The following is a 288358-nucleotide window of genomic DNA, read 5'->3' on the forward strand; positions in this document are numbered from 1 at the left end:
AAGCTCAAAGAGCCAAATTTTGGGATTGCATAATCATGAGCAGGAAGAAGGCTCCTTTTCCAAGGAAATGAAGGCTCTCTTCTGCCTCCACAGAGAACAAAAGGGAATGGAAGTTGGATTAGATGGTACAGCCAACTCAGAATATAATGATGTGGTGCAAATCCTACAGCAGAATCAGAGAGTCAAAATACTGAGAGCCTGCAGAAAAATGTTTTTTCTGCACTCTCTTCACTTCCCATTGAGATGACAGATGCATTAGTCTCTAGACTAGGCTCTGGCCTAATTTTTGATTCACAAATGTGATACAGATTGTTCATGTGTTATTTGTTGTGATTGGGGGAATGTAATTGTCCCTATGTACCACAAATAAGAAAAGGAGCCTTTCAACCACAATCCCAAATACTGTTTTACCAGCTAATGAAACTAAACTTGGTAAAACATTCTGATTTACCAGTAACTGACTTACTGGGACTTACTGGGCTGCCTTGGTTCTAATCATACATGATTAGTTGTTCTCCCGTAGTACTTGCAAGGCAAGACACACCCCGCCCTCTTAAGTCTATATGTAATCTCCACACAGACACGGACTTCTCTCCAAGAGCAGGTGAGGGAGCACCGAAGATTCAGTGAACCTCACCAATATCATTCAGACAGTTGCACAGGGAAAGGGTTTGGGGAGGGAGCTAGAAGAAGGGTAAAATGGTCTAGAGCAGGGCAGAAATCCATTCACAGATGGGACTTTCTCTCTTTCTGTCTTCCAAATTCAGATGGTGCAAGATACGGCCAGCCAGACCCAATGGGTGTTAAGTCTGTTTCGGAAGGCAAAGCAGAGATACGGCCCTGGACTGATGACTGGTTTTACACAGAAACACTCAGTGGCACATCTGGTATTCGTAACAGGAACCACCTGAACCACCTTCTTTCAAGCCTGCTGAAGAATTATTGCTTCGCTCTGTATTAGCTGTTTCCATATATACAAATATTCAAGTGGTTTCCTAGAAGATGAACAAGCCTTCCTCCCTTCCATGTAGCTTTAGGACTATTTTTGTGTCAAAGGAGCCTGATAGAATGTACTAAAACCAAAGAGCATGAATACATTTGGAACACAAACATCTTTTGTCATGCCTTCAGTGACTTATTTGTGTACTGACGTATACGGCCCCCAGCCCCTTGGGTTGTCATTTCCACACCAGTTGCAGACTGATGGGCAGACCCTGGAGAGCTGTGGAGTGCTTCTCTTCCCAGAGTCGTTAAGTTGAACAACCTTGAACGTCTAGTGTGGCAGGCACAAGTCATTCAAAGCAACAGCTTAAACACTTCAGTCCCACTGGTGAAAAGCCAAATGCTGTCTATTCCCACAAAAGCTCCTCAGAAAAGTGGAGTAGCATATGATCCAACATAATTAACCCAGCAAGCAGAAATTCTTAAACCTCCCCTCAAAACCTGAGTTGCAAGAATTATCCTTCAAAACCAGAGAAACTGCAGTGTGTTTTCCTAGCTGCTCCCTGTCATCCTGATATATTACAACTTTTATTTACTGTGAGGTTTGCATGATTGTTCCAGAAAAATATCAATTTATAGCACAACATGAAAGGAATGATTAAAAAAAATTCATTACAAAGGGTCATTCAGCAGAGCTCAAACTGATAGGAATTTGGCTGATGCATTTCAGCTGAGAATATTTTAGTACACTTGACCTTCCCATAGCATTGTTCATTTTTATCTATTCATCCCTCACTTCTGCATTTTGGTAACTTAACAGGATACTCAAAAAGGTCTTTAAGACATATATTAATAACAAATAGTGACAAATGTCTTCAGAAGAATTAAGTACTGCAGGACTGTTGCAACATATCTTTGGAGCGGTGCTGACTGTTGCTGCTTCCTGAATACATACTACATTTCACAAGAGTTCTGCATTTCCAGAACTGGAACAAGCAGACCTGGCCCCAGCTAGGAGTGGTGCAGTGATAAGGGGTTCTCCTCTGTCCTGCACAGGAGGCACATACAGGTTGCAGAACTGCAACTGATATTTAATTGCATCTTTTTCAACTGTCTTTGTAACCATTCCAGTTCCCTCAGTCACATATATTTCCCCTGCCACACCCATATGCATGCTTTGCCAGCTACCACCATCCTATTCAATGATAAATGGTAAAGAAAACACTTTTCTTTACTGAAGTATTTTGTTTCTGGTCTTACACAGATATTTTTAAAGTGCTCCCACACACAGTCCGATATTTTATCATGAATGTTTTATCTGGCACAGGAAATTCAGAGAAATGTCTTGAAGGCATCATGGAGCCACCGTAACTGAAGTTGGAAGAAGAATGTTATTATTGAGTAAAAAATGCTCTCATATAAATTCCCATGCCTAACTCAGCTTGAACATTCACAAGTGACTTCCCTTTTCCAAGTAATCATACATTTTAGCAGTCTTCACCATGACTATACAGTTATCTAAATTTTGAAGAATTAGCTGGGTGTCACAGAATATTTTGAACTATTTATACTTATTCATGAGTCTCCTGCTGAAGGCCTACAATTAGGCTGGAGTTGTATTTTGATCTACAGCTGATATCCAATCTCTCTGACAGGTTGCCCAAGTACATCTGATATTGTCAACACTGCCCAAAATTCTCATTATGAGATGCCACAGTGAGATGTTCAGAAGAATGGCAGCTCTTGTCCGTTCAGGCTGCAGATTCCCGTTCCAGCTGTTACAGGCTAAATATTTCTTTTTTCTGGAGGGAAAATAAACCCAAGCTGCTCTTGCTGTTTTGACAAACACAAGGCTATGAAAAAACTGTTTTCCAGCATTAAAATCTCTAGTATTTTTTTCTACAAGGCTCTTGCTCCTCCTGCCCTTCTGGCTGCATGTATGACCCATCTGGAGATGTCAACACCAACCGCATCAGCTCTGGGCTGCCTCCCACTGATGCAGAGCTGCAAATCCAGGTTGCCTGAAAAACCACACTCGCATGTCTTGAGCTAAAACTCACAAATGTTGGTGACCTCTCTGGGAGCACTTCCATCTGCCCTGAGAAAACCAGGCACTCCAGGAAAAGACAAGCCCCCTTGGGCTGGAGTCAAGCCCTGAAAATGGGAACAGGGAGTCTCTTTGCCATGTCTTTTCAATGACCCCAGAGTTCATGAAGGAGGGACCTGTCTGGCTGCAGCTGAGGAAGAGCAAGTGCCAGGGCTGCTGGGCGAGGGCCAAATGGAGTGGGTGTCAGGGGTGGCAGAAGAGGGGAGTGACCCATTTGCAGCAGGGGATGAAAGGAGATCATGCACCACCTGGGTAGAGGGATGCAAGAAAGTGACTGGAGGTGGAGACAGCAAAGGAGCTGAGCAGGCTGATGAGGAAGGCTGGGAGTCAGAGAGTTGTGGGAGGACAGGCAAATTGAGGATGAAGGACCACCATGGGGAAAGCAGGCTTGGATGCAAGAGCAGGGTGCAGTGCGTAGGAAAGGGTGGACATCGTCTGAGATCTCACTGAAGCTGGTGGACAGATTACCGTTGTCTTCCTCAGGCTTTGGACAGCATTCAGAGAGCAAAGGAACAAATGGTGTGAGCGGAGAAATGCAGAATCCCCAAAATAACAAAGAATCCTATCAAAAGCCATCTCTGCTGACAAAGAATCATCCGAATATATAGTGCAAGAGAAAGAGATACAGGAATAAAAGCTCCTGAAATACAACTCCTTCTTTGCACCCAGGTGAGACATTTTGCATTTTGCAGTTCATGTTGACCATAAAGATGACTCCAGCAGCTTCTGTCAGTTGCTGCTTCAATAAGGAGAGATTGGGAAGCAGAAGGAGGAGGCAAAAAATTTGAGAATTTCTTCTGAAAATTATGGACTAAAAAAAGTCTGATTGAGAGTAAGCAGAGCAACTCCAAAAGCATTCTTTAATTTGATACCACAAAAGGTGAGAAACGAAAATCAGTATTGCCTTTGGTCAGGAAGCAGGTGGAAGGTAAAGCAAGAGCTCCCAGTCTGAAGTTCTGGGATCTGCAGGCAGGACTGAGGAACTGACCATGACCATGGATGGTTTCTCTCCTGCTCTGTCATGATGGAGGGTCAAAACATGTCCCAGCCTAATGGTAGAGGTAATCCTTCCTGCTAGCACCCAGAAGAGGTCTACAGAAGAGGTCAAAAGTATCAAGAAATTCAACCCTCAAAGTCCACCAGTGCTTTGGAGAAGCAGTTTTTAACTCTGTGCCCTTGAGAATCGCCTTGGATGGCAATAATTGTGACAGTCTTTCTGCTCAAGACCGCAGCAAAGGCACATATGCCAGAATATATTCTGGGCTGTAGGACTGACAGGACTATACCCTTTACGTGCAGACTTCCATCATCTACCAGAAGGACCTGTTTCTGAGGAGACTCATGCTAGAGAGAAAACAAACTGCTGGCTTTTCGTTGTGTTGGTAAAGAGAAATTTCCCTTGCCAGGCACAAGTGAGGAGGGCACTGATTACGCTGACTCTCAACTCCTCATCTGCCTTGCCAAGAGATAAGGGGAAGATACTGTTTGAGATAAGAAAAGGAGTATTGTAAGCATAACTGCAGATGTACTGAGGCAAACTTAATGGAGGGAGAGTGATGGGAGAGTGGCAAATACCCTGATGCAGGCAGGAGGTCTGAGCTAGCAGCCATCCAGGCAGAACTCCTCCCCAGGCCTGATGCTGTCTGCTCCCCACAGGAGATCTCCCTGTGATTCAGGGCTTCAGCTGGAGGCAGAATTCAAACCCTGGACCGACACAGCACACCCACAAGTGTCCCCAGTGCAGGAGTAGCTCTTGCCAAATCCAGCCCTTTCCTGGTCACCGAAGTCAAGGAGTCACAAAGCCCAAGTCCCCCATAACTCAGGCTTGAATAGCTCAGGTGCCAGTGGAGGTGTCTGGGTTATCACAGACTTCACCACATACAGCATGTTGTGCATGGGAAAGCTGCACAACTGTACACATTGATGGAACTCATGTTCCCCATCATTTTTACCCTTGAGTCCTGCTTCCTTCCATAATACCAGTTCAAAACTGAGCATTAGAAGTTTTAAACATGAAGAAGTCAAAATGCTTATTTTTTTAAAAGTGCTTTCTGAGAACCTGATGCAATGCCTTCATGCTTGGCATATCATGACTCAGCTACAGTTTGTTCAACTGTATTTTATTGTTGAAATAGAATTTTTTTATAAAGTAATACAAACATCTGGCTCAAGTCAACTCTTCCCCAAGCTTTTGCTTTCTGCTGATGAGACGAGGGGTGGTGTTACTTCCTCTGAGATATCTCAGGTCTGATTTTATTTCCCAGTCCCTCCACATTCCTCTGGATGATCTCCATGCCTTGCAGCTCCACCTGATGCAGTGTTGTGTGTCCAGTTTGTCACTGGTCTGTTTGCTTCCTTTCCCACCAGCTTATTCACCAATACATTTATAAAATGTCAGACCTCCTTTCATGATGCTGATCCCTCAATAACTCGCTATCCCTCATCTTTGATGACAGTCTAAAGCCTGTTTACATTTCCCGTATACTAAATAATTTCCTAGGGGTTACAGTTTTTTTTAAGTAATGGTAAGAAAAATCTTATTAATCATGTCGGTGGCAATCAAAATTCCGGTCAGGGAAAGTGAAATGTAATTACTCATTTTCATCAAGCGAGCTGCTACCCTGCACCTGAGTTTATTAACCCGCCAGCATATCTGATCTGGGGATGGAAACAAAACGCTACCAGATGTCAAAGGGGAAAAAGAGAAAATGTGCCCAGCTGCCCACAACTTTCTAAAACCCTTCCTTGTCTCTGCTCCACCTTTCACAACTAATTTAACACATGTTGTCCCGAAGGGCAGTGTGAGATGCAGGCTGCTTTGCAGCAGGACAAATATTTTTAACAATTAAACAACTCTTTTCTGGCCTCAGAATTGGCTGGCAGTGTCATGCTGTTTGTCAGGGTACCCTTGGCAAGGTTGAGCCCCCAGTGCAGGCTGAGCAGAGGGGCGGCAGGAGCCTGACCTGTGGTACCACAGGACACTTTGAAAACCATGTGTGCATCCCCGCATTTAGCATCCTCCTTATCCATTGTGGTTTGGGAATTGAAAAGAAACACGAGACAAAAAAGTCAGGGTGAAAAATTGGCCATTTAGGTCAGTATTTTACCTCAGGTACAGGGTTAGCCCTTTTTTTTTTTTTTTTTTCCCCTTTTTAGAAGAGCTATATCTGGCCTCTGATAAATATTCATATTTTCTTCACTACTAGAAATGTTCCTGAGGCTCAAACTGTGCATTTTATTAGCCAAGGCTGTTAGCCTTAGTGTGGTTCATAACCATAACTAGGCTAATGGAGCATGTAGCTAAAATAGTTATTGCTCTCTCTTGGAACTGTAAAGGCCATTTAGGAAGTGTAAATGGCTTTGGACTTATCAGGAAAGCCTTCTCGGAGATTTTTCCCTTATCAGGCTAATGGCAGGAACTGGCTGCAGAAGGAGGCCCTAGACCACTCATGCAAAGGTATCTTGAAGTCAGAGTCCGGACCAGTGAAAGAAAACAAACACAAAAATTGATTGCTAAATATATTTAAGATCACCGGCATACTTTTATGAACTTAAGGGGAAAAAAACCAGAATATTTAAAATAGTCAGAACTCAACGACTCCTCAGCAAAACAGAGGCCCTCTTGGAGGCTCAGATATTCGGCCACCCAGCTGCTACCTAATCTGAATGACAGCGAGGATATTTGGATTTCTTTATTTTATTTTGTTAGTGCTATTATGATTTCATGACCCAGTGAAATTCACTTATCTGAGGCCTCTGGTTATCACAGATTCACAAAGTGATTTTCTTCATTAGAAATGAAAGCTGTTGACTAGTCAAACAACACTGGAGATAAAGAACATATATGATCAAAAAATGAAGTACAGAAAAAAATCAGTAGCAAAAGCCTTCCTACATAACATTATCAAAACCCTGGGTGCTTGGATTTTGTTAGTAGCACAATGGAGTAATTACGTATGGCTTTGGTAACGTATAAGTTATTCACATTATCAGACACAGAAAGAGAATTTAAAAAACAGGGCTAAATGAATTTCCTTCCCAAGATGAAATGAGCAGTTGCTCAGGGGGCCAGATGCTACAGAGAATTACCAGAGCTTTGAAAAAAGGAGAAAACAGTGCTGTAGCAAGGAAGCAGAAAAATCAAACAGGTGAAAGTATTCATCAGCTACCTTAATTTAAGTATGAAACCAAAGAGCCACAACAGTAGACACACAAAGTATTGCACAGGCCTCACCAATGTCTATTTAACACTGGGAAAGCAGTCCCTGGTAGGGAAAGGTTCTTCTGGGCAGAACCTGTTTCAGCCCATCAGCATACATCTCACCAGAATACTGGTGGTTTAAGAGAGGGGACGGGGAGACAAGCTGGCAGTAGCTGGGTGAACTTGTTTGTTTTAAGCTTCACCCTTCCCTATATGCCCTAGTGCTATAGCCCATGGCAAGCCAAGAAGAGGGGATGGCCTCTGTCTCCCAGGATGTGTCCCATCCCAGGGTGATGTCTGCCCTGCAGTGTGTTCCTGGGGTGGATGAACCTCACTGCTGGGAGACTGTCTCTTACCAGACCCGTAAGAGTCCAATGTGTTAGTTTTCAAGCCCATGGTGGCAAGGCAAGAAAAGTCCTCATTCTTTCCCACTTTGTATCCAGCCGCAGGGTTTGTACCAGGAAAAAGTAAAAGTTTCCTCGTGCTTATGGGATCTCTCAAGGGAGTTGGCTTTTCTTTGGATGGGGGAAGCCATTCACATCAGATTCAAAATGAGAAGCACACTTCAGCCTTGACCATGCAGAGCGGCCCTTTACTAACACACCTCCTTGACGTGAGAATACACCTGAGAACAAAGCTGTGGTGCCTTGCAAGCACAGCTATGTCCTTACTCTGTGTGCTCCTCCAGGAGTCTTTGTGTCACCTCTTGCCCTCTTTTTTGACCACAGTTTGGAGACAAGAGGCATCGTTTAATCTTATGCCCAGGCGGTTCCTGGTGGTATCAAACACAACCACAGAGAGGTTAGCGAACTCCCACTCCCAAGCCAGGGAGGCCATGATTTCCTTTCACACACTCTGTGGCTATATTATTTATATTCCGTATTTTGCATTATCTTATGCCCAGGTGGTTCCCGGCGGTATCAAACACAACCACAGAGAGGTTGGGGAACCTCCACTCCCAAGTCAGGGAGGCCACGATTTCCTTTCACACACACCGTGGCTATGTTATTTATATTCTGTATTTTGCATTATTCCTGGATGTTGCTGAGTAGGTAATGCTCAAGGAATTTGAAATCCTGTTTGACCCTTAGTGCAGGACAGGTTCCCAGCCACTGCGGGTTCTCTCTTGGGTACCCCAGATGGGAAGCCCATTTCCAGACCACTCCTGCTCAGTGCCCGCCCAGAGGCAAAGCCCCCGAGAAGCTGGCTTGGTGGGAGCTCCAGAGCCTTCTGGGGGAGCAAGACCTGCTCTTTTGTCTGTCAGGCAAACTGAGAACAAAGGAGGTGAAGATTGAGGCCAACGTTTGCAATTAGAAAATGGGAGGAAGGAAAGGATCAGAATTACCATCGTATTATTTCCCAAGGGCATCGCAAGCTGGACTAACTTTCTCCTAGATTTTTGGCTTCTCTGTCCCACTCTGCTGCTTTCAGTCTGCAGCTTAACCTCTCTGCTTCATGTAAATAGAAGGAAACAAGCCACAAGCAAGAGAGCAGAGGGAATGGTATTAAAAAATTTCCCTGCCTCAAAGTCACTTCTAAACATTTCTACATGTGTACCCACACCTAAACATTTTTCTGTCCCCTGCCTCCCTCCTCCTCTCTTGGGCATTTATTTCTGTAGAGAAGGCTGACAGCTTTTAAAGGAAGAGCTAATTGGCTCAGACACAAGTGGATGCTGCATGAGGAAGGGCACTCATCTCTGCTGTATCAGATCAAAACATTTCTATCTGTTGTGTAATGCACAAAATTGTTCATAAAAGAAACACAAGATCATGAACAACTCAAGAGTTTGCTATAGTCACAAAGACTAAATATTTAATTGATTTGCTACTTATGCAAGAGGTGAGAAAAAACTCCAGCCCCACTCAACTGAGAAGCAATGCACTGAGCTCTGCTGCTGGCACCAGATGACAAGTAGCACTGAGACCTGCCCAACTGCCACCCATGGCTGGGGGTAACCCAGCTTCCACCCCAGCCCGGAAGGAAATGATGGGTCTACTTTTACAAGGAAAAAAGCCTTTAAATGTTACTGAAATACATTTTTTGAACAACACCCACATAGCCTTGATATCTTTGTAATTCTTAAAGTAAAAGCCACACCAAACAAAAGTTTAACAAACCAAGTTTCAATTTTCCGAAGCCTCTTCCCTCATGTTCTGCAGTATTGCGGGCACTTTACTGAGGTGTATTTGCTTCAAAATGTGCTTCAGTTGCTCCTTAAGGGAGTAAGAGCTATCCCCAAATGTAACTCTGAACTCCACAAAAACCTGCAGTATTCCATTAAAAAACATCCTCAGCTGTTGTAGCTGGAGAGTTTGGGTGAGAAAAACAAGGACTGGCCACAGCTGGCCTTTGGCTTAACCCCGCAGCCCTGCACCTAACCCTCTGCTGCACTGAAAACACAAGGGGCTTCATTCATTGCCTGTGTAACGCCACTGAAGTCAGATAAATCAGCTCAGCTTCTTCTAAAAAGAGCATAACACAATTTTTCAAGTTTGTAATTCAAAGAGAAAGAAAAGAAAAAGTGTATCGGGCTCCAGACACCACACACAACTGAGTTTCACTTTGTCTGGCAACAATATAAAATTCACATGCAAAGCATAAGGAGGACACAAAGGACCCTGTCAACTCCTATGCACTTGCAACAGAGTTTCCCTCCAAGCCTATATAAACACATAGGCACTGCTGGGTTTAAGAAAACCTGGGACAACTACATCTGAATAAGAACTGCCAGGCCAGAAGATAATCCAAGAGAGAGCGAGACAAGCCAGTGTGTTAGACAAAGGCCAACACAGTCCTTGCAACAATCCACCACACGGCACAGCGCACGCTGCAAGGACCTTTGTTCAGCCGCTGAAGGCAAAACGTGGACAAAAGATTAATTGAGCCCTAAATAATAGCTCTTGGTGGAGAGCCGAATCTCTGTGTCTTGAAGAGCAACACACTTGAGTCTGTCAGATCCCCTGACAAATGCCAGTGACACCAAAAGACACAGGAGGCAAGCAGGATTTGCTAACCTTTTGGAGAAAAAATAGGTATTTAAACAGCGCAGTTTAAAAGGTAAATACTCAAAAAAGAGAGGATATCTGAGAAGTGCACGGAGTACCTGAGTATGCGTTGTATTCACCTGACAACAGCAGAGCCGAAAACCAGAGAAAGCTACCCCAAGCCTCTGAAGGTCCCCGTCAGGTTTAGATTTGACGAGACACTGTGAGAGATCTGGAGAAGGCTGCGTAACAGCCTCTCCCTGCCAAAAGCATGCCCTGTGCTTAACATTCCATAACTCACAGACGGCAAGGTTAGAAGGAATAGTTTTTTACTACTGCAGAGACATTATTTCAGATCTCTCCATGGGTCTGGCACTGTCTTGAAGAACTACACAACACAGATTCCAAGACTGTGATTTAATTTCTGAATTTATTAAGAGCAGGATTTCACTGTGGCATAGGCAAACAGGAGGGAAACCTCTGAGAAAGGCTGGATTAAGACCCTGCTGCCATTGAGAAGTAAACAATTTCTTGTACTCCATGAGTTCAGGGCTGCTTGGGGGCCTGTAGTCCACAGGGCAGGGTGGTCATGCTCCAGTTTTGTTGCTGACTGCTCTTTGTCATCCCAAGTCACTGACATGTTCAAACTGGAGACCAGCACAGATATTTCTCAAGTGCCTCAACTTAGCAGATGAGATACATATATATTGTCTCTTACCTTGTCTCTACATGGCTTCTCACCTTTTCTGCTCCACACACCTTAGTTTTCATGGACAAGAAGTTGGAAGCATGATACACAGGGACCAAGGGCTGCACTGCCTCCCACAACTTGGACTGCACCTAAGTGGTACAGCCATCCCATAACTCTCCAGGCTAGTAGGTGGAAATCCCAGTGATGGTGGGGACTACTGCTCAGAGACTAGCTGTGGGCTGACTAGCTGTAACTAGTGCCCAGCTGTGCAGGGCGGTGGTGCTGAGAGACTAGAGGTGGACGACTGGAAGAGATCAGTTCTGTAAATGAGACACCACTATAGGGAGTAGAAAACCATTTGTATTAAAAACTGCTCTCATTCAGACCTACAGCAAACCAAACCCAGAGCTTTAGAGACCAGCACGTAGGTCTGGAATGGACAGCTGCAACAGTTTGGGAGCTTTGCAGGTTATGGAGGCCAGCAGTCCACAAGTTGGAGACAGGCTCAGATGCTGCTGCTTCCCAAGAGCTATGTTTGTTGTTACAGAAAAGGCTCTAAATCCCTGGGACTCTTGAGGGTAGTGATGGCTTCATATGAATGGGATTTCCCCAGCCACATGAAGATGGTGCACATTGTCCCTTCTTGTCTTCCACAGGGTTACCTAATTTTCCGAGGAGGACAGAGGTCAACCAGAGGATTTCAGAGATCACAGGATCACAAGAAATTCGTACAAATCAATGCAGACTCATCTAGGAAGTTACAAGAGCCTTGAGAACTATTCCTACCTTCACTTATAGCTTATCAAGGTCTGAATAAGATTTTCTTGCTGCAAGAAGATTCCCAAATGATCTTCTGAACCAGCTGAAGGATCACAGCTAAAAGTATCTTTGGACAAATGAAGGCCAAATTGTTTAATAGTTCTGGACTTCAGAACTAGATGGCAGTTTTAAAATGGTAAAAGACATGGAAAATATGGAAAAGGGGTGGAGACAAGGTCTCTAAGTTAAAAACTACTTGTAATTCTTGCCCTGCTGACAGGGCACTGGTCCTTCAGTCCTTCCAAGATGAGCCATGCTCAAAGTTGCAGAAAGGAGAAGCACACACTGAGTTTTTGCCACTGAGGGCCTGGAGGATGGAGTGTCCAGTCATGGTGAATCAGAAGGCATTAAAACTGCTGGATCCATCTATGGTGTTTGCCTGCCATAGGACAAAAACAAGGTTAAGCTCTGAGGTCCTCGATGATGTGGCTCCTGTCCCCCACAAGCCAGTAACATGACAAGTTACTGTCCTATTACTGGTTGCAGCATTAAAGATTTAACCTCCTTTAAACTCATCTCAGTCCTGGGATCCTCTGGACACATAAACCTTCACCAACTCCACGTGAGACATTGCTCTCTATGCTACACAAGGAATAATTTTCTGTACCATCTCCTACCCAAATCCTACATCCATGTTGTGGGACTCAGAGCGCAAGCATGGGGGTACTCTGTGAGCCTGACTCATGCTTATCCTGCCTTTCTGGACACATTTGCCATTTACTTCACCTGAATTTTCAAGCTTTTCCAACAGGATTCCCCAGCCTGTGTGGAGCTGCAGTGTTATATCTGCGGGTCACAGCCCCTCACTTCTCCAGACCCTTTCACTCCAGCTAGTGCTGGCAGAAGCACAAGATTCACATTTTGCTAGGGACCTCCTGTGTTTACACCTTCCAAGTGGCTTATGGGTTTATGGCAGGTTACCAGGAACCTCAAGTGTAGGACAGATTTAAGAGCCTAAGGTCACTGGCAGTGGAGAACACTTCAAAGTCAATCCATGCTGACCAACACCTTCACTCTGAAGGTGATACAATTGCTTTTGGTGTGGGTCTAATGTGAAGTACTGGACTGCCAACCTTATAAACTCGGAATTTTGAAAATCCTAAACTTCTACAAACATAGTTTGCTTTTTAACCCAGAATGAGATCAACAAGGCAAAGATTTTGAATCTTGCATCAACAGTTTTATTGCTAAAAAAATCTCAAAAAAATGTATAGTTTTCTCAGCTGTAGAGTTCTCAGATGATTGTGATGAAACTTACTGTTATCCAGCATGAGCTTAACACACACAAAAAAATCCAAGCACATAGCCTTGTTCTTTTTAAAGATTTCTGCTGTGACCAGAGAATGAAAATCCATAATCTTAAGATGTTTTTCAGTCAAACTATCCAGAGGTTGTAGTGGCAGAATTACCTGAATTTGAGGATAATTTTTCTGAGATTATACTGCAAAAACACAAGGCTGTGAATAGACCTATAAATGAGGAGGATATGGCCATGCTAAAATGAGAGCCCAGAGACTCTGCAGTGCCTTTTCCATAAATCTGAGTCACAATGAGCAAACATCTGACAGTGCTTGCTTTGAAGTACTGTTTTACTAAAACAAAAAATGAAAATCTATGTGCCTCTTTCTATGATGAATTATTCAGCTCCTCCAGAAAAAGGGGGAAAAATAGAAAAGAAGAAAAAAGCCAGGAAGCACATAGATGCTGCTCTCAAAATACAAAAATAAATCTAATAACTTTTGGAATTTCTATGGAAATAAATTCTAAAGTAGTTTTCAACACAGGAAGTGTGGCCTCGGTTCACATGAAATGAATGTGCACAAGAAGGATACCAAAGGTGCCTGTGCAGCTGCAGTGCAGTGAGCTGCAGCCATCCATCATACAGTTACTGATCAGGGGGAACTGCTCATTTATCTAATTGTATGCAGAGTTGTTCAGTTGTCACATCCAACTCTAACAGTCGTTTCTGCAGTTATGTCCACATTTTGTATACCTACTTCTGTAAGTGGACCTAGGGTCTTCATTTCTCTAATCTGCTCTCTCTGAACAAAGTACAATGTATCTGCAAGAGGGGAACTGTGATCTCAAAATTCAAACAGGCATGGTTCATTTTGTGTACTATCAGAGGGAAAAAAAAATCGAAAGTGATATTATATCCCCTGAAGTTAAACACCTTTCATTTTCAGCAGTTTATAAACAAGACTGAGACATTAATATTTTACTGTGCTAATACAGATGGCTTGGATGCTTTTCTCCTCAACTAGAATGTCCCAAAGAATTATTTCTAATGATCATCATTTTAAAGTACAGTATTATACAAGTCTCTTGTTACAAATGGATTTTATATAGAGGTTGATGCTTTATCCACTATTATGACCATGTTTAATTCAAATGTATTTGGAACACAGCAGGAAAATGTACTACTTCAAAATTCAACTCCTGCTGCAGAAGAACAAGGTAAGAAATTCAGCTTATCTTTCGATTAAAGCAGATCAGAAAGAGCAGTCAGTATATGAACGTTAATATGCATGAACCTCAATAGCATTTTTTTAGATGAAAGCTGTATTCTGTTCACAGAGCGCTGCTGGATAGGAGTGTTTTTGAAGTGTAAGCAAACACCTTGCGGCTGGGTGGTGGTGGGGACACACTTAGTCCTGCTTCTTCCACCGGTGCTGCTCTGGACCAGACACCCTGACAAGAGGAATAGGTTTGGTGGTGGGCTAAGATCATGCCTACCCCAGTTACTGCCCTGCCCCTTCCTCTTGCATACCCTGCACAGGCAGTGTCCTTCTGCTCACATCTATCATGCTGTGAGCTCCCAAGGGCAGAAGGCTTCTGCCCTTCTGGGCTGTACAGTGCTAATCACCATCATGTGCCTGCCACCTTCAACCTGTCCTTTAATTTCCAGCTTAAAAAAAGTAAAATTGCTCAGACCTGAAAATCATCTTTTAGAGGCTTCAGAAACAATATTTTTTACAGTTTGTCAGAATTGCTTGGCCCTGAGTAAAATCCACAAAAAACCCCACACTGAGTCTTGGGGTGATGCAGCAGGAGTTAAGACAGAGAGGAGTCTCCGAGATCTTGCCAAAAGCTGGTGTGATCTCTGAAATTCTGGACTGAAAACATGGAAAGAGGTCAAATGATATTTTGTGAAAATATGCAAATCCTCAGGAGATGAGACGAACAACCTTTTTATAATAGATTCAGAAACACAGCTTCCCTGATGAAATGATGAAGAGGGTCTCATTTTGAAGACTGGGGTATAAAAGTTAACATCTTGGAGCTCCATTTCAGTCACATCTATGAGAACAAGATAAATATAGTTGCAGAGATGGCTGCTGTACTTCAGCCGATCAGATTGGCTGTGGAAACCCTGCGCGGCCTCCCTTCCATCCTCTCAGAGCTGATGTTTACAATGAATAAAATACATAATTAGGCAAGCAGTTGGCAAAAGCCATGATTTATCATATTAGGCAATTAAGCAGCACTGGACTGATTTGGCTGCAGCTCTGAAACATCTGCATAATGAAACAGTGCCACTTGACATTAAAGATGAACTTTCATCAGATCTAATTTCAGCTGCCATTCATGGAGAGAAAAAATTTCTTGGACTGATCAAGCCAGGAACCTGGGTGGTGCGGAGGCAGACCACTGCTGTCCATCTCTGCAAGCTGCCATGGCTGCAGCAGGGCTGTACCAGCCCAGAGCGAGTTCCTTGGCGCTGGCAAGTGTTGTGCACAGGGGCAAAGCAGCTCATTCCTGTGCCGTCTTTGGAGATCTGTGCCACCAGTGCAGCTTGATGATTTTCAGGTACCTGGGAGGTCTCTGTGCACTCACGGTTTCCCTGCTATGGGGGATGTCCCTTACCATCACTGCCTGCAGTTGTGCCTCCTCACCATGCTCCTCAGCACACACAGTGCCGGGGCGGGTACTCACATGGGTTTGGGGCAGTGCAGGGGAGAGGGATGGGTAGACCCATGGGCTCTGCTGTCCCAGAGGATCTGGCATGGTGAATTAGCTCTGGCTCAGCCACAGCCATCCCAAACCTGCACAGCTGCTCTCTATCTCTGCATCCCAGTACACAGCTATCATGTTTTTAACTACAGAGGCAAGACTGATCCCACCTTAAACTGGGCCTGAAACCATCTTCTAGTTTAGGGAAAAAGAAGGGCACTAGCTAAGATGATGAAGCAGCCAAGCCATCATAGTAATGCTTTGGTTGTTTGCTTTTTATCTTTGTTCCATTAGTGAACACCAGCATTTAACTCTAATGGAGTCATTTTACCTCTCTACGTGACCCTTTATGATTTCAGAGTAGAGAAAGAAATCAAAGCAAAACCACAAAGTTGCATGCCCATCATGCACACACTTATGAGTGCTGCCAACAATTTCTCTTTTGAAAGATCCCAGCTTTGATGTCTAACATCCTCTAGTTAAAAAACGATACATTAAATGTAACTTTCTTCTCATTTACGCTGTTTAATTCCAGCCAGTTTAGATAACTGAAGTATTTTGTTAGTTTTGCTTTCTGCCTCCCCACACTAACACAACAGTGCTTTGTTTGTAGTCCCCAGTGTTGCAAGCAAAATGTTCAGATAAACTGTTCATGCCTGGAACTGTTAAATGTTTGAGAAGTCTTCTGTACACAAGAGAGCCTGAAAACCTTTATAAAAACCAAAGGTATAATTATTTTAATCAATAACTAGCTGGTAATGGCAGGGATTTTTTAAAAGTTAGTGCTTATTTCAAGGGTCTGACTTGAGATGCTGTAATGGGCATTGAATTACAGGAACTGTATCATCATTTTAGCAAGGGGGTTTCAGGGGAGCTCTTTGTATTAGGTTCAACTCCACAATCACTCTTCACGTTCCCTGGTCATTACTCCTCAGATGAAACGCTGAGGAGATGGAGGATCCCCTGTGTTTTGCCTGCAGCAGGTACACCCTGTCAATACTGCTATTATCCCTACCTACACAGGCAGAAAAGATTTTTTGTGCTGTCAGCGATCTGCACATCAAAACATGTTCAGTGCAGAATGAGAGTTAATGAGCTGCCTTCTTTGTGCAAATTTATCAGAGATCAAGCAACCTGGGTGTATGAAAGACCTCTATGTAACTAAAGGCAGCAATGGAAAACTTCAGATTATGTGAAATATCATGAAAGGATTTGTTTTTTTAAGCACACTTTTGCTGTACGGGTTTTTCTCTTCCAGCTCTTTCAGAGTTCTGAGACAACACATCAAGCATCTTGCTGCTTAGCCAGCATAAAATCTCTATTTTTATCTCCATTTTTACCTTTTTTCCCCTTAAAAAAAGAATAAGATGAAGGCCACTCCAGAATAACACATCCAGAAGCTATCATACTTCCCTTCAAACTCCTTCTCAAAGCTCACCTTGCTGCAATGCTTCCAAAACATGCCATGCACTGACATACCCAAAGTAAACTTGCTATTTGTCCTTCCTACTCTTTCTTCCTGGTTATCACCACCATTTCCAGGTTAGATATGGCTCTGCTGTCCAACATGCCAGATGTCTGATCAACAGGCTGGTCTTAGGGCAGGAGTGCCATTGGATATGGAAATGCAGAGTGGGTCGATCACCCTGGGACTGCCTAACCCATGTCTTAAAATTACATCTTGCACTATTTTGCTTTTCTATTCACCCAGGTATGCTGCCCACATGTCCCTTTCTTTGGGTCTCAAGGACAAGGAGAGGAGGGATGGATGGTGGGGGGATGCCCTGGGGGTTCTTGTTCACTCAAAGATGCTGGGTGCTTGGCTGTGTTCATGGGAGCAAGCAGACCCCAAGACTGGGTTCATACTCCCCCTACACCTACCAAACTATGAGGGGAAGGTGGAGAAAGCCATGAAATGAAGAATCATGTCCCAGTGGAGTCTCAAACTTTGAACTGATTTTGATGCAGCAAATGTTAAAAAGTGCCATTTTAAAATAAGAAAAACAAAATAATGATTCTGCAATATTTGTATAGCTCTGATCAGCTCAAAGGCTTTTCTCAAAACAAATCAAACACTGTGCTGATGAAAATGTTGATTTATAGCCTAAAAGGTGACGTCATCAAGTTCAGAGCACTCAGACCTCCATACATGTACTTATTACAGGAAATAGGAGCCAAGGCTTCACCTGAGAAGAAACAGTCACATCTCAGTGATCATACCAGACTCAAAAATCATCTCTTCTTTGTAAGGTTGTGACCTAATTTTATTCCTTCTGCCTTACAGATCAACTCCTTCTTAGACCAGGTCTGGAAGCTGTTTGACGAAAACCATTTTCTCGTAACTATGAGAAACCCTTTCCTCCACATGTCTCATTGCAGTAGGCAAATCTGCTGCCTGAGATGTGAGACTAAATAAAAGCTCCAGGCTGGTGCCACTGGAAGGATGTGCACTTTAGAGCACGGATGTTTTGCTGTCACGGCTTTCCGAGCCAGCTTCTGGGGTGTAAGATTCACCAACAGGAGGAAATTTTCACCTGGCAGAGTTGCCCAAAGGGCAGGCACAAAGCCTTCAGACACCCTGACACCTTGTCTGCATCTAGTCTGTATGGAGAGATGCATATATATATATGTGTGTGTGTGTCATCCCCTGAGCAGATGTAACTCTACAGGCAAAACTACAGCATGCATCTGGTCAAAGGATGAGGTTATCATCTGCAGGCCTGTGTTCAAGAACACGCTGTGAGAGCTCTTGTCTCTGAGACACCCAGGCAAACGCCTACTGCTTGCAAGTTAAAGTTATTTTCCTTGTGACCATCCCTGCAAACTCAAGCCTGAAATAAAAAACAACTTCTGCTCCTACAACAAATGCCTCTAAGGCCCAAACAGATCCTTCACACACACCAGTGCAACTCCACAGATTTATGTAGGGTAAACCACAGATCTGAATCAACTCTCCTCTCTCTCAACATGCTCTCACTCCTATTAGGACTAAACTACCTTTCATTGAACACACAGCTGATGTTTCTACTCCTTTACGCCGCTAAATCCACACTTATTGGAATTTATCACGGCCCTGAGATTACAAAATCCTGCAGCTCCATGGTACTGTACCAGGATCCCCTCTGGCCTGGTCTCCTCGATCTTCCCCTCTGCACACCGATTCCATCCCCTTTTTTTGTCTCAGAATAACCCTTGCTCCTAGATAGCTCCCTAAGGGATCACGATCCTTTCCATTGAAGCCAAACAGGTTTTCTGTCCTAACCAACCTGAATGTCACTGCTTCCTTCCCTCCCATGCTAGGGATGTATTTTAGGGAACTTCTTTGGGAAAATACTCACCTGAATCTGTACATTAATCCCACACTCATGGGAGACCCCTTTCACCCTAATGCATCACCATCATGAAGAGTTAATCATGATCACTGTGTATCTAAAATCAGATCTTTTCTTGCAGAATAATGGTGTGTGTCCCTTATTTCACTTCCCTGCCATGCTCCTTGTCTGTTTGCAATTTTTTGTCTCTGTGTTTCCCATATGTTAGTGATTAGCTCTGCTGTTACACCCAAGCTAACAATTTTGCTGTTAAGACTGAGATCTTGTGGGTTCAAGTGGTGAACCAGTATGCACTAGTAAATGTATCTGTTAAACAAGACTTCTTAGCAATTTGTTAAAAACAGAAAATCAGATATGTAATGAAGTAGTTAATTAACATTTTAAACATATTGTTACCTCCATCTGGCCTGAGGATTAGCCAATACGTGGGGTCTTGCCAGGTTGTTTCCACTACAATGCAACGGATGATAAGAGTCAAGAATTTTCTTGGTTCAATGATGTTTATTTATCATACAAAATGTACACAGAGTCTTGTTTCCCTGAACACAGAGAGCAAACAAACAGGAGCAGGTTCCTTGCCCAGCAGCCCAAGTCTGCCTTTCCAGGGAGCACCGTGCCCAGAAGAAGCTCTGTCTCTTGGCTTGCTCCCAGTGACTGCTTGCTCCTGGATCTCTTACTACAGCCTTTCAGTCACTCCGTAACAAATACATTCCTCTGGAAAGTTGGAGAGTTATTTTTAAACTCCCTCACACACAGCTGTAATCAATTCATCGCCCAACCCCGTGTTCGCCAGGGCCTCTGGGGAAACACTCCACGGTTTGGCTTCTGCTCAAGCCTCATAGGCATGGCCAGGTGTTGCACTGTAATTACACAGAGGTACGTTAATTGCAGCTGCCACTTAACCAACAAGAATGAGCTACTATTTGCCTAGCCTTCAAGCAGAGCAAGAGATGGAGCATCATGGTGATGATGAACACCTTGCAGTATGAGGTGCAGACTGGACACCAACCATGGCTTCTTCAAGTGGACCTGTCCTTCCGCAAGGAGCGTATAAGGACAGCTCAGGCTTTCTCAGCTCATCTCCCAAAGTATATATCCATATTCAGCTCTATTGCACCTGGGACATCCTGCTGGTGGCCCAGCAGCCACAGCCAGCCAGGCTGGGGTTTCTCTCTGTCCCCTCCTGTCGTACTTACACCCGCCTCAGTCCTTAGCCCTACATTTGCTCACTTGTGTCGCTCTGCAGACCCGTTGCATCAACTTCCAGGGCTGTGAAAGCTGGTCAGCCTGGGTCACAGCTCAATAGATCCAGATGAGCCCTTAGTGGTTTTATTCCTGCAAGTCCCTTAGGAAATGCAGCAAGAAGAGCCTTTTTAATTTTAATCATTGATTTATCAATGCTATTTATTTATGCTATTTTCACTGTTTAACAGTCAGAGCAAATTAATTTTAAACAACATAATGATCAAGAGTCCTGAAGGTCCCCAAGAAGACAGAGCATTCAGGAATATAAGGAAGACTTTGGTGCCAGGACAAATCAGTGAGGAAACACCAAGAGACTGCTGTAGCCCTGCCTGGGAAAACCGTGGGTCTCTCTCGCAGTGGGAAGAGAAGGTGTGCAGAGGCTGAAGCACTTCTTCAGCAGCATCCCAGAGGAAAGCATTAAAGACACTGACCTCTCACTTACTATGACTTTAATATCTGAATGTAAACGTTTAAGGAAAGAAATCAGTTGGTGGGAAAGGAGGAGCTGTGGTCATCTGGGGCCAGGCTGGGACTACAAAAGAGAATTCAGCACAGAACAGGCAACACCATAGCTGCTGAAAGTGCTTGTCCATAGTCCATTAAACCAGTAGTCCAAAACTCTTATTTTAAGCTCTCCTTCAGAAAGAAATCCTTGTGTCTTCAGCAGAGAGTCTTAAAAAATGGACACCAACCCTGGTACAAGGCAGATACTAGCTCCTTACCCAGCAGATATTTTCCCCCCTCCTGCCCCACCGCCCCCAATTTCTTCCCCACTGTGGCAGCAGGCATCAGGCAGCTTGCCCATGCAGGTCTGGCCCTGTGCACAACCCAGTCCAGAGCCAACCTGAGCACACTTGTGGGGGCTCATGGAGCTGCAGCAGTGTGTTTCCAGTGAGGAAACATAGCTGGGACAAGAAGGGAAGCCACCATCACCTGGCTGTGCAGGTTTAATAAGCAATTGGTGGCTGTCCAGGTGCAGCACCAGCAGCACCGGAGGCTCAGCTACAACCAAATGAAAAAAAAGGCAAATTCTGTTCCTTTAAACCCCAGGAAGACTGAAATCATACTGTGTCTCTGCTAGCCTCCCCAGGGGAGCTCCTGCTCCCCTCCAGGCAGCCCTGGTGGTCCCACATCCCTGTGGTGGGAGCTGTGGAGGGGTTGCCAGAGGAAAGCCAGCTTGTGGCCACTCCTGGAGATACTTCACCTCCCTTTCCAAGCAGAAATCCCACTGATAGGCAGAGGATCTGCTGCTCATTGGGTTACTCATTGAGTGAGTGTTTCCACCCTCAAAACAAACACTGTATATTCAGAGAATGGGAGGAGGGCAGTGGGGTCCCCTCGCCCAGCGATGGGGCAGGCTGCACTTTCCCCCGCTCTCCTTAGCACCAGCTGCATTTGAGCAGGCTATTAATGCATTTTATAGGCCTTTAAAATTTGCTATGGAGCAGAAAATGGTTTTCAGGGAAAAGCAAACACACCCTGTGCTTTCTCACCAATTAAAGCTGATGAGCCACAACAGTTCAGCCAAGATATAACAATACAATTAAAACAAGGCAAAACATTTCAAAGTGCAAGTGGTCAGAACAACAAAAAAGTGTTTTCCCACATAACGTAAGAAAAATAATTAAATAAAATGCTACTCTTCAGAGCTATAGAAAGAAATTAATGTCTAAAGTTGGAGGGGAAGTGACAATGTTAAAATACAAATCCACAAGCAACTGCTTTATAGCACAACATCCAGGTCTAGGAGAGGGACACATTGCCTACACGGTCAGCAGTCAGACAACTGATCCCTTCTCTGCAGCAAAGGCAATTGCCAAAAATAGCCAAACTCCATATTTTAATACTGAACAGGTACGCCTAGAGTCAATGCGGATTTCTCTAGTGTGGCAAGCAGCGTGCATACACACATGAGCAATTATTGCTCTGCAAAACTAAAGACAGAGGAAAACATCAGTGAAAAGGATAGGACAAGGGATAATGGCTTTAAACTGAAAGAAGGTAGATTTAGATTAGATATAAGGAAGAATTTCTTTCCTGTGAGGGTGGTGAGACACTGGAACAGGTTGCCCAGGGAAGTTGTGGCTGCCCCCTCCCTGGCAGCGTTCAAGGCCAGGTTGGACGGGGCTTTGAGTGGAAGGTGTCCCTGCCCATGGCAGGGGCGGTGGAACTAGATGATCTTTAAGGCCGCTTTCAACCCAAACCGTTCTATAATTCTATAATAAAGATCCCAGTGCAAGAGACCCTGGACTACACATCTTCATGACAAGTGCAGGAGAAGAGTCGAATTATATGGTGTAGGGGAGAACTTTGTAGAGTAGGGCTGATGGTTGGACTTGATGATCCCAAGGGTCTTTTCCAACTTGAATGATTCTGTGATTCTGTGGTATAACTAAGTGATTCAAAGTCAAAAATACCGCTAAAGACAGGTCCCAGGAGCAACGTGATGTGTGACGATCTTACTGGGTCTCAGACAGGAACTGAAATATCAGCAGAGATAAAGCTGGGATGTGCAATGTCCAGTACTGGAATAATCCGAGATTTCCATCCAAAGTCCCTGAAGCCCCAGAGAGGATGACATTTCCACCACTGCGTGCTGGAGTGTTTCACAGTCCTCTCTCTGATTTTGCACAGATGGAAACTGGAGTGAAGCCAGGAGAGATGCAGTAGTGGGAGAAGAGCACCTCCCCCATCTCCACTGACCAGAATAGCTGCTCTTACCAATGTTCATTTTCTTCCAATGAAAAATGAAAAGGAAATAATTTCTAATTCAGCATCCATCAAGGAGTAAAGAGTATAGGCAGTCAGAGCCGAGGATTGAAATCAGCCCCTAAAAATGCAGCCATTCAAACGATCCTGTTTTGGGTAGCCACCTGGGAAACATCAATAAGAGTCTGCTACAGAGCAACCTCGTACACTTTTAGAACTAAATGCCCCAAAGGCGCAGGAGGGAAGGGAGCGATGCCACCAAGACAGTCACGGCTCTTGAGCACTGCGAGCTGGCATCAGCACTGCCACCTCCAGCTGCTCACAGTGAGGAGCACCAGGCTCAGCACAGCAGCTCACATCCAGCATAGTGTCTTCTACAGCCACAGAGAGAAAGCAATGGCAAGGTTGTTTTTGGAAAGAAGGAATCAGTGCTTTATAAATACAGGGTTTTGCAGCAGCACGAGATTCCTTAGTGCTGGTGCCTCACTTCACCAATTTTGGGCTGGTGCTTTGGAAATGCAGAGTGAGCAGGAGCTGCAGGTCTCTGTGAGGAACATGTGGGATTAAAGGCCGGCCATGGGGAAATGTAATTCTAGACAGACTCTCTGCAGGGAAAACTTAAGAATATTAACTTTAATACTGATTTTTTTATTAAGAAGTGCTCCTAGAGGTGTGGCTCTCATCCTGGCCTAGCAATTCAAAGTGATTATTGTTGGATGATTCAGCCACCAAACCCATTTAGACTGTAATGCCTCCCATGCAGAGTTTCTCACCAACATTTACACCAGTAATAGAATAAGGAAAACACAAATTGTTTTTTCTCCATAGCTCCTGTGTCTTCGTCTGCTGGAGCAGACAAATAAGCCCTGTTCTTCCAGCCACTCAGGTGATGAGAGGAAGACAGGTGAGGATGAGGACTGATTGGATGCCAGGCTGAATGTCAGCATTGCAAGTCCCAGAAGAGTGGCATGGGGTGGGAAGTGGCTGATTCAGCCTCGCTGCCTCCAGCACTGACTTCAGACACTGCTTCAGGTGCAGGCAGGGTGGCAGCACCGAGCTCTTTACCCATCGCTTCAGTGCCTGCAAGGATGCTGTTGGGGTGGGTCACAAGTACCTGCTAGGCAAAGCCATAAGAGACTGATTTGCAAGTGACTGTGTGTGAATAGTCTTGGTGAGCCAACAGGTCATCCCTAAAGCTCCAGCACATAACAGTGCCAAAAAGAAAATCAATTTTTTTGTTTACACCCCTCCTAGAATATTGATCACTGCACAGATACCCCTAGTCCTTCATTACTCACTGCTAACGCTTAGAAAATAATGAGTAAAACCCAAGAGGTTGTTTATCATCTTCCTTTTCCATTTTAGGGGTTGTTCCTCCTTTCTATTCTCCACCAGATTTTTTTTTTATGTGTATTGAATCATTTTACAGTTCTGAAGTCATTTCAGTACAGATGCTCTGCCTCCTACCACCATGAGCCCATCACACCACTCTGTGACCACAGCCACCACAAGGAAATAAACCTCAACAACATTTTAGCGGAGGAGCATTTGGAAGCTTTTAAGGAGCAGCAATGCCTGCGGCAGAGCAGCCTTTCCCACTGCCACTGACAGATGGAGGTGGAATAGGCTTTCTTAGTCTCTTTTTACAGAACAGATGCGATGGCAGCAACAATCCATAGACCAAATCCCAAGTGTCTTGCCCAGTTTCTGCCCCAGCTCCCATCAGGCAAACTCCTTATGAAGGAAGATCTCAGTCCAGCCCCAGCCACCCTTGGGCCAGTGCTCTACCGAGACTCATTTGCTGCCCTCCTTAACGTTTGGCTCATTTCCCATACTGGTCCAGTCACTCCCTCACCATCTTACCCCGGCAATGGCCCTGCACAGACCATTTCCCAAAGCAGCTTTATGGCAGTTGTGGGGATGGCACTTCATCCCTGCCAACATCGTCCCCCTGGGATATCAGCTCTTACCCCATCTGAAAGGCTTCTCAGTCTTCTGTTGTGTGGAAGCCTTGAAAACAAAGACCAAAGAAGGAACTGTGCTAATGTGGCACAGGCAAGGCATCATATAAAGAAAAGTGAATTTTTTCTTCTCTTTTTCAATCAGTTGGAGTTACTGATGACAGTAACAGAAGATATTTCAGACAGAAATGGGATTTGTTAAAATTTACTCCGTGTGTGTCCTTTCATACACATTAATGCCTTATCCTTCTTGCAACCTTACTACACTTGATGTTTGCTGTATCTGCAGGCTAATTCTTTGCTGGATGAGTAAAATGTCTTTGTCGGCTGCAGATCTACAAACTTTTAGTCTCTTGGAATATCTTCTCGTATTCTGATAAAAGACAAACAGAAGCTTTCTTACATATATACAGTATAATTATTTTATATATGTTTATTATATTTTATTTGATATATATGTAAACATATAAAATTTGTTTTATAATTTTCTTTCTTACTTCTCCCCTTTGTAAAACAAAAGCATAACTGTCCCCTTGGGCTCATTGCTACCCATCACTTATCAAGAAGGGCTGAACAGACTTGAGCACTGCTAGGTAGCTGCAGCACACTTCCAGGTGAGTGCCCACATTCTTCCTCTGCTTTTCTTTCTGCAAACATGCCGGTTGGCTTTTGGATTGTTGCTGCAGCAACAAAGCAAAGCCTGTCCTGAGCCGTGCAGCGGGATGGCCAGAGATTTCTCCTTCCCAGCATCCACCTCCATCAGCTCCCCAGCAGCACCTATAATTCAGACTCTAGAAATGGATGCAAGTATTTCACATTTATTCCCTAAATAGGGCAAGCAGGGATTGTCCGTCCTTTCTTCAACTCAGCAGTAAGCCACTTTAGTACATTTACTGATAGCTAAAAATAGACCGCCCATGCCTTGGCTTCCTCTACTGAGTCACCAACAGTTTTCTGACCAATCCACAGTTATACAGCAGATGGTTGGGCTCCAGTTCAGAAGATGCGGGGAGTTTACCTCCAAGCATTGGCATCCTTGCAGACCTTGTCCGTCACTTTACAAGGGTGTGCTCCTGGGAAAAGAATGCGCAATAGTTTTATTAACAGGGACGCTGGACATCAAGGGGGCACCAACATGGGCTTTTCATTACCTGCAGGGCAGGTAAAAGCCACTCTTCTGGCCCTTGGGGTCTCTTCACTGAATCAGAGCCTAAAGTAGAATAAAGCCTGCCCAGTCCTGAGGAAGGGGGGGGGATTTCCTGGGCAACAGAGAGGGCTCATCCTGGGCTCAACATGGGGACTCCCGCTGGAGTGCAGCCAACTTTTGCACGGGGTATCTATAAGCAAACACAGCCAGTGTCCTCTAAAGAGCTAAGCAAATAGAAAAACCTCCAGCACTGCACAGGACTTTGTCCCGGTGTTGCCGAGAAGACAAGACGAGCCAGAAATGTGGCTATAACCCCCAACCCACATGGCTGGCTCTCCCACAGCCAGCAGCCCTACTGATGGGAAAGGTGACTCTGGGGATGGGTGCTGCAGAAATAATGCGATGCCTGGGCCAAATCTCTAACCCGGCACCACTCAGCTGCCCTTAGCCATGATGACTTGGTGACGTGGCTGGATTTGGCAAAACGAGGTGCTGGTGCGGCTCAGCGACCTGGTGGCAGCTCCTGCTGCGTTGCACAGCCCTGCACCAGCACCAGGATTTTCCACAGCACGTGTCAAGCCCAGGGGAGGCCCAAAGCTGCTTTCTTTCAGACAGCTGACAAACCAAAACAATGTCCCCTCCCTGTCGAGCGCTGCCCCATGGGCTGCCTTCTTGGCACCTCCTCTAGGAAGCAGAGGCTGGGACCTGTCCCAGGGGGCCAGGGAGGGCCTGGACCAGCAGCAGGCTGCCCTGGTGCCATGATCACATAATGTGTCTAGCCTTTCAAACAAAAAGCTAAATAACTTTCTCTGATGAGACAGCATGTTTTACTGGCTGGAACAGGAGACAAAATTTCTAGCTTCCTTTTTAGGATCACTCAAAATGAGTCATTTTCCCAGCTTTCTCTCATCTTGAGAATGATTATTTATGTATTTGTTTATTTAAAGTCTGTTCAGATTTTTTTTTAAAATAAAGGAGAATAACTATAATTTCACTGAAAAAAATCCAATTTTAAATATTCGAGGCTGATCTCAGCTTGACAGCAAGAAGGTGGGTGTGGGGATGTCATAAAAATTATTTATATTGGGTAACTTTGTTGCTAGCTGTTTCTGTTATGCAGTTCAATAAATCAGTTAGCCATAGGCTGCTATTTTTGGATGGTGTTACCCTATTTAAGAAAGGTCTGAGTTCAGAAAATTGAAACCTGGACTGGCATACGCTGCTGCTTTGCTGGGTTTGAAGCTGGTCTCTTTGGACCCAGCACTTGCAGACCAACATCTCTGTGCATAGGCAGGTGTTACAGGAGAGAGACACCCAGAGTGGGGATGCTTTTCATGGCAGACATGGGGATAGCAGTCAGGATAAGTGGACAGGATTAAAAGCCATCTAGGACTTTTTCTCTCATGGCAGGGTGTTTAGGCAACTAACACCCTATTGAAATCCCAACCAAGTGACCCAGAAGACTGGCACCCCAACAGACAACCCATGCTTGGTTTTCAGCCAGGACCACCACAAGCACAGGGAGAGGATATGAACCTACCTGGAGCTTCATCCTGGGTCTGTAGCTCTGATGGAGCAATGCTTCATGGCCAGGGTTCCAAAAGCAGAGCCCTCATGGCAGGCAGCTATAGGAAAGCAGTTGCATAGCAATTGTCTTTCGAGGCAAAGGTTTCAATGCTGCACCAAAGTGCAGGGAAGTAATGTTGTGATACGGAAACCAATGGTTGACCTATTCAAGCTGTGGTGATGGCCCTACTGGCCCCGCATTGGGAGGGCACAGTGGTAGGAAGAGGCCTACTACACACTGCATTTGAGGGCTGGAGCAGCGCAGCCCGTGCCCTGCACACCAGCCACCCGCAGGGGTGGCAGGAGGCTCCTGCGTTGCACGGTGAGGCTGAAGGGGACCTTCAGGAGTTCTCTATCCACCCCAACCCCTCCACCTGCTGGAAACCTCAGCTGCCCCATGTGACCCAGGGAGTAAAACACCCCTCAGGGTCACTGGTGTGGAAGAAGGGAGAAAACCCACAGTGGGTCCAACAAGTTACTGCAGGCTGGAGTGGGGATGCTGCACGCAAGTGACCAGGCTGTGTCCCATGTAACATGATGGGAGATGCTGGCCCCACACTAATCGCCCACACCAAGCTCCCCAGAAATCTCCCCAGTTTTACAGTGGTGCAAGCGAGTTGTTTGTCAGGGCCACAACATGAGGGGAGCATTGGGAAAGTCCAGTCCTCGGGGCAGAAAATGTATGAGGTCTCACATGATGCTGTAAAATCCAGCATAAGGTGGCATGCAGAAGACTTTTCCAGAGGCTGGAGCAGGGTGGGTCAGACCCACAGCCTTGCTCCAGCTTGTGCAGTAGATCTGATCCCCCAGCCACTTGTTTTGATTTTTCCACCACCTGCAACTTGGCAGAGAGAAGCAGATGTTGAGAATATGCAGGATTTCAGAAGGAAATCTGATTTCCCTTGAGTTTACCACTTCTCCCACCTGGCTCTGCTTGTCTCTTCAGCAGCCAGCAGCAGTTACCGTACGCACAGTACACTCCCCTCATTTCCTAGCTGTACTGGGAGCAGTCGTAGTAGGAGGTTCAAATAATTGTTTTTACAAGAGACGCTTTCCGCAGAGCCTTTTGAAGGTCGTGCTGATTATTTCCTCCCGAGCAAGCAAAGCACTATGTAATTATTGCAAATGTTACCTGGTGAAAAATCACTTCTAGTCAATCATCTCAGCCTGAAGATAACTGCTGCAGCTCTTTGCTACTGCAACAAGTCACACAGAAGTGATGAGGGGTCTCACATCTCTCCTGTCAAGACTCTTATATCCCTCTGAATGCAATAAACTGGTTAAATAACATTCACAAGAGGCCAGTCCTTAGGCACCCTGCTCAGTGGGATCTGCACGCTGGTGGATCATGCAGGAGCCTGCTCCCGCTATGGGTGTTCACATGGGGCAGAGCAGGTTGCGGCTTTTTAATTCAAAGTGCAAATGGGTCCTGTAGGCCTACTGCCTCCCAGATGCTGCAGAGCAGGCGACTTACTGACGCGACACAGATTCAGCTCTGCCAGGAGGGTTGGGCACAGGAACATGGCTGGCCCTGGCCAGGCAGCCCCAGCAGCACAAAACTTCTCTGCGTTATTAGAGACCTGAGACAAAAGCAGGTAGTATATGGCATTAACGATATTTATGTCGCTTAACAGTTTTTGTTGTAGAACTCTGGTTCTATTTAATCCTAATTTGTGATGCTCACTCTTTAGGGCAAAAGGTTTCACGTTTAGCTAATGCTTGAAGATGTGTTTGTTCGTTTTAAAAGACAAACAAAGCTTAAGAGCAAGGATGATTCAATGACATCAACTGCAATTAATGTATTTAATAAACTGGGGAAACCTAAACATATCACAAAAAAAAAAAAATTGAAAAAATCTGGTTATCTGTTCCAAGCATTGTATCATAAACAAAGTTGTGATATTGAAATAAATTTTATTGAAAATGAGCACTTAGCATACCATAATGATGAGCACCAGTATAAACATCTCAACAGGAAAGCATCCTGGTTCCAAGATCGACTGTTTGGATGTGACTGAGACATGGTGTCAGCCTCATATTTAGCACGGGGACCAGGAGATCGTACTCCCACACATACGCAACTGTCAAGCATCTATCAGGGCTGAAATGCATAGCAGAAATACATGAAGCAAATTTACCTGCTTACGTATGTGTCTTGTCAGAAATATTGACAGAAGTAAAAAGGACACACTTGACTAGAGGAAAAAATATTAGTGGCATTTTAAGTTACCAAAAGGTTGAAGAAAATACCCTCGAGGGCTTCACGGGGATGAAATAGAGGAAAGAGCACTGGTGCTGTACTATGCCATTCAACTAAGGTCACGCATACCAAAATGGGTTGCTGCCTTAACTTTTATGCATCGTTAGCAAATATAACAGTTATTTATCCTTTTTTTTTTTTAATTTCAGCATTAACAGCTGCCATCTAAGGAACAATAATTAAGTTCTCTCTTGTCAGTGCTTTCAGTGAAGCTGACAAAAGGTGGAAGGATCCTTCTGCAGCAGTGCTGGAGGAAAATTACTTCGTACAGATTTCTTCTCCCTAAGTCTATGCAATGTTCTGGTCCACTTACTGAAGATGTCAAGGAAAACAACATTCACAGATGCTGGAAAATACAGTCACAAGCACCAGTCTCACACGACACGATAGTATCAGAAATAAATGTCCTGGCACCCACATGCCGACTCATAGCCAGGCTGGTGTTCTTTGCAAATTGCTTTAATGCAAACATCCATCATCATCTACAATTTTAACAGTGATCTGAGAACAAAATCAGATGTGTTAAAAAAAAGCCATCCACAGGATGGCCATGGAAATCTCCTTGTTAGAGCATAACATATAGGGGAAAACAATTCAGGTATTTCACTTACAGGAAAAAAATGCAGGGCTTGAAGACCAGCTGCTGTGAAGTTACAGGATCTGTGACCTGGTTTGTTACTGGGACCAATGGATCTGTCACAAAACATGTAATAACCAAAAAAATAATTGAGGAAGTTCTTTGATATTTTTTTAGCTTGCAAAAATAAATCAATGGAGCAAGGTTTCAGCACAAAGTTAAATCCAGCCTAGCCCAGAATCTGTCTTTCTCATAAATCAATATCTACATTACTTGGCAAATGCTGCAGGTTCCACATGCTGGGTTCCTAATGGCATGGAGCTGAAATACAGTGGGAGACCTTCCTCTGACTCCAGGCATTCATGAAAAGTATTTCTCATATCCTGTGTTACCTTCTGCTTGTTCTTATTCCCCATGTCCCAGAAGAGGACAGAGCGATGTCTAGGGGACCTGCTGCCAGTGGTTGCACTGCCTGGCTGCAACTTGGGGACTCCCATAGGGGATGCTCAGGGACCCTCCTGGTGAGAAGGATTGTCCTCAGCCCTATCTATTCATATCAGAAAATAATTTCAGAAGACTTTCTATGTTTCTGTTCCAACCCTAGGCCTCTTTTAGGAAGTGACCGTTCACGATGCACAGCTGGGATCTTGCAATACCAGAAAAAGTACCTTCTGACATGAAGTACTGATGTGACCTAAACCCAGTGCTGGGTTTCCCCATGGAGGGGAGAAGAGCTGAACTGCAAGTTGGTGTTGTCTGCTTGCTAGACGGGAAGAGGGGTGCCTTCTCCCCCAGCACTGCTGTGTATCTTCCTCCTCCCAGAAAGAGCTGCTGAAGGGACGTGCAGCAGCACTGTGATGGGTGCTGGGGACCCCAGCCAGGCTATTTTTAGATCAAAGGAAGCCAGAGAGCTGATGCCCATCAGATTGAAGGCACCTTCAACTCTGTAATATGCAGTTTCAGTGTTTGAAGTTATGAGAGTTTAACAGGGCCCTTGAGGATTTGAACATTTGTCTGAGAAGTATTTGGCAAGTCTTGAACCAACAACATAATTCTCTTGATGTATACCAAAGCTCTGAAGAGATAGATCTTTAGCCCAAATTCTTTAATTTTAGAGCAGCATCCAGTACTTGGTCACATTAACCTCTACTACATTTGCAATTTCTGCTTAAAAATGAAGACTACTGCTTCACCCGATCTGTTTTCCAAAATGAGATCCTGATACTGATCTTCCTGCTGAATCAGGAACCATATTGTACATGCTAAATCGCCCAAAACAAAATATACCCTAACTGATAAATTACATGTTTTCAGATAAATGTCTCAACAATAGCTAAGCTAGTTTAGAGTGTTTGCTTTTGACTGGGTAACAATTTGATGACCATATAACTAAAGAAATATTCCACTGAAGGGCACAGACATGTAAAGCTTCAGCAGAGGATCCACTGTATGTTACTCTGGCAGATGTAATAAATCTCATTTAAGAGCTTCAGAGCTTGACAATATTTTAAAATGACCAGGAGACAGCTACCGGTTACTATTGCACTCATTAGTCTCTTCTCTCCTGAAAAAGATAGAAGCCTCAAGATGTCATCAAACATGAAATCTGATTTTCATCCAGCCTTTATTTGGCCTCCTTATATACATCCTTGCTCCAGATTAGGTTTTTTGCAAGTGTCATTTTTGGTCTGCGGGATTTAATTCCTACAGCTGCAAATTCTCACTGTCACCCACAAATCAGACCATCATCTAAATTATTTTCAACTCCGTGTTATAAAAAAATGGTTTCTAAAAGAATATATGTTTTTTGAGAATATATTTTGTCCCAGAGCATTTCAGATTTAGTTTTTAAACCTGAGTTATTTCTTCTGAGATGACAAGCATAAAGACTTCACCTAGCTAGCAAACAGCTCTTCAATTACATGCTTTCAATTTCTTTTCAGATAGAAGTGAGCAGTCCATAAGATGGAAATGAAAGGTACTCACTGCAGGCAGCTGGAAGAACAAAACCAAAAGGTCATCTTCCCCTTTGTCTGCTCATTTACATTTGTCTGCTCGTTTACATCACACCACAGGTTACCCTTCCTCTATACTTTGTCCCTTGGTCACCCCAAGGGTGTTGCCTCTGCCAACACGAGCGCTGGGGTGCACTGAGTAAGACTTCTTACAAAGGATCACTGGAAAATCCCACCAGGACTTGTCTCTTACACCTTTTTAAGACCTGGAGATTTCACCTAGCCAACCCTTGTCTTTAATGTGCTTCCAGAAAGACTTACAATCCTACTGGTGGCAGAAGTACCTATTCCAGCTCCCTGACCATAAAACTTTGACCAGCGCAGTGTCAAACTTCCCAAGCTATGAGACTTGTAAAATGTCTCTGGGGTAAAAAGAGAGCAGTGTAAAAAGCCTGTGACCTGAGTTGGGAAGGCAGCAGAGCTCCAGATGTGTTAGTTAGCTCTTCCAGTCATCGGCTACTAACAGAAAAGGCCCCATCCGCAAGGAAAGCTCACTAGAGGAGCTGGATTTTGTCAATCCCAATAAGGCAGTGCTGAGATGGGCACAGAGGGAGCAGGTCTCTGTGGGCAGTTTCAAAGGAGCTTCAGTCACACCTTGACCCTGAGCTGCAACTTCTGCGGTGACCCAGCAGCGTGTCGAGCACACTGGGGATGTGAGGTTACCTCTAAGAAGGCACTGGGGGAAGAGCAGGGACACCTTGGCTGCAGGGTTTGGCCACCACAGGAGCAATGGTGGAGAAGAGCAGGGCAGAGGCGGAAGGAGAGGAGAAAGTCCCAGGGAAGGAGCTGCACTGGCTGGGTTTATTACTTTGCATGTCCTCAGCATTTTTGTCGTTATGCTAACATGGTGGTGATTGAAACCTCCTCCAGCTCTGGGCAGGCACTGTTAATAGCACAGCCAGGCTGAGAACAGGGCCCTGAGACCCAAAAGTGAAACAATTTAGAAACTGATTAAAAGCAAAAGTTGCTATGATCACTTCAGTTCCAGGGTTGGCTTGACACTCCACTGGTCCACCAACAGCATGGTCAATACACAGCAGCTAAATTGTGTTTGGAAAGTGATTTCAGTTCTAGTGATCGGCACTGCTATTAAAGCATAATCAAGGAATTGATGAGTTTCTTTTTTACCATCCCCTAACAGCTTTTGTACCCAAAGCTGAGGATCACGATGGTGCAAGGAGCAAGTGAGGGGGAGCCCTGAGGCAGGTGGGTGTTACAGTGGGATGTGGGGGGGCGATGCCTCAGCTCTAAAGTGTGGTCAGCACTAGAATAAATGTCAGGATTGTACCAGGAAACCTCCAGGATCTCTCTGAAAAGAATGAATTGATCAGGAAAGTCATCTATGTCAGAGAGGCACTCTGCAGGAGTAGAAAAAGTTAGAAAGTATAAGCAACAAAATAAAAAAAAAAAAGAAAAAAAAGAGTGTTTTAATTAATATAACTTATTTCACCTAAATATAGTCTTTCCAGCAGGAATCCCTTCCTACCTGCTCTTACCTACACAGTGTAATCTGTAATTTACCATACAGCTTTAGAGAATGTTGCGAGCAATCTACATTCTCCATGCAACAGCACTTGTTACCTTCTTCTTCCCTTTTGCTGGCTGCAGATACACACAATCTGTTCTCTGGTATTCACTATTAGCAGCAGGTAGAAAAGAGGCTATTGCACTTCCTCACTGCTGGTAATAAAGTAATTTGATAAAATAGGAACACGTGAATGAGCAAGGCTGGACTGAGGGCACAGCCTAAGAAGCTGACAAGCGATCAAAAAGAAACAGAGAGGAAGGCAAGAACATACACTGCCTTGAGAACAAGCCCTCGGGCACTTTATTGATCCCTTCTGGGGAAAAAAGGCCTGTTTTTTCCCCAGCCAGGTTTAATGCAATATTCAGCGCCCTTATGTACAGTAGGAGAAATCAGTAGCACATTCAGGGCTGCGTGTGTCTATGCAGAGAAAGAAGACATTGGTTTTCAGTGCTACATCTTCTCAGTAGCCTCTGACACAATCTGCATCTTTGCCATTTTCTGGTAGTGGGCATTTGGGTTGGCCCCCGGCCCCTTGATGACAGCCCGTAACTGCCATAGCCATATCTGCATTTGTTTCTGGCTGGACGAAGTACCGAAGTTTTCCAAAATCGACCACACAGGATTGCACAGGATAGTCACAGGGAAACGGGAAAGAAAAAAAGAAACAACAAAAAAAAAGCTTGTTGCTAAACTACTGTCCATGCTGGCAGACTTTCTGGTCTGTTTTCATAATGGTATTTTTAATCTGTATTAGGAAATACATCTCTCCTACTCTCCTCCACCCCCCTGGCACTGCTCTGACTAATCGCTCATGTCAAGCAGAGTTACCGCAGACCGGGTGCAGGGACAAGGGGCAGCCTGTTCACAACATGGGTGCACAGAAGGAGGCATGAAGGTGGTTGGGTGCTACCTGTATTGCTCTCTGGCCACCTTTCTGTCATGTCAATGCAGTTATCTACCTCCCCCAGCATACAGGGAAGTGGGAAGGCAGGCACAGGAGTGAAGATTAAGTAGGACATGAGCTTGATGCGTAGCTCCTCGGGTCAGTGTCTGCATCTTCTGTTTTCTCCTTTGAAGGGCAGAGCACATGCTGCCCTGGGTTGGAAGGACACAACGAGGAGCAGTAGTTTTTCTGGCAGTCCTGGAAGCAAAATCAGTGCACTGGTCTGACCCCCGGCTTGCCATCTCCTGCACATCCTCCAGGATTGGTGCCTTCCTTCCCGCGCTACATCATGGCTGTGAAGGGAAGGGAAAAGCAGCTTCTCCTCCTTCATTTCAGGGCACTGGGGACGCCCAGAGCAGCACATACTCGATCACTGTCCAGCCTCAGTTAGGCATGTGTCCACCACACTTGGGAAATCTCAGTTGCTTCAGCTGCTGGAATGGGAGTGTGTGCATGGACTTGCCTTCATCTGAGTCCTTGTCCTGGGGCAGGCAGAAAGCTGCTCCCTGACACATAGTGGAATGGCAGAGTTGAAGCCCCTGCTCTCAGACCCAGGACCTGAGAACACTCAGCGAAAACTCTTCCAGGGTTTCTCAGATGGGCAGTTCACCTGAATGCTCCTGTTACTTCATCCCTGCAAATGAACACATCCTTTTGGCTGAAATTTTCCAGATTTTCTCAGCCGGAGCCAGACAACTGGTATGCAAAATTTTGGCCCCAACAGTTGAAAATCGGCAAAGTCAAAAGAAAGAGAAACTGTGATGCTTTAATGGAAAGTATTAGGCAATTTTAACACCACAAAATAGTCCCAGCTATGCTGCTCTCTGGTTTGGGTTGTGAACCCACAGGTCAAGTCAGCATTTAGGTGTGTTTCTAAACAGCCGCAGAGATTACTGATATGAAGTTGTCAGTTTTGCCCTAGGACTGGGGTAGGTTACTCTTGTTTTGAGGTATATGTGTGGCTGGATCTACAAGGAGGAATGCAATTACAGAGATCTTATCCTGCTTACCTACTGGCAAGGCTTTTTGTCTTATTAAGACTTCTGAACACAAAACCCAGGCTTGCTGTTCCCTGGGTCATTGCTCTACCCATCGAACCCATTGGCAAAAGACAGATGTGTTTAACTTCATCTGATTTTCCCCACTGGGCTTAACCAGCAAGCAGCTGCCACCCACCCAAAGAACAGCAACAAAACCTCAGGTGGGAGAGATGCCCATCTACCCAGCGTGGGCACTCCTGGGTCAGTGTGGACATGTTCAGGTGCACACCCCAGGGACCCAAGGACTCCGGGGGGAATGGTTTACAGAGGGACACAGACTGGGAGAGCAGGAGGTCAGGTATGCTCTGCAGCCAAGGTGCCAAGTCTCAGTCATGCCAGGATTTAAGCCATCTGTATCCTATTCACAAACATCCAAAGTGCCAAGTGCTTGGGCTTCTCAGCTGATCTGGGACCTTTCTGGTGGATGCAGCAGTGCAAGCCCTCATTTGATGCAAGCAGGTACCAGTTCTGCTGCAGTCATACAGATTTAGGTCAGATATAAGGCCTGACTGATTTTATTGACACGCTCTGGAGACTGAAGCGAATGCTGCTAAGTCAGCTTAAAAAATCAGACCTAAGCTTCTGTCAGTCAGGGTGCCAGCAGCACCACTGCACAGCAGGCAGGGGCAGGCTGCAGCCCCCAACGCCTGGCATGGACATCAGGTTTTAACATGCACTTTATAACACCTATCCACCATGGAACCGTCCAGTGAAGAAACCTGCTCTGGGCATTCAGAGCCCACTGCAGGGTACTGAGGTCTTCCCTAAGCCCACAGAGACAGTAAGAAGTAAGGGCACTCAGTACAGTGAAAGAAGAGTCCCAAAGCAGGGGTCATTTGAAAAATAAAATCAAATTGGTCAGTGGGGATGATGCACCCAAGAATGAACACTCCTACCCATGGGGTGTCCTTCATCGGGTACCTCTTTCCATAGTAAAGCTCCTGAGAAACAGCACGCCTTGTGCTCAGTCATGTGCTGCTGGATGTTTCACAGGCTCCAGGGGGGAAAAGTACAGCTCTGACTTCTGCAAACGTGCATTGCAAAGAGGAAAAATATATTGCTAGATCACGTGGGGCTTGTAAGCCTGAGTTTGCATTCCTAAAATACTTCAGTTTTAATAACCCTTTTAATAACCCTTGGAGTACAATTGAATTTAACTCCCTGTAGCAAAGACATGCCAACTGTCACCTTGGGGTTTCATACTTGTGAAGCTCCATCCTTCTGAATTAGATTACTATCAAAAAAAGGTCAAGAATCCTCTTAGCAGATGGTTTCACAAGAGAAAATGTAAACAAATTCTGCAATCCAATATGAAGTAATACTAGTGTCCAGGCACTGCCAATATTTCACTCCCTATGTAAAAAAAGTAGTGGGCTGATATTATCTGTAAAGGAAGTCAAATGAGCTGATACTAATTAAGGCTTTTTAAAGAAACAGGAAGCCTACTATCATATCTACACTTACAGTCTAGACTAAGCCCTATCTTTTAACCATTTAGGATCCTGGCAGTAAATACCAGGAGAATTGTAAGCTGGTATATAAATACTTAAACAAATTACAGCATTTTTAATGCAGTAAAATAATGCTCTCATGACCAAGAACACCCAGATATTAAAAACAAACCCAACTTCCCCACTGACTTTTCATTGCAGATCGGGCTAGAGGTTTTCTTTACATCATATGTTTATTCTGGACCTCAGATAAGGGCATGGACTGTGTCTGTTCAACCGTTAGAAAGTAAGTTTGACTCGGGGAAGAAAGCACTAGGTTTGGACGCAGGAGAGGGAGGTATAATTCTCAAAACGTTTTTGTGACATTGAATCAAATACACTTATTTTCTCCTCTTTTTGGCCAGGCTATCTTCAGCCCGCAGGGAATGGCCTGGCTCTTACCAGGGCAGTTGTACAGCAGCCAGCATTGTCCAGTTCTGATAAGATCAGTCATTCAAAATTAAATCAAAAACTACCAAATATTTATTAAATCAATTATTCAGATCAGAAAACTATTCTGCAATATTCTGAGCATTTTAAGCTCAGTTTCAGAGGAATTGAGAGCTCAGCACCCTGCACTGTCTCACACAAATGCCTCCAAACACTGTCATTGTCACCTTCACTTGACATCCAGCACATATGGCAGCTGTGACTTTGCAGAGATACATAAGAGCAGGGCAGAGCACTTAAAGCCCATGTCCAGGCTGCAGCAATAGCTGGTTGTGGCACAGTGTGATGTGGGACACTCCCAGTCTTCACAAATCATGCAGAGAACCAAGCTCCATGGCAGAGGCATTAATTAGCCATATATAGGAAATCCCGAATCTGCTGCTCTGGGTTGTATCTAACTTTACTATCTTACTCTAATTAAACACAATAAAAACTGCACAGAGCATGAGTTTAAGAGTGCATTCAAAGAATGGGCCCTGGACTCCAGATCTGACACCTGCCCAGATGTTACTGGCATGTGGAGGTACTGCTTTACTGCGGGGCTGAAAGGACTGAGGGCTCTTTGCAAGCTTGGCTCAGGGCAGTACATACCTCAGCCTGCTCGCTATCATGCAATATGGCAACATACCCATCAGCAGGGTGCTTTGCCTTCATATTCTGGCTGTGTTTAGCTCTCACATGTTAAGGGTCCTAATACACCTGCTGCTAATGAAAGAGGCAGCACTCTGCTGAAGTAATAGCTGTCTGTGAATTGCTCTGAAAATGGTCAGAAGGGGAGCACATGCTTTACTAACTTGGGGTAAATCTTTATCTGCAATGCAGAGACTCCATCCAAAATGTAATCCCCAGCTGAACCTTCTGTAGTTCTCCCAACTAGCCCCAGCACCCAGAGCCCAGGGCACCATCAGCCTGGCCACGTGGCAGGGAAGGGAAGATCAGGCACACTGGTATGGCACATTGAACACTCACATGAACAGGAGCACAGAGCAAAACTCCCTGAAACACCAGAACACTGATGATAAGGGACCCTGGGACTCCCAGAAGTGCCCAGGGGATGCCCCCACCATGAGGGAGTGCCGAGCGCAGAATCCTTTGAGGAGCACCGCACAGCACCACGGCTCTTCCTGCTGCAGCATCCCCCATCCCCGGCAGCTCAGAGCCAGTGGGAGACCATGGGGCGAGAGGCTGAGCCGGTGACCACGTAGGGGGTGAGGGCACTCATGTGGGGTTCCCAGAGGAATCTCAGGGGTAGATTGTGCAAGTCCCAGAGGAGGGAGCAGTGGAAGATGTCATGTCCTTTGAGCTACCTACGTTGGATCAAGAACAAGTTGTTCCTGAGCCAGCTCAGAGCCACAGAGAAGGCAGCACTGGCAGTGAGGGCTGGCAGATCCCCTGGCACCTGGAAACAGCCACGAGCAGGTCTTCCTCAAGGAAATGTGGCAACTGGAGGGAAAAGTTACAGGCTAGCCTTGAAAAACTGAAAAACATTTCTCTTGTGAACACCTTCTGGAAAGTTAACAGCTGGATTTTAGATGGTGGCTAGTGCTTCGCCAGGGCATGTCATTTTAAAATGATAAACCTGGAGTTCACCAAAGCATCTCCCTCTGCAATGTCATTCCTTAACATTGCCCTTAAGCGAGTCAGCCATCGCAGGCTTTCAAGGAAGGCTAAGGTTGTTTAGTTGCCTTATAAACATCAGCATGCACCAGCCTTCCCCTGGCTCATTAGTCATTCGGCGACACCAGCAGCTGACCACCTCACAGGTTCCAAGGGGAGAATTTGTCTTACTACTGTGCTGGCACAGCCCCCTCTGGAAACTGCCTTCTCCACCAGCAGCACATCATCCCTCACAGAGGTGATGCCCTTGCCCCGGCAGACAGGGCTGCCCCTAAGCAAGGGGCAGGAGCAGGTTTTGTGTGTGGTTGTGAGCTGCATGGGGCGGGTGGGCTTGGGCTCCTCACCTTAATCAACTGTCCCTCAAGTCCCTGGGACGCGCAGGAGGGAGCGAGCATGCTGGTAGGGTGAATGGGTATCAGGGTTCCCTACCCTGCAGCAGTCCTGGCGCTGTGGTGTGGCACTGCCCGGGCAGCAGGCACAGCCTCCGCACAGCAAGTTGACCTCTGGATGGACACGTGAGTGCTTGAATGCCAACGTGACAGGCTGCCGGGAGGGGAGTCCCACCAGCCATTCGCCCAGAGGGAAGGCCCAGCACGCCCTTCCCTGCAACATCCTCCACCCTGGAAAACATAAGAAATGGGCCAACAACCTCAAACTGATGGTTTTCCGGGCAGAGTTGCTCAGTGATGTGCAGATTTTTCTTGCCAAGAAACGTTTCAGCATTTCAGGCTCTGACAGTGACTTCAATGTTATTTAAAAATTCATTTTGTACCTTTTCTAATCACTCTTGACAAGTTAAATATCAATATTTAATAATGCTTAGCTCAAGGTCTGCTGCCCCAAGCAGCTACAGACATAGGTAACCATTGTAACAGTGGTGCAAAACAATCTGGAGAACTTCTGTGAGCAACATTTCCACAAGGGACAAGAGGATGGGTAAGTCATAATTCCAGCAACAGATATATATAGTCTCTTAATGTTTAGCCACTGTGCTTTATTTCAGTAAACAAAACATATCTTCCCCACCAAACAAACAAAACCAGACTGCAGAGATGCTCCTCCAGCAGTCTGAGCTTTTTGCGCATTCCTCATGTTCAGATTTGTCACCAGAAGTACATCTAACCCACAACAAGCCATGAACATTTCCTTCCTTCCTTATTTATTGAGGTGGTAGTAGAGGGCTTGACATTTGCAGTCATGCTGGAGTTTTGCATCTTAGCCTCGTCCCGTGTCTGCCATGTCGTACGTGCCACCACAGGGCCCCAGCCAGACCACTGTAGCTGCTTCTGGACCCTCCGCTCCAGCAGCAGAAGGTTTTATTTCCACTAACTCACAATTTCAGGGAGCAGTTTCAAAGATGGCACCCAAGACAACTGATAAGGAGTGCTGAGACTCATATCGATAACTGAATATTGTCTGCGGGCTTTGGGAAAGTGGTTGGCCATATGTAGTCTCAGTCCATGCGGAATGAACCGCAAACACCTTTGGTCTGGGAAGCTACATGTTTGTTTTCTCCATAGCTCTCATCCCTCCTTGAATTGAATTCCTCCTTGAATTCCTCCTTCACTAAAATTCCCCATTTTAGTGAAGCCAGTGCACCTTTGTGCAACAGCACCCTTCATAAATGAAGTCAAAACGTGTGTGAGAACATTTAAACACAGTTGCACAGATGTAATAATGTTATTCTGTCACCACATTTTAGTCAAATTGAAAGACTCTGTGCATTAGACAAACACTTGATTTCAATTTTTCTTTGAAGGATGAGCAAGAAAAGCTTTGTTTGAACTTATGCCACTCCTATAAAAGTATTAGAATTCAGTGCACATCACTGAGCTAAGAAAATAATATTGCATCTCTATGGCAACCTACAATGAACAGCATATTGACCATCTCTGAAGGCACAGGGAATTGCATTATTCTTGCATTATGACAGTTTCTACTTAGAGCATGCCTTGTGCTTACTTTTCTTTAGGATTAAAAAAAATATGTAAGAATTGTGAATCACCAACCTTCCAGCCAAATGTTTCATGCAGGAAGCATTAATGTGGCTCCTGCTTTGCACAGAACAACTGTAACTTCATTCATGCTGTCAACATTTCTCTACACAATTCCCAAGGAAAATACAAAGTCAAAGATGCTATATACATTCTTGACGAAAGCATGAAAATAAGGCCAACTGCTTCTCTTCCCCTTTCATCTTTGATCATTTACACTGTTCACGTCTCCTCAGCTGTTACAACACTGCACCATCACATCAGATATTCCTTTATTCCTCAGGGTTTAGCTCAATGAAAGGGAGAAAGTGTGCATTTCAAAAAGGAGATGGGTCTGGCATAAACTAGAAAAACACAGAGGGAACTGTAAAGAAAAAAAGTTGTGGAGTATGAGTGGGACACAAAGATGAGGTTAGAAATGTGCCTGCTCTGCCTAGAGAAGGGCAGAAAGCAGAAAAGAGCAGGCAGGGAGCAACATGCTGGGAAAGGCAGACACCAATCACCCAGCACTGGAAATCCATCTCCAAAGCCCATTTAATGCTTTTCAGAAGCTTTGCAGTAGTCTAACAGCAACGAAGTGCTCACTGATTCGCTAATAATAACATCTTTCAATATTATTGGGACTCTTTGGCCAGACACAATGACATGGTACTCGCTCTGCCTGGTTGTAAAATTGAAGTCCTGTCAAAGGCAGCACATTTTTCGCCAGCTCTTTGCACATGCACCTCAATAAAGCTTCAAGCTTTAGGGCATAAGCCACACCAAGCAATGGCAACTAGAAAGACTCAATCTGTGTGAACAGATTATTCCATTTCTGACTATTTCATGGTTTCTCTCCATTTCTCAGAGGTGTATCAACACAGGAGAGATGGTGCTGGAATAAAAGGACTGTAATTTCTGTGTATGGCATATCCCCTCCCCTTTCCTGTCCCTGTTTCTGCATAGGAAAATTCAGTGGCTTCTGGCCACATTTAAAATAAGTTGTACTACAGAATGCTTCCCGGCAAAATTAAGAGGCAAAGAGCAGCAAATGGTATTTTTAAAAAAACATTTGACAGTGCCGAAAAATGGCAACATGCAGTATCATTATGTGCCTTCAACTCTGGATCAGCAATATAGTCCTTGCTGCTGCGTCCAGTCAGCAGATTACAGAAGCCGCTGGAGCTGCCCGCAGCAGGCAGACCCGTGGGCAGCTCAGGCCTGCCAGCACTCCCAGCAGCACTGTGAGACAAGTGGAGAGAAAAGTGTTTTGTATTAAAATTCAGGGAAACTTCTTTATCAGTTTGATTTGATAGTTGATTTAACTCTCTTATTTTTCCTCATCCAGCACTTGGTGGCTGAATTTTGTATCTCATGTTCTCAGACAGCAGATGACCTACTTTTCTTGCATTATTATTCCTGGTTTAGGCAGCCTGTCTCCCTGGGGGCGGAGGAGGAGTGCTGATGGTATGTTTGTGGAGGATATACAGCTGGGACTTGGTGACTGATTCGGAGAGGAAAGGGGTAGAGCTTTCAGTATGGTTTCATGGGAGGTGAAAATGTATTCAGCCTGCGATGCTGTGCCCTGCAATGGGAAGTCTGTTTACAGAGGGGTTTAAAACAAAATGAGTGATTACTAAACAGAAGAAGAGTAAGTAAACTGCCCAGCAGAGATGAGGTGGAGGAGAACATGTGAAGGGTGGGAGGACTGGGGCAATGGGTGATGGGTGGGGAGGGTGGTTTGAGAGTGGGTGGCCAAGAGGACAGTGTGCAAGCTGAGCGAGTACTTCAAGAGCCCCTAGATGCTTGCGAGGAGCAGCTGTGCGGTGAGATGCTGTCTTTGGAGAAAGGATGCAGGGAAGGATGTCAGGAAACTTGTGAAGTGCATGGGGGAGAGGAGGGAATAAGAAACAAAAGGACAATAGGCCTAAAAAACTCTATTTTTGCCAGCATAGGCAGGTGGGTAGCTCAAACTCACCTCCTACACAAATGAGCAATCCCTGCTGCTTTCAGGTAAACATGACTCTAAACAAGACCTGTGCTTGCAGGCCTGTTGGCTGAGAACTTGTTGCATGAGAGCAAGCCTTTGTCCTGGCTGAATGCAAGACACAGTCAAAATCATCTTGTGGGGTCCAATAACCAAAACAAGGAACCTCCATGAAAACACAGGTCACACACAGGCAGGTGAGAAATGCTTTAAGTAAAGGGAGGATTTCTGCAGCCAGAGAGTGGTATCAGGAGGTCAGGCAGAAGAAGGAAAAGACCTGGGAACATACTGTAGAGAGAAAACAAATAAGTTTTTGAGATGAATAGCTGTCTGGGGCAGGAGTGAGACCTGTGAGTGGGAGCAGTAAACCCAGCCTCTCTTTCAGCCTCTATTCCTACTCCATTTGGAAAAAAAACCAGCCCATGTGTATGTTCTTTGTAAGTAACAAAGTTTACAAGAAACACTTAAATCCATCATTTTAATTGCCTGACAGAGAAGAGTCCAAATAACTGCTAACTTCACTGACCAAAGTGAACAATAAGTTATTCTTCTCTTTCTTAATGCATCTGCACAACCTTCCTCCACAGCCCTTCGGGCAGTCTAGGGTAAGGCTTTTACTGCTGCTGCAACTGAAGCAAGATGCATGCAACCAACTCCAGAGTTAGGCAGTTATAAAATTGAAGGAAGACAGGGATGGTCTTGCCTTGCAGCTAGAGAAGTCCCTGACCTGCAGGGAGAATTACATGTCCCCTGACGGCCACTGGCTCCTTTCATGTATTTTGCGTATTTTCACATTGAAATGAATCAGCATTACTGAAATTTGATGAAAATGGGTACATTTAATACAATACCTGAAAGTAGTAAAACGCCTCCCTGTAAGGGTCTGGTTTGAAACTCCAGCTTTACCTTTTCCAATACAGCTAGAGAAAGGGACTGAAAAATTATATGAGCAATAGTAATTGAAAGCTCCTTAGTCTAATCCTTTCATCCAATGTCAGTCTCTCAGCTGCAGGCAGGTCGGTAGGCCCTGACACAAGGCAGTACTTAAATATATCATGTATTATCTCACATATTTTGTGTACAACTTCTTGAGCAGCATGAGAGCTGATTACTGCGATTAGAAAAATACACAATAATGATGCACCTAGTAATGGCAAAACCACATTTGAACATTTTCCCTTCACTTGGAAATGGCTTTTCTAGTTCTCAATGCAAGAAATCAAATTATGTTATTGTTAGAGAGTGGGGAGAGAGAGAATGCCTATAGCAAGAAAAAGGGTAAATGGCCATTTGTTTCCATGTTGTCCACTGAGCAGGTGGAAACGCAAATTATCCTACCACTGAAGTGGAAAGGCAAAAGGTGTGGTGTGTCTCTACTTTATAACTTAAACGATTTCACACTAATCAGCCCCAGATGACCAACAGTGAAGATATTTCATGAGCAAATTGATCATTTATGACCCTTCAACACCAGGGAGACATAGGCACTGCCTGCTGGAAAGCTCACCACAAGCTGCAGTTCCCAGAGACCAATAAACACTTTGGCAAAATTTAAGATAAGAAGACATTTCACATCATTAACAGGCAGAGAAAATGTCACCAGCTTCTCACCTACCCAGAAACTTGTCATGAACAGTCAGTTTCATGTCTTGATTTACTGAAGAAGGGTCCAAACTGTATTAAGGGATTCTGTATTTCTACTCACTACAGGAAAACTACCCTGTAAGAAACCAAAGGATGGCATCTTTAGGCTACCCACAATTACAAAGAAGTTGTTTGACTTGGGTTTTGCACAGGAGTGAGCATGGCTGCTTGCTATTTATCATCCTGCAAGGAACTGATGTCTGTTGCCCTGAGCTACAATAAAAGGCCAATGAGAATTAAATCAACATCAAAAGAAGCAAAGCCAAGCCATATCATCAAAAGAGTAAAGCAGACGTGTAATTGTGTGCTCAAAATAAGTTATGTTTCTGCTCACTCACCGCAACCCTGCAGTGGCTGGATCAGGCGCTCTCTGCTCATGTGTGCAGCCCAGAAGTGGCCAGCACAGGGGCTTTCCTACCTAGACCCATTCTCATTTCCATATTTCCAAAAAAAAAAAAAAAGCAATACAATGCTTGTGGCATCTGCACTGTCATTTGCCACTTGCCTTCCTCGTGGTTCCTTATCAGTGGGAATAATTATCTTGAACACTGAAAACCCCTCTGTGGGAATAAAGGGATAACCCCATGTCTCCTAGCACAGAACAGAAGCTCATTAGCTTGCATGAATTCCCCATAAATTGTGGACGCATATACAGCATATGGCCTTGTTATGTTTTTCTCCCCAAACAGATAGCAAAAAAAGGGTATATTTTTGTTGATCATTTTCTAGTATAAATTTGATTGGGAGTAGGAACATTTTTTTAATGAACTGTGTATTCTGCATCTGTGCTTCGTGCGTTAAAGAGAAAATTCAATCATTTCAGTGTAATTGTTTTATTTACACCAGTTTAACCAGAAAATAAATGGCTACAGTAATCTTCTTCTGAATAAGAAATTATGCAGTTCACACCAGGAGGGTAATCAGCAGTGAAAAAAGTAATATTTTCCTGACAAAGTTAGAAATTCATGAATGCTTCTGTGATGGGTAAGAAACCAAATGTTAAAATTACCTCAAGCCACTTCACATGACAAAATAACAATGTTTTATTCATCCTCCCCCTTGTCTTTTCTCTTCAAACAAGTGCAGGCCAGGTGATTAACTTGCACTCAAAAGCCTGGCCCCAGAAACAAAAAGGTTCTTCCCTCCGACTCAGCCCACCACTTAAAGATCTCAGGGATGCACGTCCATTATCTCATAGGGTTTGAAGTAGCAAAATCACTGAAATGAGCTTGGTGAGAGGGAACCTGAATATCAGTTGCATCTCCTATAAATGGAATTTGATAAGGGAAGGGTGATTGGACACCTCATAATGACATTTCATTTAATTAACATGCTCTGGAGGAAGCAAGCATGGCCAGAACAGCACTGTCAGACGCCCATAACGGTGGTGCCTAGCTGTCAGCCTGACCCTTCATTTTTGCACTGCCCATGGAGCGAATAGAGAGGACAACTAGCCCGCTTTTCAAATTACTTTTCAAAACAGCTGCTAAGTAGGTGCTGACATGTAAGGGCAATGATATAAACCCTTCTCATGACTTCAGAACCACACCTGAGCACTTTCTGGGATGTGCCAAAGGTACTCCAGGCTGGGCAAGAGGGTGAATCCCAGGAACTGGGCTGCCCATGTGCCCAAGGCTCTGGGGATAACACCATGACTGTGTCACCCCCCAAACCAGCCACTAACTGGGATGGGCCAAAGCCCTAGCAGGGAGGATGCTTGCAGTTAAGTAGCATGGATGATTGCATCTCAGTGCAACCGGAGGAGCCTCCTGCTACCAAAACAGTTGTCAGCACTGAGGAAACAGGAGGCTTCACATGCTGGATCCAGCCTCAGGGAACACCACTGAGCCCCCAGAAGGTACCAAGCACAGTATCAGCTCAGAGACAGCAGATCCAGGCTCACAAGGCTGGTGCAGCCTTTGAAACACACACAATGTTTGCACAAGGTAAGTGAGCTGGTGCTGCTCCCACTTGTTGGGGGGGCTCCAAACATATGCAGATGCTGCACAAAGCTAAAGCTTCTCTTCGTGGATCTGACAGAATCCAGGGCAGCACTTATCCAGCCAAGCTGAAGCTGAGTGTCTCTCCAAAAGCCCAGGCCACACCACATGTCTGGAGCCAGCCTTTCATGAGCACATCTGCTGCATAAACAAATGTTTGACTTAATGTAGAGGAATGAGGAATTTTCTTTTCTGGGTCTTTTTTGCTAGAAATAATGTTAGCTACCTAGGAAGGGCCTGTGCAATGAGACAGAAATTAACTAAAATAACCCACCCAGACATGTTTGGTAATGCATTCACCTAGCAAGAGTCTCCTTTTGTTGAAGGCCAGGATATGGTTCTGCAGGAATGGACGAGAAGGTCAGAAACCTACAACTGCCCATGGGGATGGAGCAAATGGCAAAAAAGAGACATTGTGTCCTCCTGTGGCATCTGTGTTGAATGTCCTGCACTGCAAGAGGACACTTCTTGAAAAGCAGCAACTGTCCAAGTGCTGCTGCTGAGGCTCCAGCACAAGGCAAGCACTATCCCACTGATGGGAAGGTGCAATGTCCAGGTCAGCAGAGTCACCAACACAAGGTAGACACATACATGATTCCTGAGCACTGGTGTTTTTCAGTGCCTTTTTTAAGGAAGTCTGATGGTTTTGCTTTCTTTCAGCTTTCAGATAACAGCTCCTAACAAGAACTAAGAGAAATCAATACAAGTTGCTCAATGGTACCTCTGGAGTGCTGTAAAACTAATTCAGCAATATTATGACCTTGATAAGCCACCTTCTCTGAAGTGGGATGGGTTATATCCAACACTGCAGTGACTTCGGACATTTCCTTAGTACAGAAAAGAGCCATACTGCAGAACAGAGCTAGCTGAGGGGTGTATATACTGCCAGTGCCTTGACAGCTATAAAAAGGTTTCCATCTGCTTTGTTAAAATAAGGTTGTTTACTCAAAATGCCTTTGAAGCAGAGACAAGGAGTAGTACAAATTGCACTAGAAAAGGAGCACCACTATTTATAATAAATCTGGGTGGAAATAGAGGTGATGATAAATGCTGGTGATTACACTGGAACCACGCAGACAGGTGGGACTGTGATGGTTTTGATGTCCCTGCAAAGAGCAGCTTTCAGCCAGAATTTGCTTTTGCCACAGAGGCACCACAGACTTCAGCATCCACCCCACCCAGCAGGGCCTTGCTTATTTGAAGATATATTTCACATCTTCTGGAGAGTGAAGATACTTACCATAAGTAAAAATAACAAACTAGACAGCTGCCAAAGGTCACAGCTGGAGGAGCTCTCCCATAAAAACTTCTGCTTTCAGCACCGAGGATCCTGGACCCATGGCTGTGATGCAGCTCGAGTGCTTTCAAAATCCCACCCCCAGCAGAGAGCCTGCTCCTAAGGGTGTGGCAGATCAGACAGAGAATGCACTGGCCTACCACATAGGTTTGTTATTCTTGTCGCTGTGGAAGAGCGGTAAGTTTTGCCTTTGCAGGGACCTGCATTTGAAAGATAAGATGCTGTGTTCGAATGTATCACAGGCAAAGCATGCAACTTCAGTTTCACAAAGACTTCCCACAGGACTCTTTCCTGAGACCTTCACTCCTCCAGCAGTATCTGCATCATCATCATCAAACCTGGCCTCAGGGTGTGCCCAGTAGAGTGCTGCAGCCCCAGCACACACCCAGCACAGCCCCAGCACACCCCCCACACAGCCCCAGGACACTGCCACTCTGTACCAGCTGCACAACTTCTGAATGAGAGTCAGAAATGTTGTGGCTGCCCAGAGCAGTTCAAAGAAGAGATGTGTAAGAGAGGCCCATCAAGGTAACCACAGACCCTGGAATAACTGAAATACATTTTAAATTTTTATTATTCAATGATAGGATATTGAAATGATGCCCTAGACAAGACCTGGAAGGAGGGCAGAGAGTGGCTGTGGGACTAAGGCTGCACATGGACTCTTTATCTATAGGGGCAGCCTAAGGAAAAATGAAGTGTCGAGAGGTCCCAAAGATGCAGATTGCCGTCCCTGATCAACCAGTCTGCATTTTCAAGGCTACCTTTGCACTGAAAGTGGGTAAACATTGGTTTTTTTAAAATGAAAGATCTTCCCAAATCAGAGAAGCTCTGCAAGGCTTGAAGCCTGTCCCCTGCAGAAGACCTGTCTGAAGGACTAGGTTGGGTCAACAAGTGAAGGGTCACTTAGATGGCCCAAGCAGTCAAAATGCACAGTATCAAAGAGAATGAGCTCCTGTGTGCAGCTGTGCAGCAGCCCTGTTCCCCACCGCCTGGGGCTGAGCGTGGAAAACAAAGTGCTAACAGCTAAAGATTCAGGTACGCGCTTGGTGTGCCTCTCAAAAGCACCTTCGCACCCTGGTCCCCACCTGCATAAGATGTGTAGGAACTTAAGATGTGTAGGCACTTACTTTTCATATCCATACATCTAGACACCAAAATATGTTTTTAAAACTGGCCCATGGCCATGCTGCAATCAATATCCCTATTAGTGAGATGGCAAAGCAATGCATACAGACAGTCACAACGGCTCTGCACAGCTCTCAGACAGAATGTAGCGCTGCAGCACGTATTACAAGGTGCAAGATCACCGAATTTGAAAAGCCAGCATCCTGCCCTTGGGAATGCTTGACAAAAGGCTTTTAGGCAGAATCCAGGAAAGTGTCTGGGATGAAAAAGCTCGAAAAATGTTCTGAAGTGCCTTTGCTTCTTCACTCCTACATTTGCCATGCTGCATATTCAACTTATTTTATGCTTAGGCAAAATAAATTAATCAGTAGGGCTGCAAAGAAAACATTGCTAATTGAAAGATAAATACACTCCAGAGAAACCTCCTCCAGGAAAGAGCTGACAAAGTAGGAAATAGCAAGATAGGAGTAACACATCACTCGAAGAATAAAAATAACAGAAACATCAACAGTGTTGTAATAAAAACAAATATATCCAAACATTAAGTGAAGCACACAACAATTCAGAAGTCATAATCTTTTCATATATTTAGAGAAAAAAAGGTGTAAGTACTCAATACCTACCTGCAGGGAAATAAACTCAATTCTAACCTAATTTTAGCAGATGAGCATGATACGTATCACATTTCAGATCTGCAACAGTTAAATCAATGAAAAACTGAATTAGTGGCAATTACAGAAAGTGAGGGACTCACTGCAAGGTTAGTTCTTTCACCTCCTCTCTCCCCTGTTCTCCTCCAAACAGGAACATACCAGCTTAGCTTTGTTTTTTTCAAGACACTGATACTTTCATTTTTAAGTTTTAAATCCTGTCAGTGGGTTTTTGCACACAGCTCATTCGTTAACAGACCTATTCACACAGATGAAAGATATTAAATATTTTGCTGACTTAGGATTATTATCTAGGGTCAATGGGGTAAAGCAACCGGCTTCACCTCCCTCCATGCTTTCCATGGCAGGAGACCGGAACATAATGTTTTTTGTAGGACAGTAATTGCTCAGAAACAGCCGAGACACCTTTAGACCTGTGGTGCTTTCTTTGCACAGTGCTGATGCTGTACAAGAGGAGTTGTGATTCCCCACAAGGCTCTCACCAGCACACCCATGGACAAGAATCCTTGAGAACACAGTAATTGGAGAGGGGGGTTCAGCACCTATTGAAGAAGTATCATTTTAAACCATATCTTAAATAACATGTGACAAACACCCAACACACTGCATTTTTCCCTAGTCAGCTAAAAAGGAGATGAGCTAGAATAGGGTTCTCTGACAATTTTTGGTTTCCAGCACCTGCTACAGAAACAGAAGGATTGTTCATAAAACACCTGTGAGAGAAAACTCAACTTGGAGTCAGAGGAGTCTTCTTTCCTCACCAGTACTTCTGTAACTATGGCTGTGGGATGCACTCACACTTCAGAAAGAGCATCCACACCTGTGATAGGAGTAAATGTGCAAATAAAATTAAAATTAATTAAAGAAAAAAATTGGATGAGGAAATGAGAGTGACCCATTAGGCTAATGACTGATTACAGCATCTAAAGCTCACAGAGCCTGACAGACGTAAAACCACAGTACTCGGCAGTGCTTGCCAGTGTGCACTATTTAAAAGTCATGCAGGATGTGGTCACCTTTCCTTGTACAGAGCATTAAAAAAAAAAAAAAAGCATTTATTACTGTTAAAAGAAAGACACTCAACGAAGCAGATGCAGAATTAAAATTGTGTGATGTTAAGAATAAACATGTAAACATTTTCAGTTGTAATATCCTTCATTTCTCCTCCTCTTTTCACAGACAGATGCATATATTCATACTCACATTTCCATATAGGGGGAGGAGAACTGATGCAATCACATACTGTATGGTAGTACATGCAAATATATACACATAATTAGTGTGTAACTATATGAATTACTTGGAATTTAAAAACATAAACTGTATGACTGAAAGGGAGCAAGTCAGCAAGTCTACTTGCTTGCACTGCAGCTAAGATCATTATGGGATCCTTGCAAAAATCCTTGTTGCATCTTAGAACAGTTTAGGCTCTCGCTCTGACACTTACCAATTTCCCTCTAAACTGTAGTCTACTTTACAGCAGCTCATACACAGATGCTCTTGGGCCAGCCTTGTCCTTTCCCAAGGAACTGTTGTTCCCTGTCGTCCCTGACTTATGGACAGTGTCAGCATCAACATCCCCGTCACCTCCTGTCCTAGGTGTGGTTGAGCATACAACCTGGTCGCCTCCACCCTCACTCCTCTTTCAGTTCTTGCATGAGTTACAGGATCGAAACAACCCCTGGTATATTTCAGACCAGCTTTCAAAGGGCTCAACACACCGGCATTAATATGTCCCTATTTCTACTGAAGATATCAGAGAGGCTCAATTTTGTTATCTAGTGGTTATTTCACCTTGTTGCTCATCTCACTCTGGGGCCAGCCAGAACATCCAAGTCTTCATGACCTGGATGCTCATCCATCTGCTCTGGATGTGCACACAGGATGTGCACATATCTCACACACAGTACAGAAGCACCTTTGCCTTGGGTTTTGTGCAAGATCACTGCATATCTGAGCCAACTTTAACCTTTCATACATCAGTTTAAGAGCAAGGGGCACATGGACTCTGCCCAGCTCCATCACATCCCACATGTGGGTTTCCTCTGGCTGCATGCAGTTAGTGAAAAAGGCATCCCCACACCCTTGCTTTCGTTGAGCACCTCCATAGTGAGTTGGCAGCAGCTCGTCTCCCACTTCACTGATTTGAGACAGGAATCCAATACTTCTGGCAGGACAAAGCTCCCAGCAAGGAGTGGGTAGGTTATATCCCCAAACCAAAGCACTCAACCTCATTTTAAATTAAATTTTAAATTAACAAGGTGGGCGAGGTATTGCAGTATTGAGTGCGACAAATTTAACATGGAGGTCAGTAACCAAAATGGGATCTTTCCCTCTGCATTCTTCACACAAATCAGTGCCCAGGAACAAGGATCCCTCCCGTATCAGGTACACCACCACCTGATTTTTCTACCACAAGAGAAATTTCAGCATTTGTTTGTGTGTTTTCTCCCTCTCCCAACTTTAGAAAAGCAGCTGGAAGTTTTAAACTTCTCACAGAGGATATGAATCCAAAATGATTATTTAGTTGCTTGGTTTTCTTGCTCCTGAGATGGAAAAACATTTCCTCTGCACACAATTCATGATTAAGGGTGAGCTTTTTCCCTGTCACCAAGCAGTGCCCATGGCCTCGTACCCTCACGCCATCCTGCAGACTGGGATCTCTGGCCAGATTGCATCTCCCACCCACCTGAGCAGGACCATGCAGATGTCAAAGGATATCCCCCTCCAGACTGAGAACAGAAATAACATTTATTTTTCATAATTGTAATAAAGAAGGTCCTAACTAGAGAGATCTTCCATCTAAATTCACAAATAAAAATATTGTTTTAAATACTGTTAACAGCATCACCTAGTAGCCATACTGCAGAGCATTGTACATTGGGGATGCAGACAGCGAAGAGTTTTGGCTAAAATTTATGCTGAAACATTCACTTCTTATAATAAAATTATTTTCTTTCTGCCTGTTTGTATATTGGTTAACTAATAAATACCCTCTTTGTTTCCTTCTGTCTGTTACATTCTGTTATATGCTGATAGTTTTGTTAGCTTCCTTCATCTCTTTGTTTATAAAATGAATAAAAAGAGATTAACCAATTTAGGAGTGAAAGAAAGTCCTGCTTTGAGAAAATAATTACTTGAACTTGACTTTGTGGAAAATGACTTAGTTAAAGAGGAGATGTTGTGAGGAAGCTGGATGGGGTTCTACCAAAGGCTACTTTGATGTTTCTGAGAATTACTGCAAAGAAAAATTAGATTCTTGGGTTTTATAAGTGCTTTCTGACTTCTTCAGCTTTTGCTATCAAGAATACTTCTGAAAACTAAAGCAGATGATATGCACCAGGATTTCCACCCGCTGCAGCCACCTACAGCACTGACGTCTGCTGCTGGGCTGTGACCCACCCTCCCTCGACCCCCCCAGCTCCTCGAAGCCAGCTGCTGTGGGAGGGTAGGCTGATGGATCGGGAAGCATGTGTTTCTCTGTCATCATCATCTGAGGTAGACACCCAGCCTGCAGGGACCTGAGGTGGGGTGAGAGCGAACCTACCCTGGACCCTGCATCACTCTCAAACACACACCGCCAATCTCACTGCCAGCCAGGTAAGAAGGAGCTCCATAACCCAACAGAAGATGCACTTAATGCGGTCAATTAAATCCTTCTGAGACTTTGTTCCCATGCTGAGAAGAAACACCATTTTTGTCTAATAGATCTACTTTATCCTGCTGTTTTCTCTCTGGGTTCAGCCTGGTTTCCAGTGAACTCCGCAGTAAGATGTGCTCTTATCCCTAGGAGCGGGATGCTCTGCAGCGTTGCACAAACCATTTGGCTACACTGGTACTGTGCTGCTCGGAAGCTATTTGCAGAGGCAGAAAAGGTAAGACAAATGTACAGAGGGCTACAAACATAGGTCTCGTTTAAAAACCTAGAAACCCCAAACTACTGTTCTTTTCTGCTAGATGCTGCTCACTATAAAAAAATAGATGCCAGTTCTTCCAGCATGAGTAAGAAAAGGTGAAAATTAGGGCTTGAAGTTCTTTTCATGAGCAGGTCTCTAGCACACCCTTAGGGGTGACTACACACTGTCACTTGCTTTTAAAACACTACATGCAAGAGATTCTCTTTTCCCCATCATTAACTCCTGGCAAGAGATTTCCCTCTGCTTTCTATCTTCTGATTTACAATACGGTCTCAGAGAAATATGCTTTTACTGGCCTATTTTGACAAGACAAATTAGTCATTCCTGCAGTCATTCTGCATTTCTGCAAATCAGTTGGCAAATCTTTGGATAGATAGCACCCAAGGTAAGCACCTGTGCAGTGAATTCTAGGGCCATGGGCATTTGTGTCTTCATAATCCTCTCGCAGCTGGAATAACTGAACTGCAAACACCAGAGCCAGAGCGCAGCCTCGCGCTTTGTGTTCTGTCCCTTTCTCTGCTTTGTGTGCATTCAGCTCCAGTTGTCCTCCTCTTCAGAAACAAGGTCAAAATCAATGCAACAACTCGAGAGCTACCAGCAGAACTGAGTGCAGCTTTTTTCCCCTACCCTCACCCATTATGCACTTTATGCCCCTTCTCAAATGGCACTTGTTGCTTTTATTTCATTAATTATCAGGCTGTTTTCTTTACAAAAGATTCTCTATAAATAAAAATTCAAGATAGGAAAAAAGGATTATATCTTTGTGTTGTTAAAGCAAATTTCATGTTCTCAGCTTTAAATTTTTCAGGTGTCCTCTTTCTGGTTTTGCTCGGTCAATAGGTACAAGATAAGTTTCTGTTTGACTTAGGAACTTATTTCTACTTGTAGAAGAGAAGCCCAGTTCTAAACTGGCAATGGCACTGAGGCAGTCTTAAAAAAAAAAAAAAGTGACAAAAATTATTAAATTCTACAAATCCTAAAAATCTTGCCCAGTTTTATATAACACATGATAGTAGTGGTTTAAAGCCTGCCTGAACTGATCAATTGGTCCACTTCATTAATTTATGGAAAGTTAAGTAATGATGTAAAAAAGGACATTATAGAATTTTACCAGTCACAGGGACTGGTAAAAATGATATTCCACTAAAGCCATTATTAATTGCTCTTTCTACTATTACATTTCATTCTTTGTGTGTAAAATGTGTTGTAAAATGCAGAAGAGGAAAGAGGATACATTTCTGACATAGACATATATATATGTAGCATTTTGTGTACAAGCAGGGAAATCTTTGCCTAGCAGAATAAATTACAGTATTGTTTGATTGCTATAAGAATCAAGTAGTATATAGTAACAATTGTATACGGCCACCCAGGAAGCACAGACACAGAACAAAGTAAAATTACCTGAAAACATTAAGGAGCTGTTGGTATCACAGCATACAAAATGCCGTTTCAGTTAGTGCACTACAGTCTACAGCATTAATTACTGAGCTCTTCTTGGGAAAAGTCTTGCAAGAATATAAATTGCATCTTTTTTTTGCCTACCACAAGAAACAAATAACTCTTATCAAAGATCATTCATTCCCTGTCACATAGCTACAGTGACTGTGAATAAAAAATAGCAACCAAAATCAAACAATGGAAACCAAGAAAGAATAAATTAGAAGATGTCATGAGCCTTTCCAAAGGAGCTTTTAGCCAAGTCTGGGATCACTCCTATTATGTGTGCTAGGTCAAGAGCATCTAAGCTTGACGATATTTCAGCCAAGGCATCTGCAGAGGTTGTTATTGTGGGCACGCCGGTGTCCCTGGTCAGTCGCCATCCCACGGTGAAGCTACAGCCGGGACGGGCAGGCAGCGTGCGGGCAGCAGGGAGCCAGCACTGGGGCTGCCCACACGGGCAGGGGGTCAGCCGAAGGGATGAGAAAAGCCCTTTCTGGGGACCTGAAGCACCGCAACTGCATTTCTGAAATACTCCAAGCCACACAACTGCATTTTAGTAAAAATCACTTGTATCCTTACACAAAAGCAAGCACAGCAATCTGCTACACCATTAAGACTAACACTTTCCTCCTAACTTCAGGAGATACATGCTGACCTAAACTAGACTTTTTTCTATTAAACTGCAGATATTTAATCTCAAAAGAAAAGAGTTACGCAACCTCATTTTGTACCCCTGTTCAGGACCAACTGCTAGACTGACTCCTATATTACACAGGAACAAGATGTTCTGTCAGAACTATTAATACCAAATCTTTCAGGAAAAGGTGGACTATTTTGGCAGCAAATACTCATTTCCAGGGGAGAATAGTCCAAAAGGAAGTCAAAGATCCGGACTTTGAACGCAAAACAAGGAGCACTTGTAAACAGTCGAGCCGTATTTCCATACTAGTGAGGGTGAACCTGGGTCATTTTTTAAGCTTTTTCTTCATTCATGTATAATGTTATAAACGGCAGTCAGTTAAAAGCTTAAACCAAACAACCTAAGTCTTTTTTGAAAAATGTTCCTTCCTTAACAATAGCCAAAAGGAGGTGTTTTATAAGCAAAGCGAGCTGTGTTACAGCAATCCGCAGGCACCGAGACTGCTCCTGCTTCTCCCAGGGAGCCAGGACCGTCCTGCCAACCCATGGCTGGGGACCGGGCACCTGGGTCTGCTGCTCCAGCAAACCCATGCTCACAGGACATCTTCACCAGTTACTGACCTCCAAATCAGCAATTTCCCAAGAGCTGAGATGGAGCTGGGATAAGGTGGTATATTGGAAAAAGAGACACTGGCTGAGGCAACATCACTGCAAAGATTTTTCTGAGCATTTCAAGGCTCCACCATGTTTTGGCCATCTCAGCTGTGGGGTCAATCAAATGGGCTCTTTCAGCTCTGGCACCAGCATCCACCTCAGCTATGCCAAGTCATTTCTCCTGGGCTGGGTGAAGTGTGGTGCCCCTCTTGACTGAAGGAAGTTCAAACTGATGAAGTCTCCACATCCAACACCTAGACTGATTTCTACTTTTTCAAGGGGAGAAGGCAGTAGGGTGTCATATTTGAACACAACAGCAGACTCAACCAGAGCTTGGTTTGGGACATGAGCTGTGAAAGAGCTCAGCCAGGCCCCCATTCAACCAGCCCCTGGCTGTGTCCCTGGTCCCCAGCAGGTGCTCATCTCTCCATGGGGTCTCTCAGCCTGTAAGCACATCACAGCTGGCACAGGGGTTGCAAAATGGTGAGGTATTCTAAACACAAAGAAAGGAAGATAATTTCTGTTGATTTTCTTGTTCTTCAGCATCACTAAAGGAAGTATGTCCACCCACTTGAAGAAGCCAGCAAGTCCATGTTGCAGGTAACCATTGCTCATGCAGACACAGCTGGTTGCTGGCTTGGACAAGTTCTCAAAGACAAAATAAACACAAGGATTCTTGATTTTGCATATTGCATCATCAAGTCCCCATCCAAGAAAACCCACGTGAGTTAGTTCTGGGGATTTTTCAATGAACAGAGGTTTTTACAAACTAAACTGAGCAGGATTCACATAAAGCAACCAGAAGCACTCAGCAGAGGACATATATGGGTGACTGTGCCCATATCCTACCATTGGATTTGCAGCTCAGCATATTCTATCCCAGCAGCCCCATGTGAAGTCCCAGTCCAAATTCTTGTGAATGCCACCAAAAAAATCCAAGGAAGCCATCACTAAGGCAACATGAACATCCTCACTAACCCCAAATCATCACTTACATATCACAACAGTCAAGTACCCTCACCCCCACAACATATTTTCCTTCATTTCCACTGTACAGCCACCCACCAGAAATACAGTTAACTCAATAGCTCTGAAGACACAAGGTCACAAAACAGTGAAGTCATTCTATAGTTTATATTGTCTTACTTTAAATTTGCACTACTGCCTTTAAAACCAGGAAATTTTCTACTGATTAAAAATATCTCTATCTCGTGTAATTTCAGTGAGGACTTGACCTTCCTTGAAGAGAAACTGAAAGAGGTTTTTTGCTTTTTCTTTTAATTTAATAAAAAACGTCCAGCTGGAACAAATGCTTTTCATTTTAACAAGGTAAGACACTGGAAATGTAGCATGATCTCATGTTGCCCCTGTTACACATTTTGATTTCCTCATCAAATTATTGATGTAATTTGATCATCTGGAGTCTATGAAACATATAGATGTTTGAATTCCCATGGATGTTTGAATTGCCCATGCTGCAGCCCTGAGAGGCAGTACAGGCATGCCTGCTGCCCCACGGTCCTGCCGGAAGTCCTGCTGTAAGTAATGTACCAGTGGCCAATGGTACCACTCTGGTTTCACTTTACTTCTGGACAGTACAACGGAGCTGTGTTTCTATCAGGTCCTGGATGCTTTGGTAATGTCAGCAATATTAATATATCATAAGCCGCAGCGATAGGAAAGGGAAAAGGGGAAAGAAGGAATGCAAGAAGGCAACTTATGAAACTTAGGGAACTTCATCCCTGGAAGCATAACATCACATGGAAATGCAGTCACAAATCCCCTGCTTCTACTATGTCCTATGCAGCCCATTCCATGGAGTAGAATGTTCTTACAGAGAAACATACATCTTAATAACAAAAAACCTTAAAAGGTTATGAAAGATATCTGATACAGTAAAAAAACAGTCTTTCACATCACTTCCTTCCTTACTTATGGGGCAGCCCACAGCCTCCACCTGTATCTCTGAGGCTTCACCATCTTCCACAAGCCTCCCGTAAGAGGTAGGCACAGCACAGCCCTCTCCTGCCCCTCTCCAGTGCATGTTATGGAGTCCAGCTGGGGAAAGAGAGTCAGCAGAAGAGAAATCCAGAGAGAAGAAAGTTGGTACTTCTCCTTTCCCAGGAAGAAAGTCACAATCCAGACCCACAGATTGCCAGGTCTGCTGGATTTGTTATGCAGATCAGGGACAGTTTGGCTTTCTTCTTGACAAAGCAAGTCCCATTAGCCAACTTTTCAGCGGAACAGGCAAATTTGAAATGTGTGCCAAGGAGGCCTGCATGGGGAAACAGAAGTTGGGACTGCATATGGTTATTTTCTACCTGATGATATTTTCATATCATCCAGTGCATACTACAGGTATAAATTGAATTATGGCTTTACAAACAATGAAGAGACCCTGCTTGCTAGAGCTGATTTGAGTACAGCACATTTTTAGTGCTCCCATTTCCAGCTGATACCCTGCACAGTGTTGTGCCTAGCGCATTTCCAGGACACCGCAGGGAGATTGGGCACAAACATACATGCTCCTCCAGCAGCACATCTCAGCATCCTTCCACTGGTGGGAAACTTTACGTATTTATTAGACCTGAAAAGCATTAATTCCAGTGCATGAACACTACCGGCTTTGAAAAAATGAATCTTCTCAAGTCTCACTATTTAGCAAACGCTTCTCACTAGTTGGCTATCTCTTCACCAAACAAAAGCTCTCTTCATGCTGTTGACAATCACAATATTTAGAAGAAAGAGAGTTGTAACTAATCAAACCTCATTCCATAGGTGGGTGTAAAAGCTATTTGTTTAATTCATTTTGGAGGTCACAGAACCACAGCATTAAAGCTTATTTTGCAATGTTTATATAACTGTGTTGTTTGAAAACCCTTTCTCCTTTTAATTTATCAAGATTTGGTTTCGCTGTTTACACTCCTGACTGGCATACTGCTGTGGGAGTCTGGCAGCAGTGCCGGCGTGTCAGCAGCATGCGGGGGCCAGGCAGGGCAGCGCATTGCCAAGCACTTTCCAGCGCCCCTGCCGGGGGCTGCCCAGGGGTGCACAACAAGGACCTGCTCCCTGAACCCCTCCAGGGCTACTGAGGAGGGTGTCTCAGTACAGGAAAAGGGAAAACACATGCCAAGGAACTTGCAGGGACAGTGTCCATCTCCATCTGCTGTTTTTTCCCAGCAGTGGCCAAGGTGGGACCTCCCCAGACTCGGGACATGCCCAACAAACGTTGCTTTGGTACTTGGGAAGCTCTTCCATTTCTGTCTCCTTAGCATTAAGGTGTCTGTCCCATCCCCCAGCCTTGCCTCCCAGCAGTCAAAGTCCACACCAGCTCTCCTCTCCTACCCTCACTAGCTCTCTGACTTAGCAGCACCCATCCATTGCTTCATCTCCCTGTCCCACTCTCCCTCCTGCTCCTCATCCTCTTCTTTGCCTCTCCCAGTTCATCATCTCCTTTGCCAGTTTTCTGTAGCCAGTGTCATTCTCTAGCCCCCTGAATATCCCTGCAACGTCTGTCTTCTCAACATTTTCATGGTCTGGTCTCTCCACTCTGCAGCCGCAAGAGAGAAATCAGGGGCACCAAGGGTGACAGTCATGGCTGGGGACAGATTCAGCAACTGAAAGCAGGTGAGTGGGAGAGGAGACGGCAGGGATGAGGTTTGGGAATAAAATATCTGGAATCAGCAGCAGCCACAGAAGTTGCTGTTGAGGAGGAGACAGCCAACCTCCCACACCTACACCTTGTGCTGCTATGTTGAAGCAAACCCTAAGGGACCATGGCCAAATCCTGGACTCACCAATGAAACCTCCCTGCAAGGCAGGTGAAAGGCATGCAGATGGTGACGTTGATGTGCCTTGTACATGTTCTGAATCAGGAAATGTCTTCTCTTGCTTCGCCTGTTTTGTCTCTCTCCCCTGCCAACAGCAGTCAGCACCTAAAACCTCCTCACAGGGGCTGGATAAGTGCCGACACCACATCATGCCTCACGCTGCTGCGTGGATGGCGTTCACATATGGCTGTGGATTTCCGTTCATTACAACGACAAGGAAAGCTAGAGATGGATTTCACACTGGGGAGGGGGTAGAAAAAGGCAAATAATAGGTACATGAAGCATGTGCTGCAGTGCCACATGAAGTCACAAGCCTGGTACCAGATGTCTAGAGAAAATGCAGGCACTAAAATCACGAAGCAGTGTGGCTTGGAGGACAAGCTTCCACCCACTCACAGCAGCCAGTGTTAGGAATGAGCACTTGGATTTCTGCCACCTTTACCCTTTACTTTTTGTTTTAATTTTGACCTTTCACAATTCATTCTTCAAATAAATTCATTGGGGATTGTGCAATGGGATGTCACGGTTTACCTGTGGCTAGGGACACACAGCCTGGATGGCAGAAGACATGCCAGAACACACTGGCTCACCCACTGAGCAGTCCTCATTCATGTAACACACAAGGTTTTCCTGCTCCAGGGCAAGCTGTTTTCCCCTTGTCTGGGAAAAGCCAGCCAGCCAAAGGACATTGGTACTGCAGCCTTCAGCTTTCATGCAACACACCCACTAAATATGAAGCAGCACTGCATTATCGCTTATTACACCTTTTCACTGTGCTTTGGACATATCACAACAGAAAATCAGGAAAAGCAGTGGTGCACTGGAATGGAACCTGTGACCACACAGGGCTTTAAAACCAAAAGTACCTGGGCTTATACACACACAGTTTCTCATCAACACCCAGACTTCTACAGTTGTGCCTTTGTGCCTCCTATGTTGTGCCTTTGGCACAATGAGTTTGTGCAGAGCCCACACTGAAGCCTGGCCCATCTTCACCATCTATGCTCTGGGATGGGAATTACAGCCCAGCACATCAAGTGACATGTTGCAGTTTGTTTCTCTGTCTGCTGACAGGAGAGGAAACATGCACTAAGCACCCTCTCCCTTCCACTCTAGCCAGGGATCTGGGACTAACGCCTGCCCTTAAGCATGAGGATAAAGCCAATGGTCAAAGGGAAGCTTTTAGTCTTTCTACAGAAACCAGCCCTTTTGGGGCCACTCCTGACTCACAGAATCACTGATGCTGCCAGGCACCTCTGGAGGTCTCAACTCCATCCCCCTGCTCAAGCAAAGTCAACGGGAGCATGTTGCCCAGGACCATGTCACCCAGGACCATGTCCAGCTGGGTTTTGTTTTTTCCAAGGATGAAGACTCCACAATCTCCCTGGGAAGCTTGTGTCAGTGCTTAATCACCCTCACAGCCAAAATCCCCACTAGCTTGTCTGTACCTTCCAAGTGTGAGGTGTAGGAACAAATGGTTCCTCTAGAAGCCCACTGACGTGGTGGTTTATCGAATTCATAAAATGTCAATTCTTTAATCAATCTGAGATAAAAATTTCCACATTTCCTTCAAATCAGGAATTCTGAGAAAACCCTCACAAGCTATCTGGGAGCCAGCCTGTGCAGCAAGCAGCTGTGGTGTGACAGCCTGAGCAGAGGAGCTGCCTGAGACATGCAGGTGTTGGAAGCACACCCTAGTATGTTCAGTCTCAAAGAAAATCCAGGTCAGGAAGCCTGGAAGTCCTGCAAGAGAGGCTCAGCAGCTCTGAAGTGTTTAGGAGACCATCCAAAGAGGCAGAGGCCATGCCTAGCTAGAGACAGGACTCCAGGTTTCCTCTCCCACAGCTGCAGACCACAGGAGCAATGATGTTTATCACCTTGGGGCAGGCTATATATCCCCTAGTGCCTCAGGAACCTGCCTGAGGGCTGCCAGACCTCATTGCAAGGAATCTGGAAGCCCTGGGAGGGACATGTAGGGGTGAGTGCATGGTGAGTGCATTGCCCATCGTTCTCGTCCCTAGGCATGGGGACTGGAAACATGGCTGACTGCCAGGGGAGGCAGACCAGGAAGAATGCACTGGCTTCCCAAGCTGCTTATGCTGATTTAGGTGAGGGTCTCTCAGACCTTGTCTGAGTTTTATCTGATGTTTATCAAACCAAAGGTGTTGTGAGTGAAATAATTCACATTCAGATAGCCAGCAGTTTCCAAAGAAGATCTGATACCTGATGTAGGGTCCATTCACCTGAGCTTGCACAAAAGGCCTGTCACAGCTCTGCAGAGAAAGTGCACTTGTTTCCATATGTGATATGTATATATATATATATTAGTCCAAAATCACATTGGATTTTTGTCAGCATTGGTTTGCAGACTCTTGTTGCCCCTGTAAGGAGGTGTTTGGTAGATGACTCATTTCTAAGTTTCCTCCCTCTCCCAGAATAAGCATTTCAAACTGCTTTCCCCAGGTGTCAGTTTACTGTTTTCAGACGTGAATCCTATTTAATTTTTGGCCCACCTTTTCATCTTTTTATTATTCCATCAGTAGGGGAATGTAATACCTACTGATTATCATGTGGAAATTTGACTTTATAATCCTTTAAATGTTTGGTTTTAATTATGATTAAAGATGCAGAGGAAGATGAAACTCCAGTCCCTTTGGCCATTGCTTGTGGCTTGATTTATTGCTGTTAATCACTACACATTGTTTACAATTTCTCAGCCAATTTTCAATCAACAAGAAGCTGAAAATTGCTCATATAAAAGTCAGTCTTAAATACTTCTGCAAGTAGTAATTCAGAGATTTCCTTGGATGCCCAGCCGAGCTCAGCTCTTACATAACCCAGCTGAAGCTGGTGGATTTGTCCTAAGGATGAATTTGAACAAGTGAGTCAAATTCCAGAGACTCTGACAAATCCCCACAATCTGGCATTGCTGGGCACAGGATGGGCTGCCGAGCCTTGGCAGCACGCACACATGTGCGGGCAGCTGCCTGTGCTGCCTGTGGCTAGTTAGAGAGGCTTCTGCCACTGCTTGCTGCACCAGACTCAACACTCTTCTTTTGGTCACTCTCTATCCATTTGTGATGCTGCAGGTGCTGCTGCCCTGTGACCTTGCAGAGCACATGAATGGTTGTGCTGCTGACAGCACAGGAGAGGAGGGCAACACATGCTTCCCTGCGTGCCCAGAGTACTGGCTGTCTTCGCTACTCTGTCAAAAAAAAACCCCAAACCAGATATTTGTCTCTGGTAGAATCTGCTCTGATAAAACTAGTCTGGACTTTGCTGCTCCTCACAATGTTTCTCCCTGCTCTCCCTGTTGCCTATCCCAATGTTTGACTTGCAATGGAGGATAGAGCTACCATATCAACAAGACTTTTCAAGATCATTCTTAAAATGAACTTTGCTTAAAAGACCAATGTATTACAGACTAGTTAGAGCATGCAGAAATATTTCAACTGTAAATAGAGTTAAGGGTAGGAGAGAAAAAAATAAAGAATCAGTCACCCCAAAAGATTGAGTGTCAGAATATTTCATTTCTAGGATGTAATGTCTCATTTTATTGATTACAAATCCAACTTGACTTAGTTCAAAAGGGCAATTTCCACTTAAAAATTTACTTCTAAATTATTGCAAGGGAGTAAGATATTTGAAGTGGAAACACTTTAATTTTGGATTGAGCGCTGTAGTTCATATCAGCCCAAAGCTTTCTCTTTCATCTGCTGTAAAATAGGGAGAGGAAAAAAAGATCTCTTTAAATTGGAAAGGAACTACATTTTCCAGGTTGCGTTTTTTGGGTTTTGTTGAGGGGGGGGAATGGGAGGCAGCAGCTCCAAAACAATAAATCCGTTATTCACCAAAATGCTCCAGTCCTGAAACACCTTGTGCTTCTTTTGTTTCAGGGAGGGCCTTCATGCTGCCTGAAGATAGACTGTTTATTTCTCTCTTACCCTTTTGCAAAGAATGATCCTCTCGGCCCAGCTGCAGCAACAACTCCAGGTGCAGCAGCTATACCTCCGGACAGCACAACCACTGAACAGGCAGCCCAGCATGCCAACCAGACTTGTGGTTCATCTCCTCCAGAATCATGTCCGTGGGGTCAGACTGTCACACGGGTCTTGGATCCAACCACAAATTACTCACTGCTTCTGCTTGAGGAGTACATAGGTGGGGACAGATCAGACCCACCTGGACACGCCCTCCCAGCACAGTCCCTCATCACCTCAGTGGTCTGGGGGCTTTCAGGCAAATCCTCCAAGAAGTCAGTGCCTTCTTCCTTGAGGGTTTATTTCCACTTTCCTGCCCATGGTTTTCCCTCCTTTCCTTCTCCCTCTCAATCCAGATCTTTCCCTCCTACAAAATCCAGCCACCTCCAGACCCATCCCTGATCTCTTCCTTCCAACAGGGCACCCACCAGCTGACTCTCCCTAAAGCTCAGATTTTATTTTAGTTTCGGGTTTTTTTAATTTGCCCATGGTAATAGACAACTGTTCTCCCAGAGGGGAGAGGGGGGAGGGAAGGATGGCCAGCTTTCACCTGAGCAGAGCGTGAGAGTTTTTTTTAATGGGTGCAAGAGTGTCTGCTGACACCACGTGCAGGTTTCAGCTTTTGCATAAGCAAAACCAGCAACATGTCAGGGCTCTGTGGCCATGTCCACACCCCAGATGGGGTTTGGCTGCCTGTGCTCAGGGGCAGCTCTGATGTGGTGAAGCTGTGACCTGGGATCGGCCTTGGGGAAAGAGCTGCATGAGAAGGGGCTGTGATGAGCCCTCTGGGGGCCTCCACCCAGTCACCTGGGAGCTGCTTTTCAGCTCATGCACTCAGCCTTGGTCCCTGCCTTTCTGTCCAGGTCCCTTGCTGACCAAGGTCTGTAGGCTCAGCATATCATCTGCTTTAGCCCCAGCCAAGCCCTCAGCCCTGTCTGTGCCCAGGCAAGCCTCTACAAAATCCTAGAATTCCTACACCAATCAAACCAAATTAAGACTCATATACAAGTCTCCATGGTAACTATATATAAAACAATTAGAATCATAAAATCATTTAGGTTGGAAAAGGCCTGTGAGATCACCAGTTGCAACATGGCCAAATCCACCACCACATCATGTCCCTAAGTACCACATCTACATGTTTTTTAAATACCTCCAGGGATGGTGACTCAGTCACTTCCCTGGGCAGCCTGTTCCAGTGATTGATAGCCCCTTAGGAAATTTCTCCTAATAGCCGGTCTAAACCTCCCCTGGTACAACTTGAGGACATTTCCTCTTGTCCTATCACTTGTTACTTGGGAGAAGAGGCCCAGACCCACCTCACTACATCCTCCTTTCACATAGTGGTAGAGAGCGATAAGGTCTCCCCTCAGTCTCCTTTTCTCCAGACTAAACAACTCCAGTTGCCTCAGCCACTCCTCATAAGACTTATTCTCTAGACCCTTCATCAGCTTCATTGCCCTCTTTGGACACACTCCAGCACCTCAATGTCTTTCCTGTAGTGACGGGCCCAAAACTGAACATATTTGAGGTGTGGCCTCACCAGTGCCAAGTACAGGGGGACGATCACTTCCCTAGTCTTCCTGGCCACACTATTTCTGATACAAGCCAGGATGCTATTGACCTTCTTGGCCACCTGGGCACACTGCTGGCTCATATTCATCTGGCTGTCAACCAACACCCCCAGGTCCTTTTCTGCCAGGCAGCTTTCCAGCCACTCCTCCCCAAGCCTGTAGCATTGCATGGGGTAATTATTAGAGATACCTCTAGCTATGCTTCTATATCTAGAAGCAGCAGCTTGCTTCACTCAGGTTTGTTTAATCCAATCACTAGCATATTAATAATAAATGAAAGAAAAAATTCACTGGAAAGGTGGTAGATGCAAACATCCTTCAGGAAAAAATAGCATGTGGGGAAAAATCACAGCACTGGCATGTGTTCTTTTATAAAAATATACAAGCTTAGAGCAAGCCTTAGCCCTATGTATTTTCTGAAAAAGATGGACTCATTACATATCATTACACAACTCACAATTAGAAGAAAAGTACTTCCAAAGTCTAATTCCTTCCTTGCATAAGTGACCCATTTCAATCAGTTTATTTACTTGTTGAAAAAGTACCTGTCATCTTAGCACATTTCCTATTGCCCTTTTCTTAGAGGAAGCTAAGGATCATGCATGTTTTTCTAAATTAACATGCCGTAATCTGCTAGGTTTTTAAAAATGCATATACTACATTAGGCCTTATTAGATAAGAAATCTGTCTTCCTCCCACCATGTTCATCCTGCCAATGAACATCAAGGGACTGCAGCATCCCTGACACTCCGTGATAAATCAGGGTTAGACATAAGGAATGCGGTATTCCACTGAAACTGCGCTGGGAAGTTTACTCCAGGAGCATCACATCGCTTAGACCAGACACAGCCTAGGATAACAGGATATAATGTCCTGGTTAAAGACAATATGGGACGTCAGTATTGATTTCCATCCAATAACAAGGCTCATGAGAGAGAAACTATATGTAACAAGAGATAAATAACCTTTCTGTAGACCACAGCAATTGGTTTCACTAGACAATGAAATGACTTCCTATGTTTTGTTTGGCAGAATATTTTACAGTACTTGCAATGAACAGCAAATAACTCCATTGTTACCACTCTCATTGTTTACAAGGCACTTTCTCTCCTAACTATTTGGAGACAGAGAACAAACTTTAATGATTAAAACTCCATTAGAAACCTGAAGCAGATTGTGGTACTGGGGAGGCAGCTGAAGTGTGAAGAAGTTAAGATTATTTCTGGTGAGTTTGGTGTTTTGGTGGAGTTTTTTTAATTAACTGGTTGCAATTCTGGGAATCAATCTTAAAAGATTGATATTAACCTCCAGGGCTGTGAAACCCATCCACAGTCACTGACTTCAGCTGGATTTCAGCTCAACATTCGCTCCAGATTTCATGGCTATTCTTGACACTACAAATCACAGGCATGGAGGATCAGCATTTCTGAAAAGTTAGATCATGTCATCTGACATCTAGCAGCTGGAATTCGGGGATAATTTTGAAAAGCCAACCCTAGTCAACCTGCAAAAGGTTTTGCAGAAATGCAGCAGGAGAAGCTGGGGGCCTGGTTGGCAGCCAATGCTCACAGGCCATTCTCCATGGCCCAGAGTATGAAAATACACAAGTACATGATGGGAATGTGACTACATGGGTTCTCCCACACAAACGTGTGCTTCCACTTACCCACAAATGCCTTTTTAAAATCTTAAATTCTTCTGACCAAAGTAAAGAAATGGGAACATGCACTAAAGTTGTTACTAACGCCTATTGGCACATTTGTACTTGAAAAATACCTTGTTTACATTATAGAGACCACTCCCTTAATGAAGTACTTTCTTAATATATCTCCTTGTACTGACATGTTACTTTAAGCTCCCTCATGTCCTTACTTTAATTACTTTCTCTTAAGGAGCTTTGCTTGCACGAATTGTATTGGAGCCCTTGACTACAATATTAGTGAACTCAAAGTCTGTGGTTCATACCTACACTTTCTTTGGGTATTGAAGCAGCATGTTAACATCACTGCAGTTTGCAGCAACAGACACATGCCATCACCTCTACAGTGTTAGAACCATTTTTCTATCCCTTCTTATCTCAGTGTCTCTGTTCCATTCCATTCACCCCTGCCCTCCCCTATGCCCAACTGCTCAGCTGCTCTTCTGCTAAAGCACCTCTTTACAGATCTCTTTTCATGAAAGTAATTATTCCTGGCAGCATCTTAAAGGTCTGTTTCTAAGTCAGGCACCTCCATGGGGTATGGTGTAAGATGTAGGGAGAAAAAGCTGGACAGAAAACAGCAAGATAAATAATCTTTAATTACTTCACTGCTATCATAACTATGAGCTGTCTGCTGCAGTGGTATGCACTCGCATTTCTGAAAACTCAGGTAAGTGTGTGCCTGTGGAACCTAACCTGTGTCTGTTCTCTATCACATCCCTCAGTGTGGGAATTAATGACAGATCATGTGAGAGGAACCACACAAAACTGAGACTCTGTGGGGACATGATACCAAACTGTATCAAAACTGTGAGGCACTGCTAGTCCTGCAGTATCAGTGCCTTCAGCCCAATGCCTGCTAGTCTGCAGCACCATCTCCCTTCCTGCATTTTTTTATTCTGCCCCAGTGAGCAGTCTCATTTGGGGGAGCACTGGGGAAGGAGAACACCTGGAGAGGACCTCTTGCTCTCCTGGCTCTGTAGTAGCAAGTCATGTGCCCCCAGCAGTGTGCTGGGGCAAAGCAAAACTGCTTGGCAGGAAGGACCAGTGGGTTGAAAGGTCCTGAGAGGACAGTGGATGAGGTATGCTGCAGCTGGTGGTCCTGCAGCCTTTGAGTAAGGGTTGATAGAGAGAGTCAGTCCCAGCATCTCCAAAACCATCCTGTCATTGCATCTTCCATCAGAGGTAGGCAGAAGCACATAACAGCAAGAAACAGACTGACAGGGTGGAGAGAGGGGAGAACAGAAAAGATCTCTGACACTTTTCCACACACACCTACCACCCTATTAAACCTCTCTATCTAAAAGCTTTCATCTAATTGAGGAACTTGCTGGCATAAGAGTACCTTTCTCTTTCTCTCCCGTTCCTTTTTTCTCTTTCTCCTCACATCACTATCAGTAAGGGCCTGAAGCTTTCTAACTCTTGTGGGTACAAATCCCACAACTCAGCACAACCAGCAGACTCCCCACAGCTGAGGAACTGCATCTTTTCACAAAGGTGTCCTTCCTGGGATGCATTTCACGTACATGACATCTCACTGTTGTGTAACTACCACTTCAATAGCCATTTGAAAAGAAAAAGAAGAGGGAAAAGGCTGCAATATAATTACCAAGGGATGTACCATCAACAAAGGATCATTGATAACAGGGAAGAGTGGGTGTATCAGACTCAAATTATGACCTCCACTACACTGGAGAGATTATTTTTTTTTTCTGTTCGATCTAGTTCAACAAGTTAAATTGTTTCAATGCAGAACAAACTATTCTTCTGAATTATATGATCCTCTCTGCAAAAAAAGATCCTATCAAAGTGTTCACTGATCTGGCAAAAGCATTTTTTAAAAATAAGTAAAACTAGCAGTTCAGCAGAGAATTATTTATTATCACTAACATTCACCCTTCTAGTGGTGTTATCACCAAATGCAAATACAAGTAGGTATATAAGATGAAACGCTCTCATTTTATGATGGTGAAGTTTTTTGGTGATACACAAAATGCTCAGGCTTCTGTTTCATCAGTTATAATGCCACAAAGCTGTAATTAATATATTCCAACTGTATATCTCTAAAGGTAAAACTAAGGTAGAGAAATGTATTTAACACACAGAATCTGGACAGAGCACTTTCCTTCTTATCAGTAGTTAACCAAATATAAATTAAACCCTTAAAAGAACTGCCAGTCCATTCTACAATGTCCATGTTCTGTTTCTTTTTAAATAATTGAAAGGCAACATTCTCCTTAAAAGACTTTTTTTTTTAGAATTAAAAAGCCAAAATCTAATTTCTTAGCTGTCTTGACATGGTGATGACAGCTCCATAAACCTGTGTAATTATAGAAAATTGAGTTCTGGTGTTTGATCCTGAACATACCATTGCAAAGAAATGCTAGTGAACCATTTTTAAAAGCTTACTTGCATCTACCACATATGAATGGCTGGTGGACATATATTTATCATGCTGTTACTTCACAAGCCACCAAAGATCAAATCCAAGGATATTCCCTGGGGCTGTCGTTCAGACGGGTAGTCCAGACCACCCCCTTGTTGAACGAGCATTCGGACTGCACACGCACGCATATGCCATTGCACGTGAAAACCCTCCCTGGCAAATCTGTGTTTATAGTCCATGTTCTTCCATGGCCACCAGCAAACAGGTCTGTGCTGCAGTACCTAGTAATGGCTGGAGAAGTACCGATCTGTTTGGGTATATAATGCAATCTGATGCATCCCAGTAAATACTGTGAGTTGATCTCCAATCTGGGCAAACCTCTGTTTTGATCAAAATGAAATTCATATGAATAATTTACTGCTTTAGAGATGTATAAAATGATAGTCTTTTTTTCCCCATTGTGTTAAGAAAATCTAATTTCTTCTTACACAAGAAATCAGGGAGTTAATTGAACCCATTCTTCACTCTACAGTGAAAGTTATAACAGACTTTAATGTTAAATAAATGTACTGAGAATTGCCAATCTTTGATTTTGGACAGCTTTCCTCTTGTAATTGAATTGTACCCTAACGTAATCAGGTTACTTTTTGCCTCTTACTGAGATTTTAAGGACAACACCCTACAGTAGCAGGGTTGCAGTGCTGGATCCATTTCACTCATGAAATTAGACAAAATCCTGTTTTGGCTGACAGTGATGGGGTGCCTAACTTTCCTCCTCCTTCTCCACATTACGAGAGCAGTGCCAGGGCCATGCCAGCACTGCCTGCAGCTGCCTGATGCCAGCAGGCAGCACTGCTGATGTCAGTGTTATTTCTGGGGTCCATCCTCAGAGGCTGGAGAAAGTCAGTTCCACCCACTTCCCCTTCAGAAGTGTCTTCTGAAGAGTAAGTGCACAGCCTGCAGAGTTGAGGAGATGGAATAAAGGAGAGCCACTGCAGTACCAAAGTATTACAGACTGACCTGCTAAGTGGATGTGAAAGATCCCTGCCAGGACATTTAGATCTTCAGAGACTGCCCTAAAATGAACTTGAGAGCACTTTCTGCAGTACTTTAGTACTAAAAGGATTTATACATTTATTTTAAAAAATCCTTCCACATGAAAAATCCCCAGTGCTCTAGTGATTGCATGTCAAGGAACCATCCTCCAGCTCCTAGGTCTTAGCCTAATCGCTGGGAAAGGAGTTTTGCAATAATCCAGAGTCAATAATCCCAGCACAAAATGGGATTGTTTTGCTTTTTTCCATAGGAACAAGGGGAGAAAGAAGAAGTATTTGAGGAGTAGAGGAGGAGTACTAGAAAGCAACAATAGATGCCATTTTAAGCAGAATTCAAAGGAATGAACAACAATAAACACGAAGTAGTAACCTGAGTTGGTGGAGGTAGATGAGGTATATTCTTTGGAATACAGAAAGTGGAATATGCCATCGTATGAACGCTTTTTCCTCAGATGCTAAAAATAGTGAATATAAATACAGTCTCTTCATGGCAACAGAAACTGTATATGCTCAGCGTTTCTGACAATTCAACAGACATACGGAATCCTGAACCAGCACAGATCTTTTCCATTATACTTTTTCACTCCATCTGCCCTTCCTTCCCCCACCTCAGATATTTGGTGAGGTATTGTAGCACAGAAAATAGCCCAAACTTTCCCCTAACAGAGACCAGGCTTTCTGAATGAACCGCTCCTTTGGCCCCATCTCATGGTCCCCATCCCTGGTGCTGCCAGTTCCTGCATTGCTACCACAGTTTGCAATGGAGGCGGGGGCTCACGGGGGGCTATAGCCACTACAGCCATTTCATATGAAATCCTGAAGGTGCCTACAGAACATCCCTCAAGCCCTACAAATATAATCACACTTCTACAGAATGCAATGGCTTCTAAATTACTCAGTGGGCTCCCAGAGTAAATGCCTCCACCCTGGGTTGTGAACACGGCCACACACCATGCTGTGTTTATAGCAGTGCTGGGGTGAGAGAGGAGGCTCCTCATCAACAGCACCCTGACACACACCGTTTCTCCAAAACACCGCTGATCAAGCAAGGATATACTCATATTTTAGCTAAAAGATATATGAATCCTTTGCTCCACTGGTTATGGTTATTCCTATTTCTCAGTGTTCTGGTTCTGGCTGGGATAGAGCTAATTTTTCTTCTTAGTAGCTAGAATAGTGCCATGTTTTGGCTTCACCATGAGTTTCACCACATTCAGCTTCCTTGTGTCGGCCACTGCCTACTACTGCAAACTACTGCCTACTACTGCAAACACTGTCCTCGTGTTTGTCACGGCCAGTCCAGGCTTGGGACTGAATGTACCACTTATCTACAGAGGCAGTTCACATGAATCCTATTTTTAAAAGGCATCGGGGATTCCAGAGAAACCAACAAGATCTCTGCTTCAACACAGAATTCCTGTTTTAATAGAGATTGAACAAAACTTTCTTCTCTCAGAGGCCAGTAGCAGATGCAACAGTAAAAAAATCTAGCTTTGTCAAGAAAGAAAAGGTCACCATCCCAGACCTGCACCCCTGGAAGAAGTGCCAGACACAGACACCGACTGCCATACCATTGCGATAAGCCCCAGTGTCTCCTTCAACACTGCGTTTTACATGAACAGGTAAAAGAAATACAGTATACTTAAGCCGGAAGGGATAGGGCAAAGAAAAGCAAACTGCTAAAATAAGATTTTAAAGAAGGTGGCAGCTTCTGCTGTCAGTTCAAAGCTTCCCTGTAAGACTATTCACCCACCTTATGTAAAAGACATCTGTAAAGAGTTCAAAAGTTTCCACAAAGATCCCTACAAATCTAATTCTTGCCTAGCTGCAGAAGCAGTTTAAAGCTTCTTTCAGTCTGTTCATTTCCCTGAACTAGATCCAGATTAAAAGCAATCCCTCCAAAGAAAAAGAAAACCCAAGCACCTCTTAAATCTATTCCCCCTGATAAATCTCCATATCTGTACCAGGTGTCCTCAGTTTCTATAATCCCTGTACTTCAGCCTGCCATTCAGTAATTTTTTCAATGGTAACTTCCTAAGAGATTAAATAAAAATTTATCCTTTGGCCTGTATTCCTCTGCAGAAATTATAAATTTCTGATGCTCTCTTGAGGGTGAACAGAGGTCAAAGCAATCGTAACTGATCCGGTGCACATTTAATTCATACAAAGACTCTTCTCTAATATTTGCTAACTGTACACACTGATACCCTGTGTAAGTCACCAGAAGAAAAGCTACCTAATACTTTAAATCTGTTGAACCAGGCAGGCTTGTCTCCCTGCACAAGATGGTTTCCAGTGCTGTGTAGTGCAGCAGTTGCCAGTGACCAGCAGCACACCGCACCTCACCTGCCCAGGGACCGTCCAGGCAGAGCTGCTGCCTTTGCTCTTGCTTAGCACCTGGAAGTAATCTATCTTGCTATAAAAGCTCCTCAGCTCATTCTACAGAGCCATTGTTACCTAGTCTGTTGTCTAATCTTCTAAAAAAATGGCCTTTGTGGTAATAACTTGGAACAGATTTTTAACTGCAAACAACATTGTAGAAATTAAACAATTTACACCCCTTTAAAAACTCCTGATTCTTCCATAGTAAATATTCTTATATTTATTATTCTTATATTTGAATGTGATACTTGATTCTTCGAAATTGCCTGGACAAAACTGGTGTCAAAACAATTCAGCTCAATGCTCTTTTCTCACAAATAAATAATATTTAGATATTTGCCACTCCATTTACCCAGTGGATCCAGGGGACTGTAAACAATAAATTTTTTAGAACACTGCACAATTGCAATTATTTTGTCTCATCAGTCCTCATACCAATTAAATTGTCCTTATCCCAAGCAGCAAGCTTTAAAAACTCGGGCTGCTGTATACTCAAAAATATAGAGATTTTTTTAATTAGCCATGACATACCCAGCGGTGTCTGTCTGCTGGCATGGAGGAAGCTGCCTAGCAACAATGCAAAAAAATCCTCCAATAACCCCCAGTGGATCACAAAGTCTGTTAAGAATGTTAATCTCTCTCATAGAAAAGTGGAGATGGTTTCAATTAAGGACAGCAATTCTCAACTTGTTATTTATACACAGTGAACTAAAATAACATTCATAAAGTATAAATACAGTGTGAAAAGGCCATGAATAATTACTTAAAGGTTTAATTTGCACTACACAATTTGCCATTCACATCCGTAAGCCTTTTGTTTTGCTTAATGGCAAAAAACATTCCAGATAGGTCAGACCTACACTGGAGTTTATACAAGGTGGAAATCTCAGCAAATAGGGCTGTAACAGGCTCACAGAGTCATTTAGTCCATCCCTAAGCACAAGTCAGGATAAATTATATATAAACCATTCCTGTTCAATAACACTTTATCTGTTTCCCAAAACCTCCAAACCCAAACAGTAGACAACCTCCCTTGGCACTCTGCTCTGTTGCCCAGCTCTCCCAACCATTAGAAAATGTTGGGGAATCTCTAACCTAAATCTGCCTTGCTCCAACCCTGCTTGCTGGAGCAGACATAAAGAACAATACACATTTTTTTAGCAATTTCTGACATACTTGAAAATGGCTATCATGTGTCAGCCTTCTGTTGAGTAAATAACTCCAACTTTTCTCAGTCTTTCCTTATATAGCTCATACTTCTTTACTGAATTGCTTCCTATTTCTTTCAGATTATTTCTCCAACTCCTTACACTCCCTCTTGCCTTGCACCCTCCCAATCCAAGTCAGCAGTGATAGCTCTAGGTCTGTGGCAGTCACTTCTCCAGGCATTGCATGACCCAGATGACCTTTCCCTTTCCTTTCCCTTTCCTTTCCCTTTCCTTTCCCTTTCCCTTTCCCTTTCCCTTTCCCTTTCCCTTTCCTTTCCTTTCCTTTCCTTTCCTTTCCTTTCCTTTCCTTTCCTTTCCTTTCCTTTCCTTTCCTTTCCTTTCCTTTCCTTTCCTTTCCTTTCCTTTCCTTTCCTTTCCTTTCCTTTCCTTTCCTTTCCTTTCCTTTCCTTTCCTTTCCTTTCCTTTCCTTTCCTTTCCTTTCCTTTCCTTTCCTTTCCTTTCCTTTCCTTTCCTTTCCTTTCCTTTCCTTTCCTTTCCTCCTCTGGGTTTACCTCCCTTTTGTTGCTGATGCTGTTCATGTCACTGATGAATCACGACCTCTGGCCTTTCTACAGAAAACTTCATCAGAAGAAAACCAGGAGCTAGCAAAGGCCAGAGGTGCCCATGTGGAGTTGACCCTCCCCTTGTGCCAAGACCCCATTTCACCCCAGAAAAGGGCAAATGTGGTGCTGGACACAACAAGCCCCTGGGAGGGCTCTCGCCTCCAGCCCTGAAGGCAACATGGTCAGGCAATGAAATGCGCCAAAAGCAAGAGCATTATAGCTGGCTTTACATCCGCTCCGGCCAGTTTATCCTCCAGATAACAGGCACCACTTCTTTGCAGTTGGACCCCTGGGGTCCAGATGGGACACGTCCCTCCCACCTCAGCCCAACTCAAAGCACCAGGAGACCACGATGGCTCTCAGCTGCCTGTGGCAGTGATGGCTGCAGGACAGAGCACCCAAAAGCCCTACAACTTGGCCAATGTTGATCATAAGGCAAAATGCACCATCTCTCAAATTACTTTTGTTTTCCCCAAAGCACTAACTCATTAAAGAATCAGAATTGAATGCCTTTAGAGATTGCATCCTGACAAAACAAAGTCCCTAGTCCCTTCTCAGGAACAATGAATGACCTTTTTTTGATGAAACAATAAAAGGACTCAAAGTCAACCAGTGGATTAGCATAAATGTTTATCCTAACTTGGCAGAGCTGCAAACAATGAGAAAAAGAGTCCAAGAAAGGAATAAATAATAGAGAATCTCAGTACCTGGGGTCAAAACACTGGGAAAATATTCCCTGCACTACACAAACTGTGAAACCCAGTCTTTTGAAATACACACTTCCAAATTCAGAATGAAATGCCAAAGGAGCAATTTTAATGCTGTTGACCAGATGTTGGCATTTTGTTAATATTTTTAATAATTACCTGACAACAGTTAATTCAGTGCTTTGAAGAGGGGTATCACTATGTAAAGTCTTGCTATTGGTATAATTATGAATGGACTTCACTTTAGGTTTGGTAAATTAGGGTCCTTCTAGCTCCTACACAGCATGTGCATAGCTACTCTGCAGCTGCAGAATTTACATTATCACATGAGAAATTAACTTTCTTATGTATATCCTAATTTATTAGGGGTTCTTCCAAAACATGCAGAATACATGAATACACATATTTTTGGTCACATTAGGTAGTCAGTTTTCACCAAAAAAATCCACTAGAATTTTTATTTTTCATCAGTTCTCCTTTTGATCATTAATGTGACTGATTTCTTACCTTATTAGTTTTTATTCTTCTGTTCTTCTTGCTGGGAGTGGAGTTTTGACTGTGGCACACTCTAGAAGCAATGAGAAAATGCTCTTCAACTCATACTAATCAAGTCCGAACCTTTAAATTTTACTATGAAAGGCAAAACTTTCCTACCTGTCCCTCTCATTTGTGCTCTTCATGTGACTATGTCTTGGTGTGTTAACTTTCAGCCTGCTCCTGCTGGCTTCTTTGTATTAACAAAAGTTAAAGTGGGTATTTTGGTTTTTTAAGACATCTTAAGCAATGGGTTGCAGACACAGTTCTTGTGTCTGCATATTTATTAGAGCAAGGGGAAGCTGTATACTCAGGGGCATTCCTTTTGTTGCTGGCAACATAATAACATTTGCTTAATTGTGTTTTATTAATGTTAATATACCCAGAGGCTCAGACTCTGCCTGCACATTTTTGTAAATTGAATTAAAGGAAAGATGAATCAGAGTTAAAAGACAGCTGATTAATTTTATTCACTTGCTTAAGGGGGTTTAAGCCAAATGGTCTCCACATCTATTTTTCTTCAGAGAACAGACTTTATAGCCACAGGGCTAAGAGAAACTTGTCAGTAAGCCATTTTCATTGCCATGTGTCAAGGAGAGCTATTTAAAGCATTAAAAGGACTGGACATTAGGGAGAGGTGCTCACCTTCCGCTCTGTACAAATGGCAAGGTTATACAGACACGGTCTCTCCTGCCTGCTGCTGAGATCAGAGGGTTTTCATAAAGCATTTTTAATGAAGCTTTCAGAACACCCCCCAGAGCCTGCTGCTTGAGACACGCAAGGAACAAACCCACTAAAAAGGGACATTTCAATCCACAGAAAATCCACCTTATTAGCAGGTATGCCTCAACACATACTGTAATTTAAAGGTCATTATTGTACTATTTAATAGGCTTTCAGCTAGTCACAGTAGAAATCAGTTCTTGAGACAGGTTTCTCATTTGGAAATAAACATAATTTGTTAGAAAAGCCTCTGCTGGATGTATATTTATACAAAGTCTGGGCTGAAATATCAGTGTGAATGCAGGGCTGTTCAGTAGGAAACCCACTCTATTTACCAGCTATTCAGAAGATTCTGGTCTGAAGGTATTCTGCATACAAATGTGTTGGGCATTTCTGGCAATGCTCCTTTGAATGATTTCTTCACCACTTCTTGTCCAAAACTGGAAAGACAGAAAAGATAGCAAGGCAAAAATCTCAAAGAAAAAAAGATGTTTAAAACATGTGCGAAAGTAGATGGCTCGAGCCCCTCCATGTAAGCAGAAGGCACAGCAGAAGTCACTCATCATTTTAGGATTAGGATCTGAACATTTTTCCATCTGTTTTGTAAGTGAGGGAATTGGTAAGCAAAAAGTCTAATCCATAAGGGAAGGATTTCCACTCTGTCAGGTCCCCTCACTGTGGGATGGGCTGGAGAAGCCTCCCAGTCAGCATAGACCATCTCCACCCACATGGCCATGGCCAACACTCTCTGTAAGTACCACTCAGGTCACCTTGCACTTCCCCTCCTGGTTAATCCTGGCACCTCAAATGGCTCCCCTCCCCTTCCTACAGCTAATGACGTATGGATAATGAAAATGACCCAGGAGGAGGAAATGTAGAATTTCTGAGAGTAAAAGAAATTATTAGGTTTCTAAAAAACCTGTGAGCCTTTTTGCAGGCTTTTTCATGTCGTGTGTTCCAGACAAACAAGATATATCTATCACCAGCTCTTGCATGTTGCATGCACTTGGCAAATACTCTGTTGCATCCCAACCTGCAAAATACTTTCATGTGCCACAGGCATAATGAGCAAAGCTGTCCACCAAGCCAACAGCCACATCTAAATGTGGGAAATTTGTGGCACTGCTCTACAGCTAAGGGTGGCAAAATCCTCCCTTTTGGTCTCCTTTGTGCATGTGTCACCAACACAACATCCTGAGGTTTTTCACACAGCTTGGAGATTCATGGTGTCTACCAAGCCTCCAAACACGGTTTCTGAACACTAGTAGGACATGGCATCTCACACCATTCTGGGCATCTCACACATCCAGAAACATATGATGTTAGCCCAGGGCACTTCATTTTGCTCCCCCCAACCCCCCCACCCCCGCCCCAAAGCTTTGCCTCCTATCTTTCACTGTTCTATCTCTATTGCAAAGACAATGTTCAACTTTATGTTGCTAAATGAGAGTGACCTCCACCAGCACAAGCAGGATTGGTGTTATTTGACAAAACTGTTTTGTTTGCAGGGGTACTCTGACATTTCATCAGAGCTTTGTTTTCCCTTTGCTGTGAAGAAAACAAATTAAAATGTGAGAATGACAGGCTCTGAACAAAAGAAAAATGCAGCCGTCACCCATGTTCCTCTCCTTGCTCCTCAGAGCCCTTTGCTGCCGGACAGGGAGCAGGGCTTCTCCTACCTGCCTCTCAGCCTGCTGCACGCAGCAGTGTGGAGACCTCTCAGTGGCCAGCCTGTATTTACAGGACGTGCAGGGCTCTGAACACCCACAGAAATGTGTGGGATTTTGGGGTGGCTGGTGCATCCATGTGCTTCTCCCATGAGGCACAATCACTTTTCAATATTCTTCCATGCTCCGGGCTGGGGGAGGCAGGGATAGAAGGGGAGAAGGAGCACTCTGCAGAGGTGTCCTCCTTTTAGCAATTTACTTTATGCTCACTTATGTCACTAATGCAGTTGTTTTCCTCCATAATACACAATGCAGAATAAAGAGTTATGAGGATAAAAATCCCATTTTCAAAACTACATCAGAGGCAGTCACTTTTCAGAGAGCTCTCTGCACTGTAAATGAGACAGCTCTGGGCAAGCCAGGCTACCCTCCAGGGCTCTTAGCTGGTGGGCCACGTTGAGCCAGGCTGTAAGTAGACACTGCTCCTTTGATCTCAGTGAGGGATGCTCTTCCTTTCACTCCAGCTGAGCTTGGCTCACAGTGCCCGAAGCCCCACAGGAGCCCACCAGCGGCCTAAGAGAACTTCCCAGGCCCTGCTGGAGACCCCTGAGGATGCGTTCACGGAGGGGGCCTCACTTCTGAACTTGCCCTCAGAAAGAGAGAAATAGCTGTCATTTAAAAATAGAAATAAAGTTTCTATGAGGCCCGGGCACACATCTCCTGTTTGCTTGTTTAAATGACTTCCAGCTGAAGAGGCAGTCCCCCCGACAGTTCTTGAGTGATAGGAACTTCGTGCAGAGAAGGCCATGTGAGCTTTGGCAGTGTTCAAAAAGATGTTTTAAAACTAACACAGATTTGCTGTCTCGTAGGAATAGCCTGAGGTGCTCCCTTTGCAAAGGGAAAAATGTGTCATGACAGGGCTACTGTGCACACTTACAATACTAATACTGCTCAAAGAAAGCACAAAGCATATGCACGCGTACAAGGAATCCAACTTGTTCGCCAAGCACTGTCGTAGTCTTCATCAGATCACACCAGAACAGCCAGTCACAATCTTCAGAAGGGGCTATCCCATACATTAGAGACATTGCTTACAGCAAAGGCTGACAAAATCAGAATAATCAACAAAACGACTGCCTCCCTGAATTTACATTAACCAAAATGCAATCTTGACAGTGAGTTTTCCAGTCTCACAAGACTGCACTGTTTGCAGTTGAGTGCTGTGGAGCTCTGATCCAGAGATAACTTACTCGTCCAGTACCTTCAGTCCAACTCATTGTTGCACCATTAAAAGAACATGAGAAATAGTGCAGGATCCAGCTTCAGCTGTGAATGTCTGTGTAACATACTAACAGTGTCTTTATGTTTAATAAAACTTCAAGAATGGGTCGTCAAGGCCCGGAAGAACTACCAAAGGAGTACAAGTTTCCTTCAGCTAATGTACCAAGGTGTACATGTGATCTGGGAGATTATCTATACTGTAACCTTCTTCTGCACATGACATTAATAATCCACTGTGACATGTGATCTCATAAATTTCCTGGGAAAAACATGCAGTCTGCTCTGGAAAGCACCTCATCTTTTGATAGTGTAAGACAATAACATTCTGAAAATATATCTTACACAGTTAATTTTAAGACTAAGTATCAAAAATTAGATTTTACTTGTATCAACAAACCTAGGCTCTAGTAAAATATTATCACTCTTACTAAGTGACTGTGTACGTACATATTTTAACAGGTCAGTTATGCCAGATACTAAAATGAAATATGACTATAATTACTGACAAAACATATTTAGATTTTCAACATTTTGCAGGCTCAAGAGAACTACTTAATGTTGCTATGAATAAGCCATTGAGTTTATTGACTACAACATGTTTTGATGGCTTTCATCCACAAACTGGTAAGAAGGAATTTCAGAGGTGAGGAACAGTTCTCACTGTTTTGCTAAATGTCAGAGAGAGTCTAGTTCATGTTTGTCATTGGAAAACATCTCTTCAGAAGAGACGCTACACATTATTAGCTTCCACACTGACCTGTGCTGGTTGTTAGAGGAAAACTCTTCTCACTCTGAAATACCCTTGGTCTTGTACAAGAGTGGTGGGCAACATGAAACTAGACTAGTTCTATCTATGCTTCACCACTCTCTTGGATACAAAATCCTATGTTGTCACCTTCCCTGAAAATCACTCTTAGTAATAGATTAATGTTATGGGAAAGTAAAGAATTTACCTTCTTCAGTCTGAAGACTGAAAAGGTATTTTCTAGTGTTAGAGACACATGTATTCAGCTCCAGGATTTCCTCCCTGTTTTCCCCAAAACCTCCACAGCTTTCAGTATTTAGGCAAGACCCTCATTTTAGAGTAATCATGGCTTCAGGACACATCCTGACACACCAGTTTTCTCCCTAGGTTTCTGGCCAGGTTCAAGCCTTTCCCACTCCCCTGAGAATTTCTTGTGATGTAACAACAACTCAACACACCATCAAAATTACCTAGTTTAAATTCTTCTTTCCAGTGATACTGGCAACCTCCATCTGTCTTTAAATATTACTCTCTTGGGCATGCCAAGATGAAGCCACTCCCTGGCCAGAAAATAAAAATTCCTAATAACTGTTCCAGTACTTCACTTTACACAAGTTGTCCATCTCTTGTGAAGAAATACTCTCTGCTCTCTGTCACAGTTGGGTTCAAAATTGTGTGTGTGCTGTTTTGGTCCCGTTACATTTCATCCAGCCATAAGCATTGGCAACACACAAAAACATACAGCAGAATGATGCAAATCGTTCATTACCAGTAAGAGAAAGAGCCCAAGCAGGCTGCTGGCCAAAGAGCATGGAGCAGGGAGCACAGACTGGAGAGGCAGCCCCTACTCCTGCTGCTGGGGGCTGTACAAGTGAACTTCATCATCTGCCTCATGTCAGCAGACACAAAGAAAGACTGCTATTCAAAATGACACAGCGAAGGTAGGGTACGGTTGGAAACAGAGACTAGACCTCTCAGCAATGCCTTATCTATGCTACCAACCTGTTTCACATCGCAGACTGGCCAAATGCTTACTGCTCTCTGCCCTCACTGGCCAGCCATATGCTTTGGCACTCAAAAAGAGAACAGCATATCAACCATGTGAAGACAAAACTGCATTATATACCTGTCAGTCATAAAGATCAATCTTGTGAAATGTTGAGTATCTGTAATTTGCACTGGATTCATGGAAGTTCAACGTCTCCCTTTAAGGATGTAATAAACCATGAAATAAATACTTAAATAGACAAACCTGATGTGTTAGATGTAACCTGCTGCAGAATACTCCATGGGAAAGTGGGAATTTGGGCCTTTAATCAAATCAGAGTGATTTTTCCAAACATTGTCTGAAAAAATCTGATTCTATTGTAAGGACAGGAACCACAGGAAGAAAGCATTTTTATTAACAGTTTGTTTACAAATAGGATTTTCTCCACTAGCTGTGTTCAGTTAAAAAAATTCTGTGCTCCATGTAGTAACTATTGTGTAAAAAATAGGGTTTCTTGAATGGATTCTTAAAGATAGGTATAAAAGTACAGATGGAGATAACTAACACCACAACTCTGTGACATGAAGCCATTCACCGCAGCACGGCACTGAATACTGCCGAGAGTAATCACCGTTAACTATTTCATTAACTGTCACCAGATGAAACACAAAGGGAGTGAGGTATCATTTTGATGTCAAAAATAGGTGAGCTTTGAGAGACAGAACACAGTGTGTTATCAGATGCTTGGAACTGAAAATCCAGAAAGAAGACACAGATGTGGGGAGCATCTGAGTCAGAGGAAGGGTAATGTTTTCCACCACATCTCCATCTCTGTCCCACAGTAGTTGTCAGTAGAGGCTTGCCCTGTCCCACTAGCAGAGAGCTACCCAAGATGGGGTTCTCAAACTTATTATAACAGAGAAAATCAAAACCCCAGCCTGTGAAGAGGTTTGAGGCCCATAAGAACAAACAACTGCTGCTACACACATGCACACCAACATGAAATTGTAGATGTTATGGCATATCATCATTTACATAGACAAGGCCATAGACAGGCAGCCTGTCACACCAAGGGTTTAATCTAGCCCGGTTGGTGAAAGGGGAACACACAGGGGACAGACCCTGAGAAGTCCAGCAGTATTCATGTTCTGATGTCTTGACCTGTAAGCAGGGTCCTGAGTGTGGGGAATTTGAGAAGGTGCTTATGCTCCTTTTCACAGCTTAAATCACCTCTGTATATACCACTGCACAGTACAGGTTTGTCACCAAGTGCCACTTCAGCCAGGGTTAAAACCTGGACCATGAAAGAGAGTTTATTTCTCATACACACTAAATTTCTGCAGTGAAAAGCTTATGAGACAATTTATAGGTCTTTGGCTCCAAGAACAGCTGCAGATCTGATATATACAAACACTTCCTGTTTGCAGCACTTTGATTTCTATGAACTCCTGTCATCAAGGAACAAAAAGCCCCCAGACTACAGTTTTCACAAGTCTTTATTGATTTAATAGGAGAAATAAATGGTTTCAGTAGGTGCCTTAGGAGGCAGAGCTGAATGATGGAGTGACACTTATGTGGGTTAACAAGAAAGTACCCCAAAGAAGTGCAATAAGCTATTGAATGCATTGCCATTCACTCCTTCCCATCACGTTTGTTCTAATCCAGTGTCGCACAGAAGACAGCATCCCTGACGTTCATAATCTAAATCAGATTGTTCAACCCATGCATTACATTGATTCCGTTGTACAGAAGAGAAAGGGTTGGCTGCTGGGTAGGCTTCCCACTGGGGTATAAATGGAGCTCAGCTCCAGCCTGGTTTGTGTTGGTGTCACAAAGTAAGCAGAGAGGCAACACATTGCTTCTCCATGCAGAGACTTCTCCCATCCCTGCTCTGAGGGAGTGACCCTGAGAGTCAGGCAAGATGCTCTGCTCTTCCCAAAAACACTTTTCACATTTCCTCCCAGCTGAACAACACGCCATATGAAGTCGCTGTAGAAAGTGAACTAGTTAGTACCTGTAGAGTCTTCTGCTGCTTAAAAATAACACTACCCAGGCAGATGTACTCTGCTGTTTAGCTTCCTGGGATGTAATTTTCTTCTGCTTGAACTGTATATTCAGACAGGTGTAATTCTGATCAGATTCTCAATTTTAAGTAAGATATTCATCAGGCTCCTTCTCTAATTTCTTTTCTTATGCTTAAATGAGAAACTATGATTCGAGTTTTTTCCCCATGTTATGTCTATTATTAATATTTTCCTCTCAACCTCTCTACCCCCTGATCACATACATAAGCTTTGCAAAAGCCTGGTAACAGGGCGTCTTTATCCTTTGCCATGGGGGCACACTACCAAACAGCAAAAGGAAGCTTTCTCTTGTATTTCCTCTTTTGCACTAAAATCCTTCAAAAAGCATGCAGAAAAAATAATTTTCCTTTTTCCCTTTGTGTTCAGCAGTGTCAAAACAATGACTATATGTGTGGGGCAGTGGAGCTCTGTGACAGGAAATAAGCAGAAAATAGTATTTTGGGCCCTTTAAACGGAAAGCCCCAATCCCCATCAGTACTGAAGCTTAAACTGTTTTGAGAGTCACTTGGCAGCTACTGTAGCTTAAAATACTCCATATAGGAAGATGTTAATTAACTGTTCAAAAAAGATACTACCTTGCAGGCACTGCTCTGTCATTGTCAGCCAAGGACGGCTCCCTACCTGGCCCTGGGGACTGCAGGCAAGGAAGCAAGCTGCCTGCAAGTGCACAGGAGTGGTGGAGCAAGGGTGAGGAGCCAGGTGCTGCAGTCTCCTGCAGCCAGAGCACATCTCACCCCACTGCTCCATCCCACCGTGTGACACTGGGAGGCACCAAAGGCAGAGATCAAGCCAGTGGATGCTTCTCAATCCACTGGTCTTGTAATGGGGGAAAAGCAGGAGGGAGTGGGAGGTAGGAGAAAGATAGGAAGGAGGAGAGAGGCATGATGACTTAATTTCTCCAAATGTGTTCTTTACGAAGAGGAGTGGGGAAGCAGAAGTGTAATGGGAGGAAACACCTTGGAGACCTCAGTGCTGGGTGAAGTTAAATTGTCAAGGAAAACAGAAATGAGGAAAACTAGATGAGTGGGAAGGTGTAGCTGGGGAGCAGAAGAAGAGGGAGATCTTTGGTGTGAAGACAGAGGGGTTTGTGACGCTGAGCACTGCCTGTCCCACAGCTGCCTGGACTCTGGCTTCTGTTACACCCAGGGATATACATGTGCATGCTGCCAGACTGGAGGCTGCAAGAGACAGATTTTGTTAATTTAGCATTTAGCAGGGGGGACCTGGTCCTTTTTTTTTTCTTTAGAAATATATTCCTCCAACACAGAAAACTAAAGAATTTGTCAGAGCTCTGGGTCAGCAAGTAAGTAGTTACACTTTGCTGTTAGCTCTGCTTTTTGCATTCCTGCCTACCACTGTTAATACTACTCTGCTTTTGCATTATTCATACATTGGCAGGTGCAGAGGCTGAACATGGAAACATATAAGCTAGGAAAGAAAAATTATTTTTCAAAGTGGCTTCAAAAAGATTTTTATTTATAATTTTTGTACAGAAGGTTTCTCAAAGGAAAGAAAGAATTAAACTTTAGAAAACAGTAGGTTACAGTTCAGAGACCCATATACACAGACTTAGATAATATGCAACATAACTTATTTTAGAATCCAGCCAGTATCCACTCCAGGAAAAAACAGATGAATACAAGAGTCATGTGTGACTGGATACAATCACTACCTATAGGCAGCCATTGATATTTTTAGTAGTAACTAATGAAAGTCTACCCTTGATGCTATCACACAGAACAGTCTTCTTACCTAGCCTCAGAGGCACGAGGACCGCAGCTGCCAGGATGCTGCCAAGGCAATTTGCTTGATGCAGAGTGAATGTTACACCCTGCATGCACCAGCACACATGCACCCAGAAGAGCTCATTGGGAACCCAGGCTTAGCTGCAATTAGGAACAGGAGTGAGTTTGCTTGAAATGTATTTATTTTGATTAAAGGCTTTCAGTTTTAACATATCTCCACTTCTTTTTTTATCATATCATCACACAGATCCTGCTACTGGCCCATCTAGTCCACTAGCCTTTCTCTAGCAAGAGGTCGACATCAGATACAATCTCTCAGACAGGTGGTTAGGGATACCCTGCTGAAAGGAGCACTTCCAGTGCTGCAGCAGCCGATACAAGGACAAGACATGCAAGAGCTTAAAGTGAATTACATACAGGTACATTCATGCACAAGTGTCAAAACAGGCAGCATTTGCATATATTTCATAACAGCTATTCAAGAAAATAATCCAGGCTTCATTTAAGAAGAAAACAAGAGAGCAAAAGGATACACTGGGACTTTGCTCCTCCCTCTGTTACAGAGGGTCTCAAATAAACAATCAACCACCAAAAATTAAAAATTTATTATTAACACAATTAACTAGCTCTCCATAAATTACAGGTTCAAATGTCTGTGAGAGAAGAACAGAACAACTGCCTAGGGCTTAAGGTCAACCCAAAACACAGAACAAAACCCCACTCCCTAGGGTTTAAGGGCAACCCAAAACGCTCTATCACTCACCTGACAAGTGAGGGCTCTCAAACTCGAGGACCTGCTCAGGGCAGCGTCCCGACCCAAGGCACCTCGAGGAGTTTCCTTGGGCGGCATCCCGACCCAAGGGGAGAGTCCTCACCCACAGCGTGCTGCTCCAGGGGACAAGCTCCAAATGGCTCCCCCAGGGGACTCCATTTATACCCAGGCCGAATCTGACCTGTAGTCAATAGCGGCTCCCATTGGCCAAAGGCCCCAACTACCGCGAAACCCTGAGAACAAAGGCAGCCAGGAGCTGCCACACCTCAGCAGCCAAGAAGCTCTGTTTTCATTGGGTGGGTGAAACTGCCACACCTTCTTACTTCCCTCCTGCTCTATTGTCCATACATTGTGAACACTGTATATAAACCTATATAAATCAACCACAGACACTTTTCATCAGCAATGCAATGCTACAAATACACAGCCAGATTGGGGCCTGTATTTCTCATCATTTTTTTGATATATGATGATTATCACTTTCTTTTCAGGAAGGTTGGATGCAATTTGCCTCTCTTTGTGACCTGTACTTCCATGGACCCTTATTGCGTCCTTCGTGTGCAACTCACATTTGAAAAGTCCCATTTGTTTCCACAGAAGTTTTTCCAGCCTTTTAAATAATTTTCACCATCTCCGTTGCAAACACCTGAAAGTTTTTGGTATGGTTTTAGGACTACCAGAACTGAAAGAAGTATGAAGGTCTCCCATGAATTTATGGGTTGGTATAATGATCTGGAGATTTTTTTCACTCTTTAGCACTGATTTTTGCTTACTTTTTTAATCTCTATTTTTTTTTTTTCTCATTAAGAGCTAGATCAGGTCCAGTCCTATTAGTGGAAGCATTTATAAACTAAACTACAGAAGTGACTTGATAATTTTTACTGCTGTCCAGTCCTACATATACGCATGCCTACCTCATGGTTGGTAATTCCTGGGACAGCCGTATTTCACCTATCCAAAGCCTAAGCTGGTGCACTGTTGCCTACCACTTCATGATTATTATTGTTGAGATGGAGTGGAGATAAGAAGCCACAATAATCCTTTTGGGACAGTCAGACTGTCAGATCATCCTTCCTCCCAGGAGAATTCATATATGCCTACATGTATTGGCCCTACCTTTTCCTTTTAGCAGAACACCATGATCAGCCATGGCCACCCAAAATCTGAATACAGAAATTGTAAACTCAGCAGCACAAATGATTGATTGATTGATAGCCAGTTTCTGCTACCTTCAAAATACAAGACAAGTCACATTTGGAGTGCAGCCTTTTTCGTTGCCTCCTGCAGCTGCTTCTGCTTAAGAAATGATGTGAGGAAACACATGCCTTGTATGGACTTTATCATCCCATGCTCTTTCTTTATGGTGTTTGATGGGGACCTCAGACATAAAACCAAAATTATTATTATTTCAGAATAAAAACTTATAGAAAGACCCTTAAACCAACTGCTGAACGTACAGCATGACAAAAACACTTCTACTAAGACTAACTGTTTTTTTCTGCACTGCCGTTCATGTGCATGCTGGAGAGAGAAGTTTCATGTTGAAAGACATGGCAAATTCATCAAGTTAAGAGCACTGAAATGAAATTGCTTTCAAAGTTACATTTTTTTTTAAAACCTACCTATACTAACAAAGGCTTTTGAGCAATAGGGAAGATACATACAAAGTGCATTATAACCGTGCTTTATAACCATTCAGGAAGTATATTTTTTTCCTTTCTTCTGTTAAAATATTGCTAGAAACTGAAAATAAAAATAACCTTCAAATAATTTATTTTTCAATTTGCCAGATTTTAGAATACAAGATATCACCATCACATTACGATCTTTGCAGATATGGGCAAATTTACACTAAACCGTCAATTTTAATAGATATTTCTCTTTAATAACTTTTTTGCTTAACTGATGTTTTGATGGGACTTGCAGATAATTTTTGGTGCTATAAAATGGCCAGCAATTACCAAGGGCCTAAGCATGCTCCACAGTAATCAGTGAGATTCAGAGATCAGCAAAAGGAAGATTTGGTGTTCCATTTGCGTACGTCAGAAACTAATTCCATGTGTCTGGGAGTGTAGTAATCTGTGCAACTGGCTCTCTGCAACTACTTCTGGGAGGTGGGGGTTGACAGAGATATAAGCTTTGTAGAAACCCTAAAGTATTTCACCTTTCTTGAGAGACACTACTTGGAAGATCCAAACTGTCAAGGTAAAATTTGAAAATTTTCCTACATTTAAATTGGAGCAGACAGGACTTACAGCATCAGGAATATTGAAATCTCAGGATTCGAGCACAAATGAATGAGTTCCAGGGTATTTTTGTTAGGAAATCACCCAGAAAGAATTATTGCAGTTTTATGAAATTTTGGAGTAAAACTGTAAAAATTTCTTACGGTATTGAGTAATCTTGGTAAAGTGATGAATGCCTTGAAATCTTATTAAAATTATGGCAGTTTAGACTTCTTAACATGACTCAGGATCATTTCATACTTTAGACTGGAAAGACAAAGCAGTTTTCATAAAAAACAGCTGGAGCAATACTGAAAATGATTCCTATATTGACTATAACAAGAGTTCAATCAAAGATTTAATGAAAACCAATGGGAACAGGTAAAATCTCATATTCAAATCTACCATTATTTTTTTCAGAACAAACAGACCTAAAAACTCTATATCAAGTAGCAGATAGTTATAATCAGTAAAAAAAAAAATAAAAATCTATAAACCACCTGCTTCTCTAAAATGTTAAAAATCAGATGAATACATCAGTCTGGATTAGCCTCATGCTACTAGGGACTGGGTTGAAATACTAATGAAAACAACATCTCCTGGTTTTGATTTAGGTGACAATTTCAAGTTTAACCCCAGTCTATCCACAGTTTTTAATAAGACCTGCTACTACATGCCAAAAATACTGGTTTCCCTGTCTTCACCATTACTACCGTGGTGCAGAAACAAGAATGCCCATTTCAGTGGCAGGCCAGATCCATGAGCAGATTGAAATCTTCCAGTAGATCCTGCTTCTAGATTTTCCCAGAAGCCAATGAGCATTTTCTGGTGAGCTCTGCAGTTTTCTATCAGCACCTCAATTCTACTGAAATTCTCACCAAGGCTTCATGTCTACTCCATCTTAAACAACCACCAGAAGGGAAAAGACCACAAGGCACATGCATGAGATTATAGGAAACAGCATTTCATCTTTAACAATCAGACTAAGGTATAAGGAAGAGCTACAAAGGGTAGAGGTCAAGACAGATAGGGAAAAAGTCAAGAAAACCAGGAACAGGAGGATGAAGTTACCCTGCAGAGCAGGCAGGCCAGTTTGCAGGTGTCTTCCTCAGGGGAACACATATCTCCAAGGCAAACTTCATGAGCCCCTAACTATGCTGCACATGTCCAGTAGAAATATCTTACAGTTTGACTCCCCACTTCAAATGTATCCAACAGGTTGTCCAGTAAAACTGCACCTTACTGTTTTTTTATATAAACATCAGAGTTACACTTTTATTTTTCTGTTTGTCTGAAGTAAGAGTCCAGAGCAGTGTATTCTTTCCTGCAGGCAGAACCCCCTGGAGCTGTCCTCCACCATCCTTCCCTCCTGCATCCTCTGTTCACCTCCCACAGCCTCTTCTCTCCCCTCAGTCTGTCTCTTGGCAATAAATCATTCACCGTGTCAACCTGTGAAACCGCCTTGGAAAGGGTGAGCAGAGCTGGGCAATACCATCATATTGGAAAGTGCTAATTACTGCCATCACCTCCTGCAGACAGCAGCAGAGATTCTGGAAGAAGTGGTGTTGCCATACACTGGTGGGGGACATGGGACACTTCGCTCCCCCCATTTCTGCCTTTCTGATGTGGTGCCCTGAGCAGCCCCTGCAGTGGGGGAAATGACTGACCATCCACAAGCTACCATGCTGCATAAAGACAACCAGAGCTTTCATTATGTCGGAGTAGAAGGTTTCCATAAAACCAGTGCTCAATGGCCAGTTCTGTAAAAAGCACCAGAGGAGGTGCACATGGGAACTGACTCCATTCTGAGGGGTGTCGAAGGCCCAATATGCAGACCCGACCCACTTCACAGGGAAGTCTGCTGCTTCCCTGGGGCCCAGGTCAGGGACCTCACGGCAGAACTCCCCACTCTAGTGACACCCAAGGACTACTACCCTCTCTTAGTTTTTCAGGTAGGTAGTGACGACATTACCAGGAGAAGTCCTAAAGCAATGAAGAGAGATTTCAGGTCCTTGGGGAAACTGGTTAAGGGCTCAGGGGCACAAATTGTGTTCTCCTCCATCCCTTCTGTTGTGGGGGTGGATGAAGAAGAATACAGGAGAACTCAACAGATGAACTTGTGGCTCCAAGACTGGTGTTACCGTCAGGGCTTCGGATTTTTCAATCATGGGTTGGTATACAGGACGTCAGACATTTTGGCATTAGATGGGTTGCACCTGTCCCAGAGGGGGAAGAGGATCTTGGGGCAGGAGTTAGCTGTGCTCACTGACAGAGCTTTAAACTAGATTTGAAGGGGGAAGGGGGCAAAACACCAGCCCATCTGAAGTGCATGTATACCAATGCACACAGCATGGGTAACAAAAGGAGGAGCTTGAAGCCATGATGAAACGGGAAAATTATGATGTAGTGGGTATAATAGAAACATGGTGGGATGCCTCCCATGACTGGAGTGTGCCAGCTGATGACTACAAGCTCTTTAGGAGGGATAGACAAGGAAGGAGCGGTGGTGGGGTGGTGCTGTATGTTAGGGACTGTTATGATTGCTTTGAGTACAAGTGTAGTGAAGACAGGGTAGAGTGTCTTTGCATTAGAATCAGGGGGAAGGCGATCAGGGCAGATGTTGTAGTAGGAGTCTACTATAGGCCACCCACCCAGAACAGAGAGGTGGATGAAATATTCTATAGGCATTTAGGAGAAATCTCACGATCGCTTGCCCTTGTTCTTGTGGGAGATTTTAACTTCCCAGACATCTGCTGGAAATACAACACAGCAGAGCAGGACCAGTCCCGGAGATTCCTGGAATGTGTGGCAGATAACTTCCTGACACAGCTGGTGAGTGAACTGACCAGAGAAGGTGCCCTGCTGGATCTCCTCTTTGTGAACAGAGAAGGACTGGTGGATGATGTGGCGGTCGGAGGACGACTAGGGCACAGCGATCATGAAATAATAGAGTTCTCTATTCTTAGAGAGGCCAGGAGAGGGGGCAACAGAACTGACATCCTGGACTTCCAAAGGGCTGACTTTGTCTTGTTTGGACACCTGCTTGACAGGATCCCTTGGGAGATGATCCTGAAGGGTATAGGGGTCCAGGAAGGCTGGGCACTCTTTAAGAAGGAAGTGTTAATGGCTCAGGAACAGGCAGTCCCCAGGTGCTGTAAGAGGAGCCGGTGACAGAGAAGACCACCCTGGCTGAACAGGGAGCTTTGGCTGCAACTCAGGGAGAAAAGGAAACTTTACCACTTTCGGAAGAAGGCCTAGCCACTCACAGTGATTACAAAGATGCTGTGAGGCTATGCAGGGTGGAAATCAGGAGGTCTAAAGCCCAGCTGGAAATTAATCTGGCTTCAGCAATCAAGGACAACAAGAAATGTTTCTATAAGTATGTCAGTAGAAAAAGAAAGACCAGAGAGAGCCTCCATCCCCTGCTAGATGCAGGAGGAAACATGGTAACAAGTGATGAGGAAAAGGCTGAGGTCCTTAATGCCTTCTTTGCCTCAGTCTTTAATAACAAGACTAGTTGTACTGAGGGAATCCAGCCTCCTCAGCCAGAAGACAGAGACTGGGAGAACGACCCCCCTGCAATCCAGGAGGAGACAGTCAGTGAAGTACTGCATCACATAGACACACACAAGTCTATGGGACCAGATGGGATACACCCGAGGGTGCTGAAGGAGCTGCCTGGGGTGCTCGCCAAGCCGCTTTCCATCATTTACCAGCAGTCCTGGCTGACCGGGGAGGTCCCGACAGATTGGAAACTGGCCAATGTGACGCCCATATATAAGAAGGGTCGGGAGGATGATGCAGGAAATTACAGGCCTGTCAGCTTGACGTCGGTGCCTGGGAAGCTGATGGAGCAGCTCATCCTGAGTACCATCACACAACACATGTGGGACAACCAGATGATCAGGCCTAGACAGCATGGGTTTATGAAAGGCAGGTCCTGCTTGACAAACCTGATCTCCTTCTACGACAGGGTGACCTGCTTATTGGATGAGGAAAAGGCTGTGGATGTAGTTTACCTCGACTTCAGTAAGGCCTTTGACACCATTTCCCACAGCATTCTCCTGGCAAAACTGGCTGCTCGAGGCTTAGATGATCGCACGCTTTGCTGCGTAAAAAACTGGCTGGATGGCCGGGCCCAAAGAGTGGTGGTGAATGGAGTTAAATCCAGTTGGCGGCCGGTCACGAGTGGTGTCCCCCAGGGCTCGGTTTTGGGGCCACTCCTGTTTAACATCTTTATTGATGATCTAGACGAGGGGATTGAGTGCACCCTCAGTAAGTTTGCAGATGACCCCAAGTTGGGTGGGAGTGTTGATCTGCTCGAGGGTAGGGAGGCTCTGCAGAGAGATCTGGACAGGCTGGAGCGATGGGCTCAGGCCAACTGTAGGAGTTTCAATAAGGCCAAATGCCAGGTGCTGCACTTGGGCCACAACAACCCCCAGCAGCGCTACAGGCTTGGGGAGGAGTGGCTGGAGAGCTGCCAGTCAGAGAGGGACCTGAGGGTGTTGATTGACAGCGGGATGAACATGAGCCAGCAGTGTGCCCAGGTGGCCAAGAAGGCCAATGGCATCCTGGCTTGTATCAGAAATAAAGTGGCCAGCAGGGACAGGGAAGTGATGTTGCCCCTGTACTTGGCACTGGTAAGGCCGCACCTCGATTCCTGTGTTCAGTTTTGGGCCCCTCACTAAAAAAGGACATTGAATTACTCGAGCGTGTCCAGAGAAGGGCAATGAAGGTGGTGAAGGGTCTGGAGCACATGTCGTACAAGGAGCGGCTGAGGGAACTGGGGGTGTTTAGTCTGGAGAAGAGGAGGCTGAGGGGAGACCTCATCGCCCTCTACAACTACCTGAAAGGAGGTTGCAGAGAGCTGGGGATGAGTCTCTTTAACCAAGTAATAAGTGATAGGACAAGAGGGAATGGCCTCAAGTTGCGCCAGGGAAGGTTTAGACTGGATATTAGGAAGCATTTCTTTACAGAACAGGTTGTTAGGCGTTGGAATGGGCTGCCCACGACAGTGGTGGAGTCCCCATCCCTGGAGGTGTTTAAGAGTCAGGTTGACATAGCGCTGAGGGATATGGTGTAGTTGGGAACGGTCAGTGTTAGGTTAACGGTTGGACTAGATAATCTTCAAGGTCTTTTCCAACCTAAACGATTCTGTGATTCTGTGGTAAGCAAGCATGGCAGGGGCAGCCAGCAACAGATCACTCAATGTGTGAAGAACAGGACAACAACAACCAAGAAAAAAAGAACAAGCAGATGAAGGGAAGAGCAGAACACCGAGAAATTGTGTGAAATGAAAGACATAAAGGCAAACAAAACTAATGTTAATTTGCTAGAGGAAGGTAAGGAGAAAAAGAGGACAGAATACACAACTGGAAAAGGATGTTGACAGCACAAATTGTCAGGGACAAACAAAAAAGAGTGGAAAGACATAAAGTTAGGGGGCAAGGAAGAATGGAGGAGAAAGTAATGAGTGGGCAAGTGTGTGGTACAAAGAGAAAACAGCCTGAATACAGTAACCAAGGACCAGAACAATGTGAGAACTGGTGCTCCAGCTGAGCTAATCTCAGCTCAGAGTCCAGATAAGATGCCGGGGGGGGGGGGGGGGGGGGCACGTGGTGCAGAAATGTGTAATAGAGACAAGTCAGTCTTACTCTATCTCATGGCACTGCAGCCTTGAGAAGCATTTCCAAGCAAAAATCATGTGGAGTGTAGGAGAGGAATAACTAACATTTACAAAATCATGACACATGCTGTGAGCCAGACAGTACAATAAACAGCTTATCTGAGTAGACATCAGTCTGTTTAACATCTGCACTGTTCTGGTAAATGAAAATGGGGACTGAGCCCTACTGGCCAGTGTAGTGGAAAACACTCTGACTTCATTAACTGTTGTTTTTTCAGTTACCCAGCAGCACTGAGCCTCCAGCAAGCATAATCTTTTCCATAGATACCCATATAGGTATCTATAGATTTCCATAGAGGAAATGCACCAACTGAACAGAAATTACAGCCCAGGTCCTCCAAATCTGGGGACTGATACAGAAGTTAAGTTGCAGTGTTTGGCAGCTCCTCAAAACAGCTGGAGTTTAGTATCTCTTCCATGGCATGAAAATCTCTTACAGTAGAATGGTTTTGTGGGCACAATTGGGACACAGGCTGGGAGGCCATGGTGAGCATGTGGCCATGGCACTGCACCTTCAGAGCCCAGTATGTCATATGCTAATAGGGCTTTCCAAAAACATGTGTCTATGGCAGATGTTTTGGTCTCACTTGAGCTTTGCAGCTCTCCCTTTGGATCAGGGCACAGTGGGCCACTGTACAAGAGCAGATTCCAATAATGCTGACAGGAGTTTTGGCATTTGCAGTGGTGTCACTGTGGGACATGAGTCTGCGTATTGCTCTGTGACAGATGACAGATCTCTGCTACACCAGTTATTGGCCTAGGAAGGCTACCTCTCACTGCTGACCCCCACAGAGGAAGATAGGCTGGAGTCGCCTGTGTTAGGAGCTATATTTTCAGAGCTCTGGGTCTTCCAGACAGATGAGACAGGCCTGCACATTTTGTTTGCTTATCAACTGCATTACCCAAGGGTTGTTCATCAGGGTGTGGATTTCAGATAATTTCTTTGCAAGATCAAGATATTTATGTGAAGTTCTGCTTGTGTCAGCTGTACTATGGTTTTTTTTTCTTCTTTTCCCTATTCAATCCCCAAGATGGATGTATCTGCCTCAGAGCAGTGAGTAGGGCTGGTTTTTCCCACAGCATTCTTGTTGTTACATGCACAACAGAGTCCAAAGTGAATAGACAGCTCCAGCAGGCATATCTTAAATCAAGCTCTCCTCAATCTACAGCAGCTCAGCTAGTAAGCTGCTGCTGATCAGTCCAATCAGCCATATCCAAGAAGAAGAGTTCAGATGGGAAGAGGTGCAAGAAAAGGGCTACCAGAATTGTTGGGGGAGATTAAGACAGATGTCCTTGCTCAGCCTAACTGAGCAAAAGCTGAGAGGTGTTAGGATAGCTTTTTATAAATATCCCTGGAGGAAGGGGAATACCAGGGAGTGAAAAGAGCTATTCAAACCGGAAGAGAGCTTTGGCAGAAGAACAAATGGTTATAAATTGGCCACAAATAGATCTAGGATGGAAATTGGGATTTTAACCACTGGAGCAATTAGGATCTGGGACCAGCAAGACAGTGAGCTGTGGACTGAGGCAAAGCACCTAATCTCACAGCCTGCATGGTTAGGAATATCCCTTCTGTCTTTAATTCATCCCAACAATTTAAATTCAAGGAAATCGGGAGGGGCAAGATGAAGCTCTCCCTCTAAGTCAGTTGGGGCAAAAAACCAACAATCCTCAAAAAATATAAATGAAACTAATCTCTGACAAATGGCATGCACTGACATCTCCTCTGTCACAAGGCAGAACCGAAGGAGGACATGACCATCTGCTCTTCATGTCCATGGGAGCATAAAGAGGCATGAGATACAGACGTTTCCCCAGTGGGTACTGCTGTACAAAAAAACCCAGCCTGAGACATGTCAGATGGTCAGGCACCTTCCACTCACATTCAAAGCAAAACAGAAACAGCTCTGAAAAATCTACACGTGAAGTGAAAGGCAGGTAACTCTCACTCTCCTTAGTCATGGTGCAAAATCTCTGAAAAAGAAAACAGCTGTGAGACACCCACAATAAGACTGGCGGACACAGCCATGGTTTGCCAAGTTGTGCACAGGTTAGAAGATCACAGCCACATCACTGAGAAGAGCCCTTGAGTCGGCCAGAGCCTCAGGACAGACCTGCCTCACATGTGCTTTAAAACAGGCACACCAAAATGCCTCTGACATCTGGGAGGATGACTCACCACAAGGCAAAATAATAAACTAGAACCAGGCAAACAGTTGCTGTCTGTAAATAAAAAACAACAACAAACAAAAAACAGAATTACTGGAAGCAAAATCTTGAATACGACCAGAAAACAAATCTCCTCCAGCCCATTCTGGCCTTGTGGAGAAAGGATCCTGTTTTCTGCCCATCAAGCTTTTTCATCCGCATGGTCCCCTAAGAAGGTTCCCTCCTTTCCATCATCTCAGAGGTCGAACTGTGGGTCTGCTCTTGCCCAAAGTCCGCTGGTCCATCCACACGCTGCAGGTTCCCTGTTTACTGGCTTTCTGCCCTATCCTAAACTCCCCATGCCTCTCCTAGCTCAGCCACCTCTTCCCATCCCCAGGCATGGAAACTTGACCTGTTCAGCCAGGCTGAAGCAAATAGACACTCCTCTCTGCTGCCCTGCCAGGCTTTTTGTAATAAAATGTGTAGTAGATGGTGTCCACAGATAGATGTGAACATTCCTAACCTGTTCGTCACTCAGTTACTAACACAAGGACTTCTCCCTCAGGCACATACTCTTCCTAAATCAAAGGAACTGAAAGGGTAATGTCGAATAATATGACTGCAGATCCAGAACTTGTTTGGCATCTGTTGTGTTTAAATATTTTTTTTCTTCATAGTTACATTCATAATTTCAGAATCAACTATTCTTGCAAAGTCTTTTTCACCTCAAGAATAATAAGCTTACATGAAGATACTCATTACTACTTCCAATCCTTCTGCCAACTGCTCTTGAATTTGCCTTCATTCTTTGTAAATATTTGAAGGGCAGCTATCTCTTTGCAAGCAAAACACTAGGTTTTCCCTGTTTGCCTTGGCTAGGATAACTGTGTTTATGAATGTAGCTAAACTTCTGGTTTATGACTGTAAAATACCCTCAATATTCATCTTTCTGCTGATAAACATCTTTTTTTTGTACTGGGAAGGACAACAGAAAGACGCCAAAAAAACACCCACCCACCCCCCCAAGTAATAACTTTTGCAATATCCCTCAAGTTTCTTATCACTTTTACATTATTTCCATCCAATCCTGTGCCAAAAAGCAACTCCATATAGTTCTGACGTTTGCAGGGATTGTGCTTGAAAAGCCACAATATGCCTTACCAAACTGAGATTATGACCCTTGATTTATAACCCCCATCCACATTCCAGAGAGACTTGCACAACAGGGAGTCTGTCTTAAAAGCAGAGTTTGAAAGCTTACGTGTGTTCTTCCTTCATTCCCCAGACCCTGACAATACCCTGGATGTTCCAACAGTTATTGTGGTCAATCAGAAATTTTAATGTTACTTGCAACATTGCTATGCAGTGACCACTGCCTGCAGACAACTAACAAAATCAAGAAACCTACATCAGGCTTGATCTGCTTCAACAAACCACCCTAAATCCAACCACAAGTGGAAACCATAGCTTTGCCCTAGCTACCCTGTCGCATGACACGAAGGGCTGAGTTTCACAGACTGTATGAGAGCAAAGTCCCCATGTGGACCAGGCTGTTGGTTTTGCTCTGCTCTCTGGGAGAAGCACAGCCTCTGCCTGTGATGGGGAGGAACATGAGGGACCCAAATGGTGTGCACATGTTTGGGTTTTCAAGAGAGGAATGTTCCTGGTTTCAGGCTGGTGCATCCCAAACCATGGAGCCCCACAGCTCCCTGCCCATGCAGCCATCCTGTGCTCCTCCAGCTGTGGTCACTCCGGCTGTGTAGACAAGCTGGTGTCTGAAAAGGATCAGAAGTTGTCCTTGAATACTGTAGGATGTCTGCTGTGAGCTACAAAATGTAGTTGTTCCAACTGCTCAGTCTCCACATCTAGCACATTGCAGAGTCCTTCAGAAAAACATCCCACGTTGGCATATCTCTTCTCTTTAGGGAACCCGTGGGACATGTCTCTACTGCTCTTTTTAGTAAAGATACTAAAAGTTAAAAGCTTGATAGTATTAATCCTGGATGTTTGTATGATCTTGGAAAACAAAATTCAGTGCCCATTAGTTGTAAAAAATAACATTAAAAGACATGAAATTACAACAGTTCAATATTATCAGAATGACAGAGACAGGCACATCACATTTTTTAAAGATGCCTCCCTGTGCGTTTCCCTATGTATCCATGGACAAGACCATAACAAGAGCATCAGTGACAGATCCATGTTTGTTCATGTGAGCTCCTGCCAGTCTCCAAAGTATAACTACTGCAGCTACATACAGGGTCCTCCTAAAATATCATCAAAACCTGGCTGACTGTTATGATGAACAGTGTACCTACAGAGGGGGGAACCCAGTTTATCTCCAGATGTTTACTCAGTAAGATGTAGTGCATCTGTATCTTATTTGCATCTTCAACACCTGAATATTCCAGGGCTGTTGTGTGGATATGTGATAACCTTAAGAAGACCCTCAAGCTGACTAACCAAAGCATGAAGAGGAGTCATTCAAATGTGCAATTTGGTATCTGTGCTTTTCTTGGTAGGAGCTCAGTTTCCACACACCTCTGAGAGCAATCTTTTCCCTGCAGAGTCCCTGGACTGGGGACATCACCAGGGCAGAACACCTCTGTTTCATTCCTGAATGGAGCTGTGGTTTTATGATGCTCTTTCTGATAGTGTATTTTACTGAGTGAGACAAAATAGGCTTCCTTGGAAACCAACATCAGATTATTAACACAGTCAGCTGAGTAATTTGTTAAGGGCATTTCTGTCACCTTTACTGGTGTTCTGCTGCTCCAGACTTGGATTGTCTGATCAGAGGCTACAAAATATTGGTATTTCAAATGGACCTGCTATTTTCAGCCTGTAATGCACCTATCGGTCTTCTTTGCAGTTACCCTGTCTTCCACCTTCATCAAGTTCAGTAGCACCTGCAGTCAACACCCACTGGGTTCTGCAACCACTTCTTGGGCAGCACTCCACTGAAAATGTTGAACAGAAAATGTCCTTGTAAATATTTTAAAAGGGAAAATATAGAGTCTGTACAAACAGAGATGTGAAGTGATAAAGTCTTTCTTTTTTCTTAAACACTACAATTATAATTAATTTGTAAGTGCACAGAATGGTCAACATTAGGAGCTAGCTTTGTATGGAGCTAGTTTCATCAACAGTTCTGTTTTTTCAAGTTCCACTCCATCTTTTCTAGCAACCAAATGCATATGAGCTAAAGAAAAAAACCTCACAAACAGTACAGCTGTCATTAAATTTTATTATAGTAGCTTTGAGTCGTTACCATCTAGGGAAGGGGAGATGCTTAATCTAAGAACTGAAATTAATTTGTTTTATATTATCCTTCAAACTGTAAAACTACTTTGGAGTACCAAGATTATTATCGTATTCCCAGAGTGCATATAAATGTCACTTTCTGAAAGTCAAAGTTGGAACTGTAAACCACAAGAATCTAATATTGCTACCACAATTTTTATTACAGCCACATATCTTTATATTCTAGCTATTAGTGTTACACTATTAGTTTGTTACTTCCTAAACATGTGCTCTGTGTTCAAGATACAAAAGAGGATGAGGTGTCTGCCTTGGGGGGGGGGCTGTATGTTTAGACAGATAATAAATCACACTGGGAATAGAAAGGAAGGAAGTTTAAGTCTTGCGATGAGGGGAAAGACTGCCCTGATGTATTTTTGCTGCTCTGTTATAACCCACTGGTATAAACACTATTTTGGAATAAAAGTTAACAGGAGGAGTTATTCCAGAATGCCCTTGAGAAATGGTTATTCATAAATAGGCAGCATGTCTGTTCAATCCTGCAAGGTACCTCTCAGTGTCTGTGTATATCTATGTATGCATGAAAGGCGAACGAGACTTCTTCATTGACCCAAGACATCCAGAGAGAATAGGAACTGAGACTGAGAGTCAAAACCTGAACTTGAAAGGCCATTAATGCTCTGCGTGTTCTTTAGCTGAAAGCTGATATATAAATATTTTTAATTCCTGTACCGAATATCAAGGCTCATGTGTGATGACAGGAGATTTAAAATAAGATTTTGAGCTTAAAGTGTGGAAATGTCACAAGGGCTTTAAAAGCACTGCTCCTTGTTGCAAGACAGGTAACAGTTAAATGTTTTTTTCGCGTAGTGATTAAGACTTCCCTCTGTCACCTGTCTTTATGTAATCCTACCACTACGCAGTGGTGGGCTGCTAGCACAGAAGCACGTATAATCATTGCTACAATGCTGGAAGAGTGAAGCTAAAGTGTGTGGGAAGAAGTGCTATGGAAAGCATATCACACAGACAAACCAAAGAAGGCAGCGCAGGGAGGTAGAGACGGGCTAACGCCGTCGGTGCCCCAGAATCCCAAAATGTGCTGGTGAAACCCCATCTCGGCTTCTGCAGCGCGGGAAGGAGGAGACAATGTTGCAAAGGGCACTTCTTTGTGATTAAGGTCTGCTTTTAATAACAACTACTTTGTCAAGCTGAAAGAAAAGTAAATCACAAATCATTTGCATTAGGCTGGAGTTTGGAGAAAACTTTCACCTACCCTGAAGGAGTTATATAAGGCTTGGGGTTTTTTCAATCATTTGCCAGCTCCAGAAAACAAATATTATTTAGAAAGCCCTCACTATTAAGTTGAGGGCTTCAGGTCCCAGGACCACAGTGCCACACAGCCCATGAATCTCCTCAGAGTGATGCCTGAGCCCTAATCCCCCAGATTAGCAGAAAAGAGTGGGAATGGATGAATGTTCAACTCATTTCAGGTGCCACATGTTTCAGTTGTGCAACAGCCCCTGCACAGGTCCCGTAGCAGTTTCATTGCTCTCGCTTAGCAGGGAGTTTGATCTGCCTTTGCAGCAAAGGTCTCCTGTGTGTCACCTGCTATTTGCATCCCCTGGGAGCACACCAAGGTGCATCCTCATAAAGCTTTGACACATCCGTCAGGGAGGTTTGCAGTACCACATTTGCTGTGAGAAGGAAGGAGGTCCTCTGCCCATGCCCATGTCTCCCTCCATTCGCTCAGCCCTGATGCACAGTTGTTTCAGGCTCCAGCAGGGAAAGGCTTCACCTGTAAGGATGTTCTTTTCAGAGCACTGAAACATTTTTGAGCTGCAGAGCAGCTGTGTGCTAGTCCTCACTTCCCACCTTCCCAAATGTTCTCCCTCACTTTTTCTCTACCTTAGAGTCAGAGTGTGGCTGGTTTCTCAATGAGACCCTGTGAGGAGAGAAGCCACAGCCAAGGCAAGCAGGTCTGCACCATTTGCGACATGAGCTCTGGTGAGGTGGGCGTGCTCCACAGCCCATGTGTCCATCCCAACACCCCATGCACAGAGACCCTCCCTCCCCTCTGTGTTCTGCCACAGGAAGAGCTACCGCTCGGCTCCTGCTCCTGTGTGTCACCCGTATGAGGCAGCTTTCCAGTGGGGCTGGGGGGACCTGCCAGCAGCTCTGCAGAGAGCGATGTGACCAAGGAACACTTTAAATCTGGAGCCAAAGCTGACTTCTAAAGGCTTTTGTTGCTGTGTATGGTGTATTCAGCAGACTTCAAACCACCACGGGAACTTCTGTGGCTGTTCATTCACGCCTGCTTCTCATGTCAGCTGGTTGGAGGCCAGATAATATAAATTCCAGGAAGGCAATTTGCATTTCTTAAAATGCTATGGCATAAAAAGCAAATACTATTAACATTTCCCCTATTGAACTATAGTTTTTGCTGTGCATGTCTAAGCATTTGGAGTTCTGGTTCTGACCAATGTCATGAAGTTCTAACTACAGAAATTGCTGGGCTGGGGAATGCCTGTCTGTAGTTATATGGGATGGCTCTGCCTGGAACAACAGCAGGTCCTTGAGCTCAGCAGCTGCTTACTGAATGTAGATCACTTTGTGAAAATCAAGCTGGAAGAAGGGAAGGGACAGAAGGAAAGCAGAAAAACTCCCAAAAGCAAAACAAAGAGATTCAAGATCAGGATGAGTAGGAGAGGAAAGTAGAGAGGCTGGGGGAGAGGCTTATAGCACAGAAAAGAGAGAGCAGAGAAGGCATATCATGATCTGCTTGTGTATCTACCCAGAGAGAGAAGGACTTCCAAGGGAGGGCAAGCTGTGCCTACAGGACACTGCACTGGGGAGGGTGTCCTGTTCTGGGTGCTCAAAGTGCTTTGTCTCCCCAGGAAAGCAAATCCAGAGGTTCAGAAGCTCTGCATGAAGTTGCTTCATCTGCTTACAATTGGTCTGACTGCAAAATCTGTTTGACTGGGGATTTGTCTTTCTTCATTATCCTTTTACTCCTTTTAGGACTGAACTTCCTGGAGGGTAGGACACCAGGCTAACAATAAAGGGTCATTAATCTTGATGATACCCTATTCAAGGAAAAGAGAGGATGTAGTCATGGAGTGGCCCGGGCCATGGGCCCTACAGAGGTAGAAATTGCACGTATCTCCATCAGTCTAGAGCTGATTTATGTTCCTGGATCTGAGGCTTGCAATTTTTTTCTCTGTTCATTGCAACACCCTCCAAAAAAAAAAAGAGAAAATTAGTATGTATGCTCTTTGATGTGAAAAATTCTCTCTGGCTAAAGGTCAGTGCTGCAAGCAATGGTGACTCCAGTGAGGTGCTGAGCACAGCGCATGCAGGACCGGTCTGTGAGCAAGCATGTTGTGTTAGCTGTCAGGCTCCAACAACAGCACCCTGGCCCTCCAGGTCAAGCCTATGCCTTCTTCATCAGCCTTAGTTTTGGCTTGTTTTGAAAATATAAAAATCTGTCTTGACCCAGAGGCTTGGGATGTTTCTGAGGGTGCTTTCATCTGTAGACCCTGTAGCAATAGTTCATGCGTTAGTATGACTTTATGGGAAAACTCTTGCTTAGGTTTGTTCCCTATGCATTAATTATAACTGGAACTCATTTCTCCGCTAAGCTTGAAGTTACACTTCAAGCAGCAAAGGTTTGTAGATAAGTAGAGAAAACCATTAACAGAGCCAGGAGCTAGAGAATAGGCAGCTTTTTTGTATATATGTAGTGGGCCATGTGCGGGCAAGTCACATAGTTGCAGCATAAGCACCCAAACTGTGCATGAAAAGGAAAATGAAAAATTGCAGGTTTACTGGGAAAAAGAGAGAGAAGAGGCCTACAGTTTTTGCGTGGAGCCCTATTGCCTCCACACTCCTCCCATGCCAGGTGTGCTGAGGATACAGAGAACTAATAGTGCAGGAAAATCTTGGAAAGCATGATGTAAATACTTAATGCAAAGCACAGAGTTGCCTCCCACTCTCAGCGACTGTATCTCACATTGTATTTCCTTTAATCAGTACTCCAGGAGCTATGACATGCAGTAATCTACTTCTTCAGCTTCATTTAGGATTTACATGACAGAGTCTTACCAAAATAGATCTACCAAGACTGCAAAACAAACAATTAAAGCTGCATGTTCCTAATTAAATCCAGTAGGGTGAACACATTACAATGAATGACATTTCCAATAGTGTCCCTAGAAATGACAAAAGAAAGAGGCTGTGAGGGACATACCCCACTGAACACCACCACTCACGTCTGTGAAGGGCACAGCCTACAGAGCACCACCACGCATGTTCACATGGTGGTTTCCCTGAGAGACATCTCCAGAAGCTGATGGAAAACCACATACAGCGTGGCATCCTGAAGCAGCATCCCTGAGCTGCCACCACAGCGCAGTGGCAATTGTCACAGCTGGCACGGTTTTGTAAGAGAAACTGGGTGAAGCAAAAGAAGAAGAAAGGGGAAGTAATCTGGGGATGTCTTGCAGCTCCAGCTGAATTCAGCGAGGATATCTGCATGTCAGTAGGAATTTGGTCTGACTTTTGTAATCAGAGGCGTTTCGGTAAAAGTGGCAGGGAACAGCAGTTAAGGTTGCCTGAGTGTCCTTGTGTGAGAGCTTGTTGACCAGTCACGCTTTGCTTTCTGAAAAGTTGACCTTCCAGACTGTACTTTATGGCCACACCAGGCACAGAAGTTTATCTTGCATGAAAACGTAGGTCAAGGACAAGGAAATTATTTGGCCTTACAGAAATTACATAAACTTTTCTGACCTGTTTCATGACTCATTTGAATATCTCTAACACTCTGATTTCCTTAGGATCTAAGAGTCAGTGAGGTTTTAAAAATGAAGGAACAAGGTACCATGAATGCTATTAAAAATCTAGGTGCCTGAAAATAAAAGTATGGCCCCATATGGCAGGTTTGGGATGGCCCCCAAACCTGCTTTCAAGTGGTGATTCTTGCTGCCAAACCTGACCAGAGGCTGGTCCCTGACAGCTCATACCTGGCTGTGACAGCCCCACACACGGTGAGTGCATTGCACTGTCCACAACCACTTACCAGGTTTAGTAAATTAAATGTCTGCAGCCTGCACTAAGGAAGAATGCAAAAACATGAGTTAAACAAGTCTATTTTAGCACACTGAGCTGGAACCATATATACCTTTTTCTCAGAAAATAAGAGTCTGTTCATAGGCTAAAAGAGGTGATCAGCGGCAGAGATGGGAACGAAGGAAGGCCTTTGCATGGATTCCTTCAGAAATCCTTCAGAAAAATACCTGAAATCATGTTTTTCAAAAAAAACCCCCTAGTTCTCTTTGTGAGGAACTGATGGCTCAGCCAGCTTTAGGAGGAATGAGCTAGTGGTGAGTAGCTGATAGCAGTGTGGTAATTTCTGTCTGAAACAGCCTAAATGCCCTCAACCCCCAGAAGGATCTCAACAGAGGGCACTGGAAGCTGCCTCCCCTCCCCAGCAAATCACAGATTTTTGAGAAAACCAGCCCAAGGTGCCGGGAGTTCCCCTAGGACTAGCCCTTGTGTTAGGACACTTGTAATTATAGAGAAACTCATTGTGGGTAGTTTGAATTTCAGATGCTTTTTATCCTCTCTCCCTGTTGAATTTTTGTCTTTTCATTGTTTTGGGGGGAAATCCCCCATCTTTTTCTCCTGTGCCAAAGCTTCTCCTGGTAGTGGCCAACAGAACTTAGGTCTCAACTGCCGTGGCCAGCGCGTGTGGTGCAGAGCACTGCCAGTGCTGATGGGAGGAGCCAGCTATCTTGAGAAATGTCATCTTCACATTTATCACTAACACTTGTGGCTTGTGATGTATCAAATACTGACAGGCATGGCCGGAGGGCTGTAAAGGACTGCTGAGACAGCAGGGTTTTCCACCACAGCTCATGGGGAAAGGCAAGAGCGTCAAGGCTCGTCAGTTTATTCAGAATATTTTTCAAACATAAAAAACACAGTGACGATGAGTTAACTTCTTAACTTGTTTTTTGCATTCCTTGTGAGGAGAAAGTAAAGGAATTTTAAAATGATATGAAGCAAGGCTTGCACTAGACCGGCTAACAGTGAGGCACTGGACTTCATTGCCTGAGGTGACAGTGGGATCCAGCACTGCAGGCTGGATTATCCTGCCGGGAACAGGCTTGACTATTGTGTCAGAATCAACAGAAGTATGATTCATCCTGCCTTGGCCAACAGGAACGACTGGGTTGATCTCCTGAGGAACCTAGCAGTCCTGTTCTTCCATGCCTCCAATTGTTATTTCATTCTGTCCCTTTTGCCCAATTAAAATAATGACAATCCTACTCATCAGTGTTCACCTTAGGCTGCTATATTTCTCCACGCTATATCTGAACTGCACTAAAACCAAGCTTCTGCTGATCACAAATTTGCCAGCATACCAGTGGGACTTGATGACTCTGTACTGATTTATGCTGTATTTGTACTGCAGAAAAGACTTGCAGCAAGATATTTATAGGAAGTCCATATGTAGAAGAATATTGTTACGCACTGGAAACAGATTGCAGTCCAGAGTAAAAGAAAACATGGAGAAATAGTCACATATCCTATAGCATAATCACCCACAAGGCTGTCAAATGGGGCTGAACCCTTTTTTGGTTTTGACGATCAGTAGGCAGCAACACCATGCATTCCTACCAGGAAGACCAGGATTTGACCCACAGCTGAGCCTGGGGTCAGCATAGGATGAGCCTGGGGGGAGCAGGGCTACTTTCAACAGTCCCCATCAGGGTTTCTCTAAAACGTGTTCATCCATGGCCTTTATCAGTCACGGCAAATCTGGGGGAGTGGTAATACATTTTGGCATTCCTCCTGCATGCCCTCACAGACTCACAGAATGGTTGATGTTGGAAGGGACCTCTGGAGGTCATCTGGTCCAAGGCCCCTGCTCAACCAGGGCCACCCAGAGCTGGCTGCCCTGCACCATGTCCAACTGAGTTCTTGTTTCTCATGTCTTTATTAATAAAACATAATTTTTTGTTAAGTCTGAGTAAGGTGCTAAACCAATCAAAATGTCTGGGGAAGTTGTGTGGTGATGAAGATCTAACAAGATTAAAGAGAAAATGCCATAAATACTTTTTCTTATCCCAGTCATATGGAAGACACCAGAAAACATCTGATAGGCTGCAAATTAAACAAAAAAAGCACAAACACATATGAAAATACATAAAATATAGGGGAGGGGGGTGGAGGAATGCCTTAAATAACATTCAAAACTGACTTTCATTAAGCAGCAACTGAAAAGATTGTTGAAGCAATGCTGCAAGAGTTGGGCCCCGGTTTTCCTCAAATGAGTTTGACCATTCTTTGACCTTTACCTTGCTCCACACTGCTCTCTTTCAGACCGACAGGCTCTAGCTTTATTTGGAAATCAAAAGAGCATCAAGGCACTTTCCTGAGGGATGGTTCGTGCTCATTGTATGGGATGTTAAATTATTTTAAGAGTCCCTGACAGGGTCTTGGCCCAAACCAAGCGATGGTCTCCCAAACAAGCTCCACAACTTGTTAGCGCTGTTCCAGCAGGCGCTGTGGATGCAGCCCTGCACTGGGGGTGAGATGCTAACAGTGCAGGTCTGTGCTGCTCCATGCCACTTAATCTCAGAGCAGACAACAACCATGGGCACATTAAATGTATTAGTGTAGATGTGACCTGAAAGTCTAAGCTGGAGTGGGTGAGCTTCACAAAGACAACACGACTTACACAGCAACACAGTGAAAAATGTTAATCATCAGAGGGGCAAGAAAGGTGGGAATTTCTGTGTTTATTTATCCTGAGCAGTTAACCACAGCATGTTTCTAGAAAATCAAATATGGCTTTCCAGAGAAAAGAGTTCATGCAATAAGCAGGTTTTGTGGAACATCATGCAAAGCAAACCTTAAAGGCTTCAAAAAACATGTTCTTTATGCCACAAAGACCTGGTGTGCAAATCATTTACTTTGTGCTGATGCATTTGCAGAGCTTCCCAATGGCCACTGGAAAGGGCTGTTACCAGACTCCATGTGGCAGCAGTGGACCTTGGCTAAACAGCTCCAGCTTCGCACTGCCCTCCTGCAGCACCAGTGACTGGCCCATGCTGTATGTGCACAGGCTGGCAATGTAGCCAAAACCAAAATCTGACTCACTGTATAATTTCTTTTAGGAGGTACAAACCTGCTCTTAATGAAAATTTAATGTTCTGTGACTCACAACTCCATTGAATTTTATAGAAACCTTTATGGTGGTGACATTTATTAGCAAAGTAACAGGTACAACCTTGGTTATTTAGAGCCAGCTAGAATTATCTTAATGAGTCCTCTTGGTTATTTAGAGCCAGTTAGAATTATCTTAATGAGTCCTCTTGTTAGGAGTTCTTGAATAATCTTATCTTCTCTATACAACAAGAGCAGTTCACACTTACAGACCAAAATAGGTCTCAATCAACCCACAAATTCCAATTATAGACTTTATGGGTTTGGACATTGCCTTGAGACTAAGCTATTGAATATTTTATTAGCAAATTGCAGTGATAACCCTACAACTGTGTTCAAAATTATTTCCTTTTATGTATTTCTTTCCCATCATGTTATTTCCTACAAAATACAAGGTGTAATTTGTTCTCCTCTTTCAAAGTATATTATTCTAATCCAAGACTGTTTATCTTTCCTTTTGTCTATTTGCACCTCAGAAGATTGCTGAAAACAAAACCCTTCTTTTTTTAATTTTTTGTAATTGACAGAGAACAGATTTAATTTAATACAGCCACAGAATTATTAGTTTTGGGCAAGTCAGCATTAGCAATGATGTGTTCTTAACCAGTAGGGTTGTTATAGACCCAGTGGAAACTTGACAAAACCAGGGAAGCTCAGATTTGATCCTATGAAATTGGGTCTAAGACCCTGCTTACTGAACCTGTCTAAATTTCCTGTAGGGAACTCACATTCAGAGCAACCCTAAACTGTTGAATTGTGTTTCTGGACACTTCTAAAGAACCTGGATATCTTTGCCATATTTTACCCAAGAAGAAGTTACATTTCAACTAACACAGTTTTACTTAAAAATACTTTTTTTTAGTCTGTAAGTCTGTAAGACATGGCTGAAATGTCTGTAAGACATTTCAGAAACAACTTAGATGAAAGGAATAATATAAATAAACATTTTTTCTCAGGTTAACTAAAAGATTTTCCTTTTGACATATGTTCTTTTACAAATAAGTAAAAATTCTGTGGCGTTTCAAGAAAGAAGCTGAAGGGAATTACTTCATACTTTGCTTGTCCTATGGTTTGTGCAATATGTTTTTACACTAACCTTAAAAAGAAGGACCTCTTGGAAGATGAACCATAACAGCTTTGAAATTTGTTTCACATGAGTAGAAAACTTATTTGAAGTCTGATGAGAAATTAAATTACGGACGTTAATGCAATTCCATCTTGTTATCCAGTACACACAGTTTTTCAAAACTTAATCAAATACAAGTATTGAATTTTGAAAAATGGATGTTATTTATTAACAACTAAATTGAGATTTTGCTTTAAGTTACAGCGGTTTTGCTACCTTAAAACATACCATGAAAAGAACTACAGCGCTTTGAAGCACTTTATTTTTTTTACTATAATGTATTTTCACATCACTTCATCTATGTAAATGGTAATGAGGATGAGCCTAAAAGCAGAACTAAACTGTCTTGTCCCCAGCTGAAAGGCAGTGAGGAAACGACCAGCTGAGGCAGCCAATTCCTCACTGTTAGAGACTTATGTGTTGGTCAACAACCTGAGACCCTTTTCAATTTACCAAAGTAAATGCATTCCTGCAAACATCCCAACATTGTCAGAACCTCTGTGCGTGCCCATGGTGTCCTCCTAATGCTTCCTTTACCAGGTAACAGTATTAGGAGGAGGGAGTGCGACTGGGAAGGAAAAGGGACATGCAGCAATAGGAAAGACATTGTTTGGAAAAAGGGTATTTTTGAGGAAAAGAAGGCATGCCAAGACTGTAATAGAATTCAAGTACATAACTTCAACATTATAGTTTTGTAAAATGACCCTGTAGTAATGCATGTGATCTTTTAAAAAAGCCTTGGACTGAATTTTGATAACTGAATGGAAGCTTTGCATGGAAGAAATAAAATCCTTCCAGTAACATGCCCAGCATCCATGGCCTTCTCCCCCAGCTTACACTGGTGTAACGAGAGGTGGTCAGATCCTAGCTGATGTCACTTAGATGCATTTTTTTCTCATTCTATAGCATACTAACAGCTCCACTTTCCAAGGGGATGGGAGGACTTGAAGCTTTTTTCCTTAGATGAACATGACTGTTTGAAATAGGGATAGCTAACCCACTGCATGCAAAGGATGTGCCAGCTTCCTTCCTAGCCCCAAAGGAGCAAACCAGAACACAGGAGCCACTGAAGCCACTCTGCTAAAATGTAGGGAAGAAGAGAAGAAGATCAAGAAGAGCCATTCCTAACACCACAGTGTGATACACACTCGGCACGTGAGAAGATCAGATACATCATGGGATTCCTGGTGCTGAAGTGTATCCAACCTAAAAATAAGTTCCCTGAGCACTTTTCACCATGCAGAGGCAAATCTTTCCCAAGCATTTAGTCTAACAGACCAGATAAGGCAGATATGATAGAGCTAATGAACCGAGATGTGCATCAGGTAACTGGAGAGAGAGGCATAGCCTTGAATGACCCAGGTTAGGGTTGTACTGCAAAGAGAGATTTCATGCTGCTTTTTTTTTTTCTTCCTTCTTTCTTGAAAAGCATCCTTTGCTTTGCATGGCAGAGAGGACAAACCCATCTCCTGAACAGTTATCTACCTCCCAAGCAAAGCCATGAGCTACATATAGTAGAAAAAGTCTTCCTCCAGGTACAAGTCACCAAGGCTGCATTCAAGATCTGGTGCTCCTTAGAAGTGACCTGCAGCTGGGGACCTATCAAGTGGTGGCTGAAAGCTCAACTGTGACAGCCTTGGAATCATCATCATGTACCACCTCTGTTTCTGGAGGTTCTTCATCATGAACTGATACATATTAATGCCAGATGTTCATCATCTACTCTGATTTCTAGTATGACCAAAATGAGAACCAAAACTGCACCCAGAACATCTCAAGTCAATTCCCATATCTTGTGGTTAAACCCGAGTCATTCCTCAGGAAGCCACCCTCACAGGTTTAAAGACAAGATTTGGTGCCAGGCCAGTGCCAGACATATGTGATGTATATCTCTATGTATATAGGGGATGAAACAACTTCAAGCACTGTCCTGCAGCCATCAGCGTGCTTCCTGGCATGGATATGTCCTCTGCTAGCCACACCAGCCCCTTCCCAGCTGGTGCTCTAGTACAGCCCAGGGACCAGCATGCACCAGAGACTGCTCCTGGTAGAGACAGACAAATCTTATCACCACAGTTTGTGGGGGGGTGGAGAAGACTGTAGCCATATGGGCACAGGCCACATTGTCTCATGCCCACAGAAGAATAGAAAGAGAATGAACATGCTAAACAAATGGTGGTAATGCAGTGGCTACAGAGCAACCCCAACTGTAGTTACCTCTTATACCTACTTGATATCTACAGCTCCTACTCAACTGTGCTTGGGAAACCTTTCATGGATTCACTTCTGGAGCTTTTAACACAAAAAGTGAATGACTGAACTGCTCCCTCGTGCCGCTTTCAGGAATGGCAAAAGTTCACCCAGGGAACCCAAAGGACTCTGAAAGACCCAAAAATGCAACAGCTTCTTCTTTCTTCTGGCTTCAGGGTTGAACAACACAGGTCTTTCAGCAAACCCAGATTTATAGGGTCAAACTTGTTGTGTGTCCACCGGTGTCCCAGTATCCATCATGTTTTTGGAGGACTCCCTAGCCTGGGACTAGAGTCCTGTACACTGCACATCATCTGGGGCTGCAGTCTGGATGTTACCCAGAAGTCCAGGAGAAGGATATTGTGTATCCCAAGGGAATGTAAGTTAATGAAGTGCAACCTTCCCTGATTTCTTCACATTACAAGTTCCATGATTTTTATTCATCAACGGATGTAATTTACAACAAGAGCCTAAACTCATGTGGCTGACACTCTGTGGGTTTGGAAGAGAGCTGTACAGATGTGAGGAAGGTGTAAATTAAAGTAGGTCACATCAAGATTATTCTAATTTACCTCTTCCAGTGCTTGCAGAGTTGGCTTCCACTGCAGCTTCTGCCTCAAGCACCCCAGCCCATAACTTACACTAATTAGGCTCCTAATGCAAGATTCATGTTAATAAGAAGGTAGAAATACAAATGCAGTTTGAGTGCATTACTGTCCAACTCTGCCCATCAGAGATGTTCCATACTACCTTATAGCCCAGCACCCCTGCAAAGTGAAAAACAGTGTGTAAAATGCTCCAGTGCAATGGCACCGGCACCCATCTGCTCCCTCAGAGGGTTGTCTCTGGGCAGAAAGCGAGCACTTTTCTTCAGGGGAATAATTCAATGGCCCTGAAGCAAGAAGGGGATGGACAACATCTGCCCCAGGGGATGAGGGGCTGGTTTCCATCCCGAGCAGGAGCAGGGAGCCCTGCTCAAGATGGTAAAGGGAGGGAAGGAGACACCCTGTTTCTTGGTGGCATTTCTCTCCCATGGGCACAACTCATGGCTAGCTGTGCCAGCCCCTGAGCAGGAGGATCTGCCAGCATCCCTGAACAGCTGGTGGCCACATCCACGTGGGAGGGTGCCGCATCATGCAGGCCAGCGTCCCTGGGAAAAATAACCCATCAATCACTGACGGAGTCACAGGAGATGCTCCTACTACGTAGGAGTAGATGCCGGAGAACAGCTGAGCAGGGGGCTGGGGTTTATTTTTAATTTTGTAAAGTAAATTTGCCTTCTGCATGATCCTCTCATTCTTCCTCTCACAGCACATGTAAATAGAAAGTAAATGGCACACACAGGTCCCAGCAGACTAAGCCACAGTACAGAGCTGCTGCAAATCTCAGTGCTTGCTGTAGCTGTCTCACAGATGCGCCTGAGCTTCCCAGAGACATCTTCCTTTTCCTTACACCCCTCTAGAAACACATCAGTGTAAGTGCAAGTAACAGAGCCCACTGGGTAACCCCGCAGGCACTTTCCAGCCAGCACTGCTTGCCTCTATTTACAGGTCCGTGCAGGCAACCACGTTCACTTAGCAGTGCCCCGTTAATTGAACACACAGCCCCAGACTTCCATGCATTTGGCCGTGGAGGAAAACCTCTGGATGCAAAAACCCATCTCAGGTGGAATCACATTTCACTCCTGGAAAGTTTATTGGCTGATCTGCAAGAACTCTCAAATACTGTTTATGAGTCTGTAAATGCTCCCTGACTGAAATGGCCCCAGGAGCCGAGGATAATGTGCATGAGATTTTCCATAAGCCTTTTAACTGAAGGAGCACGGGGCTGTGGTGCAGGCTCCTCCAAGGAGGGCTGTAGGGAAGGGTAGTTGCAAGCGCAGGGAGGCTGAGCTCCTTCCTACAAACATCACCAGTTGCCTCTAGTCCAAGCCTGCTGGGGTTGCACTTGGGCCAGAGGAGCTGGCAGCTGGCCTGCCCCACAGAGATGGACATGTCCCTGGGGGGCATTTGCTGCCCCTGACCCAAAATCTCTCACTCTCTCATGGTCTTGTGTTGTTGCCTTTCATTTCAAGAACCAGGCAGCTGTGATAAAATTAGGACAGCTGCTGCTGACAACTAATTAGCTTCAGATAAGGTCTTCAGGGTGGCCACTGGGAAGTAAATTAATGCTGTTTAAGCCAGCACTGTAAAGCCCCCTGGCAATCTCTGCCAGCAGGCACCGGGCTGTCGAGGAAGGGGTGTGTCCTGGTTTAACCAGGATAGGGTTAAGTTTCCCCAGCAGTGGGGGGGGGGAGCTCTAGCCGGTTATTCAGATACCATGCGGACGTCACATCCAGGCAGGTCACATTTTCCTGGCGGGAGCGCGGTGCACTCGTGGTTTTGTACATCGTGCTTCAAACTGCTGTATTTGGTAGCTATTTTGCTCTGTTCATTGCTATCACTATTACTGTTATTGTTATTGTTGTTGTTTGTTGTGTTGCTATTGCACTGTTGTATTAAACCTTTCCTTATTTCAGTCTTGGGGCTTTGTATTTCACTCCCTTTGTGGGGGAGGGACAGCGGCCGCGTGGTCTCAGACCCCGGCAGGGGCTAAACCACCACAGGGTGCCACGGGGCTCTGCTTGCAGGGCTGGTTTCCCCACAGCATGGCACAGCACTGCCCACCGGCCAGCATGCTGTGCTGATGGCCGGCAACTTCATGGGTTTTGCTGGGTTTTTTTAAACGGGTGTTTGTTCTGGTGTAGTCTGAAACACTGCTGGCCCTCAGGAAAGGTAAATACCTGCCCAGCATGGTAGAAACTACACCTTCCTCCTAACTTATTCTCCACCTCACCTGTACATGGGTATTACTTTATGCAGAAAGAGCAAAGAATGGGACTTCACAGCTGCTTATCACACCCAAGCCACATTTCCAGCCTCACATCCATCAGGCAATGACTGGGTCAAATACTTCCAGTGACTCTGCACAATACTCACCAGTATCCTGGGGGAGGATCTGCTTTCCCATCTTTGAGGTCTATGGAAAGTGCTTTTCACCCCAGCCACAGCCAAACTTCCGCACAAGCAGCATTCGTGTTGAACATCACTGATGCACGTGCGATTGTGGCAAACTTCATTTTTTCAGCCCCACAAGCTAAAGTAAATGTCCAGAAGAAAATTTCCTCTCCTACTTCTGGGCAAAAATTGGCCTTTTTGTGTAGCTGATATAAGAATAACCAGAGTGTGTTAATTCGGACCTACACTCATCAGTAACTGGGAAATAAATTAGCAGCCATGACACAAAGGAAACAGAAGTGGCAGCAATTGTTCTCTGTTTTAGAGGCTTTGGGTAAAACCATTTGAGCTTAAAATACAATCAGCATGTGCTAATGCTGCCACTTACATCTAATGGATGTGTGAGAGAAACAGATTTGCTTATGCAGGAATCATACCACAAGGTAGGCAGCACCAAGAGTACATGTAGATTAATATTATAAGTGGCAGAAGAGCTTTAACACACCTGTCAAGAACCTCATCTTTTTAAAGCATGTAAACCTAATGGGCCCAAGGTGAATAAAACTAGACAGTGTAAAAAAATGGAGAAATCAAGACAGAGTTAAAATACAATTATTTTTTAATTATACAGAGGAATTCCTATCCAGTGATTTTCTGTTGCAAACAGACATTGCAATAGGCCATGTCCTTGCATGAAAACGTCTGTGTTTATCTCAGCAGCTGCACATAGTGTTTCCTCATGAGATTTGTCTGGCCTCAGCAGCCTACCGGGAGCCATAAAACATCCCTCCTGTGCTGGATGCAGGATGGGCATCCCATGGATGTGACCACTCCCTTACAGCTCAGGAGGACCAGGGGGACAGGGAGGAAGGCTCAGCAGCTCACACCTCTGCCCGCCTGCAGAGGTTGTGGCATCAGCCAGCTGCCATCCTTTTGAAGGGGGCTCCAAAGGCAGGAGACATCCTTGCTTTGCCGTCAAACCCTGTTCAGCATGGGAGAAGCTGGGAAAACATTTTTGGGCCCTATGCCCTATTCAACTAACCAGAGGAGTTAAGCAGACTGGTCCAGCTGCATGGAAGGAGATTTTAACAATGGGAACCTTGGAGAAATGATCCAAGAAACGCTTTTTCCAAAGTATTCATCCAAAACCACAGCACATACATACAGCAGTGGCTGTGGAATGGACTAGCTGCAGCTCCCCTCCACACATGGTCCTATCAGGTCATGGAGGGATGAGTAAACAGATGGAAGGTACTGCAAGGAGCAAGGCAGCTCTGCCAGGGCTTATCATAACACCCATCTCTGAAGCAGGTAATTACACACACTGAAGTCATTCAATAAACACATTCAGTTCTCCAGTCAGCCTAATAGGCTGTAATTTCACTCTATTTCCCTTCAAATTGAAAGAAAAAGGAAATCAATAACTGATAGGCAAGCCTCTTCTCATGTGGCAGAAATGCTTGCTATTATAGCTCTAAACCAGTACTCCCTTGCACCATGGGTTTTGTCATGCCATGCTGACCTGGGACCCTGCAGCCAAGATCTGAACAGCATTTACTCACTAACCTGGCTTAAATTCATTAACAGAAACTCTTCTCCATATCTAGCTAGACAGAAGGAACTCACCAGCTGAGATATATTTCAAAGAAACCCCCCTGCTTTCCTGGAGCCTCATTTAAAGCCCACTGTCCCCCACAGCCCCAGCAACCCATATTTCCTCCTACCTGCAGAGCTGAGATATCCAAGAGGGATGCAGGGTTTGGGGGAGTTTCCATGCATTGAAAGGTGGCTGAGATGTTGCTGGGCCCAGCACTGGTCTGGAGAATCTGCCCCGCAGCAGCCACTCTCCCAGGGGAGACCCCACGTCCTGCTCCATGCCATGAGGAACAGGACACTTCAAAGCAACTCTATGCTCACATAAAGTTAGCCCAGTAGCAAATAAAGTAGTAAAGTCTCACAGAAATGCTTTTAAATGCTAGAGACCTAGTAATGAAACACTCAGTTCGGTAGAGAATTGTATTTTTTCCAAAGCTGTAAATGATCTTAGCAATAGGATCTAAGAGACTTCTGCATCCTCCTGGGCTTGCCCACATGCACTGGCCCTGCTTTGGGGAATGAGGGTCTCTCACCAAGGGGGTCTGTGGCTCAGAGCAGAGGGATCTCAGTCTTTCACTACTGACACTGCCAAGTTCAGAGTGGCAACAGCCATGGTAGAGCTGAAACTCTCAGGGCTCAGGCCTCCTCCAGGTCTGCTCCGGGCTCCTCGTGTTTAACACTGGCAGGAAATTTTCCCAGCACTAGTAATTTTCCAGGGCCCCAAAGCTGCTTCTGCCATGACTTCCAATTGAGCAGATGGTAGCACTAGTATTATTATTCAGGACTATTATTGAATATTTATTAGTCAGTATTTGTACTGTTCACCATCAGGTTCAGTTCCCCAGTGTCAGGGTGATGGACCCACCAGGAAAGAGAGTGCAGGACACGAGTGACAAGAGTCTCTGTATGATGCTCATTTTTGTCACACAACTGCTGTCATCTAAGCAATGAGGAGTGAACCAGCTGTCACTCCCACTGTCACCAGTACATCTTTTGCCTGTCATACTTTTCCTACCCAAAGCATGTCACAGCCTTCAGGAGCCCCCAGCCCTTCCCTGGGTGGTCCTAATCTCCTAGGAGGTGGCAGACGTGTCAACTCACTCTGCCTTCAGTTAATCATTCAAAACTGCCTGAGTAAGCAGAAAAACAGCCCATCCCACTCTGAAGATTCCTCACGGCAGAGGCCAGCAAAGGTGACCATCATCAGCACACAATGGGCCCTGGACAGGTCGTTTGGTAGCAGACCTGCAGATGTGGCACAGATGAAAAGCCTGAACAACCTCCTGCATTGTAAGGTTACTGGCTGTGGAAAGGATTCTTGGCATTTCCTCATAAAACAACCTGAGTATAATCTCTACTGAACAACGTCCGTAGGCTAAGAAACAGCGATGGGCAGCCAAACTTTTCCTGCAGCTCTCAAGTTCAAGTTAGCTTGCGGTGCCAGAGGCTTGCATCACATGAGTAAAAACTATTTGCATGTTGAGACTTGTTCTTAACACTGCTCCTGGACCTGCCAACTGACAAGAAAAAAAATCCCACCAACTACCCTGATGTTCACCCAGAGCCTGCAGTGAGATTTTGTGTTTCCTCACTAAAGGAACAACTTATGGATGACCTGAAACGGGACCTTGTTTGGTAGGCTTGGAAAAAGCCCCCCAGAACCACATCAGCCACATGAGCACACAGCCTGCTCCGAGCAAAGGCTGGTGTGAGCAAATATGGTTCTTGTCAGTATCTGCCACTGTTTGTCAGCCCCATGCATCACTGCAGACCTTTCATCTGGCGCTGGCTCTGTGCACAGGGCTCCCTGCAGGGCTTAGCGAGAGCCAAGTCCAATCGAGGCAGGACTGCAGCCTGAGACCAGCTGAATGGTCACGGCATCCCCACACCAGCCATCACACAGAGAGGGCAGAGAAGTAACTGCAGAGCTGCTCAAGGCATCCCAGCAGCTTCATTTCTCTGTAGCCACTGAGTGTGAGTTGTGGCATGACGTTTAGGAGGGGCTTGCAGGGACAGGCTTTGAGCAGATCACATAGCAAGCCATCCAGCAGTCACTGTGCCTGGCACAGGTTTTTTCTGACATTCACTGGGCACCAGAAGGACAGAAGCCAAAGGCAGTCCATGCTGGTGAAGTCATGGAAGCATCCAGAATACCTTCTTTTCACCAGTCCATTGATTCCTTTTCATCATTGGCTGGTGATGACCTCCTCCTGCCTCTGCAGTGAGAGACACTCACTAAAGGAACAGGCAGCACCAAGGCCCAAAGGTGGCCTGTCCCCATGGCAGGAGTCAACACCTCACCCTTGATGCCAGGCTGGTCCACGCAGCTCGCTGTGGCAGCTCTCCTCCTCGTATTACGAGCTTATTAGAGGTGCTGCAGCAGTTACCCAGGGCCATTCCCAGAGTAACATTAACCGAACTGTGTACTACAGCAAAAAAAAAGGATTGATGATACAGATTTGTCCCCACAAACCTGCCAGCAGCCACGCTAGAGCCAACACAGTAATGAATGGTGCAGGCAAAGCAACAGCAGTCCTGGGGGAAGGACCTTTCTCAGGTAAGCTCTTCAAGCAGATTTGGGAAGAAGGATCTGCAGTGCAGGAGCCCCCAATCAGCAGAACTCCACAAGAAGCTGCGATATCTGTTGCCTGTCATAGAAATCTCATGTTTGTCACTCACAGATCCTCTTGTATTTCATTAGAAGGGTCAAAATGCAACAGGGAATTCCCGAGCCTGTCCACGCAGCTACACTCAACCAGCCAAAGACCAAAGTTACTGTTCTTCAAAGCAAACACATGTGCTTCACACTGGTCAAACACAGCCATTCATGAGATTTACCTTAGCTTAAGATTTTGGTTAGCAGAACACAGCTCTAGCCTTGTGTCTTGGGCAGCCTTGGTTCCTAGAGCCAGATTATGTACGATGGGATGGGAGAAGTCTCTGGCTGTGCCACTGCCATCATCTATGCCCAGGCGGTGAGGAGCAGAGCAGGCAGCAGGCAGCTGCCAGCAAACCAGGAATAGCATCTCTTAATTGCAATATTATAATGTCCATATTACCCTTCTGCTCCAGGGAGAGGGATACGGAAATCAAACGTTCAAAGGCTTCTCCTCTCAATTCTGCTTTTGCATATGTGTAGTGTGTATGTCTGTGTACCAGATATGTACATCCAGTATCCACATATATAAAGGTTATGCATGCACGTGTATATTTCTGCAGAGCACAGTGCAGAGAGCGGTCCCCAGTCACACAAGCATCCTCCTGGCAAACACATACTCGGCTACATGTAATATTAACACATCAGCATCTCCGGTGACAGTTTCTCTCCCAGAAGTAGCTCTAGAGAATATAGTGACAGAAACATTATTTGCCAACTCAAGGGCTCCACCAGGAGGAAAACCAGCCTTAATCATCCCCTCGGAAGGGCTAGAAGGAAGGTGCTCCTCTGGCAGGCTGGGTCACTACTGGCAGGGAGGCCAGAGTTGCTGTTAACAACGTTCAAAGCCAAGGACAAGAAATGTGGCAGGATTGGATTAGCGCAGTGTCAGCCGGGCAGGGGCTGGCCGCAGCTCCTGGTGTGCTGCCACGAACGCAGCATCCTCACCTTCTGCAAAAATCTTACCAGTCCAGCAACATTGCCTCCAGGCTGTCAAGAGACACTAAGAAAGAGCTTGCTAATTGACCTGTCTTCACCTCACTCTTTTCTTTCCCAGCAAGGGCTGGGAATAGTCACTGACCTACTGCGCTCCACAGCGGTTTCATGACCAGAGAGCAGGGCTCAGAGCACACTGTTCACTTGTGGCTATTGCTGATCATATCATGGGTTTTTCTAGGACCCACGTCTGCTTGAATGAGAAGAACAGCAGGAGCTAGAGGCCGTTTTGGATGTTAAAAGGCGAGACTCTACCTATGAGCCTCAACGCCTCTTGCAGCCACCAGCCAGGTTTCTGCTCACCTGACCATTGCAGACACGCCCTTCACCATGATACGAACCCCTCCAGAGGCACCTTCTCTGACCCACTGGCTATAATGGGAGTCATGCACCAGCCTGGGACTCCAGCCCAGAGCACACAGATGATCTATTGAAGGGATGCATCACAGCTTCTCTCCCGCACACACCCCCACCAAGCTTTTTTAGGCGTAATGGCCACAGTGTGAGACGCACAGAGCCAAACCCAACTCGTCCACCAGAGCCTCAGAGGCACGTGGTTTCTACCCAAGACCCAGCACTGGTGGGGGAGGAAGGGGCCTTGTGCCCTTCATGCCTGTCTCAAGGAGGCACAAAGGGGCAGCAGGGACAAGACTTCTGACTTGACACCCCTAAGGGCACAGATGCCATCACGTGTGAACCTCTGCCAGCTCAGACCCAGCTGCCGGTGCTCGGCTGCAGGCAGGCCTGGCTGGCCCCAGCTCAGGGGCCTGAACGCCACGCTCCTGTGCCCACGCAGTCAGGGCACCCGACCCGAGGGCGCAGTGCCCTTGATGTATCAGATACCACACACCAAAATCACGTTTCTGGAGTGTTTCATCTTTGAATCTAAGGGACTCCCAAAAGATTTCTCCTTGAGCCAGAAAATTCCAGAAAAAAAAATATTGTTTGCTCCCTAGACTGCAAACCCCATTCCCAAGAACAAGAAACAGCAAGTAAAGAACTCACAAAGCACAAGACAGTGTCTGGAGCACTTGTAACTTTCTCCCACAACCCAAAAGCTCTGAACACCAACTTACTTTGGCACAGCCCAATTTTATCATTTTGGATTTCACAAGAAAGCATGTAACCAGCAAACAAAGTCATGCTCCTCTCCACGTTCAAGTTTTATTGAAACTACACATGTATTTTACACACAAATGGTGTGGGAGCTGTTGTACCAGACTTTGGTATCTCATATACTTTTACAGAACCTGAGCACACAGCAGTTTCATATTTGAATATTCTGTATACTCTCATCTTAATTCACAACACTCAAAACAAATGCTTTATAGTACTTTTAGCGATGTAAAAATAGGTTCCATTCCTCCAACAACAGACCCATTTACAACATTTTCTCTTTCTTCCCCATCAACACAGTATTTCCAAAAGGCACTGGATCTTCTCTACCAGTCCATACTTCTCTTGCAGTTGCAGAACATTAGTGAGGGACATCAGTTCCAGCTTTTCTCTGTATTCTCCAGGTCCCCCTCTGCCTTCCGCAAGTGCCTTATGTCAAATGATGCAGACCCTTCTCTAGGGAAAAAAAATTCATCCCATTTCTATGCTCATTACATACTCACGATCTTTTACTGAGACCAAACAAAGAGAGTCAGTTTTGCTGCTTATTTTTACACCAGGACAATTGTTCACTAGGAACTACACTAAGGCAGCCGACCTAATTCACAGAACTCAGGCACCCAGGGTTAAGGCTGATCTGGGCTAGCCAGGAAATAACACTTATACCACCCCATCACCAATAACCCCAGGGCTGTCAGTTCATCTCATGCCAGGCATATCAAAAGCAGCACAAGATGTTTGCAACAATAAGAAAGACTTATATAAGCTCTTAAACAACTCTCTGAACATTACAAAAAACGCTTGCATTTAGTAAAGCAGAACTCTTTGCCTAGCTCATGTACATTCACTTCACCTTTGAAAAAAATGAGCGCATCTATTTGCAAATAATCCACCTACGACCGAAGAGTATCCTTTCCATTCCAAGTACCACTGCAGTACGTTAGACATTCTTCAATCGCTCCATTCTCTGCATGTGACATCAAGAAATTAAAAAAAGTTTTCATGTACACACTGGAACAGACCAAAAAACAAACAGCAGTCCTTTGTAAGATGCTGCTAATCCATACTACTTCAAGATTTGGTTTTGAAAGGTTTAATACCTTCCTCCAGCAGCTCTTCTGTGACAACGGTTTCAATGCTTCACATTAAACACACAACTTGAAGTACCTTCATACATTACTGGTGCTTCCTTACAGCCCAAGTAGTATGTTTGTAGCACCTCAAGGGATAATACCTTGGAATGATATGCCTTCTCACTCCACTAATGCAAAAGTGAAACTGAGAAGGGGAGAATATCAAACCACCCAGCATTACAGAAGGAAGACAGACAACTCCCAGAGCTGGCTGTTCCAGTGTCAGATGCCGATTACAACTCAGTGCAACTACAGGCTGCTTAATAAGGCACTTGTTCAGAGAAGCAGGGAAAAAGAGGCAGCACAAGCCAAAGAACTACAAGATGTGGTTTTTCTCCACTATTAACAGGTTTGCCTTTCCAAGGACCATTCAGTCGATTGACCTGTTCAATAACAGCTGTAAGACAAAAATCATATGTATTTGATTTAAACTCCTACCAACAGCCATCAGGTTCACAAATAGAGTAAAAACGTTTTAAGATAGAACCCAGGTTAATGGGGAGATCAAACTGTATCCCTGGGTTTAATAAGATTTTATAGTTCATACCTTATTAATGTCCTCCCACATTCACTTATTACTCTATCTGCAGCAGGACAAAAGGGAAGAGCTTTTACTCTAGACAAGTCTATATACATGAAAACAGAAACCATGAAAATAATTTATAGCAACATATATACACAGAGTGATACCTCATCTGGTTTTCAGATTAAAATACTGTAACATGAGGTAAAGGCGCAGTTTGCTTTCTTAAAACACTACCAAAATCTTAAAAAAGTAGTAGTACCCAGGTAATTTTTAAAGACAGCAATCACAGCAGACGAGTCAAGGGAATCTTAAAAAGGTTATCCTTTTAAAAAGCTGTATAAATTTTTTAAAAAGGATCCCTTTTTTTTTTTTTTTTTTAAATGACAGAGAAATATATTTACTCCTCAGACAAGCAACATGAAAACCCAGGAAAAAAATCCCAGTAGACTCCAATTCCAGGAGAGGAAGTGAAGACAACTTCACAGCAGAAAGTGAGATGGGGAGAGGGAGACAGTCACCATTCATTTGCCAAGTTATCAAAAATCTGCATCCAAAGTAAAGACGTTGTCCATGGTTTCTGCCATAACAGCAAAACGTTGATATTCTGAAACCCGCTTCTCAAAGAAATTTGTTTTTCCTTCCAGAGAAATATTCTCCATGAAATCAAAAGGATTTTCTGCATGAAAGACCTGAGGAAGAGAAACACTATTACACTGGTGATTCTGATAGGGCAACAATGCTTTAAAAAACCCAACAAACAAATCAGTCAAACCCCTTTCAAACTAGATCATCCCTTACTGTAACATGCTGTAGAATCTATGGACACCTATATAAGCAAATTTAGTGCTGTGACTCGCCAGGAGTTTGGTCCATTGTGAAGTTCACCCACGCAAGGTGCTTATTATCCTTCGAGGACTGCAGCACTTCAGCACAGCATAAATTTCCCATTACAAACCTGCAGAGCAGCTGAAAGGAAACAATGGCCCGAATTGTTCTCGCTCTTTTAAACAGTGAGGCATATATATTAATGCTGTGGTTTCGGCTGTCACTCACAGAAAGTGCAAGTGCTAAATATGACCTGCTCCCCAGGCACATTGAGAGAGCGCTTTGTGCTGACAGCTTTCCTGGGCTGTCCTGGCAGGCCAGCATTTCAGGCAATTGCATCTCTTACCTTTGAGAACCCGAGCTCCATTAGTAACCGGTCTGCGACAAATTCGATATATTGTTTCATCAAAGTGCAATTCATTCCAATCAGACCTACAGGTAACGCCTCTGTTAGAAACTCCTAGAAGTTAAAATACAGAAAACATTTAGGGAAATGAAATTTAAGAACAGAAGAGGAGAGAAGACATCTGTGTTTCATAGTGACACAATTTCTGATATTCCAGGCTCCCCAGCCAGTTGTCTGAATAACTAACTTGCATCACTAAACTCAACAAGTGTCTTCTGTTTTTAGTAGTTGTTTGTATCTTCCTTTATTTTTAGCGTATTTTTCTGGAAAAGGCACAAAATTTTTTATTACTGCCCCTCTCACCTGCCTTCCCCCTTCCCGACCCCATAAGATTGCAAGCTTCATTGTAAGCTTGAGTTCCAAGTTCAATAAAACCTACAGACCATACTAGTGGGAGCAGGAATACATCCAGAAATCTTCAGTTTTCCTTGGCTTCCAGACATTACAGAACGACAGATCAGAGAGGATAGTGATATATGTGAGTGCTGAACCCAGCCAAGTACATGTTTAGGCACCAATGCAATACCTGTCAGTGTTGTGAGGCAAAGCTGGGGCATTTGTCATCATCACGGTAGTTAGATGACAACAGAAAAGAGAGTAAACTACAATTCTGCCAAACACTCAGCAGTGCAGAAACTTGTAGTTGCAGATGGGTAGCACTTCTTGTGAAAGAACCTGACAGCAACCTCAGAAAAAGTCAGAACCCAGCACAGTACACATGGCCAGAACAGACACTGTCTTCTCCTGAGGACAAGCAGGGATACAGTAGGGAGAGACAAAGATCCTGGAAGGACAGAGGTAAACAAACTCTTCTCTAAGAGACAGTTGCAGTTGGACTAGATGATTGTTGTAGGTCCTTTCCAACTGGAACTGTGCTATTCTACACCAAATAAGACAGCCTTTCTTTCTTTCTGCCATTAAGGAAGAAACAAGCTGCCAGCTTCAGCTTCTCCCAGTTGCTCGACAACTGAATCAGAAAGCCTCTGACTTATCGTCACCATTAAGAAAGAGGGAAAAGATGGTATAGCGCATCAGGGATCCAGGCTTGAGCCAAATATCAAACATAAAATCCCCAAATTTAGAAGTTAATTTGTTTATTTTTGCACATAAGACTGGTCCTGCACTGCCCACGATGCTGTCACGGCCAGGCTTACCTGCTCAATTTCAACAGCATTAACGATGATCTCACAGACCCGCTCTTCTGACGGTCTGTTCACTAAATAATGGAACATTAGACAAGCAAAATCACAGTGTAGACCCTGAAATAACAGAGAACAATAAAAAAAAAAAAAAAGACAGTTTTTCCCTCCTCCACATAGTTTGCTCTTACATTGAGGCAGCCTCATTCAGGTTGAAGCTTCCTAGCCTCCTGCTTCTTTGACAGTCTTAATGTTACCATCTGTAGTTTACAAGCCAGTTAGTAACATCTGAAATCCAACACATGCCACCTATGCCCAAATAATGCTCAGCACACATATTTCTCAGATAAATATTTTTGAGAGCTGCTCTACTGTGAGGGATTCTACACAGAGCCCTACTGGGTCCCTGCCTCCCATCAGGGATGCTTCTGCAGAAAGAGTCCTACATCAAGTCCTGCAAAACTACCTGCCAGTTAACATAGACTGTTTACCTGCTCTCCACTTCGAGATACCTGTACAGGGATACTTGTTTTAAGTTCTTTTAGTAGCATTTCTTCCCTTGCTTCTCCTCACAGCATTTTCAGAAAGGTCGATTCAGAGTCACCAAATTCAAGATTAACAAGTCATCTCTCCACACAACATGCAGTTACTGTGAGGAATTTGCTACCACAACATTCATAGGTCTGTAATACTTAAGGCTACTGTGTCCCCTCTCAACCCAGCTTCACATTTCACCCAGCCATCTTGCACAGAGCCCAGTAAGTTGTGTTCATTCCCAAGATTTCCAGAAAAGCCTTCAGCCAGGATAAGACAACATCAGGAGACAAGCAATCCCTCACAGTCTGAGGGGGTAACAGACAGCTGCTCCAAGAGGTGCCTCAGTTTCTATGTGAGCTTGCCTGGCTACAGCGTGAGCCTCTGGCTTCAGCCATACCCACCACTGATAGAGTACAGCAGCACTGTGCTACCGTCTCTCCTCTCAACAGCAAGGTGGTGAGTAAAGACTATAAGCACCGTGAGGGCACATGCATAATGAAAACCAGTCAGAAGGATTTGGCAGACTATGGGCTATGAGACGATTCAGTGCTATTGTTAGCAAGGGTCAAAACAAAACCAAGAAGCGAAAACATTTTTGGAAAGGCTACAAAATCCTTGTGCTTCAGGTCATGAAATAGCCCTGAAACAACATCATTTGGAAAATACTCCTCAACTAGGGAGAGCATTAGCTGCTTGCTGCTGGGCTTCCCGTGGTCTTGTCCAAGGCAACATCACCAGCAGGATGCAGGACGTGCCTGGCTTCTCACCTGAACCGGTGTGCTCCACTGACTGGTGCTCCCAGCAGCTTTGCACCTTTAAGAACCAGAGATGCACCAGCTCAAAGAACAGCCTGGAAACAGAGCCTGCAGCTCAAAAAACATACTGAGCATTAACCATTTATCTGTTCAGGTGCATCAGAAAACAGTTTGTGTAGTTTTCCGTTGTGGATTCTTTTTACTGCCACTGCTTTTGTAACAGCATTTCCTGGTTTTCGATGCAGGTGCTGTATGCACCAAGCCTTACTCTTCATAACAACTCTGCAGTTGGAATTATGCCAGTGGAGCTCAAGAAAAATTCAGTCTTTTTGATGCTTCACTGCAGAGAAGTATGGTTACACTGCTGTAGAGGAACTTACATCTCATTCACCTGCAAAAGAAGTGATCCTTCTAACAAACAAATACTTCCTCACTCAAACAGATCAGTTCATGATGACTCACAGAAACAGACGACACCAGGAAGGTGAAGGCTGAAGAACTGTTTGGTTTTGCTTACTGATCATATCACTTTCTTCAAAAGTGGCTTTTAAATTAAAGGCATCTAGTAAGATGCCTCCTTTCAAATCAGTTTATCTAATCCATGGAAATTACTTCCATTATGATAAAGCTCTTTGTTGTTTTAGACCAACTCTGGTAAGTTCCAACCACTAGCATGTTCATACTGCATACAAAACCGGTCTTTCCACTTTTTCAGTGCTGGCAGCACTGTAAGTTGTGCCATGCCTTAAAGACAGGCCCCAACCGTAAGTAAGCAAGTGCTGCCAACTGGCAGGCAGTGGTGCAGGAAGCAGTGAAAACAAAGGGCACTTGTCAGCACGTGGCCTGCCACGCTCGGTGTGCTGACATGCAGCCCCTCAGACACATCACATCTTAGGCTAAGCAGCACTCCCCTCTAATGCAGACCCGTAGCTGCCCCCTCCCTGGAGATCCTACCACTGCGCAGTAACGCGAGAACATGGAGAGGAATAGTAACTGCTGCCTCTGCAGCAACCCACCACAGCTGGCCAGGTGACACATGCAGAAGGCCATCTGCAAGCTCTGGGACCCCCAACTGGGGGCAGATGGGGAGTGGTACAAGGAGGCCACTTGAATCTGACTGAAGCAGTTAAGGCAGAGCAAGGCTCAGAGTCACATCCTAGCTAGGTCCTTGCCCAAGCCAGCCTCCATTGCAGTTGGGGACCGTGCAATTCCGCACCAGTCCTTGGGCAGCCAGGCCTTTGCCTCCCTTCATGGCACAGGAAAACAAATGTCCTCTTCAATCCAAAAAGTCCACCTTTTTGATCGTATTATGCATTGGGGTATCGCTAATATTTATGTTTACTTCCTTTAAGAACAGGTATTTCTGCTGAGGGACGTAGCAGCACTTAGGCCTTAAGTTCATTAGTAACTTAGAGCTAGAAGTTTCCTTCTTTCCCCTTTTTACAAGTAGCCCGCTCCTTTGCAGGACTCCAGTCTTCCTACATATCAGCAGTTACAGCTCCTCCATCAGGCTGCAGAAACAGGGTCGGGCACTGTTCTGGGGAAAGGAAGTCTCTTCTCTGTGCTGCCTAGGGCGTGATGATAAAGCAGACACAGAAGGGTTACTGCAGGAGAAGCTCTAGGGAGCATGGCCTGCAGTTACCTGGCAGGTAACCAGGACCTCTGTCCTACCAGGACAGTGCACCTTCCCTGGAAAACCCTGCTGCTGACACTGGCTAGCAGAGAACCTACTCAGGCTTCTACCACCTCCTTGGCCTCCATCAGGGTCGACATTAAAAAGGCTCCGTCGTAACCAGAAATGCATCCCCTACTTGCTGCTGGATTCTCTTTTTCACTGGTTCCTACCCAAACACTCCTTTCTGCTCTCTTCATCTCCCCTCCAATCCTCCCTTCCACCAGAGGTGGGCCACTCTGTCAAGACTATGGGATCTTTATGAATATAATTCTGCCCTTCCCCCGGAAACTCACTTTCCTTCCCAGACAGCATGCAGGACGTGACACATTACCTCATCTCTGCTAATAAGTTCATTGGAGAAAGTCAGTCCAGGCATCAGGCCCCTCTTCTTCAGCCAAAATATAGCAGCAAAGGAACCAGAAAAGAAGATGCCTTCAACTGCAGCAAAGGCAACCACTCTCTCACCTGTTTAACAGAACACATTTTCAGTTAGACACAAAACAGTGTATTGCTCGTCAGCAAGATGCAACACTTGCGTCAGACAGACCAATGCTGGAGAGGAGCGACCCCCTTTGCAGCACCAGGTGCTGTATCTCACCACATCTTTCAGCAGATCCCAAGGTCTGCACATGCAACAGCACTTAACCACAGGCAACCCCAGCAGAACTGAAGAACCAGGGCACCCACTGAAACTGCCACAGGTCAGAAGGGAAAGAACATCATTGTCCAAAGTGGCCAAGACATTAGTACTCCTTTATCTCTTTCTCCTAAAAGGCAGGAAAATGGCTGTGTAACTAATAGACAAAACTGAGAAAAGAGTCAATCTCCTACAAATTAAACAAAAAAACCCTACACCTCAATTTCTGCTTGTTGAGAATCTACATAAAACTATATTCTTACAAGAGTAGGAGAACACAGAACATAATTCATCAAGACAGAAATAACTGTTTATGTTATCCCACCTTTTACCCAAGGAAAGCACAGCATTATTGGTCCCAATTCTCCCTGTTCTCTACAGGAATGTATTTCTTCAGACTACAAGACCATCTGACTGCTTGGTGAAGACACATCATTCCATGTACTCTATTTTAAACAACCTCACAAGATCCTTGGGTATATTCTAAGATGAAGAGCTTTTGCATTAAGTGCTGGTGCCTTCTCCCAGTGAGAACTGCATAGAATTTTTGTTTAAAAAATAAAACAACACCAAAATAGTCCCACTTCCTCTACGAGGTACAAATGCCATCTGCTGGCTCATCTGAAGAAATTCAAGTCAGGAAAAAAGCATGAAGAGCAACATGAACTTACAAGTATCACAGAAGTTACTAAGGAAAGAATTTGTCTGGCAACACCAAAAATCTCCTAGGTTACCACTAGAGAGGAGTGGAGGAAGGCTGCTCATACAGTATAGGTTTAATGAAGCACAAGACTGAATATTGATATGGTTTTTACCACATTCCACCTGACTAGCTATCATACAAATGAGTTACGCTGAAACAAAAACTGTCCGCCAGCAGCACCACATATCGTGAGCGCATGCTGGGAGGCTGAGAGTCCACAGAACACATACAGCGGCTGGACCCTCAGCCTAAGAAATCAACCAAAGCTCCAGAGACCCAGTTGCAGGCCAGGTCCCCCAGCTGGAAGGAAACACCAAGCAAACAAGCCAGCCAGCCACTTTCATGTACCGTATCTCATAATCCACAACTGTGAGACCTGGGCCCCCCAAATGTTTTAAACTGGTGAAGTTTTCTCAGTAAGACGAAAACACAGAAGAGTAGAAATGTACTTTAGAAAAATTTGGTTAGGATGCACAAAGTTGGTGATTGGGGTGGAAGGAACACTGCTTTTTCAGTTAGGAAATGTTCTGATTCCCAGCACACCCACGCTGCTGGGAGCCAAATGAAGGAGATGAAGACGGGACTCCACACACAGCAAGCAAAGCCAGACTGGGGAGGCAGTGGGACACTCCAGGACAGGAGAATCTACAGCTACAAAAAGAATCCCACTCAAACAAGAGCTGTTAACAACAGATGCTGCAAAAGAACAATATTCAGATTTATTTTGTTCATCTGGCTGAATCTCTCCATCTCCTACACTTTCTGTAAGTATAGAGGATGTGTGGTTTAGAAAATTCACCCAAGTCTGACCATTATTCATTTCAGCTGCAACACATCCTTCAGAGTCAACATTGTAAGCTGAATGCAGAACACTGGAAAGGACACCCCGCACCTTGCTGATGGAAGCCAAGCCAGTGTCCCAGCTCTGAACTGAGATACAAAAACTAGAAACCTAGTCCCAACAGCAAACCAGAAAACAGAGGCAGATGATTCTTGAATCTTTTCTTGCCCAGGCTCAGTCATGCTGTTACAAAAAAAGCCTAACATGACGCATGAATTTGTCTGTATGAACATGAACACAGAAAAAGTCTGCGTTTGCAAGACTTCAGCTGCCCAGTTCTGAACAGTGGAGTACAAAATAGCAGCCAACTGAAAGAAATAACCAGAACTCCTAGAAAACAAAGTCTATAAGCAAAACTGAAGAAACTAGGGTTGTTCAGTACAAAGACAAAAAGACAGAGAAACCCAGAAGCATTTTTCATAACATGATTCCAGTGGGCACTGTCATTACTATATTGCTTTAGCTGAAGATAAAAACATACATTCTCACCAGAAGTTACTTCTGGTTCTTTAGTTAAACCAGAGACCCACATTGTCTGTGGAGAACTTAATTTCACATTCCAGGGATGCAGCTCACTCCCAGAGGATTAGTTTGTGACACATGCAACAGAAACAAGTTTTTAAGAAGGTACACACCAAAAGTGGATTCTCTGTCTTCAATCCACTTCAGAGCCCAGTCTGCTTTCTTCTTGACACAAGGCATTGTTTCAATAGCATTAAATAAGAAATCCCTACAGAAGAAAACAAAGTGAAAACATCAAAATAAGAAGTCATTTATGTAAATCTGCCCTGGTTATCCCTACTGGCTCCAGCAGACAGAGGAACCCATTACGCTAGGCTCTGGACTAACCCAAGTAAGAGACCATTCCCAACCCAAAGGGCTGATGATCTCTGATAACAAGGGCACAGGGAGGCAGATGCGCAGAAAGTGACAAACTCAAGGTCTCAGAGGAGGTGAGCTGCAGAGATGGTAAGCAAACTCAAACATCCCATCCCAGGAGTGCCCACCCACCAGATCACGCTGCCTCTCAAACTTAAAGCCACTTTCTACCCACAGAGCTAAACGGTGTCTTGCCCAACTCCACAAAAGGAACTGGACAATTCCCACAAGCACAGGCTCTGTTCCCATGCTAAACACCTGAAAGGAAACCTTGCAGTCCTCCCACTGTCACCACACAGGATGCCACCATGGGAAACCAAGCTCTGCCTGACCATCACCATGGTGGTCTCTCTAAGCAAAAGTGCTTCTTTTCAAATGTATTACCATTTGGACTAGGAAGTTCTCCAGACAACAAAGGTGATGGGGCTCTCCAAAGAACCCAATACTTCAAAAATAAGCAGTTCAAGTTGTATGAGAAAGCACTGACAACAAAAAAGCTGACAGGATGCAATACATTGACTAGTGTATGTTAAAAACTCCAGTTGGATCACAAGCACTCCATTTTCCAAGGCAGATCCTTTGCTGATGTGAGAGCGAGCACCTCAGAAGCACAATAACCACAAGGAGCTTGTCTAACCTTTAACAACATTTCACATAGTCCACACTTCCTGCAATCAAAGATTTACACAAATATTAACTAACCTTCTGACATTCTCACACAAGTCTGTTGGTCAGTAATCTTCTCTCCATTTTAGGGGTCAGGCATGCAGGCCTTGAAAACTTTAAAGGACCGTCCCCAGCTCCCCCAGTAAGTATGAAACAGAAGACAGCTGCTGGTGTTGCTGCCCAACAACGGTGCCACTGGACTAGGTGAAAGATAGCCCATGGGTCTGTAACACGTCCAGAGGTTTACCTTTTCTGAGGATCTTTGATGTAAGTGTCTATGAGCAAGCTGTACATCTCTGAGTGAACGTTCTCAATGAGAATCTGAAAGCCATAGAAACAACGAGCTTCTGGGATCTGCACCTCCTGACTAAAACGCGCCACCTACCAAAACCAGAAAGCACAGCAATGAGTACAGTAAAACCAGTCCCACATGACAGTACTCTAAGCTTAACGGGAGAGACAATAGATCTCTACCACAGAGAAAGGACGGGAGTAGTTCAGCCCTACTTTATTCACAGATACGTCAACAGGATCGGTGTGGTGCAGAAGAAAATAAAGCAAGCTAGCTAGAAGTAAATACATCTGCTGTGCATATTGGGTGGAGCTGCAGTGAAGCATGAGGGCACACATACACAGGAGGAGAAGGAGCAAAATACCACAATAGTAAACACTTCACATTGAACAAAGCCGCAGACTTTTTGTTCATCAAACAGTATAAGACATGTTCATGCAATATATGCACATATACACTGATATACTCTACACGTTACAGACATTCAAGATCTAAACTGGGCATTTGCAGTGAGATACCACTGATAACCTGTGGTGAGACATTCTGCAGCCCAGAACTGATTTCAGCAGAAAGACTTCCCCACCTTTTTAGCAGCACCCATCTGTAGCCCTAAAAGATTCTAAGATGCCATTCAGTGAGAGCAAACTGGATAATACAGAGCATGGCACAGCACAATCCCTCCCTACTTCTCATCTAACACAAGTATGGAAAGAAGCGTGGGGTTCTATTAATTCAATGAGAAATGTGGATCAACACAGCCAGGCAGAAGGCTGAGCTTAAAAACTGTGTCCGTGATTTGGAGTCTTGCTGACCCAGTTTAAAACTCAGACACTGGTCCTAGCAGAACAAGCTGCTTATTTCCCTTGGCAAAGGTAAGATGATGGAAAGAAAAAAAGTACATATTTAATAAACTTATGCATTAATGTGAGAAAACCAAAACAAAAAGCCAATAAACCAATAAAATTAGTAAGTATTCAAGCCCTCTGTAAAGTTTTCTCACCAGGTTTTCATTTACAATTCCATCACTGGCTGCAAAAAATGCCAAAATATGAGAGATAAAGTATTTTTCATCTGCTTTCAGCTTGTTCCAGTGAGGAAGGTCCTTTGACAAATCAACCTAATGAAAAGAAAAAAGAAAAACGTTATTGCCCTTTATGAGTTTGTCAATCTGTAAGAACAGAAGCAACCCAGTCAAATGACTGAGGCAGAGTTTTGGCATTTGCTCTCAAATCTTTACATGTAGAGAATTTAAATACATGTGACTGTAAAAAACAACAGACACACTGCAGTACTGCTGTCTCCCTCTGCAACAGTAACATCACGTCTGCTTCGCAGTTTACACTTTTGTAATCAAATAAAAATCAGTGTCTATTGAATTAGAAATAAATCAGATTTTGAAAAGTATTAGTATCTTCTTATCATGAGTATGGACATGCACCAACAAGCAGAGCTCACTCTGAGACGCTTGAACTCTAGTTGAAATAAATGCTGATACTCCAAGAAACCTATATCCAGGTATGCCGAAAGATGGACTGAGGGGACTTTTGTCTTTGGCAGGTGTTTGGCCTCCATCCCACCACAGAATGGCACAGGGCAAATGCTGTGTAACTGCTCTCGTCTACCAGACTGAACTCTAGCCATGGCAGAGAACCACAACTTCCTTCGCATAGGCCTTTTTTGTTTGGTTGTTTGTTTGGAGGGATTTCTGAACCACAACAGCAGTTAAGTGGGGCCAGATGTGAAAAATACAGAGGTTTAAAAACTTGTATACGTGTGTGTATAAACATGTACACATATAGGTGTGTATATAAACACATACACACACAAACCATTTTTACAGTTAACTTTCCAGTTCATCTGGAAATGCACCCACAGATGATAGGACAGTGTAAGAAGGAAGCAGTAATACAGTAAAAGAGCAATGCTGATCAGGCAGATGTTTAAATGCTTTTAACAGCTTAAATCAACTTCCACTGCAGCAGGGCAGCAAGCCTCCCAGGCAGGCAACAGAACAGCACTTCTACAGATAGCTGCTCCCCACCATCCCAGGATGCTTTCTGGCCTATTTAGAGCCTGCCAGTGCTTTCAGCTCACTCCTCTGCAATTGCAGATCACTGCTCACAAACAAGGAAAGGCCACAGAAGCTTCAAGTTGGAACAAACAGCTCAGCTGGCAGGTTATCTCTCCAGGTCAGTGCAGTGTTCAGAAGCCTCCACTGCTGCAAGCACAGCGAGCCGAGGTCTGCTCAGGTCTGTGTAACTAGCAACCTCGGGGAAGAACTTACAGCTTGCATTATAACACAGGCCAAGCATCTAACCAGGGTAATTGGGAGTTGATTAGAAGCATTTTTAGCAAGTGTCCCTGATTATCACGATCCTTCTGGAAAATAGGTACCTAACATTAAAGAACAGCATTCACATGAAATTACCCAGAACATCTTACAGGGGCAAGGAGTTAGTGGCTGTGCAGATACAGAGACCACAGCCCTGCAGGTACAGAGACCACAGCAGGGTAGGAGATATGTGACCACAAACCAGAGCTATCTGACTTAGGCTCCCTCTATAACCAGAGAAGCGGCCCAGGATACAATTCCACGTTATCCTAAACCAAACACCTAAACCAGCTCTGCTGAACTGCTCTGTCGAAGCAGCTTTCTTTCCACTGTCCATGAAGGGAGTCCTGTTCTGGTGCAGGCATGTCACATTCAATGCAGTTAGCTCCAACCCTTACAACAGAGAAGCCAGCAGCAGAGCTAGGAAGGAAGCACCAGGACCTCACTCCAGTGCCAACCCACTGGCCCCTGGGCTCACCTCTTCTGCTGTCCAAAAGGAGGCCTGAGCCTGTTTATACATTTTCCATATGTCTGGATACTGGATGGGGAAGATGACGAAGCGGCGTGGATTTTTTCTGAGAAGAGGCTCCTCATCAGGATCCAAGCCATTTTCAGCAGCAGTTGGAGAGGAGCTCTGAAGATAAAGCACAGTTCTTGTTAAGGTTGCTGTTACTTATTCCTCCTCTTCCCCATATCCCAAAGGTGTGTTTCAAAAGCCACCCATGTCACGCAGACACTCACCTGCCCCCCTCGGGTGGATGCACTGCCTGTCCCTGGGGTACCTGCCCCCTCGCCCTCCATCTGTGCTCCCGCTGCCGCGACGGCAGTGCTGCCTGTCTGCCCGGCTCCACCAGCACCTCACACCAACAGCACTCCCAGGTGCACCGGCGTCAGGAAGCACCCGACGCTGGCGTGCCAAAGAGAAAGCCCTTCTGCAGCGCGAGGAGGAAATCTGCCCCAGGAGACAACATCAGCTGCTGTGGTATGGCACATGGGGAGATACGTGTGAGATATGCACACTGCCACCAGCCTGCATCCAGCACAGCTCTGCAAGGCTCACCACCCCGATTACCTCCAAATCATTCGCTTTAAATTGAACCACCGGGGCCTGGATGGACTTTCTTAAAAATGCCACAAGATCACAGAGACTAATCCTGTTTGGTGGAGGAACAGCCCTGTGCCACAGCAAGTCTCTGCATGGAGGCTCATGTATGCAGTCCTGCAGTGAGCAGAAGGCAGCCTGCACACCAGCGTGGGTCTGGAGGCTGCTCTGGGGGCTGTCTCTCAAGTGCTGATACAAAGCTACATGCCTCTCTTTCCAACAGCAGGCAGCAGGAAAACCCCTGCCTGGAGTCACCCATCCCCACCCTGCTCCCTCTGCGCAGGCACATGGAGAATGCCTGCACACAGCTCTTCTACGGAGAGCTTCCAGCCCGGCAGCAGTGGGGACAGCTGACGTTTAGGAGACAGACCAGTGAAGCTGCACGGAGAGGGCACTCCATGAGCAGGGCCTTCACCTCCCCTCCAGCTGGGGACATCTGCTCCTGGGATCAACAGCAGACAGCATCCCTGCCAGGCACGTCACTAAGCACCTACTGAAGACAACCATTGCAAAGAGCTGTCAGGACAGCATGCTGCAACCTCTCCAGAAGGGCTGGTGACTCACACTGATCAATGTTTAGTCAGCAGGATGCCTTTCTGGGTCGGTTCTGAGATCCCACCGACACTGAGGATAACTAACCACAGGCAGCGTACGAGGTACTCTATATAATAGAGCAGGGAAGGGGAGCAAAAGGTTTCGAATACCATTGCTTCTACCCTCCTAGGAGGTGCCAAAGTCCTTTCCCTACCCAGGCTGCTTGTAACCACTCACCTAAAAAAAAAGTAATCCTTTAGTTCAATTTGGAAAACACCATCAAACAAATAATTCTACTCACATTTAAAAAACAAACAAAACCCAAACACCCGTGCACACTGCATAGCTGGCATACGTGCCACGGACTCACGAAGAAAACACATTAGGAAGCACGTTCTGGGTTAAAATTTTACCACTTTATTATATTTTTAAGTATAACTCAGTTACACAAGACAAATTTCCCAGCATCATCTTGCAGAGTCTCTGCTGAAGGCCCCAAGAGTGCAAGACCTTTCATATTTCCCAGGACGCAGAGACGGTTACAGTAACCCACTGGAAGTGCCACAGGGCAGAATCTGGGCCCAGAGGTGACGGCACCCTGCCTTAGCACACACCTCAGGGCCTGCCACGCAGCTAGCAACTCCATCTGCTTCTGCACTAGCCATCATCCTCGAAAAAGAAAACACTGCAAAAGTCTTCCTTGCTAGCCCAGCATTTTCCTGAGCCTTCTGTATCACCTGGGGACAATTCCCAAGTATTTATTTTAGCCTAACAAGGTGAACTAGCAGTTACTAACCTCAGCCTTGATGTTTCTGAGCCATTCAAAAGCCAGCATGCTGGGCCCGTAATGCAGGGAGATACTTGAAAAATACTCCTAGTGTACAGGTGGAACACAGGAAGAACAAAGTTCCAGTATGGCAGGAAAACTGGAGACCAACACTGAGACAAGGAGCACTTGTCATTTTTCCAATGGCCTTTAACCACTGCTGTGCTGCAGGCCACAGAGAGAGGGGTCAACACACCAGAAATACTGTCACTGCACAGTGAGACAGAAAGGCAAGAAAAGAAGAAAAGGCCTGTGAAGCAGTGTGTACGCTCTGGAGAGCCCTGATGGCAGGAAAGCAGAGATGGCTTCCAGGTGCCAAAGACTCAGAGTGATGGCACGACCCTGAGAAGGATCACCACACAGAACTGGAAAATGGTACAAGTTTTTAGGAAAAGAGATGAGGTATTTTAAGTTTAAAAAACAGAATGGTCAGCCCACAGACTACACCATACTGGAACCTCCCCCTCAACCTACCTCCCAGTTCCCCTAACCCCTTCTAGGGTGGAGAGGAGTTTCACAGGCAGGCTCCATTTTCAAACTGGCAGGCAGCTGCTGGCTATGAGACAGTCCTGTCTCTCTCCATTTTGGTTTCCATTCCTCCTAGCCAAACTTTTATCAGAGTAATACTCGTTACCTAGCTTGTTTGCTAACACAGTACATGTCTTGGTACAAATCAGCTGAAAATTCATGCAAGATCCTTCTCTCATTCAGTTATGGATGCACAGCACACTTTGATCACTGCCGGGGCTTCAGAGCAACCACCACCTTGCGCTGAAGGAGCACAACGTGTTCCCAGCCCTCCCTTCCTGGCCCCAGAAGGCACTGGCAGGGATATGGGGAGCTGGAGAACGTAACAGTTCTTAGGCCAATACACCTCCTGCTTTCAGTCTGCAGCCTGGATCTTTTCCTTAATCCTATGATGGTGCATAGAACAGTCCACGCTCACCACAGTAATGAAGAGCATCCGTTTATAATGCGAACATGCTACTTCCTGTTCAGACAACACAAGCCAAACGCACAAAAGAGCTGAAGCTGGTGGGAACAGCCCAACACCTGTTCAAGCAGAGTCAGCCAGAGGAGACTGCCCAGAATCATGTCTCGCTGAAGTTTCAGTATCCCCAAGGATGGAGACTACACAACCTCTATGAACAACCTGTGTCAGCATTTAACCACCTCCACAATAAACAAGTTCTATTTTCTTACAAGCAAATAGAACCTGCTGTGTTTCCGTGTGTGCCCACTGCCTCTGGTCCCATCACGGGGCACCACTGAGAAGGGCCTGGCTCCATCTCCTTTATTCCCTCCATCAAGTATTTACCCACACTGATGAGATCCTCCGGAGACTTCTTTCCTCCCAGCTGAACCACCCCCAGCACTCACGGCCTCTCTTTGTATAACAGATGCTCCAGTCTCGTAATCATCAGGCCTTTGCTAGACACACTCCAATACCTCATATCCCAGTTATTCTGCAACTGCTAGAGAGAAACTATTCTGGTGATGACAATAAACCCAATGGGATGACAAACACTGCCCAGTGGTACCGAAGCTCTCTCCATTAATTTCAAATTCAGCAAACTAGGAAACAATTAACATATATACACACATACAACCACCACCCCACAGCAATGGCTGTTAGGCTACATGTGCGAGTATGTCAGTTACATGCACTATATGAGTTGTAGCCAGGAAAAAGCAAAAGGCGCTGGCAGAACCCGCGCTGTGATGTGGCACATACCACATCATGGTATGTGACCACGAGCCCTTCTGCACTCCTGTAAGAGGCTGCACGTCCATCCCGCGAGGTCCCAAAGGCTCCAGGCCAGCGCTGGGCAGCGCAGGCCACGCGAGCAGTGACTAGGAAGATCACTGGCAGAGCCGGGAGAGACGGCTTCCACCGCACAGCGGCTGAGGAGCACAACACCTGCTGGTTCTGCACGCCCGAGGGGATGCACAGCACAACTGCCTGCCTGCCTTCCTTGTGGGTATAACATGCCACTGTTCACAGAGGGAAACATTAAGGCATTTTTTTAGGCTTGTATTTAATGCCTCAGTTTTTGGAAACTTGAGTACTGCCAAGACGCAAAGGTTTGGGAAGACCATGTGGGTTTCTCTGCGTAATGATCCTTTACCCTCACACGCCTCAGCTTGGCTCCGCAGGGTTGCACCGGGGAGCACCCAGAATGGAGCTCAGCACCTCCCGGGGTCAGACCCTCCTGGTCCACGGGGGCTGGGAAGCCAGGGCCACCCGACAACACCCTGCCGGCCTCGGCGGCAGCTCGGGCCAGAAGGGACGAGCTCTGCCTTCCCGGCCCCAGGCGGGCACAGCTCTGCACGCCCAGAGCCCCACGGGGCCGCAGGGCCTGGCGCTGCCCAGGCCCTGCACCAGGCGACCCGAGGCCTCCCGGGCCTGGCCGAGACTGGCTCCCGAGTCCCGGCTGACTGTATTTATTCATCGCAGGTGTATTTTCAGGGCTCCCCGCGGTCACCGTGCCCGAAGGGTACGACCCACCCGAGCGGGACAAGGACACGAGGGCGGCCCCGTGCCCTGGCCAGGGCTATCCAAAGCGCCGCCAGCAGCGGTTGTCAGCGGACCCCCGGGGCGGGTGGGGGTGAAGCCACCGCAGCCGGGGTGGCCGGGACCCCTCCGCGCCAGCCCCGCATTCCCCGGGTGAGGCCTCGAGAGGCAGCAGCAGCAGCAGCGGCCAGGCACCTCGGCGGTACAGGAGGCCGCGGCGCCCGGCTGGAGCCCGGCTGGAGCCGGCGGCTCGGGCAGGGCCCCGGCCGGGCAGGCGCCCACAAGGCCGGGGATGCCACAGCGGCGGGGCAAGGCTGCGCTGCCACCGTCCGCGCTGCCTCCCCGAGACGCCCAGGACACCGCTCCCCAGCGGCGAGCGGGTCCCCCCACGCCAGGCGGCGGCGGCTGCGCGCCCGGGACACCCGCCGCGGGGCCCCACCGCTCCGGCCCCGGCCTTACCCGCTCCGGCCCCGCCGCCTCCTGAACGGCCGCTCGCCCCCCCCGCTCGCCCATGGCCGGCGGCGACTGGGCCGCGAGAGGGCGGAGACAGTTGAAGGGGGCACGGCCAGGGCCGCGGCCGCTCCTCCTCCCCGGGGTGGGCGGACGGCGGAGGCCCCGAGCCCCGTCGCAGCGGCTGGGCGCGGCCTGAGAGCGGCACATCCCGGCCCCCGCCCCGGGCACAGGGAGGCGGCCGCGAGCAGGAGCCGCCCCCCGCGCGCTTGGGCCCCGGTCGGCGGAGGGCTCGGCCGTACGCGGTCTCCAGCGGGACCGGGAGAAGGAGTGGGTACCCGGAGCCGGCCTCTGGGCTCGGGGCAGCCAGCGCCCGCAGCTGCCGGCCCTGGGCTGCAGGCCGCCACTGCTGCCCGGAGAGGTGGAGACAGAAACCTGAGGGAGGTAGGGCAGTGAGTGCAACTGGTAGTCTTACACCGTAAGGAAAAAACCAAAACCACCAGCACCAAAAGAAACAACAACCCAAAATTAGGAGAAAATCCTAGGCAGCCTCTGAAAGACGGTAATGGAAGATAGGGGAGTTTACTGCTTTGCTGTAAATACTTACTGAAGAATGTGTACAGAGCTGAAGAGAGATAGCTGTCACTGAGACAACCTGAAGTGCCTATTGCAGGGTACAGGTGGGCACTCTAAAAGTGTGCAAGAAAGAGCAACCTCTGTAAGAAAAAAGTCTTTTTTTAAATCCATCCTGAGCTAATAACAGACGTCAGAACACAATCCAGTAATGCATAACAGAGACACAGAGGTGTATTTCCTGGAAGTGCTTGCAGGGGCCTGTGAGTGCAAACACCAGGAGTGACAGTACTACTGACATTTACGTCTGTCACTCCTTGCAAGCAGAGAGATTTCATCCAGAGCTGAAAACCATCAGAGTTCAGTGGTTTCCTCTTCCTTCCTCATCCCAAAGCAGGCCAGGCCCTCGGGCCCCCTTCCTGTAGAAGAGGTCATTTACCAAAACAATCAAATAGTAGGAAAAAGAAAAGTCCCACCCACTGGGTACGGCCTGGTTTGTCATGAAGACCTGAAAACAAAGACACAAATCTGAAAGTAAACACCAGTGAGTGAGAAATTAAAAGTTTATGAGCACACAAGCAGGACTAAGCCACTCTTCAGAGGCCAAGACAAATGCCCCAGAGCCCAGGGTTGGCCCTTCAGGAGGAGGAGGAGGACCTGGAAGCCTGGTGTTCCCCAAGGGAGACAAGTGTGTAGACACTGTGCACCACCCTGCGATCACTGCCCAGTGCTCCCCAGTCCAAGTGCTGGCCAGACATCCCTAAGCACCCCACAGCCAGGGAAGGTACATAATGCATAGGTATGGTCTTTGAGGGGTTCTGGTGTCCTTTTCCAGAAGGGTAACCTCCAGTGGTGTTAGTTCTCTGTCATTAAGAATTTCCAATTTTTTTTTAAAGTCACCTGGCCACCACAGAGTGACTGAGACCTGCCCTCTCCCTGTTTCCCAAGCATGGGAAGTGGAAGCCAGGCCAGCTGGGCTCTTCTGAACAGTATCTGTGTCCTGCAGCTTTTTTACACCTTGTGAGAGGAGCTCAAACCTGACTGGGGCAGGGGGTGAGGAAGGTTCAGTGGCAAGATCTGTGTGGCAGAGGCAACCATGCTGGTCCTAAGCATGAGAACAGCTTTGGCTTTCTTCCAGTGAGATTTCTGAGGAGCAGAAGCACATGCCTAAGCAGCAAGTTCCTAACAGGACACCAGAAACACACAAACAGTAAATGAGAAAAGATGGTTTTACACTAACAACACCTGCTGTTACCAGCCTTCGAGTGTTATTACAACAGCTCCACTCATTGGCGTACCAAATACCAGGGATTCCACTATTTTGTCCAGAGCAAACGATTAGAAGAACACTGAGTGATGAACTCAGCTGACCCACTGGTGTGTGTAATGTAGAGTGTACTGAGGGAGACATGAGTTTCTGGGCCAAAAACTCAAGCACACAAATCATATTAAAGAACACTGACCTACCTATCAGCTGTCTTAGCCCCTAAACCTAATTATCCTGGCTGCTGTTTCAAAATTCCCCAAATCATGGATTGTCCCAATGAATATTTGACAAAGTTTAAGAACTACCACAAATTAATATAATTAGCAACAGAAAGGCGTTCAAGTATTTGGGGATAACTTAAAGTCACACCTGCCCTTTTATAAATGCACAGCAAATATCTACTTACATGGTACCTAAAGATTAACATACAAAGGAAAAATACCGCAAAGGAAATGTACCACAAGGATTAACAAAACAGCAGTTGGCTGTTCTTGCACCTCCACAAAAATCCACCAACTTTCTGTTAACTTTGTTTTATATAAATTAATTACATCATGTACGTGATACTGAAATACAGAAAAGCACTGTGGAACTGTAAAATAGCTTACAAGCAGAATAAACATACATATGAAGTGTAGCATTATGCATGATTTTGCAAGATTTCCTACTACTCAGCTGTACAATGCCGTTTTTAGAACAAGCTCTCCAATGGGTGGTGGAAGCTGTGGTTGTTCCTTAGCTCCTAACTGCCTGGTGATGCGGCAGCTGGCCTGCCCCGGTCCCCACTGTCCCTCACCTGCACTTGCTCACAACATAGCGCTAGGAGCTGAGGAGGTGTTTCTGCATGGGGAGGGACTCTGATCCACTGGATAACATCCACTGTCACGTCCTGAAAGCGTGGCAGCACTTCCTGGAGGTGCAGGGTACTCCACAGCAGGGAGGGGAGCAGACCCGCGGCAAGGCAGCACCCCAGAACAGGCATTCCGGCTGGGTGGCCTGTGGCTTCACAACAGCTCTCTCGCTCTGCTAATTACAATTAAGGGAGGTGCAGCACCAGCAGCACACACCTTTAGTACATGGTGGGACAGACCCAGGCCTTACAGGTTTACTAGCACAGCTTTGCATTCCAAATGTACAGTGGAGTAATTTTGATCCAACTCAAAAAAAAAAAAAAAAAAGGCAGCTTGTCCACATTCTCCTTTGGATAGATGTGAATGAGAACTACCTGCAAGTTCATGCTGCATTTAGTAGCTCTGAAAATAATAAAAGCAATGAAAAAATGTAATCTGTAGTCACATCAATTACAACTTTTTGGGCAAAGGACACTTTCATGGCAAGGCAAAGTAAGTTACTGATACAAAGTATGTCCCAAAATTTTATCTACTAAGGCAGCCAAAATGGAGTCATCACATCATCACAGCTTGAACTACAATGCCTCTTCCCTCCCTCCCCCAAGAGATTTTACTTATGTTGGGAATACTTAGCTGCCTTTTAAAAATGCTTTCTAAATACCATTTTTTATATGAAGAATGCCATTTCAGGTAAATTGGAAGAATTTTCATTTATAAGAAAGTGAAAATCCTCTTTTTCAGCTTAAAACTGTTCACTGTATGAAAATCAATTTATGATTAATTTCAGTATGTCCAAAACAACTATTTTCTTAAAAGACTCTCCTCACAGAGAAACCTTATCAGAGCTTGTGGCAGCAGTCTATTTTCCAATAGGTTTGCATGACTATAGTATTCAAACATCCACACTCATGTTAGCTGCTGTTGTCACTGGACAAGGGATAGTGAAAAGTTTCACCATTATGGAAAGAAGTCCCGAAACACTTGGGAGCAACAATCTGCTGCTTGCTGTACTAAACGGTATATTACTGTAATAGTAACTTGTGGTGATATTTAAAGACAAAAAACCTTTGTATTAAGCAAGCCATAGACAAAGGGGGGGGGGGGGGGGGGGGAAGTCTCACAAGCTTGTGTTTCAAGCAAGACATGAAGTTATCCTCTTAAAGACAACTCCATAGAAAATCCTTAAAAGACATATAAAAAATTAAAAGCCCTCTGCGCTTCTCAGTTCAGCAAATCTACTCAATAATAAGATATTCAAACAGCTGCAAATGAAAACCACGAAAGCAATTTCCAACTAGGAAAAGGCCCATCAGTGCTCCTGATGATGCTAGGAAGTGCTGCCGGGCAAGGACTACACCATGATGAAGTCCAGATTCCAGTTGTGAAGCCTGTTCGTGTCCTCCCCACACAGACCATGGGGGAACTTCTAGCACTGCGAGTTCCCGATAGTCACTGAAGCTTTCACATGACCAGTTCACCTACACATTTCAATCTGTGCGTGGACATTCAGACTTCAGGATAAGCAGATGCCACACGCACTGAAATCCAGTTAATCCAGACTTGCAAAATTTCCTATTCGATTCCGGCAGACCTGTTATTAAAAAGGCAAACTGAAGAGTTCAGAACAGTCAAATCATACGAAGCTTGAAAAGAGAAAGGGAATCAAAGCTACTAAACTAGGTATCTGTAGTTTGCCCTAGAGAGGAAGCCTGAGAAACGCAAGTGTCAATGAAGCGAAGAGTACAGACACAGAAGCTCAGAATGGCATTTACAGATTCACACACACAGACATGATCCACAGGTTGTAAGAACACTAGAAAAAGGGAGTTGAAGGAGAACAGCAGTAAGCTTCCTCCGAGAAGGTTACCACTGATCTGCTGAACAATCTTTGACGTGGTGTTAAGAGCGCCGAAGAGGTGTGCTGAATTAGGGCTCCCCGGGAGCAGCAGAACCGCAAGGGAGGCTGTTGGTGGTGACTGGGGGACCGCTCCCACCTGCACCCCAGCTACTGAGGAAAGGCTCACACCCTGCGCTCTATGCACTTCTCTCTGGATACGCATGTGGAAGCAAACTTTCAAAAAACAGCAGGTCTGTATGCAACTGTGCAAATTGAACAAAGATAAACATAGTTTAAGAGATGACGAAAATTTCCTTTCCTCTCCCTCCCTGAACGACTGCTGCTGTACAAGAAGGGTATTGCTTTGATTCACAAATTTGCCAGTTTACAGATTTTGCAATGACTATCTTGCAGGAAAGCAAAGTAACTCCCAAACCAAACAGATGGGAAAGGCCACTTGATTACAAGCCCATACAAGTTTTCACTTCTGGAAAACTAACAAAGCTGGAGCAAGCAATTTACCTTCTGTGCTGGATACAGTTAGCTACGGAACAGAAACCAATGCTGAGAATTAGTTATGGAAGTCAGCACTAAAGGTGTCAGTTTTCCCTACATTCAGGAGAGGAACTAGCTAGTAGTTGGTGATAACATTTTATTAGTAGCTACCTTCATCTCTTACTTCAGCAGTTATGAACAGCTAAGGATTTAGACTATTAAAAAAATGTAAACATTACAAAATTTTCCTTTAACTAATTTCTCTACCACATCTTAGAAGTGAACTAACAGAAGGGCTTAAGTCAAAGGGAAATGAGGTGTATGATTTTAATAAACATTTTTCTTATTAAAATCTTGATATAGTTTAAATATACCATACAGAGGAAAAAAGCTATTTATAAAGCTACATACACATTTCAAGTCAATGACGACAGCATAAATCATTCTAGATTCCCTCTCCACTTATCAGAATGCTTTGTGTGTGTATATATGGTGAGCTACTGTGAGTTACCTGCATAATTTTTGTCTAGCTATACATTACAGGACTTAAAAAATGTTTAAGCTATATACAGAAATATATATACATATAACATATATTTATATGTTATACATACACATACACTTATATACATATACACACAATACATATATATATATATACACACAGTACTTTACATTTATATATGGCCTTTCATCCAAGGGCCTTGGATATTTAATACATCAAGTCTCACAAAGCTTTGTGAGGGAGGGACCTTTATTTTACAGACTGTAGATTTGATGCCTATTCTAAACAGTTTCTTTTGTTGCTTTCTACTAACTTGACACATTTCAGTTAGAGGCGTTTTTGGTAATGGAAATAATTACACCAGTTAGAAATCCAGGCATAAGGTATATGTTGCTTTGTACCTTTGTAACTATCCTCCTTAGTACATGAGAATAGCCATACCAGTGTAAATTTTCTCTATACTAATACACCTATATCTAGACTTGTGTAGCTGTACCGCTTTTTATTTTAAATTGATACTAGCATAGTAAAATCTGATACAGTTTTGAACTTAAGATACACTGGAGGTGACAACAGGAAATCCAGAATAGACTCCAATCCTTGTACATTGAAACTATCCTTTTCTAGGACAATTGATTTAAGAAGTATTAGTACACGCAGAAATAATCCTACATCTGTTTACATGATTTATCTGCAGTTTAACTACACAAGCCTGAAACAGTCAGTCTTATTTAGAAAACAGGATTTTCAGCATCAATTTGGCAACTGGTGATCAGAATTTCTCATCTCAACTGTCCTCCATACCTCTAGCAACTAAATAAAGGATGAAAAGAGGCTTTTTTGAAAATCACAGCTGTAGGTAACTTCTGGTCATCCTCAACTAACTGACAGAAAGGAAAACCCAGTGGAGCTCTGGCAAAGGTGAATTCCACTCAGATTCCCAACAAAACATTCCCAACAAAAGGAGGGGGGAAAAAAAAAAATCACTAACATGGACTCATGGGGTTGGAGAAGCAAGAAAGAGGGAGAATATCACCACCACAAAAGCTCTTAACCTTCAATACATCAGTTTGCTAAGCTTTCAGAAATTTGTTTTGACACAGAAAAAGTAGCTCCTTCCTTTACTAATCACTTCCTAAGTCTCAAAAATCTCTCAAGCATTAGGGAAAACAAATCCTAGGTTATGCTAAAAGACTGCCCTCCCCAAAAGCAACCAATCACTTCAAAAGTGAACATACAGTAGAACCCACTACAATGCAGTTTGAGAATTTTATTCTAACCTAATTACCTTGAGATTTTTCAGAACAAGCCACTTTCCCTTCAAACCAATTCTGTGAAAAGAAGGGGTTGCCTGGCCTGTTTCATTCAGGATTCTCTGCTAACTGTAAAATGTGGGCTGAATGTCTTCTGCAGGTCAATTTTTCAGTTACAAAATTCAGATTTTTAACGAACAACTATGTTTATTGTATGCTGTTAGCTAAAGTATAAATGGCTAAATAAATAAAAACTATTGTTTCTTCAGTATGATTTGGTATTTTGTCTGCAATTTCTTTATTAAAAAACTGTAACAAGATACTTAAAAAAAGGCTAGATACAAAAGAAGTTAAGCTGCTCACGAACATTAAAGTTTTCCAAAATGTATCTTCAATAATCATGATCTTATAAACATTTTACAGTTACCAGAAAGTGCCCAGGCTGAGTTTACATAGTTAGATAACGTAGTACAAGTGTTGGGTTAGAACTGGTAGTGGAACAATCTCCTGACTGTCTGTTCACTGAAACAGGGATACAAAAATGTTGATTGTGAACTATGAAATACTGTGCATTGGCCTCATCATATGTACAAAAAAAACCCCCAAAACACTAAAGGTACAGATTACATGCAAAATATTAGTGATGGTATCTGATACGCCAGAGTTCAATGCAATCAGAACAAAAATTGCAATGAAAGTGGTTTCATAAGTGAACGATCCCAACTCTGGGATCTGAGCTGTCAGGAACTTTTTACAAGTTCAATATACATGATACACAACTGCAGCCAACCACAAATTAAACACCATAAAAAAAAGTTAAAATAAAACACAGAACATACTTAATTTTTTATTTCGAAATTCCCTACTCCCTCTATACAAGAACCTTTGCTGAAACACTTTCCACAAAGGCAGCAGTGAATTTTCAGAACATTTTACATATTTTCCCTCAGCAAAAAGATAAATCACAGTGTAAATTATATTGTTCTGCTGTCATCTTTGGCTGGGGTTAGGCAAAGGAGTTATTGACTAGCAAACTGTTGCAATCAGATATTGCCAGTGCTCCTTAGGCCTTTACGTTACAAATTTAGTACAGGAATGTTTGCATTTAATTCTTTAAAGTACCACCAGGGGTATGACAGCATTAACTTTCATAAACTTTTATAGACAAATGGAAAAATCTACAAAACTTAGCTAGTAGTATTACACAGCAATACACACTTTTTATACTCTACACAAAACCAAAATTCTTGGTCTTAATGGCGAGTAACAATTTCTGTTTCAAAATCTGCTTAGAGGAATAGAGTGGGACATAAAGGCGAGAAATGCAAGTGTTTGCTGTAGGAAGATGCTGGTCATCTGGTGGTCTTATTGTGATTGATGGCATAGGCTGGAATCCCTCCTCACTGGCAGGCAATGATGGACTTGAGGTCCAAAAGTAAACCTGAAAAAAGAAGACATCATTTAACATTTTGCTGTACAAGGCTAAAATTCATATTGCCTACATGTTGCGTAGGGATAGGTTAAAGAAGAACTGCAGAGTCACAGCAAGTTTGAGCATAACTACATTCTGTTCAATATGCCAACTAAACTCAGTGGTCATGCTACATGCTTTTGTAGTAGCTTCCTTCACTTCCTTTCCTCAACTGCTCATTCTATTATATACTTCTGTTAAAACTGATAAAGGCAGCACTCAAAATGATCCTGTATCAACAGATCCTCAGTAAATGAAATGTCCCCAAATCCATCTGGGAAAATGGTGACTGCCATCAATACAAAATACAAAAGCAAGTAAGTTTTAAGAAGCGTACTATGAATACAATTTACAGGCAAGTTTTCAAAAATGAAGCCCCCTGAACAGTATCTTGCTCTTTCATGCTTCTCATCAGCTATTCCTAAAGGGCTCTGAGAAGGAGACAGTATCATTACTGACATCTTACAGAGAGGACACAGGTGTCGCCCTCAGGATACACAGAAGTCAGGAGAGTATATGATCCAGGAAGAGAACACAACCTCAAAACCCTACTAACCCACAACACAGCTGGCTAACCACAGTTACTCAGCTTAAGAACAACTGTGCAGAGACTGTAACTATGCTTCCATAAGAGACCTGTGAATGCGGATAAGGACACACCACGCTTACTTGCAGTTGCCAGAAGGTCCAGGATTCACACCTGAAGTTTCCAGAAGGTCTAATCAAACCCTACTACCCTGCTCTGATACCTTACCTCTTCACATAAAAAGTCTCTGCAGGTAGACACAGTTAAAAACAGTAACAATGCCGAAGTTATTCTAGTTCTTCTGCCTGTTTCCACTGGGAATGGACAACTTACTAGATCTTGTCTTTCTGTCATACTCATCTTCTCAACTATGGACCAAAACCAACGCTTGAATTGCAAAAGCTTCTCAGCATTTTCTCCTGTGTGAAATAAAAGATATATATAATTCAGCTAGTACACTGGACAATAAATATTAAGAGATCTGTTTTACATGTACTGCAAAATGATCTCAGCTACAATCTCATTCATAAAGTCCTGATATTGGAGACAGTAGTAATTTCAAAACCAATACATGTAGTTTCAAATGTAAAGGCTAACTCTGACACACCTCAGTACAACTCTCATCCCTTTCCTCCCAAAAGCCTAATAACAGCCACATACTGTTTAAAAATTATGTAAAAAATATTAGACTGCATCCATCATGTTTTTAGTTCTAAAGTTAGGTTAAAACTTTCAGAAGGAAAGATATGCTACCAATAATACAATCCTTGTATTTAACATCAAGTGACAGCAAAGTTGGAAAATGTGCTTCCCCCCCCACCAACTGAAGGTAAATATTTTCAAAGATATGTAAAAAACACAGCAATAATTTTATTAGGACTTTCAGTGTCTTATTAACTGATGTCAAATTTGAAGAGGTAGTTTAAGTTTAACGCTGGTAACTCTACTCCAGACAGAACAAACAATGTTAAGTTATCCCTGCAACTCTGTTTCTGAATAAGTTATTTCATACCTGACTCATCATTGAAAGAGGTAAAGCTGATTAGCATTTGCACATTTACTTCACCACAGCCGTTAACCAAAAGTCTGAAATCTTCTGCTGTCAAATCTTCTAATGAATTCTTTGGAAGTACATCCAGGAGACCCTTCCTCATCGCCTTAAGTGAAAACCACAAGATTCACATTACAGCCGTATCACTTTCAGATTGACTTCAAATTTGTTACTGAAAAGTTCCGTGTGAAACCTCCTACTAAATAAAAATTCATTATTCTCCTAGCTGTTCTTTTCTTTCGAAGTTTTACTATCTGAGATGCAAAATTTGTGAAATAAAGAACTGCACCAATCTGTTAAATTCTAGCTACTATTACAAAAGAAGGCAGTAATGGTTTGAACTAATATTTCACCAGGAGCAGAAGCAAATGCACTCTCTAATACTAAAAAGTTCAGGTATGTTGCTGAGCTATGCTGAATCTGATGAGAATTACATGCATCTTGCATGTTACTTTTACTTTGCTTCCTCAGACACTACATGCCAACTCTGCTTTAAAAATGTTATATACACACACATGTATTTTATATAAATAGGTAATATCCTGAAAAGATTGGAAATTCCATTTTCAAAATGGAAGAATATGAATAAATTTTAGTAAATTCCAAAATGAATACAAATGTTACGGTTTTGAACTCTTAAAATAAACAAGAGTCAAACTATTAATATAGGCAGACGTGGAGACTGAGTAACTTAATTCTAGGAACATGTTCTTTCTGTGAAAATTTTTGACCTAAACTGCACAAAGGTAATCTAGCAGTCTGCTAGCGTATCTCAGAAGTGTAGCAGGAAACCACTCAGCAAAAATGCCCACATCACAGAGAGTAAGTGGTTCTAAGTACTGGAACGTCATTAACTGTTTATAAAAATATATTATTCCATAACTTTATTTAAAAAGGGCTTAAAAAAACAAAATATTTTTAATATAGTTTTACAGTCAATTGTTAGGTTTCTTGACAGGCTAGTAAAATATGAACGAAGTTGTATGTTTCATAACTGATTTCTCCTTTTAAAAAGGGACACAAGTCAGAAGTTCAAGGTGATTTATGCAAATATTTTGAGATTTTTTAATCTTTGTTTATAAGGCTAAACAAATCAAAGATGACAGATTATCAGAACAAAGTAGTTGCTAAATAGAAAGCAAAAATTCCAAGAGGATGTGTCATTTGAGCTCAAGAAATGAACGTATATGCTTAACCAATGAGATCAAGTTTAAAATAAATTATCTTTTGTTCAACAGAAAAAGAGAAATTGCTCAAAGTACTCAGTCTTCACACTACTACATAAACAGCTATACAATTACCAAAACTTTAGAAAATTAAATATTTTTAATGAAGCTGTCAAGACTACAAAAGAAACCTGATTAGCAATACCATAATGAGGAAAATAATTAACTGACTGAAATCTTACGGATTTTTTGCCTTTTTTTTTTTTCAAAAACACTCCACCAAAGACTTACATGTAGAGGCTGCTCCGCTACTACCAACATTCGGTGTTCTGCGTATTTCCGGACATACTCATATACATTCTGAGGAGTGACTGGTATATTTACACCATTGGAAATAAGTTCAACCTATGGCAAAGTAACAGGGACCATTTAAAAAGGAGAAAAAAAATAAAAAAAGGAAAAAAAGGAAATGAGATTATTACAACAGACACAGTATGCTGCGCAGTGATTTATTGCTTAATATGCCTGTAAAAACAAGCAAAATTTATTACTACAGCTTAGCTTTAAAGATTCCCTAGGACTGACTGTGCTATCTGGGCTTTATAGTAGGCTCTACATCACCTTCAAGGAAAAAAACCCCACACTTCAATGTCTAGGAACACTGTATTTGAATCTAGGAAGGGTAACATATTACGTCTTCCATCTGAGAAGAGCATGGATTATATGTACACTACAACATACATAAGCTGTCGAATTCTGAAACTACAGAGACACAGGTTTAGCTGTGCTTACCTGCCCTCCACCCTCCTCCTTACACAGGTCTATTGCAAAGGCTAAGTCCATTGCTGCAAACACTGCATCAGCGTCTGTACTCTGGGAAGCGAGGATAAGTTGCCGAAGGCTTTCATACATAACCGGATCGAAAAAAGCAAAATCATGCCAGTTCACCTATAAAAAAAGATAGATGTTTGAAACATACCAGTTGTTTCAGAATATATTCAAAATTATGTGATCTGTGTCTAATCTATGCGCTAGCATACAGCGGTACATAATCCATGTAACAAAGGACATAAACACTTGGAAATAAAGGCAGTCAAACTCCTATTTTCAGCCTCCATTTAAAGGTACATTAGAATACTCAACTGAAGTGCATTAGTAGAATGTAAAGATAGATCTGTAAAGCCTTTCCTGCTATTAAGGGCATAGAGGTTATAAAGAAAATTTATAGGGCTTTTTAAAACAAATTCTTCTATATATCACCTAGATCAATAGAGATTTGATGGAGCTTGACTGAAGATGGAAACAATTTGCATCAGTGCTCCAAAATACTGAAAATTCCCCTCCACTTAAACACATACATACTGCTGCTATATATACACATTTAAATGACTGATGGCCCAGTAGCTGCATATCACAGTTTCCAACAATTCAAATACCCATGTCTACTTCTTGCTGTTTTCTGTAGTTCCTTGCTTCTTTAGCAGCCTGGAGAGAAAAGTCATCTACTAACTAAGCTACACCCAACTAAAACATTCTTTGATGTATCCAACATTTAATGGGAAAGAATACGTATTCAAGACGAAAAACCTGAAGAATTCAAAGGAATCTCTCTTGGAAGATATCAGGGAATATACAGAGGCATATCTTTCTGCCATTAACCCTTTTTCATTAAAGAAGACCATATGTACGATGGATAACTGATTATGTGATCAACATTGTTTTTAAGGAAAGACCAGAAGTAACGAACCTTAGTTTAAGTTTGTTGCATCAGACAGAACTTACAATGCTATTGACTAATGCATGAAATGAGCAGTACATAATTAGTGTTTACTGGGGTGGGGAAGAATTTTTGCTGAAAGTTGAGGTAATTGTTGCTCTGAATTAAATTATACCCACACCTGAGACACAATTTTAGTTACAGTTCAATGAGTTCTCTCAAGTATTGAAGAAAACACTTTTAGGTAAGCTGAGATGCTATTGCCTAGTACTGTCCAACACGTATCTCTTCGAGTCTTCAGTCTCAAGAAGAGAAAAAGGAAGAGACAGTAAACTGTTTCTGAAGAGAGTGAAAGACTACCAAGTCATTCCATCTTGCTCAAAGATCTGACTTCTAGTACATCTATTCAGTTCAAAATCTAGGAAATTAAAAAGTTAATACTCCTAAAATTAAATTTAAAGGCATTGTTACAGTTCCAGTGTCAACTCTGCTAACCAATACATGCATGTTAGGGAAAAAAAGCAGTTTTAAAAGATGAGATTTCATGTAATTAAAGGAAATCCAAATTTCTATGTTCAACTTACCTTTCTGCCAAGAAGAACTTTGATTACGTGTCTATTTAACGTGATGGGACATAGTTCATTCTGCAACAAGCACAATCCTAGGATTCTGAAAATAAATGTTTGGGGTTTGTTTTGGTATGGCAGAAATTATATTGGAGATCTTTCAGCAAATTCACATTAAAAAAGTCAAAATAGTCTATGAATCAAGCTGCAGCTAGCTTTCCAGCCCTATCAATCCCCAGAAGAAAATCATGTACATGTATAATTTAAAAAAAAAATATTTCCTGAAATATAAAATATCCAATTGAAAAAAAGTTAGAAATAAAAATTTAACAGGAAAAGAAACCTCAAGTTGACGTGTGCAAATTCCCCACTATTTAGCTCCAGGTGAGAAATACAGAGCATAAAAGTAATGAAGTTTTTGCAGTTTGGATCGCTGGTACTCTCCTGGTATTTTCTATATTAGTCTTTTACATTTTTTCAGACTAGAAAGGTAATAGTAGCATACCTGCCAATGTTTCTGAAACAATTCAGCCTTGCTTCTGTGTTTTTACCAGGTCTTGGTGTATAAAAACCCCGTTTTCCAGGTTGGTAGAAAAGTGGTGCATTATCATCCCCATCATCTGTGTCATCTAATTCCATATCTACTACGCTGCGGCTGGAACCATGTCGCTTTCTATTTTCCTGTTTTGAAAAAGTCAGAATAGCAATTAACAAGCTTACTTCTAGTTATTGACACACATCAATGAACTATTTGCCACTAGACCCAAAGATTCAAGTTCCATTGGTTAAGAATTTTCATGATATTTCCTAATGGTAACAGTTTATACTTTTGAGTAATTACTGCTTAATCCTTTAAAAAGAAAAAAAAAAAGAAAGAAAAACAAAGGTAACTCCACAAAATAATTAAACAGAACTTTGTCTTGCATGATAAAGGAAGGCTCCAGTTGCTTAAATTTTTAAAATTAACTGATACAACTGGATCTTAAGTATATTTAATTTGTGCAACAGTTCATTACCTGCACTTTATCTGAAGAGTCTAGCAATCCAAGATCCAATATACTGTCAGCACCATTCTCCCTTGACAAAAAAAAAAAAGGGGGGGGGGGGGGGGGGGGAAAACAGGGAGATTTAACTTCACAGTAAGGAATTGTCACATTCTGAAACCAGACAGATTAGATTAAACCAAAGTCAACAAGTCACTTGTCCAAAGAAAAATATCTAGAACAGAGCAAGGAATAAGTTGCATGTATCGGAGTTAGATGTAGCATGGTACAAGTGCTTTGGCCACAAAATCAGCTTTAATTTCTTATCCAAATCCTCAATACTTTACCTGCCATGTGCAATAATGAGTTCCATTGCTTCATCGACTCTTGCTCTAAGGGAATCTTCACTAGCTAGTAACAGAAGCAGCTGAGCAGGGGACAATTCCAACAACATTCCTGTGATTTTACTTGCAAATGCCTAGGGATAAGGAATGATATGTCTTACTGTACTCCTCCAGTTCTCTCATTTTCAAATACAGTCCTTTGAAAGTTTCGGTATTTTAAATACAGAATGCATTATAAGATACCTCTTAAGCTAAATGACAAATTGGAGAAACTTAAGAAAATGCCAAAAAATACAAAACCAGCTCTGCAGTTCAAGTATTTTCAATTATGTTTAAAATTAATGGACGAGGAAATTAATTTTTAGATTAAAACATTACAAGAACAATATCTCATTAAGTGTATTAGATAGCTAAGTCTTACTGGTTGCATTGCTTGTACTCGAGGGTAGAGCCTTTCTCCAAGGGCTTGTCTGTGTGCTGGAAGAGGGTCAGGGTCATCGCTAGGATTTCCTTCTGATGCCGGTCTAAAAGGCCGTGTGTCAATGGAAAGTTGTCTTCTGAAGTCCCTTAAGAAAATTAGAACAGTTTGTACTCATTTCAGACGAAATATGCAAAAATCCTTTGGAACAATATCACTTGCACACAGGTTCAAAATAGCATTAGCTTTTATGGTAGAATAGTAGTGTTGCTCATAGCTGCCTGGAGAAAATGATTCAGAAACAGAGAATCAAAATTTTGGATACAGCAGTCAGACATGCCACCAATGGCAATGTTGTTTCTAAACGACCTCACAGTTTTATTCTAGCACACAAGTTTTTATTATTGTTTTAGCAGGATAGATTGATGGCATATGGTTGAGACATAATCTATCAATGCTAAAATAAGAGTAATTATTCTTTAAAGTACATAGTGAATTTCAAGTTACCCTGTAAATTGCCCCTGAAAGTGAAAAAGACAGACACCTTTAATTTGAGGAAGTATCTTTCCTGAAGATAACCAAGGCAATTACTGTATTTGACAAAGTATCTCCAACAAATTAAAAATCACTTACCTATCCCTATCTCTCCGAGAACCAGCTCGTAAGCCACTACTTCTCCGCATTTCTCTCTCTCGCTCCCTCTCCCGATCTCTCTCTCCCCTATTTCGTAATCTCTGCATCAGACCTAAGGAGGAAAAAACCTCATAAGCTTAAGCATCTTTATATTTCTCTCTCCTAAGTTTCAATGTAAGGAGGACACAGTTTTGGAAGATGGCTTGAAAGACATCAACGAGACAGAACCACTTCACTTAAAGTAGTGATTGGACTTCAGCCAAACTTAAGGAACCTGAAAGGTTTGTACCAACCTACAAATGCCAAAATATTTCAAGAGTTTATATATACTTTCAAAAACATTAAAATGTATTTGTAACAAGCCAGATGGAGCACTGCACTCATTAAAATGTATAAACTCTTACTAGCTAAAATCTTGACAATTATTACCTACTGGAGAGAAAGATGCTCAAAAAAAGCAGAGAGCCTCTAATGCAGACTTTTGTTTTGTGAAAAACAAGAGCTTCTTGTTTCTGAAAGCAGGAAAAAAAAGCCATTTCCTTGCCTCAGAGAAGTAACATGTGCCATTTTCACAGTTCCTGTGCTGAGCTAACAAGAGAAATCTCTGAGACAATGCCAAGTATTTCAAAGTAAAAAAGCATCCAAGGCTTTTATGAATGTTAACTGTAGATTAATTGCTGTGCATCACTTACTTGTATGGGTACCCTTGTTGGCATTCTGAATACAATCTAGATTTGGCAGTTTCTCATTTGACAGAAAAGCCTGTGCAATAGCAGTATAAAAGCTTCGTGCTACACCGCTGCCTTCTCCTGGCTCATCCTTAAAAGTAACTTTTACTCTGTGTACAGCCATCGGAGTGGTAGCACACCGGCGACCAAAATGATTGTTGAGCTGCCTCATGGTCTGCTGAATTAGAAGATCTCTGTCTCGATCAACCTAGTAAAAACAAAAGAAAGTTTTATTTTCTTTACCAATCATCATACCGAGAGAATTTCAGCTTCACAAGAAGTTTCTGGACACTTCTGCATAGACTCAGAAAATACTAATCAGACTGTGAAAAACTACAGAGTAATTGCAACACAGCTCACACAGTAAGGTTTAAGACACCTGCTTGCAGACTCAGAAATACAACTTCTCCTATCAAGTTACTGCAATGTGCGATAATTCAATTTTTAATGAAAATAAATTCAGAAGACAAACTGACATTTTTTACCTCCAACGTTAAATCCCTGGATTGCTGGTTTCTAAGTTTTTCCATCTCCCTGCGGAATTTTGATTCCTTTACTTCAAAGCCACCTAATTCAGTCAAGATCTTAAAATAAAAACAACAAAAAAAACGAAACCCAAAATCAGAATAATGAGGGAGGTTCAAAATTTAGTCATAAGAGGAATTGCCCTTACACCGGGAAATACATACCGATCCAGGCTCTGCTCCAACATCTTCCATGAACACTCTACCGAACAACTCTAAAGAAAGGCGCCAACGTCCCAGCAACATGTCATGAGATATAACCATGCCCATGAAGCTACACTGTGGCCTGACAGGAGGGAAAAAACGACAGACAAGCAAAATCAAGTTAAATTTCAGACACATTTTGTGTACTTCTGCTTTTTCTTATCCTTTGCCTTCAAGTAAGCTCTTTATTTCTGATAAACAACACCACAGTACAGTAAGTTTGTGGACATGAAGCTGCTTAGTTTCAGCTGAAAGACAAATCTGGATTCCAAAGAGAAATTACTCTCAAAGCATGTAACTTCACTGCTACACGGAATTCAGTTATTGGTCTCCCTTCAATCAAGACCTTATTTTTTTTAGAAAAAAGTTATAATTCAAAGTGAGGGCAGTTCAATCCCTAACTGCATAAAGTGTGGTCAGTATCACCAGACACAGATGGCAAGCTGTCAATTCCAATTTTTAAACTTAGCTACTTGGCATCATAGTAGGTCTGCAGCAGGTAGTAAAGGACTTTTACTACAGTTTGTACAGATGTCTTTGAAGTCTGTTCAACTGTTCATTTTAAAAATCTATCAAACACAAACTACATATTCAAACTAAAGTAAGGTACACATTTTAATTTAAAAAGACTTTTCAGAGTCCCAAATATCCTTTTATCAGTTCAGTGATATTTCATTGAGTAATTTTTAACTCAAGCTACCTGAAAGATGTGAGAGGTGGCCCTTCACTTTCTGTCAATCCTATCTCTGCCAACAAGCTGCTTTTCAGTTGTGCTGCAAGATCATGGGCTGAAGGCCCTGGCTTGGAACTCTCAGATTCTTCTGTAGGCACGTTCTGTTCCTCCCCTTCCTTCTTTTGCCGATTTTGCATGCTCATAACATTTTTTAAGTTGGCTGCATAAGACATTTTAGTTGGAAGAACCTAAATAAGGAGAAATAAAATTTAATTGCACTTTCAAAGCAGGCTAGGTGGCTTTTTTGGGATATATTTATATATAATTTTTAAACCACACAAAAGTGAGAACTGTAATTGACCTGTTAAAACACAATAACCTCAATCATTTATATTTCTTATACAAAAACCATTTTCCCACTTCATGTTTGCATTTCATATGCTTGTCATTTAATGCTCAGTCTGGAGGCAAGTCAAATCTACTGGGCTACAGGGAGATTTATTTCTTTTTATCACAAATAATTATATAATTGGCATTTCAAAATTAACTCAGAATTGTACTGCAGTCTTTAAAAATATTGCCAGAAATCTGCTATGGATCAGTAATCATAAAAGTTCCTACATTTAAAAAAAAAATTAAGCATACTTTCAAGTTTTCACACTTACTGGGTTTTTAAATTATTATTCTGAAAGCTACTCAAGATTCTATCTGAAAACATTAAAGTGTCTTTTTAATGAATGACAATACTAGCTTAAATTACCCTATTGTTTAAAATAATAAAACCTTTAAATCTACCTCAAGACAGTTTCTATCCACTGTAACTTCCATTAAGCATTTCCCACTGTTGGCAGAAGATGAATACAGACCCTGACTGGGTCGGCCAAACAGATCTTCTTTGCGAGCATTTGGCTGAAAATTAACAAAAGCATTCTGGGTAAATAATATACTTCAGTTAGAAATGAAAAAGCAAACTGCAGTTTTCTTCCACAACACCATCTCTGATGTCACCTGTAATAGATGGGGCTGGTCTGCCAGGGGAATGGCCTCTGCCAGAGGAACCTCAAAAGGATTGGGTGGAATGCAACCAAGGAACGTCATAGAGTCTGATCGTCTGAAAAATGGATGGTTTTGGCCAGTCTCTGCTGGGAGGGAGTCATCATCTTTGTCATTCAGTGTAGCACCTAAATATCAAAGAAGATTTTGATTCAATTTTCAGTTATAAAAGCAAAGGATTTAAAATAACAAGAATTAATACGCTTTGTTCTTAGCTATCTGACTGGAGGAGCATCTCTGCAAATTTAATACTTCTACAAGATGTTTCCACAAATCCTGTATTTTTATTAAGTTGCTTAGCCATCACTTTAAATATTTTTACTGTAACTAACTTTACTGAACATGCACTCCTACACTATATGTACTTTGTATAAAGTATACATTCTACCATTTTCAGCAGCAGTTTCATCAGATCAAAAAAATCAGGTTAACTCCGATTCAAATTTTAAATTCTGTCATTGATTAGAATGATAAGTAAGGGCACAAATTCTGCAGTTTAGAGAGAAAGGAGACAAAAAGAGGGCCCTGAAATGAGAACAGGCAATGGCAGAAGAAATTTGGTAAAGTAGCAATGGTAAGGTAATCTTATGCAACTTCAATGTAACATATACAAGTAGAAAAACTTATTCAGTCTCAGCTAGATAAAGGGGAAAAAACACTAAGAAAGTGTCTCATTTTGGCATAATACAGAAGTGTTTCTGTATACTAACTTTGATTGGTGTCATCATCATTTTCATGTTCTGAATCTTCATTGTCAAGACCAAGTTCCAAAAGTTCCCGAGTTCTTTAAAAAAAAAAAAGTTAATCCTCTCAAAGAAAACATTAGGCAAAACATTTACATGTGTAGCAAACAATAAAAGCAAGAGTATAATCAGTAAGTGTACTTGAGAGCTATACATAACAAGAACGAACGAACTCTAAAAATCGAAGTACTTCTCATTACACACTCACTCATCACATTACTCACAGTTACCCTTATAAGCCATTAGGCCACCTACCAAGTTTAATCTAAAAAGTTACAGCTTCAGACAGTAATGGGTATGCTTGTTTTTAAAGACTATGTCAATATAAAAAATCCTAGGAACCCTGTATTAGTGAAAGAAATATGTAAGTGAATACTATTCTAAAATTTACTGATGTCAGGGAAGGCAGCTGGTCTGCTGACAACCTGATTGAAGAAGAATTTGACCTTGAAAGATTCCGGTGTATCCTTGAGATAAGGAAGCTATGTTTAAAGCAAATAACTTTCAAGGAGCTGCTGACTACATAGCAGGATGAAGCAAGCAGGGAGGAAACTGATAAAGGTTATCCAATGAGAATGTTAAAAACTACTTTTTGACCAATTATATTGTAACACTCAGGCACCTGAAATACATAAAAATGCATGCTTTTAGTAATAAAAAACCTAGCTGCTTGTTCACCCATGCGAGTGTGTGTGTGTTGCTTTGTCCGTCTCTACAGCGACATACTGGTGTAGAATAAGCCTAGTCCTCTAAAAATAATGTCAGTGATCACATTTCAGAAGGTAAGTCTGCAGGATGCACACTAAAGAAATGGATTTCACTGTATTATGAAAAGGATCAAGAATTTCGATTACTATTCATTTCTGGCAGTTTGTGCATTGTGAAATATATTCTGAAACTAGATGAAGATCGATAAAATTTTGTTTCATACAGGCAACTAAAATGTCATCTAACAGAAGCAACTGACTGAGTTTGAACAACTCACCTTTAACTGAAAAGGTCTAGGCCTTCAAAGTTTTACAAGCATTTCATGGGAAATTTGCAATTCTCTGATGAACAGTTATTTGACATATTTCAATATGTGAATTTTTGGGGACAAAGCAGATTCCAGAAGTATGTTATTGCCTGGAAAAGGCAATAACAGGCCACAGCTCTAACTACTCCAGTCAGCCAGCACAAAAACTCAACCAGTTACTGTATTAAATCATCCCTACTTGTGAGGGAACTACTGTTGCAAACATCTTCTGGTATACATTCTGAGGTCATAACAATGCTTATGTTACCAAGATATGTTGAACATAACACTGGAACTAAAGCAGCAGTCCCATATATACCTAAAATATCAATACCTTGATACAGTTACTAAATTTGTAAAGAAAATTTGTAAAGAAAAGGAAAAGTTAAGTTCATCCTGCGATATTGAAAATTAGGGGCAGGAAAGGGGCAAACATTTATTTAACTGTTGACTAGGACTGTTCAGGTACATTACCTCAAAACTTAGTAAGAAATGGGAACAGATGGTGTAAACTACCAACATGTGGACATTTCTATGATCATTATTTGCCATTTCAAATCAAAGAACATTTCTAAAAAAATCTTAAAACATTTTAAAAAGTAATAAATGCGAAGAAGCAGAGATTTTCAACTTAAGGACATTTTCAGCTACTGATTTCCCTACTGTGCTTTAAAGTCTCAAATATCCAGAAACAAATGGAAAACAGAACTACTAAGCCCATCATACCAGACTTTGACATTTTCTCCCATGTCAGTCTGAACATGTTTGACAATTCTAAATAAGTTACCATGTTAAATGTGAGGAGCAGATGGCATTTTTCAGCTGAGAAATTGTCCAAAGTACATCTTTTAGAGGCACTGTCATGGACTTAAAAATCAAACTCAAGTTCCACTGGTAAGGAAACTTTTTACAGCCATCACCATAAAAAGATTTGAACAGGATACTGCAACAGGCTTATCAATCAAACATACATACATTATATACCCTTATATATATTCTTTTCATAATCTGCATGTTACTACACACACATTTATGTATATATTTATGAGCTGCTGAGTACCAATGCCAGTGACTGAAACAAAAGGGCATAGACCACTTTTGCAAAAGTTTTTGTTTCTATGAGTCAGCCTCAATACCTTTTACGTTCCAGCTGAGGAGTATCCAATGTTGTCTGTTGATTCATTGCTTTAATCCAATAAATAAGGGCTTGAAAAACATACGCTACATGCTTTAGTGAACAGACATCTAGAACAGGAAGAACATCCGAGTGCTCATCATTGTGAGAACGCATCAAAGACAGTGCGTAGTTCAGGAAATCACCACGAGCTGACATCATTCCCTGACGGGCACTCAGTAAAGTAGCACGTCTAGTAAAAGAAAAGGATTGAATACAGAGAGATTAGGCATCACAGTAGAACACATGCTTTGCATATATCTCTATATTTGAAAAATTGATGCAAAAACTTAAAAAATCCCCCACAAAAGCCAGTGTGATGATAGGAGTAACAATCACAGTTTTCTGCTTTACTATAAGCAGCTCAGATGCAGTATGTTATAATGAGTTAATACTTGAGATGAATCTAGCACAGAGTAAACCACAGTACCAACAACACAGGAAGCCAACTTAAATCAAAACAGTAACTACACTGCTGCATTACAAAATTAGATTCCTAAAATGTCAGTGAACAAGATTAGACTGTAAAACTAGTATTTCATATCGCATGCAGTAATCAAACTATTTTCGTACCTTCGTCCTTCAAGTGTTCTTAAGCTGGCTTCCTCACGGGCTGTCATCCTTTCCCTTCTGGCTGAGTTCTGAGAAGCATGGAGAGGATGATTTGGATGCCCAGGATCACCAGCAGATGCTAACGCAGAACCATAACGCAGCTGAGCTTCAGTAGAGTCCATGATACTAACCATCCAATTCCAAGTAGGAATTAGCTTTTCTTCTACGTAATTCTATAGAAAAGGCAATTTAATGAGTTTTGCAAACAATAGAACTAGATGATGAGAATGCAATCTCAACATAAGCCTCCACCATGGCTTTTACAGTTACACCCGATTCCCTACAAACAAAGAGTCTGTAAAACCACATTCAAGAACGACCAATGAACCGTTTCCAAAAGCTCTATTGAGACTGCCGATTTACTGCAATGGTGTGCAGCTCTCATCACTTAATGCCTTGGTGTCTGTAAAGCATTCTCACCATCCCTCTCTCCCTTTTGGGCGTCTCTTCTACTCCTCATCTTATGACCACTCAGCATCTCCCAGGTGCACACATCTTGGGGATTTTGGTCCGATTCCTGACTTTCTAGTAGCTTTAACAGCCCTCATCATGCTATGGCATTCACCAGCCAGATCTTTCACCATTCTTCACCGCTTGCAACTTGCTCAGTGAAGACAAGGACCTGCATAGAGAACTATGTCTACATACAAATCTCTCCTGGTCCAATCTTTTCTTCACCTGTTCCCAATACTGGCTCCAGAGCCTGCTTTTCTTGCCATTTGCTAATTTCATTGACCTGTTGGGTTTTTTTATCCAACATCATCCTGCTTTTTTCATTCCTCTACATTCTGGTCTTCAAAAACATCTCTTCCACTTTGAAGTTTCTTGTATCCACTAAACTAACAAAACACTGTCCCAATCCCATCTCTGTATCCAAACGAAACCTCTGCTGTCAAGCTTTCACATGCTAATACAAATCTCTTGCTGCCTCGGCTGGACAGCTCTCCTGTGCACTGATCTGGTAACCTTTGCAAAACATCTCTACTCAATGGAGAGTATTTTTCCACTAAGAATCTCCTGAACAGCAACCGATTTTAGTCTCCTCCATAACACAACCATGTCCTCTTATTTCTTTCCCTGCATGTCCCCCAATATTGGATCCCAGAATATCTTTGTAACATTCCTCTCCCAAATCAGAAGCCTTTTTCTTCCATCACACTGTGAAAACAGAGCCATAAAAATACTTTGCAGCTCAATTACAAGTAAATATATTGTCACCCGGTTTTCACATCCCAGCACACAGTACTGCTAACAGAAAACAGCATAACTTGATTTCTTGAGCTCCCCAAAGCAGCGGTATTATTCTGACAGCTGATTTTTGTACTAAATTCAGTACAGATTATTTTAGTCTATACACTATGCCCACATGCAAGTTGATACATACTTTCTGAACACACTGAAGTTCCTTCTGTGTTGTTAGTCTCTGAAATGTCTTTCTATACATGCCAGATACCAGTCTTCCTTTTCACATATTTTCTCTAAAGATGCATTTTACATACACTTTCAAAACCGACAGTCAAGAGCACTGTACCAAAAAATACATACATAACAGGGAAAGGATGATCATGTCCCTGAAAGAAGGGACAGCGAACAGTACGTTTACCCGTACAAATCTTTTATCTCATTTAATTATTTCGCCCTTATTAATTTCTTCTTTTAGAGACTCAACAGTTCACGTCAAAAAGAATAGGGCAAAAGATCTCTAGTAGAGATTGCTAATATCTCTAAAGCAGTCAATGCTGAATTAACTATTAATTAGATACCAGTCAGACTTAGTTAAAAAAAAAAATCAACTGAAATTTTGTGTTAAAGAATGTATGTATATGAAATATGAACAATTTAATGCAATTAGTAACTCCAGCTACTTCAGCCACACTATCTCTCATATGAGGAGAGGCTGAGAGAGCTGGGACAGTTTAGACTCAAGAAACAAACTCAGGAGAATCTTATCTGTGTGTATAAATACCCGATAGAAAAAAAAATAAAGTGTACAGAGCCAGACTCTTCTCAGTGACATCCAGTGAATGGACAAGAGGCAACAGGCACAAACCGAAATACTTGGAAAGTACATTTAAACTCAAGAAAAAAGTTTTTTAGTATAAGAGTTGTCAAACACTAACAGGTTGCCCAGAGCAGTTGTGGAGTCTCCATACTTGGAGATACTCAAAACTTAACTGGACACAGTCCTGAACAGCCTTATCCTGTTGACCCCGCAGGGAATTTGGACTAGACATTCTTCAGAGGTCACTTTCAACCTCAACAATTCTGTGATTTTACCTAAAAAAACCCAACTATACTGAAATTGTTTCTCTACAGAGATTTGGATGTTCTTACCTGCAAGTTAACTGCATCTTGGTAAGTTAGCTTCACTGCAGCTGGGATCTGGGAGTATACTAAATGATTGTACTTGGGAATCAGACCCATCAGATCAGATATCTGTCGTATCACAATACTGTATGCTCTTGCTAAACTGCTTGCAGATGTTAAATAGCTGCTTGCATTGCTGGCTTCAAGTGCTGCAGCTGCTGCTGCAGCACTCGTACTGATGGTACCACTCCGACGTAGGTTTGATGGATCAATGTAAATCAAGCCTGCTGAACTTGCTAAACATAAAAGAAGGTATGACATTAATGGATTTATTTAACCTTTGCTACATATTTTCTGTATTGACTGATATAATTAAGATTCCTAGAAATAAACGTGTATATATTACTGACATCACAACTGTAACTAGCAAAACATTACAAGCTACAGTAAGCATCTTCATATCTTAAGAACTGTAACAGATCCTTCATTTTTTTAAATTAAAAAAGAACTGCAACAGCCAAGACCGGTCAGCACTGTCCTTCTAAGACAAGCAGATAAGATTTCCTCCTTAAGAGAACAAACAAAACCAAAGGAACGAAGACAGAGTTAACTGACATTCATGTATGCATTTTACTCAGACTTGCCTGCTGGGGCTGATGTACTAGAAGGAGCAGTGCTAGTAGTCCTCTGGTTTTGGGTATTACGTACGGCCCATTGCATGGAACGGGGGGCTTGGGCAGCACCATTGGCATGTGAGCTATTTGTGGTTCGCTCCAGAGGCTCATCAAGCATGAAGGTCTCCTGCTCTATGTCATCGCTCTGACTGCTGCTGCTATCAGAGTCACTGGAATCATTTGATTGAGAGTCATCTTCAGAAAAAAATGCTGGAACACTGCTGGCTCCTGTTGAGGAAAACAAACAATAAAACAGTAACCGATAACTGCACGTCTGCTCACGTATACATGTATCATGTCAGCATTATAAACTTTTTCCATGAGAAGAAACTACAGGTACTAAAAAGGTTTAAGTACCACTACTGAAAATTAATAAATTATCCTTTCAACAAACTGCTAATTTTCCATAGGTTCCACAAAAGAGCAGTAAGATTACTTCATTTCAAAAGATAAATTAAGAAATAATTTGATTTTTAAATTCTTCAGATTCTGCTCCCAGGCATTTAATTCTAAAAATTATGCTTCCAAACTGGACAGCAGAGCAGTTGCTTCCAAAAAGCCTTTGAATGTTTGGTCAGGTTTTGTGTTTTAACCATATCTAACCTCTACACTAAAAATGAGTGAAAACATTTTATTTCACTTCACAAGAGTGCAGGGTAATCTCTGGCTAACACATGCAGAAGCTCCATAAGAGAAAAAAAAGACAGGCCACATCTTAGCGCATCTCCTTGTCCAAAAAGTCTGCATAGTATCTTACAAACACAGGCAAAGGGAAAGCAAAGGAAAAACAGGAAACATGAGGAAGGCGGAGGTGGGAGGGAAGAAGATGGGTGAAGAAAAAAAATGAGGAAAGGGAAAATAAGATTACAAGGGAAAGGTATTTGTTAAAATGTCATAACTAGGTAATTCTCACTCTATCCAATCTAGTTGTGAAGTAATAATTTGTCCAGTATACCCCTGGAGTGCTGGATGCAGTCCAGATCCAAAGGCAAAGAATAATGTTTTTTAGGTGAAGCCAGTTCTGCCCTTGTTAAAACCATATTCAATCACTGACCCATTTCTTTTTCCTGTACAATTTAATCCTAACATCTAAACTTAAACAGCTAGATTAAATACAAGATGATGTGGTGTACCTGCTTCTGACCCAGCAGTAGCTGCAGTGACAACACTTCGGCGTCCACTAGCATTGTCCTGATTACTGTGGTTACTCTCACTGTCACTTTCTGTTTCAGCAGCAGCTAGCAAATCCAACTCCATATCACTGCCTGTAAAAACAATATAAAAAACATCTCATGTTTAGAAAGAGGAAAAAAAAATAGGATGACTGTGGTGACTCATATAAGACACATTAAATAAAACCTAGAGCCTCTTACTACGGCAGAAGTTAACGGACATGCAGGGAGAGATCATAAAAGCAGCGTAAACATGCAGCAATACTTATTTCCTTATTTTCCAGCAATTAGCAACTCCTTACCCGCTCACTCTGTACTGCACATATACATTCAACACCCCCCCCACCCCCCCCCCAAAAAATTAAGACTTTAAGGACTCAGAATTAGTCACTCAAGCCAAAAGACTCAACTCTTCATGCACATGTATTAGGACAATTAACCATATGCTGTTTCAAATGAATATCTAAGTAATACCTGAAAACTAAAACTAAAATAAAATAAAAATCTAGTTAAAAAATACAGGTTCTATTCAAGTTTAAGTTTTGAGACTTAAATGTTCCGAATACTCAGCAAGTCAATAAACAGACTTCCTGTACTATAAATATGTTGACTGAAAACACAAGGCACGGTCAGAAAGAGAAGGTAATTTATTTTATTTTTAATAATAGTTTTGGGCTATCTAATCCCAAACTAATTAATACAAGACAAGTAATATTAATGGCAAGAATTTTCATACCTAATGGATTAATTTTGTCTACAAAATACTGAACTGTAATTTAATATTTTGTGATTGGTTTGAAAACTAGCTCACCATGGTTCAGATCCCTTTTGAGAACACATTGACTATAACCATTATTCTATCATTAGCCATACAAGAGTTAGGCTGTTTTTTTAGTCCTTCAAGTAGCTTCTGTCAACAACATTTTACAGAAGCAAATACACAAGGCAAAACAGATATTGTTAACCAAGCATATAACAACATTTGTTTAGGGGTTTTTTTATTCTTTGATACCTTAATATTTTCTCCTCATGGGGAAAGAAAAAAATAAAAACGTTCATGTACTTGTCTACTATGAGTCATCTATAATTTTACTCATCTCCTTTTGTAAGATACATAGTCTGAAACCCTTGGATTCTCTCTACCCATGCAAGTCTCCCCCAGTGATTATCATTGGTGACTCCAAAGATGCCTTTCGTTTTTGATGCACTGTTTGTTCATCCAAGCATTAGTGTGCATGATGTACATTATACGTACCATCTTCATCATGCTCGTCATGCTGTCCTTCTGCTTCAGCATTTTCTTCACCATGTTCTTCCTGTTCATCATGATGGTCTTCTTCACCAGCTACCCCCTCAACTACCTCAACCTGGAAAGAGCATTGTAATTTTATTCTAGAATATCTTCCATATCAGAGATAATCTATGTGTTTTCAAAAACTCAATGCAAAGCTAAGAAACAACAAACACATCTAAGAAAGATGACCTCACAATTGAATCGATGTGAACGGAAAATGAACTTACATACACAGTAGTTGTATGTGGTTGTACAGTCCACAATATTGTGGAAAAAAAATCAGGCCCACAAATAAAACACAGCCTTGGACAGTAGATTTCAATGCCGAAAGGGCAAAAGTGACTATAAAACCTAGAACTAGTTTCTAAATATTGAAGAGCTACCACCCTGGTAAAAGACCCTCTAGTTCTCTAATAGAACCTATGTAATAGCAACCATGAGCTGAAAGACTTAAAAACTTTTTTAACAGGGTGTTAAATATAGTGTAAGTTTATATATAAAGGAAGTGGCAGATGTATTTATTAGTATTCTAAATCATACTGTAATTCTGTCAAATACAACACAGAGTATACTCTGAAATGACTAAATATTGCTGAGTACAAAACAACGATTACAAAGCTCTGTTAAAACAAAATGCTTATGGCATAGTAGGACTTCGTGAAATACTACTCAGTATCTTTTGCAAATTGGAGGTCTTGATGCATGGATTTCTGGTTCAGACATGAAAGCACGTGTTAATGCATTAGGTGCCATACTGAGAAGATAAAAAGAAAACTCACCTCTTCCACATCTGCTGAAACGATATCATCTTGTTCTTCATCCCTGCCACGAACTGGCTGTGACTGGCTGATTCGTCTTTGCTGAGGATTCCTTATGATGTAGGATGACTGAGATTGACTAGAACTTTTTTTTAAAAAAAAAAAAAAAAAGTAATTTGGACCTCTGGACATCCCTATGAACTTAAATTACTGTAGAAATCTGTCAGTACGAAAGTACTTCCGAAATGCTTGGCCAGAATAAGAAGCCTCACCATACTTCTGTTAACAAAAAGCTAACAAAAAACTAAAACAAATCCACCTTTAACAAGTTTCGAAAACAACAAATAGTGAGCTTTAGTGAATTTTACCTGCTAGACTGGTCAGATGATGGTCTGGGTGGCAGAGGCTCCACAGAAAACAGTTCTTCACTTCCCTGCATGGCATCTATACTAGTGCTAGCAAGAGTAAAAGGTGCTGTAGGACGTGCAATTCCCATCCTGACTGGAATAATTAGAGATTCTGCTACATTGCACAACTCTTCAACAGCATAGGGCAACAATGCCTGGAATACACGTTTACATTTTCCAATTGGCTGCGGAATAAAATTGCTAGAGAAAAAAATACAGAAAAAGAAAGGTCAAATATGTCTTTTTTTCCAAAAAAAACTTTATGGCGGTATCAACTTTTTTTTCTAAAAGTCAAAGCAATTCTCTTTTAACAGATACATACATTTGTGTATGTATAGTCAAGACAGTTAAAAACACTTATTCAATAATTCGAGACTAAGGCTGGATATCTAAATCTATTCTTGACAACCACAGATTGTAATTTTAACATGTTAAAAAACTCTACTTCCAAAAATCCTAACATTTTAAAAGGAAAGGTTCAGTATGAGCATGTAAGTTTAACAAGTATTGTATTAAAAAGCTACATAACATACCAGTAGCTATTGCGGAATCTTGAGGTTTGCACCTTTCCACACAATGCTGCCTACAGACCGCAAATTAATACAGGTATTTCTGCCTGTTGTTGATTTGTATCAACTCATTTGATAAGAGAATAGATATTCAAATAAAAAAACCCCAAACCACCACAACCAACACACACACATGCCCCCCACCACTTACTTTTTCTTTTTGGAGGAAGCCATTTCCACACTAAGAATGACAAACACTCTTGCCACAGAACGCAGGAATCTCATTGTAACAGCAATAGCTTCTTCTCTGCGTCCTGGCGTATACTTGTTTTGTAATTCCTTTACCAGAGTACCCAGCAAAGTATCTAAGAGCTGTAGAAACAGATCATTACAAATGAATACTGGTGTGTAATGTAGAAGCAGAAACAAGACAGAGTAAGATTCAAAGGGAGACCACAGTCACAACAGTATAAATTCACAGGAACACAACCAACTTGAGATATTTTCAAATTAATCTCCAAGCCTATCACCTGAGATACACTATAGTATCACATTATTCAGAAAATCTTGGCTAAGAGTGCTTACCAAAATGTCTGCTGTACACTTGACAATAAGGCAGTGTGTAAAACAGTCCAAGCGAATAGTTCCACTTTGTTGATTAAGGTAAACTTGTTCTTCAGGCAGAAGATGACCTATCCTACTGCTTGCACTAAGACTTGGAAAAAACAGAAAGAAAGAAAACAAAATTTTATTTAAGTCAGCAGGTCTCAAATACCAGATCAAACTTCACACCGACAGCTCTGTGTAAATACACACGGGTCTTTATTTTCCTGGGAGCCAAACATGATCATGGACTTCAGTGCATTCCAGTCCTGCAAAACACGTTCCAAAGCAAGCTGGGCAAAACGAGGAGGTTCTAAATCATGATCAGGCATATCAGAATCTAAAGAGACAAAAAAATCAATATAAGAAAGAGGTACTGAAATATGGAATTTGCCATTTATTTTACTGAAACAGCTCTTACCTTCAGGATTTGCAGTTTTACGATTACGATCTTCCCTAATTCTAGGTGGTCTGTACTGGCAGTGTTCCACAGTTTGCCTGGCAACTGTCTGTACTAAAAACAGCAGCAGATGTTCTCCCCTGTAATGAAAAATTGATTAGTGGAGATATGATATACCACATATTTAAAAATAATAAAGATTATTTTTCCCTAGTCATTGCAAATACGAACTTGCCTGCTATTTGGCATGGTAACAAGATTTGTGGTGGTAAGCAGGCGGTAAAGGAGATCAAGGCGAGCAGACTTTTGTCCAGCAATTAATGTTTTACATTTGCACTTTTCCCAGCAATCACAGTAGGCTGTTGGAGACGTTCGTTTGAGCCTACAAGAAATAGAAAAGGTGAGCTGCAACACTGCTCAGTAATACACCAAATACTTTCTGCACAGGCTGAGGGTGTCAGTGTACACATTAAGATTCCTGCTAGAGTTTTTTATTTATTATAGTAGCAAGATGTCAGAACTAGCTTAGAAGAAAAATGCAGTTTATGTGTGGCAACACTTGACATTTGCTATTCTTGTTTCCTACACTCATTTTAAGGGCAGTTTCACTACAGAGCTTTTCATAGTGCCTTACTAAAACTCACCCAAGACCATGTAGCCTTCCTCAAAATAGCCTCCAGCCATGAAAGTTAAGTTGGAAATCCTTATGGCATGCAGTAAAATCTCAGTAATTGTTACAACGCTGAGAATATCTTTATAATTGTATCCGTTAGCTTATTATAGCTAGGATATTAATGCTGTAACATTTACACCCTGTAAGAGTGGCACAAAACATCCGCAGCTTCAAAGCTTTGGCCAGGTTGATCAGAGACATCCTGACTGTTCATTTGACTGCTTGCTCACTTTTCCCTTTACAGTTGATCTTAGAGATTAATATGCTACACTTCTTTCTGAAAGTTTACAAGAATGATCTGTCATCAGGATTCACTGGCTTCAGAAACTCCTGGAGGCACCCAAAATGAAAATGTGGTATATTTAGATATATTATTCTTAGAATATTAAGCACTTTGAGGGTGTCAGAATTACTCATTTGCTCTAAATTCTATGAAGTGAAAAGTACAAGACTACTTCACATTACTCTCCCAATTCTGACCCATAAAAGTTACAGAGCAGAAGGAAAAGGAGATATTTTAAATATTGTATTAAATCTGTTCTCTAATATCTGAACACTTCAAGCAAGGAAAAAAACCCTATTAACTATCAGTAAACAAATAAAACCACAAAATACTGATTTAATTATAAGAAACAGAACACAATACTTACTTGCAGTCATGTCCTTTGTGACAGACCCTTGCACATTCTGTGCAACAACAAAGAGATTCCAATAGGCCACATGTTCGGCATTCAAATATATCCTAAAAAATATTTACCAAAAACATTATGCATAGTTTTCTTCCTACAGTGCTTGGAATCTCACAGCCTTTCAGGTTATAATAAAATTGCACTTGTTCAAACTGACGCTTTCACTTAGAAATCAATTCTAGAAAGTGAAACTCTGTCATTAGTTAGAATATTCAGTGTTTTCAAACAGCTGTTTCCATCAAAATTACTGCCAAAGCTAGCCAGAGGGGAAAAGCCACACCCATAACCAGCCATATTCTGACTAACACAGCCAGCTTTGAAAGTACAAAGCAATCAGGGGATGCAGTAACTATATCAGACTTAAAAGGTACAGTAATTAAAACAATGGAACTTTAAAAAATTAAAAATTAGATTAGTAGACTTAACACAATACATGGTTGAAACACATTCTTATTTATGTAAAAAGAAAAAAAAAAAAAAAGCCTTACTTGGTTAATATGCTCTGCACCCGTCCATGTAAAACTGCATGTATCATTACAACACAAAACATACAAAGGAGAGTCATCTGGATTTGTACCAGAAGGACAAACCATTCCCATAAACACATCATCTTCTTTTTCACTGGAAGTTGCTTCAGCTGAAAGAACAATAGAATACTAGTGTTAAAAACAACCTCAAAAAAATAACACAAACCCACCAACAGAACCCATATTTGACATACATTTCCCATTACAAAATCCCATACAGAAACAGAAGTTTGAATAAAATATGTCACTGTTTTTTGAGAAAGCTTTCTGCTTCTCACAGTACAAGTATTTCTTATAGAAGCTGCTGCAAATTCCTGACTGAAATATACAACCACCAACTCTTCCCCAGTTCTAAATTCACTGACATTCTAATCAATTCAGTGGATCACCATTTTGAAGGATTAAAAAAATAATTTATGGGCAATATTCTTATAAGGAATACACACAGTCCTATAGACCTTGTAACATCACAGTTCTAATCTGCTTAAGTTTCTCCTTAAATTCAACTTCACATATTTCTCTTAAACAACTAAATACCAACATTGAAAGAGAGTCACAAAACATGTGTTTGTATAGAAGTCTTTTCAGGAATGGGACCTAGCTTGGCATACTGCTTTATCATACCATTTTTTTCCAATTCAAAGAAAGAAGTTCCAGGTGATACCTTTGTGCTACTGAAAAATAGTACCTTAATAAACTGATGTTTGCAAAGCAATGAAATGCTGAAAAAACTGTAAAGAACACAGAAGTGATAATGTTCATAGAAATCTACCATAATGTACACACTGCAGAAGAGGGAGATACCCTATAATAGAAAGATTTTCAGAACATGCAGCAACATACAGTCTTTTGGAAAGAGGTGTTTTACCACCACCGCCAGTTGCTCAGCACGTATAATGTCACACACACAAAAAAGCACTGTTAATAATGAATCTACACACATGCCAAACTTTAGAAGGAAACTGCATGCTAATAATTACTGAAACTGGTGTACCTTTAGCAATTTTCTGTGCAGTTTCTAGAATTGTAATTGCAGCAGGATAGGCCCGGCCACTAACTGCCGACATAAATGGTGTCATGCCTCTTGCATCCCTAGGGGAAAAAACCCGACAGATAAAACACACTGAAATTTTTTATTGTAATGGGAGAGGTAGGAAACAAATAAATGAAAACTTAGCACTGCTATCCTTGTGCAAACAGAAGAACCACACAGTGAATATGCACTCTTTCATTTGTTTTACTTCTGTGAAATAGACCTAATTTTAAGAGGTGGCAGGACACAAACACAGCCAATATCCTAACATTCTCTATTTTAACTAATGTGCCTTTAAATAACCTTTCTAAAAAGGCTTCTATGTAATAAATTTCAGCTGATATAACACTGCAAAGGATAGGGAAGAATCCATATGAAAATCCTTACTTAGCTGACAGCAATTCTCGAAGATAAGGTTGTAAAACAACACTATCACATAGTAATTTCAGTATGAAATGAGCATTTGCCTTCCGATCCTTTGATTCCACTACAGATGGTTCAGTAGAAGGACCTATAATGAGAAAAAAAAAAATTGCAGAGAAACAGTTTTTCCTGAAAAAATGGCTACCTACTGAAAGCAAATAATTCAGTGTTTCACTGGGGTGATTAATCAGTAGCTTGACTATTCAGTGGCTTGCCAGTTTCAGCAACATTTCACTGAAGTACTGTAAATTTCAGCTCCAAACTACATTCTGAAATACAGACGGTAATCCCTATTTCATACTGATTACCATATTTTTACGTATTTGTCATTCCCAGGTAAAAATAATTTTTACATAAAACACAGCATGGTGCTTCATTTACTTTCTGCACACTTGTGTGAAATTCTGCTCCAATCCAATCTTTATCTAATAAGAGGCATTTTCATATGCAGAAAGTCTGTGCAAGCAAAGACAGCTTTTGAGATAATTCTCCTTCTAAGGCATAATCAGATAAGCAGCAGGTCCTCACCTGGTATCGTGGAAGTGCTAGGTCCTTGGCCGGTGCCAGTCGCTGCTGTGGTAAGAGATCCCACAGCGGGGGCCAGGATAAAATCAATGTCACCATCTTTCAGTAAACAGAACAGCAGGATGTATATCAATACATAAAAACATCCCTAACAACATGCTCTTTCTGCAGTGTCTAATACACTGCAGGTTTTCTGTATTTAATTGGTACTCTTTCCTACAAATGGCCACATTCCTAGATTAGTAATGTAACTCAACATTACAAAACACACTTCACAGAAGTTTGACACCGGCATTGAAGACACATTCTGGATTTAAGTACAGCTGTTAAGTCTTCAGTAAACTCTTAAAGCTACCTCAAGGACCTCTTCCTACCTCAGTGACAGATATTTTAGTCTCACGTTAAAAGCCATCAGTTCCTTTATTGAATCTCTCATTCTACAGTCTAATGTGATACATGAGTAGACTTACCCGGATCCATTGCAGGAGGATCTGGAACCCAGCTGGGAGGAGCTATCGGTGGAGAAACCGGGTCCTGGTGATCACTTGATGAAGCACCAGCTTCATGTCTTCCCAATCCAGCAGCTCTCAAGGATCTTCTCATCATTTCCCTTAATCTCAAACTGAATACAAAATCAAGGTAAAAATACTGTCTCATTTTCGTTTATAATTAGAACATTTTAAAGCAGAATTTCACCCTGAAAAAGGAAACCAAACTCCTACTATCTCCATTTTTCTTCAACATAAAGAAGAATGAGTGAAGAGTTATTTTTCATTCCTGTATTTCGTTTTGTTGCAACAGAATATAATGACCTTGGAAAAAGAGTCAGCCAGCTATGTATTAAGACAGATTTGAGCCCAGAACACATCTCTAGTCACCACAGCACTGCCTCTTGGAAGGAGCAGCAGCTGATGTGTATTATTACCACTATTTGACATTCTTTTTACCCCCAAACTCATTGCAGGGGTGTTAAGCTTGTGTGAGGATTTGCTCTTGTTGCTACTGTTTTTTTGAAACCTAACTGCAATGAAAAAATAAAAATGGGGCTTGAAAAAATATTTTTGAAAGGAGTTATTTGTTTAATGTTATTTAACATGAAAGTACTACTTTAGTGAGGACAGTCAATAAACAATGTGAAGAAATTCTGTATCACCCTATTAGAGGGAAAGGCAGTAGGAATAAGGCTGAAGCCAAAGAACCTACTGTGATACAAATAAAGAGGTACAAACATAAAGGTGGTTTTGGTATTTTTTTTAAATGCACTTCCTCTTAAGAGTAATGTCTTCTGCAGAATGGGAGAGGGAAACTTCAACTCCTACCCTTATCTCCCATATCAAAAAGATCACGGTGTTGAGGACTGTAGCTTGGGAAGGATAAAGACAATTGCTTTGACTGCAGAGCTAAGTAAAAAAAAAAAAACTATGCCCTCATCCAGAGTGCTCTGAACTGACTAGAACTCAGTACATATGCTTGAAGTGAAATCTGACTTTAAACTAGCAATAGAACACATTCTCAAACTAGACTGCTGGAAAGAATTAATGAGAGTCTGGTAGTTAACGTGGAAATTGGCATACAGAAAACAAGAAGAAACCATTAGTCAGTTCACCTTCTGCTGCTTGATGATCCTGCCCGATTTCCTGGACCATTACTTGACACAACAGAGATTGCATTTGCAATAGCTTCCACAGCCGAAAGCCTTTCAGCAAATGTATTCCTTTCAGAGCGCTCTGCTTCTGAAAAATTAAGAAAAGTGTTAGTGCCAAAATTTCACTTGGGAAAATTATAAGGAAGGAGTATAAAGTATGAAATGTCACTAATCATAAAACGTTCCCTGCATTTATGTTTTTTAAGATTTAGAGGGACAGAGTAGATTCATATACAAATTTTTATTTTGGACAAGCTTAACCATGGTCCTGACTAGGTTTGGTTTCTAAAAGGTCATCAAGGAAGGAAATTCAAGTCACCTGAATTCCAGAACAAGCTTTCAGTTTTCAGTATCATCAAGACACAAGGACCTATCACACAGCTGATCCCAGACACTTACTGACTCAAAGCTTCAAAAGTAATGACAACCAAAAAAACCCAGAACACCACAAAAAAACCCAAACCACCACACTTCACAACGAGCAGCTATGAACAACAATGCAAAGTTGTGGGCTTGTAAGATACACACTCTACTCATGAGCATGCTTAGGAAAACTATGTTATGAGTATAATAAGGAGCACAGTAAGTTTACATCAAAAACAATGAGCATTTCTTCTAACATCTAAAACCCTAAGCACCATAAGTCCTAAAGGTCCTAGTCATAGTGAGGACTGAATTGTGCCAAGTGCTATACAGAACAAAAAATTGCCTAGTTGTACAGTTATAGTACAACTTGAAGCAGCCACTGAATCAAAGACCTAATGTAGATGTATTTATCTGCAAGATAAATGCACAGTTAAAGCAGTAATATCAAGATATACAAGCTTTGCACAGTAACAGTCATTGCTTTTTTAGGAGTTACTGACAAGTAAAGATTGCATTGCCACTATGTAGCAAATTATGAATCACTACAGTCATGGATCCAGAAAGAACTGAAAGAGAAGCCACTTTCAGCATGATACAGGCCAGGAGAGAGGCAAATTTCCTTTCAACAGAGTGGAAGACAATTTTTTGTACAAACTAGAAGGAAAAGGTGTATTTCTGAAAAAATAAAAAAATTCCTCAAAGCTACTGTTTGTTCTTTCAGGACATGTCTCAAAGTTGCTATGGCTAGTGTTCACTTTCCATTTAAAGGCTTTTCAAACTGACAGTCACCATCCTCTGCATGCATGTTTTCTCCACTGACAGTACAAAGACCTGGATAATTCCTTTTTTTATTTTTTTCTTTTTTAAACAAGAACGTACTATTAATACCTTTAACTTCGAGTTCATAAACTAGGATAATTCAGTGGTGTTTGTCAGCTTTTATAGTATATTTATTCTTTAGCTCTTTCTACTCATCACTACCTGAAGTGGCAAAGTTCTTAGGTTTTGCTTGTTCTCAAGTATGTGTAGGATTCTTAGACAAAAATCACCTACTACCCACAGCAGATGATTATCAAGCACTTAGCAGAATATTACTCTTGTCCCCCTAGTTCTATACTAGTTGACCTGTAGTTGTAAATGAATTATCATTGTATTTGTGCTGTACTTCTTTCTTTTAACACATGACCCATGACATAGTCTTCTGGACCCCTCACACAGAGGGTCACAGCTCTTGAGAGTGGTCCCTCAAGCAATACAAAGCTATACTATACAACCATTCTCTGCAACAGAAAGATTTCACCTATCCTTGGTTCCACAGTAAACTGTACTGAATTTTCACTGTTCCACTTAGAAAGTCAGCATTCATTTTTGAAGACCCATCAGTTGTAAATGCCCTGACTCTAAGGATAATTTACTGTTCTGTTGTCTAAAGAAATCTGTCCCAACTCTCTAGAAAAAACTCAGTTTGTAAGTGTTCAGTAAAGTTATCCGAAATTTAGTATCGTAACTTTTTTATGACTTCACATGCTTTGGACATCTCTTTTGGACCTGTCTTCTCCAAGATCCTTTCTATTGGCCAGACTGAGGAGGTATCAAATCAGAGAAACACAGCAGTCTTCCCCCAGCTTTGCAGGTCTGGGGCCACTTTTCCTGCAATTCATTTACCCAATGCTGCAGGAGCTATGGCAAAACAAGGCACAGGATCTGAGAACAAAAAATACCTCAATAAAAAATACCCTCAATATTCCCTTTCTGGCACTTAAGGAGGAATCTATATGAAGACGAGTGAAGAATCTCAGGCAGGTACTAGCTGGGAAAAGGCAGTATGTTCTGTAATTGTTAAGGTACATCATATCTGGAGTCTAGAATTGAAGCCTTTACTCCTAAATCAAACTTCTTTTACAGTTTTAACAGATGGCTGTATAACTTAGAGACAGTAACATTAATCAACACTGCCCTCCAGATGATGCACAGAAAATAAGCTTGTCCTAATATCTATCACTAACAGTTACAGTGGAAGGTGAATGTGATTTGAATCCAAAGATATGAATCCCCTTTCAAAACAATTTTTGTGAGGGGAAAGAGAGAGGCAGAGGGGTGTTAAAAGTCTATCAGGTTCATGTTTTTCATTTTTCAGAAAGTTAAATTACATCCAAATGAAGTTACTGAAAAAAATGTCAAGGTTGCAAAGACAAGCACTCAAATTAGGAAAAGTCAGATTAAGTTTGCCCATGCATCCTTATTTCACAGCTTCCTTGTATGGTTATAGTAAAACAACCTTCAGTTACACAGCTGGGTTTTGTTTGTTTGTTTGTTTTGGGTTGGTTTTTTATTTTGGGTTTTTTTGTGCCCCCCCTCCCCCGCAACAAGACCCCTGCCTCAATCAGTGCACAGGATGGACGACACACTAAAGATGAAGGGTTGTACAATGAACAAGCTGTTTATGCCTTGTTTGCTGCAACATTTGGAAGGCATGTAGTAAGGCAGCAACAGCTTGGCAAGGAGAAGGGGAAGCATTGTCTTGTGTCTAATGCCACTGAACATCACTTTGGAGAACTGGAACCTATTTCTGCCACATCTAACAGCACACAGAATTTTGTGAAACTAATTTTTTCAGATAATTGTGATACATTTACTCACTTTTGGACACCTGAAAGGTGCCTGACTCACAGAAATAATTAACATTCACAGAACAACTAAAACTACTATTAATCCAGCTCTAGAATAAAGTGTTTTGAAATAACACCTACTCAAAAAAAAAAAAAAATTAGATCAGGCCGTAGGCTTCTCAAACAGAACCCACAAAATTAGTTAATAGCTTTGAATACAGGAAAACTTCAAGCTGTAATACCTTCAAGAGATGAGAAAGCTGCAGCATTACCCCCATTTTATAAATAGGGATATGAGGAACAATTAAGGTCTATAAATGAGTAAAATTCAATGACAGCACCATACAAAAATCCCACAAGGAAGTTCATTCATTATTCAGTGCAGGGTTTGTATGGTGTGCAATAAGTAAGGAATGTGGCCACACACTGAATGATGAGGATAAAAAGAAATATTGAATAGCTACCCATTCGGTGAGCACCGTCCATCTTGTGCACTGAATGAGGTAGTCCTGTGGAAAAAATAGTATGATGGTGTAATTAAAGACCATTTCACAATGCATACCCATGTATAGCACATGGGTAAACTTAATTCTGGCATTTCCTAATTTTTGAGTGCTTGACTTAGCAACCTTTTTCTGTTAACATACTTCTTACCTAACAGTATTTAACAGACATTTTAAAATGGTGTCAGTAACTGGCATTAACTGAAGGTCATTCTTTCACATTTCTTAATACATATCAACTGCAAGTAGCATTTCTTATTGGGGACATTAACACATACTATAGCTCTTGAAAAATATTAAATACCGTTCCTCTAAAAGTTTACTAGAGATATAATGGGAATACTACTGATATAAAGGTGGAAAAAGACTTGTTTTCATCTAAAATTAACATGTGGATGTGAAAAATTTGTCTTTTACAATTAATAGAGTTTAGTATTCTTAACTATTGAATTCTTATAAATCCTTAAGAGAATAATAAAAATGTTGTCTTAGCACCTTTGAAAGGCTAGGACACATTTTAGGTGCTAAATTTTAAGATACCTATATCTGAAAAATGCAGCTTTATTTCAAATGTTCTTGAAAATGCACAAAAAGTTTATTTTCAAAGTATTTTCATGATATTGTTGAGCTCACCCTCTTCCTCTTTTGTTTCTTTGTTGCTCGTTGGAAAGCATACAGACACACAAGCATGCAGAATATTGCGGTTTCCATCACATCTATGGCCAAGGAACGTCTGCAGCATTTGTGGATTTTGATCCAAGACAACTGCTTGTTCAAGATTCATCAGGTATTGTCTGCAAGCCTCATAGTCACACCGGAGAATGTGCTGCATTAAAGTTTGTTTCTGTACTCAAAAGAATAAAATATTTTAACAATTTAAAATACAAGAGGCAGACATACAAGTTTCCTAAGTACTTCTAGTTTTCAGTTTCTGAAATTAATAGAAAGGTCTAAATCTAGGATGTTGGCTGGAAGTCAGTGCAGGAACTGTTGAGAATACGCATCGTCTCAATTATAGTACTGTTAAAGACAGAAAACAGCATGCATTCAGGCACAGACAAGTTAAAGTAAAGGAGAGGCTTAAGCAGCAGAAGCTACCAGGCTCACAAAAATATGCCTTTGGCTTCATAGCTGGGTTCTTAAGATAGATTATTTCTACTTCATGGCTACATGTAACATGGGAAAAAGTGGTACACTGAAAAAACTAAGGGGTCCACATTAACTAGCTCTTACATATTTGTTTTAAACAAGTGATATACACACTGAGAAGCAAATGAACAGAAGCTGCTGAAGGCCCCACGTACAACAAGCTTTTCCACAGTGATGGCATATGCCACCGTGAAATCAATCTCAGTCTAACAGGTACACAATACCTCCTGGTGGCAGCATAGCACACAGCAGATCTAACTAAACTGTACCAAATCACTGACAGGTTTGTGCAAGCATGATATATAAATTCACAGCAAAACTATTCATACAGTACTACAGATGAGTACAAAACTCTACAAGTGTTTCAAATGAAAAAAATCTTTGCTTGACTCATAATTTCCTAATGTATAGTCCAAACATAAGATTAAAAAAGTAAAAAAGAGGAAAAAAAAGTATTGCATTCACAAGAAAACAAGTGGTTGGATCCCTCAGAAAAACTGGGCACCCATAAAACAAATAAAATTGTATACTGATAGTATACATTAAAAAGGGAACAGTTTTAAAAGTAATGCCTAAAAAAATATTACTAGTTAAAACCCTGATACAGAAGCCCTGCATCCCCAAAATGGATCTTTCACTTTACTACGTAAATTTGTTTGTGCTTTCATGTTTCTAAGAGAATCTTCTGCTGAAATTAGTTTCTTTGAAACACCGAAAATACAAATCAGTATCTAAACATGAAGCCACTTTAGGCATAACTTTATAAAAGCAAGAGGAAAAAAAAAAGCACATCATTCTGTAGTAAAGAAAATACTTTACCTCAACAGCCATAATGATAATAGCAGCTTTCTTTTTGATGGTCGAGTTAGCAGGAAGATTTGTTAAGGAATGAACACCCATTCCAAGACTACTAATAGGTGGAAGATCAAGCCAGTCAGGGTCTCGTATCCCACCCATACAATCTTTTGCCATTGGATAGATTGTACCATTTCCATCTCTAAGAATAATAGGAGATTCCTACATTTGGGAAAAAAGTTTTATCATTAAGTCTCCACAATTTATAAATATTATCCTTCCAAAAGGTCCAGTTCTGCTTGACTGCCAACAATGGCAACAGTTTACCTAAAATTCTCATTTATGCCATTCTCTCCTATCATCACAAATGGCACAGCATTAAGATATCAGATTCCCTTTCTTAAATGCCTGAAATGTGCTTAACATAGTAAATACTATTAAAAGTATCGTCTTTATGACATACATTCATTATGAAACACTACCAATGAAACATATACTACCTATACTTTTAGCTTACTTAAACGCTCCAAAGAAAGTTGAATATATTGAAATGAAACATTCAAATTCAGTTCTTTTGCTAAAAATGTTTCCTTCAACTCTCCCAAGCAAAGTATATTATGTTTGTGGAAGTTACTAAAACGGTTTTGGTATTATTTTCTCAGCCCTCCTCATGGATGCCTGAACAGTGTAATCAAGCTGTATAACCACATAAAATACTTAACACTGGATAGCAGAAAGAGTTGCACAAAACCGCAATATATCATTTTTAGTATCAAACACAGATTATTTTTTTTGTTAACATTCCCATTTTTTCTTATGAGTGGATTTTCATCTGACCCAATTCCAAAACATAGCTAGGTAACAAATTTACACTAACACAGGAATTACTCTTGTCAAGTATTTTTCCCCTTTTTAACTTTTTATTCAAGGTAGAATTTGAGGAAGATTATTAAGCGCTTAAGTGAGTTAGACTGCTATTCCACTCATGCCTTCAAAATATTAATGGTAGCAGCAAGTCTTTCATAACTAGTTTAAAGAACTATGTCTTTGCCAGCCTTTGGAAAAGACAAAAGCCTGTGCCATCCCATTCAAAGATGACAGAATTGAAGTGCAGTGAGGTTAAATGATTGAGATACAAAACCACAAACCTGTCCAGCTGTAAAAATAGCAACACTTCTCTCATTCTGACCCAGGAATGCAATGCTGCTAGTAGGGAAATTATTTTCCTGCTCAGCCTTTCCTGTGGCGAGGTCAAATATGCAGTATCGAACCCAGTTCCCAGTTTTCAGAACAGCATGCACTCCTTCAAAGATACATGAAGAAAAAAGTTAATGTCTTTTACTGATGGCATCCAGTAAAAGAACTCCTAACTAAAGCACTTTTAAGGAATTACTAATATCAATGGAAACAACTATTTGTGTTAGTTTGACAGTAGTTGTTTTCCACTAGGAAGTGAGCTAGGTAATACAGGACCTAACAGTATCTTAGAGGGTACCCTACTTACCTTTTGAATCTACATTTACTGCTAGGATCTCTGTTTTTTCAGGAATACACAGCTTTTTAGGTGTCCTTTGAAAGCAGTCAGGAACTTTTGGAGTTCCACCAGTTTTTACGACCTGAAAACATATGTAAGATTTTAAGATGCAATTAAGCACACAGTGCTGACATTTAAAAATAATGACTTTTTTTTTTTCCCAGTGTTTCACAAATACATACCTGCAGTTCATCTATTCTGAGCAGCCTACAGTCTTGGAGAAGAGAAGAAGGATCAGGATCTGAATTAGAACTGCTCTGACAGTTTGCATTACTGGAGGTGCCTGGAAATTTCACAGCAACGTAAGCACCATCCACTTTTAGCACCTACAAGCAGAACATATTACAGTTTTATCAAAAGCTTTGAACAGAAACTGTTTATTTGCTTCAAAATAAACCACACCTTTATCAAGAAAAAAGTTTACAATAATCAGTGATAAAATTTTACAGCTCTTTGTCATTAGCCTTGTTGTCTTGCTAAAATTACTGAAATTTTTAAAACTTGGGTTTCTTAATGACTTCATAGGCATCCTGAATCAGATCAAAGGTCCCTCCATTTCAACATCCTACGTCCAACAGGAAGCAGCAACAACTGACTAGAGAAGCTCCTACCAGTACCTCCCTGGCACCGTTATAGCTTCCACCTACTGGAAACAGCAGGACAACTTCACATTTAATAGCCTAGATAGACCCTTCTCTTACTAATTTGTCCAATCACTTTTGGAAATAAACACTATTATTGCGGCAATGAGTCCCAAACATTAGCTAACAATTCAGTAAGAAACATCTACCATTAGCTCTTGTACTTCAAGAAACAAGAAATATTTTTTTTTGGCCCCATATAAGAATTTTTAAAGCCTCGGTTGCAGTCTTAGTGCTCATCCTCAAGGTGACTGTGCGCAGTGGAAAAAAGAAGTGTTGGTTTATGGGTCCATTACCTGTGCCTTACACTAGATGATAAAATTCTCCACTCAGTCCCTTAGAAGTGAAGGATACAGACACATGCATCTGTGTCTTTCTCTGTCGTCGAAGGAAATGGAAGTTATTTGACCCCACAGAGACACAGTCATTTCTGAGACTGTAAGCCTCTCTAAAGAGTTGCTGCCATGCATACCTAATCAGAACTGTCAAAACAGGTTTCTGCGATATAGAAACATCTCATGCTATCACCAACCAGCAAGGCCCTTTGAGTTTCCAGTTGAGACCTTAATTTTCTCAGAAGGAAAGCAAAGCTAGGAGGACATGGGGCAGGCGGAAGTACAGACAATGTTTTAATTTTGAGCAGAAATAAGATCCCAATATGTTCTCAGTCCTGATCGAAACTAGATATAAGCAACCATGAATCTTGATTAGGCCATAATTTCTCAGTAGCTTCTACACAGAATGTGCTTACAAAGCAATATTAAAGATCTACACGTAATCAACTTTATCTAAAATGTCCCTGACAATAAAAACCATCTCTCGAATTTTCAAGATGATGTTGGTAATAAAAATCCAGGTATTTCCATGTTTTCTCACAATTTATCTACCTAGGTGCAGCCTATCAAGCATGCTAGAGAAAATTATATATTGACAAATACAGAAGTATTAGCATTTTTTTATAACAAAACTTATTATGGATAGAGTCAGAGCACTTGCTCCCCATATGCTGATACAACACTCTAGTAGCAGAGTTCCTAGTTCTAGTAGTAGAGCATCACCAATGGCTCTAAGAATACTACTCCAAAATTTCAAAATTCAGACCTAGTCAAAAGACTATCGTAGAATGATAGAATGATTTGGGTTGGAAGGGACCTTAAAGACCACCTAGTTCCACCCCCCCTGCCATGGGCAGGGACACCTTCCACCAGACCAGGTTGCTCAAAGCCCCGTCCAACCTGGCCTTGAGCACTGCCAGGGAGGGGGCAGCCACAGCTTCTCTGGGCAATCTGTTCCAGTGCCTTACCACCTTCACAGGAAAGAATTTCTTCCTTATATCTAATCTAAATTGACCCTCTTTCAGTTTAAAATTGTTATCCCTCCTCCTACCACTACACTGCCTGATAGTCCCTCCCCATCTTTCCTGCAGCCCCCTTTAAGTACTGGAAGGCCGATAAGGTCTCCCCAGAGCCTTCTCTTCTCCAGACTGAACAACCCCAACTCTCTCAGCCTGTCCTCACAGGGGAGGTGCTCCAGCCCCCTGATCATCTTTGTGGCCTCCTCTGGACCCGCTTGAGCAGGTCCATGTCCTTCTTATGTTGGGGGCCCCAGACCTGGACACCGTACTCCCAATGGAGTCTCACTAGAGCAAAGTAGAGGGGGAGAATCACCACCCTTGACCTGCTGATCACAAGTCTCTTGATGCAGCCCAGGATACAGTTGGCTTTCTGGGCTCTGAGCGCATATTGCTGGCTCATATTCAGTTTTCCATCCACAAACACCCCCAAGTCCTTCTCCATAGGGCTGCTCTGAATGCACTTGTTGTCCAGCCTCTATTTGTGCTTGGGATTGCCCTGACCCCCGCGCAGGACCTTGCACTTGGCCTTGTTGAATTTCATGAGGTTTGCCTGGTCCCACCTCTCAAGCCTGTCCAGGTCCCTCTGGATGGCACATCCCTTCCCTCCAGCGTGTTGACCGCACCACACAGCTTGGTGTCACTGGCAAACTTGCTGAGGGTGCACTGAATCCCACTGTCCAGGTTGCCAAAGATGTTAAACAGCGCTGGCCCCAATACCAACTCCTGAGGAACGCCACTCATCACTGCTCTCTGCTTGGACATCGAGCTGTTGACTGCAAAACTTTGAGTGTGACCATCCAGCCAATTCCTTATCCACCGAGTAGCCCATCCATCAAATCCACGTCTCTCCAATTTAGAGACAAGGATGTTGTCTGGGACAGTGTCAAATGCTTTGCACAAGTCCAGGAAGATGACGTCAGTTGCTCTACCTTTATCCACCAACGCTGTAACCCCATAGTAGAAGGCCACCAAATTAATCAGGCACGATTTGCCCTAAGTGAAGCTGTGTTGGCTGTCACCAGTCACGTCCTTATTTGCCATAGCATAGTTTCCAGGAGGATCTGCTCAATGATTTTGCCCGGGCACAGATGTGAGACTGACTGGCCTGTAGTTCCCTGGGTCTTCTTTTTTTCCCTTTTGAAAAATGGGGGTTATGTTTCCCCTTTTCCAGTCAGCACTCACAAACATTAACTCTGATCTAGAGACAAATTTCTATTGAGACTTGCAAGAGAACATTCTAGACTAAAATCAATGGTTAAAAAAAATCATCAAGGTACATTTAGATGTGTTTAAGGTAATCAGACTAACTTGTAAGCCTGAAATTACATGCCAGTGGTTCAGACCACAGCTTCTAGTTCGACATGTAGAAATTTGTATTTTTAGTAACTAAATGTTGCTACAAAAGCCTTGTAAATTTGGGCTGCTTCTGAAAACAGAAGATTCTGAATGGTCAACATCTAGCAGGGCATATGAAAACTTGTTTATGAAGTTTCAAATTTATAATCGGGGGAATGGGGTGAAGAAACACACCTTAAGAAAAGGCACAATCCCCAAATATTTAACATATCCTATCTCCATAACTAAAAGTTTTCTTCTGCATGCTTTCTGGCTGCTCTTAGTGTTATAATCTACATCACTTTTCACTTGCATCACTTTTCATATGTTCAAAGAAATTCTGACAGTTTTTAGAGTGCTGGAACTCTATGGTGACTCTTTCAGAGTCCACAAGCCAAGTATTTTCCCATTTTGCAGTTCAAGAAGAAAATCATGTCTCTTTGAAAACCAGAAAATATGTTTATTAAGATTTGGTTGAGAAGAAATTCACCTCTTCAAAGGGTAACTAAAATGCAGTTCTTACTAAACAGCTACTACTATGGCTATTGGCTGTCACACAGAAAGAAGATAAAACTACCCATTCATGTAGCAAGCAACTAGGAGCCTGAGTGAAACACTTGATAGCAATTGTACATAAAAAGCTCAAAAGCAGAGATGTGGTATAATGGGCTGGCAGTAAACAAGATAAATAAGCAACATCAACATTCTTCTTTAACTGAAATCATGTAAGTCCGAATTCATTGAAAAATGCATTAACAAAAATAAAATGCAAGAGCTTAAAGGACTTAGATTCTTTAGCTTACAGAACTAATGCACTTACACTGTTCATATTGCTAATGCAAAAATTTCATCAATTAGAAACAAGCATTTTACAGAACTACATATACATATATATACACAGATGCATATATACATATATACATATGTATATGTATACATATATATACATATATGAACACATATAAAGATGAACATAATTGTTATCTCCTTTACCCTTATTACGATCAACCCATTGCCACACTCCTTTAAACCACAATGCCAGAGCACACTGATTGGCAGAAAACATTCAACTGAAGTCCCTTCTTCAAAAGGAAGTGGAGGCCTATCCTGAACCCTGCTTCTCCTCCCCTGTTTCGTCTTACAGTTGTTCACTTAAAAGTCACATTAATGATAGGCTGAGTAGCCTCTAAAAATAACAAAGCTGACTTCCAGCACTTTCAGAAGCTGTTTGGATCCACTGGTAATCTGTAGAATCTTTCCCTTTCCAGAATCACCATATTCCCTCTCAAGACACAGCAGCAGCAGACCAGGGAAAATACATTTTTTATTTCTTATCTAATCTCTTTGTTGGAATGGAAGAAATTTTAACATCACAGAAAAGGCTTCTATCTCTACTCTCAAAGTAGAATGAGTACATCCAAAAAAATACTGACACAATTTTTAAAATATTCAACTTCGAAGGATTAAAATGAGATTTCTAATAGGGATTAGGTAACTCTTCTGGGACTATATCCAGCCTGAGCTCTTCCAATCTATTCTTCTCATTGGAAGGCTTCAATCTCAGACAGGAATCAAAGAAAAAATAAAAAGTTCAAGTGACTGACTAAAATAATACAATACAAAGTACAAGTTAAAGAACAAACTACTCAATCCAAACTTATGTTTCACAAAATCCCTAGGACTTGGTAAATTTTCTGGGCATGAAAAGTGCAGAACGGGTAATACACAGAAGTGTCACCTGATTGAGGATAACTTTGATGAACAGAAGCAGTCTGGGTAAGCCTTGGACACTGCCAATGGAAAGCCTCAGACCAAAACAAACCACAGCTGCCAAAGAAGAAAAAGCAGCTCCAACCAACATTCCCTACCCTTTTGTTCTAATAGTGGTTCCAGAAGAGGAGATCCAGTTGCAAACGTGGGTAAGTACAATATCCCAAAGTGCGTGGGATGGACAAAACCAGCTTTTATTCCTCCAATATCAGTGAGCAGTAACAAAGGCTTATTTCAGTCCCCATCCCTTCTAAACTACACTGAAAGAAGACTCATCAGATTTCTCATCAATGAAGACAACAGAAGAGACAAGTGCCAGGCTTTTCATTCCATCAGTCTTCCATTAGGTGAATAATCTTATAATCATTATCTCCTCCATCTAATGATGGACTTGGAGGAATGAAGGCTTAGTTTTGTTGCAAACTCATAAAGGATTTAAATTGAAGTGAGATTGAAAGATAATATATTCCAAGGAGAAAGATCACTAAACCCAAGAGTATATCCAGCAAACTTCTGCTTTCTTCATTTCTTTCAAGACTGCCCCAACTTAAGAATCTTTTGTGGTCTCACCACACTCTCTGGTCATTTGTTGCTTTGGCACCATACGCAACCCACATTTATGAAGCAGTGTGTAAAAAACTGGTTGTATGACCTACTGGTATCAGAATAATCACAAGCAATGATCTTGGATCTTAGCACTCTGGGGAGGGCTGTTACTATATCAAGATCAGTAAGAGCCCAGAGAGAAACAGGATGTTAGAACTTGATACCATGTACCTGCCCACTGTTCTACAAACAGAACACAACAGTGGCCTCGGAAGGATTTTAACCAAGCACTTTTTTGAGATATCACAAAGTTGTTGTGTACATCCAAAAGTACAGGAACACAAATTTTCCAGAAACAAAATTACTTCAGGAACACAGGCTGAGCATCAGTAAATCTGAACTGCTTTCCTATCTCTAAATTCCACCTCCTGAAGCCTTATTGATTAATATTTTTTGGGAGGTGTAAACCAAAGATTTATCTAAGTACTTTTAAAAGGTGGCAGACATTTTGACAGTAGCTCATGGCTATCACACTTTATTCACTTTAGAATAAAAAAAGAATGTAAATGTTCAAAATTTCAGATGCTCTTGCAGGCAAAAGGACAGAAACCATTTTTTTGTTCCTCTTACTACTTCAGATCTGAATCATTATATGAGGTAAGATTTTTGGCCTCACAGATCAATTAGTTTAATGCAAGTGACTTCATGTTGTGCTCAAAAAACATCCACCAAATTACCAGTGTGTATTTCTCAAAGATATCCCAATATTCACATGCTCATCGACCATGTATTTTACTCGATGACAGCACTTTGAGAGAAGCTAAGTGTTGCTCTACTGACGCCATGCTTTGTAACATCAAGTACTTAAAACTCAAAACAGTGCTTCAAAGCCTTTCCAATTTTCTGAAACACCAAAGGTAACAAATTCCTAGGTTACACAGGAATAGTATATTCTCATGCAGGATGCACATGCCACTGAGGTCATCTGTACCAACACATCGAAGATGTGACTTTTTAGAACATCAGTCATGGAAGACCAGATGAAGGTGTATCTGGGTGGACTCTAAAAGGGTAGGACTTCTTAACCCATGAAGTCTTAAGAGCCCAAACTTGTATGATTTATGTTTTTGCAGTCTGAACCCTCTGTACACTTTCAGAGTTATTTACGCACAGACCAGACAGATTGTTCAGAATTCAAATCCTCTTTGTGCTTAATTCAGTTCATGAGCAGGTAAATTACAAACATTACTGTTTCACAATGAACAGCATTAGCTATTCTGAAGCAAGCAGAAGAACCATGCAAAGAGTAACCGTTCTGCAGATCCAGGTGCCTCCAAGCCTTTTTCATACAATCACACAACTGATCCAAATTACAAGCAGAACATATAACAGGACATAAACTGTATTTCTGTCTTTAACATGGACACCACTAGGCAAAAAATTTTTACGGTTTTGTCTGCTGGATTCAATATAAACTCTAAAGTGTTACAAAACTGTAAAAGGAAAAAAATGAATGACCATATACATCACTGGAAAATGACAGAATGCTTTATGAAGAAAAAAAGCATCTTTGCCATAAACAACTGATACAGACTCAGCACCAGTAACTCTATTCAGAAGACAGCCCACTTATGGGTTTTAGCACTTCAGTGAAAATATCAACATACAAAAATTCAAGCTCTTCTATATTTATTATAGTAGTTGTTCTTGACACAACGCACAAAAGACAGACATCTTTACAACTGTGTATAAAAATAGTAAAACAGTCTCTATCCTGAAAAATCTTAGGATCTAAACCAGGAAAGACAGATAAGGACAACAGGGGCTTTCCCAAAGCTGGTATGCGAGGCAAACAATGGTTTCAGCAAATTCAACTAGATCGCAAAACCTCATTTACAGAAACTGAACTGTTTCAATGAATTAAGTTGCCCCATATTTCCGTTTGCAGAAATTACCTAAACTTGATAATGAAAATTCATTGTGGGCTTCCTCCTTTCAAAAATACTGCTCAAGGCAAATCTTCTACTCCTGCACAAGTAAATCCATTAGGGATGCAAGTGAAATAACTGACTAAATCCAACTGTCTTCTATTGGACAGTTATTTCCTCTCCTGATACCTTTTTTTTTTTCCTTTTGGATCTTCTATGAACCTAGTAGAAAGCAATCCAACCTTTTCATTTTGTGGAAAACCTTTACTGGCTTTCTTGTTGCTTTTATTTTTGAAAAGCAAAGCACAGAACTGTCTAGATGACCTAATCCATCCTAACATCACACAACAATGCCAAAGGAAAAATGGATTTTTTTCCTCTAAAGCACTCTTAGAGCAAAGGTTTACTGGAGAGAAAATAAAAAATTACAAGGACCAAACAAACAGATTTTCTGAAGTGATAAATGAACTAACTTTATAGTCATATTAATGAAGCCCGTCATTTCTAATCAAAACATTTCTGTTCTTTGATTGCCACAACATGAGATTCACCCAAATGTTCAGCTGATGTGTATGTAGAAGTCAGTCACAACACATGTACCTCCACAATCTCACTGGACAGGTGGGAGCTATTGCTCAAGTCACCAAAAATAATCTTTTGGATAAAACCACATCTGCTTTTCTTAATACTGTGGTTCACTAGAATGTTATTTTTTAAGATTCATCACATTTTATTCACAACACATTCGGTCTATTACTATAATTTGGTTATGGACAACTAAAAATGCAACAGAAGTCATACTAGTCAGAAACATTCTCAAGCATCCCCAAAACTATGATTCTTTTAACAGTTAGCTTATCTAAAGGAATTTTTTTTTTTTTCTCCCTCCCCAAAGATGGTGGGAGAGTGTATTTTAGACAAACCTTGCCAACAGGAACATTCTTAACATCTTCCACAAACACAACTTCCCTCAGAGACCACTGTTCTTCATTCACTTTCTCCTCCTCTTTTGGGGCAGGAGTAGATCGTCGTCGCTCTGAGACAAAAAAGTTATTAACAAAAAACAAGACTTGAAGTATTTAATCAAAGCATCAAAATACCACGCCCAGTAAACACCAAACCTTTCCCTGCAAAGAGATTATCAACAGTCAAATCTAAAAATTAACAAGAAATTAACAGGAATCTGACTTTAAAAGTCAGAGCTACCTAACAGTATACCATGCCACTTTCATGTTTTTCTATGAAATTAGCACTAATAAAGCCTATCTGATAAACAATGCATTTTTAAGGACATTTAAGCAAAATAATTAGAACACAAGAAATAGTTTCGGCAGGGCTGATATTCATGCTGTAAGTAAAAGGGCTGACGCTGTAAGACCCTTCATTCAGCCCTGCTACAGTGCTTTACATCACCCTTACAAAAAGTCTGCTTGTCCACTACGAATGGATTTTTTTGTAAACATCTAGAAGAGTAGCAAATGAGATAGAAAATAGCTATTTGGTCTAACAGCAATTGCAGTATAGTTAGATTTGCCGCAAAGACATTATCTGCACGGTAACTGTAGTACACTCTGGATCAAATTTAAATAGGTAACATGGCTAAATTAACACTGACAAGAACATTTAATGTCCTGAATTGAGTATATAGTATAATTAATATTATCAACATATTTAAAGTAAGAAGCAGAGAACTTCTAAACTAACTGTTTAGAAACACCAGTTCAAAATCCCAAAGTTATGGTTAGTGAAAAATTACAGTTGAAAGAACTGAAAAAGTGAAGAAATCAGTAGCAAAGACTTTACTAGTAAAATTAATGCAGATTGGAGCATACAAGATTCTTAGTCACTAAATAAGGCCATCTGATTCTCTAGGTGAGTGCTTCTTAAAACTGCAGTATGTGAACAATTAGAAGAAACAGGAGCGGAGAGAAGAATTCTTCAAATGATGACATTGCAATTAACCCTTTATAAATGTATGTATTTAAATGGAGAAAAAATGCTTAAGAGGTCAGTTACATGAATTCTAGTGCAGCCTTTTAGGTTTTTAAGTACAACTTGTACTATAGAACTTCTCTCACTGTTTTTGTATGTTAGTAAAGAATGTCTAATTTTAGACATTTTATGTAATAGATGACGAACTACTGCTTTATGCACTGAAGTTCACCTGCGAGGCAAGCTGTGCAAAAACAGCTTAGTCTTAAAAGGAATTTTTCCAAAACAAGTTCAATTTCTGGGCTATAAAGAAACTCACAATCACATTGCAATTAAACATAGACAACTTTTAACTTCAGATTTCCTCTTGATCATCTCCTGAAAGATAGTTTTGATTCTGAGAACTGTTATGCTTGCTTAGATATACCTAACATCAAGTAGTCACTGCTTATACCAATACATTTAGCACTGGCAATTCACTGATTATCTAAAGTCTATTACAAAAGCCTTTACATATATTGAAGTTCATAAGGATTCTGAAATTAGTACGGAAACTTTGTAGAACTACATTTATGAAAACTTCTTATCTACACAAATATTTTATGATACTATGAGCTACAGATCACTTACTATATGGCATTGATGCACTGCTTGCTATTGAAGATGCATCACTACAAGTGGAAGCTGGGGATGGCGGAGGACCCATCTCAGTTTTCACTGGTTCCTGCTTGCTTTCAGGTCTAGAAAAAAAGGTGTTACTTAGAATGAAGAAAGAAAAAGGTGAAGTCTTTTCTGTGACAACGGACAAGGTGTCAGTGTGTCCCAGCCATGTTGCTTTAATAATACTTTAATGAAATAACTCCATACTTGCGACCAACCATCCTAACTGACAAGTCTATACATCTGATGTTGGGAATGGTGCTACGCTGCTTAATCAGGGATTAGCATTATAACATTAACCGTGCATAGACAAAATATTACAGAAAATACACATCCTTAGATGTGCTTCTTTTAAAGACAGGAAGAATTGGTAGCTTTATACAGTAACCTGAAACTCCACAACTAAACTTTTTCAAACTTTTCTTGAAATAGTTTAAACCTGTTTTAAGAAACATTTAAATGGCAACTAACAACCCAATGATTTTTTTTTTTTTTTTTTCAAACTATGGAGGGGCTGAAACAGGTGTCTCAATGACATGAATAAGGGCCTGAAAACAGTTAGTTCCAGAACAAAACCACTTTGTTACTCAAATATAAAATCTTTGAAACTTTATGAAACACTGCAGGAAAGTCTTCCTTTAATATTCCTTCTGCATTTCACATTTCCATAGTGGTTTCACACAACTGAGACTCCTTTCCTGCAGTGAGCATTTTTGTCTATTTAGCAGAGTTTATTAGAAAGCTAGAATCTTATAAAGAAGGCAAGAGTTCAAACTGACAAAAACCTGACCTTCCTTCAATTTTTAATCAATCACCAATTCCAGAGAATATCAAACAAATATTCTGTGTGTATGTGTGTGTGTTCTCAACACCTACTTTGCCTCAGTAGTTTTGCTAGCTTTCTCCATGTTTTTCAAGCTCTCAGGTGACCGAAGCTGAAATCGACAGCTGTCATTCATGTTCCAAACAGATTCCATTAACACACCCACTTTAGGAATTCCAGCACTGATTGAAAAAGCAACTGCTCCAGCATGATAGAGGGGGTTGTTTCTTAAACACACCTAGAGATAGAAATATTTATTTCTATGAGAACCAAGGATTATACCAAGGGAAATCATATACGCATGCATTTTCTTGATGACATATGTAGTAGTCAGAAGAAAAGAAAACTTATGGAACTAGATGAAGAGGAAAGTCAGCATGATGTACTATGCACTTTGCTAGGAAAAAAGAAGCTGTTGTGCAATTCACAGCTGAAAGCAACAGCTTTAGCAATGCAACTGTTTTAATATATAGTATTTAGATGCTCAACCACAAAACAAACAACTCATCTAATAACAAAGACTCATCCCAGAGTTGATTAGAATGGATTTGGAACCACTGGAGTTGTTTAGTCTCATGCTTGTTCTAATATTAATCACAAAGAGAATCCTACACCTCTGTATCAGCTATTAACGTTTTTGCTAAAGGCTTCAAACCAAAGGCCTATTCCACTGCATAGATAAGTAAAACCCAGACTCTTAATATTTCTGGTGCTTAAATGTCAAATCATTTACAAAGATATATGCTTTACTGAGAATCACATTTCTATACTTACTTTCTCTCAAAATACAGAAACAGTAGGTAAATTAAAACAGAAGTACTTTGTACGAGTACAGCTTGTTCCTCCATGTTTGCAGCAATAACCATACATGTAAAACAGTAACAATGCTAACACATCGATTTACAATGATATAATTAAAACATACTATTTTAATTCCATATTATTGATACAACTTTTGTGCATAGTAGAACCTAATTTGTGGGGGTTTTTTTAAGAGCAGGCTGTAAGCTCATCACATAGCACTGTAAAAACGTCACTTGTGTGTCACTTGTGACAGTTGCACTTGCCTGGGTTCCAACAGTTATGTTTGGCATAGAGGAGATACCAGCACTAGACTTCGGCTTTTTATTTTTTGCTCTGGCCTTTTCTAGCATTTTCTTCCTTTGGCTGAAAGGAACTACACCCCTGTGGAAAAATGCGTATTATTTTTAAAAAGGCTATGAAAGAACTGTTTTGTTTATAACTTTGAATAGTTTAATACTTCTGCTTAATGCAGTCATAATCAAACATACAAGTCTTTGTGCTGCCTTCTCCAAAATCTCCAAGTACTGTAGAAATGACAGCTTTTTCTATATTCACATTAAGTAAAACATGAAATGCATCAGTCCTGTGCAACACTGGAAACTGAAATCCTGTCTAGTGTACCACAGACCATTGTAACTAAGGACAGCAATAGTAACAGAACCTTCTGTCTACATCCGTCTGATTAAAATCACTACCCCTGCCCTCTCAGAAAGGACATGTTGGTTAATAAAAAAATTGCTTTCAAAGATTACCTATAAATACTAATAAGTCTTTTTATATATTTTATATATTATTCTGAAAGCAGTAAAGATGGCAGGTACTAGTAGTTAGGTATCTCCAATATTATGGCTTATTAGTTTCTATACTAGAAGTCATTACTCTAAGTAAGGTATGTCAGTCATAACGTAACAAAAGGGCCAAGAACCAGAGCACTGTAATTTTGAGATTTAGGACTAGAAGTTAGAATAAAATACATCTGTGTTTAAGTTTACAAGCCTAGCTACAATTCTACTTAAATATTTTCCAGAGAGTTATATAGAATTTAATGAGAAAGTTGTTTCACAGAATCAGTTTTCAATGCTCTGATTTCCGACTCATCACCCAGCATTTAACTCGTCCATGCCTAAAAGCTACTTGAGCAACAACACCTGACACACCGACAAAACTAATGCATACTGACAATGTAGTAGCAATATTCAATGAATTCACTCAAATTAGAAATTCATTTCTGAGCTTTACTGGGAGTGTTATTTTTGAAGGTTTGTGGGTTTTGCCTTTTTTGTTTGGGTTTTTTTTTTTTTTTTTAAACATAGGCTTCTTAATCAGTTAAAATATTTTAATTAACATTTCATATTTTACAGTGTTTAAAAGTGTTGTATCTTAAAAACAAGCTTCAGAGGGAGCATCTGATGTTATTTCGCCCTTCTTTATGATTTGGACCACAAACAAACAGACTAAATTTTCTAACAGAATCTGACAGAAGAATGCGGACCTCATATGTGAGTAAGTTTGTTCCATATTTATAATCTGAGAAAGGCTTGAAAGGTATAAAGAAGGTTATTCTCTGATATTGTGTAGTACTGATAGATCTGAATGCTAAAGCATTTATACATATCTCCTAAAAGAATAACCTTATTCTCTTAAAGATGTTATAATTGGATTCAAAAGCTTTAGGCATTAAAGAGGAGAATAAATATACTTTTAAAAGGGAACCTAAGGTCAAGTGCAAAGTTGCAGAACTCAGAACAACTGTGGTTCGGTAGTTTTGCAATGCTTCTCAGAGCCAAGGATGAGAAGACATCCAGTGGCTCTACACTGTTGTACATAAACACAGTATTTACTTACCACCAATACAAGTTGTTCTCTAGTTGAGCACACGTATAAAGAGCACAACAATGTAAAGAAACAATCCGTTCACCCTGAAGCTCCGAGTATGTCTGTGCAGTATGTTCTAATTTCGAAGCTACAGAGCTTAAAGTTTCATCTACCCACGTAGCAACCTAAGGAAGAAAAAAGGAACAGAGAAGGTAGGGGGAAAAAAAAGGAAAGAAAAGTTGCACTTTAGTTGCACCTTTAATGTAATATTTACTGGTTTTGAAAGGAGAATAAAAAAAAAACAAACCAAACCACACCACAAAACAGAACACAAACAATGATTCCCTTTGGGATTTTATCCCCTACCACCTTTTCTTTCCTAAAGTCAAGTATTTCAGATAATCAGGTAAAACAGGTATCTTTTCAATGTTTCAGCTGTAAGTCTGCCAGATTTTTTTTACCTGTTTGCATTTTTACAAAACACCAGATGGGTTTCTGTTTTGTTTTTTACATCTGTGTAGACGAAAAGTAGTGGAATGAACAAAAGAATTAAGTACTTTCTACTACTGATGAAGCTGAAGAATCAACTTCTCTATAATATACTGCAAGTAACTGAAAGTAATAGCTTTGCCAAATTCAGCAACCAGCACACATCTCATACCTTGTTATTTTCAGTGGCAACAGTTGCTCTAATACTATTTGCAGAAAGGAGCACTATCTTTTCATTGGTTAATCCCAAGAACATGGCTCGTGGATGATGTAGTGAAGGATTCTTTGGAAACAAACAAAAAAATATTTTAGATATTCAAAGCATATAAATCATTCTGAAGGTAAGCATTTGAAAATGTACAGTACCTGTGCATTTCTGTAAGGCTCTGATTCACTCCACTTCCACTGATAGAGTTCTCCTTTACTGCTAACAGCCACGAGCTCAGAATACAGAGCTCCGATAGAAATAAACTTTGTTCCATCCTACAAATACAGAAATACAAAGTCTAAGACAGCAATATTACAAATATATATATGTATAAAAATACATAAATGCAAAAAACCAAACTTGTTACTGTTGGCTTTTTTCAGAGTTTCCATGAATGTTGAACTTGAAAATAAAGGTATATACAGCTTGTCTCAAGCTCAGCATGCCCTCAAACACACACACACACAAGCATTATTGCTTCTGACAGAGTGAAGTGAGGAAGAAAGAGACAGATATTATTTTCCTGAAGTTTAGCAATAACATATACAGGACAATTAACCTCGACAGTTTATTAAGAGCTTCCACAATATTTTAAGAACACAATGCTGCTCATAGAATTAAAGATGGGAAGATCTCTTGACTTCTGACATTTAAAAAACAGTTTTCCTCTAAAATTCTGGCTTCTTGAGATGAACAAAAAAGCAACACAATTCTATTATTCCGTTCCTAAGTATACTCATGAAGACATCTAGCAACTACCTGAGAAATCAATTACCAAATTCACTGCCTCATCAATTAAATAATTCTTATCTTTCACTTCTGAAGGTAAATAACTGCAAACAAGATCAAGTTTTTTTAAAAAAAATCAGCATGCCACATGTCACGTTAATGCATCATTATGACCTGATGTGCTGGAAAAGCTTCTAATTATGGGTTATTCCCCCCTCCCCCCTGTGATTTTTTCCTTTTTAACATTTCACCAAAACTCATATGGCATCTTTCTACTACTTAGATAGTACCACTTTGCTCAATTGCTTCATCCTGTACCTTACCCAAATCTCACAGGCCTGTTTTCTCCCCTCTTAGATTTGGTTGTCTATCAATGGTGCAGCAACTACGAAACAATTACAATTTCACTTTTTCCAAGTTCCTGTTCCCCCAGGATCAGAATCTCAAACTAGAGACCTGTGAATCTGAGTGATTTCACAAAACATTTACTTTTGTAAGGCCCATCCATTCGCTGCTCCTTAGCAAGTACAGCTATAGGACAATCACGTTCTTTCTAAACTTCTTTACTGGTAACAACTAAAAGTTCCCTTCAACTTAAGGGAGAATACAGCTTTTAAAAACCAAAACCACAACTTAAACTAGTATAAAATCAAATGCTGTCTTCTACAGCTACAAATGTGAGAGAGAGGTACATGATAATTAGTCTTCTCTGTAGTAATCTCCCAGACCAATATCTTTAGCTGCCTTTCTTAGATTACAATATACCACATTCAAGCAATTCAACCATCTGATGGGAAACCAAACTCTGTTAGATCGCTAAAAAAAGCCCACCATTCAGTACATTTATCTGTCCTCTAAATTAAGAGACTTTCCTTTCAGCTACAGAAGTTTACAAATGGAAACATTTTTAGTTTCATAAATCTGGGTTCACACAATTTTTTTTACTATTTTCATGCCCAGAAGTGTACATTTCAGAAGGTGTGTGTCCTTTAACACGGGATTCAGCACATCTCCTACCAATAGCTCAAAAGGTTTACCAATATTTTGAGAAAGAAGAGAAAGAAGGCAGCAGAAAGGGACAGAAGCAATCTCAAGCAATTACCCTTTATACCCTGATAACAAAATCTAGAATTAGCTAAATCATAAGAGAATTCTTTTGCTCTGGAGGGCATCTACCAACACAGCATAGAAGTAGCAGGAATGCTAATCTGTGTCATGATTAATACTTGCCATCATATAAATATTACATATTCTGAGAAAGAACTGTCATCAGAACCTACTGGAGTCTAATGAGATGCATCTCTACTTCATCAGCATAAATGAATCTTTAGAAGTTATCTGGCCTAATGCCTCCAAGTTTGGAAAGCAATTAATTTTTGCTCCAAGACAGTATCATTATGACTTTTAATCTTGCTAATAAGTTTTACAACTTTTTATAAACAAACAGCTTTATACCATAAGCTCAACACTAGAAAGGCCTGCCATTCAAAATTTTTCTCTTCCTTCCATCAAAATATTAGCAGTTGTGATCTAAATGCATGCTACATACACCTCCATGAGGCCATTCACAAGACCAACGGCACAAAGATGCACGACCAACAGGACAGCTCTGGTTTTGTAACCAGAGACTTACGTGTTCACTACAAATTCTGACTTCAGGCCAGAGAAATTACATACCTGAAGATGATGCAGAATGTTGACAAAATCTTAGTATCTCAATAGCTAAACAGAATATACCTACTTGAACAAACTAAAGGCTCAGCTTGCACCTAAGTACAGTCCAGCAGGCAAAAACCAGCCATACTTGCCATACTACAGAGTGGCTCTGATACACACAGCACAATGTCGATACACGGCAGTGTAGACTAATAGTACTGCAGTCCAACAAGATTTGAACTATCAGAAGAATTAATTCATTGACTTGAATTCTTGAGCAGTTGATTTCACTTATTTGGTGGAGAAAACTCAGTACCTACACAACATGTCTCAACATCATTAGTCTCAAGACTGTGGGTGAAACTGATGCATCTGGGAACACTATCAGCTTTCCAAAAGTTTCATCCTCTCCTCTCAGTTTGGTACTTTACTACCTCTCATAAATGCAAGTTAACCATCCTCATCATGGACTACTATAGTTCTGTCTCAAATGCTAAAGGTCAAAATAATTAAAAATGAAGGAAAAATACTTGCAAACAAGATTATTTTGTAGCGATTCCTGACCCTACTTTAATCTCTCCCCTAGCTTACTGTCTTTTCCATTAACATTTCAAGATCTCATTTCCAATTTTCAAAATGGAAGAAACATCTGAACTGGTCTCTCAGCTAAATCATCTCCCTCAGGATTCACTTTGAAGAATTTCTGTTGGAAAATACCACCAACAAAACTTCAGAGCAAGGCTATAGCAAGAAAGATGTAGACCAATTTCTTATGAACATTCAGCTGAAGGACAAGATGAAAAGTTGTAACTACTTTTGGATAAAGATGAAAGGCCTTTCCAGTAAGACACCGTCATTTAACTGGAAGCTATGGTTTATATGACTACATATGCAAACAGATATCTTGGAAGAAATTCAGTATATTTAAATTGAACAAGCACGCAATTAGATATCACAGCAAGTTAATTCCATAAAAGATGTCCAATAAACAACTGCAGTAATTGTCCCAGAGCAGGATCTCCTGAGTTTGCAAACAACAAAAAAACCCATCCAGGAAAAAAAAAGCAACAAACAAACCTGATTTAGTAACTAAGTTTCAAGGCCAGAGAGAAGAATGGGGTTAACAGCAAAAACATTCCTCAAGTAGCAAAAAAACAAAAAACACAGCAGTAATAATGGCCATAATAATGTTACCAAAACACAGCAGTGGAAATAAAGATAAATTAGTATTCCAAATCTAAACTACATTTATTCTTGGATGCTATAATCCCTGATTTCTCTCTCTACCCAAGCTAGATGACTCTCTCATTCTACCATTATGACAAAGCAAGAGGGACAAAAGCTGCCAATTTTCACTGACACAGAAGTTCAACGTTACTGGCTGCAAAAAATAAAATCACATTTGAGATATAAAGGGTTGGGAGAGCAACTGTTAGACAAACATTCTTTTTAGGTGTCTTCATTTCTCAGTTTGAAATGAAGATGATAGCAGCTAAGAGTGATCTGCTGTAAGCAGAAATAAGCCTCTAAATTCACCCCCCCCCTTCAAGCTCTCTATCTATATTTAGTCTGAAAGGAAAAAAACAGAAAAAGAAAGTGCGACATATCAAAATAGCAACCTCACAGATACTACAGACAGAAATGGGAACACTAGAAAGACACCGATAAATGCATAAAATTTGGTCTAACAAACACAGATTATCACTTCCATTCCTGGGAAGTTTTTTACTTTGTGTGGTTGATTTGGATTTGGTTTGGTTTTTCTTTTTTGAAGTAATTTCCCCAAGCATCTACGTAACTCAGAAAAAAATCATTACAGATACCCAGTTAACAACATATAGCTGGTGTTCCTATTATTCTTGCATCTCATGTGGGAATTACTTCTTGCCTTGAAAATGGAATTAGGGTTACAAAGCAAACCAGCTAACCAAAGCCAAAGGGATTCTGAAGGAGCAACCAATACTCATTTAAGTTATTGGTCAACTCAGATTACAACTGCAAATAAATGTCAACTTTCACCATTGTTGCTTAAAAGCCTGATCCACTCAAATTAAAAGTAACTCTGGGAATAATAATGCTAATCAAAAAAGCAGTTTCCTTGATGAAGGATAGTTTAAATTGTTTCATGAGTTTCCTATTGTCTATTAAATGCTTTGAGCACATAAGTAAAAAAAGAAAAAAAGAAAAGAAAAAACCCAAACCTTATGATCTACAGCAGTGCTTTCAAAACACATACAGAAAAAAACTAAAACTAAATGACAGAAGTGCAGCTATAAGGGTGTAACTAGTTGTTTATAATTCCTAAATACATAGTAAAGAATATGCTTTATTACATTATCTCACATAAACTGAGATGTGCTATTCAGAAGGGAAACACAGAGTATTTATTTGGAAAAAATCAACAAATCTATTGCACAGCATGCAAATAAAGCAGTAAAAAATTTTCCATACCTTATCTGGCCACCACTGCAGGTCTTCTCCTAAAGAAACAGGACTTTGAACAGGTGTATTCTTCTTGTCCAGGTTTGGTTCCCCTTCCTTACTTGTAGAGCCTCTTTCATTATCAAATGAGGCTCCATCAAGCCACCTTCGTTCACGCAAACGTAAAACGGACTCACGTTCACGCAACAGCTCAGAGTCTCTCTCTAAGGGAAGAAGGAGAACTGGTATGCAATTGGGTCACACCAGTGGGATAAAAGTAAGCCACTCTCTAGTAAAGACCCTTCAGGATGCAACTAACAGCAGTTAAATCTACTCACACAGATTAAAAATAAAGTCCTGACATGCAACATTCAATATATTAACCCTTTCAAGCATATGTACTTTAGAATTACTAAACATAAAAATAAACTAGAAATAAAGAACTCTTACAGTTTTGTGCACTATAAAAAAACGCTGAAGCATTTTCACTTACATCATAAGAGGCCAAATACATTCAACATTGCAATTTAAAGTTTTATAGTACAATATGCAGTTTTGTAGTACTGTTTTATCAATGTAGTAACAACAACAACAACAACAACAATCTAAGTCTATGTAGCCTGTTAGATTATCTTTATGCAAACCAAAAAAGAGTATTTAATAGAGAGTTTCATAACAACTTTCAAAAAAAACCCCAGTAATTTGAAAAGGTTAAAGAAAGCAAGCATTAAAAAAAGCTCTGGTATACATGTTTGATAATCCAACCCCTTTTGTTTAAAGCAATATTCCATAGGACTGGATTTAATAAATTAAAGTGTATCTGTTTTGAGTAGATCAAATGAAAACTTTTCAAGAGTCAGACAAGTTTTAAAAAGGATCCTTGTAGGAAAACGTTCCTTACCAAAATGCTTCCCCTCCAATTGGCCTACAAACTGTCTAAAGCCAGTACTCTGCAGTTCGCTCATGCAGATAAATTTTTTAAATCAGGTAATCAAACTAACTTTCCAAGAGTCAACTATGCATGGAAAATAAGGATTATAAAATTCGTGGTAACGTCTTATATAGAATAACCTTAGGAAAGGAAAAAAAAGGAGTAATTTAGAAGGAGTTATGTCAGATGCTGAAATTCGTACATGCACATAATGCATTTAACCTATTAAGTATTTCACTTATGCTCACAAAAATCAACTGGAATTACATGTATGAGATGACCACATTATTATATCATAGTTTCAACAAATTATGGCAAGTCTTGGGTCTTTTGCTGTATTAGACAAATGGGAAAGTTTTTACATAAGCCCAACATGACAGCTTGTCTTACAGATATATTTCATAAAGTACTGTACTTATTTTCTAGCAAACATCACACTGACCTCTGACTAGTAATTTTGTAACAGGAACTTACGTGTTCAGCAATTAATATACTAAAACATGTTCATGAAAGGCAACAAAACTGTACTGAACAAACAATCACAGCAGAGGTTGGATTAACAGTTTAGAAATACTCTAGACATCTGCGCAACAGCTTCAAAAAGATAGGAAATGGCTGCATGGTCTGTTATAAATCTCTCAAGTGTCATATGCTTTGGGGGAAAAAAAAAAAAGTGAAATGCCTTAACACTGCTCAAGGAGTTTTATCAGCTGCCAATAGTTCTCCTTATCCAACTATAAAAATGCTTCCAAAAAGTAAAATTTAGATTTCTCCTCCTGCCTTAGTATCTAAAATTCCTTATTCCATAAAGGTAACTTTTGTCATGAAACAGTTAAGGAAATGTGAAGAACAGTGAACAAAGAGCAACCCAAAAGAAAGGGGGGAAAACAAAAAAAAAAAGGAAAGAAAAAAGAAAATATTAAGAATGCTGCATGTCATCAATTGTTACTCATTTTTGAGCCAAATATTTGTAAATGCAATCTATGTATTAGTAGGTACTTACACTACAGTTTAAGATAAACTTAACATGCAAAAATTTTATAACACCTTGCAACACCAATGATCAACAATTAGATTTAAAATACATGACTATCAAGCTTCTTGCAGAACTTACCTGCTAATATTCAGAATTTATTAATAATTTTGATAATGAGTAACAGTCTATTTGTCTATTCTATATTTGACAACATATCACAGTCTACTTTCACATTAAATCAGAGTCTAAACCACCAGTGTGTACTATCACTAGCTTTTTCCACAGCAAACTACTTATTACAAAGAAAAAAGGTGCAAAATTACCTCTGGATGAGCCTAGCCTGGAAAGTGATGAGCGCCGAAAGGATGGATAACCAAAGTAACTAATATCTTCTGAAAACATAGCATCAGCATCAATAATGACACTTGGGTGAGCAGAATGTATGTCAGCATCCAGAAGAGACATAAGATCCTCTATAAGAGGAGACAAGGGTCTTAAGTGAATAATCAGCTACTTAAAACATCAGCTAGAGAGACCATCAACTAAACAAATATCAAAACAAAAAAAATCCTATCTATTAATTGAATTTCTGCTCTTCAGATTCACCAGTGCAAACTCATGTGCCTCCTATGCAACCACATTTACAATCAAGCTTGGCAGACTAGTGAACAAAACCAGTTTCCCTACAAGAACTGCTCTATCACTTATCTAACCACACTTCCCAAACAAGACTTGCCCAAAACACATTTTTCTGTGACCCAGAAATTCAAACTTTAGCCTATCACTTGAAAGAACAAAGTGCTACGATAAGATAGATACATATATGTTCATGTGCACACACACTCATGCACATAATGCAGAACTCCGAAGACAGCCTAGAATGAAGGGAGGACAAAACTGATGGTGAAAGCTGGCCTTCACAAAGCCACATCTTTAATATCAAAGACTGTACGTTCCTCCATGGAACGTTTCTTTCAGAGAATGACATACTTGTTTAATTCACAGGCCAGTAGCTTGCAGCTCTCAGTACAAAGCTTTAAATGGTAGCTACATTAAGAACAACAGTTATCTGGAAAAGGCACCATTTTTTAATACCATGTAGTTAAAAAAAAAACAAACCCACAACCAAAATGATGACCTTAAATACTGTGACTGCCCCAGCTTCTATGTTAGAAAACTTGAGTTTCTCTGAAGTACTTATCACTCTTGAAGTACAAAACAATCTCCTTCTGTTTACTAAACTATAGCTACTATCCACACACAAAAGAGGTTACTGAAAATTCATGTAATTTATTGAAGTCCAGCAATATGGACTGACAAGACAACTAAACCTGACTACCATCTTGCTGCTACAGAAAGGACAGTCCTAATTCCCGCCTCCATTCCTGTTGCAGGTGCCTTCTTGGGACAAGGTGGGATTTCTAAGTCTACAACTAGCGCATCCACCTGGCTTGAAACAATACTTTGTAGGGTATAGAAGTAAGGTGGGAAGCAATCTTCAGACTGACTTAACTGGGTACTCAAACAGAGCCCCAAAGGTGGTACCTCACCACATGCAGCAAAGCTGACCAAATCCTACTGCTGCCAGAGGAGACAGTTCTGCCCATTCCCAAACTTTCAAGTACATCTGACTAAAAAAAAAAAAATCAGGCTCCCCAAATTAGGTTTCAGCTAACCCACACAGGCACACAAACCTCACCACCATGCAAGGGAATGGCAGGACAGCTCCTTCTGGCAGGAGGACAACCTCATCTGCTTAAACCACTCCCGAGGCTAACATGAGGCTATGGAGTCCCTTCGGGAAACACAGAAGGAGCACATATAATTTCAACACATCCAGTTCTCAGCCTCCACCTCATCGTAAGCATAAAACAAAATAATGGCTAGAAATCAAGGTTTGAAGTTAAGTAAAAGCATTCTTAACAGTAGGAACTTATCATTATTATGGGTCTTTTTCTCAGTCTCTGTAATGAAGTGGGGGGGAGGGGTGGGGGGAGGAACACAGAGGGGAAGAAGGTATCCAAAAACTGAAATGGAGCCAGAAGTCCACACTTAGAGCCAGTATTAACTCACTTAACTGTCCCACTTAGTGATAAGAGACTTTCACATCCCTGCACATCAGAGTATTCACCCTTAAATTTCTGAACTCTCATCTCCAGGAAATGTTACACGTACCAACTACAACCAGCTGTTCCCAGAAACGCAGCGCTGTAACTACTAAGTGCTGTGGATATCAAAGTGAGCAAGACCTGCATGAATGTTTTTGCACTATGTAAGTAATCCACTCAAGTGTAGTCTGTGCTTCTAAAAAGCACACTATTTGGGGCTCAATGGTTCATGCAACACGTTTTAGGAAGTCATCCATGACAGGCTGCTTGGAAATCCTAGTAAAAAACTTAGGATTTGGAAAACAAGATCTGTCTTACTAAAACACTTCAGATCACTCAGAGTGACCTTATCCTGCCTGCTACTTTAACTATTTTCCACTGGCTTTCTGCAATTATAAAGCAGCAGTACACCTCACCTTAAGAGTGTCAACTTGTAAGTATCAGACTTTAAGAGCTGGAAACACAGCTGAGACTCTGTTGTATCTCCCAATATTCACACACTGCTCCTCTCCCCTCCTCCCACACCCACCACAACCATCTCTTCCTAGGTAAGCTCCAACCTCTCTACAGTCTAGCAACTCGTTCTCATTTTTTTTTGGTCACTATCCAGCCAAAACTTGCAAAAAAATTTGATCTCTTTTTAGGAACAGGATTGGCCAGTACAGAAAAGAACTCTCAGCCTCGTCCAAAATGGACAATACGTTGTATTTAAGGTATGCTAAGCCAGAAATCCTCTTGACAGAAAATACATGCTAGCTTGTTACACACACACATTCCTTCCACCATGTTAGGCATCTTGAGTTTAGCTCTGTTTCCAAGAAGGAAAGTAAAAATTCAAGCCATCAGATTTAAGAATCAAAACTATGTGGGTTTTGACTAAATGTGCATTAAGACAAGTGAGGAAATGAACACTTTTCTTACCCTCTTATTTCAGCTTCAAATAAGATTTTAATTTTCTTCCAATATTTCTGCAAGAGATCCCCCTTCTTCCATTTTCTATACCAGCAAACAAAGGTGCTAAAACCAGTAGGGATAGGAGCCAAATCCACTCCCCTTCAAATATCACTGGAATTTTTTTAGTGCTGTGAAAACAAATACTGCAGGCTACATCCAGTTTAAGAAGTCAGGGAAAAAAACATCCTCTATAGCTTTTATTTTCCTGCCCTTCAGAAAAATCCCATGGGATGGTATCATTCATTTCTTGTGCCATGTTAGACCAGAATCAGATTGCACCCTTCACATGTAGATGTGATAATTCTGATCAACCTATTTTGGTAAGAAAGTGCCTATGATTCTCTAGTAAATACCATTGAAAACTGGAAGGAAAAGGATATCAAGTGCAGAAGAAATAAATAAATAAAAAAACCCAACCAAATAAAACCCCCAAAAAACCACCACCCCAAAGAAAAACCAATAAAAAACCAAGTTTCAGTATGCACATAAGCAGCAATTCACGTATTAAGAAAATTTATTTTCAATAGCTCCACACATAGCGTTATCACTGGATTCATTAACTGAAGGCATTGCCTAGATCAATTCCAATCTCAAGTTCAGCTTGCATTAAACCTTATCCCTTAAGGGGGCAATCATAAGTTCTCTCCCCTCTTCTCAGCTGCATATTTTTATGAAAAATTCAAGAATTCAATGTCTTCGGTATCTCCTCCTCTTTCAAGTTTGGATTGAATTGGCAAAACTGTGACAGCAAAGGGAGAGAAACATGTATTTTCGTTTCCTAGGAAACCAGACTCAAACAGAACTCCAGAACTCATTTCTTGATAAGATATATTTATTCAAAACATTACCTAACCTGAAGTTCATCTTAAAAAAAAAAAAAAAAAAAAAACAAACCAGCAAAGAAAACCAAACCACACCAACAAAACCACAGAAAAAACCATACATCTAATTGTTTTCCCCAAAAGTAAGATCCTACACTATTGCTCTGGCTCCCATCTCTCCTCACTGCAAGTAAGTACTGCTGCAATACAGCCTGTCTCTCTTCTCTCCTTTTAATAAAAAAAATTTAAAAAGGATTTTTAAACAAACTAATCTCAATTCCAAAATCCAAAGTGATCTAGATTTTGCCAAACCTAGGTTTCATAAGTTCCACTAGAGAGAACCCACTACATCATGCCGAAGTTACTGAGCAAACATGCACACATCTGAACTATACCAACAACAAAATATTTTAACTTCTACAGAATCTCTATACAGAAGATTAACAGAACATAAAGCCTAGAAGCAGCCTCTAATACAACTTGACACGAGTTGGAAAATCTAGATACCTTCAAGTCTTTTCCATGCTAAATGATCTTGTTCTATGTAGTTTTTACCTTGACTTTTCCTTATGCACTTGTTAAGTATCAAATTAACCCATATTCCTGTCTGGTAACTATCATAAAATAAACAGGACTAGATTAGTCAAAAAACAAATATTTGAGATTGAAGAAATATTGAAGGCAATCTGTACAGAAAAGAAGTTCTGCTCTTCCCTTAAGACATTTTGAAGAATTCACGAAGAACTGAGACATGGTTTTGTTACCTTAAAAAAAATTCAGATGCATAACCTTTAAAAATACTAACTGGAATTATCACAATTGATGTATTAATGAAATTATGAGGTATTAAACAACAATTTATTAATTTCACAGTAGTTGGCAAGTATCATAGCCTTTTTTTTTTTTTTTAATTTTTAAAATCAACTGTAAATTACACCTAGTATCTAAAAAAAAAAATCTTCTGTCTTGGAAGGCTTAGAGGAGAAACCCTGAAATTTAAGGGTCACAAAGCAACCAGTCATGCGGAAGAGAGAAAGTAAAAATTAGCATATGCTTTTAATCAAAATGCAAGAGCCTCAAAAGTCCTAGGGCAAATGCAAGTCTCATTATTTGCGCTTTTTTGTGCTTGGAAGGAACAAAATCAAAAAGCTTTAAAGCATAATTTGACATAATTTTAGAAAAGAAGTAGTTGTTCATCTTTCTGAATAATTTATAAAAACCTAAGAATTGAATACATATAGCATTTATCAGTTATCTACAGTTGTCTTTTATGAATTCTGATGTTACACTTCCAAAAGAGCATCCAGAGGCGAGATGACAAGTGAAAGCAAGAAGAGTGCAAAGTTCCTAGAGCAAAAGACTTAAAAAAACGTAGTTCTACAGAGTTCTGAAGGACAGAACGTTGGTATTTTTCCAGAGAGATGTAGGCAAGCTGGCCTATAGCTCTAGCCATCAGGTTTTCCTGAAAACTAGCCTGCATGGTTATGTGACACAAGTGAGGACTGGTAATTTGTATTATTTAACATACCAACAGTAGAGTCATTGCAGCACTGACTAGAGTTCACCTAGACTTCTCCTACTGTTTTGATCACATTCAGGTATCAAATTAATTCATTTCTGTGCAACAAACTTATTTTTGCCCATAAAACTGAAATAACTTAAGACAGACAGAGAAGACATAGCATGTTCTACAAATTGCGAATTACATCTTTTAAGACTGGAGTTAAGACAATATCAAGTTTAATTTCAGTTGTCATTTCCACTTTTCCCACAAGAACTGGGAAAGAGTTAACCCAGCTTCTCTGCAAGGTAAAAGAAAAAAGGGAAAAAAATATATTATTAGGAGGTTGCAATCCCTTATAGGAAAGATTAATCTAAACAGGGGTGATACTTCAAAAATTAAGCCAAGGTCAACATTGTTTTCTGGACAACTAGCAAGGACAGTGAAACTCTGCATACTAATTTAACCTATCTCAAATACAAAAGACTCACAGACTGTAGCGCAGGCACCTTCAAATGAAAGTTACCAGTCACAGCTTGTCAGACAGTCCCTATTAACTGATCCTTATGATCTCAAAAGGTACTAAGAGAATAGTCAATGCTGTAGAAAGCTGGTTAGTATGGTTAAAAGGAACTTCTACTGTAAATGATTACTAACAATGATTTATCTTCTGAAGGTCGGTTCTGGAGAAATGAATTCAGGTAAGCTTAGAGTAAGAACTGCTTTGAATACCTGGAAAGAGTTAGGAGAATTTACTTCCTCCAATGCATCTGTCTAATGCTATTAAGTTGATCACTAAAAAAACAAGACTCAAATTAAAGATTTTTCACCAGAGGATTCTTGATTCTACAGCAAAATAAAGAAGCTTGACAGATGCAACTAAAACTAGAAGAGGCAAAATGAAATACAAAGCCTTTGCTACAGAACAAAAAAAACCCTCTGTCTAATCATATGATTGACAAGATAAAGATGGAGGAAGCCCATGAACCTTCCTGGTGAACCAGATGAGCAGAAAAAAAAAACACTTATTAGAAAAATATCAAAACGTCATTTTGACACACAGAAAGAAAAGCTAATATGTAGTCAGAGTTTAGATGTATTCTTTTCATGCAGTGCACCTAACACAAACATTAGATTTGGCTGCTATGTTTTCAAATATGTTTACTCAGCAAGAAAAGATTACCTAAATTATTTAGCCAATGCAAAAGAAGACTCAGAGTCTTTTATAAAAAGCAATTGTATGGGACAGACAATATTTCAAAAATAGCTGTACTTCAATTACAGCATTTTACCGGTATAACCGGAATACTACAGCATTTATGAGGGGAACTTGAGATGAAGAATAAATTCTCAATCTAACTGTAACAACTATAAGCTGTTTTGCCCTCACTTGAGGCATTTTGATTAAAAAAGATGTATAATTTTTGCTCTAAAAACTGCTGTATCTTAAGAATATATGTTAGTAGTAAAAAACATGCAAGTCACTAGAAGGTTTTAGAATTAGCTTTTATGAGCAAGCCACACAGCAGTCTCAGCATCTCGTTGAGCAGCAAAATAGAGATGTAAGTAATGCTGATGTTACAAAGCCTGGGATCCTAAAAAAAAAAAAAAATAACTTCCATGTTACCCACAAACAGGGTCAACAGTTATTCTTCAATACCTAACCTAATCCCTCAAGACATCCAGTGCATGTTTTTTTGCGCATCTTTAGACTTTGCTCCTATAAGCAAGGACTGTCTTCGCTGCATACCTTGCACAGCACGGAGCGCGCTGTCAGTGCTTAAATACAGAAAAATAAGAACACATTGGCATTTTCTTATCAAAAGTTGTAGGATACAAACCTCCAGGAAGATAAGATTCACTTGCTGTGTCATCCCCATCATCTCCATCTTCATCATCACGACTCAACAAATTATTTACAGCAAGGTTTACATCAAGATTTGTTCGCTGGAGTTCCCGAATAATAATACTTCTGGACTTTCCTTGTAAAACAACTTGTGCCTGAAAAGCAGAGTATAATTGGTTGCTGGTCATTCTCAGCTCACCAACCCCCATTTGTAAGAAAAGAATGCTTAATTGTAAAAGAAGTCTAATAAAAAACAAAAGTCAATCACAGTACATACAAAGGCTCACATAGATTTTTCACCGTATCTTGTACCAGACAGTCAACCTTCTCTCAGTTCAAGTTAGACCACCGAATTCCAACTTTGGTGCTGAATTTCCTAACGTAATCTTAGAATCTACTCTTTGAAATGTTTAATGCAGTAAAGGATAAGCAAAATCTGGTTTTGAGAATGTTCTGTATGTTTCTATAAAAGTATTTAAACTTACTATGTCAATCAACAGAGTTATGCAATCAACTGTTGTTCCAAAACTACAACTCAATCCCTGTCTTTTTAACACTGTTTTCTCTTTCCACCACCCTTCAATATGTAACCACCTTACTTCCTCTGTTTTTCTCATTCTGTTTCTAAAGGTTTATCTTCAGCAGTTCCTGCAACATTTAGGTTTTTATTAGCAAAGTGCAAACGCAGAAAAAACCTTCCAAATGTTAAACTGATGCAATGAATTTACAAAAACCAGAATCATATTGCTCTATTTCACTAACCCTAGGACTCAAGAGCATTTTGTTTTTCCAGGCAGACTACCCTCTACTGAATGCCAGAGAAGATGACAGAATTCTGGAAGATCACAAACTGTGTGAAGAAGGTAAGAATCCAGTACTGAATGTTTCCCTAACACAGTAAAAATGAGGCACTAAATAAAATTGTCTGTTGACAAGCAAAAAAAGGGACATTTTAACAGCACACAGAAGGTAAACTTTTTGTCATAAAATTCTATGCCAGAAGTTCACAGATTTTCGAGACACAGTAGAATCTATGTTATATAGACCAGCTGTGAAGATCTTTCCCATCAGTCTGCTTTAGAGTTACCCCAAAAATGTTTTAGACACCTTCTGTTTTAAAGATAGACAAAGTATGCTATTTAAAAAAAAAAAAAAAAAAAAATCACAGCAAGGGAAGCAAAGTTACGACCTAACCAACAAACCATACATTAGATTATAGAATGGAACTGTCTGGACCAAAGAATATTAGTCTGTTTTTCTACTTCATGTAAGGTATCAAGGATATCAGTAGACACTCTCAAAAAAAAACCTGGAGATGAATAACGAAATTAAAAAACCCCACCACTCCACAGCTGAAAGAGATCACTGGAGGTCATCTAACCAAACCACCTCCTGAAAGCAGGGCTAACTTCGGAGTAACCAACACTTCCAGTATCTTGCCTCTGTAAAGGCAGAAGCTCCCAGCTTTTACTGGGTTTCAAATTCAAAAAGAGAACTAGAAGTCAGTCTGCCACTGGTGTGTCTGTAGGTACCTTGCCCACTAGCTCCTATCCTGTGCCAGTCATGCTATAAGCCACACAAAGCATGCAAGCAGATTATCTTTGGCCTAGCAACTAACATCTGTATTCCAAATGTAGACCAGCAACTTGTTTTGAACCAAGAATTAAAATGCATTAACTAGTCACATATTTTGAACGCATTCTTTTCTTCAAACATGGAGAAAAATGTTTTAACAAACTCCACTTAATCATGCAATGCAAAGTCTGTCAGCTTATTCAGGCTTTAGCACATTAAGAGGTAAAAGCAGAGCAATTTATACTCAACATTCATCAGTTACATTTATTAAAAATTAAGTAGAGGTGTCCATGAAGAAAAATTATTAGTATTTTAAAGAGATTGTTTAATGTCTTATTTAAATCTAAAATGGATCGCTCCTTTTATCAAACAAGGAAAAAAAAAGCCTGCCCCCCCTTCCTTATACTCCTTCAAGAAACCTAACTTTATTAGCTACACACTTCGTTTGATTCTCAAGTATTTTATTTTCTCACTACATCTTCCATCTGCAAATAAACAATGCATGACATTCCTCATCCAGATTAAACACATACCTTGGAAGTTTGGGAAACAAAAATTCTAGAATCCAAAAAAAGTCTATCACTCACACTACACATTTAAGAATAAAGCAATACAGCTAGAGAAAGTCAATCTTTTCAATTATATGCCATTACTCCTTGAAGAAAATGCACTACTATTACAACACACTCCTGTTCACATGCTATAAGAAGCTCTCCAGGTTTTTGGCAACCAGCAGCTTCTAGCTCACATACCTGTGAAATGAGTTCCTCTGGAATGACTGATGCTGGAATCACTGGTTGTGGCTGACTCCCCAGCAGTCCAGATCCTCTATCACGTCCTGTGCGTATAACTCTGGTCTGCCTTCGAGAATCTCGAGCTCCAGCAGATGATCTACCAGAAGATCCTCCTCCACTTCCACCAACCCCCGAACTCCAGCGACTTCTAGAAGATTTAGATTATAATTTTTTTGTTTTTTAATATAGCAGCATACTTTGGGGACTACATCAAGAAGTCAGTCTTCAGTTTTATTACTAACTTGTAGACAGTCTCTGAAAAATACCGCAGATTGACTTCATAGACAAACACTATGAAAGCATCTCTCAAAACTAGTAAGATCAAGAGCACCAGGCAATTAATAAAGTTCTGAATTACACACAAGAAATATAAAACAGGACTCCAATGGGAGGTTGCACTCCTTCCTACTTACATAGTTGTGTGGATATATACATAAATACATGCACGCACCAATTCCCAGTTTCTAAAAGCAACAGTATCAGCAGCATAACATCTAACACTCAGCTGTTAACTTCCTACTATAAAAGCACATATGCAGCAGTTTCATGGCCAGCAGACTGTTTGACAGAAGGTCACTATATTCAGATGGGTCTTCTAAAACTTCTGAGACTTGATTTACATTAAGAAATTGCTTAACATTACACTGGAAAATCAAGTAATCTTCTTTACTGCAAAAGAAATTTTACACTAGACAGTTCTCTGATCCTCATGGATGGTTTTCAAAAGAGATACTACTCTAGTCTGGACCTGTTTGCGTTGGAGAAACCAACATCAACTGTACACATTGCTAAAACATGCCTAAACTGACTGAACAGTTTTTTCGTTTCTAAGAGTCAGGATCAAAACATGGGAATAAAAGGCAGTGATGTGCAGAAATAGACAACTCACCATCATTACAGCTTCCCACTAATCTTAACACCATAGAACTGTGTCAACTCTGAATCTGTTCTGGACATAAGACTAGACACTCTGTTGTCAAGAAAGGCCAAAAGACTAGTTTGCTCTCAAGGTTAACTAAACTTTGTTGTTCAAATCCACCTTAAAGGATATTGGATATGGTATTATTGCTCTGTAATAACCAGTATCAGCAGAACTTCCCTGCTCTCAACCACTCTAATCCTCAATCTCCTTTCAAGAAAAACATTTAAAATAAGAAAAAAAAGTTATGTTCTCTAAACAGTATCTAATAAACTCACCTTAAAAGTATACCACATGTAGCTATAAAAGCTAACTGAGAACACTTGTCTTACATTTTATCGCTTAAGTTGAATACTAACATCCTTCTCTTTTTTTGTTTTTGGTTTTTTTTTAACTCCTGACAAGACCATGCAATTACAGAATAACTCAAGTATCTCCCCAAGACGAGGCCCTGTCACAGACATCTACATTTCCAGGATTCTAGCCAGCGACCACACAGAGAGTGACAAGACAAAAAGCAATTCAGCAACGGCTTTAGGAAAAGTCTTGTCTCATGACTTAGAGAACTCTTAAAAAAAAAAAGATACTACTGAAAATGGAAAAAACCCAAAACCAAACCAAAGAAGAATGTGACATTTTAAATAAAACAAGCCAGTTAATCTGTTTCTAAAGGTGGGAAGGGGGCTGAGGGGAAGTCAAATTCTTCCTACACAACATTCTCAATTCAACTCTCAGGAGGTAAGATGTGGGTTTAAAGAAAAGGTTACATATTAGATTTTAATACTTAGTACATATGCATTTTCTACTTTAAGTTATAAACTATCAATGACAGACTTAAGACATCTAACAGTTAAAACCATCTATATGCATATAATAATTCAAATATTCCAAGTGTGTCCTAAATTGGTCCTGTTATAGAGAAAATAAAAAAAATCGTAAGGACACAGCTATTCCTGTTAAAGCTGTCTAAACCTAGAATAAATATTAATGCAGAATGGAAATCTTTCTGCTCATTTCTGCTCACCTACTAGTTTTCCACATCTCTCCATTTCCCACTAGCATGCTACCAATTTTTCCAAATTCAGTGATCTAATCTAAGGGCTCCACAGTTTGAATGGTTTTAGACTCAGTTTATTAAATAAAGTATTCCCTTCATTTAATAGAGCAGTTATAGGGACTATTGCTACTCTACTAGTTTACAATACCTAGTTCTGAAAAATGCAAGGGAAAAAATGAGGAACTCTTCAGGCTTGGTCTCCTAAGCATATAGCTTCAAACAATTTTAACTGGTTATGCTCAGGTAAAACTAACAAGGAAAATAAAGCCTTACGCTTTCCACAGTAAGTTTTTTAACATGACAATACCAGTTTGCCTTTAAAGTTTAATCCATGGATTTTAGGTTCAGATGCACAAAGTTTTCACAAAAAGCTGGGGGGGTGTAAGGGCATAGGTTATCTTTCATGCAACTAAACCCCAGATTAAATTATCTTACTTGGTAACATAAACAACAAATTCACTTTGTGGAAAAGATGTAGTTCCTCCCTCTTAACAAATCATTCACATGCAGAATCCACAGTTTGTAAATGCAATTCTCCTTACTACAGTTAATAACCTTAGAAAGCAGCACTGTTCAACATGTCTTACAAAAGCATATAATGAAGATTCCACTGCGATTATGTGATGAAGATTAATTTACATTGCTATATAAAGGGACACCATCAATTTTAAAGCTAATGATAAAAAAAAGAACCTGTATAGTACATAGTATATAGTACAATTTTAAAGGTTCTGAGCAACATACCTTTTCCCAATGTTTCCTCTCCATTACTATATATAAGACCCCAACTAACAAAACACTGCTCATTACTTGGGGAAGGAATGAGGAAGGTACAATAAAACTGAGCACACAAAGGTCTGCAAACATAGATAATGAAGATTTTTCCTGCATAAATGCACTCACTTTACTTTATGCTGCTAGCCTATCAGGGTTTAAATTGATAGTGTCCCTCTAAAAAACTGGTTTTCAAAACCAAGGAACTAAAAAATGTTAAAAAAAAGAGAACACAGCCAAAACCAAGTTATTCTTCACACATATATGAAGAACGCTCCATATCCTAGGTACTGAAGGGTCACTTGCATATCTGTTATTTTAACCAAGTCAATAAATTATTTTTTTTTATACCCTACCTACACAACTGCTGTAATTATACGTTCCCTTACACATACTGCATACAACTTATATATGTGTATACACATATACTCAAATATGGAACAAACAGATTGCAGCCTCAATCCTATCAAAACTTACCCAAGGGTGTTGCCTGCCAGTCTGCCCAGAGTTTCAGAACCAGACAGAAACCATGGGGAGTCACTAGTCCTGCCTGGCCTGGATGTCCTTCCTGCCCCTGAGCCACTGCTCAACTTTGAACTGAAAGTAAAAGATGGTAAATCAGTCACAAAACAATCCCAAATGGGTTAAGAACAAAACCTGGAATCCCAGGTCTAAATTCTCAGGGACTTAGTCTGGTAACATACCAGCTTAAGCAACACCCTTGGGGAATATTCCAAACTAATCTAACTGTATATTAAAAGGTACACTGGAAAAAGAAAGTGGAAAGCATGCCTAACAGATCTTATGTACATTGGCAATCCATAACAGCACAGTTGCAAATACATATTATACTAATTAGTGATTTGAGTTAGCCACTGCGCTAAGTTTTCAGTTAGCGTATATGTACAAATTGTAACCAGGTGTTCTATCCATAAACCTGAGCCTGAGTATGCTACTTTGGTATTAAGAAGTGGTTTACATTCAAATATGAGCCATTAAATACTCCTATTAAGGGGGACTTACCTGGACTGAAGACAACAGGTCTAGAAAGATCTAGAGTCTAGAGGCTCTCCAGATGGGACCACTTTCAGAGTGGATTCTACATGAAGCTTAACAATTTAATACAGTTTCTTTCATAAGGATTATTTTTGGAGGGGTTTGTTTCTTGAAGTTAAAAGATCCTGTCTCACTTCTTTTAGAATCACATCTACTATTTATTCCTACACCAGTTTGTCAAGCTAGGCTGTTTGGCTGCATCACCATAACCATTATGTATCTACTCAAAGTACCCATTCCAAAGGCAATCTACTTTAAAAAAAAAACCAAAAAACAAAAAACAAACCAGCAGCCAAGCTGCTTATCCAGTTCTAAAGAATGACGTAATATGAAGAAAAGTGTTTCTTACCCATCATTATTATCAGGTTTACCCAATTCCAATCTGTCTGGTTGAACTGAAAAACCAATCCTGCAGACTCTACCATCCTATATTTAAAACAAGAAAACCAAGTGTCCAAAATTGAAATGTAAAGCAAGTCACAGAAAAATACAAAGACAAGTCTTCAGTTACTGAAGAATGTAAATCAATTTGATGTTAGAAGAATTAATTTTAACTGTATGTTTTCAAGTTTGTTATCTGAGCAGATTTGAGTAATTTACCTCAAGAAGAAATGCAGCATGATTTGGTCCCACCACACACTGTTTAATAGTGGCCTGTTCCAATACATTCAAAGGGGGGTGGCTGAAAACAAAAAGTGAGCATGTATAACATTTTTCAATTTTTAAAGTCTGAAAAAAAAGTAAAAAAACCAAGTGGTATATGGAAGGAAAAATGTGCAGGGACAGTTACCTATATAAAAACATTCAAGAATGACTAAACATGTGAATTAGTTGAAGCAACTATGATATATTTTTGGTCATTAAGCACAGAAAATGCAGAACAAAACCTTAAAAAGCAGGAAGAGTTTTCATTTAATCTGATGAGCATTAAACAACAGGAGTTATACTTCAAATTAAGGAGTCATTTTGTAAGGAGGGTATTTAATAATACAATTTATCATAGCTAAAAACCTAACATTAGGTTTTTAACTAACTAAAAACCTAACAACCTAACTTTAGTATTAGTAGTATTAAGGCTTTCTAAGGCTATATCTACAGTACAATCATTTGCTTGTTGCTGTTAGAAAAATTTTACTTTCCTAAACAATTTACAGCAGCGTGTAATATGCCTTACCTGTTTAAATTATATTTGTTCAGCTTCTCTGAAACTTCCCTTAATCTGAAACAAAAAGAAATGAAGCTGTTGTTTGAAAGACATCCTCCACAGTACATAACATCCACTTAAGCAGAATATTTATGACATTATGGGAACAACTTACCACCACATCTAATGAAGCTTGATATAAATACTACTTGATGTTGGGAGTCTGTGTGAGAATGGGTTGGTATTCAGCTTCAAATCAGGTTTTTGTTTTGGAGGGTTTTTTGCTTTAGAGTTTTACACTTCTGCCTACTGTCTTGCTACAAAACCCATGTTTTCTTGCATTTCTATCTGTTTTGCAAGTCACTATCAAAATGTACTGCTACTGCCTTGTTACCACCATTTACAACTTTACACACAAAATAAGCAGATGAAGCAATGAGCATCCTTATATAAGCTTGAATACAGTATCCCAGAGCAGACAGAATTATCATCTTCTAGGAAATCCAAGTACATGGCACATCAGAGCCAAAAATATGACAGTAAATTCCCCAAACCAGAAGAGACAGAAAAACAAATGGACAAAAGCCAGCATCAAAAGGGACGAACAACAAACTTTGACTACTGGAAGAAACAATCCAGACACCTTTACTAAAAGGGAAAGAATGTTTCCAAAAGTACTTCCATCTCACTTTCATGGCACCTCACTAAATAGAAGATCAGAACCCAAAAAAAAGGCCAACACACAGACCACTCCTGCTTAGAGGGGGTATGGTGTCCAGAAGTGGAAACCAACACAGTAATTTCTAAGGTAATTTCTAATCCACTTAGAAAAGATCATCTTCAAACAGCAAAGATACTCTTGTAATATCAGGTAGGTGTTCCAGGTAAAACTTGATCTCCTTTCTTCCCAAAGATGACAAGTGATCTGAAAAAGCCCCTAAATAGCTTCCATTTTTAGTTAGAATATTCACATTATATTAAGATATAAAACCAAGATGACTCCTGTAAAAATAATGCAAGGTCTTCCTAATTAAGAAAAAAAAAATCCCACCTTTGGTACAATGTTCATCCTAGTATTCCACAAATGTCCTTTCTAATCAGCAACAGCTTTCTAAACCTAACAAAAAGACATGAACACCAGCACTGTTTTCCTCTGTCTGAAACCCTTTCTTTTTACTTGCTTCACTTCAGTTTCTACACACAGACTGATATGGACAGACTTCAGTTACTTGCAAACCCTGAGCATGAGAAGAATACAGATTAGAGGTCCAAACAGCCAAGTCCTAACGTTATCAACAGTGTTTAAAGCACTTGTCCTGAAAGAAAAAAAAAAAAAAAAAAAAAAAAAAAAAAAGATGTATGTCTGTTTGAGAAACAATTTATACTGATAGAACTAACTTTCAAGCACAAGAAGAAAGGAGCACAGTGAAAGGACAGCAGGAAGGAAGTGAACGTGCTTAGAATTGCCTTTTGCTACCCAAGTCAAGCTGCTGGTTTGTAAGCAGGCAATTTCACACTCCCGATTTCTAGTCACAACTACTTCACACAGGCCAAGAGTACACACACAGATAAGGTTTCGAAGACAACCCACAAAAGGGAAAGAGAGAACACAAACTTCACATACAATCTGTGTGAAAGGTACCCCACAAGAGTGAACTACCATGTGAGAATGTGGAATGAACCCCGAAGATGAATGGCATACACTCCAGAGCTTACTGTACCGTTTTATAAAGCAAGCAGGGATCTGCTCCATAATATATGATGGTTAAACATGCCTGAAGTTCCATGTCTTAAGTATCTCACCTAACAGTTTCCCACAGGATTCCTGAGCCATTTTCCATTATCATTTCTCCTCTTGGCAAGCATGAGTAATAATTACAGAATAGGAAAACCTACCCTTAAGTTCACTGCACTGCCTATATGAAAAGCTGATGGCAAATAAAGTAGCACTTTACTGGAGATGGTTACTAGACTAGTCTATGAGCACCATTCAGAGCTTCCTTATCTGAGCTTTGTGTTACAAAACCTAAGCACTACCAAAGAAATAGACATTTTTCAATTTGTAAAAAATCATCATAATCCTTTTTTACTTGTAAAAAAAAATAATGACATGATAGGGAAGAAATACACACGGAAAGCAAAGACTTGCATACTCAGTGAATCTATTAGTAACACCAATCTCAAGAGAGTAGGACTACCTGCAACAAACATAGGTCAAAAGAGATCTAACATTATTGAAAAGAGGCTGCTGTCAACATTTAACGGGAAGAAGCAGAGAAGGATATAAGCAACAATGCTGAAAGTACTAAACTCTCCTACAGAAGGAGAAAAAAAAAAGTAAAAATTATCTCACCCCCAACCATCTTGTGTACAACTGCTGTAATAGTAAAATTATCAAGTACTGCCTAATAAGCGTAGATATCCATGAGGATTTGATGCAGAACACCACCAAGTGGAAAAGGAGTAGTTCCCCAGCGCCTCATCCCTGGTGGGCTGCTGGTTTCACCTCCACTGCTCCCCCCTCCTTGGGCTGCCACCAGCATTCGTGTGAATGCCAGTCACAAAACTAAACCAGCAGAAAAACAAGAATAAAGCAGAAAGATATGTTTACATATTCTGTATGGAGAATACGTTTGTGCAAATAAAAACTGTAAATAATTTCACAAAAACATTTCCTGCAGCAATCTAAGCCTTTCTACTTGCACAGTTACATAGTACTGTACTACCAACCCTCTGAATATAAAATGCATATTCAAGATCATGTTAAATTTAACAATTCAATAATTTCAGTTGATGGTACACTGGAGGAAAAGGCACAGGCAGAGATGATTTAATCAATTCTCGCATCAAGCAAGGTCAAGACTTCCACTGAGACATTTCTGTGGTAAAATGAATCTCTGATATGATAGGCTGGACAGGTTAAACTTTGAAAAATTCTCATTAAAAGGCAATTAAACTATTTTCAAGGACAAAGTTAGAAGCAACAGGCATTTTGCTCACAAACAGATTTTTTCAGAAATGTGCTAGCTTGCCACGCTTGTAGACAAAAAGTTGTGATGATGGCTCCTGTGTTAAGACATACATTCTTTAAATATCCCTATGAAAATTCATCCAAAAACAGTCATGAGGAAAAGAAAAAGTAGGTTTGTCCAAGTCAAGTAGTGACTGCTTCAATTTTAAGTTTTGCAGCTACAATTTCTGGCCTTTCCAAACTGATCAGAATAGAAGGGAATTACGCTCACACTAAGCAACCAAAGAGGCTCCAGGTCAGGACTACAGGAGCTTAGCCTTCACAAGTGACGCTTCATCACAAGATATTACTTCTCTCAAAGTACATTTCTATTTCCAGATAAGTTTATCTGAGGACCCATCCTTCCACATCTTGCTTATAAAACCAAGTTAAGCTCAAAAATGCAAGAGCTACAGAGAAACTCCATTTCAAAATACTACGAATTTTATAGAAAAACTGGACTTCAATACATTTTAAAGTAACTTCTATAATATGTGTTCACTATGCTCAGTTGCCTGCAGCAGTCCATCAGCAGCAGTCCTACCTTGTCAGTCATCCTGCAGGAATATTCATCCTTCTCAAGTATTTTCATCATGCCAGGAACAGTTCACAAACAAACCATAAGACATAAGCAGAATTTTCTTACCGTTACAAGGTTTTAGAATAGTTCAATGAATGTATGCTCATCCTTCTCCCTACGTGTTAGAAAACTAACCGTTACAAAAATAAAAATAAAAAACCACCCCACATCTACATCATCTACACTCAGTGAACATCTGCAAGACCTTCTCAAGCAGGCAAGTAACATGAAAAGCACAGAGCACTGTAAATAGAAATCTCATGTAGCAAGATTTACATCATTTTCCCCTCAAAAACTTACTTGCTGTTGAACTGAAACAGCATTTACAGGTGCTAATTCCTAATCTGACATTTTGCAGCTTTGGTCAAATAACAGTACATCTAGCACATTTATTTATAAGTAGTAAAACAGTTTCTGCCGTCTCAGAGATTAGTTTCTGTAACAATATAAAGCAAGCTATTTTTCATTTTTCTCTGCGACTTTAGACTAAATTTTTAAATGTCAGCTAGGTCTTTAAAGAACACACAGTAAAAATCACTGAAATTAAGCAATCCAAACAAAGGATTTAACCACAGAGATGTGAAATAAAATGTTCTCATGCTGCATATCTTCAGTAGGAAGGAAGTCTTTCTGTACTTGGCACCTACAGAGTCCCAGACACAATAATGAAGATTCTCTTGGATTTTTCCTGAAGTTGCTCCTTTATAGCCTTAAAAAATTATTTGTACACTTTAACGTTAAAATATCAGGCAGGGGCCCTACCACAAGGGCTTTCCTCATTTCAGCACCACATGGTGTTGGTAAGAGTTGCAGAGGATGAAAAGGAAATGTACATTTAAAAAAAACCCCAAAACAAACCGGCTTGCTATGATGAACAACTTCAAGTAGGGAAATTAAAACTAATTTAGCCCTGGTAGATTCTTCTAAGTGATCAGGCCTCTTTAAGACAACTTAATACATCAGTGAAGTCTGTAAGGCAACAAACCTTCACGAGACACTCACACCAGAGCAGAAGGAAGTATACAAGAACAATATAACGCTTTTCTAAGGGAAGGTTAACAATAAGCAGATATTCAAGAGGGAAAAAAAACCTCAAGCACTGGAAAAGAGTATTGAGTAACATACCTATCAACACTTAAAAAGTAAATACAACCTTCACCTTCATCCCTCAGCTGACACCCTGAAGCACTCCAAGCACAGTGAGCTGGACCCAAGGAGGCAGCTATGGGGCCAATTAACAAGCTTTAGCCCAGCAGAGCTGCACAGTCTCCAGATCAAAGCCCTCTCACACTTGCCTATCTTGAATCACGTGGAAATGAATTCCCGTGCCTGTCTATCAGTGTCAGGAAAACAGAATCTCAGAAATGCAGAAAATGGACACCAATGAGAAGCTTAAGCAAACATGTTATCTTTGTTTCCTGATCCCAGGATGTCTTGCACACTGGATGCTGTCATTGATATAAAGTCACATCCAGCTACCTTCCATGTCATAACACAGCATACAAAAGGATCCTGCCCCCGATTGCCATGCCCTGGTTGCCATGTCAAATGTTAGAAAGCAGTTTCCGAAGAGGCAGCCTTCCACAGTTCCTGCACCAAACACCTTCCTCCTAATCGAATAAATGAAGAAATAGAGGTGAAAAACCTCTTTTCCACCCATGGGGAAAGGGTATGGAGGGGAAGGGGAGAAGATTAAAGTGTGCTTTAAGTATTAAGTCATTCTGGGCAGTAAGGGGAGAGCATCCATAAAAAAAAAAAAAAAACCACCAAACTTAAAAGTACCACACAAAAGCAGGCAATAAGACTATCTGTCGAAAATATAAAGTAATGCATATAAGGAAAAAAAAAATCCCAAGCGCAAGTACGAAATGACAGCCTCCAAGGCAACCAGTACTACTCAGCAGCGGGGTGGGACCACATGTTCAAGACTATAATACACAGATGACTGAAACAAACAAGATGACAAAGAAAGTCATTGCTCCGCTCAGTAATCAGGTGTACCACGGCTTACACCATGTCCTCTCTCCGTTCCAAGAAATATAAATTAGGACTCTACAGTTATTACATACTAAACCAACACCTACTTCTCAGGAAATCCCTGAGCTGCAAATTCTTAGAAGCCGGAAAAGCATCACTGTGTGTTTGCCTTATTCTAACACTCTTCTCCTGACATCTAGCACTGGTCACTGCCACAAACAGGAGGAAAACAAGACGGACCTCTTGTCTGACTGTAACAGCTATTCTTATGTTTCGTGGCACCAACTAACATGAGTTTACAGAACATGGCTCCCAAACTTTATTTTCTGTTTTGTAAGACTGACAGTTTGCTTGATAAAGGTAGTTCTGACCATTTAATAGTCCTCTCTGGAGCAATGGTAACACACTGTGCTGAATCAGTAAGCTATAGTAGAAATCTAATACGGCAAACATCAAATAAATTAATCTCTTGAAAACAATTTTCTGCAATATCACTGAAAAGTCTTCAGATAATACAATGATTGCAGAAAGTAAATTCCCTTAAAGCAGATCATTATTATTTCATGATGTAGCAACACTGATATAGATAATGACCTATATCTAAAGTTAGCTACAAGCTAGCCCACAATAAGGTTAAAGCAGGACGAGAAAAATCAGCAAAGATAGGATAATGGCAATGACATCAGAAGGTTAAAGATACCCACCAATATCTAATATTCAGAATTAAACAGATAACTGCAGAGGCAAGTAAAATTACTTACCCCTCTTCTTCACCCTAGAGAGAACATAAGCATGTATTTCAGTTCTAGTTTTAAGAAAGCAAGGCAGATTTTGTATCACTCTACAGGAGAATGAGGGGAAAGCAGTGGGTATTGTCTATCTGCAATAAGCCTTTTGACACTGTCTCCCATAAGATCCTCACAGAGAAGTTCATGAAGTATGGATGCACAAGCAGACAGTGAACTGAAAACTGGCTGAAGGGCTGGGCCCAGAGGGTGGTGGTCAGTAGCATGAAGTCTAGTTGGAGGCCAGTGACTAGCGGTGTACCCAGAGGTCAGTACCAGGTCCAGTCCTGTTCAATATCTTCATTAATGATCTGGATGAGGGGGCAGAGCACACCCTCAGCAAGCTTGCTGATGACACCAGACTGAGAGGAGTGGCTGATACGCCAGAGGGTCGTGCTGTCATCCAGAGCACAGCAACCTCATGACATTCAACAAGGGCAGGTGCAAATTCCTCTATTTGGGGAGGAACAACCCCATGCATCAATACATGCTGGGGGCTGCCTAGCTGAAAAGCAGCTCTGCAGAAAAGGACCCAGGAGTCCCGGTGGACACCAGGTTGAACAGGAGCCAGCGCGTCTTACGGCAAAGAAGGCAAATGGTGTTCTGGGCTGCATTAGACAAGGTATTGCCAGCAGGCTGAGGGAGGTGATCCTTCCCTTTATTCAGCACTGGTGACGCCACACCTGGAGTTCTGTGTTCAGTTCTGGGCCCCCCAGTTTAAGAGAGACATGGACATACCAGAGAGAGTCCAGCAAAAGGCCACACAGATGATTAAGGGACTGGAACATCTCTCAAATGAGGAAAGGCTGACAGAGCTGGGACTGTTCAATCTGGGGAAGAGAAGAGTCTGGGGGGATCTTATCAACATACATAAACACCTAAAGGGAGGGTGTAAAGATGACAGAGCCAGGCTCCTTCCAGTGGCACCCAGTGACAGGCACAAACTGAAACACAGAAGGTTCCCTCTGAACATCAGGAAACACTTTTTTACTGTGAGAGTGACCAAGCACTGGTTGGCCAGGGAGGTTGTGGAGTCTCCATTCTTGGAACTTATTCAAAAATCATCTGAATACGGTCCTGGGCAACCAGCTCTAGAGGGCCCTGCTTGAGCACATGTTGGACCAGATGACATCCACAGGTCCCTTCCAACCTCAGCCATCCTGTGATTCTGAGGGCTTTTTGCTTTCAGGATGTGATCGCACGTTTGACTTGGAGGCACGGCAACAGTGGCTTTTTGCCACTGAAAAGCTAGGAACTTGTGTTTTGCTACAGAAACCCTGTAAGGGCATTGGCTTAGAAAAAAGTTACACCAGGGAGTCAGGGAAGTGTCTGAGAAGTATTATTTAGACATTGAGTAAAAATATTGATGGGTACTAAAATATCCAGATGGAAGTACTCTGTTTCTCTAGCAGGAACATCAAGAGCAGGGGACAGCTTCCTATAGGACTTGTGAAATGCAGCATTAGGTTTGCAGAACTACCTGCCTGATTAACAATGAATTTCTAGGCTGGGTCATTGACTTCTTTAATTCAAAAATCTACTTCCATCCTTTCTTCAGATTTATCATTTAAGTGACACTGAAAAAAATCACCTTCTGAATTTAAAAAAAAAAAAAAAAAACCACCACACAACCAAAACCCCCAGTGCAAAGCACAGCCATAACCTAGCTCAAGAAGAATATGAAGTCAATCACACTTTTTAAATAAGCAAACACCCAATCCTAAAATAGCTATGACACAGCATGGCCCCGTTTCTGAAAAAAAAAAAAAAAAGTTGTAATGAAAAGTCTGAGTATAAACAGAAAGAAATCATAAATGGTATGATCCTGACAGGACTAGCACATAGCAGTTACAGCAGACCTACGTATGTTATTTAGCACAATATCCAGAGGATTGGTTAGTGAAGTAGATTCACAGCTACAGGTTGCCTAAATGCCTAGTGATGTTTCTGTGGAAAAAAGAAAAATACACTACAGGAGAATGAGTCAGCCTCAATCTGATGTTATTCTATGGCAGCAGACTTCCAAAACTATGGGTCACAGATTCAGGTAATATAAGACAGAAATCTTTTCTCTGGTGTAAAATGCATCAAATCACCATTCTGTGTTTCCAGAGTCTGTTCAACTGCACAAAGTCCTTGTAGCTGCAAAGAATTTCTGCTTAACACTTAGCAGAAGGCTATTTCTTCAGCCACATGGCCACTAAAAGCTAAACAATTGGATCAACTAACTCAGCTGGGTGCAAGTTCTGAATCTTAAAACAATGAAAGCTGTAAGCTATTTAGCTATCCATCATTTTAGTAAGTATATCCTTCCATGATAGTTAAAAGTGGATAACGGGAATTTAGAACGCCATGGATGCCTTCAAGGATACCTGAAAAATACTCACATGAAATAACATGAGCCAGTATTACTATGTTAAGCAACATATGAATGCTAGCTACCAAAATGTAGCTAGGAAGCTGTACACTTGTTTGACTAGAATGAGTGAAACTTAAAAGACCACATTTAGACAAAGTGGAAAAAAAAATCCCAATTTTTTACTGTCACAGCATTGCTGTGGTGATTCCACTAAAAAAATTTTGCTATCAAAATAAAAAATCCAGTTATTGTAAAATCTTAAAACCTTTTTGTGTCCCATAGTGATAGATTGTTAAAGCTCCTTGAAGAGTTAATTACAACCCACCAGGGAGGCTGTGTATTTACCAGCACACCAGCTTAAAGCCAGGAGAGCCAGATTCTGGTCCCAGTTGAGGCTACTGTGAGAACCCAAACCATAATCTCTCTACCATTTTCCCTTTCATCTTGGTCTAAGATTTTGGAAGCCATGACCACTATGTGCAAAGTTGGAAAATGGCCTTTGTATAGAGCATTCAAATGCTGCAAAAAATATTTTAAAAAGTAGAAACTGTCAGGTTAGACACTTTGTGTCTTGGCTAGAGAAAAGCAACAGTGTATTTTGTACAAGTGATTTTATTAAAAGCAAAGCACAAATAAAACACTGAATTCTAATTGATTTGCAATGAAGTCCAGTGTGTTTATTCACAGGCTGAATTAGTTTTAGCAATAGGGAAAGATCATTTAGCATGTCCAGTCCTTCCCTTGCTAATTCCTCCAGTTCCAAGGCTTGAAGACTTCAACAAAAACTCTGATATCACAGTATTATCTGCACATCACTTTTTCAATCTTGTTAAAAACTGCCTTTTAAATACCATGGACTTCCCTCCTCACACTGCACTACTAAACATACATCTTCAAAACCTTCCTCTCAGACACTGCATCTTTGATTTAGATAGGAACGGAATGAGGCCTGGCGTAGGAAGCAGAGAGCACGCACCATGCCAGAAAAACAAGCAGCCAAATCGCTTTGTCAGATGCACACTGAAGGCAAAGTAACTCAAAAGAAACCCCAGCTTTTGAGGTGCACAGCTCATCACAATAATTTTTTTCATTGCCAGAAAACAGATCCTCTCTTTTCCATCTGTCTGTACCACAACCACAAAACTCCAGGTGCTTCCCCTCAGCATAACCAGTATTTTGGTTCCTCTGCAAGAGCTCATGAAGCAGCACGTTGCTCGTACCTCCTGCTTCACATTTTGCCTACGGCCATACTATTTCAGGTAACAGTCTTGCCAGACACAGATTCTGCATCACATGAGAAAGAAACAAAGCTTTGGCCATTCCAGCAAACAGCCTGTAATCCCCCTACACCCTCCCATCAAGAGCAGGACAATCCTAGCCAGATTAATTACATTCTGCCTACCCAATCTGCCCCACAACGAAGAGATGCTATGATTTGTATCATTGGAATGTTTTATTAAGTACCTTTAAATCCTTGCTCTAGACAGATACATTTTGCCAAAGTCAGCAAATTGCGTAAATAACGCCTTAAAGAAAAAAAAAAAGGAAAAAGAAAAAAGAAAAAAAGAGAGAAGGAAAAATGCTGTTACTAATGTACTAAGTGTGGTCAAAGCTTGAGAAAAGAGTTTTAACAACCTAAGAGAGAGATCTTCATTAAAGGTCAGACAACAGTAACTCAGTTATATTAAAAGAAAAAACAATATAAAATGGATTAAAAGCCATAAATCCTCTTTAGAAGATTTCTTGATATTTACCAGAAAGAGAAAAAAAATGCAGCTCTGATCATTTTCAGGTTGGACAGAGAACAGCAAAACTTCATACCATAAATGAAAGAATAAACACTGAGAGACAGGTTTAAGAAAATTTTGCAAGATGAATGAGAAATTTAAATGATACCACACTTATTGAAAGAAGTGACAAACCCCAATGACTTCAAATGACAACAGAGTAAGGCCTACAGCTCTCATTCAACTGCGCTCACATAGGTAAGTAACCTCAGTTTTTGGTAAAAACATTGTAGCACAAGTATTTGTCTATATTAAGTCAATGCCAGACTCCACACTGGAACTATATAGTGAAATTGTAATTTTCAGTAGAATCCAGAGATACCAATGAAGGTCCATCTCACTGTATCGGAACTACCTACGGATGCAAAGAGCTAATCTATCCCAAAGGTGAAAAAGCTAAAAGTTTGAGGAAACCTAAGAATAGAGAATGAAGCATAACAAAAGACTGTACGCAAATTTTCAAAATGTCATTTTAACACAGGCTTGTCTTAAACTAGTCAACTACTACTTCTACACAACTAAAAAAAGACAAAAATTAGCATCCAGCTTAACTAGAGATGATGGCAAACATGCTGCAGAAAATAATATCACCCAGCCTGTGTACAGAGCACAGGGTTTCTTTCTAGACTATTTTCTAATGAACAAGCAAACTACAGCTGCATGGGTATAATCACCCTAGATTACTCAAGATATTCCCAGCTGTCCACAATACTTATTGCTTTGAGTAAAAAGCAAAAACCCCAAACAAAAAATACAAACCCTTGAATGTGGTTCGGGGTTTTTTTTTTGCAGAAGACAAATTTCACAAGACTGCTGAAGTCTCCAGCAGCCTTTGTGCTTTCATCTGTTGAGTTACACTACCGTTGTCACAAATTAAATTGGTAGATCTCACAGCTGGCAATGAAACGACGATAGTGAGAAGTTCCAACACAGTTAATGTCCAAAATAGTACTAATCATGTCAATGTTTTCAAAGTTTTTTATTCTGCATTCTTTAATACAACACCATAATGTAAAATTAAATAAGAGACCAAAGTTATTATTGGGCATCTTTTCTGATAAAAGGTAGTCACCAGTTTAATCAAGAAAAGCTGTCCAAAACAAAATTACAGAAAATATGTATTTCATCTCCCTTGTGGATGTAAACAATTTGAGAAATTGCTAAGAGACATTTTATGGCATAGCACCAACAGACTTGGGATTACAAAAATTAGCCAATGACACAAACTTTTAGAACTGCAACAAAATAATCATGCTGGGGTGTTACAAAAGGGTGCCAAACAAATATTCAAAACTTTTCTGTACCATCATGGATTAGTACTGTAAAGCACACTGCACTTTAAAGCATAGTAGCTCAGATTTGCTGAAAGACAAGGTAAAGCATATTTACCATGAGAAATTCCCCTGACAAGTGCTAGCAGTAGCAGTGAGACTTGTGAGAGGAAGACAAAATTTTCAAAGATAGCAAATTCAATAGTTACACCACTCAACTGGAACCAAACTGGCTATTTTACATAAATGTAGATGACCAGTGTGCCCACCTTACCCCTTTCTACTCAGTTTTTCAGTATGTTTGATCACATCAGTGAGGTGGTACATGTTCTCTCTCAAATGTAACAAAAAGCTCTTTAAATTGAAACAAAAGTTAATTTTCCTTGGAGGGGAAGGGTAAGAGAAAAGGAAGCAGTGTTGGTTAACTGCTTTTTTTAAGCACAAGAGAGACTTTAAAAAGTAGAGCACAGAGTTTATTGTCAAAATAGTTCTGTGCCAGAAAGAAATTAAGATATGAAACCTGCATAATTACTGCTGTAATGCAACTAGAGCTGTGACCATCCTCATTTAAACTGACAGGCTTACAGTTCTGGACAAAATACATTCACACACTTATTTCAGTATTTTTTTCTCCTAATCATACCTCCCAATTTAAAATCCTCTAGCCACTACAACTATGGCCCCCATGTTTTCTCTGGGGCATATACAGGTGCCAACTACTGCAGTCTTCTATGTGAACTTGTTACTAAGAGCCAAATCCTTAGTGGACTTCACCAAATTCAAGCTTAAAAAAAAACGTTCATGCAACTGAAAAGCACAAGTAGGTTTCATATATGGTTTTCTTCTGCATAAGTGGCTGTTGAGTTGATGCAGAGAAAGACAAAACAGCAGCTTTTACAGGCAGCATCTTGTAAATGTAACTACCTAGATTGCTGTTAGTGTAATCACTACAATAAAAACTACTTTGAAATCCCTTCTTCTTTATGTAATTTTCAAATACATGCTACCATCTCTTTCATTTAAGTCACGAACAATTAACTGTGCCATAACTGTAAAAAGGCAGCTACAACAACACTACAGAGCTTGCCATGCTTAGGTACAACCTTGTTTGTTTTTCTCAAGTATTAAGTAATTTTTCACGTAAATGTAATTGTCTATTGAACAGTTATCTACTAAAAATTTAGATAGTTTAAGAAAAAAGTGTCATGCCCTTTACATCTCTTTTACAGTTAAACTGCAAATTTTTGACAAACAACTTTTTACAAAAGTATCCTACATGACAACTAGAACATTTAATAAATACATACTATACCAAAATTACCTTAGAAGTATGCTATTGTTTACAGATTTTAACTTTTACCGAGAATTAGCACATAAATGTCATTGACTGATATCTTACCGTTCTCAGAATTTGAAAAAATTGTTTCTGACAGCTCTGACTTGCATTGCCAACCTTAAAATATGGCTATTAATATCTTACTCCACTAATCTTACTTTATCATTGGTATAACAACAAATATACTCAAGCCTCATAGATAATTTGAGAAGGAAAAAAGAGGCACTGTTTGTGCCCCAATTACTATTTCACTAAATTCCTTGTGACAGGTCACAACTACTCTCAGCCCGGATCGCATTCACAGTACAGTTTCACATTACAGTAGCCAAAATAAACTTGCTGCTTTCAAAATGGAAGGAACTCAACCCTGCTTCCTCTTCCCCGTTCTTCACTGGCAACTCTCCTTCCTGCAGCACTTTTCAAAAATCCCCACTTTTTATCCATCCACTCTGATGCTCACCCAACCAGGAGATAAACCAGTTCAACTTCCTAATGCACAAAATTGTATTTACTTCACTTTACCAGGGTTAGCTTTATACCATTTTAGTAAATTAAGTCAGCTTACTGTGGGATCAGACACTTAAAAGTCAGCACAAAGTAAGAACTGGAGAAAACAGACCTCCCCCTTTCAGAAGAGAGCAATTACTTTAACTTACAACATCTCGGGAAAGTTTCAGCAAGAACATTCACAGACAATTACATACATACTCTCTAAAAAGCAGTGTCTGGGGTGTAGCAAACAATTGTAACCAGAAGAGGACCCTGGCAGAGCAAAGTCCAAAAAGGCCTAGACTATTGGCCTATGTATAAGTGACCTTTCACGTTCAAACAGATAGGAAGTGATGCTTATGCATAAGTTCTGATGCTTAACTTCCCAAATTATCATTGTTAAATAACAGTATTGAAATAAACTTAATGCACTGCTTCTCAATGTATAAATCTATAATGGTCCATATAACCACAGTGGTGGTGCAAACCTTTTGATGCAGCTAGAACTTTTTACTTGAAAAAAAAGCGTTTCCAAGTAAGAGTCTGATGATAATAACAATGCCATGACAGTCATGCTATTCCCTCACTCTCTTCTAAAATACATCAATTTAAATTTGTTAGGCTTTCAAGAAATTTATCCTAAAAACAAAGTCAACACTACTCCTGTTACTAAAGTCTCTACAAGCAACTGTAACTCAGGGAATTAAAGTACTACATCAGCAATGCTTTCCCTGTAATTAAACCACCTATTCCTGTTTGAGGCAGCCTAACTTCACTTTTGCTAAAGTAGAGTAGGAAACAATTTAAAGCACACCAAAATAAATCACTTGAGCTAAAAGTAATACTGTATTATCCACACACAACTTTCAGGTTTTCTATTTAAGAACAAGTCGGACAATCCCTTCTTTCCCCCAACTTTGAGCAGCAATGCAGACTACATGTGAGTAACAGCAGGAAGCTCATGCTCGGGCTGCCTTCCTCTCCACAAGAGGACAGGCACTCTCTCAGCACGCCCGTGGAGGTAGAAGAGGCAGTTCAGAGCGCAACACCCACCCGCACTTTCAGGAGCTCTCTCTCCCTCTCCGTGCATGCTCCCGCAGATGTGTGGGGCCAGGACACCAGCTCCACATCCCTGCTGGCTCCCCACACAGAATCATACCACACCCTACGCGAGCTCCTTCCAGCAACATCTGCTTGGGATTTTAACAGATTTGCTCATCAGTAAATGCAAAGAGGGGGTAAGAAAATCTGCCAGAGTAGCAGCCCACATATCCACTGACCACTTCCCTATTACTTTGAAATCCTGTTTTCATGCACATAAACTATGAGATACACTGGCACAGACTAAAAGGGTAAGTTCTTGCTAGGTACTTTTTCTACAGAAATTGATTATCAGAGGGTGTAAACAATGCAGGCAACAAAGTACACTAGTTAATTTTTCAGTTCAGGCATGGCCTGAGTCAGTAATATTCAAATAACAGAGAAAGGCATTGACTATATTATTAAGGAAAAGCAAACTCACATAAAGGCAAGATAATCCTTTCTTCCCCCAAAGCTGACTGCACATACTCAGTGAAGCTTCAAACAAACTTTTCTCAGTCACATTACTTGCTTCAAAGAGCTTACTGTGAGAAAACTTATTCCATACCACTTCTTAACATTCATCTTAAATTCAAATACCCTCTGTTTAACAAAACTCATTACATCTCATCTTCAAGAAGAGAGAAAAAGGCACAATAACATTGTATTGATGACCACTTCAAAAATGACATCTTACCCTGTGCTAGGACTTAAATGGTTTTGCTGACAAGAATTTTCTTAGTATAAGGTAAAAACAAAGGCAAAGCCTTGATGTGAATGCTGTCTCTGAAGGTTAGTTCGCTTACAGAAAGCCATTCATGTAAGGTGAAAGACTCCCCTTCTCATTCTACAGAGTAGCAAGTTAAACTGCTCCTGTGAAGTTTCATAATAGCCAAGAAATGGTTATTTGTCATGGTTACACCCATTTCCTAACCCAGCATAAAATTAAGAAATATACTAAGAAGAATTTACCGAGATTGTCTTATCTAAGAAATTGTGTATCAAGCTTCCTTCATAAAGCCTCTGACCCTAAAACATACATGAAGCAGGTGGATCACAACAAAATATATCTAACACCCACTGCAACAGAAGCTGGGCATCTCTTTTTCAAAGATTAAAGCCATTCATTATTTACATCCCAAATATTTTATGGAGTTGTTTCTCAAACTGCAAGCCATACCCAATTTTTCTCCTGCTAAACTTTTCATATTCAGTCTGCAGAGGACAAATTGCTTGGGAGAAAATTTCCAAGTTACCTATCTTCTTAAATAAACTTACCAGAAAAAGCTTAATGGCTTCAGTTCATCCTAAACAAAAGTTTAGCCTACTAGCAATTTCAAAAAATGAATCCTAATACAACTGCAAAACTACATATAACCTTGTCCTCTATGAGCTTTCTTCAGTGCAACTAGCTTCCAGACATCAGAGTGAATACCATAAACAAGCCAACGTTGCTTCAACTTATTTGAGAGAGGTCTAATAACTACCATCAAGGTACAATATTAACTAGTATTTTCAAAAACACTAGTTAAGAAGTACTTTCAGATGATGAGCAGGCATGTTCAGTAGTCTTCCCAATTATTTGTGGTTCTACAGTTACTTTTTCCTTTTTTCTTCAAAGCGTTTTACCATTCTCCGAGTTGCTGCATAAATAAGAGGGATAACAAATTACACAGAAAATCTAATAAAAACTGTAAAACAGAGTGACACAAAGTGTACCAAACCAAACTGAGAAAAACTACTGCCTCACATTTTGGAGACGGCAGTACTTCAGGACAAGGATGCTTTCCAAACACACTTCACCCCCTTCACACATCTACGCTCATTATTAAGCATAACATATCAAATATTTTATTATGAAAATTCAAAACTGTCATGTATCCTGAACACACAGAGTTTGCACTTATAAACCCCTTCTGTTTTAAAATGTGATTATTCCTTAGATGCAGAACATGGATCCATTCCTGAAAGCAATACAATTGATCATGTTCTACGTACACTACAAATGAAAGCATACAATGCAGAATTATGGTCCCAAAATCAGATTCTGAGAAGCAATTATCATTCAGAATGAAGACAGAAAAAACCTAACTTTGCTACTGACCACCAGCTGCAGCAGAGACTCAAAAAAAGCCTATAAAGTGTGACAGGGGAAAGAAACATCATGGAGATGTGAGATGTTCCAAGATCCTAACTTCTGCAAGCATGCATGTGGGAATTTATTAAGCTATCTAGATCCTGATCTACACTGATAAAACAGTAATAAGCAGCAATGCTACTGATAAAATTGAACTGGCATTTCCAGCACATATGTGTGCGCCTCAACCCTATTTATGAATCATTTGGGTTTCACTGCATTACAAGTTCTGATACACAGCTACCGCACTTCTAATACAATTATATTTATGAAGTGGAAATTTATGACTTGCAGCTCAGATCAAGGAGCCACTTGATTTTTCAGAATAAGTCACTACTTAATAGCACTTCTGCAGCTTTCTCCATATATTAATTACCACACATTATGAAGCTTCCTGTATCAAATAGTAGTTGTAAGAGCTGTCGCTGTGGTAAGGAGGAGGGAAAAAAAAGAAATTAAAAAAAATTAGGAAGCATTATGAAGACTGAAGATACATCATATTTAACATCAATAAGTCAACAAAACAGGTGACATTAAAGAAAAAGCAGATGAGCTCTCTCACTCTGAGCAAAGTGTGATAATTACATGCTAAATGTTTTCTAAGGGCCTATCAACATTTAAAAAAAAAAAAAGAAAAACCACTGGAGCCCTTTCAAGTTCAAAGTCCTAGATTTTTCCCTAAATCAAAACAGTGCACTGAAGAAGCACAAGAAATCCTAGTACAGCATCACCTCTCAGTTTGTCACTCTAAAGGAAGATAATGTATGCTAAATTTGAATGTATTACTGTGGAGAAAGCCAATCTTAGGAACAGGTAGGCCTCCTAGGAAGCAGGATCCTGTAAAATGTATTATCAGGCTAAGGGAAAAAAAAATACACTCCACACTAACACAGTTCAAGTTTTGGACCTATTTTATCATTACAAGTTTCTTTCCCCTGTTTAAGGGCATGGACGATGTAGTTTGCCAGAAATTTTATCTTTACAATGACCTATTTTCATCACCATAAGCCCTCAAACCTCAGCTGCGTTTTAATAGAGGCATCTCAAAGACTGGTCTAGGAAAAAGTGACCATACAAACAATAGTGAAATAAGCTGGACCCTGACCTACTCTGAAACCAGAAGAATACAACCAAGACCCCCATACTTCTTAAGATTTATAAGTATTTAAATATTTTTTATAAAAATAACATTTATCTATAGTGTAAAAAAATATGCTGGTTTCTATTCAGTGATGATTAATGTCGATTTATTCACACACAAATTTATAAGATATTAAATATGAACAGTTACATGTTTCTTAGGAATTTCTATATAAAAGAGCACAAGTAAAATTCACAAGCTGTAACACATACCATTAGTAATTGCTGCAGAAGAAATATTTGACAGCCACACAGTGCTGTCAAATCCACATCAAGCAGCAAAGAAAATTCGATTCACAGATTTATTTTCTCTCAAGCATTCTACTTTCTCCACAGCCTGCAATTTCTCTCCCCCAATTCAACATAAAGTTAGCTGCGAGGTTTCCAAGCAGACTGCCCTTCAGTTCCAGCTGTCATTCCCATCCCAGCCAAGCCGCACACGATCAGTAACCCGGAGATGGGGCCTCCTTTCTCATTTAAAAAACGTATGTATGAAGGGGAACGCAGAGCACACTGCCGGTACGTGCGCGTGTAACATCCCTGGCGTACGTCTTCTTTATCCTCGCTCCCATCATTCTCTCACACACACCGCGATCCCCCACCCGCATTGTCTGCCTCGCTCCATCTCCGATTCATACGGACACATTCTCGCTCCTCCTCGTCCAGGGATCCTCGGGAACCCACTTCCCGGGGCAGACCCGGGGCTCCCCTGTCAGGCTGGAGTCCCCCCGCCGGGGCCGCGAAGGGGCGGCGGGCCCACGGCGAAGGTCACGGCCCCCCACCCCCGCTCCCTCGGGGGGCAAAGTTTACGGCGGCGGCCGCCCGGAGAAGCCGGGTGTGCGCGGCGCGGCCCGCACCGCTCCTCGCCGCCGGCCCCGGCGGGAGGAAAGCGCCGGGGCCCTGCGGCCCCGCGGCGCGGCGGCGGGACGGCAGCACGGCGGGGGGGAGGGGGGGGGTTGCCGGGACGTCCCCCGCGGCCGGCGCTGCCCGCTCCCCCGGGGCGCCCCCGCCGCGCCACGCTCCGGCCGGCCGCCGCCAGCCCCTCCCCTCACCCACAGGGGGCCGAGCCCCGCCAGGCCGGCCCCTCCCCTCCGCCCCCCGCCGCACGGCCTGCCCCTCACCGGTCATTGAGCTGGTCCTCGGTGCCCGGCAGCGGGTGCACCACGAAGTGGATCGAGGTCATGTTCCGCGCCGCCGCCGCTGCCCCCCCCGGCGGAGGGAGGCGGGCGGGCGGGGGCCAGGCACACAATGGGGGCGGGGGGGGCGGCGGGGGAGGGGGCGCTCGGTCTCCGTCCCTCCCCCGGGGCCGCTCGTGGCCGCCGGTGGAGTCCTCGGCTCACCCGCCGCGGCGCGGAGCGCGAGGAAGAAGGAGCCCGCCGCAACGGCGCCGGGAGGAGGCTCAGCCCGCACCGCACTCACACACGCGCCGCCATCTTAACTTCCAGCGGGCCCTTCTCCCTCCCTCCGTGCGCCGCGCCGGGGAGGGCGGGGCGGCAGCGCGCGGCCGCGGTGTAAGCCTCGCGCTGACTGGCGCGCGCGCCGCCGCGCGGCGCCCCTTCACTAAGCGCGCCGCCGATTGGTCGGGACGGCCTCGCGGAGCGCGGTGACGTCATGCGCGAGAGACGTAAAGGACCACGTGCCCCTGAGAGCGACTTCCCAGCGGGCGGGGTGGCGCGCGCGGGGCTCCCTGAGGCGCCGAACGGGGCCCCTCCCCTCCCCCCCCCCCTCCCCGCGTCGGCGGGAGCGGAGCGGGAGGCGCTGCTGTCGCTTCCCTTCGGTCGGTGGGGGGCCGGGCTGGCCTAGCCCGGCCCTGTGGCGGCCGGTCCGGCCGTGGCGCTGGGGCCGCTCTCCGGGCACAGGCCGCGGCGCACCAACCCGTTCCGCCGGCTTCCCCGCCGCGCCGCGGCCTTGCATAGCGCGTTGACCGCCTTCCCGGGGCTGCGCGGGTCGAGCCGTTCCCCGTGAGTGGCACATGCCTCGCCTCGCTGACCCCCGGCGCGGCGTGTGGTCTGCGGGAGTGGTTTCGGGGGTGGAAATCGGGGAGCAGATGTGTGAGGCCGTGCCTGTCACCGGGGGGTCCCCAGGAGGGGGTTGCGACGGGGCTTCCCCTCCCACCCCGGTGCACGGGTGGCCGCAGGTGTGCTTCAAACCCACTGGCGTCCATCCCCTGCTCTCCAAAGCCGGCTGCTTGCTTCCTAATTCCTAGTTACAAGTAATCCAGTCGTTTCCCTCCCAACAGCCGGAGTTACCTGCCCTTTTTCGGGGAGATGGGTGGTATATCAGAATAAAAAGTTATCTCTCAAGCCGATGAAGCGCTGGATGCCATACGGGCTGCGTACCCTCCGTCCAGACGGGGTTTAACTGCTGTTCCAAGAGAGCATACCTTGCAAATGGAGCCGTTTTTGACAAATTAACATCTCAATTTGCTGAAAGTTGAGTAACAGGTAAATAAAACGGCTATTTGTTTCTATAGAAACTAACACCTTGGCTGGCCTTGTACCAAGCTTTGATTTTTTTTTTTTTTTTTTTTGACTGGAATTTGCTGCTTTTGCAGCCTGCTCTCACTTATTTTCAGGAAATCAGAAATTTAGAAAACCAGCTTGGAATTTTTTAGCATGTGAGGAATGCTGGCAATCACATGATAATGGTACAAAAAAATTCTAGAACCTAGTTCAGTGAGTTATAATTCATTTCTGAGGCTGTGTAATCATAAACCATAGAAATCTCCTCCACTCCTCCACTAACAAATCTAAGGAATTTTGTGACTTCCCATCTCCCATTCCCCTTTGTTCCTTAGCTCTTTCTCCAACACAGCTGAAAGGAGCTAATCCAAGAATCAGCTGATGTAGCTGCTTGCAGCCCAAAGATGTGGGGAGTGTAAGTTTTTTTCCAATACAACTGTCATTAACATGAGGAGATGTGGTAAAGAGAAGAAATGTGTAGTTGATGTGTTTGTTCCAGGTTTCTTGTTCTCAGACACTGTTTCCCCGTATATTCTGTTCTCAAGTGACAGTGATATTCAAATGGCTTCAAGAATACAAATAATTTATCTTATCCTGGAAGGAATGCCGGATTCTGCACTTCGGCCACAACAATCCCCAGCAGCGCTACAGGCTTGGGGAGGAGTGGCTGGAGAGCTGCCAGTCAGAGAGGGACCTGGGGGTGTTGATTGACAGCGGGATGAACATGAGCCAGCAGTGTGCCCAGGTGGCCAAGAAGGCCAATGGCATCCTGGCTTGTATCAGAAATAGTGTGGCCAGCAGGGACAGGGAAGTGATCTTACCCCTGTACTCGGCACTGGTGAGGCCGCACCTCGATTCCTGTGTTCAGTTTTGGGCCCCTCACTACAAAAAGGACATTGAATTACTCGAGCGTGTCCAAAGAAGGGCAACGAAGCTGGTGAAGGGTCTGGAGCACATGTTGTACGAGGAGCGGCTGAGGGAACTGGGGTTGTTTAGTCTGGAGAAGAGGAGGCTGAGGGGAGACCTCATCGCCCTCTACAACTACCTGAAAGGAGGTTGCAGAGATCTGGGGATGAGCCTCTTTAACCAAGTAATAAGTGATAGGACAAGAGGGAATGGCCTCAAGTTGCACCAGGGAAGGTTTAGACTGGATATTAGGAAGCATTTCTTTACAGAACGGGTTGTTAGGCGTTGGAATGGGCTGCCCAGGGAGGTGGTGGAGTCCCCATCCCTGGAGGTGTTTAAGAGTCGGGTCGACATAGCGCTGAGGGATATGGTGTAGTTGAGAACGGTCAGTGTTAGGTTAACGGTTGGACTGGGTGATCTTCAAGGTCTTTTCCAATCTAGGTAATTCTGTGAAAATCCTACCAGGTTTCTGGAAATACACAAGACATGGTCTTACTCGGTTTGGTAGTGAGACAGTGCAGTAGCTGTGCTTTTAAAAATGAGTAGAACCATGATTTACCTTTCTTTTTTCCTGTTATTTTTCTTCTGCTTTTTCTTTCTTTTCTTTTTGAACATCAGTCTTTATGCTTTCCCTGAAAACATTTGTTGTTTATTGCAGTGAGAGATTCTTCTAAGCTGTCTTCATCTCAGTCATTTTATAAGAATCCCTTGCATGTTTTAATAATCACCTGAAAAACCTTGCATCTCAATTTGATTTTTTTTTTCCCAGACAAAAAATGAATATTTGTTTTGACAGTCATTCCTCTTTTCCACTGAACTGTAGGAACATGGGTCACATGAACTCCTGCAGTAGGTTTTGTTGCATCCTTGGAAATGGTTTCAAGAATTTTTGGTAGGGTCTGGGAAACTCCAGGTTTTTATGTTTGCTCTTGAGATCAAGGTCTAGTTCTCCAAAGCATTTACATTTCCAAATAACATGATTTCTTCAGTGGAGTTCTCTTAGGGGCTAGGCATAAGGAAGAGATTTCTATTACTTTCTTCCTTCCATCCTGCACACAAAAGCTTTAAAAAGTTAATGGGTTATGGAAACCTGTTAGATAAAAGACAGGAAAAGAGCTGGAAAAGCCCAAAGGGGGCATATGTCTGTTAGGGCTCAGCAGTCTGCTGCTGGCATTTCCAAGTAATGCTTTTCTGTAGCTGTATTTACATTATGACTGAACCCCAGTTTTATCCATTGCCTATGGCTGTGCCAATGCAAACACTCAGCATAAGCAAAAATGAAAAAAAAACCCCAACCTGATTCCACAGGAACTTACGCTTGGAGCCAGAATAAACTTGAGTAGTGCAAATGTCAGCTTTTGTTCACACTAAGAGTTTATACCACTGTCTAAAATGGTAACTAGTCCTAAAGGTAGATGAGAGGACACAAACTCAAGTGTTCAGCTGACAATGTTGTTATTCTGACAGGAGTTTGTGACATGGTGGAAGTTCTAGTGCACTGTCAGAAGCACCCCTGCTTCTCTAACAGGGGTACAAGGCTGTATCTTACTGTTTGACTTTTAGAGTACCAGTAAGTGGTAATGCATTGAATACCTGCCTTGTCCACTGGTGCATTTCTTAGAAGATAATCACACAGGTAACAGAGTTTGATGGTCCTTTAATGATCTGAAATGACTCCAAAGAGAATTGCTTTCTGATAGTAGAACCGCTCATTCTTACAACTTCTGGTTTTTAAGAACTTCAAAATAAAAGACTTTTCCTAAGTCCTCTGGATTGTCAAAGTCTGTTGGATGACAACATCCAATACTGAAATGGTATTTAAAAATTTGTATTTACCAAGTGATTAAAAAAATCAAGAACTGAATTAGATTTTCTTTACAAAATCTTTAAGACAGGGACTTCTGTCTTGGCCTAAGAAATTTAGTTTCCTGTGTTGCACAACCCCTCGGTGAATAGATGGTGCTATTTTCAGGCCTACTGATAAAGCAGCAGCTTCCTCATGAAGGTGCAGCTATAAATACACCAACACCCAACCAGCAGAACAAGTTCCTCGCTGGTATACTTGTCTGTGCGAGAATTTTTGCCAGCTTGAAAATACTATATAAAATAACTCCTGTGGGATCATTGCTGTCATGTTGGAAAATGGGTTTTGATGAGAGTCAGCATTTCCTGAAGTTTTCAGACTGGTGGAAGCACATGGGTTGGAAGAGACCTCTGGAGGTCATCTCATGCAGCCTCCTGCTCCACAGATGTCCAATTCCAGTAGATCTGAAACTTCCCTATTGGAAACAGCTTCTGAATAATGTGCGCCGGAACAGACTTATTCCCGACTGCTCACTAAACTCACTTGGTGGCTGCAGGCCCAGTGATTTGCACAGAAGTCTGTTAGTCCTAAAGGGAGGGGACCTGTTAGAGATGGGAGGATTAGGGTAGGAGGACTGCAAGGGACTTTGCTCTGTAAACAGTGGAAGCAGGTGCTGACAGGTGTACTGCAGGCAGCAGTGCTGGCGGCTGGTGGGGCGTGCTGAAGTCAGAGAGGAGAACCTGAGCAGAAGTAAAGGCTTCAGGCAGCTAAGGAGAGCACCGGTATGCGCTTTCCAGGCTGTTAACTCCAGATGTCAACAGAGATGACATCAGGCTGGCAGCATAAGATTGTATTTTGCTGTGGAAGAAATGAGGCCAGCATTCCTGGAAATGTCAACAAGAATGCTATGCAGAAAACTGCAGCTTCTAGATTATTCCCAAGGCTGAGCAGAAGTTCCTATAGTGAGCAACAAAGCACATTGCTAAGAAATGAATTTTGTTTCCAGCACCTCTTGCTACAAACTGAAGCAAAGCAGGTCCCTCGCTTGCTCTCCCTCTGTCTAGGTATAGCAACAGTAGTTTGGGGCTGGGAACATCAGGCTTTTAAACCACATCTGTGTGTTTTGCAACACAAGTACCTGCATAGTTTGCAAGTTAACACTAGAAATCAGACAGTTCCAGCGGAGGAGGACTGTGCTGCCAGCCATTTGCTTTCTGCTGTCCTGGGCTACATTTTGTTGTGCTCATGTCCCAGACTGTCATAGCCTGATTTTTTTTATATATTGCTTATTTATGACAGCTGAAGGTTCATCTTGATGCCAGATATTAAGTGTTTATAGTCTCTTATTTTCTAGCTTGTACCTGGCTGTCAAGTGAAGAGGTCATTGTAATAGAAAAATCATGTGTCTTGTGAACAAAATGATGCTGGTCTTTAAGAAGTATTGTTTAAGGCCACAAAAGAGCAGGTAGATTAGTAAGGTTCAGAGCTGATGAAAACTTGTTTCCCATGGATTTTTTCTTACAGTGGTTTCTTCAGTGTCTAAGTGCACACACTGTTTCTCTTGGCCCTGTCAATTTTCCAGCCACTAAAAAAGGTTGAGCTCGGCTGCCATCTTTCCCTTAGCTGCTCTACTAATCAGTTCTCCTGCCCCCTCTCTGATGCTTGGGTCAACTAAGCTGAGACCTCTGAGACCAGAAGCTTGTGTCAAAATTTGGCCAAAAGAGACTCAAATGTTCAGAAGTTAATATGGTGAGCTAGACACTTGGATGCACAGCTTGCTGATATAACACTTGCTACTGCACACAGACTGAAATATATCTGTTTAAAATCAGGTGATACTGCAGGTACCTGATCTCCCTTTCCCTTTCTTGTCTGAGCTGCTTGACATTTCCTCTCCGGCTCTGCAGTGAAGGACTCCTGGGGTAGAAATTAGGATTCTGCATCTGTTTCTCCTTTCTTTAGTATACAGTCAGGGCTACTTTCTTCTGTTTAGGGTAGTTGGCATGGTGTGTCTGGGATTGAGGTGAGGTCTCTGCCAAGTACTCAGTGGAGTTTGTAGATCCACTGGTGTCTGACAGACTGAGATTTTGTTCTGGTGGATCCCTCACTTGACATTGTTCCTCACTCTTGTTGTAGTGCCTTACTTGCATCCTTCTCTTCCGGCTCACACAGAGACACTTCTGAACACCTCTTCCTTCTGGCTAGGCATCCAGGACATCTCTTCTTGCCCAGGCCCAATCACAAAGTTTATGTGATGGCTTTTGTATGTGTAGACCAGACCTGCGTGCTGACAGATGCAGCTGAGCATGAGAAGAGGAGCTCACCAGGCATCCGGGCACTGTGCAGGAGCTGAATGTCCTGGGAGCAGAGGCTGTGGACAGCCACCTTGTGCGACCGTCGCTGGAAGGCAGCGTGGGCAGATCTCACGTGCACGGTGTATGTGGTGGCTTTGTGTCACCTGTGTCACCTGTGCAGGCAGCTGAAAAGCAGAGTTGTGCTCGTTCACATCAGAGTGGCTTCCCATGAGATCCTGGTAAGGAAAGACAGAAATTTGAGTTTTAGCAACCTAAAAGACAACCCAGGTTGCCTGGGTTCCCTGTGGAATTGCCTTCTCCTGCTCATCTGTCTGCAGGCTGCCAAGGGAGTCCAAATGATTAACTGGGACAAAAAAGGGGTTTTATTTCCCTGTTAGTTCCATTTGATGGGGTTAGTTACTCTTGTCTTAACCATATTTACCTTCAAAAGTGGCAGTTTTGAAAAAAAAATGCCTCTATAAATTGTGAGGGTGAACTGCATTCACAGCAATGCCTTCCAAATCCTTCCAAAATCATTGCAGAGTAAATTTGTTTCTGTCAGAGAAAGGAGTGGAGACCTTCCATGGTAAAAGCAAGTGAATTATTCTATGGACTCCAATGGGGCCATAATTTACCTTTCTGTGTAGTAGCCTACTTTTCAGCCACTGTTCCTCTGCCATCCAATAGCCATCTGTCATGGACGGCTATTTATAATATTGAAAGAATTAGCAGATAGTTCCTGCATTTGATTTTAATTCCACTTAAAAAATTATTAAAATTCAAAAAATTTGAGGGGAGTCAACAGTAGCTGTTCCTCCATGTCCCTGTAGCATAATCTCAAGCTGAGAACATGGTGAGTGGGTCATCACAACCAGTTGCGGAGGTGATTGATTGTCAGAAAAAATAGATGTTGTCTTCATGTGAAGAGAGGCAGATCTAACAGATGGGAGTCCCATGAAATAAAGTGTTAGGATTTTTATGGTGATGAAGCTTCAGCACTGAAAAGGAGAAAACAAAAGTGCAGTGGGGGCACTGGTCAATAGGAGATGCAGTACACGGAGACCTGTGTTGGGAACTGCTTTGGTAGTTAACATTTAGCTTCAGTGAAACTAATGAAGGAAAGCAAATATGAATAAATAATCTGGAAGGTTTTTTTCCATTGCAGTGTAGGAGAAAAGGGACACAGTTAACTGATGGATGAACATTTTATTATGAGTAACAGGAATTGCAACATTTGTCTGCTGTATATGCCTGTGTATATGTTGGTGCATGTATTTATATAGATAGGTAGGTAGTTAACATGAAACTCCAGGCAGATTGGTAAATACAGAATTACTTGCTACTAACCAAACATACAGGTAGTTTCACTTGCAATGAGTGTTGCCTACTGCTATAAACTGAGCTGAACTGGGGTGTTTGTACATTTATTAGGCTTTAATTATTTTGGCTGAATGTTTAATACTGCATATCTGCCTTTGTCTGCTGTTTAACAGGATTGTCAAGTAAAAGGTTTAGCTATTACAAAAGGCAAAGATGGAAGAAGATGGCCCTAAATCATCTTTGAAACATTTTATTGAAAATTGTAATGCCACTGGAGTCTGAAGGAGGGAAGTCAGTATATTATCACTTGCATGAAACTTCAGAGTTCACCTGAATTTGGGTTATGAGCACTGGACAAAAGAAAAACTGAACTAAACATGCCAGGTAGAAATTTTTTAGCATTTGACAGATCTGTTCACTCAGTCTGTTCACTCACACACTTGTCCTTTTTCCTGTACAGCTTGTTCAAGCTATCTAGACCCAGCTAGATTTGCCTAAAGCTTTCCTTGATTCGGTGCTTTGCAGCTGGCAGGGGAGGAGGTGGTGAGCCCTCCTGCCCCTTGCTGCTCCTGTGGGCAGAGCGCCTGCTCGGCAAGCTGCCGGGGGGCGGGGGGGGGGGGGGGGGGACGGAGGGGACGGACGACACGACGGACCTGGCGTGAGTGGGAAATGTCTTCTGGTGTCACCTAGCTTTTGGGGCTGCAAAGTCAAGAACACAAGTGCGTTGTTTTGGGATGTTCCATTTAGAATGCGGTAAATTTTTAATGCAGAAATTACAGGTCTTTGAGGAATGTACAGAAGTTTATAGTATGTAAGGCATGAGGGCGGGAGTTCAGATAGGCTTCAGTCATAACGACAGGTGAATTTACTGTTAAATTGCATATCTTATCCATTTGGCTTCCTATTTCCTAGGATTTATTCTGCTGCTCTGATCAACTATGATTTAAAACATGCCGAAATGCCAGTTCAGGCTAATAGCCCCTTCTCCTGCACTGAAACACATCATTGGAGGTAGGAGACACGGTGCTTTGTATCTGTCTCCCAAGATGAGGGAGAGAAGAGCTGAGAGGTACGGGGGTCAGCCCGCAAAGACCAATCCACAGGCTGTCAACTGCACTTGGAGTGGGAATCAGATCCAGACAACAGATCCCTGAATTTAGGTGTCTAATCTCACACTCTAATCAGTGGAGACTTAGTTACAGCAGTTGATGGAGCTGGGAGTGTGATTCAGCTGATGAAACTATTCATCCTCTGGTGAGCTGAATCCCTCATGGCAGTGGGAAGTGGGACTCTGAGCTCATACCGATGTGTCGACACCTCTGGGTACACATCTACAGCCTGGAGGTAAGCCCATCCCTGACAAGGGATTCAGCCTCCAGCTGCTGGCATTGTTTCTCCAGTTTAATGAGAGGGGTGGGCTGGACACCCCTCAGAAAGGCTGGAGCTGCTGAGCCTTCCGGATGGTCTGAGCATGTGTAGGCCAGCTTCAGCCCCTCTGTGTGGGGTGGGTGAGCATGTTAGACCTTGCTTAGAGTAATCAAAATGACACTGGGAAAGAACACCCAAGATTCTACGATAAAGAAACAACATCGCTCTGTTAAAATTATTTCTACAACCTCAGTTGATGTGTTCAGACAAATGGACTTAACTGAGCCTTCTTACTATATGAAATGTTAATATCTACCACTTATTTTTGAAGCTATGTTTTAGATTTTATTTTCGAGACAAAAAAGTAATTTAAAATTATGCAAATAAGCTGCCAAATGCAAGGCATTATGCAGATTTGTGGAGGTAGGCAGCAGAGTGTTAACCCTTGGTGCTGCAGCTCATGGCAGAGGGACTGTGGCCACAGCAGCTCTGTGTGAATTCCTTGAAGCCCTTGTACTCCTTAATTACAACACTCCTGTGGTAGGGCTTGAGGTGTGAGGCTAACCCTCCTGCACACACCCTATTACCAAGTGGGTTTAGGTTGATGGAGGAGGTGTATTTGCTGCAATGTTCACCTTGCAGTCCTGTCCAGCACAAGTTGTACCCAAACCCAGCCTGGGCATCTCAGAACAAGACAAGCATCGTGGCTATCATGCGCTGTTTCATACAAGTTGCTTCCAGAGTATTTGAAGTCACTGTCATGAAAGAAATATTAAATTGCTTTTCAAATGTCAGCAGTGCAGTAACACTTTAAAAACAATTGACACTGTCAGCTAGAAGTCCTCCTAGCTCACTGGGCTGGCTGGTGTACACAAGATGCGGTAGCAGCCTTGACTTTCTGGAGAGGAAGGCTATTAAAAGAGCACCATGTTGTGCTAATTTGTGGGTTCAATAGCTCATTATCCCACCCACCTCTAAAGGTGGTGGGAATAGCTCTCAGCCAGGAACAGATGGGTTTTGATAGAAATCCAAGGCCTGATCTGCTCTGGAAGTTTGCCCTGATCTCTGCAACAGATGCCAACAGCTGACATAGCCGCATTGGTGCAAACACTAGTGCTGAGCAAGAAATCCAATGGTTTATAGCAGTGAAGTATGGCAAGTGGCAGGAGCTGGCAAATCCCCAACATGAATAAGGGTGTAAGTGCAGCTAATTGCTGATGGAAGTGCCTGATGCTGGGTTAAAATAGTCATGGTGGCACCAAAGCCTGGGGAGAAAGGGAGAGAGTTCACATAGGGTGGTTTTTGTAAGGTTTTTTGCACCGGTTTGTGCCTCAGCCGTGCCCAGGTGAGATGCCAAGCCCCATGAGTATGGGGTTTGTTCAGCATCAGGCAGGGATGGATCCTGCTGAGGGCAGGAAGGAGTCTGGCTGCAGCACAGGGGGACTTGATTCCACATTTCCTCTTACACTTCAGTTGCTCATAGCTCTCTATGAGAGACCTCAGAGCAGCGAAGGTGCCAAGGAAAACACCAAAGCATTTGGCATTCGCTTCCCAGTCACTAAATGGGGGGGGAGTAATTTTTTCTCCTTTGCTATCTTTGAAGAAATATGTATTTGTGTAGTGAATTACTTCAGTAACAAATAATGTCTCAGTGATGCTGTAGGAGGTGGGGGTAATCTGTGTTTCTCTCCTGCATTTCCTTACATCCAAACTCTTTCAAGTTTGCTCCACTCACCAAATTGCTCCCTTGCTTCTTTTCTAGTTAAGGGTGTCATTTCAAGCTGACTGAACCCGTACAAAATACTGAATAAATGCTTCAACATATTCAAACCTGGATGCTATCAGTGAATTTACAGACTTAAAACATATGGCCAGTTTTAAACTGGATACACATGCATGCGCATGAAGGTTCGTACGGTTTAACTACTTTGGTTTTTCTTGGTTTTAAGAGTATTTTTGGCTCAGAAATGTGATGTCTCTCACGTATTTGGAAAGAGTTGTCCAAAGCACATGATCAACATCTGTTGGTTTCAGATATGCCAGAGGAGCTCAGGAAGAGTGTAATAGAAGCAGAGATCAGAGAAGACATTGCTGCTGTGTATTTCCTTTTTTAAAGGTGGATTTGGAGTTTTCCTATTTCTCAGCAATTTGAGCAATGGACTAGTGATCTGGTTAGTGGAAAAAAAAGCAAGAAGCTCACCTACATTGCTTCAGATTTTTGTTAGTTTTGGAGGGAATAGCTGAAAAGGATATAAATCAGACACTGCTGCTGTACTGTGCTTGCCTTGTCAGCTTAAAAGAGCTAAACTAGTTTAAATAGGCAGAAATACTGTTTTATGATGGCCCACATCTCAAAACAAATCTGAGCACAAAGACCGTGGAAGTAAGTTGCTAGGATACCTCTACAGCGCGCTGGAGAAGTTTTGCAGCGCAGGCACCTGTAAGAGAGTCATCACCACCTGCCAGCCTGGGCTTTTCCCAAAAACTGCAGCACAAAATTGTAGTCCACATTCATTTCCATAAATGAAGCATCAGGAAATGCCTCACAGCCCATTTTAAATCTGGGACTGTAAGCCATTCCCAGAACCATCCTCAACACTAAGGTCCTGCCCACACTAGCACTGAAGCCCTGACTTCTGTGTTCAGGCAAGGTCTGATCAGGCTGCTTTGCTAGCACATGCCTGCAGTCATCTTAATTAGGTTCTTAACAAAGATATTTGCCTCTGTGGGCTCTAACCTTGCCCATGCTGAAATTTCAATAAGGTAACTTTAAACCAGACTAACCCTCTGGAGGCAGGGCCACTGAGTCTCATCTCTTTTGAACTTAGACTCAGGGTGGGTTTTGCCAGCAGAGATTTCACACAGTCATGCTGCCACCTCAGGTGGTTCTTCTGCATGGGGATGCTCCAGGAAGTTGAGGTGAATCAATCAAAAATGTTAAAGTTGCAGGTTCACAATGTCAACATGAACCTGTTAAAGGCCCCATTTCTGTACCAAGTAGTTGTAATTACAATATCTTAATCTTCTTAACACTTGTTATCTTTCCTGTGGCTACATCATAGCTGAACACGTCCTTTTAAGCCTGTTTGTATGAGGAAACTGGTAGCTGAAAGATGGGGGAATCATCGAGGACATGTTTTTCAATCATCATGAATTCATCTGTCAGTGCAGCTCGTGACTGGGATAAGACAGGTAAAGGCACCAGGTATCACTAGGATTGCTCGTCTGTACACTTCCTCAGTAGCTTTTTCCAAAAATGGGCGATGTGAGGTGCAGTGATGGAGCGATGGCTGCTGTGAGCACAATGAGCAGAGCAAGCTGGCCATGGTTTAAAAGTCTCCATGAAATTCCCTGTATATGGGAACCCCCTGAGGGTGCGGTACCAGCAAATTCCTGCCTGCCACTACCCATCCTTGCTACATCGTAAAAGCCTGCCCAACACATTCCCCACTCCTCACTGTCCACCTGTCAGGATGACCCATCATGGCTAAAAGCCATTAGCACTCAGAGGGTGGACCCTGGGATCTCCACTCCTTCAAAGATAAGCAATAAATTAAGAGAAACCAGGAATACATGTTAAGTCTGAGGATGCTCCTTTGAAGAAAGATTCATTTTAAAACACAGGGGTTCATTACACGGCAAAGGAGGTACTCCACAGAAGATGTGACACTGATACGTGATGCTGATATGTGAAGTGTGGCTGTTACAGGATTTTCCATTCTGGTCTATCTAGTCCCTTGACACATAAAAAAGGAAAGGTCCAGATCTTCATTTTAACTTAAAAAAACTCTTAGGAAATCCTTTTCTACACAACATATAATTAATGTATGGAATCAGCCCTGGATATTCCTGACAGGTTTAGACTAGCTCTGCACTTGATGGTCTAGCAGTGTTTGTTAGCTGTGTCCCCATGTGATGCTGTGGGAGGCTCCAAAACATTCTGTAATGGCAGAAACTCAGCTGTTAATTTAAAGAAAAGCCTTTTCTTCCAATGTAGTTTCTGGAGCAGGAAAATTGTGCGAGAGCTATTGCAACATCTGGAGCTTTCCTGGTTCCGAGTAGGTTTTCTGCATATCAGAAAGGATCACATACATGCACAGGAAGCATTTCCAGTGGTGTTACTGGAGTAAGGTTACATCCAAAGACTCTCAGTTCCCACAATTCGGGACTCAGAAAGCAGCACCCACCTCACCTGCTCTTACAGCGGTGATGCCCACACCTGAGCTAGTTCCTTTCACCTTCTTTATGGCAAGTGGGGAGAAATGGTGACCCGAGGGACACTGCTGTACAGCTGCTGGTGGGATTAGCCGTGCCCTAGGAGCACCTCTCTTCTCTATGGGCTTCAGGGGAAATTTAGAGGGGAGTGGGTGTGTTTGCTGTAGAGGTTTGAAGTGAAATGAGTGAACCCCATCAAGGTGCCTGCTGACTGCAGCTGGGGAGCCATCTGCCTGTCCCCGCTCTGAAGGCAGTGCCGCCCTGGACAGGGCACTGGGCAACTCGCAGGTCCCGCTTGGTGTCGGACGGCTGAAGCAGTTGCCTCTTGCAGCCACTCATCCTGCCCCTTTGGTAGACACAATTGCCCTGAAGCGAGGATGTGGTCTTCCCATGAATCATCTCCTCAACCACAGATGTTAATGTGTCACTACATGTCTGTTGGATCCCTGTGTTCACCGTGGCCATGTGCCTCACGCTGGTGCAGAGCAGAGCAGTACACGGGCAGGTCCTGCAGAGCTGCTGAGTAGCGAGGAGAAACAGGAAAGGCAAGTTCAAAGGCAAGTGTGACACAAAGGAAAAGGTGACGGTAGTAACACCAAGACAGCAGCAACAGCAGCTTCTGCACATGGCAGGCACAGCCCCGTGCAACCCACTGTGTCCATTGGACCCCTCAGATCAGGACATGATGTGTAGCACCGTATCTCCAGATGGAAATGAGAAAGGGTCTTCTCCAAAGCATCCAGCACACCTGCCTGTTAAGAGGCAGGGTGTCAGAGCAAACCTAACCCTTGCTCATCACCACAACATCTGTGTGCGTAGGTAATAGCCTCCTCCAAAGCAGCAGCCCTCACAGACCTGAGCCGGGGAGGTCCGGAGCATCTCCCACTCTGACACATGTGGGCCGTCTCAGAGACCAGTGCTCCTGAAATAGGGTGTGATTGTTATGGTTCATCAAAAGACAGGCTTAATTTTAAACTCCTCATTAATACGAGAATTTACTGCCTGACCCTGTCTCACACCCTAACAGTGCTGCCAAAGGAGGAGGGAAAGAATTGAAATTTTACGCAGTGGCATATGGAGGGGTTTAGAATTCATCTAAAATGAAGATGATGGGAACAACAGTTTTGTCTGGTCTTTGATCCCTTTCACAAATACAACCCCCTGGATGTCGTTAGAGAGGGTTCATGCTGTGAGCTGGGGTTTTCATAATCACCACTGACTGGAAGTACTTGTCAGTCCTATTTGTGCATTTTTCCAGTCTGTTTTACAATACAATCAAATTACTGTTCCCACATTGTAAAAGATACTTCACAGGTTTCTTGAGAGAGGACATCAAGCTCCAAGCCTAGATTATTTTTCCTCTCATAGAAGAGTTTTTCCAATTTTCATTCTTAAACCATTTAATTTGATAATTAATACAGAGGATGATAATCAATTTGAACAAATCTTGGGTAACAACACTTCGCAGAGACATCTTGCGTTTTTCCCCCTCCGCATGCAGCTGCAGCTCAGTGACATGTTTACCTGTGCTACCATCGCTGCTCTGAAGCTCCAGCCCCTTTTGGTAAGAGCCCTTGCAGCTTCATGTAGCCTGGAGAAGTTTACTTGTAGCTTCAGAACTAGTTTCTTTTGGGGTTGATTTAGTTTTTGTGTCCAGGTGTTCCCCAAATTGGAAGCCAGCCATGGAAAAGAGAAAAAAATAGAATGAAAGAAAAATCCATAAATTGAGGAACTTCATATTTCACAATACTTAAGTGGTAAAAGTGTCTCTCATAGAGTGGCACATCAGGATGTACCTGAGGTATTTCCAGGTAGAGATTCAGATCCCTGTGACTGGCCCTAAACCAGCCTTTCATTATGCTCACCACTGTTGCTAGCACTGCAAAAACAAACTACCAGAAGCTCTTCAATTTTAACCACTGGGTTATTTACATCTGCTTTGAGAATACTGTAGATAAAACCTCTGAGGCCCTGGGATAGACTCACTGGAGAAAGTAAGGCTGACACAGCTCCTGTTTCACCACTGCTGAAGGTGGCCCATGCTTAGTGTCATGAGGTAGGATCTGTACAGCTGCACAGCTCATCCTTCTGGGCCACTGCCATTGCTGCACCTTGCCGGGGAGATCCTCATTGTAAACAAGAACTGCTCATCCTTCTTTGAACAGGGAAGAAAAACTTGAGAAAAGGAAGGCAAAATTAGAGTTGGGGTTTTCTTGCCATCACCAGAGCCCATGCCTTTTTCCATCCATGCAGAGAGAAGCTGTCACAGAAATGATGGGTGGTGAGAACTGACTGCCCGAGAAAGATGTTTTTAGTAGTCTGGAGTGTCCAGCTGATGTTGGTGAGTAGTATAGATTTATTTGGTAACTCATTTCTCATTAAAACTGACAGATTTTTCTTCCTAGCAGAACAGATGAGAGTGGAAATGTTTCACATAATCACTGATTTCACTGAGATATGACGGAATTATCAAGCATGTTAAATCTTTTTCAACTCGATATGAATCCATAAAATGTCAAAAAACCAGCATCTAAACAAAGGACTTCAATAAACTTGGTTTTGATATTTCTATTATGTCCAATTTGGAATGAAAGGAGACTTGAAATAATCAACTTTCCCAAGAAAATGTGACTTCTGAGACTCATACAGCTCTAAGCATCCTTACATAAGCCTCAAGAAGCCCAATGATCCCTGCTGACGGGCAAGTCTCCTCCTGTGCTCAGTGATGCTGTAGGCAGTCCAGCACGCCTGCCACAAAGGGAATTCTCATTCGCATCCTATCAAATGCTCGGGGTCGTCTTCAAGGGCAGCAGCACCAACTGCCAACACCACCTTTTGGGGAAGTACTTCCTTAAGCACACTGATAGAAATGCAGAGGTCTTCACCAGCATTTGAGTAACCTGGGCACATTTCTGATAAGTGGGTAGGCCTTACCTTCATCCTGCAGAGGAGAAAACAAAAGGCGGCCTTGGCACCTCTTCTGTTGAAGTGAACATGGATGTTGCAGAAATGAGAGAGTTCTCATTAAAAGAGTTCTCTCTTACATTGCACTAGCACATTGGTTTCTACTCCTGCAGCAAAGCTGAGTGTCATTTGTAGAGGACTGTCCTGAACAGAAGCAGATGTCAGACTGTTAACTAACAACATAAAGTGCACTTTTTTATAGCAAATAACATTTTGTTCTTTATTTACATATAGGTAGACAAGATACCTAAAATGGAAGAAAACAACCCAACAAATACACCATGTACTAATCTGTGCAGGCACCAATGGCTTTTGCACTTGTTTTCAGATGGTAACTTGTACTCCTGGGGCGAGTCATGTGCTGCTGGGTAATACCCACCTCTCTCATTCATTCACCTGAAAGCTGGAAAGCATGGATAGCAACCATCTTCAGCTGCTCCACAATTTACATCTCTTCTACGTGCCAGACTCGCCATTTGCTGAGCTATTTGAACTAAATGGGAGAAGTAGGAATACAGTAATGCTGGCCAAAACCAAAAGCCAAAGCAAGGGTATTTTCAGAGCAGCTTTAGAGCCTGAAGACTACTGCAGTCCTCCTGTTTGCGCTACACATAGGTGATGTGGGCACCTGGAAATGGCTCTGGTTGTGACAAAAGAAATTTCAATTTATCAGCAGGCTGTTCTCTTTAAGTATTGCAGCAGCTTTCAGATACTACCTTTGGGAAGAGTGGACTGGCTTGATGGAGGGAGAGAGGAGCTCTTCCATAGCATCACCCCCTCTGAATCTGCATGATGACAAGCAGCTGCTGCCAGTTCATCTTCCAAGCAGTCTGCACCGCCCCATCAGCACCACAGCAATGACAGGGGTGGTGCAGCCAGGTTACTGCAGAGGCCATCATATGAGAGGAGCAGCCAGAAAGCCAGAGCTAGTGGGGAGATGTTGGGACATTTTGAGGTTAAAACAGGCTCTAGAAAGGGCAAGCTTAATGAATGAGCACAACTGACATGCCATGACAGGCGTGCCATGGGCTTTTGCTCTCCAAGGTGTGGTGCTGCAGGGTGTTTCGGTCAAGATCCTGTGTACACATGGGATGAAGCATCTTCAGCAACAATGCTGGATACCATGGTATCCTGAAACATGCTGGGGGAAGACCTGTCACTGCCTTAATTGTATTCAAACATGTAGAGCTAGAGTGAATAATACCGTGAACAGGTCAGCAATTAATTAACTGGTTTACTATAAAAGGGAAGGGTAACACTCATTTTCTTCCACCTGCCCTGTTTAGACCAGACCTTGTTAGGAAGAAGAATGATTATTCATTTATGTGTAAGAAAACAAGGCCCTGCTCTCAGGTCCTTGCCGCTATGTTCCGGTGGGAGAGCAGAAGCGAAAGAGAGCCTGGGATAATGCGGGAAGCATTACTGGAAAGGAAGACACCTTAGGACAGCACTAGGAAAACAAGGAAAAGAAAACCTTTTTAAAGTTGACTAAGCATCAGTGTGTCTGAGCAACAAAGTGAGTCACTGTAAAATATTCAACGAATCATTTAAATGTGAATTGAAGGAACTCAATTGCTCCATTATGAGTTTCAAGTGGAGAAAGAATTCCTTGAGGAAAGACATAAAAAGCAGTTATTGATATAACATGAATATCTTTTCCCATGAAGGTTAAAGAGTGTTAAATATGTTGGTAGAACCAAGAGGATATCAAATGATTGTCTCATTTACATAAACAGTGTGTTGGGAATCCAGAAATACCATGCCTAGGAGTTAATTCTACAGGTTTGTATGGGAAGTCAATGCCACTCCAAAGAGCAGGAGGCTGAGGTGGAGCCTGATGCCCTGGGTCTGCTCCAAGCCTTTCAGCAATACTTGGCTGGACACATAGGTACACAGTTACATGGCTAATTACTTCCGTTCCATATGGAAATTAGGAGAGGGGAAAATTATCATTATTACGCATTTGAGCACATGGTTACCTGATTTCAGTGTGTGGCTGCAGTGCTCTGTATGCAATTGCACTCTCAGTTAAACAATGTCTGGCTTTCTGTATGAGGATTAATCCAGACTGGGTTTAAAGTGATATCCTTGCACCACACTTAATAAATAACGTGGTTGGGGTGCTAAGAGATTCTAGCTGATATCTGTAAATCAGTATGTCAGACACTGTCAAAACCTGCTAGATCTGAAAATATATTGACCAAACTCTTATTTGAATTGATCGGTACTTGCTGTACTTGAACTGTTCTTGCTCAAAAGAGACCAAGAGAGGCTTTGAAAGAACAGGCTAATTCAGGCATTATATTTGGAAAGGCAATGAAGGCAGCAGTGCTTCCAGCCCCTTAGGTTAGATTTTGGGGTTTGGGGGTTTTCTGGTTTTTTTTGCAAGTTTCATGTCATTTGCAGTATCTTAAAGACCATCTCCATGAGTTCCCCTGAGAAGGTGGACTCTGAGCGGGGGGGTGCCTGACTCCACACTGAGGACAGGGAGAGGCAGTCACACCTGGCAGTAAAAAGTGTTCTGAAGGATATCTTTCAGTTTCTGTCCCCCCGCTCTGCTTTTACATTTTAAGAGAAAGGTTCTCAGCTTCATGGGTGTCAGGAAGATCTTGACAGCCAGGGATGTTAAAGGGCTCAAAAACAAAGAGTCAAACTGTGTTTCACTTGGCTATGTTGGGATGTTGTTGCCTTTAAGGTCACCATGGGAGTGAGTTCAGGACACTCTGTGAGAGTACCCCTGTACTCGGCACTGGTGAGGCCGCACCTCGATTCCTGTGTTCAGTTTTGGGCCCCTCATTACAAAAAGGACATTGAATTACTTGAGCGTGTCCAGAGAAGGGCAACGAAGCTGGTGAAGGGTCTGGAGCACATGTCGTATGAGGAGCGGCTGAGGGAACTGGGGGTGTTTAGTCTGGAGAAGAGGAGGCTGAGGGGAGACCTCATCGCCCTCTACAACTACGTGAAAGGAGGTTGCAGAGAGCTGGGGATGAGTCTCTTTAACCAAATAATAAGTGATAGGACAAGAGGGAATGGCCTCAAGTTGCGCCAGGGAAGGTTTAGACTGGATATTAGGAAGTATTTCTTTACAGAACAGGTTGTTAGGTGTTGGAATGGGCTGCCCAGGGCAGTGGTGGAGTTGCCATCCCTGGAGGTGTTCAAGAGTCGGGTCAACATAGCGCTTAAGGATATGGTGAGTTAGTATCTGTCAGTACTAGGTTTACAGTTGGACTGGATGATCTTCAAGGTCCTTTTTAACCTAGATGATTCTGTGATTCTGTGAGACTGACAAGGGACAGATCAGAGATGGATGTGGTGGTATGCACTCCTTCATCCTCCTCCTCACACCAGGTTAGATCTGACTGTGCAGGCTCCCTGGCAGAGCAGCAGACTCAAAGCAGGAGGATGTCCTATTCCACTGATAAGAAAAGACAATTTGAAAACATTTGCAAGTTAGGCTTGATAGTTTGCTCACTTCCTTGACAGCTCCAAATATGTTTCATTGCCTGGTCTTAGGAGAAGTCAAAATTCACCTTGACTTCACTGGGCAGGGACCTGATTAAGCTGAAGCCTGCATCATACCACAGCGGTTTCACCCTGGTAATTCTTCATATCCCAGGAACACGCAGCATCCATGTATCAACGTGTTGCCAGCAACTTGCACATTGTATTTACAGCACTGGATGACTTGCAGTGAAGGAGAAGCCCTATAAGACCCCCTTTGCTAGAGGGAATACTAGGACTACCCCACCAGCAGCTGGAGTCACTACACCATGTGGCAGAAGTCCCTCCTTCACCTAGGGAAATGGAGCTGAGCTGGTTCTTGAAATGACAGACAGCATATCTTCAGGTGGAGTTTACCTGTGCTCAGAGCAATTCCCATCCATCCGCATACCTTCTCAGCCATGTTTGGTGCCCCTTTCAAGCGAGGCCAGCTAAGCAGACCCACATAAACATGGGTGTCACTTCCCCATGCCTGAGAAGTCACTAGCTCCACAGTGGTGACGTTGGCCAAGTCACCTGCACATAGTTGGTTACTCCTCCAGTGTCTGCCCGTAATTACCCATTTGTGCCCAGAAGGGCAGGCAAGCTCTCCCACAATTTGCAGGAAATAATTACAGAGCAGCTCACCTTCCTGCAGCACAAAGCTCTTCCTGATACGTCCCAGAGGCACTAGCAGCATTACTCATGGTGGGTGACGTTTCCCAGCATGATTCTAACACCCCGGCTCAGCCTGCTCCTATCTGGAGCTGATCAGACCCAGGACAGCATGCTGCCGAGTTGAGGAGGAAGGGGAGGAGTGGACATGGCTCTGACTGTGGAAAGCAGCCCATCAAGAAATGCTTGTTTAACGCATGGCAGATTAGCTTGCCTCAGGAGTGAGCAGTTTCTGTAAATTAAACGGCTCCTCATGAGTCAGGAACCCAACCCTTTATTACAGAGCTTCATATTTTCAGAAATTGCTGAAAAAGTAGCAGGCATTTTGGAGAAGCTGTTTCACACTGGTGTGGCCCCACTTCTCATTTGCTTGACTGCTTCCCGTGCCACGTCCACAGCTCACCAGCTCCATACATGGAGCAGCTGGAGGTGGTCTAGCATGGTGCTGCCCTGGAAGAGGTGTCCTCCCACCCTGATCCTCCCCTGATATGGGAGTGAAAGACAAAGGCTGATGATCTCTTATGCCAGCTTCGCTGAAGAGATGCCTTCTTAGCAGCTCCACCTGCAATTTTCTTAACCTGGAGATGCCTTGAGTCTCCCTTGTTGCTCTGCAGGAGCAGATGCAGGTCTCTGGTGGAGACACAGCATCCTTAGAAAGTCTCTTTACCAGTTTATGGTTATGCCTTAAGACACAGTACCTGCCTTCAGCAGGTCAACATCACAGCCATGGCAGAGAGAGAGCTTGCATGTTGTCCTTGTCTGGTGATATGTGGTGATAGCATACAGCTGAGGGACTGCCCTTACCCCAGCCCATGGGTAGGCTGAAAGAAGCTGGGGAGTGAGACCTTCATCTTTCACCTGCCTCTAGCCCTGCTCTGTGGAAAGAGGTGAAACCCCACCCCAGTGGAGTCAATGGCCACCATCTCGCTCACAAGGCACCATGGGGGCTCTTTTTGTTTGGGTAGTTTAGCATGACAAACACCACGGTGGGTGGAGCAGCCCACAGCCCATTGTCACCCTGAAGGCTCATGGGAGACCTTGTGGCCCTGCAAGCTGATGCCCAGCCAGTGATGAGCCTGGTGCTTGGGCTCAGCAGGCTTTTTGGGGCTGGGGGACTTTGACTGAGCACTGAGTATTTCAGGATATCCTTAGCTGCCTCACCAGTAACCTACTCAAAATGACATAATATGCTAGCTACACCACAATCTTTTCAGAGAGAAGTAAAACTATGAGAGAAGACTGGGAGAAAAGGCAGAGAGAAAGTCAAGGGAGGCAAGACCCACATTCTGAATGGTTTGGCTGGGATAGAGATAATTTTTCTCCTTAGTAGTTAGAATAGTGCTGTGCTTTGTATTCAGTATAGGATTTGGTATGAGAAGAATGTCAATAATACACTGATGTTTTCAGTTGTTGCTAAGAGATGAAGGACTTTTCCAACTCCCCGTATTGTGCCCATGCGCAGTTGTACAAGAAGCTGGGAGGGGGCTCAGCCAGAGCACCGGACTCAAATTGACCAATGAAATATTCCATATCATGTAACGTCATGCTCAGTATATAGAGGAGAGTTGGCCAAGAAGGAGGGAGTTCTCTCTCACCTCTAGGATTGTGGTTTCAGGTCTTGTTTTTTCAGGATTGCTAGCTGGGAACAGTCTGGGTATCAGTTGGTGGGTGGTGAGCAATCGCATTGTGCATTACCCATTTGTACTTTCTATTATTGTTGTTTTATTGTATTTCAATTATTAAGCTGTTTTTATCTCAACCTATGAGTCTCCCTTTACCTGTCCAATCGTCCCTATGCCCCGGGTGGGGGAGGGTGAGTGAGCAGCTGTGTAATGTTTGGCTGCCAAACAGGTTTAAACCACGGCAAGTGTTTAACCAAAAACTGAAGTCAGTTTATGGGTCATCTATATACCTATTGAGATATGTCAAGCCTGGTCTCAGAAGGACTCGCTAGCATCTCCATTCATCACAGGGTCCCAGACCACTGGCTTGGCATCTGTAAGGAAAAAAAAACTGTCTCTATCCAATCTGTTGCTGTTGTGGTATCAGTATCAAGTCACACATTTCCCCCCAAAAGGGTGGTTGGTAAGAAACCTTATCTTTATGGTTCACCCACCTGGGCAGGTTACTTGCTTCCCAACCTGTTCCCCATTTCTCTCACTGTACTAGGAGCAGGTGACATCAGTAATTCAGGGATTTTATTGTTAACATTTGCTGGTTTTTATGTACCAGGGCGAGGTGGGATATGACTCCTCTGAACCATTAAGACCATGGGTTTCTCTATAATGCCAGCACCCAAAGGGAGTGAAAGCCTGGAAAGGGATACCCGGCAATGCATCCACTGCCATCGTTTGCCAAGAGAGCCAGATCAGTCTTTCTCATCTGAATGCTTTTGTGGTCCCTTTCCTAAAAATGACACCCCCAGGGAGTAAAATCTATGGGGACACTATTGGAAATGATCAGGTACAGCAGAGAATGCTGAAACTAAATTTATAATATTCAGCTGCTGTAATCTGCAAACAGTGTAAATGCTGGAAGGAGGCAGCAGCCACCTTCCAGAACTGTTCTCAAGTACACACGATCAAGAGAGTCACTTGTCACAGCCAAAGCAGGTGCACACTTCTGCTCAGCCCCTAAGAAGTCACAGTAAGGATTATCACCATGTGGATCTTTGTAGAAAGATCATAGAATGTAAGATGAAAAATAACAGGTTGTCTAGTCTAGTCACCCATCCAGCCCGTATAAGTGCAAAAGTGAATGATTTGCACGGGGAAGACCAAAGGTTTAAAGCGTGGGGATTTTAACTAAAAACAGCAATAGAGGCATGAAAGAAGCATGCTGCCAGCATACAGTTCTTGTTTAGCTGCTGCAATAAAGAGAAACAAGGCTACAAATTACTTTCAGATATGTGTATTTCCTTTTGCTTTAAAAACTACAGCTCAATTTTCAGAGCATTAAAAAAAGTCCTTCCTGCAGATAGGTTTTTATGATTTTTAAACACTGATTGAAAACATAAGTGAAGATATGCAGTTGGTGTGACAGGGTCCTTGGGGATGAGCAGCTTCATGCACAGGTGTTTTGGGAAATCTTTGTAAACCAGTGTTGCTACCCCTGGGTTAATTGGTTTCACAGAGAACACTCGCTGACACGGCGTTTCATCCTACTGCAGGATTTCCTGGGAGGTTTGGGGAGACGGTAAGACAAGGATGAGCACGCGCTGTTCTGGAAGCAGGGCCGCCGCACACCAGGAGCAGTGCTGCACACTGTGCTTCAGTCTGTGATGGTGGGATAGGAAAGGGGGCAGAGGAGGTGAGCGGCAGCTCAGCAAATCTCTGCTTGGCTGATTTGTGTCTGCAGACACCTATTTATCCTACGCAGGATGTGTGGTGAGGCTTTCCGAGTTTATTTCGCATGCAGGTCCCTCTGCTTGGTGTTCAAGGTAATGGGCTGTTGCTGATGCTCTCCAGGTCTGGGAACAAACTCCCTGGGTGAGTATGCCTGTAGAGGAAGGCTCACATCCCCGGTCATAAAGATGCATCCCAAAGGAGGCATCACCCCACGGGCACCCCTGCCTGCAGAGCCTCCCTGCTCCCCTGCAGGGCACATGGTGAATCCCCATATCCCCTGATTTCATGCACCAGGGAGGTTTAACTTCAAATCATTTTGAAGCTGTTGCTTTTTCTGCAGAAATTTTACTTTGACACACATCCTTGTGTTCGGCGTCTTTGCTTCATAACAGCTCCTGCAGTCTATACCCCCAGGACTCTGTCAGGAAGATTTAGCTCAATGCTCAGTTCGAGTGGTCTGCTCCAGATCTTGTCTCTTCAGATGGGACTTGGCAAAAAAAAGTTCCTCTGTGAAATAAAGGATTTGGGCTCTTACCATGTGAGAGAGACCTTCTGAAAGACTCTTTTATATGGAGCCAGAGAGACTACAGTGTCAGAGTTTTAAAGACAAAATACTGCCGTCAAAAAGGTACACAGACTTCATACAGGAGGGACCCTTCACACATTGGCAGCCTTTGAATTCAGCTTTTAAATAAAAGATTTGTCTTCAGACTGAAGAAGCAATGCCTTTTATGAGTAATAAGGCATAAAGCAATTTTTTTTTTTTTCTGGTTGAAACTACCATTCAATATAAAATAAGCTGGCTCTTGATTTATTGAAAAGCCAAACTCATATTTTGCCTTGGGAGTATAACACATCCTCCAGCTCACCAGTTTGCAGATGACTGAGAGACGAGGGTGTTGGTGCTACTGAGGCTGGGATTAGCTTTTGTGTCACAGGCCAGTCTCAGGGAATATGGTTCATGTCCTGGGCTACAGCACTTATCAGAGATGATGAGATGGAAGCTGATGGTGAGTATCATTGCTGGGAATTGCGGGTTGTTAAGAAGTTTTACTTTGCAAGGATGTATTAAGCATTTGGCTTTTAACTTTAAGTTTTTTCATTTCTGGTATAGGTAAATCTATTAGGTATATAAAGTTATTTGAATGTTTTGATTTATTCTTGCATATGATACATCAAGGTCTGAATGTGAGCAATGTCCAGCAGGAAGCCTCATGTATTTTTGTGCAACCTGATGTGTTATCTGCTACCCTTTGTGGTTCTTGGGGTCCCCCTTTTGCACTCCCCGCTCGACCACTAACAGGTCCAGCTCCCTCCAGTCAGGCAGCCCCATGGCAGCAGCCCCCAGAGTCAGCTCAGCTTTGCCTCTTTGGAGGCTGCAGGGGATATTTTCTTGTCTGGGGCCACTTGGGCTTTTGGACAGCTAATAACTGTGGAAGGTGCTTCCTCCACAGGAAGGTACCAACAGGGTAGAGCAGCTCCTGGGTTCCCAAGGGGTCTTCTGCTCTCTTAAATACACAGGGACTAAGCAGGGAGGGAGGTGATTCTCCTCCTCTACTCAGCTCTTGTGAGACCCCACTGGGAGTACTGTGTCCAGCTCTGGGGTCCCCAGCATAAGAAGGACATGGACCTGCTTGAGCAGGTCCAGAGCAGCCCACAAAGATGACCAGGGGGCTGGAGCACCTCCCCTACAATGACAGGCTGAGAGAGTTGGGGTTGTTCAGCCTGGAGAAGCTCTGGGAAGACCTTATAGTGGCCTCCCAGTACTTAAAGGGGGCTACAGGAAAGCTGGAGAGGGACTCTTTATCAGGGAGTGTAGTGGTGGAATGAGGGTTAACAGTTTTAAACTGAAAAAGGGTAGATTTAGATTAGATATAAGGAAGAAATTCTTTCCTGTGAGGGTGGTGAGACACTGGAAGAGGTTGCCCAGAGAAGCTGTGGCTGCCCCCTCCCTGGCAGTGTTCAAGGCCAGGTTGGACGGGGCTTTGAGCAACCCGGTCTAGTGGAAGGTGTCCCTGCCCATGGCAGGGGGGTTGGAACCAGATGGTCCTTAAGGTCCCTTCCAACCCAAACCATTCTATCATTCTATGATTCCCACTGATACTCGATCCACTGCAAGCCCTTAAAGACCAGATTTCCCCAAAATATGAAGCACTTCCCACGCCTGTATTCTTCTCTTAGTTTTTCCAGCAGTATTACACCTGGGAGGTTTTGGTGTCAATGCTGCTTGTGATTAAAGTACACCACAGGTGCCTTTCAGGGAGCCAGGAAAATCCATCCATGCTGCGAGCATCACTGGCACTGAAACCCATGCGGGTCATTCTCAAGAAAAACTGATGCAACAGCCTGACAGGACAGGATGGCTTCAGAAGTCCTCAAGGCAGGAGCTAATGGCACCTCAGGCCACCAACTCAGGCACCCCTGCCCAAGCTCACTGAGTGAGCAGACAACAGATCCCAGCACACACAGGATCTGCAAAGTAAAACTGTCAGCTCAGATGAGCACTTGCAGCAGTGCCATCCATGTGTGCAGCGCATGTGCCCCGTCTCCTCTGTAAAATAATTGCAGGATGCAGCACCCTTTTTGCTGTCTTACATCGACCAAAATCCTTGTGTCGTCCACTCTGGCCCACGGAGCACCTTGTTCTGACACTTGGGCAGGTGAAAGCTGTGGAGCAACATCTGTAAGGGGGGAGGGAAGCAAAGACCTGGGTCTGCTTTTCTTAGCACCTTCTTTGCTTAATGTGATGTGAGAGCAGGGACGTAAATATTTTTGGAAGCGTGTGTTCTCAAAGTGTTCCCAGAAGCACCTTAACTGCAGCTGTCAGTAAGGGATGCAAAGAGAACTTCCCATTTCTGGACATTTTTACTATTTGCTGTGTCTTTCCCATTACAAAAAAAAAAAAAAAAAAAAAAGAGGCAGAGAGCTAACAGACAGAAGGAGATGTTCCTGATGGGATTAGAAGGTTTGAAGTCACATCCAAAACTTGTAGCCACTGAAGAAAACCCCAGGAGAAGAGAGCCAGCAGGATGGGGAGGCAGGGTACTCCGCTGAGGAGAAGCTGTGCGGGAGTTGCCATGAGCACCTTGCCTTTCCCTGGCACTCACTGGGGGAGCTGGGGGTGCCCCTGGGGGTGCCAGCACCCCGAAGACCATCCTGACACATATTCAGGCCAAGGCTTCTGGTTGCCTTTGCATAACAGCATGGCAGGCCATGCTGAGTATCAGTGAAAGACGTATGTAGGCATTACACATCCAGCACCTTGTGCAAAGCACTTGGAAAAAGAGGAAAAACATAAAGAGCAGTTGCAGTTCTCCTTAATTTACACCTTTCCTTTAAGGTTGTGGTAAACAACTGCAAAAGCAGCGAGGAGGGGAAGGCTGCAAGTGGCTTTGCAGCAGCCTTCTGCCCGGTGTGCGTTTCCCTTCTCCCAGGGCAGAGGTGGTCAGGATCTGGGAATGGGAATCCTCACAATTTTCAAGAGCACACCAAGCTTAAAAACCTGAATGGACACTTGGGCTTTGTCCATGGGGATTTCTGCCTGGATGTGGAGAGATTTAGTTCCTTCTGCGCTGGTGTGCCAGGGCAGGAGGGAGGGGGATAGTGTGGGCAGCCATGCTGAAGCAACGTTGTGCATGAAACCGCACCCAAGTCATGCTCCCAACAGCCCGTGGCTGTGCTGCCTGGCCATTGCCCAGGCCCCCCACGCCCCCCATCATGTCCCCCTGCCATGGGCTCCCCTGGTGCCATGGCAACTGTGGAGCTGTGACATGTCAGTGGACCCATGATGTCATAAGGTGCCCACTGGAAGGCTGGAAGAGCACCTGCAGCTCTGCTCACATGCTCACCTCCAGACAAAACTCTTGAGGCAATTTCCCCCTGCCCCTGGTGAGCGCAGGCTGCCACAGCCACGTTTGTGCCCTGATGAGCTTTGCAGCACAACGATGTCATTGCACTGTTGCCTTTTGGAAGATGCCAAGCAGGATTTGAGGCAGGTGGAGAAAGAGATGCAGAGGCAAATGAAGCTGCTGGCCCTGCGCCTGCAGCAGCTCGACGAGGAGCTCTCTGCATCCTGCCCATGCAGCCCCACCATGCACCCCTGCTGCCTGTGCCAGCCCAACCAGGAGAGAAGGGCCCTCACCGCGAGGATGGATGTGGAGCAAGAACTGGGCAGGTAACAAATATTTGCCTGCTTTCTATGGGCATCAGCACCCTTTAAGGCACTATGAAGGAAGGTTTGGCATCAGTATCAGGAGCAAAGAACATTAACCATCTGGCAAACTGCATCTAAAGTAAAGTACACAACTAGATTCAAAGCTGTTCAGCCGTGAAACAAAGTCCAACTTTGACATATAATCAGTTTAAGTCTGGTAAACACGTAATTATGTTCATCAGTAGCCAAAATGTGCCTGTATGCAGTGAGGTGCAGCACTAATGCACCACAAATGTGTCTATATTTTTCCAGCTCATATAGTAGGAGGAATAAGTTTCAGGATTTCTACATCTCCATTTTGACCACTGGTGTGATGACTTTATTTTGTTAATGGAATTCAAGATTGACTGTAGTAGAGATAAAACCCAAAGGTAGCCCTACAGGAAGGGAGTTGTTGAATGATGAAACCTTACCATTTGGGTTAGGGAACAACCAGACATTGAGAGACCCCCAAGAAGTCCCTTGGCTCCAAGGTGTGATTCTCTTGCTGCATTTGTGGCATTGGTATTTTCTCCCCAAACTCAAGCTTTTGTTTGAGTTCTCTTGTGTTGCACCTGGAGATGATGAGACCTTCATCTTGGCAATTAAAAATGTGATATTTTTGTTACCTGTAGAGCAGCAAATATCATCCTACAGTCTACCATGTGCGTTATCTACTGGGTGCAATAAAGTTAGAGGAAAAAGGAAAAAGCCTGACCCCTGGGTTAATTTTACACTGACTTCAGCAAAACCTAAAGTTGCTGTGAGATTACTTTAAACTTAGCTTCAGCTCATGCAGGGCGGTCAGGCAGCAGTTTTCAGATCCCAGGTGTTACAGGGCTAGTGTGTGTCCAGATTTTCATCAGTGCATTGGGTACCAGAGCTGGGCAGGTGCAGCATTCCCTTGCAGAATCATTGCACAGCAAAATCCCAGTGAAAGAATGGAAAATCAGTCTAAATGGAAGCTGAGTCTCAGGATGGGTCATGGGATGTCAGGGCATGCTCTCCCTAAGTGTCAGGCTCTCTGGCCCTGCTATGCTCAGGACAACTTGCTGCTTTGAACACAAATCCATACCAGTGCCATCTGAAACCACACCACTGGAGGATTTCAGCCCATCATGCTGGGGAGTTCAACCATCCCCTTCCCACAAAAAATGCTGAGAAGGACCAGTTCTTCTCAGTACATTTATTCTCTTCTGACCAGCGATACAAAATGATCAAAGGAGCAGGTGGAGGATCCAACTCTCAGCACAGAAAATGCACCTCAAAATCACCACACCAGGTTGACTCATTGCAGGCTTTAAGTAGGATTGCTGAAATGGGTGTACCTTGCTAACGAACCACTCGTTAGGGATTTCTCACCTTAGTGGTCATGCCATTCCCTCATTGCTTGCTCTGTTTCCTCTTCCATCACATCCATTATCTTCTTAATTTGGTGCCTTATGTCCAATTGAGCTGTTATAACTGAGGTGACCCTTCCATTGTCTATTTTATAAATGGTTTGAATAAGAGCCAGCCTTCTGGTTGAGCAGTTGCTGTTTGACAGTATTAGAAATCATTTTAATGGCTCAGTGAGCCTCCAGACCAGATCTGCAGGAGCATTTTGGTTTTTTTTTTTGCCAGATGTGTCTCCTATCCACTGATTGCTTTAAACAAAACTACTAACTGGAAAATGTGATCTATTGTAACTATCCATTTAAAATGTAGGACAAGGCATAAGATGGACACACACAGCTTCGTGAGTGTATGTACATGTGAAAGAGAAGTGCTGACTTCTCTGTATCTAGATGAAAGAACTTTTCAACTCCACAATTGCTCCAACCCAAGAGGGGACACTGAAACACTCCTGACTGCTGTGGCCTGCGGGTGGGAGCTGTTTCTGATGGTGCAGACACCACCCCAAGTGCATGAAGATGGATCCAATAGTTTCCTATTTACTTCTCTTGTCCTTAAGGTGGTCCACCCATTCCTCTGTGAGTTGGACTGAAAGGCTGACCTCTTGTTTTTATTCCAGCATGCAAAGAAGACTCAACAGGTTATCGAACTTTTCCCATGATAACAAGCTTTTGGCTTTGATGGACATGAAGGGTTTTGACCCCAAGGAAGTCGTTGTAACGGTGAAAGATGGGAAGGTGAAGGTGTTAGCGGAGCACAAGGAGGAGCACGCAACCGCAGAAGGGAAGGAGTATAACTACAGAAGCATCATGAAGGAAATCAGCCTGCCGCTGGGAGTGAGCAAGGACGAGGTGACCTACTCGCTAGGACCCAATAGCATCATGAAGATCGAAATGGCATGCAAGTGCTACCCTTGTCTCTCGAGCTGCTGAGCTGCAGCAGGGAGCAGCACCTGGGCACAGTTGTTCCTCTACCACATCCCTCCTCCCCATCGGCTTTAGGTCTGTCCCACCAACCATGCGCCAGAAGATCCTCGTGCCTCTTCCGAAATAAAAGACAGCCCTCTGAGCAGATGTGTGTGGGCCTCATTTTGAAGGGGTTTGGTGGGCAAAAGGGGGGTGCCAGCAGGAAAACACAGAGATGGTTCTGGGCATACTTGACTGCGGTCACTTGCTGGGTACCAAAGGCACAGCCAGAGATAGTGTGATTCAGGGAGGTTATTGCTGTTGTGTACAATCTCATGGATTTTAAGGGCTGAAAGGCACTATTTATGATCAGTCACATTTCTATAAGGACACCTCTCTCAATCCCACCACTTCAATTTGAGCTGTAGGATATTTCTAGGAAGAAATCCTTGATAATAAACACCTTGAGGGGAGGAGTCTCCTCCCAAAGAAGTGAGCTGTGCTGTTTGTCCCCTTGGTTTGGTTCTTGCAGAGGCTGCCCAGCCAAGGAAGAACCATGGTTGAAGGACAGAGAGCTTTACCTTAGAAGATGTTGGGACTATGGCAGAGTGCTTACTAGCAGTGGAGGGGATGACCAAAGCATTTCCTTCTGTAGGAACTCTGTAGCTCCAGGAGAACATTTCTCATGTTGGCAGAAGAGGAGAATCGTCAATATAATTTCTTAAAGGTAACATTAACAAAAATGTTAAGGTCCAAAGTGGGACCTTGCATAGCCACAGACCTCACTCTCCCTGAGCACAGGGACCAGCAGGATCAGCAAGGTGGGGGTGACACCAAGGGACAGCCTTGCAGGGGGACTGCACTTGCTGCCCTGGCCTCAGCACTTGGGCATGCACTTCTGTGGGAAGCAGCATTAGCTTTCACTGCAGAAAGGCATGTAAAAAGACAATATACTTTGCGAGCCTCCTGGGAAAGCGAGCACCACCTGGTTCAGGCTTCTTAAGCCCTCGGGGCTGAGGGGAGGAAGGTTGCCACCTCTTTTTGTGGTGCACTCCCCACGGCAGATTTTCCTGGCAGGGAATCTAATGCTTTAGGTTGTGCTGGTGCAGAAACAAACCTCTGACATTAAGTAACCTGTCAGGGGAGAGGGTGGGAAGCCTGTGGGCCGGAGCTGTGCAGGTGTGCTGCCCGCTTGAAACCCCTCAGAGTGGGGTGTCATGCCCTGCCATTAGCCTGGCTGAGAAATGCGCATGTTCGCTGTGGCACAGAGGGACCCCGGCCCCCACAGGACCCCCACACTGTTGGGGCAATGCGTCTCTGGCAGCCGAGGGCTCCCACCTGCTGCTGCAATGGAGATATTACCCTGGAAACACTCATGCCTAAAGAAAGCAAAGTCAGTCCTTTATTTTCAGCCTGCAAACAGCCAGCCCTGCTTTTGCAATTTACATTCATCGTCTGAAGGTGGTGAAACAGAGGGGATGAGTTACAAAGCAGTGAGTCAATAGCAAGGAGCACCACAGCTGGGGGAGACCGCCAGCTCCACCACCCCCTGCTCCTCTCCTCCTGGCTGGAGACACTCTCTGGCAAGGAGCAAAACCATCCCTGTCCATGAGTTCAGAAGGCTCAGAACAGCCCTCTGCGTCGATTTGATGCCACTTGGACCAGGCTGGTGAAGTCAGCAGCACCTCAGTCTCCTGTCGAGTGAACACAGCCCCTTAGGGCAGCTTGCTGCAAGAATTTCCCCAAAATCATTGCCTCTGTGAAACACCTCCTTCAGTCAAATATCCCAGCAAGCATTTGAGGATCAGTTTGTCTTGGCCATAACCAGGTTGGTAATTTAACTTTGGTGCAAGAAATGAGCTGCTTCTGGCATGTTTGCAGCATCCAGCTAGCACTGAAAAAACATCTGATAATAAATTTTAAGCTTTATGGGCTTGGTGTGTATCTGGGTCAGTATAGAACCATACAACCATGGAACGGTTTGTGTTGGAAGGGACCTTTGAAGGTCATCTAGTCCAACTCCCTTGCCATGGGCCAGGGACACCTTTCACTAGATCAGGTTGCTCAACGCCCCATCCAACCTGATTTTGGACACTTCCAGGGATGAAACACCCACAATTTTTCTGAGAACCTGTTCCAGTGTCTCACCACCCTCATCATAAAAAATGTCTTCCTTATGTCCAATATAAATCTACCCTCTTGCAGTTTAAAACCCCTTGTCCTGCCACTACAGACCTTGGTAAAAAGTCTCTCTCCATATTTCTTATAAGTCCCCTTTATAAATTGAAAGGATGCCTATGAACAGGTAGCCTGATTCTGCTGATGTTGGTCAAGGACATTTACAAATAAGCCACACGTCAACTAGGAGACTGCAAGGGAGCCTCCAGTGAGAGCTGTCAGCAGGGATGGGGACTGGGGATGCTACAGACCCCCAGAGAAGACCATCTTCTTACAAAGCAACCCACCGAGTAATAAAGCTGAAACTCCTTTGGGATACAGTTTTCTCACTTCGTAACTATTTCTACAGAAGGTGCCTAAGCGTGCAGAAGAGAAACATATTTCAACACCTCCCATCTACCTGTGACTTCAGACTTGCAGAATATATCGAGTCCTGCAGCGATCATAGGACTGACTATGACTGCTCTTATCCTTATTGCTCATCCTTTAACACATGCTCTTCACACTTTGTTCCTAAATTAGGCTCCTAACACCAAACTACACTCCTGAGCACCAAGACTTCATTGACAGATATGACTTCATTCCCAGATTTCAAGACTAGAAGGCACCACCATATCATCTGGCCTAATCTCTTATACTATCTTATACCACAAATAAACTGCCCAAAGTTTAGCTTCCAGGAAGGTATCTAGTCTTTATTGGAATACTTCAGGAGACAGATTCCAGGAGACAGACTCCAGCACCTCTCTTTGTATTTTGCTCCAAGGGATAATTTCCTTGTAATTAAATGTCATGCCTTGTTACTAACACAAGATCGTCTGGCATCATCAGTTCTTTTGGTTTTTTTCTCTGACAGATGACAAAAGCCCTGAGAAGCTGACTTTGTAGTAACTCAGTAGCAGCTATGAACTTCTACATTGTAAGCAAGCCACTTTTCAATCTTGAAATTCTGGAGTTTCTCATTGTAAGACCTAATGTCCAACTCTTTAATATTTTTATCTCACTCTTGGCCCCCTTTTTCATGTTTTTGGTGCCCTTGGCAAAGGTGACCACCAGGATTGGCTGCAGTAATCCCCTCTGCACCACCAATACAGTGTACAGAAGTAGAAACACAGTGTTGGCTCTTTTATTGTCTTCCCAAGTTGGAAAGGTCTCTGTATCTTTCTGATGCTGCATTGCACAAGGTTCTGCCAGACAACCATTTCGCTCAGCCCTACAACTCACTGAAGGGTCCCCCATTTGCAAGCTGAAGCCTGGGAAGGGGGCCTTTGTTGCTCCTCCTCACACTGCAGATGTGGAGAAGGGAACATGAAGAAACATCCGGCGGGAAGCACACTTCTGTTATTAAAGGAAGATTTAGGAAAAAATTGCTTGGTTCGTATTTTTTCTTACAGAAATGAGCCATAAATAGCCATTTTTTCCTACTGATTAGGACTCCTAGCATTTAAATTCAGAGAGGCCTTGCAGGCTCGGAGGCACATCTTCCTAATTCTTGATTCATTTTATATCTCATAAAAGGCTAGTCCAGGCTGGTAGGAGCATCTTCAAGACCTTTTCCATAGGGTCCATAAGAAGAAAATGTGCCAGTTTTGTGAATACCTACATGCTGTAAATACCTTGGGACATAGCCAAAACCATTCTCCAAATCCATACCCTCCAAATACTGCTTAGCTGAGAGTTCATTAAATGAAAATACCTTTGGAAAACCACCACTGAGACAGCAAGACACGCTCACATCAGCATCTCCCTAAAAGAAATTCCTTTGCCACTAGGTGGCAGATTATTTTATTTTTTTTTAATTTACCGCTCTGTAACCCTTTTTTAAAAGCAAACCCGATGAAGGTGCTGTTACAAAGCTGTAGGGCTGGCACACACTGCAGCTGGCATTTTTCTTTGCGACGCTAATAGTGAATGAACAGAAGGGCAAGAGTTAGACCTGTGGTTTGTGATTCTAGTCGTGCAGAAGCCCTCGCAACAGACCACCATCACGTTAGGTAGGTTTCTACACTGGATTATATGGACCTCCAGTCCTGCAGCATTTCCCCCGGAGTACAACTCCTGGGTAAATTGAGTTTCATTTGCCTCAGCAGCCCAGCTTTACCACAGCTATTAGCCCATTAGGGGCTTCCAGGAGTTGATGTATTCTTCAGCATATTGTTGCAACAAGTTATTTTGGGGGCCGTTTTTGACCATCCTCATATAGCAGATACCCTCTCTGAATTCCCTGGCACAAGGAAGATGCCCAAGAGGACGACTTGGCTCAGTAGTTATAAACGTTAGTACGTTCTTGAACTCTAGCCTTATCGGGCAATTTATAAATAGCCAGAGCCCTAGGAATTTGTAACAGCAGGTCATCTGAGGATGTTAGCGCCAAACCTGCCTTTGGTCATGGATTTCTAGGAGTTTTGCTACAGCCAGGCAGGGTTTAGGTGGTGTAGAAATGTTTCTCTCGTAGCTATTGCAAAACTGGGGAAGCAGTACCTTAGTGGAAAGGTGCAAAGCGATCCCATCTTTCCTCTCCTGGTGTGTCAGTGCACTGCTGCTCCCGAGAGCACGGCACTGCCACGGGGAAGCAGCTGCCCTCACTCTGCAGGCAGTGCCCGCATGGGAGGGCTGTTCCTGCAAAGGGGCGAGTTGTTGCCTGTCGCAGGGCCCAGCCCCGCTCTTCACATCTCCGTTCCTCAACCTCTGAGGAGCAGCATAGCGAGGCTGTTGGGATCACGCCAGCCATGTGGGGCCAGTGCAGCTATCTTCCACAGCACCTCCACATGAGGTGAGGTACTTCATCCATCCATTTTATTTGTGCTTAAAGTTAAATTTAACCATTGTCCCTGCTAAGCCATTTGGTACCTCAGTCTCTTAGATAAACTTTCCAAGCCTGTTTTCCATCATCTTCCCTGGAGAAAGCACTAAGAGTTTAGAAAACAGAGGAGGACCCATAGCTTCAAGCATGCGTCTGTACCAAAGACTTGGTGGATTTGTTGTCATTCTGAACCCTGCACTTGTCACCTCATTAATAATCCTGCACTGAATTTAGGTTAGGAGTAAGCTGGTCCTTCCAGCGTGCTTGGTGTGACCGTCGACAAGCTGCCACCTCCACGAGTGTGGGGCACTGGGCCTTGATCTTCCTCTTTCACCCTGCAGGTCCCTTTCCTGGTCCATTGAATAAAAAGTTAGTTTTCCATCTCTGGCTGTCTTCTAATTCCCCCTGCCATCCCATTCATCCCCCTCCACTTCAATTGCTGTAGGTCAAGCCTTTCTTTTGGCAAGTGATGTATGGGGTTTTCTTCTCTTGAAAGATGAAGTGCTTTGCTAGAGCTGAAATCCCAGTCTAGGTGAAAAAGGTTTGGCTCTCCCTGAGGTTATCCTCTCAATTGCTCTATTATATGTAGGTGGTGTGAAATCATACCCATGTAATTGTCATTCTTGATTTCAACATTAATTACAAATAATAGAAGGTCTCTCAGCTCTTTGGTCCCTCATGCTAGTCCCTAACTTGAAGCATTGCATGTAGTTTTAAAGGCCTGCAAGTGAAAATAATGCTATAATTTAAAAAGCTGTAAACCATTGATCAAATTACAGGTAAAATCATTATCCCCTGCATCTTCCCAGAACAGATTTTAACTTGCCAGAAGAATAAAATGCAGCCTCTTTTTTTGTTTGTTTTTTGACATAGCTTTGTGCATCTATGCCTGTGTGCGTGGAAAAGCCTGCAAAAGGGAGAGCTGCCAGGGCTCTGCCTCATGGTCTTTACGAGTGGATGTGGCACTTCAAAACATATCAAAAGAGAAAACAAAATCCCCTCCCACTTAGGTCTGGGCCCCAAAGCCCAGGTGGATCCCAGATCCAGACTGAGCTGAGAGGGGCCCGCAGCAGCCGGAGCACATGATCGGGTGGTGACAGCACTCGCCCTGTCCCCTTGTGTCCCCCACTGCCCTGGGGTTGTCATCTGGAGGGTCACCAGCTGCCACACACCCCATTTTTATGTGTCATAGGATTGTGTGCCTGCAGGCACAGGACTGGGAACACCACCCAGAGCATCTGGCTGAGGCCTGATAAACATTTCATGTAGAATTTGAGCCAAAAGTTATGTCAGTGGGACGGCAGAGAGACCAGGAGAGCTTGCCAGCATGCTCACAACCCAGCAACGAGCAGCGTCACACCGGGCAAAGCGCTCGAGCCCTGCAGGACCCAGTGCTCAGGGCTGCCACTGGGACAAGCCCTCGCCAGAGCCCAGCACTTGCAAGCAGGAAGGGGAGGCTCCATGTCGCTGCAGGGGAACAGAAAAGGGATAGAGGAGGGATTGGGATCAAACAGATATGCTGAACACACTCGAGCCCAGGCACAGTCCCCGTCAGAGCATCTCCACGGTGCTGCAGAACCCATTGCTTCCTGCTCAGGCCAGCAGCGACTCCCACTGCTGTGTGTGTCTTGGCTTCTCCCTCTCTTTTGGTTACCTAGAAATGTTTAAATATAAGCAGAATCTGCAGGATGCAGTAGAAGTGACTGGTGTAACAGATGTGAAGTTTGAGAACAAGTTGGGAGTAAGGAACACGTGTAGATAAATCGTTAAAATCAAAGAGCATCCTTTGGTGGGGAGGCAGTTGAAGAGAATGATTGAAAACAGCATGCTATGTAGCAGGCAATAAAAGCAGAATGTAGCAGATATATACCAGGTATGCAGCCTTGCTGACTGCAAAATACAAAAAGGCTGCAGGGAGAAAAATACATAAAAATGCCAGCACTTGGGGTCCACTCATGGCAGGCCCTGAGCACTTTCTATTCCCACTAAATTCCCTGGACTATAACTGCACACAGCAGAACTGCACCATTACTGCGAACACCAGCAGAATTAATCCCCTTGGAGAAATGGAGAGATATTTATACGCCCAGAAGTAAGGGTTACTGCTCAGAGCCAAGGGCACACTGTGTACAGAGAGGCCCATGCCGGCGAGGCTGCAAGCATCGGCGTCTGTGGGGCAGGGCCTGCTGTTTCGGCACTCCACGTGTGATCCCTCACAGCTCGTGATGGAAATCCCATCACCGTGCTCTCAGGTGCTGCAGTGAATAGCTAAGCATGCGGAAAACTCAGGCAGTGTCAAAAACCTACCTTCCCTGGCCAGGTCCCCAGCCCTCCTTGGCTGCTTGGTGTGCCTAGAGAGCCAGACATTTAGCTCGAAAACCAGGGCTGTCACCCGCAGAGATTTATGGATATTAATGCACCAGTGTAATGTGATCCTCACCCCAATATTTAAAAACAGCCCAAGGGACTGGCCCACATAAACTCCAAGCCTTCCAGTCTAGATTGGGTGCCCGGTTAGCACAATGACATTTTAAATGTGATGCAGCTGACTTAAATATAATATGGTGTTTTTTTTCTAGGAGAGGTACGCAAAGTGTTCCCAAAGAATGATGCTTAGCATTAGATTAAAACATCAAAATAAACAGGAGGAAGCACTCACTGTTTACTCTGCAGAGCAGCTACTAAAGGAGTAGGAGCAATGACTGTACTGTAATATTATTCAACCATTTATGTGTGCTTACTTTCCCTAGAAAACAGAGGTAAAGCAAGCCACAACATGGCAGAGGATTACTGCACACACGAAGGGAGAAGCAGTAAATATGTCGGTAAACACTGTCCAGACTGGGGCCCCTGGGGCTGGGCATCCTGCCCTTTCCTAACAGAGCTTTGTACAGGCTGCCCGTGGTCCCCGGAGGCAGGGGTCCTGCTGCCTGCAGCTTGTGCCCTGCCTTCACGGGAGCTCCTGAAAACTGGCATTCATCCTCCTGGCTCCCGGATGGGGACAGCACAGGGATGCTCGTCCTGCACTTTCCAGGCTTTGCACCCTCAGTGTTGCCGAGCTCCTTCAGCACTGGCCCACCCAGGGACGTTAGTAATGAGAAGAGCAAGTTTCCTGCTCCTGGGTACCCACTTTGTGTGGCTGCAGGGTCGGGTACATGCCAGGAGCCCACTTAGCCTCTCCTCCCAGGGTGCCTGCAGTCTGCTGTGGAAGTGGGATAAACTACCTCAATCCCACCACACGCATCCAGAGCCCTTGCACGGAGGAGCTAGCAAAGGCAAATGTGCCCCCCATGTTTTGGGGGGATTTTCCAAATCCTTAAAGAGGTGGTAGCAAAGAGGACTGAGCCAGAAGCCAACACAGTCCTCAATGTGAGTGTGTGCTTCTGGGAACCGCAGCGCACAGAGCACCATGTAGCAGATGCAACCAGATGTTTTGTCACACTTACTTCATTTTGCCTAAATGCTTGAGCTGTATGGGAGGTCTGAGAGAAAACCCATGGCTTGCCAGGACTGCACACCCGCTGCTCAGCCCCGGCCCTGTGCCTTCAGGTGCCATGCACAGGAAAGCCAATGCAGCAGAGATTGGCTTCAGCCAGAGGCTCACTCTGGTAAGATTTACATGTGAGGGAGAATCTGGTTTAAAAGAGATTTAAAAATGAACTCGTGTAGCCAGGGAGCAGAGCCATGCATTGGCTGTCAGTGTGTCAGTTAGTAGCAGGCATCTTTGCAGGCAGCACAACCAAAACTTGCCCTCTAATATCTACATGAAAGGGATCTATCGGTCACAGCCTGTCCCCAGGGTGCTGGTGACCCTGAAACAAAAGCTGCATCTCGTTTGCAGCCAGATTATTGTGGCCACTGCTCCATGCCGGGTAGCCTGTGCTGTGCCACATCCCCAGCAGCTGGAGACAGGAGTCACCCAGGACGAGGAGCGATGGCACCCAGGCTATGCACAGCACTGGGACCTTTCTGGTTTTCTGATCATCTCTTTGGAATGTTTTAATGACAGAATGAGGGTAAGGTTGACCAACTGTGTCAGAAAAAAACACCCAGTTTCAGATCAGAATTCCCATAGAAAAGCCAGGCAGGGACTTGAGGACATTGGAGTCATCATGCTGGGAGATGCTGAATTCTCAGGCTGCCTGAGGGCCACGTTCAGTACCTAATCGTTTTGGCAGAAGGCTTATATGTCTGAGACCCAGTATGGCATGGTAGAGAGAGTGCTCAAATCTATATTTCATCTGAGGAAGAAAAACCATGAATGAAATATTAAAGGATTAAAGAGTAGAGGTTCTAAACAACTTCAGAAGAAATCAGAGTGAGGGACAAGTTTAAAGCAAGAGTATCAAATTGCATGTTAGGAGGAGAGCTGACTTTGGAGCAGTGCAAACAGGAAAAGAGTGCGCAGGGAGATCCCAGCAAGGACTGCACAAATAGCCTGCCCCCAAAATGGGGAGAGGCACAGGCTTTGGGATACATCTGTAAGCAAACCCAGGCTGCACCACAAATACTTCACTCCTGCAATCTCTCCTCACTAGAGCACAGCAAGATCCCATTTTTGGCCAGCCATCCATATCCAAGGGGAAAAACAGGTCCCAGGGGCCTCTTCAGTTCCTGGTAGAAAAGGCAGTGACCCAGAGCCAGACCACGGAGCATTGTGAAGGCAGGCAATGACTGGAACATGCTACCAATAGCTTTGGTTGCTGATGATGTGTCATGGCAGTAGTGGATTCCTCTCACCAAATACTGGAGTTGAGCACAAGATTTAGCTCAGTTTAAGGATAACCAGCTGAGATGTAATGGTCTGAAATACAGGGTATAGAACTAGATGACCTGATGATGCCTGTTAGTCTGAAAGGCTCATTAGCTTCTCCTGAGCATACATCCATCCTGGGGCAGTCCCTCCACAGGGAGTGGGAAGGAGCTTCCATCCATACCCTGCCAATGACAGCAGTAGCTCGAATCCCAGCATGGTTCATTTTCTGTAAGGGAATTTTTGTCTTTAAAATCAGAAATAAATAAAATTAGTAGTTAGACACTTACCTTCTTGCCACAACAACCCCCAGCAGCGCTACAGGCTTGGGGAGGAGTGGCTGGAGAGCTGCCAGTCAGAGGGGGACCTGGGGGTGTTGATTGACAGCGGGATGAACATGAGCCAGCAGTGTGCCCAGGTGGCCAAGAAGGCCAATGGCATCCTGGCTTGTATCAGCATTAGTGTGGCCAGCAGGGACAGGGAAGTGATCTTACCCCTGTACTCGGCACTGGTGAGGCCGCACCTCGATTCCTGTGTTCAGTTTTGGGCCCCTCACTACAAAAAGGACATTGAATGACTCGAGCGTGTCCAGAGAAGGGCAACGAAGCTGGTGAAGGGTCTGGAGCACATGTGGTACGAGGAGCGGCTGAGGGAACTGGGGTTGTTTAGTCTGGAGAAGAGGAGGCTGAGGGGAGACCTCATCGCCCTCTACAACTACCTGAAAGGAGGTTGCAGAGAGCTGGGGATGAGTCTCTTTAACCAAGTAGTAAGCGATAGGACAAGAGGGAATGGCCTCAAGTTGTGCCAGGGAAGGTTTAGACTGGATATTAGGAAGTATTTCTTTACAGAACGGGTTGTTAGGCATTGGAATGGGCTGCCCAGGGAGATGGTGGAGTCCCCATCCCTGGAGGTGGGTTGACATAGCGCTGAGGGATATGGTGTAGTTGGGAACTGTCAGTGTTAGGTTAATGGTTGGACTAGATGATCTTCAAGGTCCTTTCCAACCTAGATGATTCTGTGATTCTGTGAACAGATATCTCCATACAAGAAACCTTAATCAGTTCTTAATTCCTAAATCACCTCAATACATCTTGTAGTCCCCTGAAAAAGCCTCTGCTTCCTCTAGGACTTGAATTCCAGCTCTTTTCTTCCACCAACATCCTGGGACACCTCTGTTTTGGAGACATGTAAATCTGAGGCTTGGGATCTGTGCAGAAGTGTTTCCTGATGACACCCCAGAGACCTGGCTTCACCTATCCCATTGTGGGGGCTGACTTGGAAGAGAAATACAGTGTGGCACCTTTCCTTCTTGTCCGCTTTGTTCTACCTCAGGGGGACCCACTTAAATTCAGGTGACTTTCTAGACTTCAGCTTATTCTTTCTGACCCATTAACAGCTTTCTACCTATCGATCTCTTCCACTTCCAGTTTACAAATGAAGAGCGTTTTGCTTCCAACACTTCATGTGGGCAGACCCATGAGATCTGGTGGAAACAGTGGTTCATCACTTATGTTCATTACACTGGAGCAGAGTATCACAAATAACAAGTAGGGAGATGAGTTTACCTCTAATAATCTAACATTTTTAGAATATTCCTTTGATTATTACAGAAGGAAGGGTAACTAAATGTGTTTGAAGAGACAGAGACTCTCTCCCTTGCCTAGCATTAGCATCAATCTCTCTGACATTATTTGTGCTAGTTTTCTCCTGGGTATAGAGGTTTAACTGGATTTCAAACATTATCAGGAAGACTCAAAAGGTAAAGGCCAGATATTTTTATGCTTGCTGGCTGGAACAGTTTTTATTCCGTCTCCTTGACTGTGATTGTAGAGACACTTCTTGCTCCTTGTAAACAGTGTTAAATTCACAACTGCTCACAAAGTCATATAAAAGTAATTTATTACACATCAGTGAACACCCTCAAGAGGCCTGAAGCAGCATTAACATTTTTATAGGAAGTGCTGGTATATCCTTTTGCACATACCCTACCTGTTTTTTTGTTTCTACATGATGTTTACAAAAGGCACATAAATGCTTGCAAAGATGTGCCCAGCACCATATAAAAGACCCACAGCCAGCTAGAAGAGTCCCCAGTGGGATGCAGCAGGTCACACCGACTTTCTCATCAGCTCAAGTGAGACATCTTAGCTCCGTTAAGTGCTGAGGACCAAAGGCACACGATTACAAATCCATCTGTGCTGACCACATAAGGCTGGTTACTCCTGACCAGAGAAGCCTTGACACACATCACCTCCCACCAGGGTAGTGACACCAGCTTGTGGCAGATGTCACATAGAGTGCCCAAGAAAAGAAGCGACTCAGCCTGTCAGCAGGTTCTCCAGTAGGTTTTAAGACATGCACACTCGGCTGAAATAAAAGTGATCATCACCAGTGTCACTGACTGGGCAAAGAAATAAAATATCCAAATAAAGAAAAACAAAGAACAAAAGCAAGCTACATAGGCTCATGCTTTCTGCCAGCCACACCAGCAAATGCCACAGTAATTCAAATGTAAAACACCAAGATAGTTGGGTTTTAAAATTCTTCTATCAACAAAGCAGTAGTAAGAGAGTTTCATATGAGCTAATACAGATGGTGCAGATTGAAAGTCACTTGGCACCAGAGCGAAGCAAGGGAATTGCTTAATTTTTGGCTGAGGTTCTCAGGGTTTGTAAAAGTTACATTAGTAAATGGATTTGTTACTTTATCAGCTGACATGCCCTCTGATCAAACTTCTTCTTTTTCTCTTCCTCTATTTTTTGCTTGTTTATTTTAGGGCATTCACTCCTGGTACAGAAGGGCAGCAGGTGCTGTTTGTGGACTGTTCTTGGCACAGAAAAGCTGCAGCTCGGATCTTGGATACAGGTATATTTGCAGAGAAGGAGCATACAAAAACATCTGCAGCGCAAGATGATTTTCTGCTTAGTCTATGGGCCTAAAAGGAAAAAATAATTGTCCTTTGCCTGGGCTGAAATTCCTGGAGAGGCAGCTTCAGCCAGACTGCTGAGCACTGACCACAACCAGCTAAAATAATTTTCTCTCTGAAGCTCTGCTGTAGGTGCTGGCAGGGCTTTTTCCTCAGCAACGCCTCAATTAACACACAGAAAGGATGTTGCAGATTTGGTCCTAGGCCACCTTCTGCCCCAGAAGGACCAGCCTTGGAGCCCACGTTTCTCAGGGAAGCCCACCAGGCAATAGCTGGCAGCAGGCAAGCCTAGAGCAATTCTCTATGGCAGGAAGGGCAGAGCTGGGCCAGTAAAGCCCCACAACAGGGTACAAACAAAGTGCTCCTGACTGCAGCCTTGGGGTGAGGATCCTCCTGGGTTTGCCATTTACAAGTATCTACACCAGATGCAGAGCTGTCATCAGGAGGCTGTCCTGGCTGACAAGTCAGGCTCACTCCCACACTGCAGAGCTGGCCTTTCCAGGTATGCAGTGACCAGTGTGAATGGGAGACAGCAAGCATGTCTTCCTCACTGCCACTCCAGCGGTTCTGGTATTTACCCAGGCAATGCCGTACATGGGCTGGGGTCCGGCCGTGCGCAGAGGAACATCCCAGGCTCTGTCCCTGGGCAGGCTGCAGCTGTCCCTCATGCTGTTCAACGCTGACCCAGCTCAGCTGTCTCAAATCCCAAGCACCTGATGCTGGGGCCAACGTGTCCCTGCACCAGTTCCTGCTGAAGATATCATAGAATCATAGAATGATAGAACGGCTTCTGTTGGAAGGGACCTTAAAGATCATCTACTTCCACCCCCCTGCCATGGGCAGGGACACCTTCCACCAGACCAGGTTGCTCAAAGCCCCGTCCAACCTGGCCTTGAACACTGTCAGGGAGGGGGCAGCCACAGCTTCTCTGGGGAACCTGTTCCAGTGTCTCACCATCCCCAGGCTCAGCATCAGGAGCCGCAAACAGGAAGTGGGGTGACCTGGTTGTACACTGAGAGAGGTGCAGCCCTCGCTGTGGGGCTCTGGATTGCCCTGGAGGTACCCACCTCCCCGTGGGCTGCCCCTCTCACTGAACAACCCTCCTGTTGCTTATGTGCTGGCTTAAATTTGTTCCAGCAGTGCAATGGCAGAGAAATTGGTGTCATTGGGGTGTGTGAAGGTCTACCTTTTCATCTTTTACTAGCACAGGCTTTACTAGAGAATTAGCTCTGTAAACTCAGGCATCCACATAATTATCGGTGCTTTTTATGCCTTTGGGGGTCAACCATAGCTTAAAAACTTCGTCTGTATCAAACTTGCCCAAAGGCTCTTGTTGTATTTATGATCCCCTAAATGCCCTTGGAAACTCCAGGACAATGATAAGAATCAGGCCAGAGGCTTTTTGTCAGCTTTGACTAATGAAAAACCCACTTCATGAAATGGAGTGACCTTCTTTCCAAAATACCGTGGCCATGTCCCAGACACCAAGGTCTAAGGATGGGTGAGTCCATAGTTTATGGCTTTGTTTTCAAATCAGTATATTCATATTCAGAAAAGTGGCGTTTCTTTTAAAAAAAAGAAGAAATTCTTAGAGCAGCTACAAGGACTGAAAAATAAACATCCCAGATTTCTCAGTAAAGCAATATTTTTTTGGTTTGCCACTGAGTTACCTCAAGTACTGCCATCAGTACAGGAACCCCTCAGAATTTAATCAGATCAGTCTAATCTGCTGAGAATCACAATTTGCCTTTCTAATGCCAAAATAAGAATTAATGCAAGCAGTTTTTCTCCGATCTTCTTCTGAATTGCAAAATGGTCTGTCACATGGCAAATCAAAGGGGAGGAGGGAGGCTGCCTTGCATCCAGGCATCATGCTCAGAGCTGCAGGAGGAGGTCTGAGCATTGTGGGGAGGCCCTTTCTCAGCAAGATGTGACAAACACTGTTTTGTCTCACCACAGCAGCTTGTGGGGACTAACATGCAGGCAGATGCAGTTGCAGCAAGGATGGGGAGTGAAGCCCTGGCACCACAGCCTGTTACCTGCTTTGCACAGATGCTGTGTGTTACAAAAGACTCTCTCAGCCCCTTTTAAGAAAAAAAAGAAGGAAATCGAAGACATTGCCAAGACACAACTCCCAGCTGCAGCTTCTGCAGGACCTGTCTCAAAGTTGGGAGGCAGGAGGTTGCAGGTGATGTTAGAGAAGCCACAGGCAGCAGCTTTCCCAGCTCAGCAACAGCAGAAGAAAAGCTGCTTCTCCTGCCTTTGCTGTTCTCTGCTTCCTTCTTGACAGCCATCTTCAGCCCTCCTTCCCTATTGCTTCCTATGCCGAGGACATTCAGATGTTCCTGTCAAAAGGTTTTAGATCCCCACTGGAAGAGTTCATGCCCTTGATTTCATAACTCGGAAAGGGGAAAAAGAAAGAGCAGCTACAAGAAAAACAATCTCTGAACAACGAGTTTTCCCTACGCTCCCTCCCAGAGCGTGTGATGGACAGGAGCAGGGATGTCACTGAACTGCAGCCCTGCATCGCGGCTCGGGCCTTTGCCTCTGCTGAACGCAGACAACATGGCAGCTGAGACCTCAGTGCTGCCAAGCTGGAGACAGTGCAGCTCTTGGCCTGGCCTGTCCCTCTCAGGCTCTCTCCCAGGGGTCTGAGTCAACTAGAGGAATGTGTGGGGAATGCCAACATGCTGAAGTAGAGCAGAGGAAGAAAACAACAAAAGGAAAATATTATTTGAGCTTATTTTTTGCAGGAAGCTCATTAAAAATGCTATCATTAGAGGGGGAAGCAGAGTTACAGCTAAATTCATCATTTCTACAGTTTTTATGCTCTGCATAGTCCTAGGGAACCACATTTTTGAACCCCATGAGCCACCACTGCAAAGTATCAGCATGCCTGGAGACATCCCCTCCTACCCTGTACCCTGCACTCCTTGGGGATCCATTGCAATCCCTGTCCCCCCGCCTCACTCTCTTGCCTTCCTCCAGTCCCCCTCTTTGGGGCAGCAAGCCCCCAGCACCCACTCAGCCTCCCTGTCCCCAGCAGCTCCCCGTGGACCCCCTCCTCGTATAACTCCATTTGCCGCACCGTGGTGGCCGGAGCAGCTGCTGAACCAGAGCTGGGAGCTGCTGTGCCCAGCTACCACCACCCAGCACCCCCCGCGCATGCCAGAGATGTTGCCCAACAGGACATGGTGTTGAAGCGGTCCTTCTGCAACACCCTTTCCCTGGCTGCTGCCTCCTTCGAGGAGGCCTCCCCTGTTGCACAACCCTCAGCAGTCCCCACGGCATGCTGTGTGACCCAAAGCACAGGGGTTACGCTGGAGACAAAGCCCACAAGGAAGCAAGGGGACCAAAGATCTGCCATCCGGTGTTTCTGCTGCTGGCAGAGAGACACAGCTGCAGCCATGAACTCATCAGCATCTTCCAGGGCCAAGTGTTCAGGCTCTGATCCCCACATTCATAGCAGTGGTTAACACAAGCTTGGTCTCTTTTAACCCTGCATTAAAAAGAGTAAATTGCCTGAAGCTGTGCCTGCAAAGGCAGGTTTATGAGGCCTTAGAAGACACTTGATGTGTCCTACACCATCATATAGAAAAGCTGTTCCTTTCAGGAACCTCTCAGCAAGCAGCTATGCAAGTGCTAGTTCACAAGAAAATATCAGGAATAAACTATTTTGAACGTTCTGTTTTTTTAAAAAAAAAGGGTGGGGAACGGACTACTATATGTTTTTCTCTGAAACAATGAAATACAAGCTGTCTCAGTCGGTCCTGGCTCTGGAGTGCTGGTAGTACAAGAAGGCAGAGCTTAAGGGAACACCACCTTTTGTCTGAAGGGAAGTGGTGGTGAGGGGGAAGAATAAAATGGATTTAGTTTTCTTCCTGTGGCCTTAGGCTCAGGAGGGTTTTCGAAGATCTCCTTAGAAATTTGATGTAATGAAGATGGCATGGCATGGTTGCATTTCTGACCCTAGCCAGCCAGAAGGCAAACCAAGGCTGGAGAGCTGGGCTGCAGCTGTGTGAGCCCAGCTGGCTCCCATGTTCACATGTCCTGGGCTGCCTTGAAAATCCCTCCTTCAGATGACTGTTCAGTTTAATGCATTGATGTCTCAGGCAGCAAATGCCCAGATCTGAAACCCACTGGCATATGTTTTGTGAGGCAGGGGTAGTGTCTGCTGCCTTGTAGGACCCAGAAGGGTGCCAGACCAAGGGGGACTTTCTGGAGGAGGTTTCTGCACCAACTACTGTCCTAGCAAAAGCCACAAACTCTTCTTTTTGCAGAGTTTCACCTCACATCCAGTAAATTCAAGCAGTTAATTTTATTGTATCCAACATAGCCCCGGAGTTCCCCCATCCTGCCCAGGCCTCAGGACTCCATTTCATATCTCATCTGCAATTAAACCTTTGCTTAGAAAGCAGTCAACACTGCAGAGTGACATTTGTTTCTGCAAGAGCAAGGCTTGTGCTGTGTGCTGTATCATATGGGGATTGTTGCCATGGGAAATATCCGTGTTTGTCAAAAGTTTAAAATCCAACCCAGCATATCAAAACATCCCGTTTCCTGTTGTGCAGTGCACCCACAAAACTGGAGACAAATTAAAATGGTGGCAAAGCAACTGTGGAGAGGATGGGGAATTAAATTTGAAGAGAGAAAGAAATAAGCAGCAGCAAGGAAAACAGAAAGGAGAGTATCAGTGTGCAAACAAAAAGTACCAGGAAAAAACAGGCCAAAAGGCAAAAGAGTTAATTAATAGCAGTGTTTTATTATACTTCAGTGGCACTAACAGAGTCCTGTGGCTTCAAACCCAGCACTGAAACTACATTGCAATCAGTGCTCAGAGTTGTAAAGAGTTCCTGTTGCATGGGTATTAATTACAGTAATTAGTGGCAAGGCCGTGCCTTGGCTGTGGTTCCCGGTGCAGGTGGGTGGAGGGGTGGCCCTGTACCTCTGCTCTTCCTACCTGGTTTTCCCCTTCTCCCCAAGCCCCACTTCTGAGGTGTATTAGTGCAGAGGCTCAGCGTGGGGAGGCCACAACCCAGCTCCCTCCTCCCCAGCCAATCAGCACCCAGAAGAGGAAGAACAGGGGGAAGTGAAAACTGCCCTGCACCCTTGATACCAAGTGATGCTTGGTCCTCCTGACTCTCCTGGGCATGGGTAATCATCTCTGCCAAGCAAGTCTAGCATAGTTGTCAATAAGACAAGAACCAAAGCTTTCATAGAGTAACTGTATACCAAAGGCTCAGAACTCAAGACAGGCAGGTGAGAGTCCAGGAGAAAGAAACCCTAAATCATTGCCAGCACAATACCGACACTGAGGGTTGTCTCCAAACTGCAGACTTAACCACCGCAGGCTGTCCTGCCTGGCAACAAAGCAAAGCAGCAGATATCATAACTTCTGAAACCTAGTTTGAAGACACCAGACCCAGCAAGCCCTGCTAAGTCTCTGTGGAATAAGGCAGTGCCTTCCCAAGAGCTCCCAGCCATCGCAGACTGTGTATCACAACAGCACTACTCAAGCAGAAGAAATGGTTTGTTTTATAGCCCATTTAAGCCAACCAATGACATTAGCAATGCACAGAAATAAAGCAGATCGATTCCTTATTGCAGGGATGATTTTTATTTAAGTGATTCAGGAAAACAACACGTTTCAAGACAATTTAAAGTTTGCTTTAGTGTTGGAATGGCTTTCAACACAGGCTTAAGTGCTTTCAAGAGGCAGGGCCCATATTAGATACGACATGATGAAGCTGAGACAGCACCACGTTATGATGCTGAGGAATTCTCCTCCTCCCCAGCAGCAGTGTTGCAAAACTAAATCCGTTAATACATCATTGCAAAATTTCCATTGATGGTGGTGGTAAAAACCACCCTCACAGGAGCGCATTTCTTTTTCTTTTCTTGTTATCTACTAACACCAACAATACTTTAAGCACATACAAATTGTGTGCCCTCCTTTTTTTTCTTAAAGGCTGTGGGTAACAAAGGCAGCCAACTCTCTTAACCTTAGCAAACAAAACTAACTTTCCTCAAGTGAGGCATCACTTTGATTTCCCCCCATAAACATGCTGATTTGGGTGATTTCTTTAAAGATGCACTAGTTGAGGAGCTGTCACCCAGCTCATGCTATTTACTCACTGAACTGCTGTCCATCCAAAGTCTGAAATGGTGTGCGAATAGTACAGACCATTTTTTCACCTTGTGTACACTTAGTCAAGAGAAATTATCACTTAAACACTAAAGATCTGTCCTCCTTCTTCCCCAGATCCAGTGCTTTATGAAACTAGAACCTAAATAAACTCCTAAACATGTTAAAACTCATTAACTCATTCAGGTAACCCACAAACTGGGACTTGCACTGAACATCGGCACCAAACCACATCTTGGATGAGAACTGTGAGTGCTGAATCAAGCCACCAGCACCTAATCCGTGTCTAATGCGATAAAGAAAGCTCATCACCTTCCAGTCCATGTGGCCTGTTTAAGCACCTGTCTAACTGTGCTGTGACATGGTTTTGTGATGGATTTTGATCCAGTGTCAGAAGTAGGGATTATGTGAGCACAGGGCAGGGGCATGAGGGCAAAGCTGTGTCAGCCACCTGAATGACCCGGGCTGCGGAGCCCCCTGCACTGAAAACATCAGGTATTGGTGCAGTCTAACCCCATCCAGCAGACATTGAACGTGTTTTGCATCTGGGACTTTCAAAACCTCAGGTGCTCTTTGCCACTTGGCAACGGATCCTTCCCTCCGACCCCACCCAACCACATCCCAGAGCAGCTACAATTAACCAAAATTTAACTCTCAAAACCCAGGGACATGCGTGATCATTTGCTGTGTGAGGAGGCCACACCACGCTGCTTGCACATGCTCTTAGAGACAGCTTTGGCAGTGTCTGGTGGAGGTGAAGCTTTCGTTGCTTTCCGCTGCCCAAGCCCAGTGTCAGGCAGTGGTATATCCAGGTTGTAGGACCACCTAGGTCAGTTTGCACACTCAGTAATGCCCTTGCCAGGCATGCCAAGGCTTCACAATTATTGCCAAATAGCTTTTTAGTTTGTTTGTTCCCCAGTGGCACCTCTCCATCCCACCTCGCGATAAGATGGTGTGAGCAGGATGAGCCGAGAGCTGGAGGGACTGAATCATGGCGAGGCTTCCTGCTCATGGTCCAGTACCTCCCAGCAGAGGACCCAACAGAGAGTGAGGGGGAGGAAGACCCTCCAGACACCTCCACCTCCTCCTCTGCTTGCCTGGCAGAGCCCCACAACTGCGCCGCCAGCTGTGGTGACTCACACGGTAGTATCTGACCTTACTCGTGATGAGCTGCCTTGGCACACACAGCCAACGCTTGTGCCATGGTGGCAGAGAGCTCGGGCTGGCTTACCTCCCCTCTCGGTGTGCGGAGCCGCTGCAAAGTCGGGAACGAGGGGGAGCCTGGCTGCTTGGCCATGCCCCTCAGAGGAGAGCTGCGTCAGGGGTGAGCGGACGGATGGCTCTGCAGCCTGTGCTGCTCTGTGCAATATTAATGAATTCTTTCCAAAAAAGCAGGTATACCCTGCCAGTGCTTCCCCTCTCCTTCCTGGGAGGTTTGCTGTCTGGCGTCTGGAATACGTGATCCCACAAAAGAAGTTGGAGTCACCTTCCAGATCTATCTGCATCTAGAATATATTTCCTTTCTTTCTTTTATAAATAGTCCAGCCTTCCTGTAGCTTTTTTCCTGGCCTGGTGACTCATCATCGACTCATCATACATGTTGCTTCACTTAAATAGGGAATTGAAAAGTCTCTTGCATAAATGGAAAAAAAAAATAATGAAAAGATCCCCCCAGCTGCAGATTAGCAACTAACCACTTCGATGTTTTCCTATGGAAAGACCTGAAATAATTCCTGCTGTCCCATGGCTAGGAGAGTTATTGTTAAGATGAATCCATGTGAGACACAAGCGATGCTATCTAGGCCAGCTAATCTGT

The 288358-nt window shown here is 42.7% G+C and overlaps 3 protein-coding genes across 16 annotated transcripts; 1 reads left to right on the forward strand and 2 right to left on the reverse strand.

Moving 5' to 3' along the window:
- Positions 1 to 121165: 121165 nt before the first annotated feature.
- Positions 121166 to 140064, reverse strand: RRM2B (ribonucleotide reductase regulatory TP53 inducible subunit M2B). Its single transcript, XM_074885814.1, has 9 exons — positions 139925 to 140064; positions 134967 to 135122; positions 133157 to 133273; positions 132112 to 132245; positions 130955 to 131049; positions 128470 to 128603; positions 125187 to 125291; positions 123973 to 124086; positions 121166 to 123490 (listed from the first exon to the last, which is right to left on the reverse strand). The coding sequence occupies exons 1-9, from the start codon at positions 139976 to 139978 to the stop codon at positions 123338 to 123340; spliced, it is 1062 nt and encodes a 353-aa protein (XP_074741915.1). The 5' UTR covers positions 139979 to 140064; the 3' UTR covers positions 121166 to 123337.
- Positions 140065 to 147530: 7466 nt separating this feature from the next.
- Positions 147531 to 237857, reverse strand: UBR5 (ubiquitin protein ligase E3 component n-recognin 5). Of its 14 annotated transcripts, none has more exons than XM_074885836.1 (60): positions 237532 to 237857; positions 218490 to 218534; positions 217916 to 217997; positions 217665 to 217741; positions 216737 to 216856; positions 213468 to 213654; positions 211136 to 211295; positions 204234 to 204383; positions 202034 to 202245; positions 197356 to 197472; positions 197162 to 197272; positions 196531 to 196685; positions 194949 to 195066; positions 193935 to 194119; positions 193029 to 193138; positions 191390 to 191502; positions 183075 to 183218; positions 182863 to 182974; positions 182507 to 182661; positions 181383 to 181580; positions 180048 to 180258; positions 179376 to 179420; positions 175898 to 176024; positions 174762 to 174913; positions 174295 to 174390; positions 173731 to 173854; positions 173305 to 173402; positions 172272 to 172420; positions 171745 to 171836; positions 170657 to 170803; positions 170443 to 170561; positions 170235 to 170361; positions 170004 to 170133; positions 169630 to 169790; positions 168871 to 169110; positions 168524 to 168647; positions 167706 to 167817; positions 166412 to 166543; positions 165249 to 165506; positions 164632 to 164900; positions 162259 to 162470; positions 161648 to 161878; positions 159464 to 159537; positions 158709 to 158881; positions 158496 to 158630; positions 157728 to 157948; positions 156989 to 157109; positions 156776 to 156883; positions 156264 to 156507; positions 155572 to 155683; positions 154942 to 155086; positions 154524 to 154654; positions 154210 to 154270; positions 153699 to 153874; positions 153212 to 153296; positions 151703 to 151858; positions 151202 to 151315; positions 149706 to 149850; positions 149027 to 149112; positions 147531 to 148137 (listed from the first exon to the last, which is right to left on the reverse strand). In XM_074885836.1, exons 1-60 carry the CDS (start codon positions 237591 to 237593, stop codon positions 147925 to 147927), a joined length of 8469 nt encoding a protein of 2822 aa, XP_074741937.1. In that variant the 5' UTR covers positions 237594 to 237857; the 3' UTR covers positions 147531 to 147924. The 14 variants fall into 14 exon arrangements, with proteins under 14 accessions (XP_074741937.1, XP_074741958.1, XP_074741993.1 ...); XM_074885857.1 differs by having other exon boundaries at positions 202034 to 202227; positions 213468 to 213657; XM_074885892.1 differs by having other exon boundaries at positions 174295 to 174339; positions 213468 to 213657.
- Positions 237858 to 265189: 27332 nt separating this feature from the next.
- Positions 265190 to 267832, forward strand: ODF1 (outer dense fiber of sperm tails 1). Its single transcript, XM_074894320.1, has 2 exons — positions 265190 to 265419; positions 267452 to 267832. Exons 1-2 carry the CDS (start codon positions 265190 to 265192, stop codon positions 267762 to 267764), a joined length of 543 nt encoding a protein of 180 aa, XP_074750421.1. The 3' UTR covers positions 267765 to 267832.
- Positions 267833 to 288358: the final 20526 nt, after the last annotated feature.

Source organism: Strix uralensis, chromosome 1, assembly GCF_047716275.1.
Source record: "Strix uralensis isolate ZFMK-TIS-50842 chromosome 1, bStrUra1, whole genome shotgun sequence".
Classification (NCBI taxonomy): domain Eukaryota; kingdom Metazoa; phylum Chordata; class Aves; order Strigiformes; family Strigidae; genus Strix; species Strix uralensis.

Coding starts and splice junctions, on each gene's coding strand:
- RRM2B (XM_074885814.1), bottom strand. CDS start 139,978: ATGGGCGAGCGGGGGGGGCGAGCGGCCGTTCAGGAGGCGGCGGGGCCG. Junction 133,274..134,966: donor CCTTTTGGACAGCAGAAGAG/GTGAGCCCAGGG, acceptor TCTTTTCATTAG/GTTGATTTGTCAAAGGACCT. Junction 128,604..130,954: donor AGACAGAGAATCCACTTTTG/GTGTGTACCTTC, acceptor TCTGTTAAACAG/GTGAGAGAGTGGTTGCCTTT.
- UBR5 (XM_074885827.1), bottom strand. CDS start 237,593: ATGACCTCGATCCACTTCGTGGTGCACCCGCTGCCGGGCACCGAGGAC. Junction 211,296..213,467: donor CAGAGGAACTCATTTCACAG/GTATGTGAGCTA, acceptor TCTGCTTTTCAG/GCACAAGTTGTTTTACAAGG. Junction 162,471..164,631: donor AAGATGCAGTTAACTTGCAG/GTAAGAACATCC, acceptor CCTTTTCTATAG/AATTACGTAGAAGAAAAGCT.
- ODF1 (XM_074894320.1), top strand. CDS start 265,190: ATGTCATTGCACTGTTGCCTTTTGGAAGATGCCAAGCAGGATTTGAGG. Junction 265,420..267,451: donor GTGGAGCAAGAACTGGGCAG/GTAACAAATATT, acceptor TTTTTATTCCAG/CATGCAAAGAAGACTCAACA.